We start from the raw sequence: 288,358 nt of genomic DNA, 5'->3' as shown, positions 1-288,358 counted from the left end.
TAGTTTATAAAGTTAAATAAAATGACAGTAAATAAATGCAGGGATATTGAGTTAAATTACAGAAGAATATAGTAATAGAGTCTGGATGAGGTGTGCGAGACAAAAAATTTAACAGAACAGTAAGTGAAAAGGTAAGGGAGGGGTAGCCAGAGAGGGTCTGTAGGTAAAGAGTGGGTAAGTGTGTAACCAGAAAAATGTAGGTAAAGGGTATGAATAGGAATTGTTTCATGTGAGGAGATATGTATGGCATTTTCAGGATGATGTCTAGTGGGCAATAAGTTGACACACTTTTCTTCATGTCATGAACATGACTGTTTCTACAAAATATATTTTACTAGGTTAAGTGTTAATGGAGTATTGGGGGAGTGGGTTTAGTTTAGGAAGAGTTTGATGGAGTGCTAGATTTTGGATGCATAGGAGGAGGAGACAGTCACTACAGCCTCATTACATTTTATGAATAGTAATGTGTTTTTGCCTGGGGAGTGCAGATTTTTTGGTAGATTAGTGATGAATATTGTTGGAGTTGTTATGGCATTTATCTGTTGTGAATATTAGGCTGTGTGCAGTGACTGAATGAGAGAAGGCTAGACCATGTTGCAGTTCTGCCCATTGGAGTTGGTTTATGGCCAAGCAGTGTAGTGTTATATATGGAGTATTAACAGTAAATGTTATTACTTTTTTTAGCGTTGTTTGAAAATGTTTGATTGGATGGCTTGGAGATTTGTAAAAACAGAAACACCACATACAAGATTTGGGAGTAAGTTTGTGGCAGTGGTTTTCCCTCCTCTTTTCATGTGAGGCAGACCATTTTTGCTGTTGTACTTCCTGTTTCTGAAGTAGCTAGGAAAAGGTGTGCAGTAATAGAGAAAGAAGAGAGTTTTTCTGTTGATGATAGCAGTGGGCTTCAGTTAGTCAGACTTAAAAATAGTCTCTAGCTGACTTTAAGCCTCGGAATTTTCGAGAACTTCTTGCAACTGAAATTTCTTCTGGAGATTTGTCTGATGATAAACTGGCTGATTTGTTGAACAAAGCTGATCCTGGAGAATATGAGATTTTGTGATTACGTATGATGGAAAAGGTTTTCAGACTGGGCAGTGAGTTGGGTGGAAAGGAAATGAGTCATGAATTGGATGGTCCTATGGTTACAGGTGGGATGCAATCTAGAAAATCATGTTCTGATACAGCTAGAAGAACAAAATGTACTATAAACCATTAAAAAGATAAGAAATAATAGATATTTTGAGTTGGATAATTTGGTGCTACCTATTGGTTTTGAAGCAAGGCAATAGATCTGTAATTCATTTGGGGAAAGAAACATTTTGCGATTGAACATTTGAAACTGAAGATTAAATGCAAATATTTTTAATTGTGAAAAAAAGGGCTATTACCAGAGGAATGTGTTTATATTTTCCAGGTGAAGGACTCAAAAAAACCTTGTTCAATTTTGTACTAATAAAATTGAACTAACAGGTGTTAAAATACTTTTCATTTATGTCTTATTCAGTTTCTGATGTAGTGAAAGTTAATGATGAGAGGGTATTTAAAATGGGAGTGGCAAATGGATGTTATTTTAAAATATAAAAAAATATGTGATAAAGTATTTACCAAGTGAATGCCAGGCAGTTGACTTAGATAATTAAAGAACCAGCCTCCACTGCCTAACTGTGTGTCTTTGAACAAAAGAGACACTGCAATGGGAGCAGATATTTAATATGATTCATGAAGATCAGTGCTGTACCCCAGAAAGCAAACAAAGTAAAGTGAAGTGTTATATATGTAGATGGTAACAGAGGAATGATTAGTTAAATGAGACAGCAGAAAACTATTGTTTTGTGAAAATTTCAATCATCTGATAAATAAGTGTACAAAAATAAGATTAAATCAATTTAGGGAACTGTCGTATGATGGGCGGCCGCGGTGGTGCAGCAGTTAGTGTTGCTGCATCACAGAAAGAGGTTCTCTGGTTTGATCCTTGGCAGGGGTGCCTTCTGTGTGGAGTTTGCATGTCCTCCATGTGGTCACATGGGTTTCCTCCGGGTGCTCTGGTTTCCTCCCACATCCCAAAGGCATGCTGTAGGTGGACTGGACACTCAAAATTGGCCCTAGGTGTGAGTGTGTGCATGTGTGTGCGCCTTCTGTGGAACGTTGGGTGCCGGGTTGGCAACTCGACACAGTAAAACTCCATTGCTAATCATGAGCAGACAGGTGATCCACTGTGACAACCCCTAACTGGGAAAAGCCGAAAGAAGAAGGGAACTGTCATATGATGAACAAGTGCAAAAAGGAATGTAGAGTTTGTAAAACTGAAGGGCATTTTTGATAAGATTGCAAAAAACATTTTAGAAATATAAAAAGCAGGATGATGAAATACTGGAATTTCTAAAAGTAATGAAGGAGGAGGAGAAAAAGATGTTGATGAAAAAGATGAGGTAATAAAAGATGACAGATAAAAATTATATATTTCAGGAGGATGAAGGCAACTGTACCAATTGTGCTGAAAATGAAGCAGAAATTGAACAAGATAAGTCAGATGCTTGTGAAGAGAATATAAAGGATGTTAGGTAAAGAAGTTTGATATGTACTAGGGCATGGGAAAAAATAACGGCATGGGTGATGTAAAAATTTTAGGGGTGTATTTTTCAATTAATTAATTATCTTTCTTAGGGATAAGATTTGAAAAAAGTGATATCATTATGAGGCAATGGGAGGGTTTTATAAAAATAAAGAAATATGTCTTATGTGGAAGACTTGTAGATTAGCATTCAAGAAAAAGGATTATTGGCTGAATTCGGTTTTAATGGGGAAAACAGCATATACGTCAAATGTTTACACAATCTCAAAATATGAAAAAATGTGCAATTAGTGTTTCTTTCATAAGTGTTCAAGACTAAACCCAGTGAAAACAGGAGCATTGCATATGACTGAAAATGAAGGAGGAATGATGCTATTAAATCCAATTGTTTCTTCTGCTTCTTTAAACTTGTAGAAAATATTCAAGTGTGTAAATGAAGTTAATGAGAATGTGAAACTGTTTAGTTAAGTAAAAATATTTTGGAGATGATGAGAATAAGAAAAAAAGAAAGATTATATAAATGAAAAAAAATAAAATAAAATTTACCAAGAAAAAATATTGACATGGAAAATGAAAAGTGATGAAATAGGATGTGGTATAATAATGTAATAAAACAATATTATGTACATCCATGGGAAAATTTACTAGGAGAAGAAAACAAGGCGTTCAATTAAGGAAAATGTGGTATGCTGAGATAATATCATGCTAGGATTTCCAATGGAGACTGGTAATAAATTAGTTACTGGTAAAGAGAAATATGCTACATAAAAAGAAAGGTAAGAGTTTATTTTCTGGGGAGGAGGAGAAACAGAGCATGGTTTTTGAAATGTAAAAAAGTAGTTAAACTCTGGAAAATGTTGTGTGGAAAAAAATTTTAAAAGTATTAATGATGTAAACAATATAGATATGAATATGGTTATGTAAAGGTATTTTAAAAGCAAGAAGAAATATATATAAGAAAGATATATAAGAGTTTATTAGATGTAATATGGGTCATTTGGAACAAAAGATTGAATAAAATTTTGTTTAATGAAAAATGGATTTTGACTGCTATATTGTGAAAAATTAGATTATGTTTTTGGAGGAAGGACAGGTATGGAAAAGTAATGATAATGGTATATAAGAATGTGTACAGATGTACATGCAAATATTAATATTATATAAATAATTTTATTTCTGTTGTGCTAATTAAAGGAGCCCTACTCTTTTCAATAGGTGCGGTGGGATGTTTTACACCCACCTTTGTTACTTCCAACTCATGTAGATGGGGGTCTTGGTGTAATGTCTCGTAGGAAGGCGTGCAGCACCCCCCATCCTTTTTACTGCTCTGCTATATCAGCAGTCTACCTGTTGTGGCAATGTAACCCACAGTCTGCACAAAAGATAAGTGTACTATCTGTATGCCACTGATACAGCTTAACTACTTATTAACTACTTGTTTTCGATGAAAGTTAAATTTGTATTTTCATCAGTTATGATTTTTAAAAATTTTATGTGGGTTACTAGCTTTTTTGTACAGTTGGAAGAGATTATTTTGGAATAGCTTGGAGGTGAATAGGAATAGTTTAGACTTTTGGTGATTTAGGAGAAGCTGAGAGTCATGGAACCAAAGGTGATTAGATATAGTAGGAATGCAGACTCGCTAGAGCTTTGGCAGAGCAGATTACGGTTATGTTGCCGGCATATGGAATGACAGTAGTATGTTTACTTGCAATGTGAAGATTGTTTATAAATATGTTGAATAGGACTGGGCCCAAAATAAACCCTTAGGGAATACTTGCTGCTACAGGTGTAAAGCATGAGATTCCAATTTGCCACTTCATGACCTTCTGTCTACCAAATGTGAGATAGCTGTTAAACCAGGACAGTGCTGGTAGTTGTAATCCTAGTTAATTGACCCTACTTAGCGGAAGCTGGAGAGATAAAATATGGAAGATCTTTTGTAGGTTCTAAGAATACTGCATATTGGGTAATGGAGGTGGTGAAAGCTAAGAAAGGTGGTGATAGAACTGTGATGTAGGTCAAATCCCTTTCTATGTGGGAGATAGGTATTTATATTTATTTTGGAGACCGCATTAGCCGAGTGAGGATAGATTTTTCTAGTACTTTAGAAAAATGTAACAAAATGGACATGAGCTGATAACTGGAGAAATCTGTAGAGTTTATGCAAAGGTAATATGCTAGATTTTTTTCCAAGTCTCTGGGATATAGCTTTTCTTACTAAAATAAAAAACACATGCAAAGCAAAACTAAAATGAACAATATAGGAGATGTCACTAAATACACCTGTTTAATCCAGTGTTGCATTTAGCACTGTGTCTAACATTGTTCAACATAGCTTTCATTGACTGAGTATTTAATTAGTATGGTAACAAGGTCAATCATAAAACCAATGCAAATGGATTTTGATGGTAGATTGCAGCAAGAGTGGTGGATAGTAGCTTGGAGGAGCCTTTTTAAAGTGGAGGATGGTATGGGCTGCTATTAAGATAGTTTATTGGAGTGTTGGGCAGGTTCAGGGGAAGGGAGGAAAAAGTTAGGGGCTTTGCGTTTTAGTAGGGAGGTTACAGACTGACAATATCCAGGTAGAACTGGCTGGCATCACTTTCAGAATTATTACTTAGAGAGAGAGAGAGAGAGAGAGAGATTTGATTCAGTAGACTGACCTGGGTGAAGCAGCTGACTGAGAATCAAAATAATTTATAGTTGAAATAATAGCTGTTTTGTAGGTTTGTGTAATACATTATTTTGTCTAGTTTTATTTTGCTTTCAGTGAATAATGACACTGCTTTGAGCATGAGGGTTAGTAAAGATCTCCAGATGACAGCTTTTAGACTGGAGATTAGTGTGTTTATTTTGTTGGCAAACAGGTTATATACTGATTGCACTGATTTAACTTATGGGTAATGATATGCTTTCTTATAACAGAAGTGAGAGGGTGGTCACTTAAGGTATCAGAGTGAGCTTGTGGAAGTAACACTGGTTGTGATTTTTTTAAATAAAAAGTCAAAATTATGTGACTTTCTGATACAAGTTTCAATTGAAAATCAACTAGTCACACAACTTATTGAGGTGACTACTTAGTGATGCCACTGCTTAATTTTTCAATGTGTTCTTTGTTGCATATTGAAGCATTTCTGAAATGTTTTTACAGAAGGTTAGCATTACTTCTAGACTACAAGAAAAACAAGCAGGCAAATGACACACGCAGCACAAAACCAAATGTATTTAATAAGAAATATGTAAGCGCTTTCACTTAGTACTCCTACGCTTCATCAGACATAAAAATCTGTCACAAGCCTAAACATTTTAAACACTGTTAAACCGACCACTGCTAGCAACCTTTTTTCCCTCAAATTAAATAATTAGTGGAAACCAAGTGATTTAAAGTAACCTAACACTTAAGAAAAATAAGTACATTTTTAGTATGTTCCAACCACAACTTATATAATAGATCTCAGATATAATAAATAAGACATATATTGCAGATATCTCAACAGTATAATATACATCATACATAGGCCATTTCATCATGCTGTTGCAAATAAACTGTTTTTAGAAAATTTAATGCAGAACTGCATTAACAAAAACTGAAACAGTCCTGCCATCCATATAGTTAACTAAATATACACCTTATGTGAAGTTTACAATAAAAAACTTGCACTATTACAGAAACACTTTGCACTCTATTAAGATGTTCAGAAAACAAACTCATAAACAAGCAAAAAAATATATATATAAATAAGTATAGATAAAACCAGGCATCATAGCTGAATACTGCTGACACATAAAATGTGTATATAAAAACACAATAAAAACAGAAAATATATGCAGAAATGAATAAATAAATACTATATAAGGAGTATGTACATATATGTATATATAAGTAGACACACCTATAATTACTATAAAAATATGTATATCTAACAGCCAAGGCAGAGTGTATTAAAAAAGGGGGGGGGGGGGTTAGCACATATAACTAAGCCTTCTATCCCTTAAAAAGGGTTTCAGTGACAAATCTTCATTCAAACCCATGCCCTTGTCAGCTTGTAGCAAAACAATCCATTTTTCCTCAGTCTTTTCAAGTGTGTGAAGAATATATTTTTAGGCATTATGCTGATTGTTCATCTGCTAATGTTATATATTGAGCCCAATGTGTTCAATGTTTAAGTTCTGTGTTGGCATGAATACTAGACCACTGAGGGATAGGATTAGGGAACATATATATTACAGCAACATTGGAGACTCCAGAAATGCTGGTGCCAAACATATTGCTGATGAAGGTATCATCCATAGATTTGTATTTTTCAACATAGAGATATTGCCAAGCACTATAAGGCTAGGGAATAATAGGAACACTCTTGAAAAGAATGAGCAAAAATGGATTGTTTTGCTACAAGCTGACAAGGGCATGGGTATGAATGAAGCTTTATCACTGAAACCCTTTTTAAGGCCATGTACCTGCTCTATAACCTAACCTCTTCCTTCTCCTTATATGATGACTAAATTCCAATGCTTTTTACTACTAGTGACTGATGACACTTTCTCCATATTTATTATTTTTTTTCTTTCATCACTTGTTGGTACAATAATGCTGATTAATTTATCTCCATTTTTACCACTCAATTTATCTGGAAACAACTAAATTCCTGCTTTTATATATATATATTCTGTATATATTACTGTAATCAAACCAACTAAATTCCTGACTTATGTATATATTCTATATATATATATATATTACTGTAACCGCCATATGTAACACTGTTTCTACTTCCATACCAATTGTTTAATTTTTTTTTCTGCATCTATGTTCTTGTCGGAGCTTTTCTTCCCAGGCCTCTACCGAAAATGGGCTTTTTTAGGCACGGTGGACTTTCCCAGTAAACAAATGCAATAAATAAGGGATAGAAGGCTTAGTTATATGTACTAACCCCTCCTTTTTTAATACACTTTGTTTGCCTTGGCTGTTAGAGATACATCTTTTTATAGTAGTTATAGGTGTGTCTGCTTATATATATATATGCACATACTCCTTGTATATTATTCATTAATTTATGCATATATTTTGTTTTATTGTATTATATATATATATATATATATATATATATATATATATATATATTTTTTTTATGTCAGCAGTATTTAGTTATGATGCTTGGTTTTATTTATACTTATTTTTATATATATTTTATGTGTTTGTTTTTTGAACGTCTTAATAGATTGCAGAGTGTCCATGTAGTAGCGCAAGTTTTTTATTGTAAACTTCATACAAGGGGTATACTTAATTATGTTAATGGCAGCACTGTTTCAGCTTTTGTCGATGCAGTTCTGCATTAAATTTTCCTAAACATCAGTACATTTGCAACAGCATGATGAAACAGTTTATGTATAATGCATATTATATTGTTTAGAGATCTGCAATATATGTCTTATTTATTATATCTGACATCTATTATATAAGTTGTGGTTGGAACATACTAAAAATGTTCTTGTTTTGCTAAAGTGTTAGGTTACTTTAAATCATCTGGTTTCCACTAAATATTTAATTGGAGGGAAAAGGTTGCTAGCAGTGATTGGTTTAACAGTGTTTAAAATGTTTAGACTTGTGACAGAGTTTTATGTCTGATGAAGCATAGGAGTACTACACGAAAGCGCTTACACATTTCTTATTAAGAAACTCATTTGATTTTATGCCATGTGTGTCCTTTCATTTGAATTTCTTGCATTATATTTTTGGAGCCTGGTCTGGAATTTATCTGATAGAATGGTTTTGTTTTTGCCTGTAATTACTTCTAGACTGTTTATCTGAACTACATGAAACTGATTAATTATGAAACAATTTTACGATTGTGCTTTTCCCGTGCAATCCTCATTCCTAAAGGAGGGATTAAATCTAATTTTGAGTTGGATCATAATGGTGAGGATTTTCTTCAACAGGTAATATAAATGTTGAAATGTGAATAGAGTCCTGTGAAAGTTTTAAAAAAAAAAATCCATCTGTTTTATAAATTCAAAGGAGCTATTCCAAAGAACGCATCCCAGATTGCATGACCTCAATGGGCATCAAATCTAAAGGCCTTGACGGAATTTGCTTTCTTCCAAACCTGTGTTGCCCCATAGAGTATTAAAATTTAAAATTAAATTATAGCATTCTAGTGAACTCTGGACTGCAGTTCCATTCCATCAGTTAAAATTCTGAATGGGATTATTTAGTTGCTCTAAAGATATAAAGAAACTGATCTAAAATTATGCTCGACCTTTGGATTACAAAAAAAATTAAGATTTGCAATGCAACAGCTAAGAAATGTGATTAATTGCACCAACTCCTCGGCTAACCCCCTGAGTCCCTTCTCCCCAGAGCCCTCATGGCTTTTAAGGAGACATTTATCTTAAGTGAAGGAATTAAGACTTGCAAAGAGAATTAAATAGGCAAGAACACTGGAAGAGAAAAGCAAAGACAGTGAAATAAATACCAAAAAAAGTTTCTCTCCTCATCTATTTATTGATAAAACTTCATTCCTGTAAAAGCACAATAACTGAGACGATAGAACTATCCTCAACTAGTAGGTGAAGAATGCAATGATGGCTCATTCATGTTATATTTCCCCATGTATGTGAGCATGAACCAATTGATCCAACACATCTCTACTACTAACATTCAGCAGCATGACTGCAATCATTGAATTGCTCTTCTGTCTTCTAGAGAGTTTATCCAACTATACCAAAAATTGCAAACTTCCACAAGAACTGAGAACTATGGGTGCACCTCCTTCCTATTTGCTCTTTCAGTACCAAGGTTCTTTTCTTAATTGATCTCAGGTCACTTTGAGCAGAGATCAAACACCTGTCACTGTAGCAGTGAAATTTTTACCACCGTATTTCCCAAGCTCCGTTTGTTAGAGTTTTAGACATTCCTTCTGTTGGACAGAAGAAAAAGCAGCAATAACAGCCACAGTACAAACAACACTTTTTGTTTACAATTCTATAGGCACTTAAATGCTAATTTACTTCCTCTCAATATCTTAACAAGTATGTATTACTCAATACAGTTTTCAGCCTCATTATTGTTATAACAAATGTCTAACTTAGAAGAAGTCTGCTATATACAGAAGACATTGTAACTAAAATTAGTCTGCCAGATTAGTAAAGAGGAAGACGTCCATAAGCTGACAATTAATAAAATAAAAAAATATGATTAGAAGCAATCCGGTGTGTGTAGGTTTTCTTTGTGGTCCAGGTGTAAGTTGCCTGACTCATAAGATACAGAACAAAGGTAAAAGTAAAAGGATTTTTATTATAGTACAGTTGTCTCCATAAACTTACCATAACAGTAGATATTTGAATTATCACTGCTGCAATAACCTTAGCTATATGGGTTATATCCTGCCAAGGGTATAACAGATGGACAGCTTCCAAAACCTCCGGACACCTTCCACACACCCAAGCCATTAGTCAGCTCAAGCTAACATGACTAAAATAACAGGTTTGGGTGGCAATCACTTCAGAGAAAGGGAGGCTGAGTCCTGAAAGAACAATACTATAAGTGACATAACATAAGTATTCGCACCCTGGAATAAGCAACACACCAACTACAAGGGGGATGGAGGGTGAGACTGGCTACCTCAGCACTGGTCATTCAAATATCTATTGTTATGGTAAGTTTACTTACACAACTATACAGTGCTCATTATAGTGACCACTGCTGCAGCAGGCTTGGGTATAAATATAGATTTACATAGCTTACTATTTTTTGGGTGTTGAAGGGGAAAGTTCCAGGTTCCCCTGTAGATTAATTCTAGCAAAGCCTGATCTAGACCTAGAGAAGGAATCAAGCTTGTAATGCCTTATAAATGTATGCATAGATGACAAACTTGTTGCTTCTAGAATACTTTTAGACTCCGACCTTTTAAAAAAAAACATAGATGAAGTCAATGCCTTAGTAGTGTGTGCTTTGACCCTGCCTGGAAAAGTTTTGCTGTTGTGAATATAACAAAAGGCAATAGCGTGAAAAAACTATTTGGAAATGGTCTGTTTTGACAAGCGTTGTCCCTTCTTACTTTCACAGGAAATAAACAACTGATCCACAGATCTAAAATATTTTGTTCGGTCAAGATAGCACCAGAGTTGTCTGTTGACATCTTAGGTATGGAGTATCTTTTCTCTCTCATGTTTGGGTTCAAGAAAGAAAATGGGGAGATAGTTTTGCTCAAAGTGAACTCGTATACCACTTTAGGTATAAAGAAGGATTAGTTCACAATGAAAGCATGTCTCTTTCAAAAATGAGATAGGGCTGACTTGCCATAAGAGACTCTTCTTGCAGAGGTCAGAGAAATCAGTGAAACAGTGTCCCAAATGAAGAACTTTAAGTCAGCCAGATTAACTGGTTCAAATGTAGCAAGAGTTAGCTTCTCTAACACAAAATAAAGATCTCAAGGAGGAACCACCAGTTTTCTTGGAGGCCTCTTATGCAAAGCCCCTTTCAAAAACATTTTCATATGAGAATGTACTAAAAGAGGAGGATCCATGGGCAGACATGCTGAAATGGCCAATAAATGAACCTTGATGGATGAGTAAGAAAGGCCATAGGATAGTAACTCACACAAATATTGTAAAACCATAGAACAAGTCCTCAATGGTCACCGGGTATGTTGTTTGCACATACTAGAAAACCTTTTCCACTTGCTAATATATGATTTTCTAGTAGCAGGCTTTCTTGCCTCCATTAATACCTGTTGGGTGTCCTCGGTAAATACGTATATAAAGGGAATTAAGAGCCTATAAACCAGGCAGTCAGTTGAAGTTGACTGGGGTCGGGTGTATCAAACACCCCTGACCTTGTGTGAGCAGCTCCAGTTTGTGTGAAGTTGAACATTCTATTGGAATCCCAACCTGTGTAAGAGATCTCTCACACAAGTAAGAGATTCCACTCACTTTGAAAAAGATTCTGCAAAGATGAGGTAGTACTCTAAATAAGGAAAAATGTGGATACTTGTAGCCTGTATTGAGCTATAATTAGAGCTAGGCACTTTGAAGATGGTAGAGTGGATAGTCCACTGATGATATGACAAAAAAAGTACGTCTCCAATGATAAATAATCCATTCTCAAAAAATAGTAATGTAAAAGAAAATGACAACGGAATACAGCACTGTCAGAGGAACCATAACATTTCAATTTAATTAAGAATAAAGCAAAATACTGGATAAAATAAACACTGGTAAGTGCTTTCACAGTCAGCTTCATCAGACCATTAAGAAACGTACCCAATGTGTCATCTATTTATAATGCAATTCAAACATAATAAACCAACCAAAATGCAGAAAAAAGTGAAAGTAACAAAGTATCAATTCATTCAACTCCTATGGTAAAAATATATCAGTTAATCAAAATATTATAAATACGGAAGGAATAAAAATATATATATATATAAAACTAATATTCATAAAATACTAAATATCATCTCCTGAAACTACGTTCCTTCAAGACTGGTCTCAAAGAGACTTTCATTTAAGCCTCTGCCCTAAGCTTAAAAATCCACTTAGCCTCTGTAGTTTCAGTAATATTCCTTACATCTCCCGAACATACACTAGGTCTTATAATATCAATGGCCATGATGTTTTAAGCATTTAATGAAATAATCAGTGTCTAATGGTTTGGAACATTTGGAACGGTCTTCTTTTTTAATCTGTACTTGCCAAGATTACTCTCTTTAATGAGTTGGCATGGACAGATGTGGTATCATTGCATAGTCTGAAAAGTAAGAAATCTGTAAAAACCCATGGTTAGAGTCAGATGCATTATCTCTGCAAGAAGAATGATAACCTGAAAATGCTATAGATCTTTCAGAGCAGGAGCACGAAAAATGAGCATGTATTACAGCTGTGTACATAGCTAGTAACAAGATAAAAGATGCTGCATTGTGTTTGCCTTTTTAGGAAAAGTATAAAATACAAACAACGCAGGAATGGTACATGACTGTCTCAGTTGCATCTCTGAGATGGAACCAAGCCTTGTTTTTAACTGTTTTAACTACTGTGGGATCTGCTACTTGAGGATTCCTGTTAGTCCGTGTGATGATGCCTTATTTGGACATTAAGCTGTTGATTGTCTATTCTACATCCTTCAAAGTATGTCACTTTTGAAAAAGGAAGTGCATCTTGTAAGCAATCGAAGCCACAGAAAATCCTATTTAACAACTCATGAATAAGTTAGTGGTACTAAGTGTTAACTCAGATAGTATCAGAAGTGCAAAAGCTACAGGAGACTATGCTTTGCTTGCTTGGATAACTTGGAATGCATTTGCCTGTAAGGACTATTAAATTCCATTTTGGATTTAAAGGGGAAAAACAATAGGTGCACAGTATATCTTTATTGAGAAGTTTTTAGTTTTTGTTACAGACAGATTTTTCTAACATCATCTGTCTTTTCTAAGTATTATATTTTCACTTTGTTGTGGAAGCTAACTTGCACAACATTAATTGAAAAGAACATGCTTAAGTGAAACTATTTAAATTCAAGGGCCTTATTAGTCACCTCTGCATGTCACTGATGTTTTATTAGTCAAAGTTTATTTCTTATAAAAAAAATAGTTCAATGTCCATCCTTGAAAGGGTGACTTCTCATAGCTATTTGATAAAATTTCAATTTACAAAGGCTGGCTTAATTTAAGGGCAGGTAGTAAGCTGGGTTCCTGTTTTAATTTTTGACTACTTGGCAGAAACATACCATAACGTTTGGGATGGATGCAGCTGGTGCTACAAAATTACAATGTACTCAAATTCTAACAAAAAAAGTGTATTAACTCTTACACTGTCTCCACACTGTGCCTTACAAAAAAACTTCCCACAACAGTGTCATTTCACAGCACAAACTAATACACAAAAACATATACCAACATACACTACAAACACAAAATCTAACCCTTATCAAACCCCAAAGCTAACTAAAAATGCACATTTGCACAAAAACACACAACTCCTATACCCTTACCAATGTCTTACTGTAACACTAACACACACATGCACACACACTAACCCACTCCCAATCTCAACTCACCTGTTTCAGAGAAACAGGACTTCAAGATATCAGACGTTCAACTATCTGACTGTTCAACAATCTGTGACACCCCTAGCATTTATCGACTAATGCAAAGTTAAAAAAAATGCAGGGGAACCACACATCTATCTGTGTGTGTGTGTGTATAAAATGTGTATATATAAAATGTATATATATATATATATATATATATATATATATATATATATATATATATATCTATATATATATATATATATATATATATATATGTACATGTAGATAAGATAGCAGTATAAACATACATATAAAAGTACACAAATAAAAGTATTTGCAAAATAATTTGGGATGCAGTCAATCTACTGTCAGCTGTTTCTCTGACTGTTAATAGATTGGAGAAACACTACTTTTCTACACTGTTGTGCAACATCAGAGTACATACATATAATTTTGGGGATGGAGTATTCCCCCACATAGGCAGTGCAGGATGCTTGCAAATTGAAAAAAAAGGTTTTCGAGGTTTTCCTCAAGGTGTTTCAGCAGAACTTTTTTGATCTATTGGCAGATGAATACACTGCTGTAGCACATCAACATGAATTCTAATTACTGTGGTAAATTTTCTTTTTTTTTGGCAAGGTTGTACTGAGAGGACAATACCTCTGATCTATAGCTAAGCAGTGTGAGGCTTATTTAGGTGAAGCAGACATTGCCTATTACCCATGGCAGCAATACACATAGGTGTGTTCCAGGCTAATGGCCTTGGAGCCTATATAAGCCTAGCCCAAGAAGATTCCCTGGCATCATGTCACCTAAAGTTAGTTCCCAGTGCCCCTGTCAAGCAAGGCCACTGAAGTGATCCCCAGAGTGAACTTCCTATTGCCCACCCACTCATCAAGATTTCTCTTAAAAAGGGCCAGTGAAGTGCTCTACTTGACATGAATGAGGAGTTTGTTCCACAGTATGGGAAGTCTCTTGGTTAGGAGCCTGTCCCTCCAGCATGTTCTGTTTATTGTGGTAATGAAGTTAAGGTCCCTGGAATGTGTGGCATGGAGGGATGGGATTTTTTCTGGGACAGACATGGCTTTGTAGGTCAAGCAGAGATTACCTCTAAGTAGGTTATAAGAGAAAGAGTATAGCTGCCATATTTTGAGTCTGTCCATATAGAGCATGTGTCTAAGGCCTAAGATCTTCTTAGTGAGGTATTTTTGTGGCCTTTCCAGTTGTTGTAGGTGTCTAGTGAGGTACATACCAAATGGAGCACTGTATTCTATAATAGGCCTAATGAGGGACGAGTACAGAGGGATTAGGACTTCTTTCTTCCAGGATGAGAAACCCTTTGTAATGAGATGTGCCACATAGAAGGACTTTCTGACTACAATGGCAATGTGGTTATCAAAGTCGAGGTTGCTGTCAACCTGTGTCCCCAGGTCTCTTATCACACCTTTGGTGTTTAGTGGACTGCCAATTATGTGGTAGATCATGGGCACCGAATTTTTCCCAAAGGGAATGACAATGCACTTTTTGGCACTGAGCTTAAGGCCATGGTTCTGGCACCAGTCATTGGTGTCAGTGAGGCCATTTTATTGAATGTCTACATCAGTTGGAGAATCAATAATGGCTCCCAGTTTGCAATCATCTGCGAACTTGGTCAGCCAAAGTCTCTCTGTGTTGACTTTAACTTCAGAGAAGTAGATGCCAAACAGGAGAGGACCTATGACCAATCCCTGTGGGATACCACTTGTAACTCATCAGTAGTCTGATTTGGAGTCCGCTACTTTCACAGTGTGGGTTTCATCAGTGAGCCAGTTGGCAACCAATCTTATTACATAGGGGTTCATGCCTAATTTAGTGAGTCTATCTACATACAGTTAATGCCCAAACCTTTTGAACTCTAATGGGTATCAGTGGTGGGCATTTAACCCAATGCTAGTTCTGGTGCACTGTAAATATTAATGTCAGCAAAGCAGGAATTAAAATCTGTAGTTATTTCCAGCACACATTTATTGGTGCAGCAGGTGGAATTATAATTGTGTCTGTCACATACCAATTGGTGACTGAATCTTGTAAAACAGATGTGTATATCCTGTAAAACAGTTCGGGTTGCTAAATAAATGTATATACTTTGGCAGCCAAATAATATTTGTACAGCAATATATTTTGCATAGCAGTCTCCAGAAATTTCACTGGGTCTTTTCAAACAAAAATCTGAGTATGCTATAAAATTTGTCTTTTGTATCAAGCTTTATTTTTGTGCTTCTCTTACAAACTTGAGTTTAGGACGATGTGTGACAAGTGCTATAATCTGAGAATTTTTTTCAAAGATCAGAGAAAGAACTAATTCTAAAACAGTATCATATCAAAAATGTGTGCAGATAGCTGGCTAAAATATAAAACAAACTGCATTGTTCTTGCCTTTTTAAGTGTATAATATGCAAATGAAAAGGTGTAAAATGGTACAGAACTGCAGATTTCACACTCTGAAAAATATAGTGGGGCAGAAGATGAAACTAAGCCTCACTTCTTGACTATTTCTACTTTAATGATAACAGTGGCAAGCATCAGCCGTCATACTGATAATTCCATTGCACCACAAACACGGACATCAGTGCTGTCAGAGAAAAAGCCCATATAAACCCACAATCTTATCCTTCACAAGCTCATGTAAAATAAAATTAAAAAAATATTCAAATCATAGGTCTAAAAAGACAAAAAATATATTTTAGTTGGAGAATGTTTTAAAACAAGTAAGCATAGAAACAAACAAAAACATGGCCCTCTAAGATAACTGAAGCTCATGGAAGCATCTCACTGATTTAGAAGAGACATGATTTTTTGGATGAAATTATAGTAAATAATATAAAGGACTGAGATGTTAAGATCAAGAGGGATGCCACTAAAATACATAATCATAGGAATGAAAGCAGTCAAAACAGTTTGATCAACTAGTCCAGATCAATGAAGCTGATCACAAAAGAATATCATTCCTAAGTTCTCGGATACTAAGTAGACTATTGATCTATGAGGATCTTAAGAAAATTAACCTTATAGTCCTGTCATTGTCAATAGCTGTTATACTTCATAAGTTTATAAAGTCATGAACTTTTTTCCGTCCCTAGGGCCTTCGAGGAACATAGACTCGCTAATTTATGGGTTGAACACTTACATTCCTACCCAATAATCTAAATTCTTTCAAACTGATAAATGCTGTTGGAGTTATTTATTTTTTGAAATAGAGCAGTTTATTAACCAATGTCCTACAGCCAAGAAAATTTCACAACACAGGTGATTAAGACTAGATTGTGGGATATGGTATATGGACAAGGTTACAACGATATTGGTATACAATTCTATGAAGCAGAAGCAAATTCGGTGAGAAGAGTGCTTCTTAACTTTTGCTCTATTTAAACCAACTATATAATTTACTCTATTGTATTTTAATGTTTTATTACTTATATATAGCTTGAAATTCATTAATACTCTTAGTATCTCACTCATTTTAGATGTAAAGGTGAGAATCATCTTTCCTCTGTAATATTTGAAATGTAAAGAGCATAGATTAGCCATTTTATATATTTCAGTATAACCATATCTAGATAAACCATTTATCCCTTTAGCAAATTTTCTTTGTACCCTTTCCAACCTATTTAGATTTCTAGATGAATAAATATAAAACAAGTTTTTATACTCCATCAGTAGTCTTATAACAATTAACCATATTCTCCATATTTTTACTCCATATACTTTTTATTAATAGTCTCACCTGGGTATCTGCCTTATTTATTACAGTGTGAAGATGTTTAGAAAAAGTTAAGTTGTTACCAACAATAAGACCTAAATCCTTTTAAAGAGATGATACTTCCAAATATTTTGTATATGAATAACCCAATGAAGAAAGATATGTTGGGGTTTTTGCATGTTTCTCTTAATCATGAGGGCCAGTGGTGCTAAACCAGGCGTGAATTTGCAGTTGCTGATCCACTCATCCAAATTTCGACTGATTAGAGTAAGTGAAGTGAAGCTTTATATGGTCAACTTGAATTACTTTTCAACTGGAGCTTACAGTCAAGGTTTTGTGCCCAAGAAATGAAAGATGACAATAGTCATTTCCCTATGCAAAGGAGGTCCAACTATCGATCTGGGTAACTACAGGCTCAGAAGTCTGACTAGCCTCATATGTAAGGCTATGAAAAAAATAATTATGGACATGATAAATGAGTATTTTGGTAACCTACAATGATCCCATCATAGTTTGGCTTTGTTAAAAGAAGTTCAAGCCTATTACATCTGGTAGACTTTTTTGTGAGGGTCACCAAAGCAAAGGATGAGGGAACACTGTGCATACAGCTTATTTTGATTTGGTCAAGGCTTTTGGTATAATACCTGACTTGGGCATTACAGACAAGCTCACTAAATCAGGTATAAACCCCTTTTATTGTCCACTAGGTAGACAAATGGCATACTGACGGCACCCAGGAGGTCAAAATAGGTGATGCCACCTCCACCAAGAGACCAGTCCCTAGCAGAGTTCCCCAGGGCTCAGTACTGGGCCCATTACTTTTTTGCATCTTCTTCTTCTTCTGGCTTTTTCCGGTTAGGGGTCGTCACAGTGGATCACCTGTCCGCTCATGATTGGCAGTGGAGTTTTACGGTGTCAAATTGCCAGCCCAGCACCCAACCTTCCACAGAAGGCACACACACACACACACCTAGGGCCAATTTAGCATGTCCAATCCACCTACAGCATGTCTTTGGGATGTGGGAGGAAACCCATGCAACCACAGGGAGGACAAGCAGACTCCACACAGAAGGCATCTCAACTGAGGATCAAACCAGAGAACCTCTTGCTGTGAGGCGACAACGCTAACCGCTGCACCACTGTGGCCGCCCATTACTTTTTTGCATTCATTTCTTTGAAATGGAAACAAATGCTGAAGGTTTATGGCTAAGTTTGCAGATGACTGCAACATGGGGTTTATTATTGGCTCCCCTGCAGACACTAGTATTCTTCATGATGGCCTATCTCTAACAAATGATTCCAAAGCCATAGTCGTAAACTCAATAGTAAAAAAAAATGTGTAATTGTAGCCTTTAGGAAGTCAACCATCCCAGCTAATTAACGTGTTGACAACATGCTCATAAGAGTTGGCCCAGTGGTCAGGGAGCTAGGTAAACACGTAGATAGTGGACTTACCTGCCACCACCACATGGCCACAGTGGTGAGGAAATCCTTTTATGCTGCACAATATAAGCAACAGCATAGCATCTAGGTACAAAGAGGTCATTATCCCACTGTACTCTGCCCTTATAAGACCAATCAGAGTACAATGCTCCCTTTGGTATGTACCTGACCAGGCATATGCAGCAACTAGAGCAACTTTAGAGGTTCCTTATAAAAAGAACATAAGTTCTAACACACCTGCTTTATGTAGCATGCCTTACAGCCCTTTTCCTCTACTCAGTCTCCTAAAGACTGCTGAAGGGTGATCTATACCTGGCTTACACAGCGTCTGCAAATCTCACAATTATGAATCTCCTGCATATTCGTAAGTCAGTCAGTACCAGAAATATAAGATCTTCTTCTTCTTTCGGCTTTTCCCAGTTAGGGGTCACCATAGTGGATCAACTTGTCAGCTCAGGATTGGCAGTGGAGTTTTACGGTGTCAAGTTGCCAGCCCAGCGCCCAACCTTCCACAGAAGGCACACACACACTCACACCTAGGGCCAATTTATAGTGTCCAATCCACCTGCAGCATGTCTTTGGGATGTGGGAGGAAACCGGAGCACCCGGAGGAAACCCACGCGACTGCAGGGAGGACATGCAGACTCCGCACAGAAGGCACCCCAGCCGAGGATCGAACTGGAGAACCTCTTGCTGTGAGATGGCATATGCTAACCACTGCACCACTGTACCAGAAATATAAGATCTAAGGACCTAAATTTTGTCTGTGACTTAAATATATCATGCTGAAAGACAGATACATGTCCCAGAAACTGCTTTTCCTATGGAACAGGATTCCCATCCATGTGAAGATGAGTTTATCTATTACCCAGTTTAAGCACAACCTAGAACAATGAATGGGGAATAGGAAATTTACACTGGGCCTGCCACTCACGTCCCTTATCGATAGAGGTAGCTTATACATGCTTGCCCCACAGTGTCCTCTTTGGATACAGGAATTCATTATTCTTTTGGGAAATCTTGGCTAGGTTTAGAAAGAACCCAGGTCATTAGCCTATTAATTTATGAATCTACAGAGTGGAAGTCCGCTCCACAGAAACAGAATCTTACTTTTTCCCCCAACACTATTCTATTAATTTTATGAAAGAAATTCAGCCACCCCATTGATTGGGTGTTTCTGATGCCATTTGTCTTTTGAATGTGCAATACATCTGGCAGAATACAGTCCATTGATGCGCTACATGCAAACCAGTGTTCACTTCTCAGCAGCCTGTATAATACAGAGAAGGGGGGCAAGGCTATGAGATAATCTGCACAACTTCTTACAACTTAAGCCGTTTGATTTATTTATTTATTTACATTTTGGTAGTGAAAAAGCATTGTGGTCATTCCAGCTGTGCCAAATGTTTGTTCAAGTGCATACCAAAAGGTGCATTATACACAATAATTGCCCAAGAGTGCCAACTGCAATTGAATGACTACATCCCTGGACCTGGATGTCATACCTAGATGCCATGAAAAAGGGCTTCCTAATAATAGTGGATACATCAGAACTAAGAGTTCATTGTCAGCAATGGTTTCCATATCTCCAACTATGGGATCAATTTTCAAAAAAAGTGTTGTCAATGTGATGGTTACAAGTGGAGTCATGCTTGCTGATGGATATGATTATACATTTCTTGATAGTTTTAGTCCATTCAGACATCTTCAGGATTTTGCAATTTGCTATCCCAAGATGGCTGGTATGCATGTTCTCTTGTTTGAGAAGCTACATTACCCTTCCTTTTACATGGATGTGCATGCTTCTGTCATGGCTCCTGGAAGACTACTGCTTATTGCAGCATGACATCTGTGAGTGACATAATAGCATGACTTGGCACTATTTATCAAAATCTTTTAAGACAAAAGAACAGATTATTTAGGTAATATAAGACACGAGGACAGAAACATCTTCTACCAAGTAGAAATGGCCATATGTGGCAGATAAGCAAAAGGTGAAAAAAATGCATTTTGCTACTGTGAACTTGCACAGTAACAGAGTACCACAGAGGTCCAATTTAGGATACTTGCAGTTCACTGTGGTAATATACACTACCAGACATCTGCAATGAAGTCCATAATACATGATTTCAAAGAAGGCCTGATTTTCAAGAAGACATTCGGCTCTGTCTAATGTTGTTGTCTTTTGGCTTTTCCCGGTTAGGGGTCGCCACAGCAGAACTCCGGTCTGCTAATGATTGGCAGTAGATTTTCACGAATGCAGAGGTACCAGCTCGACATTCAACCTTCAATGAAGGCACGCCCATTTACGCATGTCTTTCGAACGCCCACTCAACCTCGGGGAGGACATGCAGACTCCACACAGAAGGCACTCCCCACACTCCAACCGAGAATCGAATGGGAGAACCTCTTGCTGTGAGGCAACAACGCTACCGCTGCACCACTGCGGAAGCACTATTTGGCTCTGTCTAATGCATGTTAAAAATGACTGCAGTGTAATTTAAAATATGGCTAATAGGCATGGCCATAAAATGTGAGAAACTCTAGTGATGTTTTTTTTCTTTTTAACTTTAACAAACCAAAGGTAAGAATATAGGTCTAGTTTCAACACCAACTGAACCTTATGTGACTTTCTTTTCTTTGGGTTCAAACTAACTCTTTTCTCACATCTGGGCAACATGCTGATAATCTGAATACTCAGATCATTCAAAGGTTGATTTCTTTGTAATCTTTTGTACCTTTTTTAGTAGTTCTGTGAAAAAATCATCTTTAAAAAAACATTTACTTTTTATTTTGAGCTAGAAATTTAATCCATATTCAACATACAATGGTAAGTAAGTATGACAATGTCTACATTTCATGTGACAGAGGGATTTATGACTTAATCATTTACATTTCACTTACAACTGCACTTACATAAATGCAGCCAGACTAGCTAGTCACAAAATATGATTTAAATATGGCTACATATAAAATCTGTCACAGAATGATTCCTATCGCCAGTATGTTGATGTGTCAAAATAGTGAAATAGTTGCTCTCTCTCTCTCATTAGAGTATTCTTGACAAATACTTTCATATATTTAAACAAGAGCTAAGAAACTGTTATCCTTTGGAGCTATTTTTATTAAAGAACTTCATTCAGTTTTACTGATTTATTTAATTTTAGTCATTTTAAAAAGGGTTTGAAATGTTTTATTTTATATATATATATATAGATATATATATACACACACACACACACACACACACACACACACACACACACACACACACACACGGGTGGTCTTCTGATTGTCAAAAATTCACTTTCGACAACCGCAAGATCAAACTCATTTAAGTGAAAGTGCACTAAATCAAAAGTGCACTTTCGCAGAAGCTGGTTCACCAAAGTGGATTACAGTGGGGATAAGGAAATATATCTTTTTCCCCACTGTAGTGCTATCTCAGAGTTAGTATATTTAAGTAGGGGGGTGCAGGGGGGCTTTGTTTTTTCCCCAATTCGGAGAACCGGCTTTTGCGAAAGTGCACTTCCGATCTAGTACACCTTCACTTTAATGGGTTTTGATGATGCTTGATCAAGATTGAGATGTCGATCAAATAACATAGACCTATATATATATATAAAATCTGTCACAGAATGATTCCTATCGCCAGTATGTTGATGTGTCAAAATAGTGAAATAGTTGCTCTCTCTCTCTCTCATTAGAGTATTCTTGACAAATACTTTCATATATTTAAACAAGAGCTAAGAAACTGTTATCCTTTGGAGCTATTTTTATTAAAGAACTTCATTCAGTTTTACTGATTTATTTAATTTTAGTCATTTTAAAAAGGGTTTGAAATGTTTTATATATATATATATCTCTATGGGTCCATGTCAGGTCCACAAAAACCCACATTACCGATGACTGAATCACCGAGACAAGATCGCTGACACAACACATCCCCGACAATGGTGAATAGTGTGGAATGGGATGTATTCCCATTTCCGCAATGTGGTGCAATCTCGGAGTTGGTATATTTAAGTAGGGGGGTGTGGGGGGCTTGACCCCTGCTATAAACATTTATGTTTATTTTTTAACTGCATTACAGAAACGGGAATAGATTCCATTCTGTAATATATATTCTTACCTTTGTCGGGGATCTGTTGTGTCTGCAATCTCATCTCATGATCCGGTCATTGGTAATGTGGGTTTTCGTGGATCTGACCTGGATCTATATATATATGAACCTATGCAAGTAATATATAGGCCAACAGCCTAGTACCTACCTATGAACCTATGCAAGTAATATATATATATATATACATATATATATATATATATATATATATATATATATATATATATTACTTGCATAGGTTCATAGGTAGGTACTAGGCTGTTGGCCCTATGGCCTATATAATCCAAGCCAAAAAGGTACCCTGACTTTCGCCACCCAAGAAAATTATTTTCCTGTGTCCCTGTCGAGCAGAGCCACAGAAGTGATCCCCGGGGTGAATTTCCTATTTCCCATCCAATCATCAAGATTTTTATTGAAAAGTGCTAATGAGGAGCTTTGTTTGATATAGATAGGTAGTTTGTTCCAGAGTATGCGAAGTATCTGGGGCAGGAATCTATCCCTCCAGCATGTTCTGTTTATTGTTGTGACAAGCGTTAGGTCCATAGAGAGTGTAGCTTGGAGAGATTGGAATTTTTTTAAGTGGAGCATGTCCAACAGCTCTGAGTTTGACATAGCTCTGTATGTTAGGCAAAGATCGCCTCTGAGTAGGCGATATGCGACAGAGTAAAGCTGGAGGTTTTTAAGACCGTCTGCCTAGGGGCATCTGTTTGAGGCCAGTAATCCACTTTGTGAGGCATTTCTGTGGCCTTTCCAGTTGTTGTAGATGTCTTGTGAGGTACATACCAAAAGGGGCATTGTATTCTATAATGGGTCTAATGAGTGACGTGTAGAGGGGAACAATGTCCTCTCTTTTCCTGTATGAGAAACCTTTTGTGATCAGGTGTGCCACATAGGATTTCCTGACTACTGTAATGATGTGATTATCAAAGGAGAGACTACTTTCCACCTGTGTCCTAAGGTCTCATCACACTTTTGGTGTTAAAAAGACTATCACCTCTGTGGTAGCTCGTGGGTACTGAGTTTTTACCAAAGGAAATGAGCTTGAAGCCATGGCTTTGACACCAAGCATCTATCTCAGTGAGGCCTCTTTTGTAGGATGTCCAAATCATTAGGAGTTTCAATTATGGCTCCTAGTTTGCAGTCATCTGCGAACTTCATTAGCCAAAGATCTTCTGTGTTATCCTGTACTTCAGAAAAGTAGATACCAAACAGGAGAGGACACAGGACTGAACCCTGTGGTACTCCACTTGTCACTGGTCTGAAGTCTGATTTGGAGTCTGCTACTTTCACAATGTGGGTTCTGTCAGTGAGCCAGTTGGCAACCCATCTTGTGATATAGGGATTTATACCTAGTTTAGTGAGTTTATCTATAATTCCAGAGTGGGGGATGGTGTCAAAACCCTTGGCAAAAATCTAGATAGGCCGTGTGAACCACCTTACCCTCGTCTACGGCTTTGATGACTGCTTCAAATAAGTCTATCAGGTTTAGGAGACATGATCTGCATTTTACAAACCCGAACTGGGTGGGGTCCCAAGTTTTGATATTACCAGTGTCTTTGCTTATAAGTTTCATGATATGTTCCATGGCCTTGCAGATCAGGCTTATTAGGTTAATGGGGCGGTAGTTCCCGTGGTCCATAGTGGCTCCCCCTTTGTGGAGTGGGATAACTGTCGGTGTGCACCATTCAGTGGGCACAAAGCCTGAGGTGAGGCTATGATTCTGTAGTTCATGTAGAATGCAGCCTGGGATGTTGTCAGGTCCCATGGATGCTGTGTTCTTGGCTTTGGAGAGTGTGCTTTTTACCTGTGCAGCTGTGATTACAGGAACTATGCATTCTTCCGGTATAGAGATGGGCTCTTTAGGGGGTGAGAGAGGGGTAAAGTTAGCACTGAACCTATCTGCCAGGATATGTTGGCAATATCAGTTGGTTCTGTATATTTAGTGCCATTGTGCTATAACTCCGAGCAGATCCGAGTGTTGCCATTGAGATTCTTGACAAAGCTATAGAATGCTTTGTGGTTGTCTATGGAATCAGTGGTGATTTTGTTTTCCTAATTAGCTTTGGAGGATTTTATGAGGGATCTCAGCTTCTTACTCCAATCATGGGATTTTACTCTTTTTTTGCAACAGTTTTTTTCTTCTGTTGTAGAGTTTGTTTATGGCAGGGGACCACCAGATTGGCTTCCTTTTTTTGGAGGAAAGCATCTTGGTTCTGTTAGAGATAGCATGATTCATGCACTCCTGTAAGTGCTTATAAAGTGCATTTGTGTAGGATTCAGCAGTTGTACCTCTATCATCCTTCTGAATGGGTGTCTTGAAGTTTGCCACTTCTGTCTTAAGAAGCGTGAAGTTGGCTTTGGAGAAATTTTTTATGGTGGTTTCCCTAATGGGAGGTGATGGTGGGATGTGGATGTCTAGGGTGATTAGCTTGCGGTCAGATCTGACCGAAGAATTGACCTCTGGTGTAGAACACCGGTCACCCATGTTGGTAATGACCAGGTTTAGCATATTGCTGCTCCTGGTGGGGGTGTGGATAAGTTGATCCAAGGCATTGGAATTTATGAATTCCAGAAAACACTGAGGAAAAGAGTTTGTACATGAGTAGTTTTCCCAGTTAATGGTGGGGTAGTTGAAATCACCCATTATGAAGGTGTTGGGTTGTATCCTAATATTTTCCAGTGTATCAAGAAATGAGGAGTGGCAAACCTGGGACATGGTAGGGGATCTGTAGCTAGTTACAATTTGGATTGCGGTCTTGCTCAGAGTTAGTTGCACTTGGATAATCTTGGATGCATTATGCTGAGCAACTAGCATGGAGGTGTGGATATCCTTAATGAATAAGGACACACCTCTGCCTTTAGTGTTTCGGTCCAGGTTAAGTGGCCAAAAGGTGTGGTATGAATTATAGCCTGGTAATGCAAGGGTGCTCTCTGGAGCCTTGAACCAAGTCTCTGTCACTGCACAGATGTCGATGTTCTCTATTTTAAGGAGTGCCATGACTGAATGCATTTTGTGGTTTAGACTTCTAGCATTACCCTCAGATTTTGCTTGCTTGTACCTCTTACGGTGGTGAATTTGTTATTTGAACCTTGTCTGAAAAGGCACTATAGGGGTGGCAAGAGCCTTAGCCTGTATCTGGAATCTCAAGGGTGACAGGTGCAGGCCATCTTTGGCAAAGCATCGTGGTCTGTCGATCATGTCATCCCAGGTAGACAGATACTGGATCCCCTTAGAATGGCACCAGAAGCTTAGCCAATTGTTGAAGTCAATCATTTTGTCCTTGTACTGTGGTATCATTCTGGGTGATGGCAGGATGCTACTCTGGGCTAGAATCATACCTGCCTGGGCTACAACATCGGAGAGCTCCTCCATGTCTCATTTCATGTAGTCCAGGGAGGTACGTCTCAGGTCATTCACACCAACATGGACAATGACAGAGTCATATTTGTACTTGTAGAGTGACCTAAGTGGGTGTGTTATATGGCAGATCCTGGCACCCCAACAGGCAGCTGACAGGAACTTTCTCCTTGTTTAGCCTGGTGAGTGAATCATCAGTCTGCCTGACTATAGAGTCACCTATGACTAAAGTGTTGGGTACGTTATGCCTTATGGGCTGTGGTTGAGTGGCACACTGAGTTTGTGGGCTGTGTGTCATTTGGGTTGTGTTGGGGGGTAGAGGTTGCTTGTGTTTCTGCTTTGCAGGTCTCTGTTGCTTGAGCAGATTTTTATTGAGAGCCTCTGCGAATGTAGGTGTGTGTTTTGTGTTTCTATGTGTCTGTTTTGGTGGTGTAGGTTTTGAGGGACTATGTGATGAGTGTGGTGTGGTGCAAGTGTTTACCTTCTCCTCTTGACTGTCTTGACCAGTCTTGGGTGAAGAGAGCTTTGCTTCCAGTTTGGCTATATAAGTGCATCTCTCACAAGTTTAGTGTTGGGTGGTAGGAGGAGAGGGTTGTCTGTGTACATGAGGCAATTGCTGCATTGCCCCAAGATGCCCATATTCATCAGGTAGACAGGAGAAAATACCAGAAGCTGACCCTTAGACATGCCTGGATAGGTGCTTATTTATTAAGTACTAAAAACTGTTTTCCTCTAGACAAGTGAGGAAAGTTGAGTGCTGTAGTAATTTGTAGCTTATTTAGTGCTTACAACAAGTTCTGAAGAAGTGCTGAGCTCAAAGAAACAGATTTGAGTGCCAAAACTAAAAAACTAGCTAGTTCTAAAGGAAAATTTGAAGAGCAGACTTTATGGCACCTGGAAGAATTTAACCCTAGCTAAGTGGCGATGCATAAAGTGCATTTGTTTAACATAACAGTAGCAAATGAGCAAACTGATTTAAACAAATAAACCAGTTAACCAATAAAAAGCTAAAAATTGAACCCCGTTCCAGCAATCTTCAATCAGACAACTTCTAACTGCACACTCCTGCCACTAGGGTGCAGGGGAACCTTCTCCAAAAAAAGATGGTGTGGATTATTGCTCAAGTTATACAAGCAAAGTTAGATTCAGCAGGTCTGAATTTAGTCTATGCTACAGCATACAAGGCGTACCAATTTCAGAAAGAAACAGTTCAAATAAGCAGGCACAGTAAGCCTTTAACCAGAAACGCCCAGCTCAGAAGGGCATAATCTACCCTCTCCTCCCACAAGAGTGCAGACCCCAACTTCATAATGTAAAATAACTGGCCCGAAGCCCAAGTGCTTAAACCAGAATTAATATACTTTTAGAATAACAGACACTAAGCCTTCAATCAGCAACTCCCAACTTAGAAGGATGTAAGCTACCTGTCCTGCCACAACAGTGCAGACCACAAACCTTCTTAATGTAAAACAACTGGTCTAAAGCCCTAGTGCTTCAAACAAAGGTTTAGAATAACAGTTACAATTTAATCAGGCTACTAACAAGCAGAATAAATGCAATTAAGTACTTTTAAGAACAAGCAGCAAAAGCAAAATAAAGAATAAAGTAGGAAGAAACACAAATACAGTAAAAGCAGATGAATAAAGTGCACTTTTTTATATAACAATAGAAAACAAGCAAACTGATTTAAACAAATTACCCAATTAATCAGTAAAAAAGCTCAAAACTGAGCCCTGTTCCAGCAGTCTTCAATCAGGCAAGTTCTAACTGCACAGTCTTGCCACTAGGGTGCAGGGGAACCTTCTCCAAAAAGATGGCCTGGATTAGTGCTCAAGTTATACAAACAAAGCTAAATTCAGGATGTCTGAATCTATTCTATGCTACATCAAACAAGACACACCAATTTCAGAAAGAAACAGTTCAAATAAGCAGGCAGAAGATGCCTTTAAAACAGAAATTCCCAGCTCAGAAGGGCAGAATCCAGCCTCTCCTCCCACATGAGTGTAGACCACAAACCTTCTTAATGAAAAATAACTGGCCTGAAGCCCAAGTGCTTTAACCAGAACTAATACACTTTTAGAATAACAGACACTGAGCCTTCAATCAGCAATTCCCAACTTAGAAGGATGTAAGCTACTGTCCTGCCACAACAGTGCAGACCACAAACTTTCTTAATTTAAAACAACTGGTCTGGAGCTCAAGTGCTTCAACCAAAAGGCTTAGAATAACTGTTACAATTTAATCAGGCTTCTACCAAGCAGTAATAAATGGAGCAGAATAAATACAATTGAGTACTTTTAAGAAGATACAAAAGCAAAATAAAGTGCAATTTTTTTAAGTAAAGTGCAAGGAGAGAGGAAGGAGGAGCAGAAGAAAAATTCATGGTTAAGAACCTAAGTGGGTTGGGCCTTCTCAAATGTTCTATCTGTAGTATGCACAGTGAACACCAGACTGTAAGGGGTGTCCCGGATCAAATTTACACTAGGGGTGGGCAACTGCAAAGCCACCAACTATAACACCACCACAAGAATAGGGTGGGGGGGGCAGGGGAAAAACAGTTTCAGGGCAGATGAGAAACAGCAGTTTATAAGAGTGAATGTTTTTCTTCATTGCTAGCTGCTCTGTGGAATTTGACTTTTCTCTGTGGTTGTACAGCCTCAGAGCTGGTATGTATAATAAAGCAGAGAGCTTTGTCCCCTTCGTAAGATAACATTTATTTTGTTTGTGTGTGGATGTGTGTGTGTAGTTTTGTGATGCAATTTAAAATAACTAATTTGTTTTTTGCCTTTTTGTTGGGTAATCATAGATAGAAATGTATTACAACTGTTTTTAATGAAATGTCTGTATAATAGGGTGTAGTTATGTGATATTTTAATTGAAAAAAAAACTAATTTTATATAACTTAAAACTTAAACAGGCTAAATTAAAACATTGATAGTCAAATAATGTAGAACAAGCAGAAAACAGACTAAAAGCAAAATATTTTAAGTGGTAGAATACCTTAAAATAAAGCCATGTAAGATATCCATGAAAAAGGAGCTACCTTCACTGATTTTAAAAATCTTTCACAGCTCTTATTTTTATTATACAAACCTCTACAACCCAAAATGAATCCCACATGAACTTTTAAGTAACCCTGATATTTTTTTTTTGTTTTGTTTCAGGGGAAATTGAAGCAACAATAAATAAATTAAAGCACTTGGCTTGGATGGCTATGAAGTGGCATTAAAAATGATCCCACTACAGTTACTCTATATTATATATATAGATCTAGGACTTGTGCACAAATGTGCAAAGTCCCGAATCCATAATCACCAAACATATATTAACAAAAGCGCTTTCACCAAAAAAGTGCTTTCGTTAACATACGTTAAAAAAAAAAAAGAAATCTACGTTTATACAGGGGGGCTTCACCCCCCCCTGCACAACCCACACACCCCCTACTTTAATATTCTCACTCCAAGACCGCACTACAGTGAGGAAAAGGAAATTTTCCCTTATCCACACCATAGTGCGGTCTCGCAAACAGGCATACTTATGCGATATTGCTTCTTCGGTGAAAAGTACTTTTGCGCAAGTATGCCAAACCAAAATTAGTTTCAGTGATTTTTGTCTTCGGGGATCTGAACGGATCCCATATAGATATATATATATATATATATATATATATATATATATATATATATATTTTTTTTTTGTGTCAATCAACAAACCAATATTTTTTATATACTAACTCAGTAAAGATCCCTCATGCACTAAAAATTCAGTTTCAGTGATCAACATTTACACAAAAAATATGAATCATGGCAAAAAAAGATTAAAGCTGATTTAGACTGATTATGAATTTAGTAATATATATCCAGTCTGGATTCATGGCAGGTAAAGCACATTTTAGATGATGATATGCTAGTATTGATTACATTTTACTGAATCTTAGATATGATGCTAATTTTAGTCTCACTGCTAAGTATTTCAGACTGTCCATGTGCCCTTCACAAGGAAAGTACCAATGAAACTGATTTTCCCATCATGTTCTGTAATTCTTTTCAGTTTGCTCTGAAGTTTGGCATCGGCATGCTTTTCAGGAGATGGTCTTTCTCCATTTCCCATCAATAATGCTAAGGAAGCCCATCAGGATTGTCCTTTATTACCTGAAATTTTCAATGTGTCACTTGGGATTTCCATCCAAAAAACTAATCAGCTTTCCCGAATTGTAGAATACATTTTATGAAAACATATTAAACTGCCATTGGTAGTTTATAGCTTTATTAAATCAACACAGCAATGTCACTTAAACACTTACTAAATGTGAATAACTACAGCTCTGTTTCAAACTACAAACTTAGCTAAACTTACATCAATCCTTTTATACTGTCAGCTCTCTATTTCTTGGTCAGCTTGCAATTTCTCAAGGAGGCATAAAGTCCTTGGATTTTACATACAATCCAGGCATAAAGTTATTTTATTTTCAATCTTTTGAGCATGTTAAATGATATAAGATGATGCATAGATGAACTAAAATGAGGTTTAATCATCTTGAATTTTTTTCTATAAAATTTTCCTTCATCAATAATAAATTTTCAAGAATACTGAAAATTTTGAGTGTGTCAAAACTATTTCTTTCATTCATTCTGAATGGTAAAATAGCTACAGTAGTCAAACTAATAGATCCATTAAAAGATGAAACAGGTGTAAAAGTACATGACTGAATTCAGTTTCCATCTAACTAAACTACTGCTTGCTCCACAGCATTTATCTTATCTTAATAGCTATCAGAATAGCAACTTTTGAGAACTTATAGACCTCTGGGCATTAAAATCATTTAATTTTCCTTATTTAAAATTGGTAAGGATAGTGGTAGCCAAAACATAACAAGAGACACAAACTAAAGGGGATTTTAGATGTATCTTAAAAACAAGTCGTATTCTATTTCAGTAATCTGGAGAGTTGTAGGGGAAGAAATGCTTTTAGATTTCTATCCTTTCCCACACGTACTGTATGTATGCTATATCATTATAAATAATCTGTCATATGACATCTAACCTCATGATGACTCAGAATTCCAGAATTTCCATGCAAACATTTCAACATTATTTGAGAAATCAGAAGTGCAAGAAACTCCCCCCAATTCTGTCCCAAATGAGGAAATTGCAGTTTGAGATCTCTGCCACCTAAGTGCGTTGACAAAATACTGCTACTACCTTACAGTCTCCCCTAGATGCTGGCAATGGAGACATCAAATGGGGTGCAGGGCATGTTAAAAGTTATACACAGTTAAAAGAACCTCATTCCCTTATCAATGGCAATTGCATATTAACTTGAAATAAATATTAGCTGTGGTTTTAGAAATTACACTTTTTTCAATTTTTTAAATGTTGGTGTCCTGTAGTCTTTCAGGTGTTATTGGCAATTCCATGGTCATCTGGTGTATATAAACAGACAAGCATAACAGTTTTGCAGGTTAGCCATGCAGCTGAATAATCTGCCATTAGCAACCACATTCTGTTTGTGTCCATTCATCTGTTGGATGATAGTACTCTGGGAGACCATTTATATCAGGCAGTTTAGTTAAGCAAATTTAGCTACAATATATTAAAACAATCAGAAAGGCTGCTATGTTTGAGAAAGGGATGCCCTCATTATGACCCAAAATGCCCTATTAAAGCAGTGGGGCAAAAAGTTGCTTTATGCTTTCTGTCTGAATAGCTATTGGCAAAGTGATGTTGAATAGTTAGGAGGGGAAGAGAAGGAATGCGGTTCATTGTGAATCTCTTGTGAGTATTGTTTAAAATTATATTACAGCTTTTCAAAAATGAATTGTGTAAACAATGGCTATTTGGAGACATAGAATAGGAGGAAAAACTAAAATTAAAGTGTTTACTTATGTAGACAAAGTTGCAGTGTATGCAGATATATATATATATATATATATAAAAGAAAAAGTGACATGTTATGAAGAATTGCCAAAGACACTGACTAATAAAGCAGACAATGTTATTCAGTATATATATATATATATATATATATATATATATATAGATATATACATATATATATATATATATATATATATATATATATATAGGAAGGCAAAGATTAAGTAGTAGTTTGTAGGTTTTTTATTCAAGAAACAAAAGGGAGAGATGTGTAATTTATTTTTTGTTTTGTATCGTAGTAGGGAATTGGGAGATGGTGGATAAGCAAATAAGGTTATAAATAAATGAGATGGCTTGTGCTATAGGAAGATTTTATTTATCTAATATAACTGTTTTAATGGGCATTTGAGCATGGTTCTCATCTTTTTTTATATATTTTTTTCTGTTTCAGCTGTAAGTTGCAATATTTGTACTATTTTTAGTTTAACACTGGGCATCATTTAAACCTTATTAAAAAAACAATAGTTTTAAAAGGAAATATGCATTGGCATTCTTAAATAATCCATTTCAACAAGCAGACTAAGCTATACAAAGAGGGTTACAATTGGGTCTCTGATTGCAGCTGACCCAACTCTGACCATTTTGTGTGTAAAAGAAATGAATAAGTTTAGAGCTGAATTTTGGCATCCATGTCAAGAGCACAAAAGCAACAGGTTATGACCATTCAGACCAGATCACAACTCTCTGTAGTTCATTAAGTTTTATCTATTCCAGGTGCTGCTACTTACAGCAAAAGAAAAACAAAAGCTGTAGTGCTTTACTGGTGTCACACAGACAGCAAATACAACTAATTGCAGGGAAAAGTCATGGACAGTTTTTAAATGCTGTCCTAGTTTAAACATGTTACTTACAGACATCATATGAAGAAAGATATTCAGGGACCGTTGAGAGTGAAGCAACATCCCTTTCCAGATACCGGACCATAACGGCACTTGGGGTATGTGCAACAAATGTTACACAACTCAAAGTGCTGTTATAGTCGGGCATACATTACATGTCTATCTTTACTTCAGTGTTGGAATGTAATCATGGCACTCCATGAATTACATTATGATATCCAATAAGAATGGATTATGACACCAATACGCATGTGCTAAATAACCTATTCAACTATTTTAAATTAAAAAAGTCATGCTGCTGCTCTTATAGTGCAGTTGCTTTAAATGATATATCTAGGGGAAGCTGTTGTCAAGCAACTAGTCTCACCTAATTTTTCCACACACTCACTCTCATGTTTATACAGAATACTGATATGTCCAGTGGGAATACTGTACACTCCTCCTTGCTTTGTCAAAGACTAATATAGACAACTTCTCACTAAAATATTTTTGTATTAAACTAGCATTAATCACAGATATAATTAAGAAATTTATATTACTAGGGCATCCTTTGAGACATCCATTTACTTACAACTCCTATTCGCTATACAAGTTCTGATTCAAAAGGCAAACTGTAATAACAAAATGGTATTTAATAAACACCAACAGGCTCACTTAGTGCTGACTATAGTCACACCTGGAAATCAAATGTGTTTGGTGTTTCTGGACTCCGTTAGCTTGTTATTGGGGTTTCTGGAGTTTTATTTATACAGGCTGCACATTCTTACATGCTGTTCTGGAGTTTTTTGAAAATGGTATTTAAGCTTATTGCACTCAACAGATCATCATCTGTTTTGTTGCTGTTACAGAAGCTTGAGGCATTTCTGGGAAGCCAGTGGAAGTACAGTACCAGTTAACTCATTCGGTTAAACTGACTGAAAGGATAAATCATTCAGTTAAACTGACAAACTACTAGGCTGTGACCAACTTGAACAAGCTTCCATTGTGACTTTTTCAGAGGCATAACAGTCCAGTACTGTCCCATCTGATCCAAAGAGATTCAGTGACATTTTGGATGTGATCAGCAGAATTCACTAAGACAAGAGTAATCTGTTTTAATGATGAGTTACTAATCAATATAGCTGCCAATGGAAGACAGTTCTGCTCATCACTGATATCTTCAATAGCAAAAGAAAACATTTTCAAGTTTTCAAAGTCACACTGGTTTGTGTGTAAAAGATGCTGCCCAGATAAGGAAATGCTAAAGTGAAACTGACAGTGTCCTTATAAACAAGTGTTCTGTAGCTAAAAATACATTCAATGAGCTTGTCATTCTAGCCAGGAGAAAGTGAAGAAAAACTGCTCTTCATTCTCCTTGGAAGTCATTGGACTGAGATATGTTTACCTTTCAAGCTGTCCTAACAAGTCATTACCACATTATTTTATCACTGCTAATAACCAAATTCTATGAGGAACAAAATGATTCATTTCCTTTGAATGAGATGATTTCATGTCTTTGTAGCGAAGGTCATCGTGTGTCCTTTTAAACATAACTCCATGAAGTCTTATGCATGCTTTATACAGCAGTTGTCACCTTGAAGGGAATCCAGACTATTTGACGTAGAATTAAACTTATATTTCACTTTCACAGATTTTTATTTCTGATTTTTAAAGAAGATACTTGCATCATGAAAAGATCCTTCTGTGTGGAGTATCGATTCCTCCATTTTTATTAAACATCTAACTCCTTAAGTTGTGTGTCAACAGCTAATCAGTCATGAGCTGAACAGTTACAACCTGAAAAGATTAAACAACCGGCATCTCAAAGGCCTTGTTATTGGTAACATAGTGAAATGCAGCATAATATGACATTGCATAGCTGTTTGTTCTATTACTGATGACAGTACAATCAACAGTAGTTTTATCCATGCAAACAAACTGAATGAGAGCTTTAGCAACTTAGATTTTTCTTTCTTTTTTATGATTTTACAGTCGTCTTGCTTTATATAGCAATTGCATGACTGTGCAGTTTTTATGATTTTTGCATGTTGTGTGCTTACTTGAAAGTACAGTTGTGTACTCTTACCATAAATGTAGATGTTCGAGTGTGTTCACTGTTGCAGTTATCACTGTAGGGTTCTTCCTGCCAGCAGCAGCCCCCGATCAGCCAGAATCCCAAAGTCTGGATCGGGCGCCAGCTGAGGTCGCATTTATCCTGATGTCAATGCGCTGGAAGGTATAAAGACCTCGGCTGATGCCATTTCCCCAGTTTTTCTTGCCCCAGATGTCAGGTGCCCAGAAAGAAAAGGCTAAAAAAGAAACCATGCCCAAAACCTCAGCAGCCAAAATACCTTATAACAGACAATACTCAAGGAAAAAACAAAAGAGGGGATAGGAGGGAGGGTAACCCGGACTGAAACAGTGAACACACTCGAACATCTACATTTATGGTAAGAGTACACAACTGTACTATGTCCTTCGTGGTTCACTGTTGCAGTCATCACTGTAGGGTTGAGTCCCAAAGCTAAGAAAGGGTGGCTGGAGGAGAAACAGAGGGAGCGGTCACAAAACCTTGCAAAACCGCAGAAGCAAAACCTGCCCTGGATTTAGAATAGAGAGGGAGGTTGTAATGCTTAGAAAAAGTATGTACAGAACTCCAAGTAGCAGCTTCCAAAATATCCTTGGTAGGAACCCCACAAAGAAAAGCTGCTGAAGTAGCAGTAGCCCGGGTAGAATGAGTCCTAACATTAACAGGAACTGGATTTCCATGATAAGAGTAACAGAACTTGATGCAATGGGCAATCCACTTGGAAATAGTTTGCTTAGTGATTGCTTTCCCCTGAACAGTAGGAGCATAAGCGACAAACAACTGATCAGATTTCCGGAATATCTTGGTCCTGTCCGGGTATAGACGAAGCTGTCTGTGCACATCTAGAGAGTGCAAAAGACTTTCTTCCTCACTTTGAGGATTAGGATAAAAGGTAGGCAAATGAATAGACTGATTCAAGGCCACTGCCGAAACCACCTTGGGCATAAATGTGGGATTAGTCCATAGAAATACCCTGTCCTGATGAAAAATAAGGAAGGGTTCCACAGCCATGAGTGCTTGCAATTCCGAAATTCTTCTAGCAGAGGTAATAGCTAAAGGAAAAGCAGTTTTCCAAGACAAAAATTTTAAATCCATGGAAGCTGCAGGTTCAAAAGGAGACAAAGTTAATTTCTCCAAAACATAGTTAAGATCCCAAGTGGGAACAGGAGCCCTTATAGGAGGCCGAATATTCTTAGCCCCTCTAAGAAATGTTTTAAGTAATGGATGAGAAAAAATTGGAGGATCCATATTGTAATGTGCAGAAATAGCAGAAGCATGAAGCTTAACAGACGAAAAAGATAGGCCCGTATGTAATAACTCTGTCACATACTGTAAAATCAGAGGAATGTTTGGAACAGAAGAATCACCACCCTGGCCTTGACTCCAGGAGCAAAATCTTTTCCATTTTCCCGCATAAGATTTTCTAGTGCTGGGCCGTCTAGCTTCAAGGATTACATCCCAATACCTGTTTGGAAAGGGCAGAGGTGTTTACAGACCCTGGATCCGCCAGGCAGCTAGATGCAGAGTCTCGACATGACTGTGCAGTATCCGGCCGTCCCGTTGACACAGTAGATGAGGGATTTGAGGCAGAATCCAGGGAGGCTCCTGAACCAAGTTCATCAGAGTGGAATACCAGAATTGCCGAGGCCAATTGAGAGCCAGTAGAATCATGTGCGGTCTGTCCTGTTTTATCTTCAGAAGTACCCGAGGTAGAAGAGGAAAGGGAGGAAAAGCATATACTGAGAGGTGTTTCCAACTGAATGAGAGGGCATCCACTTTCCATGCTAGTTTGTGGTAGGTCCTTGTGCAGAATGTTGGAAGTTGATGAATCTGAGGGGATGCAAAGAGATCTATGTCCGGACATCCCCAAGCCTTTATAATCATCCTGAATATCCGAACATCCAACATCCATTTGTGTGGATCTGAAATGTGTCTGCTCAATGCGTCTGCCAGAGTGTTGTCTTTCCCTGGCAGGAATTGTACCTGTAAGTCGACACTACAGGTCAGAGCAGTGTACTAGAGATTCATGGCTAATCTGCACAGGGGGCAAGAGTGATATCCCTCCTGCTTGTTGATGTACCACATCACTGTAGTGTTGTCTGTCCGTATCAACAATTGTCCTGGTAGAAGAAGGTCCCTGAAGGCTATCAGGGCATTCTGTACAGCTAGCATCTCCTTCAAATTTATATGCAGGTGCGTTTGCTCCTTCGTCCAAACACCCTGAAGACATCTCCCATGCATGTGGGCTCCCCATGCATAATCTGAAACATCCGTTGTCAGAACTTGGTTGGTCGGCGTAGGACAAAAACGCTTCCCCTTGTTCTGCAGACAGGCTTCGGCCCACCAAAGAAACTCTCGCTGGAGACAAGGCAAAATCGTGACCACTGTTTCCAAACTGTGGTAATGCAGAGACCAGACACTCTTGAGGTACCACTGCAGTTTCCCCATATGCAGCCTTGCATATGGTATTAGCAGAATGCAGGAGGCCATGTAACCCAAAGCCTGCAGAATTTTTCTTGCAGTCAGCTGTTTCATTGAAGCCAGGTGTCGGAAAAAAGAAGTCAGTTGCACTTTTCTGTCTGGTGTCAAGGAAGCCATCTGGGTTGAAGTACACAGAAGAGCACCCAGGAAAGTAATCTGTTGTGTGGATACCAGGTTTCATTTCTTTAGATTCACTGTGAAACCGAGGCACTGAAGAAGATGCTGCACAAAGGCTAGATGCCGAAGTAGAATATCTTTGTCGTCCGCTTGAAGAAGACAGTCATCCAGATAAGGGTAAATTTGAATCCCCTTCTGTCTGCAAAATGCCATTACTGGTGCCAGGCACTTCGTAAAGACCCTGGGTATATTAGATAAGCCAAAGGGCAGCACAGAGAACTGGTAATGTTTCGAGCCCGCTTTGAAACGCAGGTACTTTCTGCACTCTTGCCTTATAGGAATATGCAGGTAAGCTTCTTTTAAGTCCAAAGTCACCATCCAAGCATTCTTGTCCAACATAGGCAGCAGCCGCTGGAGAGTGAGCATCTTGAATTTTGGTATATCTAGGAAGGTGTTTAGTACAGAGAGGTCCAGGATTGGTCTCCACGAATTTTCCTTCCTGGGAATCAGGAAAAGTCTGGAATAAAAACCTTGCCCTATTTCTAAATTTGGCACCAATTCTATGGCCCTCATAGCCAGGAGGGACTGAGCCTGCTGTTGTGCCTCTGCCCACTGATGATTTGGCAGGTCTGGCCAACCGTTCGGTTATGGCAAAGTGTGGAAATGAAATATGTAACCTCTTGAGACTATGTCCAGAACCCATTTGTCCCAGGTTATGTGGTTCCAGTTTTGATAAAAAAGAGAAATCCTTCCCCCCAAAGGAGCTTCCAGGAGAGGAGCCTCTGGAACCAGAAAGGTAGAGTCATAAAGACTGTTTTCGGTAGGGTTGAGACTTATCTTCACCTCCCTTGGGAGAGGGGGCACTCCACTGCCTATTCCTAAAATGGGACTGTGACTGTCCCCTACCTCTAGAACGCCTGAATCTGCCTCTCTGAGACCTGTCCGAGCCCGGAAAGGACCAAGGTTTAGTTGGCCAGTGTCTGCTAAATCTAGGAGGTTGCACCTGTAGAAAATCCTTAACCGGCTGCATAGATTTGGCTTTGTCTTCCATTTTCTTCAATACCTCTTCAGCTTTGGACCCAAACAGAACATCGTGCTGCAAAGGGGCATCCAAAAGTTTGGCTTTAATCTGATCCGGCAAGCTTTGATCCCTTAACCAAACATGTCTTCTAATAACAGCTCCAGTTGTTGCAGCCCTACAAGAAGCTTCCAAAGAATCAAAACCACAATGCAGGGTATGTTTACCCACTTGTTCAATAGCATGCAATAAATCCTGTAACTTCTGATTATCCGCACCAATAGACGCAACTGATATCTTTTGTTGAAATACAGACAAAAGGTATTGCTGATACTTCAGCATATGAAATTGACAGTTCAAAGCCCTAATAGACAATGTAGCAGAAGTATAAACCTTTTTACCAGATCTCTCCAAAGCCCCGGACTCTTGGTCAAAGGGAATAGGATTTTTAGCAGAGGCCACTTTAACACCCTTAGGACCCTGAGAAATTGTTTCCGGATCAGGCGAAAGATTTTTAAAAAGAAATTTATGAGAATCTGGAACCCTATAATACCTATCCGGTTTGTCTGGAGTAGGGGGAAAAGAATTAGGAGAGAGAGAAGCTTCCAAAAAAACATCATCAACAATGTCCAATACAGGGGGAATAGCCAGAGGCTTATGCTGTGGGAGAAGAAGAAAATCCCTAAGCCTTTTCTTGGATTTCAGAGAATTCCTGCCCTTCCCAGTGAAAATGCACCCTCATATCATGCAAAGTTTCACCAAAAGAATAATTCTCAGGAGGAGAGGTGGAAGGAAAGGAATCTTCAGCATCAGAATCCTCATAAAGAGGAAAACAATAATCCTGCTCAAGGGAAGAAGCAGAAGAAACATAAATTTGGTCTGAAGAATCATAATCGGACTGTAATCTAGGCTTCTTGTCAGGAGGGGGATGAAAACCCCTGATCATAGTTAAGAGACCTTCAGCCATCCTAAGCATCTGCCTCTGAGGCCTAGGACCCTGATCAAAAGGTGCCTGTGCTAGCCACTTCACTTTAGCTGGAGCCTTAGACTTTGACTTAACATGTAAACCCGAATCCACATTTACAGGAAGCTGTGAAGGCCTGAGAACTCCCTCAGAAGCAGACACCTGCCTACCGGCTCTGGACCCAACTGAGGGAGCAGTATCCGAAGGTCCAGTCCCTGGCAATTCTGAAGACCCCATCAGCTCCACACCAGAGTTGGTACAGGCAATTGGTTCAAAAGAGGCGGATTACAGGGGCTGCAAAGGTGCCTCACTGACGACCGATGAACCAGCAACTGGCAATAACTGAGTAACATCCTTTACTGTGGACCTCGGAGGCCTGTCTGCATCCCTGCACCTCTTACACACACCAGAAGCCAGAAAAGAGTCTGAAGACATGTTATAATTAAACCTTTTTCCAAACTACTAAAAGGCAAAGTTATATCTACGCCTAATAGTACGCCGATTAAATCTAGCACAAAACACACAATTAGCAACGTCGTGGTCAGGACCCAGGCAGGGAATACAGTAAGAGTGAAAATCCCTATGAGGTATTTGCTTCCCACAAGAAATACAATTATTAACTTTTTCTGACATCTGACTGGAGCAAGAAAAAGACCAGCCCAATGGGGTACTTATCTTTAAAAAACGAAAAGCCTGGGATTAGATCCAAAAACAAACAGGAACAGGCCAACCGGCATCAGTAAACTGCGAAGGGCACCGTGTGGCAAGAAAAGCTGGGGAAATGGCGTCAGCTGAGGTCTTTATACCTTCTGGTGCATTGACGTCAGGATAAATGCGACCTCAGCTGGCGCCCGATCCAGACTTTGGGATTCTGGCCGATCGGGAGCTGCTGCTGGCAGGAAGAACCCTACAGTGATGACTGCAACAGTGAACCACGAAGGACATCTATGGTTGCAGTCCTCTTTCACTGCTTTAGTGTTTGTAATTCTGTAGATGAGAGAAAATGACAAATAAATGAATTTATATAAATTCACAAATAGTGACATCATTTCCTTCTCACAAAGACCAAGCCTTAATTTAAAGTACCAAACCACTAACATAAAATCAAACCCTTCAATACAAAAATCATACATAAAAATATATATGGTAAAACAATACAACAAATTAAGTCATAGCAATAAAAATGAGCAATGTAAAGCATGTACATACATTTTTAAAGACATAAGCAATATATAAAACATGTCAATATAAAGCGAATATCTCACTTAACAGATGTTAATGAAGGAAGACAAAAACATCAAAGTAATCATAAATAAAACATGTATGAAGCCTTATCACATTAGGGCCCTCAATTTCAAAATACTTTTAATAGAAACTGAATCATTTAACCCTGGAAAGGTTAAAGCATTAAGCTTGAGTTGCCAAATAAGTTCCTTCTCATCTAATTTCAAATCTTTGGGTCCACCTCTAATGTTGTCACATATTTTCTCGATAACCAGAAATTTAAACTCATGACTAGGAAAGGTATTAATATGCCTAGCCAAGGCGTTATTCAAGTTCTTTTTGTCAATTGCATATAAATGTTCATAAATTCTACTTTTGAGTGGTCTTTCTGTTTTGTCCACATAAAAAGCAGGGCATTTCAAACATGAACTCAAGTAAACAGCCCCCCTTGTATTGCAATTGAATTTACCTTTGATGTAATACTTTTTATCATTTATAACAAAAGACGTGGCAACATTAATGTGCTTACACCAGCGGCAAGCTTCACATTTAAACATGCCACAATGTGGTACGTGGCATCTTGGGATGCCATTCTCAAGGATACCTTTCAGGTTTCTACCTTTTCTGAAAACCACAAAAGGGGAATCACCCACATAATTTCTAATCGATGCATCATCAAAAAGCGAAAAACTATTTTTAAAAATAATTGATTTTAATAAAGGAGCATCAATAGAAAAAGTGGTAATGAAACTTAATCTAGCTATGTCAGTCTCGGGTAAATAACCTGAACAGCTAGAGTCAGTTGTAATCACATTAGGGCCAGTTATTAATACATTGTGATCAGCCCCACCCAGATCAATAGAGGTATTTAACCATCTAACATCTGATTCAATGGCAGTAAAAAAATCATTAACCGTCAGTAAAGGTTTGATATGAGTGGATATTCTAGCTAATCAGGTTGCGACTGCTTTGCCTCGGGGTACCGGAAGTTCCGGTACCCTTGTTTTGCACAATGTACCAAATCCGCTTGTCCCTGGTGCACTAGGGAATGCCTTAGGATCGAGGTAATCAGCTTCCAGGCACTTCTGCTTCTTGTTCGTTGCCTGGTTCCAGTTCTCGGACTTCACCTGTGACTTCTCACATTTCAAACGGACATATTCGTGCTGGTGACAACGCTGCTAGTGCAGTAAGTACGCCATCTGTTATTCCTACTTTGGATGACTGGTTTAAAGACCCAGTTTGTTTCATCAATGGGTCTTCAGAAACCGATAACTTAAGGAACACGAGTACTGTTGAAAACAAGCTCGTCAATAATTTAAATGCTTATGATACTAAATTGTTCCGGTTTAAAAAACTTCAAATTGAGGTGCAATATTTATCAGAATGCATCAAAAGACAGCAAGTGCCAAAGGGACTGAGACAATGGCACTTCCCCTACAGGTTTAATACTTAATTCAACTTTCCACAAAGAGTTATTAAACTTATTTGATCGGCAAGGAGTTGAATTCATGCAATTATTAATTAAAGATTATTGCACCCAGATGGACAGTCTTAAAGTTGAATTAGTTGATTTAGATTCCAGCATCCATTCTGATAATGATTTTTGTGCTACAAATATGATTTTTTACATATTTTTTTCAAGCATTGATAATGCTTTGTTGAAAATTAGAGAATAAAAACAGAAAGTTAAATAGGGACTCTCTAGCATATGGGAAAGGTCTTGCGTATCCCCTGCCCCCTTCTAATCCCAATGTGAATTCTAATTCAAGTTTGAATAGAGGTTTGCCTGATTCTGGTGACAATTCTATGTATGCTGATAATAATAGCAGCTTAATGAATGGCATTACACCTGACAATGCATTCCCGATTAGAAGAAGTGAGAGGTTGGCTAACAGGCTTATTAGTACCAGCACTAATGATAGTAATAATAACAACACTGATAATTCAATTTCAGCTCAGGGTTTTCAGGGGAACAAGAAAACAAATACTGGTGGTCAACAAAACTGTCCGCAACAGGGACAATTTTGGAAGAAGGCAGCTCAGAACAGGAGGAGGAGATAATCTTTTCCCCTGACCCTGAGAATTATTCCAGTCCTACTAGCGTCCCACATAAATCTGTTCAAATTTTGTTGAACAGTACACAGGACTTTAGAATATATAATTATTCTTCCTTTGTTCCTGTCCCTTTGCTTATTGATGTTCTTGCTAAGGGATTAACTTTTGTCCCTTCTAATAGAAGTGACTTAGCAAGAACTTTGACAGACTTGAAAGTTTACACCCGGAAACTTAACTTGAATGTGTTGTTTGGGAATAATTCTAACCTTACTAAGGACTTTAAGGTTGCCAGTGTGTTTAACCCTGTGTTACATCCTTCTTTATTATTATTTGAAAAAGTTTGTGAGAATGATATTAGAACAATTTTAAATAAAAGGGGATTGTGTAACACTGAATTATTCAATTTGTCCAGACCAGAAAGGGATGCTTTAGAGGATTTAAGGTTTGCTAACATCCGTGTTATGAAAGGGGGTGGTTTGGTTTTTATGGATAATGTAGACTATAACAACAGGATTTGTACTCTCTTAGCAAATGAAGCCTATGTCAAAGTATCCCTTAATGAAATTAATGGGGCATACCAACGCATTAAAGGCTTTATTAATGATTTATTTATTGATGGATGCATTGATTTGTTCAATTTTTTGTCTATTTCAAATCCATTGACCCCTACTTTATTCGGGCTGCCCAAAATCCATAAAAGTTTGGATGATTCCCCCTTTTTGCCCATTTATTGATGGAAGGCAATCTATTACATATGGTTGTGCCAAATTTGTTAATACTAAGCTCAAGAATGCCCTGGAAAATGAACCGCAGATTTGTAGAGATTCATGGGCATTCTTAACAGCTATGAATGACCTCTCTTTTTCAGAGAACCTTAATTTCCTCACACTTGACGTCCGTGATTTATATACTATAATTCCACAGGACACCGGATGTGAGTGGATTAGGGACTTTTTACTTGAAAAACGTGTTGATGGTTCATGTATTGAGTTAGTGATTTACTTGCTGGAGTTGGTTTTAAACAACAACTACTTTTTATTTGACAACGGTTATCATTTACAGAGATCGGGTGTTGCCATGGGCTCTCCCTGTGGGGCTACGTTTGCCAACACTGTTATGGCCTTCTGGGAGAAAAAATTACTTTTTAAGGATGTAGTTTTTCAGGAGAGGGCTGCATGGTACACCCGTTATCTGGACGATATCTTTATACTCTGGCGAGGTGATAAACCTTCAGTGGAACTATTTGTTGAACATATTACCAAATTCACCAGTTTTTTGGAGTTTACATGGGAATTCAACACTGACAGAATTTCCTTTTTGGATGTTGATTTAACCAAAAATTATTCTTTGAATAAGTATACTTCGAAAATCTTTAGGAAAATCACTTACTCAAATACATTCCTTCACTTTTCCAGTTGTCACCCTTTCTTTCAGAAGAAGGGCGTTATTAAGGGCCAACTTGTACAGGCTCCAAGGATGGTTTCCCTTGAATGTGATTTCATTTGTGAGTGTAATTTGTTGAAGGAAATGTTTATTAAGCATGGTTATCCTGTTAGGTTAGTGGAATATGTCATTGGTGAGGTTTCCCTTAAAAGAACAAAAGTTTTTTTTCAAACCTTTACTGACTGTTAATGATTTTTTTACTGCCATTGAATCAGATGTTAGATGGTTAAATACCTCTATTGATCCGGGTGGGGCTGATCACAATGTATTAATAACTGGCCCTAATGTGATTACAACTGACTCTAGCTGTTCAGGTTTTTTACCCGAGACTGACATAGCTAGATTGTTTCATTACCACTTTTTCTATTGATGCTCCTTTATTGAAATCAATTATTTTTAAAATCGTTTTTTTCTTTTTGATGATGCATCGATTAGAAATTATGTGGGTGATTCCCCTTTTGTGGTTTTCAGAAAAGGTAGGAACCTGAAAGATATCCTTGAGAATGGCATCCCAAGATGCCGCTTACCACATTGTGGCATGTTTAAATGCGAAGCTTGCCGTTGGTGTAAACACATTAATGTTGCCACTTCTTTTGTTATAAATGATAAAAAGTATTACATCAACGGTAAATTCAATTGCAATACAAGGGGGGCAGTTTACTTGAGTTCATGTTTGAAAAGCCCTGCTTTTTATGTGGGCAAAACAGAAAGACCACTCAAAAGTAGAATTTATGAACATTTATATGCAATTGACAAAAAGAACTTGAATAACGCCTTGGCTAGGCATATTAATACCTTTCCTAGTCATGAGTTTAAATTTCTGGTTATCGAGAAAATATGTGACAACATTAGAGGCGGACCCAAAGATTTGAAATTAGATGAGAAGGAACTTATTTGGCAACTCAAGCTTAATGCTTTAACCTTTCCAGGATTAAATGATTCAGTTTCTATTAAAAGTATTTTGAAATTGAGGGCCCTAATGTGATAAGGCTTCATACATGTTTTATTTATGATTACTTTGATGTTTTTGTCTTCCTTCATTAACATCTGTTAAGTGAGATATTCACTTTATATTGACATGTTTTATGTATTGCTTATGTCTTTAAAAATGTATGTATGTGCTTTACATGTGCTCATTATTATTGCTATGACTTAATTTGTTGTATTGTTTTACCATATATATTTTTATGTATGATTTTTTTGTATTGAAGGGTTTGATTTTATGTTAGTTAGTGGTTTGGTACTTTAAATTAAGGCTTGGTCTTTGTGAGAAGGAAATGATGTCATTATATGTGAATTTATATAAATTCATTTATTTGTCATTTTCTCTTGTCTGAAGAAGTTTTCTAACTTAGTAAACGAAAGCGCTAACCTTTACAATTGGTCCCAGTGTGGTTTGTCCTTTGCAATTTGTTTTTTGAGGTTTGCAGTTTCGTTTTTTACCAGTTTTTCAATTCTGTAGATGCACTAGTTGATGATCTTTGCTGTTTCTTCATGGTTGTGTGACTGTCGAGTTAAAGTAAATAAGGAGGATAAGGGATGCAGGGGACTTACTCTCGTAAATGTCACATACGATATATAAGCTACAGTTTTCACTGTGTAAAACCTTAAATCTCCTGTAATAGAGGCCTTCTTCCACATTGCCCTTGTTTCCGGCTGCAAATTCTGGTATTTTATGACTGTCTGTCTCTGTACATAAGACACAGTAAAAACTGGGTGTAGCAATTTTAATGATCAATGCATTTTCATGTACTACTATATCTGGCTTTTTCTCACGTATTTTTTGAACTGTTGGTAGCGGGTATCCCATGTGATATGAACTTCATCATTCGCTCTAATAGGTGTGTACATAGTGCACTCTCCTGGGCCCCCAATATTAACCTTTCATCTTCTAGTTTAAATTCACCTCTCCTTAACTATTCCTGTGTCAGATCCTGATCAACATGAGGTTGTTCCAGGTGTGCCTGCATCTATATTTATGCCTTTTCCACATTTCTTGTCTTCTCATTTGGTCCTTCACATTATATTCTTTCTTTTGTTTTATGGCACCATTCAGTTGTTGCCTGATTTTTGTCTACTTCTGGTTTGATTTCCATTCCTGCTTGACACCGATATGCTATTGTTAAACTAAGGAGGAAAATCATCTTAGACTTGTTCTTTTCAGATTTTAAAACTTTCAGTTTAGATATGGTGAAGTCAGCAGATACGTATGCAGTCTTATGATAACACATCTTTTCATGTAATCAATTTCAAGATGGCCCATCCGTCCCTTACAATGAGGAATATATATAGCCTTGGTTTACAATGATCTTTAAACACCATTTGATAAGCATGAAGCATTTTTCTTGTTTTCCTGTCCAATTGATCAAAACCCTTTAGGGGCCAGTCAATCACCCAAATACTAAGAACAGGAACAGCAAATTGGTTTATAGCTTGGACTTTGCTCCTAGATGTCAGAACTGTTTTCAGTACAAATTTTAGTCTTCTAAAATTTTCCTTACCAAATTTTGTTCACATGTTCATGTTTTATTGTTGATCCTTCATCAATTCCCAAATATGTATACACTCCCTCCTGTTCAGGTTCCTTTATATCACATTCCTATACCAAATGTGATATTTCTTTGGTGCTGCAACTTTCCTGGTTTAAATATTTTTGCACATTTATCAAGATAAATTGACATTCATATATCATCTGAGAAAATGTTAATCACTTGCAGTTGTGTGTTCAGCTCCTCATTTGATGAGCTACAGTTTTAAATCATCCACAAAAAGAAGAGAAGTCTTTACACTTGGCTGTTTTCTGGGAGAAAATTCATAGCCATGATCTTATCTGTTGGGTAGACAGCTTAATGAGTTAACTGCAAGACATAAGAGCAGCAGTGACAAAAAATTCACCTTGGAATACTCCCTTTGTATTTTTATCCCTGGGATAATAATTGGTCCTTTATCATAGCTTAGCTACAGAGTGGGTTGCCACCATTCCATGGTCACTGTAATGTAATTGAACAATGTAGTATGTATCTTATACATCTGTGAGCACTCTCTTATCCATGAATGTGGGATGCTGTCAAATGCTCGGTGGTAATTTATCCATGCCATACTCAGATTCTTCCCCTCTTTACAATTCTCCATTATGACTTTACTTAACAAATGATCCTTTATTCCATATGACTTTCGTTTTGTTACTGCTTTTGTTCTATTGTCATGATTTCATTTTCTTCTAAATGACTATAAGCTCTGTTGGTATCAATGCCAATATATAGTTTATACATATTCAGTAGGCAGGTTAATAGGCTATAGCTCATAGCTTACAGGTTCATGCTTTTGCTGTTAACCAGGTTGGTGTTTGTTCACGATGTCCATATAAGTAGTTCTTAGTCAGGACAAATTCTTCATGTAAAGATGTTAATACAGGTACCCCTGTGTTGGTTTTGCTACTTGAAAAAAGATAATAGGTTCATATGTTCATAGGTAGGTACTAGGCTATCTGCCCAGGGCATTTATAAGCCTAGCCAGATTATGTCGGTTTTCACCACCCCATTGATTAATTAACTGATCCTCTGTCAAGCAGAGCCAATGAAGTGATCCCAGGGGTGTATTTTCTGTTACCCATCCACTTTTCAAGGTTTCTCTTGAAGAGTATTAGTGAGGGGCTCTGCCTAATGTAGTTTGGAATTTTGTTCCAAAGCATGGAAAGTCTCAGTGATAGGAATCTATCCCTCCAGCATGTTCTATTTATTGTTGTGGCGAGGTTTAGCTCACTAGAGCGCGTGGCTTGCAGTGACTTGGATTTCTTTAGCTGGAGCATGTCCATCAATTCTGAGTTGGACATGGCTTTGTAAGTCAGGCAGAGATCACCTCTGAGTAAGCGATATGCCACTGAGTACAGCTGGAGTTTTTTCATTCGGTCTGCATAGGACATATGTTTGAGGCAAGTAATCCTCTTGGTGAGGTACTTTTGTGGTCTTTCCAGCTGTTGGAAGTGTCTTGGGAGGTACATCCCAAATAGGGCATTGTACTCTATGATGGGTCTAATGAGTGATGAGTAAAGGGGCACTATAACCTCTTTATTTCTAGATGCGAACCCTTTAGTAATTAGATGGGCCACATAGAAGGATTTCCTAACTACTTTGGCAATATGATTGTCAAAGGAGAGATTACAATCTACCTGGGTCCCAGATCTCTTATTACCTCTTCTGTATTAAGGGGGCTGCCACCTATGTGGTAATTCATAGGTGTTTTGTTTTTCCCAAACGGGATGACTATGCATTTTTTGGCATTTAGCTTGAATCCATAACTTTGACACCAGGTGTCCGTCTCAGTAAGGCCCTTTTGGAGGTATCCGTGTCAGCCGGAGAGTCAATTATGGCTCCCAGTTTTCAGTCATCGGTTAACTTGGTTAGTCATCGTCCTCCTGTGTTTGCCTGTACTTCTGAGAAATATATGCCGAACAGTAGAGGTCCCAGGACTGAGCCTTGCGGGACACCACTTGTGACTGGTTTAGACTCAGACCTGGAGCCCACTATTCTTACCATGTGAGTTCCGTTTGTAACCCATCTCGTGATGTATGGGTTTATGTTCATGCTGGTGAGTTTTTCTGTAATACTCGAGTGGAGAATGGTGTCAAAAGTCTTGGCGAGGTCAAGGTAGGCTGTGTGAACAACCTTTCCCTCATCTATGGCCTTGGTGACTGTCTTGAAGAAGTCAACCAGGTTTAGTAGGCATGATCTGCCCTTAACAAAGCCGAACTGGGTCGGGTCAAGTGTCTGGAGGTTCCCAATGTCTTTGTTAATGAGTTTCATGATGATGCACTCCATAGCCTTGCAGACCAGGCTAGTCAGGCTTATGGGGCAATAGTTACTAGGGTCAGTTGTGGCCCCTCCTTTGTGGAGAGAAATAACTGTTGCTATGCACCATTCTATGGGAACATAGCCTGTGGAGAGGCTGAGGTTGAACAGCATGTTTAGGTGGGGGGTTAGTTCATTTTGTAGTTCATGCAAGACGTAGCCTAGGACACCATCTCGTCCCATTGATGCTGTGTTTTTGGATTTTGAAAGGGCTGTTTTCACCTGTGCATCTGTGATTTTTGGGACACTACACATTTCCAGTATTGTTGTGTGCCCTTTTGGAGGTGAGAGGGGGGGTGAAGTTTGCACTGAATCTATCTGCCAGGATGTTGGCAATATCAGTAGGCTTTTTATATTTTGTGCTATTTTGCAGTAGTTCAGTGCATATCTGTGAGTTGCCACTTAGATTCTTAACATAGCTAAAGAAGGCTTTGTGGGTATCTTTTGAATACTTGGCTATTTTTCTTTCGAAGTTCGCCTTGGATGATTTCATGAGGGACCTTAGTTTCTTACTGATACTGACCAGGGATTTATTTCCTTCTTAGGATTTGCTTTTTTTTTCTGAACTAGTTTCCTCCTTCTATTGCATAGCCTGTTTATGGCAGGGGTCCACCAAACTGGTTTCCTTCTCTTAGAGGAGTGAGTGTTGGTTTTGCTAGGGATGGCATGATCCATGCATCCTTGTAGGTGCTCATAGAGTGCATATGTAAAGGTTTCTGCATCTTGGGCAGTGTTATCCTTTAGCGTGGGGGCTGTGAAACGTACCACCTCTGTCCTTAAGTAAGGTGAAGTTTGCTTTAGAAAAGTTTTTACTGTGGTTTCCTTAGTTGGGGGTTGTGGTGGGGTGTGGACATCCAGACTGATTAGTTTACGGTCTGATCTAACCAGTGATGGGTTGACCTCCGGTGTGGAACACCTGTCGCCCATGTTGGTGATGACCAGGTCCAATATGTTTTCACCTCTGCTAGGGGAGTTTACCAGCTGATCCAGGGCATTTGTGTTGATTAATTCCAGGAAGTGCTGGGCCTGGGAGTCTGTACTCGAGTAGTTTTCCCAGTGAATGGTAGGGTAATTGAAATCACCCAATATCAGGGTGTTCGGTAGGACCTTCATATTTTCCAGTGTCTCCAGAAAGATGGAGTGGTGACCCTGGGTCATGGAGGGTGATCTGTAGCAGGCCACAATTTGCATTGCAGATTTGCCCAATGTTAGTTGCACATTGATGATCTCAGAGGTATCATGCTGCGCCACTAACCTGGAGGTGTAGGTATCCTTGATGAATATGGATACACCCCCTCCTTTTGTGTTTCTGTCCATGTTCTGTGACCAAAATGTGTGGTATGAGTTGTAGCCCGGTAGTACTGGGGTGCTCTCTGGAGCCTTGAACCAGGTTTCAGTTACTGCACAGATGTCAACATTCTCCATACTGAGGAGTGCTTAGAGTGTGCGCAATTTGAGATTTAAACTCCTGGTGTTGAGTAGCATAACCCTCAGTTTTTTGTTAATTGTGTTGTTTACGGAGATGGGTTTGACTTTTGAGCCTTGCCTAAAAAAGGCACTATGGAGGCAGCAAGAGCCTTGGCCAATATTCAAAAGCCTAGGGGTGACAGGTGCAAGCCATCTCTTGTGAAGCAACGCGGCTTGTCGAGCATGTCGTCCCAGGCTGACAGACACTGGATCCCCTTTGAATGACACCAGAAGCTTAGCCAATTGTTGAAATTGATCATTTTTTTCTTTATACTGAGGTATCATTCTTGGTGAGGGCAGGATGCTACACAGGGTCAGGGTCATACCAGTCTGGGCTACATGATCAGAGAGCTCTTCCTTGTCTCTTTTCCTGTAGTCCAGGGGGGTATGTCTCAGGTCATTCACACCAACATGAACAATGACAGAGTCATATTTGTACTTGTTCTGGAGTGACTTGAGTGCTTGTGTTATGTGGCAGATTCTGTCTCCCAACAGGCAGCTAACAGTAACCTTCTGCTTGTCCAGCCTAGTGAGTGGGACATCAGTGTGCCTGATTATTGAGTCATCTATCACTAGTGTGTTAGGTATGTTATTTCCCCTTAAGGCTGTTATTGTGCGGCACACTGATTTTGTGTTTTATGTGTTGTCTGGTTTGTGACGGGAGGTGCAGGTTGTTTGGGTGTCTGCTTTGGAGATCTCTGATGCTTTTGCAGGTTTTTATTTAGAGCCTCCGAGTATGATTTTGTGTATTTATGTGTATTTTTTGCCAGTGCTGTTTTAGTAGGTCTGTGTGCGGCTGGAGGTGTGGTGCAAGTGTTAATCTTCTCCTCTTGACTGTCTGTTCCAGTCTTGGGTGGAAACAGCTTAGCTTCTAGTTTGGCTGTAAAATTGCATCTCTCGCCTATGTTAATGTTTTGTGGTAGGAGGAAAGGGTTGTCTGTGTACATGAGGCAGTTATAACATTGCCTCAGAATACCCAGATTCACCAGCTGGACTGGAGAGTACACCTGAAACTGCCCTTTAGTCATGCCTGAATAGTAGGGTGAGCTGCTGAGTCACTTGGTTGGTGAGGGGTGAATAAAGAGCCTTGCCCTGCTGTGCAATCAGTGTCAGGGTATATTAGTGCTTGCTATTAGGTCTGAGCAAGTGCTGGGCTGTAGGATGCTTTTTGAGTGCTTAGGTTGAGAGTTAGACTAGTTTCAAGGGAAAAACTGAAGAGGAGACTTGGTGGAGCCGGGAATAATTTAACCGCAGCTAACCGGTGCTGCCCGGTGCGCAAAACCGTGCAAACGCAGTTTTTATAGTAGGGAAATGAAAGATAGAAATTAGCCCAAAATGGCCAATAAACTACTAATTTCTGGGCTGAAACCACTCCTCCAGGGACAGATAAGTTGCTCAAAGCTCCCTTCTCTCAGAGGTGAACAGAGAAACTTCCTTCTATCCAAGTAAGGTGTGGGCAACTCAGAAACTAGTATCAGCCCTGAATTCAGCACTAACCTGAAAACCAGACTATACTAACTTAGAAAGGTGGGAAACAAGGAATTTTTTTTTTTTGAAAAGATAAGGCAAAACCAGTAAAAAATACACATAAAACAGCTTTAAACAACTACAAACGATCAGAAAAGGCGTTCACACTTTAGTGTGTAGCCTACAACATTTAAACAAATTATTTAAACAAAAACAACTTTTTAAAAGTGCAGGCAGTCAAATAAGTACAATATGTAAAAAAACAAGCTTTTAAATCACAATAAATGCTGGAAAATCTGTGTTTAGGCAGAAAACAGTTAAGTACAGCAAGAAAGTACAGGAAACTGATACTTAATCACTCCAAAAAGTCTCTCTTCTAAGCTAGAAGGCTTGTATCAGTTTAAGGCTTTCTAGTGCTACCCAGTAGATTAGTTACAGGAAAGATGGGAAACAAGCGCAGATGTGGTCTTTTAAACCAGAAAGTTGAAAGAGATGGACAAACTGTCCAAATGGTCAATAAACTACAATTTCTGAGCCAAGAACCTCTCCTCTCATGGTAGACAGGCTACCTAGTGCTTACCACTCCCACTGATAAGCTAGAAGGCTTTCCTTCAACATAGAAAGGCTTGTGGGGCTCAGAAGCTTACCAACAGTCCTAAATACAGCAACTCTGTATCTGGACTAGGCTAGTTACAGGAAAGGTGGGAAACAAGCGCAAGTGCGGCTTTTAAACCAGAACATTGAAAGAGATGGAAAAAACTGGCCAAACGGCCAATAGCTACAATTTCTGGGCCAAGAACCATTCCTCTTGTGGTAGATAGGCTACCTAATGCTTACCACTCCCACTGATAAGCTAGAAGGCTTCCCTCCAACACAGAAAGGCTTGGGGGGCTCAGAAGCTTACAAAGAGTCCTGGATACAGCAAATCTGTACCTGGAATAGACAAGTTTCAGGAAAGGAGGGGAACAAGTACAAATGCAGGCTTTTAAGCCAGCAAGTTGAAAGAGATGGAAAACTGCCCAAACGGCCAAATAAACTACAATTTCTGGGCCAAAACTCACTCTTCCCATGGAGGATAGGCTACCTAGTGCTTACCACTCCCACAGATAGGCTAGAAGGCTTTCCTCCAACACAGAAAGGCTTGGGGGGTCATAAGCTTACTAACAATCCTGGATAAAGCAACTCTGTAACTGGACTAGGCTACGTATAGGAAAGGCGGGAAACAGGCGCAAGTGTGGTTTTCATTTTCAAACTGGAAAGTTGAAAAAGATGGAAAAAAAACTTCTCAAACAGCCAATAGCTACAATTTCTGAGCCAGGGACCACTCCTCTTGTGGTAGATAGGCTACCTGATGCTTACCACTCCCACTGATAAGCTAGAAGGCTTCCCTCCAACACAGAAAGGCTTGGGGGGGCTCAGAAGTTTACAAAAAGAGTCCTGGATACAGCAGATCTGTACCTGGACTAGACTAGTAATTGGAAAGGCAGGAAAAGTGCAAACAAAAGCTTTTAAATCAGAAGGTTGAAAGAGATGGAAAAGTTTCCCAAACGGTCAATAAACTATAATTTCTGGGCCAGAAACCACTCCTCCTGTGGTAGATAGGTTACCTAGTGCTTACCACTCTCACTGAAAAGCTAGAAGGCCTCTCTCCAACACAGAAGGGCTTGGGGGGCTCAGAAGCTTACCAGCAGTCCTGGATACAGTAAATCTGTACCTGGACTACACTAGTTATAGGAAAGGCGAGGGCCAAACGCAAAACGGGCTTTTAACCAGAATGTAGAAAGAGATTGAAAAACTGCCCAAACGGCCAATGAACTACAATTTCAGGGCCAAAATCCACTCTTCTCATGGTAGATAGGCTACCTAGTGCTTACCACTCCCACTGATAAGCTAGAAGGTTTCCCTCCAAAACAGAAAGGCTTGGGGAAATCAGAAGCTTACCAACAGTCCTGGATACAGCAAGTCTGTATCTGGACTTGACTAGTTACAGGAAAGGCAGGAAACAAGCTTAGAATTTTTTTTTCTTTTTTTTACAGAATAGCAGCTAAAACAGCAGTAAATACAATTCAAATTGCAGTGCAGGCCAGCACACCCGAGTGTGTAGCAACACTATGGCAAATACAGTTCAAATAAATGCAATTAAATTAACAATTTGTTTTATTTTTATTTTTTTATTTTACATTTGTTGACCAGGATAGTTCGACTGGATGCATGTCCATTTTCTGCGGAGGCCCGGAGAGAAAAGCTCCAAGGGTAAGCAGATACAGCATTACATAATACCAGCATTACATATTACAAACAGACTATTTACAGAGATTACATAAGTAAGCAAATTAAACATGTTCCACAGGTTACAGTTAATCCTGAGCACAAGTCAGGATTAAATTAAATTACACAGTAAACTGGTTAACAGATTTTTAGACATTCTAGAGAGAGTTAGCCAGGCGTGATACATTGACATAGCCAGTTAAGTGACAAATGTTGTTTGAGTCTAGTTTTAAATTGACCTAAGGTGGAAAGTAAGGTAATATCAGCTGGAAGAGAGTTCCAGGATCTACTTACAGAGTTTGCAAAGAGAGAATCACCAGCTGTGTTATTAATTTTGCTAGTATGAATTAGTAGTTTGTTAGAGGATCGAAGCAGTCTAGGATTGTTATAGTGGGTGATAATATTTTTAAGTGCAGGAGTATTGTCCGGATTATAGAGGATTTTATAGGCCATAATCAGTTGGTTATACTGGATTAGGCTGGGTAGTTCAAGCCACCCAAGCTGATTTAGATTGATGCAATGATGTGTCCTAAAAGCAGCCCAGTGGCAAACCTGGCAATGTGGTTGTAGCAAATTGAGAGTTTGTTAAGGACAGTCTTGTTTAAATTCAAGAGTAGAGGGGATGCATACAGAATGGTTGAAAGAAGGTGAGAGCAAGCTATGGCAATTTTAGCTGGAGGGGTTAGGAAGGCTTTTATTCTGTAAAGTGACCCTAGTTTTTTATTGATGGTTTTGATAGTTTGGTTAACATGTAGGTCAAATTTTAGATTATTGTCTATGATGACACCTAATAGTTTTGTAGATGGGTCAGGGGAGATTATTGTGCCATCATTTGATTTTATGGTAAAGGTGAAAGCGGTAGACCTACGTGTTGGTGAAAATAACAGCATTTTAGTTTTTTTGGGATTTAGGATCAGACGATGTTCAGAAAGCCAGTTTTCTACTGTATTAAAGGTGGTCTGGGTAGCTGACCATAACTCTACTGGAGATGTGGCTGAGCAAATCAGAGTTGAGTCCTCAGCATATTGGATACAGCTGACTTTTGGGATGACAGTATAAAGGTCATTAATGAAGATGGAGAACAGCAAGGGCCCTAGTATAGAGCCTTGTGGTACTCCAAGGGTGTTAGGTAGAAGGTTAGAGAGTTTGTTCTGCCGGAGGACAGCCTGCTGTCGACCATTCAGGTAGGATTGAAATCATTGGAGGGCTCCAGTATCTAGATAGAATGTTTGCAGTGTGTGGATTAAAAGTTGGTGATCAACCATATTGAATGCCTTGGAAAGAACCAAAAAGAGGGCTGAGGATATATAATTATTGTTGCGATTATGGTTTATGGTGTTGGTAAAGGCTAGGAGGGCTGAAGTAGTGCTGTGATGAGGACGGAAGCCATGCTGAGTGTCTGCCATAAGGTGATTCTGGATTAGGTGGTGCATGAATTGTCTATGAATACATTTTTCCATAATCTTTGCAAGTGGAGAGAGTATAGCTATTGGCCTATAATTGGAGAATTCAGTAGAGCTGCCTTCTTTGTGAAGTGGGATTACATAGGATATTTTCCAGATGTTGGGAACTTTAGCTTCTACTATGGTTCGATTGATTAGTATTGAGACGGGGTAAGCAATAGCATCAGCTGATTTTTGTAGGTACTCGGCAGGGAGTTGATCAGCAGAAAGTGTAGTGGGTTTTAATTTTTTGATCAAGGTATGGATAAGTGAAGTGGTGACTGGTTGGAAGGTTTCTAGGGGTGCTACTTTCTGGACCAGGGGAGCTAGGAGGTAGTTGGCTAGCTAGGGCTTGAATTGTCTCAGTAAAGAATTGGTTAAAACTATCAGAAACATCTTCAGGGGTTTTATCAATAGTAGCAGCAGGGATCGGGGTTGAAGTTTGTCCAGGATGTAGTAGATTATCTAAACCTGCCCAAATCTTCTGAGGGTTATTTTGATTTACTGTCTGTAAATTACAGTAGTATTGTTATTTGTCTTGTAAAATTGATTTTTTGGTTTCATTCCTGGATTGCCTGTATTTAATGTGATCTTGAGGGTCTTTAGAAGAATGCCATAAAGCCCATGCTTTGTTTCTAAGGGTAATTTTGAGTTTAGACTCTATAGAAAGCCATGGCGCAGTTTTTGCCTTGGTTCTCTTTGAACGAACAGGTGCATGCAAATCAAGGATCTCAAGGAATTTGTTGTTAAAGTATGCTACTGCTTCCTCTAAGGGGAGGTGTTTTAGAATAGACCAATTACATGAATTTAGTTCTTGTTGGAATTTGGCAGGGTCAAAGTTTTTATTGTTTCTAACCTGAGTAAGGGTTGTTGGGAATTAATGGTTTTGTGCTTAATTACATATGTGAGAAGGTGATCGCTTAGGCCATTAAGGAGGGTACCAGAGGTGTACAGTTGGGGGTGACTATTTATGAGTACCCAGTCAAGTATACTTTCTTTTTGGTTAGGTTTACCTATCCTGGTAGGGGTGGATATGATTTGTGTAAATGCATGCAGGTTAATATGGGTGGTTGGGGATTCTGAGGAACAGGTGCCCCAGTCTATGTTAATGTCTCCAAGTAGTAGGGTTTCTTGGGGGTAGTGACATGATAGCCAGTGCAGGATATCTTCAAATGTAGATATATTGTTACCTGGGGGAATGTACATACAGATGATATTAATGCATTTGTTTTTATTAAGTTGCAATTTGGTGGCAAGAATCTCGGAGTTATTAATCTGAGGTGGTTGTATTACATCTATGGTGACATTCAACTCAGATTTATAGAGTACAGCTACCCCACCCCCCCCTTCCTCGAAGCACGATCCAGCCTGTGTATGTTGTACCCAGGTGGTAACACTTCATTGTCTTTAGTGTTAGGTTTTAACCAGGTTTCAGATAAACAGAGAATCTCAGGGGAGTTGACATCCAGAAGTGCATGCAATTCATGTACCTTATTATTAATGCTTCTAATATTGAGATGACAGACTAGGAGAGAGTTAGTTGGCCTATTAATTGTAGGTTTGTAGCTTAGATTGCAAGTAGAGGGGGTATGTGTATCTGAAGTGAGTGGGCCAGGGTTGGGGTGAATATCACCACCAAGTATTAGGTTGAGTCTATACTTGGTGATGAACTTCAGGAATTTGTTTATTAGTTTGTGGTAGTGTTTGGATCTAGAGCTAATGTGCCTGGGGTTGAGATGTTGATAGACTGAACAAGATGTTGGATAGGATCTAGTACTGTAAGTATGGTTGAAGGTGGAAGGATTTACAGCTGGGGTGATACTATGGCCTTTTGGGACCTGAAATCCCATGAGAAACTGGTTTTCATACAAGGTAAGGAGGTATGGTGTGAACAAGAGGGGTAGTAAAGAGGAGTATATCATTATCTGTGATTCAGCTAGTGAGTTAAGAAACTGTTTTACCTGGTGAGGCAACACCAGAAGATAGAGTGGTAAGGTAAAGGTACTGGACTAATGACTAAAAAAACAAGTGCAGAAGGCAGTAAATTAGAAGGCTACTAACAAGCAGTAATAAGTGCAGAGTAAGAGCGACTGAACAGATAACAGCATGCAGAAGAGCAACTAAGACAGTAACAGTAAGAGCAGCTGAATAAAATACATATGTATTTTATTTATTTATTTTTGTTTTAGGGAGGGAACAGAGCAGGATTAAGAGGCTACAGGGGTTGTCCTTCCCAAATGCACTCTTTGTACACAGTAGGAGTGCCTGAAATCAGAATATGATCTCACTGCACTCAGTTGAGTGAGCAAATGAGATGGGCCCAGGAGTATCCAAATACAAATCTACAAGAGGGGCGGGCAATTTCAAAGCCACCAACATTAACACCAAAACAGAAACAGAGAGGGTGGATGGTGAACTAACTGTAGAGAGTCAACCACAACTTCAGTTGAGTTAATATTCAGTGAAAACACAAATAAATAAATTAAATACAGTACTATATGAAAAAAAAGCAGATAAAAGTGTACTTAAATTCACTTATACGTCCAGCTGATTTCAGGTAGATGTTAGCCGGCCAAAGCTCAGATATTAAGCAGAGATAAGTCAAAATGTACCACTTATATAAGGCAGGACAGAATATCAGAGATGAGGTGAAACTATCCCCCACTGCTATCAATGGCTACACAGAAATTCTAACAAGTATTCTTTAGAGAGACAGCCATGACTTCAGTTGAGTTAATATTCAGTGAAAAACACAAATAAATAAATTAAATACAGTACTATATGAAAAAGAGCAGATAAAAGAAACGACAGTGTAAGTTATACACCCCCCTACACACACACAGGTAGCAGTCAAGTAGTATGAAACCACAGTGCGTCACCTATGTCTGGAAGATCAGTGGTATCAGAACCTATAGCAGTGCCATACTGTCACACACAGAGCAGAAATATTAGGACAAAAGTCAATGTGCTATGTACAACAGAACACAAAAATATACCTCAGTGTCCAATCCTACTTGCTTATAAACATATTGCCTAGTTAATATGCAAGATACATGAATGAAAACCCAGACTTCAAGGTATAGCATATACTGTACTGCTCAGAGCCAGATCATGGTCAGATGCGCCCAACCCACACTGGCCCCTTGGCAGTGCTCCCACCCCAGCCATTCCAGTGTTCCATTCCTTGCTATTTCTCCCCAGCTACTATAAACACTGGTTAAACCTTTTAGTGTACATACTATTTTCTTTTTTACTTCTACAATAATTACAGATGCTTAAAACTTATTTCAAATTGCATAGCACAAACACTAATAGACATTTGCCAAAACAAAAGATAGAGTCTCACAGTGAAAACAGACTTAACATGCACAGCAAGCATTTCACCCCTTAAAACTCTCATTTATTGAAATGGCATTGAAAACCACTTTCAAAGAAAATGCATCTGGCCAGTGGCAGATTAAGTTTACCTTTGGGTTATTTTCAAATCACAGACCCATTGCACACAGTTTTTGGACCATGCATACATGCATGCGTTGTCTGATGCACCTTCCTGATCATGTTAAATTGTATTCCTTGTATAATACAGCACCAGTTGTTAGAATGTGTTTTAAATTTGTAAGTCTGAACATTTTTCCGCTAACCAACTCAACACAATGTATGAAAAAAATACGGACAAAATTATCCATTACAGAAAATTTCAACTACAAAAGGCCACTCAAACTTCTGTCATTCCAATCAACCAAAATCAGTCAATATATACACTCTGCAAAAGTAAAAGTCTTCTGAATAATTCCACATTAAAGAGATCTATAACTAATGAAGTTTCTATTGGCAAACAACTTTACATTTCGGTGTTTGTTGTACAAATTCAGTGACTGCTGCTCTTGAAGAATAAACTGCCCATGTAAAAAAAATAAAATAAAAATTAATTTGGTAAACTGGTAATATTGCAATAGAATGGTTGTCAAACCATCAATAGGTTCTTAGTTACATGCATATCATCCAAAGTAGACCACACTCAGAAGTGCAGCACCCAATCTCCCAATAAAGGAGGCACAGCAATATCAACACTCTATTTACATAGTATGGGAGTAAAACACACAGCCTTCTGCACCAAAGACAAGCATGCTACTTGTGCTAACACTGCTTATAAAATTTATAGAATAAAATGATGATGGCCATTTGCTAAACAAAACAGTTACACATTGAAAATCAACTTAGCATGAGCAACAGTAAACTTTTCTTCCCCTGAAACTCAACATTCCATGAAAAGCCTAATCCTAAGTTTACTACCAGATATCCTAAGGTGCTTTTCACCTACTCTAGTAACCTATATGAGTTTTGTGACATTATTAGAAAACATTGGCCCATATTGTTAGCGAACGATGGAATAAACAAGGTGGTTGGACATGCTCCTACTTTTATTCTTAGGAACAATATGAGTTTGAAAAGGATGTTATGCTATGGTCCCAAGTGCTCAGGGATGGAATCCACACTAGGAACAAGAACCCTTCCCTGTGGGAAATGCAAAGCATGCACATTTATTGTAAAAGAACAAGTGTTTATTCATCCCAATACAAAAAGGGAGTTTGTTTTAAGATTGTCTGCTACCTGTAACAGTAATTGTTTAGTATATCTAGCAACCTGCACACAGTGTCAATGTTTTTATGTAGCAAAAACAATGTGCAAACTTAAGGAAAGGATCTTGGAACACGCTAGCAATACAAGGAATAATGTACATACCAATGCTTTGGCAGCACATACAGGCAAAACAGGTCATAATGTTTTTCATTTTAGAGTTCTACAGCAGGTGAGACCTGGTATGAGGAGAGGAGATGTGAATAACTATTTAGAGAATCTGGAGGTTAAATGGATACTAGCACTGCAAGCCCACAGAGATTCAGGGCTTAATGCTAGTATACCTTTAAAGCCAGCACTAATTCAAAGAAGCTGAATATGATTTGTTATTTTAAAGTAGCATGTGATTTTAACTTGTATAAATTGTCTGTTTTGTCATTTTATGTGGATCTGAAGAAGTGGTAACCCCGCAAAAGCACTCATCCTTTTACAATAAAACTGATACACTACAACTTGGAAGAATAATGCTTTATTTGACTCTGTTCAGCTTTGTTGGTGTGCTCACATTTTGCTTTTCTACATTCCATGAAAATCCACAGAAACTCAATAGTCCTTCAAAATGCACAGAAGCTCAACAGTACTTCAAAATGCACAGAAGCTCAACATGGTTTGTAAATGCACTAAAACTCAACTGTTCTTGCTGATGACAGGTTGGCAGTTGGTGTAGAAGATTCAGGCTATATGGTCCTGTATTAAGGGTACAGGATTTGAGTCTGAATGACTTAGCTAATATTCTAACTGGACCATTTCAAACACATGCACACTTCTCAACCTACTATTTCAGGAGCAACACAGCATCCTTCCTCTTTTCTTTAAAACTGCATGCTCCATTTCAGTTTAAATGTCAGTGTTTTGTACAAAAGACACATATACAGATGCTAATGAGGATGCAGTCTGCATATTCAGAATGACACAGCATCTATGTGCCTTTCTTTAAGATTGTGTAATCCATTTCAGTTTAAATGTGCATGCATCATACTAAAGATGCATATACAGAGCTACAGGGGATGCATTCTGAGCATGTCCTTAAAGAAGAAATGTTATGTAGGCAGATTTCATTCTTAAGAAAGAAATGAACATTTTTGTGGCAGCCCCTCCCAGTTGGCCCTCAGCAGCTGCCTATGTCGCCTAGTGCTGGATCCAGCAATGGTACTGCTGCCAACATTAGTACTGGTTTCGTCAAGCCCACTGCACATATGCATTGTACAAGTAAAAAGCAAGCACTGTAGTAATGCATCAAAGGTGTACCACATCAAGGACAATTTTACTTACCTGATACAGAAGTACAACCACATAGGCATCCTATTTTTCTCTTATGTATAGCAAAAGTAGGTTCTCAAAGTATTTCTGCTCATGTTGGAGTTGGGAGGTTGGCCTAATGGTTAAGGTGTTTGCCTTACAAACACAAAGTGCAGGGTTTGAGTCTCTCAAGGGATAATTGGCTAGGCTTAAAATGGCTCACAAGGGCAGTTAGCCTAGTACTAATCTATGAACCTATGTCTTCTCTACGAAAATGTTTTAGAACTGGCCACCTTCATCATTGATGAGATGGAGTTACGTACCATACATGACAAAATCATGGTGAATCACTTACAATACACATGACTGACCATACTTTAGAGATACCCATATGCAAGGGTAAGGAACTGATAGGAATACCCATTTACCCACAGTGCATAGGTAGCTATTACTGACAACAAAGCAGAAAAGTATAGGACACTAGCAAAATTAGGTATGCAATAAATTATAAGGAGTACAAATAATTTATACATGGCTGATAATGACACAGAGTACAACACGGACCATACCATAGTATTACAGCAAAACTCTTCAGTGCACCTAACCTGGACAGTAGCCTACAGCATGTATTGTATGACATCATCGGAATCTGCAAGGTACTGAGAATGGTATGACTGCCGGCTGCTCCCCATTCTGTAAGATGCCCAACAGGGAACAGACAGCAGCTTATCTTCTATCACATACTGGAGTTGTCAGCATAAAGTAGTATACCAAAAGGGCAGGAGAAATGAAGGCAAACCAATCACTAGGAAAAACTTGCACTCATCAAAAGAACTCTTAAGCCCCAACTCCAGAAAGGAAGTCTATACCATGGATTCAGGTGCCTAGGCAGTGTGACACCCCCCTGTGAGATAGTTGGATGTGGACACATGGCAGGATGGCAGTTTAGCTGCAGTGACAAATGCCTGTGGACAATTCCCTGTGAGGATAGTACATCTGACTGCACCATTCTGTAGGTGGCAGACACAAACCCTCATAGTGTGGGGCCCTACACCCTCCCAGAAGCCAACAGGTGTCATTGTCTGCAGTACAAGTGGGTGTATCTGGATGCTGGGGGGCATAAAGCTGGTACTATGAAACCTGTGTACTGTGGGCACAACCTTTATTAAGACATGTAAAGTGGTGTGTGAAGTGCTTGGTGTGTACTAGATGCAACTACAGTTACAACTTGTAAAAATGTGCTACAGTACATAAGAAATCCTGCACTTTACTGTAGTCACACCTATGTTGCAGGATGTGTTTTAGGTGATGCTCTCTTACAACAATACCCTTCCTATGTGGTTTATAGGTGGGTACTAGACTATTGGCCCACAGACCTGAGTAAGCCTAGCCAACAAGGTTCCCTGGCTTTTGCCACCCAAGAAACTTATTTTCCTGTGACCCTGTGGAGTAGAGCCACAGACGTGATCCCCGTGGTGAATTTCCTATTTCCCATCCACTCATCAAGATTCTTCTTGAAGAGTGCTAATGAGGAGCTTTGTTTGATATAGATGGGTAGCTTGTTCCACAGTATGGGAAATCTCTGGGACAGGAATCTATCCCTCCAGCATGTTCCATTTATTATGGTGACAAGGTTTAGGTCCCTAGAGCCTGTAGCTTGGAGGGACTGGGATTTCTTTAGGTGGAGCATGTCCAACAGCTCTGGGGTTGACATAGCTTTGTATGTTAAGCAAAGATCACCTTGGAGTAGGCAATATGCTAAGGAGTAAAGCTGGAGTTTTTTTGAGATGGTTATTGTAGGGCATCTGTTTGAGGCTGGTAATCCAATGTGAGGTACTTTTGTGGCCTTTCCAGCTGTTGCAGATGTCTTATGAGGTACATCCCAAAAGGAGCATTGTACTCTAAAATGCATCTAATTAGTGACAAGTAGAAGGGATGAGAACCCTTTTGTGATGAGGTGTGCCACATAGAAGGATTAAGTGACCACTGTGGTGATGTGATAATCAAAGTAGACTACTATCCACTTGGGTTCCAAGGTCTCTAATCACACTTTCGGTGTTAAGTAGACTGCCACCTATGTGGTAGTTCATGGGTACAGGTTTTTACCAAAGGAGATGGCAATGTACGTTTTGGCATTAAGCTTGAGGCCATGGTTCTGACACCAGGAATCTGTCTCAGTGAGGCCCTTCTGTAGGATGCCACATTGGGTTCAGGCGCCTAGCCAGCGAGACATTTCCCTGTTGTACATTTGACTGGGGACACATGGCTGAAGTGACATTCAGCTGCAGAGAAATATGTCTGTTTGCAAATTCCCTGTGGGCAAAAAGAGGCACACCCTGCCATGCTCACAGCTTTAATAACCAAATGAATGGTGGCAGAAGAAGTAATGAGAGTTGTGCTCAGTGTACAGTACATACTTATGTAACTACAACATGTAGAAGTGTGCTACAGCATGAAGGAAATCCTGCAGGATGCTGTAGTCACATTTATGCTCAAGTATGTGTTTTAGGTAATGTTCCCTAGATACTGTGAAGGGGGTAGTGGCCCACACACTCCAATTTATAAAGGCACTGCCCATTGTGCACTGCATTTCTACTGCCACTGACATACCCTCTGGCCAGCCTGCTGCCGATGCCTGCCATATTGCCTACTGTCTCATGTTCCTTTGGGGACTATGGACATTGTTTTCCCCCTGTGCATTTGGTTACTGAAGTTGTGGGCATGGCAGCGTATGCTTCTGTTTGCCCACAGGGAAGTTGCGAACAGCGATATTTCTCTGCAGCTGAATGTTACTTCAGGCATGTGTCCCCAGTCAAATGTACCACAGGGAAATGTCTCGCTGCCCAGGCGCCTGAACCCTGCCACATCATTTGGGGACTCAACTATGGCTCCTTTTTTGCAGTCATCTGCAAACATTGTTAGCCAGAGACCTTCTGTGTTAACCTGTACTTCAGAGAAGTATATACTAAACAGGAGAGGACCCAGGACTGAACCTTGTGGTACTCCACATGTCACTGGTTTGAAGTCAGATTTGGAATCCATATTGGCAATCACTTTTGAGGGGGATGCCAGTGTGTGTTTTTGGCATCCCCCTCAAAAGTGATTCCTTTTGGTTATCTGTCAGGTTCTGTTCCTGTTGCAGAATTGACAGAAGTTCATAAAGCTGTACTGTAGGGAGTCCAAGTAATACTTTCAGTTGATAGTGCCATGCTTCCGGGTATTGGTTGGTGGGAAATCCATGTCAGACACATCACACACATTACAGAATTTCAAAGGGTACAAATATGGCAGTCATCATTGTGCTGAACAGTGGGATGCATATTTTCTTGGTCAGCCACGCATGTAATGATGGTCCAGAAATGTAGATATAGGATTACCACAGTCAGGTAGTGTAGTCACAATCTCCAGAAATGTGGGCACATCATCATCAACTGGTAGGAATGTCATTGCAATCAGCTTGCAGATGGCTATTGAGAATACAGTGTTTGTACCATACAGGGCCACAAGGTAGTGATGCTGGATTTGGTGAAAATGATCTGGGCAAAATGAAATAGGCAAACCTTCAGAATACGTTACAGCTAGCACAGATATCTGCCTTCTCAAAATCATTCATAATGTACCATGGATGTAGGGTGCATACCTGATCTGCAGCCATACCCTTAAGCATTTCCCATATATTGTATGCAGACTCTGATTTCCACGTCATTAGACAATTCATCAGGGGGACAATCCTGGCTGTGGTGGGGGTGCCAATAGATTCAGGTAAAGTGTACAGTTGATGGCACACATCTGCACGTTGCAAAAGTGCCATCCCCAAGTATGGATGTCCAACCTGCACAGATCTGTCAGATTTTGTGCTGTAGTGAGAACTATGGAGTCCTTCCCATCCATATCCATCTTTCTACATAGGATAAAGCTGCCAGTATGGAGTGGGTACTGTCTAACATCAATATCCACAAGGGTTGCTGGGGTTATGGACATAGAAGCCCGTGCCCTCTGCTGTATTCTGGTAATGCAGAGTGGCATGGCAAGGCATCTCTTGTAGTACATTATCATCCGCTGTGCCAAGGACACTCTGAATTATCAGACTAGGCAAATCATTGCTGTTTCTCACCCTCTGCCATAGTTCTGCACTTAGCACAGCCATTTGAGCACTCGTTGCATCTGGTCCATGCTGGTGTGGCAGGGATTTCTGCAGTTCTTCCCACTCATTCTGGTGAACAGTGATATCACATCCTTTGCAGGCCTTTACCCTCTGCTCAATACATGCCTAGTACAGTCTGGAGAGCACCTCATGCTCTAAATGGTATATGTATCCCTCCATCCAATATCTACTGCCAAGCTGACCTGGGCTATACTCATATACAGTACCCATCATATCAACAGCACTTGCCTCTCAGCATCCATCATACACAGTGTAGCAGGGCACAGCACCTGAATGCTGCTTAGGTATGAGCCACAATCTGTCTGTATCTTGATGTACATCACATTTTGGTGTAGAATTCCCACCAAGAGCTGTCTGCCACAATGGCCTCTCTGTAGCAGTATGCACTCCACCCTGCTATTACAAAATTCTCTGCGAGAAGTACTATACTTCCAATCCACACAGCTCAGGGACAGACACGGATATGCAGTCCTGTAGGTGTCTAACCAGCTTGCTTACACCACTGACACTGCATTCTCTGCACAGGTCCCCTTTAACTCCCTGCTGTCCGTTTTGACCAGAGTATAGTGCCCAATCTCATTTTCACATACAGATATTACTTAGAGATGTTCCTCTGTATAGCACCATTTCCTGCCTAAATTCCTCTGCAGATGTGTATACCGCATCTGCAACAGCCATAGGATAAGTTTGGTGACCCTCTCACGTTACACACATACTGCTCCAGTACCCTACAGTCTGCTGTGGAAGGCGAGGTGGGTTTTTACTTGTGTGTGTGTGCCAGTTTTACATTCCACAGTGGTTGCTACTATACTGGTAGTTAGGTAGTCTGTAGTGGCCAGTGTTGTTATACTTAGACATGAAACACTTCAGCCATTGCTAGGATACAGGTAATTACAGCTGTGTGTGTGTCTAGTATTAGGAGTAGTGAAGTATGGGTGAAACTGTAGCTATACACATGGGATTCAGGCATTGTATCTTACTCAAGCATGACTATTGTCATATATAGTTTGTATATTCATGGACTAAAAAATGGTGTGCTGCTGCCTATAGTATATATTTGGAATATGGTTAGCCCCATTAACCTGTTGAATACATGCTATGCAGATGTGAGGGTCCAAGGGAAAGCTTTCCTTAGGTAGCTAGGATGCCTGTAAAACTGTTTGTGTTATTAAAGTATGCATGTGCTTCTGTATCTCACACCTGCAGCTTCCCTGTATGTCATTACATAACAACGGCGTCATTTACCTTTCACTTCTTAACATAGCAAGTGTTACTTTTGGAATATCTTTGGGGTTTGATTGCTAGTCAGGCTTGCAGGTATGCTGCTTACGTATTTTTCTTATTTTGTTGTTGTCCTGTCAATCGCTTGTCTACCGCAGCTGTTTCCACTGTCAAAATCAGCCCGGTTACTACCGTTAGGGATCGTCTTATTGTGCCGCTTTACAGTGCGGTGTTGCTTCCCACAGCATATTTGTCTTTTGGCAGACTAGAGGTGTTGCAGCCTTCTGATTTTGGTGTTGTAGCTTGTGGGCAATTGTCTCACAATCTACACGATGGAATCCCTATACCACAATAAGTATCACAAAATACCTTGTTATAGTGGAGGGGGACTGCAATGTGCAAGAGCTGGAAACTCTCTCAAGCCATCTGGCAACCATAGAGTAAGGACTTAATGAATGCTTCAATAATTTGCATCCATTATACAGGAGTCGAAAACCATCAGCAAGTACTACGTTGGTGGACTAAATTTAAGAAACTCTAATGAACCACTGACGCTCGAAAACTACATAGACAGTAAGCATACTCTCATTTGCCCATTAAGTGCATTCTCCATTCTACTTACCTTTCCCCCCATTAGTCCTGTAGCCTCTTAAATGTCACTGCTACTTCCCTCTCCATTATCCTGTCTGCCTGTCTGTCTCTATCTATTCCATGGGACCACAACCCATGTTAAAAGGAAGCACTTTTGGAACTCAAAGGACTAGAGACGTCCCTACTATCTGCTGCCTGTGCCTCTTTCACTTTCTTTCTTTGTTGTTCAAGATCCATGCTTTTATCCCTTCCCAGATATAATCACATGTATAAATAGCCCAACCAATGCTTCATTTGATCTCTGTTCTGAATACTCCCTACTGCTAATAGCTCATATAATTTCACCTTCATTACACACACGCCTTTTTGTAGAGTTTGTTTTGAGAGATGGAATAACTGTGAAAATGAGGTGGAACAAAGAAGTCAGCCTTAAGGTTTGGTCTTTACCATAATATACTAGATTTTTTTATTTAAATTCAACCAAAACAAAATTGCAAAGCATTATACATAGACTTAATTGCAGATGACATGAAATAAAAAGTGCAGGCTGGACAAGCAAGTCAGGATAAAAAGAAAAAAGTTTGACAAACCATGTCATTGTGAGGGCTAAGACTTTTAATACAACTAAGTTTATCAACGCATTACAGCCTGGTAAAAATATCTTATGACTTTTCATGAAGATACTTCATTAATACACTAAATCTCCTTTATTGGGACTCACTAAAGATTCTTCCCATAGAATGTACTCTAATTAGCAAATATATGTGTAACTGTTGATGTATATTATTTCATATTTGTTCATGTATATTACTGAATGTCTGATGGGAAATACTGCTAAACAAATTTATTTTAACACCAATTAGTGTAACGTTGAGAGCAATAAAAATAATGCACACCTATTTCAGTACTTGTACTGACTGTGTATGTAGTCTATGAACAATATATTACAAGTAGCTTTGATCAAGTTCTGACATGAAATGCTACATGTTAACAGTTATCTTAATCATCATATTGTCTGTTAGCACTATAGACTCTGTGAAAGGTCACAGTGTTTCCAGCTAAGATACTCAATTACCTTAACATTCATGACTGTCTGAGAACTAGTATTTAGTTTCTGGAAAGTTGGGTAAGTGTAGCATGATTTATATTTCTGGACAGGTTTAATGCCTTTGACATTGAGCTTCCTTGCATATTTTTTCCTTCCACCTTCTAAGCCTCCTAAACCTGGTTCAAGCACATTTTTAACAAGCTACCTTAAAGGTAGAAATCAACTACACCAAATAGCTGAAGCATCTGTGTTTTTCATCATATGTTGAAAGTTTGTGCAGTACTAATATCCCTTCTTCACTTCGACTAGTTATCTTCTAATTTGTGCCTTATTGGAGACGGACAGTAATATTTTATTTTGTACTCAAATTTTATATCTCTGTGAAATAATTTTATACTGAAATAAAATGTATTGTCCTAGTAAGAAGAACATTTGGCCTGGTTGCATCTCACCACGTAGTGTAATGGAACTTTTATGTCAGAATGTTTTCAATAGCAACTGGGAAGAGTATCAGTATCATAATTTATGTTAGTGATTGTCAGTTACAAAAGCATTTTTAATTAGAAGTCAGAATGTGAGTTTTTGTGTTTCCACTGTCATCTGACACTTGTCTGTTTACTCAAAAACTCCAAAAATAAAGAAATGAAAAAAAAACAACAAACAGCAGCAAGCATTTAAAGAATTTAATAGCACCAAATCACCATCTGGTGCCTCGACCTTCCGCCTTCAAGGATACATAAAACAATGCACGCACTCTTTTTATACCAGGTGAACCCTTGTTAATTACCATTATATATTTAAATGTTTAAAGGGCATAGTGACATATTACTCTAAGTTCTTCACATAAAACTCTTAAATGTACATTATTATTATAAAAATAAATATTTAAACATTTTAAACTATCACAGTTGGTTAACTATGAATATTAACCTCTAAATTTAGTCCCTTAGGACATAAGGTGCCAAAATTCAAAATTAATTTACTTTCCAATATATTTAACGTTTGTTTTAATTCTCCACCTCTCATGCAATAGTGACTGGCAAGAACACTAAAAAAGAATGAGCTATCATCCCCACCTTACAAAAGTGTTCTCCCACTGGGCTCCTATGGTTCCTATTCTGAATGTATCCCAAATGCTCTAATATCCTAATTTTTACAGCTTTTTCTTTGTCCTATGTACCATTTTATATTTTTGAATCCGCAGCCTATTATATACACTACTCTGCTAGAATTGCAAGTAAGGGGGGGGCATGGTCAAGATGCCAATCTGATAGGAGCAGAAATCCATAGCTCTGCTTAGATTTTAATACAGGAAATATACTTTAATTTTTAGAAAAATCTAACAAGGTATACTAAAAGTTAGATTAACATACTCTATTATTTTCTAAAAATTAATACATAGTCAAAAGATTTTTTTAATTATTCCTGTCAAGAAGTTTTCTACTGAAGATTTCAAGATGAGCAACTTGAAGAAGAGTGCAGTGAAGTAAGAACTACATCATATAACAACAAACATCCAAGCACTGTCGCTAAAAATGGACAAATTTGAAAACAAAATGGATATTATCAAACAAGAATGCAGTAAACAATTGGAACTTCTAAATGGAATAGTAAAAAAAAACAACCTAAACAGATTCTTGCCTTAGAGGAAACAGAAACTGACCTAGATACCAGAGTGACAGAAAATAAACATCACAATGAATTTCTTCTGAAACCAAACACCAGGCTGATTGAGAAACTGGAAGACCTTGAAAGTAGATCAAGGAGGAATAACAAAATATATGGAATTCTTGAGAAAGAAAAGGGTGGTAACATGATCCAATTCCTCAATGAGTGGTTTTCATCAGCACTAAACATACCTGATTCCCTCTCTTTTGGAATTGAGAAGGCTCATCGATCCCTGGCAAATCCAGAGTCATATCTGAGTTCATCTAACCCCAGGTCTACCTCGGACGACAAGGGCTTAGTGCTGAAATCAGCTTGGACTAATTCCCCTATCAAGATGGGTGAAAAAAGATATTCGTTTTGACAATGACTACACCTCTACAGTCATATCCAGAAGAAAGAAGTGTGTTCCTCTACTTAAGTCCTTGAAAAAAAAGCTAATATTAAAACTCAAATTCTTTTTCCTGCAAGAATAAAAATCACCTTGACAGAAGGAGTGAAGATCTCAGATTCCCTACAAGAAGCAGCAGAATTTATCCAAAAGAAGAAAAAAATGTCAAACAAAGAAGAAATGGAATGGTCATCCCAGAGTTTGAAGAGAAAAGCAACAAAAAAATGGATGGTCTGTGAAGGAAGAAGCAAAACTAAAAGTCAAATGAATAAATTCCTTCTAATTTTAAATGCTTTGTTTTTAATATATTTGATTCTGGAAAGTCTCTATGCTGTAAGGTAATGTAAATAATTTTTTATTATTAACTTTCTCTTTTCCTTTCTATAACTACTACTTCTAATTACATATAGTACTAAGTATTTAAATAACATTCTCGCTCTCTTCTTTCTTTCTATTCTTTTTTTGTTACCAGTGTTCCTTTTCTCTCCTTTCCCTGTTATAAGTACTTTACACACTTTTCCCTTTTAAATAACTACAAATGTTGTATGTCTTCTAATTCTTCTGTAATAGTATAATTTGACTTAATACCAAAGTGCATTTTTCTAGTAGGTCAGTGGTGGGGTAACAAGGTGTTTCTGATTAGTGTTTCTAACTAGATGTTTTAGACTCTTTGTTTAGATAAATTTAAACATAATAAAGTACATTAATGGTGTTTTATAGATAGCTAAAAAGAAGTTTTATATATCTATATATATATAAAATTAGGTTCCTTTGTTTCTCTCTCTGGCCTGGTTAACTGGTAGGTAAATGATTGAAATGCTAGAATATAATTTCTGATTTGAGGCAGCTGTTGTTACTTCTAAATAGCTGTTTTTATATGAAAGAGTTATTTTTTTCATGATGATGTTTTGTGAGGAAACTGGTAGTCTGTGTGACTGTTCTCATTGCGGAGATTTATGACATGCACTGACAAGGCAGCATGAGTGTTTTTTTTTTTTTTTGCTTTTTGTAAACTCTTAATGCTTCAAGATCTGAATTTCCCACCAAAAATGCTTTTTTCTTGACTAGAGACAATTTCGGTTGTGCATAAGCCTATTTAGATACTTTTTAACAAGTTTATGAAGCTGCAGCTTGAGGAAACAACAGTGATGACACCATTTGACCTTTTAAACTTGTTAAATGGTTGCACTTAGAATTATTTTCTCTTGAAATTCTGTTATCCTTCACTAGATACTTTAAATGGTAAATACTTAGTTCTGATAAAAGTGTTTAAGTCCTTCGAAAATGCCTATGTTCTCTTATAGAGGCATACATTCTGCAGATTCAATGACACTATTAGTAACTAAATGACATCAAGTGAACTAGGAGCTGCATTAGAAAACTCATTATGCATATTAACATCAGACTTATGTTATATAACTAAACCTTTAGTAACTAAATAGAGGGCTGTGAGGCCCCTATTTTCTTTTTTCTCTATCTTCCCCTTCCTGATGAAAGACGTTAACATAGATATTGTTAATACATATGAGTAATATGTATATAATTGCAAAATATAATATTTATGTTGTAATAAGTGATATATGTATATATATATATATTCATTCAACAGATCCTTACATAGAAAATATTAGACAGGCGACTGACAAAATGGCTAAATTATCTGATGATTATTTTATTTTACATTTGTTGACCGGGCTAGTCTAACTGGATATATGTCCATTTTCAGTAGAGGCCTGGGGAGATAAGCTCCGAGGAAGCAAAATACAATCACTTATACAAAAGATTAATTTGTATGTTGAACATTGCAGGTACTGAACAGGGAATAATCACAGAGGTTATCTGTTCATAGCACAGTGCTAAATATAGATACAATTAGTACAATATAAATGTAGTTGCAATACAACATGTAAAAAGATAGCAGCTGAGTTAGATAATATATTACTAAACAAGTTGACAAAGAAAAAAAAAGTAGGAGCTGTAATATTCAGTATAAGAGTAAAACTAGTCTCCTTAATGAAATTATGAGGATGTGAGTAAAAATATCTAGAAAGGTCTAGGTCAGTTGTTTCTAAGAAAAGAAACAAGAATACTGAGAAGAGGAGAGTAGGTAGATCCAAGTAAGAGAGGTAGTAGATCAGTCAGGTTTAGTACAGGGGCACAACCAGTTTCTTGAAAAGTCTTGGAAATAATGACAATCTTCTTAACCTTCAGCTTCTAATGTTTACACATACTTTGATCTGATCTATATTTCTGGCATATCTACTTATTAGAGGTGCTATTATCATATGTGACATATTCATATAACTTCAGATATATTGGACACACTCATTCTAATGTATATTTCATGGATTCAGATTTCTTTAGTTGCTTTCATAACACTTTTTTTTGTTTTTACACTATAGTATAAGCAGAGATGGATAATTTGTGTCATTTGGTATTGGAGAGGTGGTGGATGGATGGTTTAGTTAAGTTTTTAACTAAACCAGAAACTTTATGTTTCATGTGTGTGTTTATAAGTAGTTTGGGGTTTTTGATAGTAGTGCTAAATGCACATTATACATCCATGATAAGTAAGTTTTCAGTAGATTTCAAGTCAACAAGAAAGAAAGGTATTTCAGTTAGTAATAATATACACATTATAGTCAATGGCTTATAAATGCTTATCATAAAATATTAATGGTTTGAACAATAATGTCAAAAGAGCTGGTTTGCTTAAAATATATCAAAATGCATGAAGCCCAGATCATCTTTTTACAGGAAACCCATCTATTAAAATAAGATCTACAAAAATACTCATTCAATGGCTATACCATTCTGGCTGATTCATGTTTTAAGACTAAGAGAAGGGGCACTCTTATTCTATGGAAAAATACTTATACTAAGCCAAGAATTATAGATACAATTTCAGATAAAGATGGGAACCAAAGCATGGTTATTTTGGAAATCAATAGGAAGTATTATACTTTGATTAATACATACTGGATACCAGGACTGAGTACTAAATATGTTGACAAACATCTGGACCCGATTACTTTAACTGCAAAAGGGGAAATTATATTAACAGGTGATTTTAACTGCCTATTATCAGGCAACGATACGTCTAAAAATGGTAAAATAAAGCTAACATCTCAAACCAAGAAGTTAAATGACTTTATAAACCAGATGAACCTTAAAGATATACACGGTCTAAAAGAACATTATTCCTTATTCTATAAACACTATTCATATTGGCTTGGTACACAAACATTGATAAGGTCTTTGTATCAAATAATATATACTCTAAAATAAATGCTGTATCTATAATGACTTGTCCACTTTTGGACCATAATGCTATAAACTTTACATTAACTACACATACAGATGATTTAAGATTTCTACAGATAATTCCTGCTTACATTACTAAGTTAAATGACTTCAGAGAATGAATAATGAAAGAAATAGACATGTTTATGTAAATAAATGATAATGGTGACATGACTGATACTATGGGACACCTTTAAATTTTATATATATGGTAGAATAAAATCTTGCCACCTTAAAAATGGATAGAGTGGGACAAAGAAATTTTAGACTTACAAAAAACAGTCAAGATAAAACTGGATGCAATACCAAATAAAGTAGCACATAACAAAATTACGAAGTTAAATCAAAAATACTTAGAAGTTCTGAATCATAAGGTAGCCATAAACCTGGAAAACTTTAAATTACAATCTTATGCTGTAAATCCCAAATATCTACATAAAATAGTGGTAAGATCCAAAAAATAAACAATCAAAATCTTATTAATGAGATTAAACATAAAAGTGATGGTTCAGTTAAGAGTACATCTAACTTAATGGCTATATTAGAAGTGTTCAAAAACTACTTTAAATATATAAATAATAACACATCACTTTTTGGAAACAGATAATGTAATAAATGCTTTTATTCAAGAAAATATAACTACTAAGGTGTCAATGCAACAAAATAACATATTAAATAAACAGATAACACTAACAGAAGTGAAAGATCAAATAAAGAATTTAAACGATAATAAAGCTCCAGGACCGGATGGAATAATTCCTGAACTATATAAGATTTTTCCTGAATATATAATAAAGAAAATGAGTGCCTTTACTGTGGTTAAGAAAAATGTACAACACCCTCATCATGGAAATACTCAATTATCTCCCCCATATTAAAACAAGGTAAGGACCCCAAATCCTGTGATTCATATAGGCCAATTTCATTACTAAACACTGATTATAAAATTTTCATGACAATATTAGCTAATAGGATAAAGAAAATATTACCTAATCTAATACACAATGATCAGATAGGGTTCACTCTTCATAGAAAAGTGCAAGATAACATTATTAAATTACTATCATTAATAGACATAGCATGGAAATACAAAAAACTAGCTATTATCAGCCTAGACATACAAAAGGCTTTTGATTCTATTAGTTCATCTTATCTACAAAAAATTCTGATTAGTTTTGAATTATCCTCAGATTTTGCCAACTTATTAATGAAAATGTATAGTGGGGCACAAGCTTATGCGAAAATCGGATCATGCCTATCCTCAACACTAGAAATCCTCAAGGGAACTAGACAAGGTTGTCCTTTGTCACCATTATTGCTTGCTCTTTCAATGGAACCTTTTGCTACATATATCAGAAACAAGCAAAATATAAAAGGCTTTCAAATTAATAAAGTCTAGTGTCCTAAGATACAATTATCTGCTGATGTTAACGTTGGGTGATATTGCTAGTTCTTTGCATGATGTTATAAATACATTAAGCAAGTCTGAAAGAATTTCAGGACTTAAATTTAATCATAATAAATCCAAAACATTACTAATTAACAAAAAGATCAACAAAACCTAAGAGAGAATAGCCTGTTTAATTGGGAGAATGATGTATTAGAATATTTGGGTGTCAGTATAAAGAGTACATGGAAAGAGTCTGTTAAACTAAACCACAATAATTTAATAACCACTATTAGTGAACAATTCAAAAGATGGAAAAAATGTTCTTCACAATGGAGGATAGACTCTCTTTAATTAAAATGGTAATTTTACCTAAAATTTAGTTTTATATACAGTCATTGATACTACCCCCTGACAAAAACTTATTTAAAAAATTAAATTCCATGGTACTTAAATTTTTATGGTTCCCCTTAAAACCTAGGATTGCATATAAATGGCACATTAGAGCTTGGAACAGTAATGGGATAGCATTCCCTAGCTTAGATCTTTATTCCAAATCAGTTATATTTAATGTAATATTACACTGGATCATACCTACCTATGTATCTGGCTGGAAAACAATACACGAGATTCATATAACTGATGTCAGAATTACAGAAAATCAATTTAAGGAACAATATGTAATAAGTAGAGTTCATTGGCTTTTACATGAATTTTGCTTATTTAATAATAAGTTTGATGATTTTTCTTATGGTTTTAATCAAATATTTAATAACTTTAAAAATATCATTGACTGTAATTAAATTAAACAATTTCTATTTCTTATATTCCCTATAGCATACTCCCCTGATTGCCTAGATTCTTTCAGCATCAATGCAATCCAAAAATTAAAGGAAAATAACTTGATATTCTGGCATCAGTTTATTAAAAATGAGAGTATTAAACTATTAAACTCTCTTGTATGTAGTTTTGATAATAGTCAAGACAGTTGGTTGTTTATACACTCATTATGGCAGTTTATAGAAAACAAAATTAGAGTATCAATCAACCTAGAGATTGAATCTATACCTAGTTTGATTCAGCTTTTTATTAGGTGTCTTGAAAAGACAAATAATCAAAAATTAAGTATCTTGCCTATCTATAAGATACTTAGGGAAGACACTCTAATGTTTGACTCAGATTTTTGGAATTACTATGTAAAGATTAATGGAGAACACATATCTGATGAATCCAAAAAATTGTTATTGAAGTCTTCGTATGCTACATCCTCTTCATTATATTGGAGATTGTATAAATGGAAATTTATGAATAGGAGTTTCTATACTTCACATAAAATAAATCCTATACTCAAAAACAGTGAGAGTAAATGTTGGAAATGTGATTCATTACTAGAGGCCAACAGGGTTCACATGTTCACTGAATGTAGAAATAGTTTTCGATACTGGAAGGAATTCAGATTTTTGTAAATGATTTATGGTCTGATAACTATCATATTTCTAACTCACTAATCCTATTCAATGTTCCTATACTGAATGTATTACCTAAATCTCAGATTCAGTTATTGTGATCAATTCTTGCAATTCCTAGAAAAGTTATTACTTTGAATTGGAAAAGTAAACAAGGTTTGATGTTTAAAGATTTTATTAATTTAGCAAGCATTGTTTGTGAAAAATAACTGGAAACCATTTGTTATAGAACTCATAACATTACCCATAAAAAATGGCATGGCAAAAATTGGAAAACCTTTAGAACAAATACTGATTATTATGGATGAATGTAAATATTGTAAATAGTTTTGTTATTGTTTTATTGTATTTGTTATATGTACATTTGCATATGTTTATATTGAAAACAAAATAAAAAGGTTTTTGAAAAAAAAAAGAATTGCAAGTAAGCCTGCTCTTATTTTCAAACTTCTTCCCATTGACAAACACCAGAAATATTCCTAATGTTCTTACAAACTTTACATTTACCACAGACATAAGTTCCTACCATACCTTCTTCAACACTACGAAGGGGTTTATTTAACAAGTCCTTCATATCTGAATACCTTCTATATAAAAACTTAAATCCAGGAAACAGATTTCCCACTGTTTCATTCAAACACACTATGTGCCATACTTCCTGTACAAGACTCCTCATAATATGAGAAAATGGTGAATATTTCAAAACAAAAAACAAATCTTTGCCTACATAATTAAGTTTTAAATTCTTATTAAAGTACTTCTTGTCCATACCTCTCTTTACTTCTCCAGTAAGAACCTGTTTAACTGCAATTTCTAGCTTAGTTTCTTTATACCCCCCTTTGTAACAGTCTATTCTTACTTGCCAATAAGAACTCTTTCTTAAACTACCAAAAAATAAAACCAGAGTCCTATTCCATTATTCCTAGCTGATGTCTTCAGAAGTATTTTTAACTATCCACTTGAATTCTCCCAATGTAAGAGAAACTAACAAATGAGGGGGGATGTATGCTTTCAGCAAACAAAAAAATTATTTACTGCAGTTGGCTTTATAATGGTCTAAAATTTATGGTGTGACAATTCTCTACATAAAATTCTACATACAAAAATTGAATTGTTAAATCCCCCATGGTCATTGTAAATTTAAGTCCATGGAAATTATTATTTAATTCAAAAATAAATTTCTCAAATTCTGAAGGTTACCCCTTACAGATGAAAAAAAGATCATCTATGTATCTTCTATACAGTACTATATTTTCTTTCCAAAATCTACTGCTGTGTAAAAATAGCTTCTCAAAGTAACACATATAAATTACTGCATACATGGGTGCATAAGATGCACCCATAGCTGTATTTTTTTTCTGTAAATAAGCGATTATATTTAAGGTAATTGTGGGTTAAACAAAATTCTAATAGCCTAATAAGTGCTGTTTTGGGACCTTCACCCATTACATCATGAGCAGCCTCTAAACCAAACATATTTTGGGTGGACGTATACAGAGAATTGACATCCACTGTCACCCGATAATTGTCTCCCTGCCAATCCATATCATGAACTATATCACATAAGTCCTGAATATTCTTAATGTGCGCTGGTACTCTAACCAAAAATGTTTTCAATATTGAATCAAAAAAAATCCCAACATTATATACAAAATAATGGATGCCAGAGACTTTAGGTCTCCCAGGGGGATTGTCTGGGTTCTTGTTTATTTTGGGGATGGAGTAAAAGATTGGGTCATAGGGATCACTAATTCTCAGTTTTTTAACATCCTCTCTAGATAAAAAGCCAAGTCTTTTGGCCCTCTCCAAAATATCGGATAGTTCACTATTATATTCAATTATAGGATTGCAAGGCAGCATGACAATCTTCCTCTTTTTGTAATAAATCGCAAACCATTTTGTCATATTGTACCCTTGACATTACTACCCAGTTACCACCCTTATCAGCCTCTTTAAAAACTAAGTCCTTAAGACAAGTTCTAAGTTTTTGCAATTCCATCCATTCTACCTTGGTTAGAGTAAACTGCTTTTTACTTCTAACAAACTGAGCATATGCAGATTTTACATTCTTAATTAACACTTCTTCAAAATGATTCACAGCTGACAACCATTTAGGAGGAATACACTTATTAATTGACAATGGGGGACTTGAATTCTGGACAAACACCTCATGCATTATACTGTCTTGATTTTCATAAAAATCATAATCATATATACATTCATTAATGAATCAATATAATCTAAAATGTCTTCTTCTATGCTGTTGGAAACATTATCACTATTTTCAACACTTTTCTTATTTTTATTAAAGTATACTGCTAAATGCAACTTCCTACAAAAAGCTTTTACATCCATTAAAATTTTGGCTATTGTTGGAACTTTTGTAGCTACAAACTAAGTGTCCCTACTCAACAAACTGATAGCTAAATCTGACAAAGATGACTTAGACAAGTTTACAATTTTTAAACTTTCATTAACAGTCTTTGCATCAGTGGGTTGGTTCGAAAACTCATTATTAGTCAAATCTGACTGAGCAGGCAATTCAGCCTGCACAATGTCAAAAAACCTACCAATATTCACATTTTTCAATTTTTCTTGCCTTTTCTTTGTTTTTTTCTGCCCTTTCTGTTGATTCCTCTGGGACACAGATATATTGCTGTTGGTCCCTGGGGAAAAATTAGAAGAACCAGATGTGCCTGTTCCATCTAATTCCTCAAAGAAATGCTTTTCTAAGATAGCATTTCCACTGAAGACATCGAAGAATATCTCAGACTGGATTTCCTGCTCATGGCTGCAGACCTTCCACAACATTGAGCACGCTGCCAAGAGAAAATGGTTCCGTTTTTGAAATCTTCTGTATCATGGACCAATTTTCTCTTTTTGCGTGCAATCACATCAGTCTCCACTTTGTCCAGTCTGCTTTTAATAGCAGTCATTTGCCAGCAAACACATTATCTGGAGAATTATTTTGAAGCTTAAGCTGCAATTGAGTTATTTGTTCTTGCAGCTTACCGGCTGTCGGCAAGATCCACTTTATCAAAATATGGATCCATTCCATGGAACACTGTATAGACACCTTTTTCCATTCCTCCTGCAGGTCTTGCTCCTCCTCCAGAAAGTCCCAGCCTGGAAGTTTATTAATTCTTACACCTCGTGGAATGATGCTCAAATCCACATACTTTTCCAAAGGTTCGGTGTCATAATACATACATATTTATTTGGCCATGAGTCATTGCACATGTTCATACTGCATACAGGAATTGGTATCATCAGATACAGACCAGGGATCATGCCCTATCAACTTGGCTTCCCTTTCCTTAACCAAGTCAGCAAACAGTAATTTGTCTAGTGCTACACGGGTTCGACTATCCCCTGGTACAACTTCTGCCATTGCAACCAACTTACTCAAAATCTCCAAAAATAAAGAAATGAAAAAACAACAGCCAGCAAGCATTTAAATTATTTAATAGCACCAAATCACCATCTGGTACCTCAGTCTTTCACCTTCAAGGATACATAAAACAATTGGGGATTGACTGGGTTCTTATGTATTTTGGGGGTGGCGTAAAAGATTGGGTCATAGGGATCACTAATTCTCAATTTTTGTCATTTATAACGTGTGCTATGTTATACAGGTTGGAGACAGTGGCATTGACAAAAAGGCAGTAGTCAGAGCTTGACGTGGCAGAGTTCAAGATGTTAAGATTTACACTGGGTGTGACAAGGATGGACAGGATTAGGAATAAGTATATTAGAGGGTCAGCCCAGATTGAAAGGTTTGGAGACAAAGCCAGAGAGGCAAGATTACGTTGGTTTGGACATGTGCTGAGGAGGGATGCAGAGTATATTGGGAAAAAGATGCTAAGGATGAAGCTACCAGGTAACAGGAAAAGAGGAAGGCCTAAGATAAGATTTATGGATGTGGTGAGAGAGGACATGCAGGCGGTTGGTGTGACAGAGCAAGATGCAGAGGACACGAAGAAATGGAAACAGTTATCTGCTGTGGCGACCCCTAATGGGAGCAGCCGAAAGAAGAAGAAGAAAACATGTGTGTGCAAAAATATAAAATGGTACATAGGACAAACAAAAAGAGCTGTAAAAATTAGGATATTAGAGCATTTGGGGGACATTTGGAATAGGAACCATAGGAGCCCAGTGGGAGAACGCTTTTGTAAGGTTCATGGTGGGGGATGATAGCTCATTCTTTTTTAGTGTTCTTGCCAGTCCCTATTGCATGAGATGTGGAGAATTAAAACAAAAGTTAAATATATTGGAAAAATAAATACATTTTTAATTTTGGCACATTATGTCCTAACGGACTTAATTTAGAGGTTAATATTAATAGTTAACCAACTGTGATACTTTAAAATGTTTAAATATTTTTATAATAATTATGTGCATTTAAGCATTTTATTTGAAGAACTTGGAGTAAAGTGTCTCTGTGCACTTTAAACATTTAAATATATAATGGAAGTAATTAAGTAATTAACAAGGGTTCACCTGGTATAAAAAGAGTACGCAGATTGTTTATGTATCCTTGAAGGCGAAAGGCCGAGGTACCAGATAGTGATTTGGTGCTATTAAATACTTTAAACACTTGCTGCTGTTTGTTGTTTTTTTCACTTCTCTGTTTACTTTAGAACATTCACTGTGTTGGATATAATATCACAAGGGTATGTAAAAGATCCAACAAATATGCGTCTGTATGTGTACATCTACATACATGTGTGTGTGTGTGTATATATATATATATATATATATATATGCACATGTACACACACTAAAGATTTTAATCTAAAATATATGACCTTTGACATTTTTCAAACATTTATTTTTGTGTCTTCTGATTTCCCCCTTTTCATCATGTTCTTGGTGCTTATCCCATTTGTGGAACTTGTGGGTTTATTACATAATAACCATTTTTGCTTTTTGCATCCTCAATTGTATTTTTGTGGACTGCTGTTTTCTTTTGTCACAATTAGGCCACTAAGATCAAAGCCTAACAATGTGCCAAGATTTTTAATCAATGATTTTATTTTAGCTTATTTTCATTTTGTTTACCGGGTTTGTCTGACTGGGTCCAGTCAAAAAAAACATTTTCTGCAGAGGCCCAGTGAGAAAAGCTCCAACATATTACAAACATTTTTAAACTGACATTAAGTAATATACATGAACAGACAGGGTCACATGCATGCTGCTGGCATATAGCTAATCAGTTATACACCCAAAGGACAGCTGTAATTATAAAAAGGTATGAAGTGAAAGAAGTACGTGTTTGCTAAAAGTCTTTCCATTTATATCCGATACAAAAGGCTATTCCCCTGTTAAGCCTCCAGAGCTAAAAAATAAAAATATCATATGAAACTACACATACATTTATTAAGTAGACAACCAATCACTGTCCATACTTAATAGATACTTAGGTTCCATCTTAGGTAAACTTACTTGGATCTCCTCTTCCCTCTTGCTAAAACAATCAGAATGGTGCGTCCTTAGATCACCATAGTGGTGTTTGCCTACACTGCTCACAAGAGCAGGGTTTGCCATTGGTATCAGACATTGGCCTGGTAAATGTACAATGCATCCACTTTATACAGTGAGCCCTCTGAGTGGCACTCCTAGTGGTCTGTGTGTAACACACAAGGGATATTTTCCTTGCTGGATCATATGGGATCCCTGCGACAGTCAGTGCCCTTGGAAGCTATGATACTTCACCAGTTGACATGCCAGGCAACTATGGTTAGCTTCTCATGGTCATGCCTGTCAACTTTTGCAGCATGTTCCATGCAACATGCATCTTAGTAGCACTCTGTTGTGGTTTGTCTATAATGTTGAATAGAAAATATTGGTGTGACAACATTGTGCGAAGATGGAAAATGTATGAAATGTTCAAAGTATGTGCATGTACCATATCTAGGAGCTCACTTATTCTCTTTATCAAGACCTTTGGCTAGAAAAGCAACATGTTTTAACACTCTCCTCTCAGAGTCACTGATGTACTCACATATCCTTGGTGTGCCTTGCAGGTGCTCCAGTGAGTGCACAAGACTGGCCTAATATGACTTGACTCACAGGTATCATGCATGAACAAAGTTATTCAGCAATATTAATCATGTGGAGCCCAACTAAGATAACTGCCATGCTCAACACCATCAATTTACACACTATAAGCCTCATTGGCTGCCATAAGCCAATGTGCTATGGAAGATAATGTGGCAACATTCCAGCCTGCAGTCACAGATGAAGAAACTTTCTTTAGTGTTAGCTCACTTCTTTACGAGGTTAAGTTTAAGCATCAAATGTTATACTTACTTGTGGTCTCCACCTACAATGTATATATAAAACTCCTTAAGCAATATGCTTATTAAAGGGATTGCTGATGTTTGTAAGTTACAGCAGCATTCAAATAGAGTATTGTAATGTGTGCAAGAAAAAACTGGGGGTGTTGCCTAAGGGAAAAATGGCTGCAAGTCCATAGGATAGGTCAACATTAAAGTTAAACAGGATATATTTTGTTAGGATTTGCCTTGTCAAAGTTAAACATGGTCTTAAGGCTGCTCTGCATGTGTCAGCAGTGCATGCTGCTGTGCAAGGCTGTGTGCAGGTCTCTAAGCCTTCAATAGTGGAAGGCCATGAGTAGGTTAATTCCAGTCCTGCACTTCTTATTGTATGTATGTTCTACTGGCAGTATGTGCCAGAATTTTGTTGGGGGGAAGTAGAGGCCTAATATGAGTGGGGCAAAGGGCACTATCTGTCTGGGGGTACCGATGGGGAAAGAGTACAATTAATGACACACATAAATTAATGCCAGTACTGAATTATGGCAGATGAAGTGCTTATTGCTAACTTTAGCAAGTAAGAAGGAAGTTTCTTTTTTGTCCTGCAACTTTGAGAAGATATTTGTTTGAATGGAGAAAGACACTAGTCTATATATCTGCACAACTGGGCACCAGGTAAGCTAGTTATGGTTCTGGGGAAAAGACGCTTCTTAGTACATGGAACTGTGCTGGAAACACCAGCATTATAAAGTGCAGGAGAACAGGAACTGTATGGAGGATTGTGCCATGGCTTTGCTATATGTAATGTGACTTTTTGACATTGGCTGCATTACAGATTGTGTGTTTTTCACAAAATGGATAATGTCAGTGCTTTTGGCAGTAATGTGCCTATAAGGCCCATCTTCACAATGATTCTTTTTACCTTCTTGAAACACACTGCAGCTGAAATGCACAGCTTTGTCCTCCAGACATTGGAATCTGTACTACCATTAAATGAAATCTGCCAAGTTACATCCATCACTGCCACCATTTGACCCTGTCTGCAGAGGTATTCGTAATGGACATCTGTGCATGCAATGCTATGCTGTCAAAGGCATTTTATGTGAGGAAATGCTGACTGTCTAAAAAAACTCCACCTATACTCTGTCGCATATCGTCTGCTCAGAGGCGATCTCTGCTGAACATACAAGGCCATGTCAAACCCAGAGTTGTTGGACATGCTACACTTAAAGAAATCCCAATCCCTCAGAGAGACACGCTCCAGGGATCTAAACATTATCATCACAATGAACAAAACATGCTACAGGGATAGGTTCCTGAACCAGAGACTCCCCTGACTCTGGACCAGACTGCTCATACATGTCAAGCAGAGTGCCTCTTTGGCCCTCTTCAAAAGGAACCTTGACGATTGGATGGGAGATAGGAAAACTACCCTAGGGATCATGTCAGTCACCCTGCTAGACAGGGGTCCAGGGAAGTAAATACTGTGGGAAGAAATAGCTAGGGAATTGTTATGGCTAGGCTTGTATAGGCCCTAGGGCCAATACCTAGTACCAACCTATGAAAGTCTGCCACTATTAGTCATCAGACAGATGATAGATAACTGCAGTTTTTCTCAGGCCATCGCCTGTCATTATGAGCTACAGGCTTGACATGTCATGTATGCCTTATCAACTTTTTTCCTTGTGGTGGCACAATATACAATAGGTATATGAACACTGTTTATGAGTATGCAAGTGCAAGTCAGAATGTTGCAGACCACAGATATATAATAATGGCACCTAGATGCAACACACAAGAGACTTTGCATGAGGGTGTGTATTTGAAATATACTGATCTGCTTATCCTCATACAAGTTATTCATTCCTTACACAACATGATGTCTATGAAATGCAAGTTTGTCCATGTAGATAATGAAATCTTGCTATAGGCCCTCCATATCTGCAATAAGCAGATGTCTGGCTATATTGTATCTGTGCCCCAGCGGGATGTGGTGAGCAACATAAATGCTTCTGGTAGCCAATACAGATTACAAAACATTTCACACACTGGGCCACCACAATAAGCTGTGAATAGCAGTGTGCCACCCACTTGGCACAAGGGCTTATTGTGATGGATAACAGTCCATCAACCAAACCATAATTAACCTTTTTGTATGGAGGTGGTCTAAGCCCTCAAGAGGTCACAGTGGCATCCTGGGCATTGGAGCAGAACTAGTCCAGCCATTAACAGTCTCTGTTGGACATGACTCAGGTCTGTATGTCTTATTTATTAGTTAACAGAATACTGGGTAAATGTGTACTGTACCATGGATTACATGTATTATCTATTCTCTATGTTGCAACAGCAGGGCTTCAGACTACATCATCATCAGTACAGAGTAAGGTTTCTATTGTGGGCTAGCACCACACTCCGTAGTTATCAACAATTCACTAGGATTAAAGTAATGATGATGGACATTATTTATAGTGGGTATTTCCCTTTGATGTTTTCACAAGTGATGTTTTATCAGGCTCCTCCATCATAGGCAAACTACTACCTGATGTCAGAGATGACTCAGATTCTGAAAAAGATGGGAGCTGAGACTTGGCATGGCCCAGGATCACTGTGTTAAAGCTAGATTTACACAATGTGGAATTAAGGACAATGTACAGGTATTTAGGCCTTCAATGGAGGTAGGTCATGAAGAGGTTAAATACAGTCCTGCACTTCTTATCGCATGTACACTCTACTAGCAGTGTGTGTCAGAATTTTGTTGGGAAGACAGCAGAGGACAAAAACTAGGGTGGGGCAAAGGTAACCATGCCTCTCAACCTCTCAGAGCAAGAAATCTGGACAAAGCCAGAAATAATGAGGGGAAAAAGACCCAGGCCTAGCACTCAAGTGTGGGGTCATTTATTGCACTGTTGTGATTATTTTGCTGCTTGTGTATCTCTGCTACCTTTAAACTACAACAAAAAGAAAAAAAAAAACAAAAAAAAAATCTTGCTTTTTTCCCACTTTCTGAAAGTTAAGAAAGTTCAGTTACAGATTTGCTGTTCTGAACTGTTTGGAAGTTTCTAGAAGGCCAGTGCTTGCTTGGGCTAAAGGGAAGTCTCTGTGTTCACCAGTGGGAGTGGTTAACACTGAACAGCCTGCCTGTCCCTGGAGGAGTGGTTACTACCTAGAAACTGTAGTTTTATTGGCCATTTTGGGTCAGTTCTAAACTCCTTGATCTGTCTCTCTTAAAACCCGGCTGCCTCATGGTTTTGGTGTCTTTTCAGGCTTGTTAGTTGTTGATGAAGCACCTACCAAGGGGAGAAAATGCTGAGAGAAGAAAAGGAGCCACTTTTGTGATTTTAAGTATTTTCTTCTGATTTTTTGTTAAGTTTTACTGCTTTGCCGCCTACTTTTTGGCATTTTCCGGCTTGCTAAAGTTTATATCTGTAACAGTAACAGTACGTAGAACACATCTAGAGCCTGTTTACTGCATTTCCTGTGTTGCACTTAATTTAAAATCATTTTTTTCTCTAAAAACTGCATTTTACCTGATTTTGGCCTAGCACTCAAGTGTGGGGTCATTTATTGCACTGTTGTGATTATTTTGCTGCTTGTGTATCTCTGCTACCTTTAAAATACAACAAAAAGAAATAAAAACAAAAAAATCTTGCTTTTTTCCCACTTTCTGAAAGTTAAGAAAGTTCAGTTACAGATTTGCTGTTCTGAACTGTTTGGAAGTTTCTAGAAGGCCAGTGCTTGCTTGGGCTAAAGGGAAGTCTCTGTGTTCACCAGTGGGAGTGGTTAATACTAAACAGCCTGCCTGTCCCTGGAGGAGTGGTTACTACCTAGAAGCTGTAGTTTTATTGGCCATTTTGGGTCAATTCTAAACTCCTTGATCTCTCTCTCTTAAAACCCTACAACTCTCTTTTTGTGCGGTTTTATGACTGAGCAGCTGCCGGGCAGCGCCGCCTAAACAGGTTTAAACTATTCCAGGCTCCACAAAGTCTGCTCTTCACTTTTTCCCTTAGAACTGTTCAAACTCTCAAAGTAATCACTCTATTCTATTTCTAAAGCCCTGCACTTGCTCAGCTCTTATAAGGAAACACTAACTAACTAAAGCACTACACCCTCCTTGACTTCTCATAAGTATTAGGCTCCCGATTGGTCCTTCCTGATCAAGTGAAAAATCAGTTCCCTTCCCTAATCTGATCAGTAAAACACCAGTTCCCTATACTAATCTGGTATGTACGAGGGTCAGGAATCTGGAAATTTTGAGGCAATGTTACAATTGCCTTATGTACACAGACAACCCTCTCCTCCTTCCAACAAACTCTAATACATGTGAGAGATGCAGTTACACAGCCAAACTGGAGGCAGAGCTCTCTCAACCCAAGACTGGCACAGTCAGTCAGGAGGAAAAGGTAACCACCCACACCACAAATCCAGTCTCACACAGACCTACTGCATCTGCATACCCAACACATAAACACACAAAAACATACTTGGAGGCTCTAAATAAAAATCTGCCTAAACAGCAAAGACCTCCTAAGCAGATATACAAGCAACAGCCACCCCTCAACAATACCCACGAATCACATATCTCACAAAATCAGTGTGCCTTACAGTCACAGCCCTTAAGGCCAAACAACACACCAAATACACTTGTTATAGGGGACTCTATTGTCCGGAACACTGACGTCCCACTCACCAGACTGAACAAGGAGAAGGTCACTGTAAGCTGCCTGTCAGGTGCCAGGATCCGCCACATAACGCAAGCACTCAGGTCACTCCAAAGCAAGTACAAGTATGACTCCGTCATTGTCCATGCTGGTGTGAATGACCTGAGACGTACCTCCCTGGACTACATGAAGAGAGACAGAGGAGCTCTCTGACCATGTAGCCCAGGCTGGTATGACTCTTTGATGCCACAGTATAAAGACAAAATGATCAGTTTCAACAATTGGCTAAAGTATTGGTGTCATTCAAAGGGGATCCAGTGTCTGTCAGCCTGGGATGACATGCTCGACAAACTATGTTGCTTCGCTAGAGATGGCTTGCACCTGTCACCCTTAGGCTTTCGTATACTGGCCAAGGCTCTTTCCACCCCCATAGTGCCTTTTTTAAGGCAAGGCTCAAAGGACAAACCCACCTCCATAGACAACTCAAGGATAAAAAACTAAAGGTAATGCTACTCAATGCCAGAAGTCTAAACCTCAAGATGCACGCACTCGAGGCTCTCCTCAGTATGGAGAAAATCAATGTCTGTGCAGTAACAGAAACCTGGTTCAAGGCTCCTGAGAGCACCCCAGCACTACCAGGTTATAACTCATACCATGCGTTTCGGCCCCAAAACTCGGACCGAAGCACAAAAGGAGGGGGAGTATCTATATTCATCAAAGATACCTACACCTCCAGGTTAGTGGCACTGCACAAAGCATCGGAAACCATCCATGTGCAACTAACAGCAGGCAAAACTGCCTTTCAGTTTGTAGCCTGCTACAGAACACCCTCCCTATTACAGGAACCCCACTTGGCATTCCTGAGAACACTGGAGAATATGAAGGCCTCAACAAACAATATGTTACTGGGTGACTTCAACTACCCAAATATTGACTGGGAAAACTACTCAAGCCCAAACACCATCGCCCAACAGATCCTTGAATTTATAAACTCTAATGAAATGGAATAACAGGTCACCACTCCCACAAGAGGGAACAACATATTGGACCTGGTCATCACCAACATGGGGACTCTATGTTCCACACCAGTGGTAAACCCCTCATTGGTAAGATCAGACCATAAACAAATTTCCCTGGACATCCATATCCCGTCCCCACCCCCAGCCAAGGAAATCACTGTAAAGAATTTCTCAAAAGCCAACTTTGCACTTCTCAAGACTGAGGTGGAATCCTTCAAAGCCCCTGGGCCAGAGGATAATACAGCCCAATCCGCAGAATCCTTCGCAAATGCATTCTATGAGCACCTGCAGGAATGCATGGATCGTGCTATCCCAAATAAAACCAAGACTCACTCCAAAAACAGGAGACCGGTCTGGTGGACCCCGGCCATAAATAAACTATACAACAGAAGGAGGAAGCTACTACATGACAGAGCAAAATCCCAAAAAGGGAAGGCATCTCTGATCAGGATTAGCAAGAAACTTCAATCCCTCATAAAATCATCAAAGGCCAGTTTCGAAAGAAAAATTGCCCTAGACACTAAAGATAATCACAAGGCCTTCTTTAGTTATGTCAGGAACATGGGCGGAAACTCCCAGATATGCTCTGAATTGTTGCATAATGGTACAAAATATACCGAACCTACAGACATAGCAAACATCCTGGCAGACAGATTCAGCGCAAACTTCTCCCCCCTTTCCCCCCCCAAAGGAGCAAATGCCTATCCAACTGAATGTAACCTCCCTGACATCACAGATGCACAGGTGAAAGCTGCCCTCTCCAAACCAAAACAAACAGCATCTATGGGACCGGACGGTGTCCCAGGCTGTGTCTTACACGAGCTCCAAGAACTACTGAACCCTCACATTAAGTCACTGTTCAAACTTAGCCTTACTACAGGATATGTACCCAAAGAATGGCGTACAGCTACAGTGGTCCCACTCCACAAAGGTGGTGCCACAACGGACCCCGGAAACTATCGCCCCATAAGCCTGACTAGTCTGGTCTGTAAAGCTATGGAGCGTATTATCATGGAACTCATAAACAAAGACATTGGGAGCCTCCAGACACTGGACCCTACCCAATTTGGCTTTGTTAAGGGCAGATCTTGCCTCTTAAACCTAGTTGATTTCTTTGAAACGGTTACCAAAGCCATAGATGAGGGCAAGGTAGTCCACACAGCCTACCTAGACCTCGCAAAAGCCTTCAACACAATACCCCACTCGGGCATCATAAATAAGCTTACCAGCTTAAATATCAGCCCCTATATCACAAGATGGGTTGCAAACTGGCTCAGAGATAGAACCCACATGGTCAGAATCACAGGTGCCATGTCCGAATCCAAACCAGTTACAAGTGGCGTCCCACAGGGCTCAGTTGTGGGACCTCTCTTGTTCGGTATATACTTCTCTGAGGTTCAGGCTAACACGGGGGGATTATGGCTGACAAAGTTTGCAGAAGACTGCAAACTGGGGGCCATACTCGAATCTCCAGCTGACACAAGCATCCTCCAAAAGGGTCTCACAGAGATGGATGCTTGGTGCTAGAGCCACGGCCTCAAGCTAAATGCTAAAAAGTGCATAGTCATCCCCTTTGGGAAAAACAAGGTGCCCACAAATTACCACATAGGTGGTAATCCATTAAGTACGGAAGAAGTAATTAGAGATTTGGGGACCAACATAGATAGTAATCTCTCCTTTGATAATCACATTGCCAAAGTGGTTAGAAAGACCTTCTATATAGCCCACCTTATCACGAAAGGGTTCGCATCTAGATCAAGAGAGGTCATTGTGCCCCTCTACTCGACACTCATCAGGCCCATAATTGAATACAATGCCCCTTTTGGGATGTAGCTTACCCGACACCTGCAGCAACTGGAGAGACCCCAAAAGTACCTCACCAAGAGGATCATGGGCTACAAACAGATGTCCTATGCAGCTCAACTAAAGAAACTCCAGCTCTACTCAGTTGCTTACCGCCTGCTCAGAGGCGATCTATGCCTGACGTACAAAGCCATGTCAAACCCAGAATTAATGGACATGCTCCACCTCAAAAAATCCAAGTCCCTTAGAGCTACACGCTCCAGGGACCTAAACCTCAGCACAAAAATAAATAGGACATGCTGGAGGGACAGATTCATTTCCCAGAGGCTCCCCTCACTCTGGAATAGAATCACAATTCATGTCAGACATAGCCCCTCGCTGACCCTCTTCAATTGAAATCTGGACGCGTGGATGGGAAATCGCAAATTCACCCCTGGAATCTCTTCTGTGTCCCTGGTAGACAGAAGCACAGTAAACTAATCTTAAAAGGGTACCTTCTGTGACCTACTTTACAGAGGCACAGTAGGCTAATCTAATAGGGAGGCAGAAGCCAAATACACTCTGGCTAGGCTTATAAATGCCCTAGGGCAGATAGCCTAGTATCTACCTATGAAACTATGAACCTATGAATAGGGACATATTTTAAATATTGCTCTTATAAACTTACAGAGTTGCTAGAATGATAGGTTTTGCATTATTATAAATTTTCTGAAGAATATGAATTCTGAAACTCAAATGTTTGTTATTATTTAATATTATTTAGTGACTTCATTCCTCAATGATTTGCCAGAAAAACAAAAAAATTTATCAGGAACAGACCAAAAATATTAGGTAAAAAATCTGCACATTCTGCAAAAATCTGGACAGATGAGAGGTATGAAGGTAACCCAACCCAGAGACACAAAAAAGATAATGAAGAACAGAGAGTTGCAGACAGATCTACCTGGTGAAAGGATGTTTCATCCTGTGGTGTAGCCCTCCTTATCTCCTACCAGTTCTGCTGACCACAGTGAAGACAAGGATAGAGGTTATGATATGTTGGTGAGCATAAACACTGAGTACCCACCCTCACCTAAGTTAGCTGTTGGGGGTCTGTAACACAGTGAATGTGCAGACCAATTACTCAGGAATAGGCTATCAGCATATTAGCTCTTGCTCAGATGGAACATGTTTTGCAAGTTGTATATGATGGCCTCTAGTAGTGTATGTTCCATATCTGACATAAATGGACATGCTTCATAAGCAAAGATGTATGGCAAAGCTCACCCTGTAATCACACAGGTATAGCATGCCAGACACACTTCCTGTGGCCACCTCATTTCTGTCTCCAATGTTGAGAGGCACCATGAAAGGGGCGGACCACTGTTAGGCACATACAGTGCCAACATTTCCTCCCCACCATGTAATGTGGGAATGAGTAGGCTAAGATGTGGATGTCAGTGAGGCTATGAAGTTCATGTTGCAAGAATGCATGCTAAAGGCCATCATTCACAAAGCATTCCTTCCTTTAGTTAAGGACAGTATAGTGCTTGAAACCCTCCCATGAGAAGGTACTTCCATGTACAGGGGCATGCATGGACTGTGCACATCTCCAGTGGATGCACTAGACATGTCTGTATCAGCTCACCACACAACTGAACATCTGCTGAGGTTGAGTCCCAGCATAAACACACACATGAGCTGCAATGGTAACAGCATCCACCCCCACCTAGTACACCCTAGGCCCCATTCCTTTCCCTCACATGTCTAGTACACAAAAGCATGCACAAGCACATGCACACACACGCACAATTCCCTGTGGATGGCACTCGATACTTTGTCCCTCCCCATCTGTGCAAATAACTAAGCCTATATCTGATGAGCATTACCTACTGCCATTATCGGCATGAATGAGCACAGCCTGGATGTAGGTTTGCATGCACACTTTTATTTTACTTTATAATGCTTTATTCTGTCCCATAGTTATGAACTTGCTTTGCTGCTTAACCAGGGCCACAGCATACTGCAACCAGTTCTGTCTGGCATAGTCCTCTCCTGCAGCTGGCTCAACTGCAGTCTCCATACTGGGGTCCTCATGCACTGCCTGGGGAGGGGGGGGGTGGAACTTCCTCCTCCTGAATGTGTAGTCCATGCTGCAAATGTTTCCTCAATATTTTGCTATGTAACATGGTACATACAGAAAATATCTTGCTACACGTGCCAGGTTCATTTTGCAGGGTACCACAAGATACATCCATGTAGTGAAAGCAGGCCTTCAGCAGGCGAAAAGCATGTTCAACAGTAATCTGGGTTTGTGACAGGGCATAGCTGTAACCAGTTTCTGCCACAGTCTGGTGATTTCTGATAGGTCTCATTCAGCATGGCTTCAGGTCATACCTACCTCTGCCAATACTATGCCCTCAGGAAAATCACCATGCTCAATTTGCTGATATATGTAACCTACTTGGGAGTTACAGGTTCTGCTTAGCTGGCCTGAAGGCACATTATAGGTTATAGCTTGTGCATTACTGACCAGCTAATAGCTGATGGAGTGGTAACCTTTTCCCCTGCTCACCAGGTGAGACTTTTTAATTTCAATGTGGGAGCAGAGTCTATGACACCTAGTATCTCAAGGAAATAGGTTATGTCATAAAAAGACCACATGATGTTGTCCCTCTCCTCTGTGGTAGAAGGGCACAACATAAGATCCCCCACATGCTGTAGCATAGCAGTGAGAAACTGATAGGGTATCCTTGAGGCAGGTGCCTGTGATAGTCCCATCATGGTTACTGTATCTAATATTGTCAAAGCCAAAGAACTTTGTATCCACAAAGACAGGTACTCCAGATGTCCCATGGGTCTGAAAATGAGGACGATACATGCTGACTGGCCTCTGCATGGTGACTCTATCCACAGGATAGCTGACCACAATTTCAGTACTGTGAAGAACAGGATATGTAAGGTACAAATATATATATAAAATATAAAACTCAATCACTGCACCATATTTAAGCTCATTGTAATAACGCTGTTCATTAGCATGTCATTACAACAGGTGCACTATGAAGGCTGCACAGCTTCTCAATCTACCTCTCAAATGGTGTCTCACTGAACCACCACAACCTGCATGTGGCCATTAACACGCAGTTGAGTACCACAGCAAAGAAGGTGCTTTTTGAGTCTAAGGAGTAGTTTTGTGGTACACAATCTGTAATAAGTGATATTGCTCAGGTTTATTCATTTCAAGCTCTGGCTACTACTATTGTTTCTAATGCTGCCATTACATTTGTGTGATAGTTTTCAGAGCTGTTCCTTGCAGCATCTTTTGCCTTCTTCTTGTCTGCCTTTATCTCAGTTGAGACAGACTTTATAAACAACATCTGTATCCAGTGTCTGTATGAAGCAGAATTCCCCCACACCTTCATTTAACATTTTGTCCAGAATTAATCATTTTCAGTTTGGTCCTTTGTCTTTTTTATTAAGGATGTCTGCGAATACCTTACTTTTTTATGAATTATATGAATTATTCCAATTCCATTCTGCCCATTTACTGCAGCCATGGCTGGCGCAATTCTGAGTAGATTTACAACAGGAGAACCAAGCTGCCATGCCCAGTAATGAAGCACTGGGGAAGGCAAGCACCAATGAGACAGCTTTAGTACTGAACACGAAGACAAACATAGTGGGATGCCTGTTTTGCATAATCAGTTTCTTCACAAGGAACTTAATGTTCTTGTAGCAAGAGACACTAATTTTACATGATAAGCAGTTGTGGTTACTTCTAAAACTGGAATTGTTGCTACTTCACTGTAAACAAATTAGAAACAGTTCCATGATGCAGATGCCTGATTATGGTCCTACAATGCAGGAGTGTCTTGTTCTTTTCTGCATCTTAAATAGTGTTTGTTCTGTACATTTGGGCACATTTTCTGAATTCTAATTCAAGGGCACTTTACTGCAATGTGCTAACAATTAGGTCAAAACTCTTCACAGCCGAGAGGAGCATTTAGCATACAGACTGAAACCGTACGAAATTCACTGTACCACTCACATGTTAAGTATATTCTTTCAGTAGTGGTAACTCAGACATTATGCGTGTTAGATGAAATTAACATTTTAAAAATACTGTAACTCATCCACAAATGAAGAAAACAGACTAATGCATACTTTTATTGCCTGGATTTTTAATTAAGCTAGAATGATTAAATCAACCACGCTTTCATCCACAGCTGCTTTCTTACAGAAAAAAAATAAAATAAAACGTCAACAGTTTGTTTTACCTGTCAACAAGGCACTTGGATGAGGAGATGCCTTTTTATACAAAAAGAAACTAAGGTTCTAGAGAATCAGTGAATCAACGAAATGTAAAATTCTTAAGTTTTTAGGGCTGAACCTCTTTTGAAGTAGGCTGTGCAATGAGGCCAGAGCAGAATAAGAGAGAATTTAAGACTGCATGCCTTAGTCCTTGTATCAATGTGTGCATCATGTCAGAACACATTAAAGAAAGGTAGTTCCACTATGCATTTGTGTTTTGAAAACATATTTTGTTCATTAATCCGTATTTAGATTAATGGGCAGACACATTCAGCATTCAAAAAAAGATCAAACATCCATAAAATAAGGCTGTACTGCTCAACAAGTGAAAGCAAATCATTTATTGAGTAAAATTAATTTACACAGTGATGCAGCAAGTAATCAGGTGAAACCTTTAGAGAGTTAAACTTGAGGGAAACCGTCCAACTTAAGTTGCTGACAAGGAGAGGAGACCCCAGATAACTTGCGTTAATAATGGCAATTCCCACAAAGATATGCAGTGGTATCTTAAACACTGTCATGCAAGCATTAGACTAAACATGAGTAAGAAGTTCCATAACAAACGCCAGCACCTTGATTATGTTACTCATTTATATTGTTTACTAAAAAAATGTAATGTGGGCCCTGTTATTAGCAACAGCTGGAGTTTTGCTGGCAGCTGGTGCAGAGAGTTAAGACTGTGAGCTGTAGTTCCTGTGGTACAGGGTTTGATTCTGTCATCTCTCATTTGCCTACTGCATAACCCTGAGAAAATCATTTAAGCAGACATTGCTTCTTGGTTGCCACGGAAAAGCAGCCATGTCCCAAGTGGTCCTACCCGGGGAACATATGCATATTATTATATTATTCACATGATTTAAAGTTCAGTGGTTCCACCTCCTCTTGGTGGTCTCCTACTACTAGGCCCACGGCTCCATTCAGCAACTTGTATGAGAGTGAAAATAAATGTAAACTTCATAGTCCATCTTAATAGGTTGAAGCTTTAATGCAGACAACCTAAGCTGTAATGAACTTCTGAGTAGTGCAGATTTTCTGGCTATAATTAACAGTGTCGTTTCATACATCCATTTTGTATTCGAATTAACGTAATATAAAAATGTGGTGGGCTAAGATTGTTCCTACAACAGATTTTAATAACAGTGGAGGACTATTTATGGAGTATGACAAAAATGTGCCTATTAGTAATCATCACCCCCAAAAAATCAATGCCAGAGTCAGTAACAATTCTGATAGTTCAGAATTGCATATAGAAATGCATTAAATGAAGAAATTCCAAACGTCATCACAAACATACATTGTGCAGATGAAACACAGCCACTGGCCACCACACAAGAAGTATCCACATATCTTAATAAATCTTTTATTAATATCTGCAGGTCTGCAGTTTATGAACATGAAGACCAATAAATGAACAGTAGGCTGTATTTGCGTGAAAATATGTTGATTTAAATCAGATTGTAACACAGCCGCATGGACCTCCCACCAATAAAAAATGGCTCCTGCAAGAAGTATCTTGTAATCATTGCCTTTGACATATTTCATAGGCCAGTTATGGACCCAAAATGTAATAAAATTGTTAATACCAGATAACGTATGACCTGCATTAGGTCTTTGTGTAGCATTCTGCTGAAAACCTTAGCTAAACAGAAATATACTGTAGCAACAGGAAGATGCAGAATCATGGGCATTTATTTAAAACTCAGCAAGGTTAGTCGAGACAAAATCAGGCGTGCACAAATCTGTGTCAATGGAACCAGGTGAATAATTAATTAATGGTTTGAATAAACTAAGCAGAGTTCACTTACATCTCTTACAGTCTGCATTTTGAGTAACCGCACTTAAATTACATATCTTCTACAGTAGCCGCTTTTAGAAAGGAGTACACTTGCATCATCCACATTGTCAGCTAGCTGGCCTTGCAGGCCATTTTAAGCCTAGTCAATTTCCCTCAAAGGTGAGACTCAAACCCTGTACCATAAGGCAAACACCTTAACCATTATGCCAACTCAGAACTTCTCATATGCAATGTGAGGGCAGAAGTATACAATTTTCATTTAACTACTCTATATTTTGCTGTCACCATCTACCTTGGTTGCACAAATGCTTTCAGCTGTTCCTCAGTTTTATGGATATCCTGTTGATTCACAACCTAGTACCTACACAATCAGTCTATTGCAAAAATCAACAGCTTTCTCTATGAAAAAAATAGTTTCTTAGATAATTGCTAAAATGAGGTTCCTCCAAATGCATCCTACAAGCCCACTTTTCCTTGTAGTGCCTTGTGCACTTACATTGTACGCTATTCTCTTTTCCACTCTGGAATAAATAAAAGTACAGTATGTAACATGCTATGCATTATTCCTTTGAGGTCTCTCCCTGACTACTGTTTTCCTGAGTTTAATTTCCACATCAGTTGTTCCACATCATTTTCTTGCAGATTTTCCAGATATTTAAATACGGTATGGAATGTACAAATACATGTTTTCACTATTTGTTCCCCCAGGTGTACCAGAAAAATACATTAAATAGTGAAGGCTCAAGCACTAACCCATGAAGCATTCCACTAGTGACTTCTTCCTCTCCTGTCAGCATTTCCTGAATCATTACTCGGCAAGTTCCTCATGGGCATTCTTTCCCACAGTTCATAAGTTTTTTTTTTTCTCTGATCGTAGCCCCTTCAGCTTACTGAGTGGACTAACAGTTACAAAGCCAAGTATCACACCAAAGGCCTTGATTGACAACTCCCACTAGTACGGCCTCATCCACCTCTGCTATTACATAAAGAGATCAGGACATCTGCGTGGCAGCATCTCTTGGTAGTGAAACTATACTGCTTCGTGCTCAAAAGGTGATCATCTTTAGCAAGACTTCATGTCATTCATTCCAGATCCTTTTCATCACCTTCACATCCATGGACACCAGACTGATAGTTGCCTATATTGGTAATGCTCTCTTAAACAAGGGGATAGCTTAATCTTTTTTCCAGGCCTATGGTACTTACCCACTGTCCAGGCATCCATATGGATGGCTGATGTGAATGGTTAAGCCAAGATACTTAAGATTTTGCGAACTCTGGCCCTGAATGGTGTCCCTTCTGATCCGTATGCTTTGTCTTCGTTAAGCTTACCATTGCGTTTTGTGTCCTGAGGAGGGGTTATAATCATTATTAAGGGCTAACACAAAATCAAACCAAAAACATAACAGTCAACATATTCATAAATAATATTTTTTATTGGATTGTTGTTCTAAATGTCTATGTATAGGTCTGCATATTAATCTCTTTGTTTTGTTGTGTATATATTAAACCATTGGTGGCACTAATTTGAATAAAACAGATTTTTACAAAAATCCATAGAGTAAATCACCTTAATAGCTTACTGTGCATGGAGTTCAAAAGAAATGCAAGCTAGTTCTTTTGGTTATTCTCCACCAGATGTTTAGAGTCTCATCCAGGAAACAAGCATGCATTTTTTGAAGAAGTAAAAATACAATATGGTTAAGGAAACTGTGAGAAAGCTTTATTAAAAATATAACAATGTTAAAATGCACAAGCTTTAACATGAGAAACAGACACTAAAAGCTTATCCATTAGCTTCATACATCTTAATTTTGTTTTCAAAAAGGGAAACATATTCATTAACTTTTAGAAAATGGAGGAAATAAAATATTGAATCTTTGGCTACTGATAAACCCAGCAAAACTTACTCTTTTTGCTATGTATGAGTGATGCAGCTATATTAACAATGTAGCTGAACTATTCAAGTTAAGTGTCATTATATATTTAAAAGCACAGGGGTGTTTTTTGTGGTACCCTTTTTAAGCTCAGAGTTTCTTTGGAGGTAAAACTATTTGGAATCTCTCAGATTTTTTATGAACATTTACATGCCATTAGAAACAAGGAGTCTGTCCATAATTTATTCAAACACAGTCTAGCCTGCATTCATTTCAGAAAGTTTTTTTTTACTATATTAGTTGCCGTCCAAGTGAAGGCAATCTTATTAATTTATTAGAAATAGAATTATTACAGTGGGAGTTACTGACAACCACAGATAAAACTTTGTTTAAATGAAAGGGCAGATTTAAAATGCTATTTAAATTCATTACAACCTATGAGCTATCGATTGTCATCTGTCTGCCTATCAGCTATTGTGAAGGAGACGTGGTTAACTATCAAACTGATGTACCCATCTAGAAAATACTACCACAAGAAATAGAAGGGCCATTTTCATCTAAACACTTTTTTGTATGGCAGAATATCTCCTTTCCACATTGATTGAATGTCTGATGACATACCACAGGGTTCTCATCTTGAATGACTTGAGACAGCATTGCCATTAATCTTTCTCTGATGTGCCAGTATGTAAAGTGAATTCTTGATTAAAATTAGGAGCTACTAACACAAGTTCAGAACACAGAATTATTTTTAGTTCATTAAATGCCACAATAGACCATTGAAGCTTGACAGGAGCTTTCCGTCCCTTGAGATCTGTCAAAAGATAGGCAATAGTCACAAAAGTAGAGACAAACATTTTGCAATATCCAGTAGACTCAGATCATGCTCAAATAGGGCCCTACCCAGGCTAATGGATCAGAGCATCCCTGTAGCCATTCCAGTATTCCAATAGTTGTCTGTCTCTCCCAATTTACCATAAACACTGTTCAAACCTGTCAGTTTGCACACTTTCTTCTTCACTTCTGCAATGATTATAGGTATTTAGATTAAATGTAAAACTTTTATTTCAAATTTTATAGCACAAACACTGATAGCCATTTGCTAAACAAAACAATACAACCTCACAATGACAAAGACTTGGCATGAGCCACAGTAAACTTCTCTGCACTTGAAACTCACATTCATTGAAACCCACATTCAAAGAAAATGCATCTGGCCAGCAATGGATTAAGTGTACCTTTGGGCTGTTTTCAAAACTATGGGTCCTCTGCACATATTTTAGGATCATGCATAAATGCAGATGTTCTTTTATTCACTTTCCTAATTGCATTAAATTAAATTACATGTTTACTACATCACCACTTGTAATGTGTGTTTTAAATTTATACTTTTGAAGATTTTTTTCCAGTAAGTAGTGCAATCAAAATGTACCAATAATGCAAAAATAGGCATTTCAGCACATTTCATCCATATAAAAGTAATAAAACACAATACAGCCACCAAACCTCTCATGCTCGCAGGTCCTGTATTGAACATATGTCCAAAATTCCAACAAAAACAGTTGCAGGATCTAGTACAAAAAGTTTAATATTAAACTTTTTGTAATGGATCTTGCAGCTGTTTCTGACTCCTGTTTTTGTTGGAATTTTAACCAAATAAAAGGTCACTCAAACTTCTGTCATTATAATCCACCTATATCATTCGATATGCACAATCTCTGCAGAAGTAAAAGTCATTTGAATAATTCCACATCAAAGAGATCTGTAACTAATGAAGATGTTGCTGCTGACAAACAACTTTGCATTTTAGTGCTTAATCTACAAATTCAGTGCCTCCTGCCCTTGAATAACTTGCCTATTTTACATAAAAAATGGTGTGCTGGTGATATGCAAACCAGCAGCAGGTTCATTGTTATTAGCATCTCATCCCATGGAGGACACACTCAAGAATGCAGCACTCCTGTCTCCTTATGTTGTATGCTAGTGATAACTATCAGTCTACCTGTTTTACCACTGACAAGCAACAACTACTATGAAACTTTATGACTGACATTGCCAGACTGCAATCCTTAGTGATTTATAAAACAGAAATAAATAAATAAAATGCAAGAGACATGGCAGTTGGCATGGACATTTAAAGTGCTTGCTTGCCAATGCCACAGTTTCAGGGTTTGGCTCTGAGTAAAGTCACTTAGGTTCATAGGTAGGTACTAGGCTATCTGCCCGAAGGCATTTATAAGCCTAGTCGGAATGTGTTGGCTTTCGCCACCCCCTTAGATTAGCTCCCTGTGCCTCTCTCCAGCAGAGCCATTGAAGTGATCCCTAGGGTAAATTTTCTGTTTCCCATCCACTCGTCAAGGTTTCTCTTGAAGAGGGTTACCGAGGAACTCTGCCTAATGTTGATTGGAATCTTGTTCCAGAGCATGGGAAGTCTCTGGGACAGGAATCTATCCCCTCCAGCACGTCCTATTTATTGTTGTGGTGAGGTTTAGATCCCTGGAGCATGTGGCTCGAGGGGATATGGTTTTCTTTAGGTGGAGCATGTCCATCAATTCTGGGTTGGACATGGCCTTGTATGTCTGGCAGAGATCACCTCTGAGTAGGCGGTATGCAACCAAGTACAGCTGGAGTTTCTTCAGTCGAGTTGTATAGGGCATCTGCTTGAGACCAGTGATCCTCTTGGTGAGGAACTTCTGTGGTCTTTCCAGTTGTTGCAGGTGTCTTGTAAGGTACATCCCAAATGAGGCATTGTACTCTATGATGGGTCTGATGAGTGATGTGTAGAGGGGCCCAATGACCTCTTTCGATCTGGATGCAAACCCTTTTGTGATTAGGTGGGCCACATAGAAGGATTTTCTAACCACTTTGACAATGTGATTATCAAAGGAGAGGTTACTATCTACTTGGGTCCCCAGATCCCTTATTACATATTCCATATTTAGGGGGCTACCACCTATGTGGTAGTTTGTGGGTACTTTTTTTCCAAAGGGGATGACTATGCACTTTTTGGCATTTAGCTTGAGACCATGGTTTTGACACCAGGTATCTGTCATAGTGAGACCCTTTTGGAGGATGTCTGTGTCAGCCGGAGAATCAATTATAGCCCCTAGTTTGCAGTCGTCTGTGAACTTGGTGAGCCATAATCCTCCTGTGCTTGCCTGTACCTCTGAGAAGTATATGCCAAACAGGAGGGGTCCTAGGACTAAGCCCTGGGGAACACCACTTGTAACAGGTTTAGAGTCAGACCTAGCTCCTGCAACTCTTACCATGTGGGTTCTGTCCGTGAGCCAGTTGGCAACCCATCTTGTGACGTAGGGGTTTATGTTCAGGCTGGTGAGCTTGTCTATAATACCTGAGTGGGGAATGGTGTCAAAGGCCTTTGCCTGGTCTAGGTAGGCTGTGTGGACCACCTTTCTGTCATCTATAGCCTTGGTAACTGTTGCAAAGAAGTCCACCAGGTTTAGGAGGCATGATCTGCCCTTAAAGCCGAACTGGGTTGGGTCCAGTGTTTGGAGGTTTCCAGTGTCTCTGTTAATGAGATCCATGATGTGCTCCCATAGCTTTGCAGACCAAGCTAGTCAGGCTTATAGGGCGATAGTTCTCAGGGTCCGTTGTGGCTCCACCTTTGTGGAGCGGAATAACCGTTGCTGTGCACCACTCTGTGGGCATGTAGCCTGTGGAGAGACTGAGTTTAAACAGTGTGTTTAGGTGAGGGGTTCATCTTTGAGCTTGTGTAGGACGCAGCCTGGGACACCGTTTGGTCCCATTGATGCTGTGTTTTTGGCTTTGTAAAGGGCTGTTTTAACCTGAGTGTCTGTGATTTCAGGAGCTCTACATTCTTCTGGTATGGTTATGGGCCATTTTGGGGGTGTGAGGGGGGTGAAGTTTACACTGAACCTGTCTTCCAGGATGTTGGCAATATCGGTCAGTTCAGTGTATTTTGTGCCATGCTGCACTAACTCCAAGCAGATCTGAGAATTGCCACTTAGATTCTTGACATAGCTAAAGAATGCCTTGTGGTTATCTTTGGAGTCTATGGCAATTTTTCTTTCGAAGCTAGCCTTGGATGATTTTATGAGGGAATGTAGTCTCTTGCTGATACTGATCAGGGATGTCTTCCCTTCTTGGGATTTTACTCTTTTGTATAGCTTGTATGGCAGGGGTCCACCAGACTGGTTTCCTTTTCTTGGAGTGAGTCTTGGTTTTGTTTGGGATAGCACGATCCATGCATTCTTGTAGGTGCCTGTAGAGTGCATTAGTAAAGGATTTTGCAGCTTGGACAGCGTTATCCTTTAGCATAGGGGCTTTGAAACTTCCCACCTTGGTCTTAAGTAATGTGAAGTTTGCTTTTGAAAAGTTTTTCACGGTGGTTTCTTTGACCGGGGGTGGTGGCGGAATGTGGATATCCAGAGAGATTAGTTTATGGTCAGATCTAACCAGTGACGGGTTGACCTCCGGTGTGGAACACCAGTCGCCCATGTTGGTGATGACCAGGTCCAATATGCTGTCACCTGTGGTGGGGGTGTTAACCAGTTGATCCATGGCATTTGAGTTTATAGATTCTAGGAAATGTTGGGCCAGGGAGTTTGTACTTGAGTAGTTCTCCCAGTTAATGTTTAGATAATTGAAATCACCCAATATTAGGGTATTTGGTAGGACCTTTATGTTTCCCAGTGTTTCCAGGAATGTGGAGTGGGGGTCCTGGGACATGGTGGGTGATCTGTAGCAAGCTACAATTTGAATAGCAGTTTTGCCCATTGTTAGTTGCATGTGGATGATCTCTGAAGCATTGTGCTGTGCCACTATCCTGGAGGTGTGGGTATCCTTGATGAATATGGATACTCCACCACCTTTTGTATTTCAGTCTGGGTTTTGTGGCCAAAATGTATGGTATGAGTTGTAGCCTGGTAGTGCTGGGGTGCTCTCTGGATCCTTAAACCAGGTTTTTGTTACTGCACATATATCGATTTTCTCCATACTGAGGAGTGCCTCGAGTGCGTGCATTTTGAGGTTTAGACTTCTGGCATTGAGCAGCATTACCGTCAGTTTTTTGTTACTTGTGCTATTTATGGTGGTGGGTTTGTCATTTGAGCTTTACCTAAAAAAGGCACTATGGGGGTGGCAAGAGCCTTGGCCAGTATTCAAAAGCCTAAGGGTGACAGGTGCAAGCCATCTCTAGCAAAGCAGCGTGGCTTGTTGAGCATGTCATCTCAGGCTGACCGACACTCGATCCCCTTTGAATGACACCAGAAGCTTAGCCAATTGTTGAAATTGATAATTTTTTCTCTATACCATGGTATCATTCTTGGTGAGGGCAGGATGCTACTCAGGGTCAGGGTCATACCAGCCTGGGCTACGTGATCAGAGAGCTCCTCCATGTCTCTTTTCATGTAGTCCAGTGAAGTACGACTCAGGTCATTCATACCAACAAGGACAATGATAGAGTAATATTTGTACTTGTTCTGGAGTGACCTGAGTGCTTGTGTTATGTGGCAGATCCTGGCACCCGACAGGCAACTAACAGTAACCTTCTCCTTGTTCAGCCTAGTGAGTGGGACGTCAGTGTGCCTGACTATAGAGTCACCTATTACTAGTGTGTTGGGTATGTTATTTTGCCTTAAGGACTGTGATTGTGTGGCACACTGGTTTTGTGAAGTATGTGTTTCATGGTTTGTGTTGGGGGGTGGAGATTACTTGGATGTCTGCTTTGGAGGTTTCTGTTGCTTTTGCAGGTTTTTATTTAGAGCCTCAGAGTATGTTTTTCTGTATTTATGTGTGTTTTTTGCCAGTGCTGGTTTCATAGGTCTATGTGAGACTGGTGGTGTGATGCAAGTAATTCCCTTCTCCTCATGACTGCCTGGTCCAGTCTTGGGTTGAGAGAGCTTAGCCTCCAGTTTGGCAGTATAATTGCATCTCTCACATGGATTAGTGCTTGGTGGGAGGAGGAGAGGGTTGTCTGTGTACATGAGGCAATTGTAACATTGCCTCAAAATGCCCAGATTCACCAGTTGGACTGGAGAGTACACCTGAAACTGCCCTTTGGACATGCCTGGATAGGTACAGTGAACTGTTTTACTGATTGGCTGGTAAGGTCGAATAGAGAGCCTTGTCCTTCTCTACAGTATAGGGGGTCTAGTGTTAAGGTTTATTAGCGCTTGCTATGAGTTTTGGGCAAGTGCAGGGATGAGAAGTGAATGATTTGAGTGCTTAAGTTGAACGTTTGTCTAGTTCCAAGGGAAAAATTGAAGAGTAGACTTTGTGGAGCCGGGAATAGTTATACCCTAACTAACCGGCGCTGCCCGGAGTGCAAAACCACGTAAATGCAGGTTTTATAGCAGGGAAATGAAAGAGATGAAAATTAGCCCAAAATGGCCAATAAACTACTAATTACTGGGCTGAAACCACTCCCCCAGGGACAGATAGGCTGCACAAAGCTCCCTCTCTCACAGCGAACAGAGAAACTTCCTTCTATCCAAGTAAGGTATGGGCAAACACAGAAACTTGTAACACAGCCCTGAATTCAGCACTAACCTGAAAACTGGACTAAACTAGCTGAGAAAGGCAGAAAAACAAGTATATATATATATATATATATATATACATACATATATATATATATATATATATATATATATATATATATATATCTATATTTTTTTTTTCAGAAAATAAAGCAGATACAATCAAAAAAACACTTTAAATGTACAGAAGTGGCTATCACACTTGAGTGTGTAGCCTACAACAGTTACAGTTAATTTAAACACAAAAATGACTTTGTTAAAGTGCAGGCAGTAAAATAAGTACAATATGTAACTGAAACAAGCTCTTTAAATCACAGAAACTCTAGAAAATTGGCATTTTTAGGTGGAATTAGCAAAAATGACAATCACTCCAAAGTCTCTTTTTTGTCTCTCTGCTGCTGTAGAACTTCGCAGGGCACCAATAAGGAGCTTGCTGAGCTGTAGACAACTCCCCTAAATGGGGCATTTTAGACACACACACACACACACACAATTCGTACTCACTGGTATAGATCTGTTAACACGCTGCTTATTCTGTATCCCTCTGCATCACACATTAAATTATTGCTGGTATCTCTGTTCCTGTCTACCTAAGATCTGTTGATTGCTTGGTGACTCTGCCTACTTAAAAATCCCATACATTTCTTACAAAGATGTTAAGACAATGTCCTAATACTGAGGTTTCTGAAAGTCCTCCTGTGTTTATGGATGTTGCATGGATTTGTATTTATGGAATATTATTTTTTTTTAATTTTACAGAGAAGCCAGGACCCTCCAGTCAACACAGGCCCTCCACCCCAGCCAATATGGGCCTTAGGCACTTCCTTAGGTTACCTACTGCTGGATACAGCTCTGGTACCTAGCTGATGTAAAAAAAAATCTTTACCCGTCTCAAAATGAATGGGAAGCCAGTATTTTATAGCCTCTAGTTTCTTTTAGATGTCGTTTTACCAACTTTTTCCCTCTAAGATATCCAAAGAACTTGTCTTCCACTTATACATAATTTATTCTTAGCATTTCTACTAAATCCTCCCTGTTTTATTGTTTCTAATGCAGCCTGCTTGTTTGTGAGACTGTCGGTGCATTGAATGGATGGCAGTGTCATTTGAGTATGCATACATATCGGGAGTGAGAGTTCATTATTTTAACTTTCATTCTCTGAAAGGTGTTTGGGGCTTGACATAGACAAATAACATTCTGTACTAGAGCACTTTAAGTATTTTCTTCTTAGATTGTGGTCTGATATATTCATATTACTTTACCTTTTGATGTTATTTACTACTTCATTTCTCAGAAGTGTTCCCAAGCCTTTCCACTTCTCTGAAACTTATTAATAACAGAAAGGAAAATGACTAAAATTAATTGTCAACATGGATTCAGACCTTTTCACAGTGCCACCACTGCCCTTCTATCCTTCACAGACAGCATCAATAAAAACCATAACAATAATATTCTTTCCTCTGCAGTCTTCATTGATTTATCTTTTGTGCTTCTGGATATATCTTCTCATTGATTTATCTAAAGCCTTTGATATGGTTAATCACCAACTCCTCCTAGACATACTGAAATCCTTTTCACTTAATCCCCAAGCCATAAATTGGTTCAAATCTTACCTTGAAAACCGGCAACAGGCTGTACTCTGGCAAAATACTCTCTAATAACCTTCCTATTTCCCTCGGTGTTCCACAGGGCTCCATTTTAGGCCCACTCCTATTTTCCATTTATATTAATGACCTTCAGTCAGCAATCCCACACACCACCTGCATTCAATATGCAGATGACTCTACTATTATCTGTACAGCTACCTCTCAAACTGAACTTAAATCTCTTACCCAAAAAGATTTCAACACTGTAGAACAATAGTTCTCAAACCGCTGCCTCCTCCTTAACCCCAAAAAAACTAAACTGTTACTCTTCACACCAACCCGAAACTCCACCCCTATTCATCTCACATTCACATCTAATGATGGTACTGTTATTTCTCCTGACACAACCACTAAACTCTTAGGAATAACAATAGACAACAACCTCAACTTTGATAGTCATATAAACAGCACAATAAAATCAGTGAACAAAAAACTGGGATCCCTTTACAGAATCAAGCCCTTTCTTACACCAGTGGCTAGGACCACTATAGCCAGGACCCACTTAATCTCATCTCTACTCTATGCTTCCCCTATATACACTAACCTTTCAAAAAATAACCTCAACAAACTGGCAACATCCTATAATAATATTGTTAGATTTGCTACAGGCTCTCCCTTCAGAACTCATCACTGTCTGAACCTAAAACAACTACACTGGCTAGAATTTCTTAACCATCTTCAATTTCTCCAGCTTGCCATTGTCCAAAAGACCCTGCATCAACCCACCAACACTCCAATACTCTCTACCATCATTACACCTTACAATAATCTCAAGAACTTACGCTCCTCAAACAAGCTGCTGATCAACACTTCAAGATCCAATAACTCATCAGGTGACTCCCTGTACTCTAACTCTGTAGGAAAGCAATAGAATTTACTACCCACTGATCTTACAACTCAAATTTCTCTTTCACTCTTTAAAAAGAATCTAAAGCTATTTCTTAAGACACACTGGCTATGCACCTGTACTAACCCTGACTAACTTTTTTCCTTTTAAACTAATAATTACTCTGAAACTTTATAATATTACCTTAGACCAGCAAAATACCATATTATTGCAAATAAATTTGGAGCTTTTCTCCCCGGGCCTCCGCTGAAAATGGACATGTATCCAGTCGGACTCTCCCATTTAACAAATGTAAAATAAAATAAAATAAATAAATAAATATATACTGCATACTATAGTTAACCACTTATGTAAATACTATCTGTGCACACCTACTAACTAGAATCTTAACTAATATTTTCTCTCCTTACATTTATTAGTGAATATAGAAATTAAAAATTGTAAACTTATTTGTTATTCTTGTATTGCGGTTCTGTTGCTTTTCCTGTTTTTCTTAATACTATCTTGTGCTTATATGTACTACTATGATACTTATCAAACAGTAGATGTTATGTTCTACCTATTATAATTTACTTTATTCTTATTTGTATTTTTGATATTGTATCTTTGGAGCTTTTCTCCCCAGGACTCCATTGAAAATGGGCTCATTCGGTCCAATGGATTATCCTGGCAAACAAACTTCAAATAAAATAATAAATAAATAAAATAATACTGACCATTTCTTGTACGTTACCCATTGATGCTTACTGCTAATGTTATCCTCACTGACTATTGTATTTGTGTGTATATATATATATATATATATATATATATATAAATATATATATAAATATATTATGTTTTTGTTACAATTGTATTTTTTAGTTTGCTCTGTTATGACTTTTATATTTCTTTTTGTATGTCTTTCTTGGAGCTTTTCTCCCCGGGCATCTACTGAAAATGGACATGTATCCAGCTAGACTATCCCGATCAACAAATGTAAAATAAAAATAAAATAAAATAAAATAAATAAAAAATAAAATTAGAAAATGATGGTACTACTTCATTTACACAGCTTACAAACATTGTTACTGTTGTGTATGAAACAGAAACATGAACTATAATAATGAAAAAAGATAACTACAAAATACAATTATTGAATACAATTGAATTTAGTAAATATCAATCTGTGTTCTATAATCAGCTGATATTGTTTGTTTAATGAATGTAAGTCATGTGTATAGGAACTGATGTAGACACTTGAGTGGCAAACATTTCTTTTATTTTATTAGCATTTCTGTCCATGTATACAAAATTTCAATAAAAATACTTAACATATTCCCTACCACAGCTGCAAGGTTTGCCAAAGCATAAATGCTCCCACTGATGTGAAATTACAAAATGGGTAATACTACTGAAGTTTGCCCCATTATAATACTGAAAAAACTTGATTATCTTCTTATGGCATTAGCCAGTGATACAATAGGAAGTTTAAATTGAATGACATCAGAAATAGGCACTGGAAGTTAGTAGTAGATAGACATGGGTCAGGTTTTGTAACATATAAGGATAAGGCCCTGACCACAGCACAACTGACTCGTGCTGAATTAATGTCTCATTTATCTGACACAGATAACAGGGCAGGTTGAATGTACCTATTCCAGAGTGGTTCAGAACCAGTCGTTCAATGCCACTATCTCATGGATAATGGTAAGCAGTGAAAATGTATGACTCTCAGTTGTTGGTTTCATCAAGCAACTGTCTGGTGATAGCATTAAACCTTCACGTGACAAAGCATATTCTCAAATTAGGAAGGCATTGTGGGCTACTACACTGATGCAGGGGTGGAGGAGTTAGACAATTACAAATGTCCTCACTGCCATGAGTAGATTTAGGAATATCATTCTAGGAAGATGTCTTATTTTTATGGTACAAAAAAGACACAGCTGATTAAAATTGTAATCAAGTCATCAAAATGGTGTGCTTACTAGCCACTCTAATGGCATAAAGGAATAAAGCCCAGATTATGGCTCAGCTGACCAGGGTCTGATTAGCAGCTCAGGTGACTGACAGAGACTCAGAGAAAGGATGAGTATGCCCACTTTAGGTGGAAGAGTGCTCATTGATGCAATCCCTAAGGGGAGGTGTGGCCCAAAAGCAGGGAGTTACCTCTGGATCCAATGAAGTATAGGAGGTGGGGAAGGGAGTGGGTAGGATGTAAATGAAAAAATAAATACTCCACAGATGGAAACACAGATATGCTGAGCCTCCAAGGATTCCCTTGGGATCCAGGATCAGTCCCAGCAATCCGGGAATATGTCCCAGGGTAGGAAGACAGCTGGTAGACTCAGCATGGACACAGAGCACTGTTGGCCAGGCCAGTATACAAGAGGTCCAACGAGACTAAAAAATTGTGTGTTTACTGGATTGTTTGTTTACCTTTAGTTTTAATTTGTGTAGTGCTTACTGTTAAGTTCTGTAATAACATTTGTTATTTGAACTTAATGACCAGTACAGGTGAAGCAGAAGGACAGCATTAATATAGCAATCTGAGTAGTATATTTGCCTTTGGTTCTGCAAGACTTGCATGCTTGGAGAAGGTTAGGTTTTGTCTTGGGTAAACACCTTAGTTGTGTCCTCTACACGTTCATCTTTCTTGAACTATAGGTGCCACTGCTTTAATTCAAAATGCTTATTAGGCAATGCTGGAGAAAACATCCACTAGTTGTTGTAGGTCAGGTCACAAAGGGAACTGCTTATGCATATGCCTACACCTACATAATCCACAGCTGCAGTAAAGATGCATCAGACACAAAAATCAGAATATTTAGTATACATATTTTATTTACATTTGGGTGGTGTCGTTTCCACTTCTAATTTTACAACACACTATTTAATTTATACTCATTTTATAAAATCACATGCACTCATGATTAAAGTACTGCAACTCAGCATCTGCAGCAACCATTCCATGATAAACACATTCTGAACTAAGAAAAATTAGATTGTGTGTCAACCAGGAGTACTTCTTGTTACACAACTGTGAGAAATGTAACGCTAAACATATCAATATTTGTATCCTCGATCATTTACCGAAATCCTTTTGACTACTCACTTTTGATCAATGTCCTTTTGAAATCTTACAATTTCTCTCTCCTTCTGTGGGTTTTCTGTAGATACTCCATTTTTCTACCACCACCCCAAAAAACACGATGATTGGTTCGTTACACTAGTTTGCTAATATATATATATGCTGTATTTACTCCTGCCCTTGTGACCCAGATTGACCTTGGAAATATAATCACTTTAAATGTTGTTACTTAGAAGGAAAGGGCAATCCTTTACTTTGTCATAGAAAGCAACTATTTGAAAATTTTCTTCAGCAAATTTGAAGAAGAATAGGAACAGATGAAATGAGATAACACTTTGTTATAAAGAGGAAGGCTGTTTGGGTACCAGGCCAAGCACATTTGTCTGCTTTTGCTGGAAAAAAAAAGAAAAAAAAAACAAATGACAGGTTATAGAACTATACTTCTTTCTTGCCACAGTTACAGGTATGTGCATACACATGTGCACATGCAGACAGACACATGCACACATACATGAATATAACAAGTCTACTCACATTCTCAGTGTCAGTAGCTCACATGATTAAAGTATTGTTACTACCATATTATTCTGTGAAAGAAGGCAGTTTATCATTTGTTGAAATGTCGCATGAAAATTAGTCAAAGTTATGGCAGTCACTGCAAAGAGCCACAAGTTCAGTATGCAAGGTATATACTAAAATGCATGCATTCCTTGGAGACATTCTTTAATATTCAGCTGGTGGTAGAATTTACACTTTAACAAACCATTTCGAATAATGCAACTGTAGCAGTGCTATGATTTGTAATTAAGTTAGGATAGCTTGATACAGTCTCCTGTTTTCTTGAGTTATAAGTATGGATTTAGAATTTCTTCGTTCTTAAACTGCTACAGAAGAAATGAGAGTGGAAATAGTGTGTCATTTCAATGGCAGCTGTCTCTGTGTCTAATAAGTTGTTAATTACAGATACTGATGTAAGAAAAAATTGGTTGCTCAGCAAACTCCTGCATTAAAAAAGAAAACTTTAAACAAATATGGTCCACATTAAAGGTTAATTTTTATGCCTTTTTTTAGTTTGAAATGCATAAAGTTAAGGCTATATCATTTTATAAACTAGCCAGCTTAGAATTATCATTGGAATTTCTGAGACAAACCTAAATCACGACAGTATTGTTACAGCAGTGGGAAAATCCTACTCCTTATAAGTTTTCATTGCTAATACAGCTTCATGCTGTGTATCCTGTCACTTGCTGGACTCCTTTTACACACACACACACACACACACACACACACACACACACACACACACACACACACACACACACACACACAGTGCTGTTAGCATGAATTGTTCAAGTTCTTGGAAGAAATACTGGCTTATTAGAGAACTGGATAACACAAATACTATGTAATTCTTAGGGCCAACATATAATGGTGAGATCTACAAATACTTGCAAGGTAGTCTTCAGCTTGCTAATAAGTTGTGGCTAAGCTTTGTTGTTTAGGTCAGGAAACACTCCCACTTGAGTGAGAGTTACAAGTCTAAATGCAGTGCCGCAAATCTTGTTTTCTGGTAGCTATCAAGATAAATGTTGCTGCATTTTTAACAGCACTTTTTGAATCAAGTTGCATACTACTGCATAACTTATGTTTTTCCTCTAGTTTTAATAAGCAATAGTGGCAATTTTTTCATGTTTTATAGCTTGTGTGTCTATTCCTAGGAATCTTACATATGCTTGCCCACACATGCACACACATGCGCACACACACACACACACACACACACACACACACACACACACACACACACACACACACACACCATACCTCTCAGCCTCATAGCCAAGAAATCTGGACAAATCCTAAGTTAATGGGGGACAAGTGCCAAAAAATAGGTTCATATTTTAAATATTGCTCTTATAAACTTAGTATGTAGCTAGAATAACAGGGCTTGCATTTTCTAAAAGATAAGTCTGAGACTGAAATGTCATTATTTAGTGATTTTGTTCTTCAGTTTATGCCAGTGATTTGCCAGAAAACCACACATTTTATGAGGAACAGATAGAAATTGTTTGGCAAAAATCTGGACATCCTGTGAAAATTTGGACAGTTTAGAGGTATGATGCACACTTTTATAATAAAAGTGTGAAAAATTAACTGCACTCACATGAAAAAGATCAGTGATTTCTAGGATTAGCATGTAACACACACACACATCAAAGTAACAACTGTCAGAAAGGCTTCTCAAAGCCACACTTCAACAACTTCTGAAACAAAGCACTTAAGTATGGAACAATAATATATTATGGGGATCTGGTAGCTTTGGATGAAAAACACACTAAATTTCTGCATCATGCCATTCAAGTAAAAAAAAAATGATAAAAATAATTAAATGGTATCAGTGTTCACAGATCGATCAGTCTTTATTTAGTGTTGTGCCGTCCCTAGCTTTAGTAATGGGTGCTATGCTTTCATTTTCTCTTATGCTATCAGATTTTGTGCTTTTCCACTACTGGCTCATCTAAATGGGAAAATATACACTTGTAGTATACGTGTGTGTGTGTTTTGTGTGCGCGCGCGTAACAGATTTTCATTATCTTATGTGCATCTCCCTCCTGGCGCACATCATTAATATTCAAAACACTAGCAAATACAAAGTATAACATTTCAAATACCAGCAACTAAAGGCTCCTGTTCTCAAGCCAAATGTAATGGTACAACAAACAAATAGAACACAAACCTTTGCTTTAAATAGCAGGCTGATTATCATCTGTCTAAAACACCACAGAATTGTGAAAAGATGGGTAAAAATAAAAGCATTTTTCGATTATAGTATTATCTTTTTCCAGACAAATTAACACCATATGGAGTTGTTGCTCTGCTGTTTTTTTGTGCATAAAACTACAGGATTTTGGCTGTGTTTCAAGCTTTTGCTGCCAAAATGTTACTGTCTTGCATGGGTGGCCTCATATTTTGGCATGTTTATTAGTATAGAGCAAAGCTGTGTGAAAGTCTGTGCAAGTCTTTCAGTGACTAACCTACCATATCCTGTGCAGGTACTTGAAAGCAATTCATTACTGTCATTGTATACATCAACATAACTGTGGATTCTGTGAAATCAAAATTAGCAAGTCAAGTATATGATGGCTGGAGGCAGCTTATAAATGCATGGTCCTCAATGTCCTATTTGGATACGGGACATCATTATTCTTTCTGGAAAACTTGGCTAGGCTTAGAAAGCCCCCCACCCCCACCCCCCCGGGTCATTAGCCTATTAACAGCCTATTGATCTATGAATCTGCTATTTCTACAACCACTGCCAGTGAATTTAAACATCAGAAAGCAGAATAGCAAAAAGAAAACCAGGGAATGATACATGTATCAAACATTGCAGAAGTATATTTTCCACATGTAAAACAGTACAAGAATCCATGTTATCTTGTGAATGAAAAAAGCAAGTGTCCAGGTTGTGATAAACCTATACACACAGCTGGTAATCACACTCTATTTATATTGTTTCTTTAATAAGTTGGAATTGGTCTAGTGGTTTCTGTGCATAGCATATAAATGGTCTTGTGACTTTTCATATTATTTATTATATTTATTTACTTATTTATCTATTCATCCTTTGTTGACCTGGTTAGTCCCAACAATGCTAGTAGCCTCTTTTCAGGGGAGACCCAGTGATATTTATACTAGTAGGGAAACTTTGGCCACGGCATCTGGGAACTTCCCCCACTTTTTTGCATGTGGGGACTCTCTTTGTTTTGGTGCTTTCGGTCTTCCATTGCAGGTGCAAAGGTGGTCTGGAGGAGCAGGAACCTAGTGAGAGTAAGAATGGAGGTCTGAGAAAGAGATGCAGCTGTATTGAATGCTGACAGTCAGCAAAGGCATTGTTCAAGTCGGAGGAGGAGTAGGAAGTTAAGGAGGTATGGATAAGAGATAAGGAAGGATAGGAAGCATTAGAAAAGGCAGGCAAGCCTTTTAAAAAGTTATCAATGAAGTTGGAAGGATGTACAAAAGATTCAGAGGTTCTACTCTACTCCAGTGTAACCTTTTTGAGTCAAGACAAGACTGTGTTGTTACAACCATCCATTTGGGAGGGTTGTGGGATGATTACCTCAAGGAGATGAATATGCAGACTGAACCAGAAAGCTAAGTGGTAACATGGGTGATATTATTGATAGAATCCAGGAGGAGGAGGAAGTGAAAGAAGCTGCACAAGGTAAAAAACTGTATGCAATGATACTGAAAGAAGGCAAGAAAATGAGAGGAGAGAGAAGGAGGTCATTAAGAAGTAATAGTTTGTTGTAAATCTCAGCAGTAAGGAAGAAAAACAACTTGAAAGATATAAGGTATGGGGCACAGATATTGCAACCTTGGGAAGATCACCTAATGAGGTAAGAGTCTTTATTCACCTTAATAGAGACACTTTTTGTGATATTATATTTGAGACTGTTCAATATATGGAACATTTTTTAGAGAGGTTTGAAAAAAGAAAGACTGCAGTCTGTGGAATTCTTATGTGGGGAAGAGTTTTAATACAGAAACCAAAAAGAGAATTACTGTACAATTTCGAATGGAGGTGGATAAGGAAACATTGAAATACGGTTTAAAAACTGTATGCAAAGAAGTTATGGACACTACAAAAATATATGATGGCAGAGGCTTATCGGCTGGGGGGTGGGATTGTGGCATTATTTTGAAGATGGAAAAAAGATAATACTGTACATGTCCCAAGTGAAACAACTGCTGAAGGAAAGAGAGGTTATGTAATATATAAGGGACAGCTGAAAACCTTTTATTTTGTGGAAAGAGTGATCATTTAATAAGCAATTATGATAAGAGAAGATGTTCTGTTTGTGGAAAGGTGGGACACGAAGCAAAGAAATGTGAATCGATATGTAAAAAATGTGGGGGAAAATGGGACATGATTCAGTTACTTGTGATGAACAACTACATGCAGAGCAAAAAGAGCAGCTACAGGAACATGTATATGATGTAGCACAAAATGGCATGCATGAGCATGAAAAACAATATCATACAAGAGGAAAATAAAAACACGGAGTATAAGGAAAATGAGAATAAGGAAGGGGGGAATTAGCATTGGAAACACGTGAAGAGGAAGATAATAAGTGGGAAATAGAGGGAAAAGAAATTCAATAGGAGAAGAGTGAAAGGCAGGAAAAGAAAATATAAAAACGTGATTATGAAAGAAAATAAAAGTAAAGGGGTAAGATGAAATAATACAGTTGGAAGAACCTGAGTGTCTTATCAATAAATGTTACTAGTATAAAAAATGTTAAAACAAGGATAGGTGTATTAGAATGGTGCATGCTACCTGACATGCATGTCATTATCTTAAAATCTTAACGGAGGAAGAAAGGAACCAGATGGACAACTTATGGGCTGGGAAAATTGTATGGAACATGGGAAAAGATGCCTGTTCAGGGATTGCTGTACTGTGAAATGAAACGGTTAAAATTTTAGATTGTACTTTAGTGGAGCTAGGCAGAAAAAACATATTAGATATAAAGATAACGTATACAGAATTATTGCAATTTCTGCTTTTGTTACTAAAAAAGGAAGAGTGGAAATGTTAAATAAAAATCCTAAATTATGTGGGAGTAAATATGGAAATAATATTAGTAGGAGATTTCAACTGTGATTTGAGGAAAAGAAAAAAGAAGGGAATGACCTTAAAAGGGTTTATGAAATAATGGAAAGTGAAATGTTATATATGTGGGATAATATGCTCGGACATATAAAAGAAATGAGAAACAGAAATTGATTATTTCATAATATCTGATGCATTGAAAATTGTAAAAAGAGGAACAAAGGATCATTTGTCTGTATGGGTAGAATTAAAAGAAAAGGAAAAATACACACGGATAGGTAAAGGTATTAAAAAGATTGAATGAAAAAAGATTTAAATGAAGAGAGGAAAGAAAATGATCAATTGTGGGAAGATCATGGAGAAATGAGAATATTTTATAAATATTGGACTGATTGGTGGTCAAGTTTTAAGGGAATTATAAAAAATGTTTTTTAGAATGACGAACGATGAGGGTGGCTGCAGTGGTGCAGCGGTTAGCACTGCCACCTCACAGCAAGAGGCTCTCAGGTTTGATCCTCAGCTGGGGTGCCTTCTGTGCAGAGTCTGCATGTCCTCCCTGTGGTTGCATGGGTTTTCTCCGAGTGCTCCAGTTTCCTCCCACATCCCAAAGACATGCTGTAGGTGGGTTGGACACACTAAATTGGCCCTAGGCATGCATGTGCCTTCTGTGGAAGGTTGGGCGCTGGGCTGGCAACTCAACACCATAAAACTCCACTGCCAATCATGAGTGGACAGGTGATCTGCTGTGGTGACCCCTAACCAGGAAAAGCCGAAAGAAGAAAAATGACAAGCAATGTAACGGGAGAGGGAAAAGCAAAAATATAGGTTATGTCAAACAGTATTCAGAACAATATTAAGAAAAATAAAAACCTCCTAAGAAAAGGAAAAGGAAATCTATGAAATGAATCAAGAAAAGATTAAGAAAATGTTACATAAGCAAAGGTACTTTTTACAAGTAAAAAAAAAGTAGCATCTCTGTACTTGAGTAAATGGTGAGAGAAAATGAGAAAATAATGAGAATTGGAAAGCAATAAAGGGGAAAAAGTAAATACACACAAAAATGATATTTGAAGTAATAGAGCAGTATTTAAAAACTACATTTAAGAAGACAGAGATAAGAGAGACAAATATGGGCAGTAAATAAGTTAAAGATGATAATGAGATTATGGAAAAATATAAATATAGGAGAGCATGATACAATTTTAAAAGACTTGGATATGGAGAAGGCTATGGGATTATATGAAATTGAAAATCACATGTCACTTTGGTCTCCATAACATCTGGTCTCCCCTATTGTTCTATCCAGGGAGTGTGCACACTAAATAATTCTGCTAAGCCCCTCAGCTCTAAACTAGAAGGACCCCCCAGATTATTTTAAACATTCTGGGTATCAAAAAAACTCACCTGAAAGTTCACTACAAACCTGCCAAAACACTTTATAAATAAGAAAGTATGTATAAATGTTTTTTCTATTAATCAGCTATTTGGTATGTAATGTTTCTTGGCTTGAATAGTTGTTTTAAATATTATTTGTTTTTTTTACACTTGTAATCTATATAGTGTCCACCACCACCCCCCCCCCCGAGTGTGGCTATTACCCTTCCAGCTTAATTTAAGAAGAATTGTACTTGCAGTAGTTTCTGATTCTACTGTGCTTAGTTAAGGAGGAGTACACAATGACCTTACGCTTATATTCTTTAATAATGTGTATGTAACCCTATATACTCTCCTACTGTACTCCCAATACTTAACTGGCCCCATAAAAATGTTTTAAATAGATTTGCTGCTGTCTCACTCATTGATTTTTTCTGAGTACTTCTCTGAAGATTCTTTGTCTCTGTTGTGTCATCCCACCCCGTTCGCTCTCCAGGCTCATTTCGCTCCCATACCCTGTCCCCAAATCTCACCCACCCCAACTACCTAAATTTAAACCTACCCACACCACACTCCTTCCTCTGTTAGCTCCACTCTCCCAATCCATACACTTCATCTCTCAACATATTTTTATTAATATCACACTAGCATCCTGTCTACGTACTACTACCCTTCCTTCATTTCTACAAACTTTACTACTCTCCTACAATTATCCACATAGGTAGTTTTTCTGATTACCTCTCTAATAATCCTTAATCTAAAATGATTCTCCTTACTCTTATATCACTAATACTCTTCTGCCTCTCTTTACTTTCATCATATCTAGTCTCTATCCGACCTATGCTAAGCTCTCCTACAGACACTACCTCTTACATCAATAACACAAATCAGTACTCCTGACCTATCACTGCTAATCTCTTTCACACAAATATATTGTTCTTTAAACCTAAACTGTTTCAGACACAACTATACATGTTTAACATTAAAATTACTGACAATTTAACCAAAATGAAATCTTACCTTTACTATACAATTTTGAAATCCCTCCAACTCTGTGGTGACAGCCACCCTAACCCTGGTCCCAACATCACTCAATTCCCATAATCAATCCATATTTGAGGTTCACAAAATATGCTTGAATTTATCTCAGTAAACACACATAGCATGTGCAACAAAAACTCTATTGCATAATTGGATAACTGCACAATCTCCTAACATACTAGTAATCACGAAAACCTAGCTTAAGCCACACATAAAAGTTACCAAAGTACTTCCTCCTGGATTTAATATGTTGAGAGCTGACTGACTTAAAAGAAAAGGAGGTGATGTTGCAGTCTGATCTTATGTCCTTAACCCCTCACAACCAATCCATGCCCTTATTTGACAAAGCTGAACTATTGATCACCTACCTTAAATTAAACAATAAAAGTCTCAGCAGTATAGCTTTATGCATACCCCCTGGCAATAACTTATCAACTATTTGAAGTATTCTATCATGGGCATCAAAAATATCTCTCTGGAAACAGGAATATTAGGTGATGTCAACACTGACTATCAAATGTAAGTTACAATTCCCCACCGATAGCATACACCTATTTCTTTTTTCTCAAATAAATACTCACCCAACCTTTACCAGTTCTGCAAACCAAAATGACTCAATTACTGATTTGGATTTTGGTCTCCCATCCTAGCTAGTGTCTCTATATCCAAAACACTTCCAGCCTCCATCAGTGATCACCACCCCATCTGCACAACCAGACTTCTCTCTCATTCATGTAGACAACATACCTACAAGACAGCATGGAAACTATTCAACTTTGATCATCAGGCCTTTACAAATATATTAAACTCCATTAATTGGTCCTTCCTTAAATACCTACCATTAGATGATACAGTTCACAATTTAATTCTACATTCCTAAACACCTTAGACAGTTTAGCTCCCACCAGCAGGAAAAGAGTCAAACCCAACTACATTCCTTGGCTTTCTGTCTATACCAGATAATTCATGCAAAAAAAGAGAGAAGGCTTGTACAACTTACCTAAAACATAAGACTCATAATGATTTACAGCATTTCAAAGCACAGTGTAACCTTGTAAAGAAACAGGTTAATTTAGATGAACAATTCTATGCAAACCACAAGATCAGTACAAATTTGGTCCAAAAAATTTCTGGCACTCTCCTGGGAAGTCAGTCCTCCCCTCAACCCTCCTGTGATATCACCTCCCCTGACACAGCATTTCACTCTTAACTTCATCAATAGCATAGCTTGCATCACTAAAATTCCCTCCATCACCCTTTACTTTCTCACAGCCTCCTATCACCTGTCACTCTACATTTCCTCTTCAACCAGTTCCCACTTCCTTCATCAAATCCCTCTTGTGCAAGCTCAAGCCATGTCCCCCCTCTGCAGACAATCTTCCTAATGAATTCCAAAAAATGGCTGCTGAATCAATTGCCTACCCAGTCTCCATAATTATTAATAGATCTATCAGGGAAGCTTATGTCCTCTCTCTCTGTTGAAAAAGTTCTTCATCCTTCCCCTGCACAAAGGTTGCACCTTCACAGAAATTTCTAACTTTAGGCCAATTTCTATTCTTTTATCAATATCAACACTAATAGAAAAATGTATCCATAAACAACTTCTTCAGTATCTACTTGGTAATTTTCTCTTTTCCAAGCAACACAGATTCAGACCAGCATACAGCACTATCACTGCTCTGCTATACTTTACTGACACTTTCAACAAAGCTCAAGACTTAAACTCTGTCTCTTCTTACATCTATCCAAAGATTTTGATACTGTCTCCTAATCCAAACTCTTATCCCAACTATCTCTTCTGAGCTAAACTGAAGCATCCTTACTAGGGTTCACTAGCTTTTTAATAGATATCAATCTGTCAAAAGGAACTATAACTTCTCTCCTTGCTTACCAGCCAGCACTGGGGTACCCCAAGGCTTAATACTAGGTCCACTTCTCTTCAACAGTTTTAACCATCTTAATACTGCCACCACACAAGCCACCCTAATTCAATATGCTGATTACTTTACATTAATCTGCTTCACCAGGAATCTTTCTCATCTGCAGAGCTTAACTCAAGAAGCATTGAAATCCATTGAGTGTGGGCTTACCAAAAGCCATCTTCTACTAAACCCCCTAAAAAGAAAAACTTCTACTACTTTTACCAAAATAATTTTATCCAGATACTTCTAACTTTGCTATTACTTCTCTGAATAATACTGCAATGTGGTTTCATACACAAAACTGTTAGGTGTAACTATTGACACCAGTCTTAAGTTTGAACTACATATCAGCATCATCATAAAACAAAAAATAATAATCAAAAACTGGGCATGATGTATAGGGCTAAGAAATTAATCTCCAGGTCTGCAAGAGTAACCCTTTCCACCACCTATTGCTTCCCTTCCCTTTTATATGCTTCACCTATTCTAACCAATCTTTCATCTTCCTTCAAATCAAAACTTAGCCAATATTATAATAAAATAGCCAAATTTGCCACATGGTAGGCCCACTACTCTCACCACTGTTCTGCTCTCAAGTCCCTAGATTGGCTGGAACTGCCCCCACCTTCTAACCTTTAATCAAGTAACACTAACACAAACTACTATACAAATTCTCATTTTCAGAAACTACATCCAACAATGCTTCAACATTATATTCCATTACCTGACCTATGTTCTCACAAGTATCTACAAACCTCAAAGATCCAATGGTGTTAGTCTGTACCCTCACTGTGTTACCAAATCATGGAATATCATTCCAGAAACAGACTTATCCCTCACTACAATTCCTTCAAATCTAGGCTAAAAGAGCATCTTACAAATAATTGGATTTGCCAAAGCTCCACACAATCTTAGTACTCTTTTTCATTCCCATCTCCCTAATCTTAACATACCTTTTATCTATCTTACTTCCCTTCATGCATTACCTACTTTCTAGCCTAGCCTTTCTATAATTCCTTAACCTTCTAATGTTCCTTCTCTCTATTCTTACACTAACCTTTATCCCAGAAATTATGACTAAGATTTACTACCCAAGTGTCTTTCAAGAAATGTATATATTTCTTTATGACTTATTACTTATTCTGTAATATATTTTTCATGCGCTATTATGTAACATTCATATTAGGAACTCTTATTTCTATATAATGTATGTTCAACTTTACTGATTGCTTTATATTTGTTTATTTTCTTCTTTTATTGTTTCCACAGTTTGTACTCTTGTGTCACTGTCATCTTTGTAACCAATGTTAATTTGTAATTCTGTTTAAATTGTACCATGGAGCTTATCTACCCTGGCCTCTGATGTCAATGGGGTCATACTCGGTTAGAGTTTCCCAGTAAAAATGTAATATATGAAAAATTGGCAAAAAATATATTTTGTAGAGATTTTGAATGAATGGTTTAGACAACGGGAAAAATGAAAAAAATATATGTATGGAGACTATGAAATTCATATGGAAGAAGGGGAAGAAAAAATACATTAGGAATTGCTGGCCAGTAGTATTAAACAATACAGCTTACAAAATATTTATGAGAATAATAGGTAAAAGATTAGGAAAAAGCATTGATAGATTGATGATTTTTGGAAGTCAGGATTTATTATGGGTATTAAAAGTAGTAATAGACACCATTATAAATAAAGTAGAAACTAAAGTATTGGCTGGAGATGTAAATAAAACATTCAATAGAATACAATATGAGGAACTCTGGAGAATATTAAGAAATTATAATGCAAGCAGCAAAATAATAAAAGTTATGAAATCAGTATATGAGAATGGTGTCATTAAAATAAAATTAAATGGATGGTTAAGTAAAGAAATAGTGTGAGATAAGACAAGGTTGTCCAGAAAATAGCATAATGTTTACATTAATTATGAATTTGATTTAAACATGAGTAGAAAACTGAAATAGCAAAATATAGGATAAGAGAGGGGATTTATGTTATGCAGATGATATAGTATTAATTACTAAAATGGATAGAACAAGGAATTAGGAGATTCAGTAAGTACTTAAATATGCTTGGTCTAAGCATTAACAAGGATAAAAGTAAAGGAATTGGTTTATTGGGAGAGTTAGAAGGTATTCACTTTAATGATGAAGAGGTAGATATTTTAGGAATAACGTTTGGGGTTAATATAAAAAAGTAAACACAATGTAAAAGATGGATACAAAAGATGAGAGAAATATGCAATTTTGGAGGTCATATAGATTAACATATAAGAAAAAAGTTTATTAAATTCTATTCTGTTAGGTAAGATTGTCTATTTGGCAAGTGTATATATGATCCCACCTAAATATGAAAAATAACTGCTATTGATTATATTTTCATTCATATGGGGATCAAGATTAAACCTTGTAAGGAGAGGACTTTTTATGTGCAGGAATGAGGAGTGTTAGGATTACTAAATCCCATTGCACATGCAGCTTCAATTAATCTATAGAAAATGTTGAAGGGTTTGAAAGAAAAAAAACAGGAACACAGTAAATGATATAATAAAAATCAAATATAAAGATGTTTGCAAAAGTTTAAGATATGGGAAAAGATGGAAGCATAATGTCAATCACGAGATTATGAATACCAAAATAAAATATTATTATGGAAATTGAAAATAGGCAGTGTGGAGAAAACAGAAAAGAATGGTACAAGAGTGTAATGAGGGAATGCTATATTTATCCATGGAAAAACTTAGATAATGAAAAATGAAATGTAATTAAAATAAGGCTTAAATGGAACAAAAATGTATGAATGAAAAGATTTTATGTAGGCATTAATGATAAGTAAACTGTCAACGCAAATATGCCAAATAAAAAAGTTCAGGAAAAAGTATGTAATCATTGTGGAAAGACAGACAATGGAACACATTTTCTTAAATTTTATAGGAATGAGAAAATTATGTAAAAATATATGAGATTAATATATTAAATGATTTTGAAATTGTAAAAAACAATCGCAAATATGCTTGAATATGGATATTATGGTAACAAGAGAACAAATGTGAAGTGAAAGAAATCTATAAAAAATGTTTTATATATTGTGGGTCATATGGAATGAAAGACTAAATGAGATAAAATATTATTTTTGGTTGTGGAAAAAAGAGTGGGGGGTAACTGAAATACTGGTAACATATGAAGTTATATAATGTAGTAATGTAAGATGTACTTGTAAATAATGTTAATACTGTGTATAACCTGTTATATTCTATAAAGAACCCCTATGCTCTACAATACTCAGTGAGTGCAAGTGAGGAGGGTGAACATCTATTCCATTCCTAGCACAGTGGTAGCTGAGAGAACAGCAAACAGAATGGATTAGAGGTGAATGCCGACCCCATAGCAACATTTGCAGTTATAGAAGAGGAGAGGACACTGCAGGAAAAAAGGAAAAGGAGATTGCACAGATGATATGGAAGATTTGATTTAAAGGGAGCTGTTTGAAGAGATGAGAGAGGAAGTACTGGTTGAAGGAATCATTATTACTACTTCCAGTCAGAAGGGTTGTGGGATGATGTATTGAAAGACATGGTAGAGCAAAGTGAGCTGGAGACAGGGAAGGAAATATCATGGGGTGAAATGATGGGGAAAATGAAGAAAAGATCTTTTGTGGAGTTGGTCAAAGGACAGAAAGTACTTGGAAGTCTGAGTAAGAAGACAGAAAAAGTGGAAAAGAAAAAAAATTGTGGTGAAAAATCAGGGTAAGGAAGAGTCAGAAATGGACAGGTACAATGTAACTGTTGTGCCTTTAGAGGTAAAGGCACAAGAGGTAACAACTTTCATTTTGATGAAAAAAAGAGACTCCTGTGACATTTTTTTATGAAATTGCTGAAATACTAGAAACTTGTTTGGTCAAATATGCAAATAAAAAATATATATCCATGGAATACCTAGGATATTCTAACTTTTTTTCTGACAGGCACAAAAAATTGATATTCAATTGTGAAACGAAATCAAGAGATAGACTGTTAAAGATTTTGCTAAAGAATATTTGCAATGAAGTAAAGGATATTTCATTCTTTTGATAACAGACTTTGGATAGGGTCTTGGAAGTGTAATGTGATTTTAAAAATGGAAAATGGAAAAATAATACACATTCAGAATATTATAAATACTGATGGTAATAGGGCTATGGTTAAATATTGAGGACAACCAAAAACATTTTTTGTTGTGGAAAGGAGGGACATTTTGTAAATAATTGTGATAAAAAAGATGTTCCTTGTGTAGTGAAACTGATCATGATGCTAAAACTGTAAAAAGAAATGTGTTATAAATGCAAACGGGGCATGCATGGCTGGATTATGAGTAAGAAAGAAGACTCGAATGTGATGTAAATGAGGAAGAACAATTACAGCAGGCAGAAGTACAAGAAGGTATAAGGGATAACAAGGATATAAACCAAGATGAAATGATTACTATACAAACAGGAATTAGGAGAGGGAAAGTGGGACAGAAGATAGCTGATGGAGAAGAAATAAATTGGAAAATGGTTAAATATAGAAAAAGAAAATTTCAGGATGCAGGAATGGAAGTTAAATAGAAAGGAAATGGATATATGAAAATTCATTGTAAATTAAAGAAGAGGGCAACAAATAATCTAAGGATTTTATCTACGAATGTTAATAGTATAAAGAATGTAACACCTCGCATTGTTAGAATGGCATAATATTTGTGAGGTAAATTTGGTAGCAGTGGAGAATATTAAGCTTTTAAATAAAGAAGAAAAGAACAGACAGACATTATGGACAGAGGGCATAATATGGAATTTGGGTAATAAAATGTTCAGGGATTAATATATTATATAAGAAGAAATAAAAATTTTGGATTATACGTTAGATAAATTAGGAGATTAACATTCTTAGGTTGTAGATGACATGGAAAGTGTATATATTAATAGCAGTATATGCATATGTGATAAAAATTATTTAATATGATATTAGATTACGTTATAGTTAAAATGGATATAATAACAGGAGATTTTAATTGTGATATAAGACAGAAAAATAGATCAAATAAGAAAGTAATGGAAGAAATAATAAAATTTGGAAATTTAGAGATATTGAGTTTGAATAAAAGTACATATTGAAGAGGAAAATTAAAAACAGAGAAGTTTTCTCTTTTCAAAAACTAAGAGGACAGTGATAGATGAAGCAGTGAAAATGTTTTTTTTTTCTGACCATTAGGCGATATGGACTGAAACAGATGAAAATAAGGAACATATTAAAATAGGGAAATAAATTAAAAGGATTAATGAAAACAAGTGAAATGAAAGTTGTAAGAGTTATGGAAAAATCACTTGACAATGAAAGATTTTTTTTTTGCAAAAATTGGTCAGAATGGTGGATAATATTTTAAGAAAAATATACAAGGATGCATTTAGTACAGGGAAATAATAAAAGGCAGAAAGAAAAAAGGAATATAGAAAAATGCAAAAAGTTTTATTATGTTGTCAATAGGAATGAAAGAGACTATTTTAGAAAGTGGTATAATGAGAAAAATGAAAAACAAAGTAGGAAAATTGAAAGATCAGACAATGAATGAATAAATAATGAACATAGCAGTGAAAGAGATGGTAGACAAATAAAAAAAAAGTAGAGAGTATAGGGTAAAGCATTTTACAGAGGAAATGAATAAAGAAATGGAAAACAAATTACAACAGAATTTGAAAAGGTAATGAAGAAAACAAATGTAAGCTCAGCAGCTGGGCTTGATGGTATAGTATATTTAATGCATAAGGACTTAATGTAATGACAAAAAGAAATCTTAATAAAGATTTTAATGAATGGTTAAATGAAGGTATTAGTTATGAAAAACACATAGCGATATTATATGGTTTATATGGAAGAAAGGAGAAAAGAATGAAATTAAAAATTGAAGGCCAGTAAAGTTGAATAATAGTGATTATAAACAATTTATGAAAATATTACAAAAAAGATTAGAAAATAAGTTGAATTATGTAATGGAAGACACTATTTATGGGATTAAAGGAAAAGGAAGCCAAGAGCTGATATCAATAAAGCATTTGATTCAATAGAGTATGATATTTTATGGCAAATAATATTAGTAAAATGATAAAGTATGTGAATCAGTGTTTAAAAATACTAAAATTAGGGTTTTAGTAAATGGTTGCTTAAGTGAAGAAATAGAGATTACTAGATGTATAAAACAAGGGTTTCCAATGCATAGTATTTTGTTTGTGATAGTAATGAATAGTGTAATACAAGGAATAAATGAAGAAATGAAAAAGAGTAAATATGTACAGGAAAGTGGGCTGATATATCCTATTATGACTAATGCTGATAATATAGTACTAACAGCTAAAAATTGAGAATGAAAAAGGTAATTTTAAATGTAAATGATAGATTGCAAGAAGCTGGATTAAAAATTAATACAGAGAAATGTAAGGGTTTTGGAGATGGTAAGGATTTGGAAGGAATACAGTTTGGAAAGAAAAATATATCAATATTAGGATTTGTCTTTGGAGAGTATGACATTGAAGGAACAATGGGAGAAAAGTCTTGAGAGAATTAAAAGGACTGAATATTATGTGGAATACTTATAGATTGTCTTTTAATAAAAAAGTACATTTGATAAACATAATTTGGATAGGAAACTATCATATAAAGCTAGTGCATATATGATACCAAGAGAATTGGATACACAGTTTATTGAAATTGTATTTCAACTTATCTGAGGGTCCTGATTAAATCCAGTAAAAAAGGGACGTTATATATATGGAAAAGGAGGAAGGGGATTAGGTTTACTGAACCAAATAGTATATAGCGCTTTGGTAAATGTATATAAGGTCTTAGTATGAATAAATGGAAAAGAAAATAAGCTGGTACTAAGTATATTTAAGGCAAAATACAAAAAAGAATGGGCTACAATAAAAATGACTAAAAGGGAGAGAGAATGGTGACATGAAGATATAAGAATGTACCAAGAAAAAATAAAATTGCGGAATTTAAAGATAGAAAGAATAGAAAAAAATAGGAAATCATGGTATAAATATATGTTGCAAAATTGAGAGACTCCAGAGGAACATTTAACAGAAGAAAAAAATAAAAGCTATAAAACAAAGAAATAAAAGGTGTAAGAAGAATACTGGATATCAAGATTTCTTATATAGGTTGCAAATTAGCAAATTGCCAGTAAAGAGTAATATGCCTTTTAAAAAAATAAATGAAAGAATGTCTTTTTTGTGGAGAGTTAGAAACAACAGAACATGTTGTTGCTGTATTTTAACATGTAAAAGAGTTAACAATTTATGGGAAAAATTAATATAAAATAAAACATTTAAAAATGTGAAGATTATAATCAGATAGTATGAAATATGAATTTTTATATGTCAACAATTTTCATAAAATATTTTATATTATATGGACAATTTGGAATGACAGACTGAATGAGATTATGTGCAATGGAAAGTGGAAATTACCAAATACAATAAGCAAAAAATTAAATGACAGTTGTGGAAAAGAGAGTGGGACTCTATGCATATGTAAAGGGATGTTAATAACGAAGGAACATTTAATGTAAATTTACTTTTCTTCTAAATATGTAAATTGAAATAGTTGTACAAATAAAGAACCCCTACCCTTTGCAAAAGGAGTGGTAGGATCCTTCACATTCACCTGACCTACCATCGACTCAAGCAGATGGGTCCTTGATTTTAAACATCTTATCAAATGGACATCACACGTAGGAGTACAGCACTGCACTTATGTTGATCTGCAGTATCAGCATTCGATCTACATCTTTTGGGAATTGAACGCACAACCTTCTGCACCAAAGGCAAGTGCACAACCTGCTGCACCACTGACTGCTGAAAAAGTTACTGGTTTGCCTGGTAGAGCTTTAAGCTCTTTCCCAAAAGGTCATAATCACTATCATCATTTGGCTCTTAGAATAGCACCATCAAAGTACTGAAGGTGCTGTTCTTTGAATGAATGCAATCCATAAAACACGATATACAACACAAGCTATATTTGTCAAGTCCTAATAACTGTTATATATCTACATGGGAATAACATACTGCAATACATTGTTTACAAGCACAGACTAATTTACAAAGTTTTTTTCAAATTTAGTAATTACTAGCAGTACTACAGAAACATTTGCTTGATGTGTAATATGACATTAGAAACAATAAGCCTATTATGACACTGAAGTTAAAAGCATTCACACTGCAAGGGAGGTAAAAGTACACCAACACTGGAATGGGGACACTGTCAATGAATTAGTGCATTAGAAAAGCAACTATGGAGTGCTATTTAATCTTTGTTGAGTAAGAAGCACATTTATGATAATCACTGTACACAAACTTGCAAATGATTGATTCATAAACATTACAATTCGGTATGACTGAGCTAGGTGGCATGTTCATAAACTATGCAGTATCTTCTCAAAGTGTGAATCCAGACTGTAATGGCTGGGCAGTGCACAAGGGTATAGTACTGATGTCATGTGTGCAGCAGGCAGCCAATGGTTTTCTGTACTGTACTGCAGTCTAAGTGAACATGCCCTGTGGGATTATGGGACATAGCTACACATCCTGATTTATGGAGATGTATGACAGGTGGGCTGCACCATACCCATCCAGATAATTCTGAGCATACATCTTCCTTGTACGTACAGATGACTATTCAGTTATTGCCACTACTATAACAGGCAAATACAACATAATTATGACAATGACCCACACATCAATAAAATGATTCTTCATAAGAAATGGTAATTAGTAACTGTATAAAAATGAACTTTTCATGACAAATGCAGCCTATAAACAGTTATATGCAAGAGATATAACATTGGTTTGGCCTGCCAGAAGTCTTTCTAGAGTGCTGATGGTGGAGGAAGTAAGCTTCTTTGACTCATATGGTGTAACAGTGTGGCACATCTACAATTCAATACAATCATATAAGCTGTGTCCTGTGGTGCTACAGGAGTGCCTCACATCTGACCATATGCCTGGAGATGTGGTCAGATATGGCGACTACCTGATCTGTGGGGGCAGGCAATATTCTACTGAGATCCCCTACTAGCAACAGTGCCCAGAGTGTTCTAGGGCTACATGAAAGTTGTAGTGTGATCCACAATAAGACTGGCCAGAATGCTATGGCCCCATTGTAGTCTATATACACCTGCTACTGTCTGGCACTTACATGTCCTCAAGACATCTGCTTACACTTGTGAAAGCATGCCATCCATTAGCATCTCCATGTAAAGTAGCATCAGTGGAAACTAAATGCTCACTAGCTAATGGGAAACATATGCCCACTGGATATAAAGATGTTGCATGATAGTCAAGATAGTCCATCAGCATTCCCATAATGCTTTTTTCATACCATAAGAAAGTGGGACTATGAGGGTACACCAGTGCAGCAACAATTCAATATGCCCTCCTCATACACATTCCTTCATCCAGAAATAGATGGGAGTGGGGAGAAATGTGTAGCCACCACCTTTTTTCTATACAAAAACTGGCTTCATTCCTTTCAGTCATCAGACTAGGTTAAGGACTTTTGCATTTATCTGGTTATAATTCTGTTCAGCTTTATTACATTTTTATCCACTCTCTACCAGTATTTAGGCTTCCTTCTTCACAACTAAGTAGAATCATTCATTCCTCCATTAATGGCATCCATTCCCACAGGAGGCAAAAGTCAGATGGTAGTGATGAGGTTTTTCTGACTGTGTGGAGTCCTCAACTTCTAACTTTCCCCCTGTAGGCAGCTGTGACTTCTGTAATCATTATCTGAAAAGGTCACAAGTGTATAATCAGTCAAACCAGACCCCCACGAATGAGGCACACCTCAAAATGTACTCCAGTGTTACATGCTGTCATCTAGCTGAGGCCTTACACCTACACTCTTGGTGGTGTCAACAAAGCAGCTAGCTGGGCCATCACCATCCATTCATCTGCCTAGAATGCGCAAGCTGGCAACAGTCACGCATTCCCATCCTCCTCTGCCAAACTCCTCCAGTGCCATTTCTGCTAATCAAAAATAGGGCTTGGTGTTCATAGTCAAAGTTTTATCCTGCTACAGCATGGAACTGGGTTCTTTTACTTATCCTTGAATTTTCAGAAAATTCAGTAAGTCTCTCGGTACCATCTTGGAGTTTGTGAATTATAACAGCATTGACCATCAGAAGGTGACACTTGCAATGTTAACCTAATGAGCAAAGATGCTCAAAATATGCAAGACTTCCATTTTATTAACAGTTCTGCACCCATTTCTATTTAAATTTGTTCTATAAAAATGCAGTCATGTTTTTTCCACCACATTAAGTTAGACTATATTTGAAATGTCTTTCCTAAAGATAAGCCTGCTCAACCTTCAAGTATGTATCCAAATAATGGATTTATATAAGTAATTTCTTTTTACTTCATTATGAAATCATTTATCTGTAAGGGTGCATCTTGGCTCAGTGCATTACCCTGGTAAACATAGCACAAATAAATAAAATAAATATGCATAAGTGAATAAAGAGCAACACTGATGATACTGGGGAAAAAAGTGGTAATGCACAGGTACTAAACATGACCCTCATATGGGCACATCTGGGAAATGTTCTAGAATGTTAATTCCTGTACTACAGCTCCCTTGTTATCTCATGACCTAAGCAAACATTTCCATCACAGGCTCACAGTAAAACGTTGTCTTTGAAAAATGCACATGTCCATATTTGTTGCAAATTCAATACTCTTTTTTTACTTGTATAAGATTTTTCATAACTGGCCTTTGTGTTCCACCTCATTAATTCCTGACACCAGTATATCACTGACGAATCCCTGTTCTTTAACAGTTACTTGGAGTAGTCATTCCACTGACTGTTGTCGCAGGGCAAGCATAGACAACACTCAAAAAGGGGTCTGTTTGATGGATAAATGCTTTGTGCATGTTAAAAATTAGAAAATTATTGGGAGACTTTTCTATTCCCATCTGTCAACTGGTTTGCACCAGAACAATTTTAGTGAATCCTTCCCCTCCAGTTAGTTACAAAAACGTCTTAGATTCTTGATAACACAGTATTGTACAGTGTTTAAATCTAGGCTGATAGCAACTTTAAGATTTCCACACACACACACATATATATATATATATATATATATATATATATATATATATATATATATATATATATATATATATATATATATGTATATCCTACAACTTATTTATCTTAAACACTGGCACTGTGGGTGTATTTTACGGACTCTGTTTTTATTCTGACAGTTCCCATTTGTGGATTACATTTTACTTTTATCAACCTTTCCACATTTCTGAGTTGTTTTCTGATATTTTGTGTTGAAGGATTAAGCATAAAAGCATGCAAAAATCTGTTACTTTCCAGAAATTGTCTCGGTTCTCTCTCTCATATATTCACTGATTAAAAAGTACCAATCTTCTGACAGTAGTCACTGTATTGTTCAATTAATTTGATTTTAATGCTACACTTATATATTTTTCTTATTGTTTATGTACAAATTCACTGTATATTTTCTTGTTATAATATATGATTATTAGGAAGTCATTTTAAGTGTAATTTCATGACTGCTTCTTAGTAAAATTTGTATATACTGTTATTCAAAAATCTTACTTGCATACTCACTAAAATCAAATGTTTGTGCTCTAAAAGTGCACTTCATAGGTAATGTGTAGTAAATATAATCAAAACCCATTTTAAATGTGGAATTATGTCTATCTATTTTCTTTGCCGTTTTTTTTTAACTCAGCAATCACCTACTCAACCATCTAGCGTAACATAAAATGTTCTTTCCTAGTGCCACACTCCATCCTTTTTCCACATCCTTGCCTAATATTACCACCATTTACTAATCTTCCCAATATCCATTCTCAGTAAAATCATTACAAAATATCCAATTCAATGCTTTTACTTATATCAGGTCTTGCTGAAATGGTTTATTTAGCCAGTACACGCATATGCATTCTGAACATTCATTAATTAGTGCATGTTTTCTGTATGTGCTATACTCACTATGCTTTGGGTTTTATAAGATATGAGATGGCTTAGTGCAAAAGTAATGTAAAGGTAAAAAGCTAAAGGTAAATTACTATCAGTGTGATATGACAGAGCAGCAAGCGTACTGCAGGATTAAAGTATGAACAGTATATAATGAAAGGACAAGGGCAGCAAACAGAAAAATAAGTCCATTTATTATTCGGCACAGGTAGTAGCACAACAGAAAGGACTCATCGGAAAGCATTATAATTCAGCAAATGAAACTGGTACAGTTTCAAATATCAACAAGCCAGTCTGCAGATTGGTAAATTAGAATACACTGAATATAAAACATTATCATTTAGGGAAATTCACTACAAGATTACAGAATGTGAAAAAATGTAAAGTACAGTGCTAACCCACACCTGTGTTACACATTGATTATCAAACTATTATACAACATCTTGGTTAAGCCAGATGTCCAGATCTGTTAGCATTCTGTAATGAGCACATATGCATGTTTCCATTAGCAGCAGGATAACATACAAATCCAATTAACATTTTATATGGTAAGAGCACATAGCATATAACATTTGTTAACATGCTTATTAGAAGGGCACCAGCGTGACAGCTGCTGTCTTTTATTCTAAGAATAGTTTAGTACATGCAGAAAGCACTTTGTGCATGAAGCAACAAATGCATTATACAGCAGTGCTATCTGCATCCATCCATTCTATAGCAAGTCCTCAAAGCAAAACACAGCTGAATGAGTGAAGACATCCATACATATACCTAAAAGGAGTATGCAACAAAACCTGATATATCAAAGACAGCAGCATAGAGCTGGGAGAAAGTAGAGACTAGTCAGATCATGCTTCTATTGCAGTAAAATCAGAAAAATAATAAAACACTTTCTATCTCTGGCTCCTGGTGCCATAACCATAATTACAATGGGGTTTCACAGAACCTCCTGCAGCAAAAATGTCACATCCAAATATGGTTGCATGATCTGTGCTGCACTTCATGCATACCATCACAAATACTGCAAAGAGCTAGAGGTTTCATAAGAAATCAAGGGGGGTGTATCTCAAGGAACCCACAGTGTGATTCACACCACGAGGCTGTAGCATGGGTAAGTCATAATTACTGTACCAGGCACAATCACTCATATCAGATGTCTGCTAGTCATCCCCTGCCACCTCAGTATTACTGGAGATGACCACATGCCCTACTTCCTGACATCTACCCCCTTGGCATCACAATCCAAAGCTGGACTGGCTACTTAGTGACCAGGAGAAACATAGATAAAGTACATAAAATGTGAAGCACACAACAAATAGCAAATCTAGAGGGTATACATGTAGTAGTACAGACCTCCGTGGAGGCAGAGATGCTGACATCTATGCACAGGCATGCTTGGGTGAGGCTCCTCTGTAGCCTTTTTTGGAAAAGACAACTGTGGGAATGGCAATGGAATCACTGAGGAATATGCAAGTCATTAGATAATGTTTGTACATAGTAATTGCTGTGCACTGTCCAATTACATATCAAATTATACCACCACAGTGACTAAAAAGCTAAAAGTTGATGTGCAGTCCTTCTCATTGCCACAACGCACAGAAAGATGCACAAACTAGGTGGCACTTATAGCAAGAAATGCCAACTTATAAAGGCCATATAAACTGCAATGCACGTATCAGTGTCCAGTATCTATAGTAATGCGTCAGGACAAAACACTGTTCCATGAGCGCCACTACAACTCTGATAACAGGCATGGCTGTAGCTTTCACATAATGTGCATACAACAATCAAATCGGACTCAAAAGTACATCAAGAAAAGCAGCGCACTATGAAAGACTATACCACAGTATCATAACAACAACACCCACACAGTGATGTACAACACAGAAGCCACCTCTTGTAAAACAAGTCTGTTCTAATGCAAACACAGTCATGAAGAACAGAGGATAACACAGCATTCAGTATGTTAATGCAATGTTTCATATTATGCTGTATAATGCAGCACATTATTTGTATAACAGGTGTAACTTGCCAACAAAATCAGGGTTTCTGTCTACAATACATGCATTCAGCACATAAACATGAATAGCTTATTCTGCATGTGATGGATTCTGCTTCCTGTTCTGTACTGATCTAGGTACTGAGCTGCATGTTATGGCCACCCTCAATCCAAGCACCCCATGAAAAGCTGTCCCTCACCTTAAAAATACTCAATCAAGCTGATCCAAGAAGATGAGGTAAAGATTTCCATCTTATGCCACTTGGATTGTCCAGTAGCTCCACATGCCATACTAAACACACAGTAACACCTTTACAATGTTTAATCAAGGGCAGCAATATGCCACATCGTATGGATGATGTAAAAATGCACTAATGAACCCTGAAAGCTAAACAATAGTGCCTACATATCATGTTCTTGTGAAGTAGCATACCTCTCAACTGGCCAGATTTTGGGCTTGTATTTTTGGTCCATCTCTCAAAAAATGTGGTATTCTAGTAAATCAGAGAGGACTGAAGTTAGTAAATAATAACATGCGGTTGAGTTTCAGACTTCATATCCTTCAGAAACATGCAAATGAACACATATCCTTTTATTCTAGCAACTTTTCTAAGAATATAAGAGCAATATTTAAAATCTGTCCCTATTGTTCTGCCTTTGTCCCACCACTATTTTAAGCACTGTCCATATTGCTCGAGCAAGGGAGTTGGGAGTATGTAGAGTAGGATGTAAAACTGTTATAGAAAAGCAGAGATGCCGAGTATAAGAATTTATTGTTGATGAAATCTGTTGTTCTTTAGGCAATGCTTAACCCTAAAATGGTGTCCGTGTACAGTTATACACACACAGTAGTGCTATGGTACAGACTATGTATTACTAGATGTCTGATTTGTACAAAGCTATGACATCTCAGACATTTAGGATGTAAACATATATTATTAATATGCATGGCTTTATTATAAATGTGTCATATATACATTATTCGCACTGCTTTGCTTATTGCATAAACATTAGTAAATTTTTAAGCTTTTTTTTATAGTTGTGTTAAACTGTAATACTACGAAATACTAAACATTTTTATTTAATGGCTAAGCTTTGAAATCACCCCTGTTTTCAACCAACATTGACTCAGTTGTACATAAACTTAATGTGCGTTCTTGGTTGTTTAACATTGTATATAGGTATTCTGCTATTAGTGTCATATTGTCACATTTATTTTCTGAATCTTCTGTGTTGTTCTGAAGAACTGTTTTGACTTTGTATGATGCTTTTGCATTGAAGTCATTCACCTGGGTCAGCTTCCTGGTTAACAAATAAATCATGGTTAATGTCAACCTACATTACAGCTCTTTTTGGATTGTTGCTATACTATGAGAGCTTTAATATAAATCAGGCATTGTTTCATTGTCTAGCAAACAATTTCTCAGAGTACAATGAATTCATTAGGAATTGCCTGAGAATGATAAGGCACTCCTGAAGATAACCACTTTTGTTATAGGTATACCACTATGCCCTCAGTTTCCTAGATCTGGATGGGGACCACAGATGGACTACCACAAAAGTAATTACCGTTGATATGGAAGAAACAATGGTCTTCTTGCAAGCAAACTAGGATCATAGCCTTTCCCTGCTGAACCATAGTAACTATGCAGTAAACAGGAACTTGTGTACACAATGGAATACTGGAGTGGCTGCAGTGTTCATTTATCAATGATACAAGTCTGACTAAGACAAAGCTTAATGAATGGCATAGCACTAGGAAACACTATACACCTTGATAGTTGGTGGTGGATCTGGTCAGGTTATGCTATCAATCCAGATAAGGAGTTTGCGGCTTCTCTTGTTTGGCACTCTATTCTTGTCAAGGGAATAGGAGTAGATTTAAATTTGTAATATGTGATGCATGGGACCCTATGATGAATGAGATATTGTATAAAAGACTGACTGAAGCAATCAGCAGTCTACTTTGCATTAAATGAAACATAATATGGAGTAGCATTTTGCACTTTAAAATAATAAATCTCTTTTGCAGTGTGATATAGTCTTAAACACTGCTGAACTGGCAAATTATTGCTACAGCCATCAGTTGTTGCAGTTTATTCCATATACTAACACACTATCAACAGCCATCAGTGCTCAGAATTCATTCACAATGAAATGATGTTTGCCATTCACAATTAAATGCTGTTTGACACTCTTGACTCATATTCATATCAGCCAAACAACATTCAGGGTATGTGATGCTGCATCTGGGTCAAGGTATGCCATTTTGTTTTTTGAAGCCTAATGTAGGCAGGCCTATCAAAGCCAGGGAACATTTGGGGAGGCCCTGTGGATTTCCAGGTCAGTTAATATGGGTCAGACTTGATTATAACATTTAATCCCTAGGCGGAGGGTCCAACTAGGGTTCAGAAGCCTGCTGGTTAAAATCAGACATTACTGAGTTCTTGTGGCAAAATCATGTGCTATCAAGACACCTATAGATGCATGGCAGCACTCATTATTAGCATTATTTATACGTGGCAGCACTCCTCATTAGCATTATTTATGAGTGGCAGCACTCCTCATTAGCATTATTTATGAGTGGCAGCACTCCTCATTAGCATTATTTCATGATCTGTCAACCTGTACATCAGGAGTATTTATTTAGTATTATTTCATGGTTTGTTAACTTGTGTACCAGGAGCATTTATGCATCTCTGTCTTTCAGGAACTTCAACTCTATTGTAGAACAATTCTTTAGGTGCATGATTTTGGGCCAAACTGCTCAATACTTCAATCTTTGAATACCAACTTGCATCAGAAATGGATGGCTTGCCTTTTACTACCCATGATCCTCTTTTCATGTAATTTTATGTAATGTCCCTATGTTTTTGACCACCACCTGTTCTGAAATAGGACTTTGTTCTCTAACAATTAAAATGTTGAAGTATATGAATACATAGATCACAACCCAAGATCTTTTCAAAATATTATATACAGAGATCCTCCAACCAGCATTTTAGTAAGGTTCCTCATGGTATCATAGGAATATCTTGACAGAGCCTTTAAAGTTTACCTCACTGTTTTCTTGAAGAACTGATCTGAAGGATTTGATGCAGTGCTTATAATAAGACTATACCAGTTAGGAAATGTACAGTATTATCACAATCTGTCTTACTCTGCTGATAGCACATCTATAGCTAAGTACCCCAGTGCCACAAAGAGTTTTCTCATTTTTTTGTCCACATTTATGTTATCACATATTTATTGCTGCTCAAAGAAATGACAGCAAGCAAGTCCCCCACTTCCTCTCAAAAAGAAAAAAAAGGTGCATCAGTGTTGGTTCTTTCTATTTCTGTATTTCTGTTTTCATATTATATTAAGTGGAACACTTATGAAATGTTTAGAGAAGAGCATTAGCTTATTTGTCTAAACACTCAGTTTTGGAAATCACACCAATTGTAAGCCATTTTTACAATTATTCTTGATATGAATGGTTATAGTCTATTATATTGGTTTAGGAGAGGGGTCATTCTTCCATTACATTTACTGTAGAATAGTGCTAAGGTAAAAAGGTAAGCTATGCATCAATGCACCATGTATCAGACAGGGAGTACAAGATGGAAATCCGTGCAACAGATATAACAGAACACATCATGAGTGGAAGGGAAAAGTACTTGTGCAAAACGATTTAAAAAAAGGGATGCTGCAGCAGCAGCTGCCAAAGGAAGATGTGTAAATCTGGTAAGTCCATTAGGGATTAACTTACCTCTACTTGCATAACATTTTAGTTGCATCCTTTATCCACACAATGCTTAACTGCATTCCAGGATATCAAAAGACTAACAGCTTTCTCTGAAACTGCAGGCAATCCTCTAGCTTGTCTCCACAGTCTGAAATATATTGGCATGCTCTTTAGCCTTTGGAAATAATTTGACCTTTAAATTGAAGCAATTTTGACTACAATTGAAAATAACAGAAACCGCTCATTTTAGTCTATTTAGAACTAATTCTGCAATTACTTTACAGCTGGTGAGACAGGGCTACAATTTTCAGATCACAATCTGTCCCTGTAATCTTTTCTAGACTGCCAAGTTTCTAAATGGACAGAGTGTTGTTTTCTCCTGTGTCACTTATGTGATCAATCATGTTAATCAAACTGTTATATGGTTTTAGTATTTAATGAACATTTTGAATGTTTAGTCATTGTTAGCTGGGTAAGATTCTGTTTTCCATGTATGACCAATGGTTCTTTATATAGTTAAGTGATTTGTATATTATATAAGTGACTATGGTGAAAATTGTGGAAATTAAATTCAGATTTGCAGGTTTTATGTTGCTTGATATCAGTGCTTTAACCTTGTAAGTTCTTTTGCCTCTAAATACACACACAAAAAAAAAATATGACATGCACAATTCACTGTGCACCTTTCTCCTCTAAAAATATTCATTATCCTCTGTCCATTTATTCATTCATTTAATGAAAAGTAGCCGTGTAATACTCAGACCTCTGTAAGGATACTGAAGGCAAGTGCTAGAACACGTACCTCTGTAAGGATACTGAAGGCAAATGCTAAAACGCCTACTATCATAGAAGTTGGATACTGCAGCATTTATGATCGAATGGTGGCAGTGAATGTATTTGATACAGAGCAAAAGACTTGTCCTACAAAATACTTACTTTTTACTTACTTCCATCTTGAAGGCACCCTTCCTGCTGCCTCTAGTACTCAAATCCAGTCCTGCCTATGTTACACAGGGGGTAGAAGCCCAACATCCCTGGGCTAAATGAGAAGCAGAAGCTAGGGCCCATTCATTCTGGTCCAGAAAATTCTATCAGCCTATCCACTCCACCAGCAGAGAGAGTCATGTGTAGGAAGCAGGTTGACATGTTGGACTCTCACATCTACACACCAGTAGACTGCCTACCAACTCACCATAGCTGCCTTGAGTCTAGATGTGTGCAGACCTCACATAACTCCTAGCTGCCGTGACTCTAGACATGTGCAGTCCTCACCTACCTCCTAGCTGCCGTGAGTCTAGACATCTACAGTCCTTGCATACCTCCTAGCTGCTGTGAGTCTAGATGTGTGCTGTCCACGCATACCTACTAGCTGCCGTGAGTCTAGATGTGTGCAGTTCTCGCATACCTCCTAGCTGCCATGAGTCTTGACGTGTGCAGTCCATGCATAGGTCCTAGCTGCCCTGAGTCTAGATGTGTGCAGTCCTCACATACCTCCTAGCTGGCATGAGTCTAGATGTGTGCAGTCCTTGCATACCTCCTAGCTGCCGTGAGCCAAGACGTGTGCAGTCCTCGCATACCTCCTAGCTGCCATGAGTCTAGACATGTGCATTCCTTGCAAACCTATTAGCTGCCGTGAGTCTAGACGTGTGCAGTCCTCGCATACTTCCTATTCTTTAACGGAATAGATGGTGACAGTGTCACAGGCCTAGCAACCCAAATCCCCCTCAATCAAGTGATCTAGCACCATACATTCAAGCTTATTCTCCTGCTCCTGGACCCTCAGACACCCATGCCAGTAATCAAGCATGGGTTTTCTAGAATGAAAAGAAAAAATGACAACCCAGCACATCAAAATAAGACTGTGTGACATCAGTAGAGTCAATAAAAGGTATTTTAAATCTTTCAAACTGCATACTGACTGAATCGCATGTATCCCTTTTTGGAAAAGGACTGAAATTTACAATTAGTGCCTGTGATTTTCTAGGATGTCATCAGGACTTCATCTCTTTCCACCATAGGGCTGGGCTTAAAACACATTATATAACCTTAAACCATACTGGCTCCATTTTTAGCACTGCTCTACTGGGAGATCATACTGCAGTGTTAATATAACTGCTGAGAAATCAGTTCTACTGGGGAAGATTCCATCAAAGCAGCCATTACAGGCAATAATACATTAAGGTGAAGCACCATGAATGCTGGAAACATTTCTCAAGACAGCTGTCAAAATACTGTGCAAGAATGTCTGTTTACTTTTTTCATTCTTGTTTCATTATACTGTTTTAATTTAAAGATTATTTAGTTCAGTTTCACCTACTATCCTGTTCATATCTTCCCCCTCTGTAATTGTGCACTCCAATACCCACAGCTTTAAACAAGACCTCCAACTTACTTTTATAATTTACATTTAGTACCATTCTTCAGTAATATCTTTGGAAATGTCTTTAAACAAAGTAAAATATACACACAATACATTTTGCAAAGTTTACAATTTTAGTAGCCCCCTGACACAGGGAAATCTCCATTTTGCTTTGGGGCACACATTTTTCTGAGTAACATTTTGCACAGGAAATATTTTAGATTAGGTATGAAAGTACACATTTCAAAAAACTTAAATATTTGACAGCTGTTAGCTCAGAAGCATAATCGGCATCATGCTTATAGAAAATATATTTCTTTTTGACAGGAAGTTAAATATCTGTAATAAGTATAAACATAACCAGAATAAGATACATTCTCAGTAGCCGTTGTGAGCTTGTCACCACATAATACCCTCTCAAGCTACAGGCATCAGAAATTTGGACAAATGCTTCTGAAAACTAGGTATATTCAGCCAAAAAAGGCAGATACTTAATTAGCAAATATTTTTCAGGTAACACAGAATAACTCCTCACACTTGCTGAAGGATTGTGGAATACCTTACAATTCAGAAACATGCTGTATAAGATTATAGTTTTGTTTGTTGCAAGTTTTCATATCAAGATTGCAGAATATTGTAAAAATACAGAGAAAAATGGAAAATATTTTGGTCCAAAGTGTGGAGCATAACAGCAGGAAAAATGTTGTAGTGACACTGCTATACTAATTACTGCTGACCTTTTTATCTGATCGATCCATCGTTGTTTTCTCCTTGGGCTTCCAATGAAAAGAGGCTCCAAGTTCAACTGGACATGTCCTGGGTCAAAGAAGTGTAAGTGAATAAATAAATGTTCCTATATCTGTGTGTGTGTGGCGGGGGTGCCCACTTCTCATCCTTAATGCTGAATTTTCAGTGGGTGCACTAGTTGTTTTCACCAATCAATGTGCATATTTCTGAATAAGTATACTTCTATAATTAGTCGTTCTATAAATACTGTCAATTTGTTAATGTATAAATGTCTTCTAGGCCCAGATCACATTTGACAAGGATCCGTAGACCAGTGTGCTCACACAGGTAATGAATGTATAAATATATATAGAAAAATAAATCCAAGAAGGTTTGCATTATATAAGCAATAGTGCCCAACAGTGAGGGTGTTATTTGGAAGCAAAGGTTCACCCAGATGTGTTACAAGGCTTGACAATGTAAGTGGCTAGCTCCCCCCCCCCCTTAAAGTCTCAAATTTTCATAAACAGCCTACTCTGACAAAGACTTTCTCTACAAAAAATGTCCTTTGTACTCCTATTGATGGCTTAATGCACTTTGTGAACTGTGTGTTAGTTTTTATAGTGTACTTATAGGTTCTTATGCTTTGTCAAAGAAAAAAAATAGCCCATTACATCATTTCTTAGTTTATTTTTGAGAGAAAGTTGCTTAAGGCATTGTAAGAGAGTGCAGCTCCTTTTATACATATGTTTGTATGTATCTCTATGTCTCTCTGTGTACATATAACTGTTTGTGTACATATGGATCTACTTTCATATATCAAATTACCAAATAATTGAATTACATTTCACAGAGGCCAAAAACCCCAAACTACAAAATGCTGAAATGTTAAAATACCGAGCATCAAAACATTGAAAATGGAAACGCACAACAACCACAAGCCCACAACCCAAAACAATTTTGTATTTAAGTTTTTGCAGGGGGGGCTGCCCTCCCAAATTAAATATACCAACTTTGAGATTGCACTACATTGAGGAAAATGGCTGGTAGAACTATTCTGTAACAGTTTTAAAATTCCAAATGAAAACTTAATGCTTATCTAAAAAATAACATTAACAAAATACATAATAGCACTAATTTACCCTTTTATAAAATCATTTCCTTATTGTTTTGCGTATAACTTCAGTTTAATGCACTTTTGCGAATCTTCCACCAATGTACAACTTAACATCCACCATTTTCCTTATAATCTAAAGATTTTAAAGGGATAATACACTGCTTACACACACAGGCATAATAAAACATCAGACCATTTGACAAGGCAAACTGTGATCAATTAACCTTTCAGTAATTTGCAAGTTTGGTTTTGTGGTCTTGAGCAACTGAAATTAGATATATATTATGTGCACATATAATCTAAATAATGAATACATCTTCTATTAGCGAAAGTATCATACAGTGATACAGTGAAAAGTTAGTAATCAAAAATAGCTGAGGGAAAATGCAGCTCAGCAATCTCACAAGTCAGTGAACCACAAATGCCCCCAAAAAACAAACGTTATGTAACAAGCAAAAATCCAAACCAACATAAAATTGGTACAGCATTTTATGCAGGGGCAAGTATTCCACCCTGCATACCCCATTGTGAAACAGTACCCTCCTTCTAATTGTATATATATCAACTCTCAGGTCATACTACAGTGGGAAAAGGGCATATTTCCAATCTCGGATGCACTGCAGCCTACTAAACACACACAGACCTCCAGACTGGTATGCCAGCATGATGCACTGGAAATTACTTGAGGTGCAGCTGATGGTTGGCAAGAGATGCATCCAAGTTATAGCCAGTTATAGACCCCCCTCCATGACTCAGGACACCCACTCTTCTTACCAGGTTCTACTTGAGTCCATCAAGGTACCTATTAACACCCTGTTCCTTGGTGACTTTGACTACCCCACCATAGACAGGGTGAACTATTCATGCACTAATGCACTCACTCAACGATTCCTTGACTTCATCAGTTGTAACTCACTAGACCAGCTTGTCTCATCCCCCACAAGGGGAAATATCATTCTGGACTTGGTTCTCACCAACATGGGCAACCGCTGCACCTCTCCGATAGTATGTTCCTCCCTGGTGAGATCAGATCAGTGGACTGTCTCATCCAAAGTTTCTATCCCATCCACCCCCCCCACCCCCCCCACCCCCGCAGCTGTAATCAAGTTAAAACTCAAAAGCTGACTACAATCTCCTAAGGGAGGGTATCAGCAGCTTCATACCACTCACAGGATGCAGACAACTATGCTGAACAGTATGCCAATGCAGTATACAAGAACCTGTACAACTGCATGGACTCAGCCATACCAAACAGAACTAAAACCTGCTCCCCAAGGAAAAACCAGCTTGGGAAACAGTTATTTCCTTTTGTTGTAAAGCCTGTTGATAGAGGATGTCCACAAAACAAGTTTGTTCCAAACTGGAAAAAATCCCTCATTAGCCTCAACAAACAAATTAGATCACTAGTGAAAACCTACAATGCTAATTATGAATCAAAATTAGCCTCCAATACAAAGGGAAACCCCAAAGCATTCTTCAGTTACATCAGAAACCTCCATGGCAAGGCCCAGGTTTGTTCTGAATTAGTACTTAACAGTATCACATACACTGATCCTGTTGACTTACCCAACCTGCCAGCAGTTAGGTTTAGCGCAAACTTCACCCCGTTTCCCCCAAACGCCCTTTTGACATCCCCGATACTTGTCCTGCACCTCATATCTCCATAGATTAAGTGTTAAAGGCCCTCTTCAAGGAAAAAAGCACAGCTTCCATGGGACCTGATAGTATCCCAAACTGTATTCTGTACCATCTCTAGCAAGAACTGGTTTTGCCTTTGAGCACCCTATTTGACCACAGCCTATGTGCAGACTTCATTCCACAGAGTGGAGAACTACCATCATCATTCCCTTTGCTCAAAGATGATGCAACTACTGACCTGGAAACTATCACCCCATTAGCTTGGCAAGTCTAATCTGTAAAGTGATGGAACATATTATTATGGACCTCATAAACAAGGACATAGGCAGTCTCCAAGCACTTGACCCACCCAGTTCTGATTAGTCAAGGGCAGATCTTGGCTGTTGAACCTGGTTGACTTCTTTGAGGGCATCACCAAGGCCCTGGATGAGGGAAAGTTAGTACATACAGCTCGACTGGACTTGGTCAAGGCCTTTGATACAAACTCCCATTTGAGCATCATTGAGAAGCTAACACAACTTGGCATAAATCCCTATCTCATCTGGTAAGTGGCCAACTGGCTCACTGACAGGACCCTACAGGTCAAAATAGGTGCCTCCATCTCCGATCAATAACAGACCTGTCACTAGTGGAGCTCCCCAGGGATCTGTCCTAGGACCCCTACTGTTTGGCATCTACTTCTCAGAGTTTTGGGCAAAGACAAAAGGCCTGTGGCTGACCAGGATAGTGAGATAATTAAGTTGCGTGCTGTCAATGACTCCCCAAATGATGTTAACATATTGCAAGAGGGTTTCACAGCAACTAATGACTGGTGACAAAGTCATTGCCTCAAGCTAAAAGCAAAAAGAATGTATCATACCACCATGTTGCAAAAGCACAGCCCCTACTGATTACCACATCTACGGCAACCCCCTAAGCACACAACCTGTGGTGAGACACCTGGGTACTCAGTTTGGTAACAATCTCACATTCCACTATCATATAGTGGCAGTGGTCAGAAAAGCCTTTTACTTGGTTCATCTCATAAGTAAAGGGATTGCATCCAGAAAAATGGAGGTTATTACCTCTCTATACTCATCCTTCATTAGACCATTAATTGAGTATAATGCCCCATTGGGTATGTCCCTCTTCAAACATCTGCACCAACTGGAAAGGCCACAGAAATGCCTCACAAAGAGAATCCATAGCCTCCAACCCTGTCCTATTCAGACAGGCTCAAATCATTATCACTCAACTCAGTATCGTACAGATTACTCAGAGGTGATCTGTGTCCTGCCTACAAGGCAATCACGGACCCTGCCCTACTAGAGATGCTCCATATCTGTCAGACTAACTCATCACACATTACACACTCAAAAGGCCTGAATCTAATATGTGACATCAACACAACCTGCTGGAGAGACAGGTTTGTCTCCCAGAGGCTGCCCTGTCTCTGGAATAGACTTCCAATTCATGTTTGAGTACCTTGCTGACCCTCCAAGCGCAACTTTGATGAGTGGATGGGAAAACTCAAATTTGTCCCAATGGTTCCACCTATGTCCCTCACTGACAAGGGGTGACAGGTGCTGACTGAGGTTTATTTTTGGGGATAAACTCTTGGCTAGGCTTGTAAAGGCCCCAGAACCATTAACCTAGTAACCTCCTATGACCTCTAACAACCAATTCACAAAATACCAACAGCATCACATTGTGCACATACAAAGACACATACATTACTAGCATTTAATTAGTATCAGCATTATTGGCATTACAGTAAATAAACACAAACACATGCTAGCAAAGCTGATACTAAATGCTAAATATAACATGTGAAACTCACTAACAAATAATGCAAACCCATATCAAATGTCATTACTGGATAGACACACATTTGCCCAAGTACACTTCCTTCAAACTCACACTTGCACACCTCTGTATTTGTTCACCTTCACATCACCATCACATTAAAAGAAATGTGCATTCGCACATGGGATTTTTGAGATTTTTTTTTTTTTGACTTAGCTGTTTTATTTATTAGCTCGTTTGCTTCAGTTTTATTTCATTATTAGATAATATATGATTATTTTCAATAAGGAACAGACAGACAAATTGTAGCAGTTTATCATGAAAAATCAAAGGTGCCAAATTTAAGATATGTGCAAAACAGGACATTAAAGCAAATCTCATCTTTTAGTCGTGCATTTCCAGGGACAGTCAGTCTTGCTAATCAATGGCAGCTACAGTCCTCATTTCCTTCTTCCTGGTGTTGAAATAAAATTATTTAATTCACCAACAATTGCTTGCTGCAGACAAAATACTCTACAGGAGTTTAAAGAGACAATGATATGTGAACATGAATAGCTAAAAGGAAAGGGGGGAGAAGCTTGAAAACCAGAGAAATTAAGTGAATAAAGACAGTTTTGAATACCTATAGAATGCAAAAACCTCTGTATTAAAAATTAACTGATGTGAGAATTATTAACAGAGGTTTGTTAAGTTTTTGCCATTATTGAAAAATGAATAGTGTTCAAAGATAAATCTGCCATGGTTGAACGGGATAAAACCTTAGCATTTCCTTTAATTATGTCAAATGACTGTTAAGCTGTTAAAAACATTATCCAAAACAAATGGAAAATTATACAGTAGAATTATGACTTGGCTCATAGTTTAGGTGATTCTCCCTATTTTGTTTTTTTTTTAAAAAAAGCTAACATTAAAACCTTGCTAGAACAAGACAGTGGAAAGGATACAAAAACATTTTTTTTCACTGGCTGGAACTTGTAGCTTTGCTGGTTGCAGTTAAGTGCTAGAAATGATTGTGTCATTACTAGAGTAAAGGAGACCCAATACCTTACAAGCTGCCTGTGCTCCAACTGAAGAGCCCCATAAATTGTGCTTAGCTGCTCAGAGAGCACCTCAGCTGGGGTTTCTATAGCATTTGCCACTTTAACTGAAATCTCCTAATCCCTAATAGTCTCGTACCCCTTGAGAGCTCCATTAGTATAGACCCAGCATTAAGTCCCAAATTAAACCACATCCTTCCATATTAAAGTAAGCAAATTTACACCTAGTATTATGGACAGGCAGTTCTCCATTTCTCCTGCCAGCCCGATTGACATGGGTATCCTGAAGCAGTGTAGCAATTGCCTAATGTACACTGACTACCATCTACTCCTAAACCACTCATGCCCAGTTTGAGAGAGATGCATGTACACTAAGAATATGGAATCCTTTCCCCTTCATTCATAGAACAGTGACATTGTATAGGTTTGTCAGGTCACATACTACACCTTCTGCACAAACCACACTCTCAACACATAAATCATCATATGCGGAGGTACTCACCAGAAATTTATCTAAGCACCAGCGACCTCTGTAACACAAACATGCTACATCTAATACAGTACCTACAGCACTCAATACACACAAGACAACAAGCATAAGTGTCTCACCAAACAAGGCCCCAAGGCAAAGCACACCTTAGCCAAATTTTTTGGTCACAGGCGACTCCATAGGGAGACACACAGATGTCCCAGTCACCAAGCTGGACAAGGAAAAGGTTACTGTCAGCTGTCTGTTGGGTGCCAAGATTCACCAGATCACACACGCACTTGAGTCTCTCCATAACAAAACAAGTACCATTATGACTCCGTCATAGTTCATGTTCATGTAAATGACTTGAGATGTACCTCACTGGACTATATGAAGAGAGACATGAATGAGCTATGTATCACAGGCAGGTATGTCCCTAGCCTTGAGCAGCATACTACTTTCACCTGAGATACCACAATATAAACAAACAATGATGGACTTCAACAATTGGCTTAGTTACTGGTGTCATTCTAAGGGGATCCAATACTTGTCAGCCTGGGTAACACGGTACACAGACCATGGTGCTTTGCCAGAGATGGTCTTCATCTGTCACCTCTGGGATTTTGCTTACTGGCTAAGGCTCTTGCCTCCCCATAGTGCGTTTTTTAGGCAATGTCACAACAAAATTCCCGATGTAAAAATATCTTCAAAAAGCAACCTCAAGGTTATGCTGCTAAATGCTAGGAGTCTAAACCTAAAACTGCATTCCCCGGAAGCAGCCCTTACCTTGGAAGATGCTAACATTTGTGCAGTCACACAGTCTTTTATTTCAGGCCATGGAAAGCACCCCAGCCATAGTGGGTTGTAATGCCTTCCACATGTTCAGATCACAAACAAAGTTTGAGAACTAAAGGAGATGGAGTATCAATATTCATCAGAGATAAATGCAGCTCTAGATTGGTTAAACAAAATGATTCTCCTGTACTAATCCAGGTCCAACTGACTGTAGGCAAGAACCCTCTCCAAGTTATTGCCAGTTATGGGACCCCCTCCATGAACCCCCTCCATGAACCTGGATAGCCACATTGCATACTTGGATATACTTTAATCGCCTAAGATACAACCAAACATTATGGTTTCAGGTGACTTTAATTACCTATCCATAGATTGGGTGAATTCTGTGTGTACTAACACTTGCCCAAAGGTTCTTGGACTTCATCAACTCCAATGCCTCGGACCAGTTGGTTGGGTGATCTTTGCACCACCACATGTGTGTGGCCCTTCCTAGTGAGTTCTGATCATAAATCAGTGTCATTAGAAGTAAAAATTATATCTGAAGCCCCATTAGCAGCAACTAGACTAAAAACTTCTCTAAAGCCAATTACAATCCAATAAATAATAGCATTAAAAGCTTCATTGCCACTGCCCTCACTGATGGCACAGACTCCTTTACTGGGCTTTACACCAATGCCTTATATAAGCATCTGTACAAATATAATAGGACCAAAATAAGATCCTCAAGAGGGAAGAAGCCTGCCTGCTGGACATCCACCATTAACAGGTTATACAATAAGAGAAATAAATTGCTGTCCAAGAGCAGGAAGGAAAAGTCTCTGAATTGGAAGTTTTCCCTCTTCGGCTTAAACAGACAAATCAGACAACTCGTAAGGCATTCTAAAGATAACTATGAATCCAATTAGCCTCCTTCTCTAAGGATAACCATAAGGCTTTCTTTAGCTATGCCAGAACCCTTAAAGGTAAACACAGATCTGCTCAGAACTGGTTGTTAAAGGCACTACATAAACTTAAACCATGGAAATAGCTAACCTGCTAGCTGACAGGTTCAGTGAAAACTTATCTCTGTCCCTGCCAAATATCCCCCAAGGTATCCCTACAACCTGCCCTCCACCTAGTATCTCCAAGAAGCAGCTTGTAAATGCTCTCTCCAAAGCCAAAAACACAGCCTCTATGGGACCTAATAATATTCCAGGCTGTGTTCTAAATGGATTAAAACAGGAACTAGCTGCACTCCTGGGTACTCTTTTTAACCACAGTCTAAGTACTGGTTTTGTATCTGCTGAAAGGAAAACAGCAACAGTCATCCTGTTATTCAAAATATGTGCCACCATTAACCCTGGGAACTATAGACCCATAAGCCTGGCCAGCCTAATCTGCAAGGCTATGGAAAAAATAATCATGGACCTTATCAACAAAGACATAGGAGACCTCTAAATGCTTGACCCAATCCAGTTTGGCTTTATTAACGAGAGATCCTGCCTTTTGAAATTGGTGGACTTTTTGAGACAGTTAGCAAAGCCCTGGATGAATGCAAACCCATGCATATGGCCTATCTGGACCTGGCCAAGGCCTTTGACACTATTCCCCACTCAGGCATTATTGGTAAACTCACTCAGCTGTAGATCAATCTGTATATTATCAGGTGGGCTGCAAACTGGCTCACCAATAGAACGCACACAGTCAAAATAGGTAACTATCTCCATGAGCAGACCTGTAACCAGTGGTGTTCCATGGGATTGGTGCTAGGACCCCTAATGTTTGGAATCTACTTCTTGAATGTACAAGCTAAAACAAAAGGCCTATGGCTGTCAAAGTTTGCTGATGATTGCAAACTGGGTGCAGTCGAGTCCCCAAGTGATGTCAACATCCTGCAAGAGGGACTTACACAGACAAATAATGGGTGCCAAAGTCATGGGCTAAAACTCAATGCAAAAAATGCATTATCTCCTTCACCAAGGGCAATGTCCCTGCAAATTACCACATTAATAACAATACCCGAAGCTTGTAATCAGTGGTGAGAGATTTGAGCATGCAGGTTGACAGCAACCTTTCCTATGACCACCACGTCTCCCACAGTGGTAAGAAAGGCTTTCTATGTTGCCCACCCCATAACTAAGGGCATTGCATCCAGAACAAAAGAGGTTATATAAACCCCCCCCCCCCCCCCGTACTCCTCACTCATCAGGTCAATATTAGAGTACAATGCTATCTTTGGTGTGTACCTTAACAGGCACCTACAACAACTGGAAAAACCCCAAATGTTTCTTACTAAGACAATTCAGGGTCTTCAGCATATGCCATTTGTTGACAGACTGAAATCACTGTCACTATACTCTGTCTTGCAGACTACTCAGAGGCAACCTCTGCCTTGCATATAAAGCAATCCTAGATCCTGCTCTAATGGAAATGCTGCACATTTGTAAATCAAATGGTAAATGATGCACCCGCTTTAGGGAACTCAATCTAGTATCTGACATCAACAGGACTTGCTGGACAGACAGATATGTCCACAGAGATTCTCTCTCCTCTGGAACAAACTTCCATTTCAGGTGAAACAGAGCCCTCGCTGACCCTAATTTGGATGACTGAATGGAAAACCGCTAATTCACCCTAGGAGTTTCACCTGCGTCTCTCTTGGACAGGGGCAGTAGTTTTTGACTTAGTTACACTTAATACCTTGATATTTTTGGGAACAGTGGTTGTACTTGGTTAGGCTTGTAAGGGCCCCTGGGCCATTATCCTAGTAAGCTCCTATGATCCTATGTCACTGTACAAACTGAAAATTAACTGATATTAAAGGAATAATCAGTAGAAGACAGACAGATACTTACAAAAAGTATTTGCACAGATAAAAGGAGGGCAAAAAAGAAGAACAAGGACACTTGTGCAAGGACCTTCGGAGCAAAGAAATGATAATGAGCTGATAAGCTAGGAAAATGCAGCATTTTAAACTTATTCTAACATAGAAGGAAAAAAAAACAAAAAGAAATAAAGGAAACAGACCTTTCAAAAGACTTGCACAGATTGCAGAGAAACCCATTTGGAGCGGGCCTCTGCAGAGGAATATGGAGGACACGTTCCAGTATCATTTTGTTTGGGAAAGGAAGCTGCACCTTCCATCTGAAGGTGGACTAATAAAGCAAGCAGCAATAAACTAGCAGTCCTATATGCAAGCTGCATAGGCTTTAAAAAGTACAATGTGAAAACAAATACAAAGAAAATATAACTATTGTTAATGAAGGAGACTGTAAAGATGATGGTCCTATTACTTCTTACTGTTATTTTGAGTTAAAACATGACCTCTTACATACAGTAAATAAAAACAGGGAGAAAACTCTATGTCAGCTGTTAATACTAAAACATTACAAGGCATAAATCATCAAGTTATTCCATAGTCAAATGATTGGTCATCATTTAGGGATCAACAAATCTAAGACAAGGATGACAGGCAGACATTATTGGCCATTTATAATGACACACATATAAAATGGGTGGCCTTCTTGTCAGAATATTGCACCCCATCCGGTATTTGAGTCCATTTATTCCAATACCATTTCAACACACTGCATTGGACATTGTGGAGTCTCCAGGAGCATCTAGTAATAGGTGACAGTACATAAAAGTAATAACGAGCTACAAACGTTTCAGATGATGTAACATTACACAATGCTAATGTAGTAATAGGCGACAGTACATAAAAGTAATAACGAGCTACAAACGTTTCAGAAGATGTAACATTACACAATGCTAATGTAGTAATAGGTGACAGTACATAAAAGTAATAACGAGCTACAAACGTTTCAGAAGATGCAACATTGCACAATGCTAATGTAGTAATAGGTGACAGTACATAAAAGTAATAACGAGCTACAAATGTTTCAGAAGATGTAACATTACACAATGCTAATGTAGTAATAGGTGACAGTACATAAAAGTAATAACGAGCTACAAACGTTTCAGAAGATGTAACATTACACAATGCTAATGTAGTAATAGGTGACAGTACATAAAAGTAATAATGAGCTACAAACGTTTCAGGAGATGTAACATTGCACAATGCTAATGTAGTAATAGGTGACAGTACATAAAAGTAATAACGAGCTACAAACGTTTCAGGAGATGTAACATTACACAATGCTAATGTAGTAATAGGTGACAGTACATAAAAGTAATAACGAGCTACAAACGTTTCAGGAGATGTAACATTACACAATGCTAATGTCAGCTCTACTGCCAAAGAACTGATACTGATACTCTGGGGAATGTGTATCCCTAAAGAGCTGCTTACTGATTGAGGCATTCCATTTATACCAATGGTATTGTTCCATTTAAGTCAAGCAGTTAAAATGTCAGTATACTATCTGTTGACTGATGATTTATTAGAGTTCAATGAAGCATTGAAATCCACGCTACAAAAAGTAATTGATATACAGGAGACTCCCTCTTATCTGGCCTCTCTTTAATGGGACATCAAATTTCTACCATAACCCTAGCAAAGGACAACAGAGAAGAACAGCACAATTGGCTTCTCTAGGCTAAATGACGACAGACATTTCAGTTTTAGACTTCATAATCTTTAGAAAAATGTAAACTAACGCAAATCCTGTTATTCTAGCTGATTTATAACCTATAACTGCTATTTTGTATGCTTTTTCAGATTAACCAGCCATTTGTTTGTCCAGTCTAAGGTCCAGTTCCAGCAAGACCAGATAAGAGGGAGTCTACTGTAGATGGTAATAAGTGGGGCCAGTTGTTACCCTATATTCAGAATTCAATAAAAGAAGTGCCACACATTTCATTTGGGTTTACCTTAGTTGAATTCAGGCATGGCAGGCCTCCCAGAGTTAGATACTGCTTTTGCAAGATGGGGGATACCTTATAAAATTGCATTATATTTTATTTAGGGTCATAGTTATATACTACGCTAAGGACCAACAAGGCGTTTATAAACTTAGTCATGCAATCCCAACCAGTTGTGTCACTGTGCATCATGGCCATTTATTTGGAGTGGATATGTTAGTTATGAAGTTTCTAAAGGTTATCGGGGGGTTCATGTTAGTCTGGGCATTTCTGTCTGCCTCTGTCTATCAGAGATATTGGTGCTAGACCTGGGGTGCGTGAACTTCTGATTTCACATCCATTGGCTTAGCATTTGCTAACAGAAGAGTAGTACTGGATCATATGGGCTGTTTTCAGGCTCAGCCTATTAAGCGCATCAATATACAAAGTACAACACATCTAGTATGAAGGTTACATAGTAAAATTAAAAAAAAATGGTTTGTATTAAAATGCCAGTTGTATTAAAATGCCAGTAAATAATAAATTAAAGTATATACACATCAAAAGGAGATTTAGTATACCACTATAGCTTGGTATTAATGTATGTATGATTGTACTTACAGAAGTACCGTTTGATATTGCATGTTAAGAGAGTGAGAAAAGAAATCTTCAAAGGTAATAGAAGTGGAAGGATTTGGTTTGGAAAACTAGGTAGGGGACCATTGTAGTGGCAGTGGGATAAGACGCGTGGATTGGGAAGTGTGAGTGGAAAGCAGAGAGGACAGATAATGGGGATGAGAATGTTAAGATGTCCATTTTATTGAAAATAATAGCAGTGGACACAGTGATGATGGGCAATGAGAGGGGTGTAGAGTTTCAGAGTGACACCTCGTAGAGAAAAACAGTCACATGGTGTTCTTGTGAAGAGGAGTTTCTTTAGCTTATGCTAAGACAGGGAGGACTGAGGTCTAAGCTTGTAAAGAGATTTTTCTGGCTAGTCTGCTGGAGAAGTTCATGAAACAATCTTGGTATATTTGTTTGCTGGTTAATGAATCTATGAGGAGCACACATCTCTCATTTATTGGAAGCCATTTATTCTTGGGTAGTTACTGAACAGTGGCATATTCTTTTGGGGGGGTGACTAGGGTAATGGACCTGCAGGTTTGATCTGATAAGGTTTTACAGTGTGGAATGTTTTTTTCTTGGAAGCTTTGGCAATAATAGGAAGGCTGTATTCAAGGAGGAGGACTCCTTTTTCAATGTCTAGTCTCTCTCTTCTGCAAACAGGAATTGAAAATGTCTTTCTTTCTTCATCAGCATAGGAAGTTATTGACTTTGGCTCTAGTACTGATAACATCAAAATGAAAGTTGAGGAATTGGTCCAGCTGAAATGCTTAAAGTGTGATGTGGTTTTCATGGACTCATTTAACTTATAAAGTATGTTGCAGTTTTGAAGGACTGCGGGCAATTGTTTATTGGGTCAAAAAATGCATTTTTCATTTTTTATGTATATGAATGAGGTGGTTTTGACAGTAAAAGTGTAAAGTGTATTCAGGTCCTTTTCAAGTATTTTTTGTTTGTTTATCATAGTCTGTAGTTGGACCTGTAAAGTACCATAACATCTGCATACACTAGGATTGGAGTTTGAGGGAAATGAAACGGTAAAGATTAAAGAAAAACTGAGTACAGCGAAGTGTAGAGACCTGATCCTTGTAGAACTCATTTGTAGAAATAGGAGTAGAGACAAAACTTTACAGTGCTTGATAGAAAATGCTGAACTCAAGCTATGCAGTCTTGGCTAAACCCCGTGCTGAGAGGGGCCTTAAAGAATAAGGAGTGACCTAGCAGGTCAAAGGTTGGGCCAGGTCTGTGAAGACTGCACCTGTGAGTCGATGTTTGTTCACACCACACAGATCATCACCTGTCAGACTGCAGAGAGCTGTCATGGTACTCTGGCATGACAAAACCTTTGTTGTAAAAAGAAGGTATGCTATTTTTATCCTATATGCTGCAAGTTGGGAGAAGATAAGCTTACCAAAATCTGTAGGTTGTGTTAGAGTCTGTAAGACAAACAGATGGGTATGAATGCTAAAACAAGCGAATCAGGCAGGTGAAAGGCAAATATCTGTAGTACCTTACAGGAAGACGGGATGGTAACATCATAATTAGAAAAAAATAAAGGTTTAAAAAAAATTCCTATACCCTACACTGACAGATGAAGACTTTCCTTGGAATAACTGGGTACTAATAGTGAATCTGTACCAAATTTGCCAACTTCCGCTTTCTGAAGGAAAAGCCACTATAAGAATGCAATGGCCTGCTGAAGCAGTTAAAGCATTTCATGAAATGAAAAACAATTCTGTTCTGAACCAGTGTTTCTGGCTACTGATTTTACTTTGTATGCAAATGCATTGGAAATAGGTTTGTAAGGTGTATTATACAATGCTAATGTGATGAGCACCTTAACTGCTACGTTGAAGAATGACAAGGCTATTCTTCCTTTGAAAGGGAATGTTGGCAGTGAAGTGGACTTTCTAGAGTTTAAAGTACAACCTGTTAGGAAGGCACATCAAACTAGTATCTGATAATGCTGAATTGCAATGGCTAGGTAGTCCATACCTCTCATCCTCTTAGAGCAAGAAATCTGAACAAAGCTATAAATAACCAGGGGACAAAGGCTCAAAAATAGGGACAAATTTTAAATATTGCTCTTACAAACTTAGAAAGTTGATAGAACAGGTTTTAAATTAGCATGGATTTTCTGAAGGGTATGAAGTCAAACTCAAATGTTTAACATTTTCTGACTTCAATCCTCAATGAATTGTCAGAAAACCAACATTTTATGAGAAAAAGACCAAAAATATGAGGCAAAAATCAGTTGAGAGGTATGCTAGATATACAGCATGATGGCAATACAAAATTATACCTCGGGCAATATCTCGAAACCATTCCAGAATAGCTAATACAAGTGCTGGTGGGTGATCTAGGTCTCATGAGTCATTTGTATCAGACCCTAACCAGTGGTGTGGGTGGTGAGAAGAGGGTACTTGTAGTAACATCTTGTTGGCAAAAATGTGCAGTATGCTTTTAAACGTGACTTATGTCTTGACATTCTTACAAAAAATAAGCAGATAGTTGCTTGCATTGAATAGAATGATGACTGTCAATTGGTTCTGTACAAAAGGCTATACTCTGGAAGTAGAAAGACAGTTTGTTAGTTCCCTAATCGGTAGGGTAATTATAGGGTAGAGCAGGATCTCTGACCAATGATTCACAGCTCTTGAAATCCCAGTCAGATCCTTTTGTTTATTATAATAGAGGCAATTCTGGTGGCTGTTTGAAGTCCATGGCTTGGGGGCCATGACAGGACATCCAATATATGGCTCCAGCTATCCATCTTAATATATATAGTTTTTATTTACAAAAATTTACATTCAGCACTGCTGCCTCATTTGACTAACATATTAGCAGAATGTAACAGTCCTAATGTTACTACTAAAAGCACCATTTAAACTTAAAAATAAATGTTTAAAGGTCAAGTGCAATCGGAGCGCATACTTTGTAACTGACATTCTGGCGACATATACTACTTCCTGTACTGTTCCAACTGCCAGCCAGGATGTAAAAATAAGAAAAGAACACTTTAAATTAACTGCGCTGACACAGTGACACTCCAAGCACTCAACTGCTTGCTTCCAAGTTCCTCATCACATCTTGATGATGTAAAAGAATGGAATGACTAATTCCTTCCCCCAAAGCGATTGTAGTTCTCATGAGCAGATGTCTGTGATGAAGAAATGGGTGAAGCATTAAAAAATGTAAATCTATAGTTTCATTAAGAATAAACCTTAGTGAGAAATATTCCAAAAGGTTAGTAATTGTTTTTAGCATGCAGCTTTTGCAGCTTACAGAGCAGTCCTACCCACGCTGCATGAAACCCAGGTAAGACACTGTGTATACTAGAAATGCCACCAGAGTGTTTAGTACGCATTAATATCAGTGTGTAATTTTATGGCATTTTATATGTCTGTGTGTGAGTAAATATATGTAAAGGACACAAGTGGGTCTCCTTCCTGATTTAGTTTCACACACCACACATTGATGTTAGCAGGCTGTGAGAGCTACTCATGTTTGCCTGCAAGGCTTTGAATATTAACAGAAGCATTAAAAGTACTGGGGATATTTTAAAACGGATTTTGCGAACTTTGCATGAATCAGCTGGCCATATTGATAATAGTGGACATATTCTTGTAACAATGGATGTATATAATTTATTTATTATTACATCAAATTTTGAAGGTGTTGAAGCCATATGTATGCATTTATTTCGACGTAGTCATTAATCTAAAGATGTTATTTTTTATCTATTTATTATACTTTTAGAGAATAATGTTATGTTCTTCTGTGATCATATCATTATTCAAAAGTCAGGCATAGCTACGGCACATCTTGTACCAATACTTACAACTTGGTAATGGCTTATTGGAAGGAACAATTTATATTGAAGATGCATACATATTCTTCTAATATTTGATGCTACGGTAAATTTGTTGATGATATTTTTTTGCTATAGGATGGCTCTCCGTCAGCTTTTGGATGATTTCATTGTGTATTTAGGAACCACTAGTCCTTTTTTCAAGTTTACAGTTTTTCTTCTTTATATTCTATTAATTTTCTTGATGTTAACCTTACAATTAAAGATGGATGCATACAGATAAAATTATTCAGGTAGGAAACATGGATTAACAGCCTGACGCATAGGACTAGCATGCACCCTGGCCATATTTTTCCTAATGTAGTTAAGGGACAGTTGTACGTGCCATTTAAACTATGTACCAGTGATGTTGATTTTGAGTAAGAATTGACCTCTATGTCTGATAACTTTAAAGATAGAGGCTGTTCTGATCTTACAATAAACCAATGTAAGAAAGATACCATCCAAGCAAGTAAGAATGGTGTTAAACCTTATTTTTCAACAGGAGGACATCACCTACTTAGAACAACTAGACATAGAGAAGTCAGGGTGTTACTTACTTACACCAATGACATATGGTATAGTCAAGAAAAATTGGCCCATCCTCCTGACTGATGATAGTATTATATATGTTATAGGTGATGCACCTAGTTTTAATTTTAGAAATTGCCCTTCTCTAAAACGTCAATTTTGTTATAATTTGAGGAATTTTTGATGTGATAAGTCCATGATATCTGATAGAACAGGTACACATCCCTGCACACCCTGTAAGGCCTGTAAATGTATTTCTACCAGTAAATAATTTACACAACCTGTGACAGGGCAGGTTTTTATGTTTAAGTCTTCATCTGATTGTACTTAAAAAAAAATCTTGTTTATTTGGCTGTATGTAATAATTGTTTTAGTTTCTATGTAGGGAAAACAAATTGGACCCTTAAAGAACATATTTTGGAGCATGTTAGAGACATAAGATGCAAGGATTGAAATAATGTGTTGGCCAAACATATAAATTTTTACCACACACAATTTTTCTTTTATAGTACTACAATTTATAAATGAAAATTTGAGAGGAGGCAATTTGGTTAATAAAGTGGAAGTAATAGAAATGCATCATATTATTAGATTGCAATTATATAGGGCTCCTGGTTTGAATAATAATGTACCTTTAAGACCTGTGCTTAAGAAATTAAGGTAAATTAATTTATTGATTTAATTGTTTTATTATATAAGGATTTCTCTTTTATTTCATCAGTCTGATGAAGTAGATTGTTGGATGAAAGTTCTTACTGTTCTGCTATTAAAACTGTTTTATTTTATCACTGTGGTTGTCTGGTCACTTTTCTCTTTACGTATTGCTATTGTTGTTTGGACTACTGGCCTTTGACTTTACAGTGGTCTGTTTTTCCTTTTTGTAATTGTAGGGTAGAGCAGGATCTCTGATCAATGATTCACAGCTCTTGAAATCCCAGAGTCTTTTGTGCATTATAATGGAAGCAATTCTGGTGGCTGTCTGAAGTCCATGGCTTGGGGGCCCATGACAGGACAACCAATACACAGCTCCAGTTATCCATCTTAATGTATATAGTTTTTATTTACAAGAATTTACATTCAGCACTGATGACTCATTCAACTAGCATATTAACAAAATGTAACAGTCCTAATGTTACTACTAAAAGCACTATTTAAACTTAAAAATAAATGTTTAAAGATCAAGTGCTATTGGAGTGCCTACTTTGTAGCTGACATTCTGGTGACATATATTATTTCCTGTAGTGTTCCAACTGCCAGACAGGATGTAAAAATAAAAAAAGAACATTTTAAATTAACTGCGCTGACACAGTGACACTCCAAGCACTCGACTGCATGCTTGCAAGTCACTCATCACATCCTGATGATGTAAAAGAATGGAATGAATTGTATTCCTCCCCGAAAGCAATTGTAGTTCTCATGAGCAGATGGCTGTGATGGAGAAATGGGTGAACATTACAAAATGTAAAAAAAAAGTCTATTGTTTCATTAAGAACAAAGCTTAAGAAATCTTCTAAAAGGTTTGCAATTGTTTTTAGCATGCAGCTTTGCAGCTTACAGAGCAGTACTACCCATGCTGCATGAAACCTAGGTAAGACACTGTGCATACTGGAAATGCCATCAGTGTGTTTAGTATGCATTAGTATCTCTATGTAATTTTATGGCATTTTATGTGTTTGTGTGTACGAGTAAATATATGCAAAGGACACGAGTACACATTAACTTTAGCAGGCTGTGTGAGCTAGTCACTTTTGCCTGCAAGGCTTTGAAAACTAACAGAAGCATCCAAACTACTGGGGATATTTTAAAACTGATTTTTCATCCTAGCCTTTAAATATTGGACAACTGCTGCACAGTGCAGGTGTGCACTTATGATGTGGGTAGTGCAATTATAGCCAAAGATGATGGTGCAGTGGTAGCATTGTCACCTCACAGCAAGAGGTTTTCCGGTTCGATTCTCAGCTGGGGTGCCTTCTGTGTGAAGCCTGAGTGTCTGCCCTGAATTATGGGTTTCTTCCATGTGCTCCAGTTTCCTCCCACGTTACAAAGACATGCATCTGGAGCGTTTCTCCCTGGGCCTCAACTGAAAATTGGCTTTGTTCCAAGTTGGACTTTCCCAGTTAACAAATGTTAAATAAATAAATGATCGGGCAGACTTCAGATTCCACCATTTGCACATGATCTTTAAAAAACCCAGTAAAAGTTCAGCTACTTTATAGAGCAAAACCTTACTTAACAGTCAGAACTAGAGAAACTATAGCTAAAAACCTACCACCTACCCTACTGTATTATGCATCCCCACTCTTTACTAACAAACAAATGTCCACATAAACAGAGCTGGAAGAATGTTACAATAAAACAGCTCACTTTGTAGTAAATCACCCCTTTAGAACTCATCACTATTCTACCCTTAAACAACAATTCAACTGAACTCCCACATCCCTTCCACTATAGGCAGCCGCTGCTAGCTCATACTCGGATAAGTGTCCAGCACTGAAAGGCAGGCTTCAACACCACCACCCTAACAAAGATGCTGTTCCAAAAACAATCTCCTCCTCTCTGTCACTAAAGCCTAAAATGCACCGGAAGCCTCTTTAGAACCAAACTCTGTAGCTACCCTCTGGAATACTCTCCCACATGCTCTCAGGCTTCTTGGTAACCAACAGGCATTCAAAACACATTTAAGAAAACACCTGTCAGCATCCAGGCTCTGTAGCTGTACATCTCCAGGATAAGTATAACCTGGAAGTAGAAAGTCAGTATGCAAGTCCCCTAGTCAGTACAGTAATTATAGGGTAGAGCAGGATCTCTGACCAATGATTGACAGCTCTTGGAATCCCAGTCTGAGCCTTTTGGGTATTATATTGGAAACATCTTCCTCCTCTTATACTATACCTCTACTCTCCTGTAGTGCCTTACAAACTATCACTCTGTTTAAACCCACCCCACCTTCTACCTATGCCTCTCAACTCTTTCACCACTCATTGCATTTTTATCTTCCATTTAAATTAACTTTTTGCTTTCGACCCTTTGTAAAAAGAACTCAGTATTCTGTAATGTGACATCTATCCTAGTGCATAATTATTTATATCTGTATAGCATATAACTAGTATAAGAAGCCTTACTACTTTATGTATAGTAACTACTTTATGTATACTTACTATCTTATCTATTTTGACATCATAAAATTTATCTTAATTGTATCCTGCCTGACATTTGTGATATTGTGCAACTTGGATGATTTTGTTTGTACTATATGCACTGCAGATTTATCTCCCTGGGCCTCCACTGAAAAGGGGCATTTGTGCCCAGATGGACTTCCCTGGTCAACAAATATAAAATAAACCAAAATGTTACCTCAAATTCTTGGCTGAAGCAAAAGCTGTTTGAGTATGAGTAGTACATACTCTGCCATGCTATTGGTCTTTTTATCAGATAGCACCCACATGCAAGCACTGTAGTCACACCACTGGTTATTTTTATCAGCATATAAGCATATGCATGCTGACTTCAGCCTTACAAGGATATATGATGAACCATGTGCCTACTGATCAGAGGATAATTCCCTCCTATGTTTTTTTTAAGGAACCTCTGAGATCACTCCAGCTGCTGCAAGTGCCTAGTCAAGTACATGCCAAATGGTGCATTGCATACCTCTCAACTTCCTAACACAAGAAATCTAGACAAAGTTTTAAATAATGAGGGGACAAAGACCAAAATTAGGGACAGATTTTAAATATTGTTCATACAAGAATGTTGTTAGAATAGCAGGGTTTCTGTTAGCTTGTATTTTCTGAAGGATATGAAATCTGAAATTCAAATGTATGTATTTATTTAATTACTTCAACCCTCTGTAGTTTGCCAGAAAAATATAAATTTTATGAGGAGCAGGTGAAAATATAAGGCAAAAATCTGGACAGTTGAAAATACTCGATTATTGGTCTAAAGAGGACAGAGTACAGTTGGACTATAATTTCCTTGGATCTGGATGCCATATCTTTACTTATAAGTTGTGCCACATAGAAAAGTTTTCTCACCACTGTGGACACAAGACGATCAAAGTTCAGGCTACTATCTGTGTACCTAAACCTTTCACCTCTGAGAGAGCTCTTAGAGGTATGTTACTGATGCTGTAATTTGCTGGGGTATTTGACTTCCTAAAGGATATGATGATGTATTTGTTCACAGTTAGTTTTAGGCACCAATCATTTGTCTGATCTAGAACATCCTGAAGGATATCCACATTGTTGGAGATTCAATGATTGCCCCCAGCTTGCTGTCATCGCCAAATGTTGTCTTCCAGAGGCCTTCCACATCAGCGCTGACTTCAGAGAAGTATATTCCAAACAGGAGTGGTCCCAGTACTGAGCTCTGTGGCACACCACTGGTAACTGGCCACTTGCTGGATCCACCCATTTTAACCATGTGTCCTGTCTGTAAGCGAATTGGCTATCCATCTGGCGACACAGGGATTTATGCCCAGTTTTGTGAATTTATTTATAATACCTGAGTGAGGTATTGTGTCAAATGCCTAGGCCATGTCGAGGTACATGGTATGTACTATTTTACAAAGAAGATATAAAACAAATCAGGACCACCAGGATGAACTAAAATTATAATATTTTATAATTCAAGAAGTAAGCACTTTTGTCCCATAAAATTCATAAGGGACTTCATCAGATTTGAGAATCACCACCAACAACTCAACTTCTTATATATGTTTACCCATCAATTAGGTAATAATCTCATTATACATTTGAGCATTTAAAGTCACAGACACAGCCATAGTACTTCATTGTCTATATATAGAAAATCAAAACATTCAACCTCTAAAATATATATACAATATATATAAAAAATATATGACAAATTCATTGCTAACAAAAACTATAAAGATAAATGTTCTATTAAATGTTAGCCCTATGCTTCAATACACTGGTAAAAGGAAACACAATAATTTATGTTTTAAACAAGGATTCAACTTCAACTGCAAAATCAATTATTTACATTCCAGTAGGGTTTCAATATCACCCCCTTTGTCTTGTTGACTTACCTTGTCAATTATACAGAAAATAAATTTGTTAAATGTGGGGCAGTTAGTAGCATGCTTACTCAGGACATTAGTTGCGGTCCCTTTTTTATTATAATAAATATGTTTCTTCATCCTATCTTTCAACCTGCTATTGGTCTTCTCCACAAAAAAGGCCAGACAGGAGGTACAAGTGGCTAAATAAAAAATTATTTTTGTCCCACAATTAGATATTCCAGGACACACTAAAGATTTACTGTAATGAATGATGCTAAAATACTGACTATTGTTCACAAATCTACAAAATTTACATGCCCCAGACATTTGCTCATCATTCTCTCTCTCCTATGAACCTGGTAGATAATTACGTTTTAAATGCTGTTTTGACCAGTTTTTAATGTTTCTGCCTCCACTAAGCACTATGATGGGGCTTCTCTTATGCTTTCCTTTAAGTCTTTGGGTGAAGACCATATCCTTGTTGGTCTTAACTACCTCACTGTATTTAGAGGTGTCAATTCCAAATGGCAAAACTAAAGCAAAGTTTTTAAATTTTTAATGCTTTGCACAATACCTTATTATTCCCCATTCCCTGGGCTTGTAATGGGTTCAAATCTAACACCTCTATCTTCAATAACTTCATCTTTAACCTCACCCAGAAAGTGTTGCATATAACCTCTTTCTTAAACATCTATAATATTTAACTTGAGCACAAAAAAAAAAAAACAAATGATCTCACTAATAAACCTAGAGGCTCATACCACTTGTCCTTTAACAATGGCGTATTTCTGGTATGTTGGATGACAACTTTCATAGCGCAGGTATGCATTAGGAAAAGGAATCCTTGTTAAATAAATTTGCCTTATATATTTATTTTAAATATTTTGATACATATTTCATACATATTATACATCTCTCTCTCTCTTTATATATATATATATATATATATATATATATATATATATATATATATATAGGTTCAAGGGTGTTCTTAGGTTCATAAATGTTTACTAGGCTAACAACCACAAGGGCCTTTTTATGCCTAGCCATGTATCCCAAATCTCTGATGAGTTCCGATACCCTTGATAAGTGTAAGCATGGGCCTGGGAAATTAACCATTTACAGGTTACCTGTTTGCATCAGAGACATAGGTGCCAAACCAGGGATGAATTTCGGGTTTCCGATCCAATTGCCCAAGTTGCACTTGAATTGGATTAGGGAGGAACTCTGCTTCACATGTATGGGGAGCCTGTTTCATTGATGGGGTATTCTCTGGGATGCATACCTATCTTTCCAGCAGGTTATAAAGATTTAAACCTTGCCTGTGAGATATATATATATATATATATATCACAGGCAAGGTTTAAAGCTTTAGAATGTGCAGTTCTGGTACTGTTTGTTTTGTAGATATGCAGGAGATCCATCAGAGTGGGGTCTGATAATGCTAGGACAATATGCTAGGAATAGATCTCCCCTCAAAAACCTGTAGGAGACAGAATACAAGGATAGGGCCTTGAGACAGTCTGCATAGGACATATTAGTTATGCCCTGTATTATTTTAGAGTGGAACCACTGTGGACATTCCAGTTGTTGGATATGCCTGGTTAGGTACATATCAAAGGGGGCATTGTACTCAATGATAGGACTAATGAATGCCGAATACAGTGGAACAATGACTTCCTTGGACTTAAATGCCATACCTTTGTTTATAAGATGTGCAACATAGAATGATTTCCTCATCACTATAGACACGTGATGATCAAAGGCTAGATTACTATCTGTGTGTGTCCCTAAATCCCTGACTACTGGGTCACCTCTAAGGGGTGGGCTGGGCTGTCAATATGATATTTATCAGGGATGGATGACTTCCCAAACGATACTATTATACATTTCTTGACATTTAGTTTTAGTCCAGGACTCTGACACCAGCTGTTTGGCTGTGTCAGCCCCTCTTGAAGAACATTTGTGTCAGTGTGAGATTCAACAATAGCTCCTAATTTGCAATCATCTGCAAATTTAGTCAGCCAGTGACCACTGACATTGGCCTTCACTTCTGAGAAGTAAATGTCAAAAAGAAGCGGTCCGAGGACTGATCCCTGAGGGATGCCACTTGTGACTGGCCTCTTTGTAGAAGTGGACTCCCCAATTCTAACTTCCTGGGTCCTGTCTGTGAGCCAGTTGGCTATCCACCGGGTGACATACGGGTTTGTACCTAACCTCTTAAGTTTGTCAACAATGCCTGAGTGGGGTATTGTGTCAAATACCTTGGCCAGGTCAAGATAGGTGGTGTGAGTGATTTTGAAATCATCCATTTATTTGGAGACCTTCTCAAAGAAGTCCACCAGGTTGAGTAGGCATGATCTGCCCTTTACAAAACCAAACTGGGTTGGGTCCAGTGTCTGGAGGTTTACTATATCTCTATTGATCATCTCCATGATAATTCTTTCCATGGCTTTACATATAAGGCTAGTGAGACTTATGGGTCTGTAGATGGTCCACCTTTGTGCAGAGGAATGAGTGTCACCTTTTTCCATTTATGAGACATGAGGCCTGTTAAACAGTAATTCCAGAGGCCCTGATAGGTCATGTTTCATGCTATTTAGAAGGCATCCAGGGATACTGTCTGGGCCCATTGATGCAGTGTTCTTGGTGTTAGAGAGAGCATTAAGGGCCTGTTCCCTAGTGATAGTAGGGGGAGTTATATTTGATGATATTTCCCAAGGGAAGGTTGAGGGGGGGAGAGAGGAGTAAAGCTGGAGCTGAATTTATCAGCCATGAGTTTTGCTATATCTTCTGGCTCTGCACACAATTGTGTATTGTCTTTGAGGTTGTGGACATAGCTAAAGAATGCTTTATGGTTGTCCTTGGCCTGGGAGGCAAAACTTACCTCAAATCTGGCTTTGGTAGACTTTATTTGTCCTCTGAGTTGTTTGTTTAGTTTGACAAGAGTGCTTTTATCCTGCTGGGTGCTGCACCTCCTAATTTTTGCCATGATTTTCTTCCTCCTGTTATACATCTGATTGATTTTGTGATTCCACCAGGGTGGCTTGTTTTTTGAGTTAGTTCTGTACTTCCTGGTGGGTACAGCTGCCTCTATGCAGCTATTAACATGCTTGTACAGAGTTTCTGTAAACAGTTGTGCATAGGCAGCAGTGTTGTCAGGGTTTATGGGGGCTTGAAATTTTGCCATGTTCTCACTTAATAGCAGGAGGCTAGTCGTAGAATAGTTCCTGAATATTCCCGGTGTAGCTGGGAGTCCAGGTTTTATTTTTACTTCAGGAAGACCATTTCTGTGGTCTGATCTTACCAGGGATGGCATTACAGTAGGGGGTGTGCAGCACTCTTCCATATTAGTGAGGGACAGATCCAATATGGTTGCACCCCTGGCTGGTGTATTGATTGTCTGGGTCCAGGGAGTTTGTTTTTACAAAATCCAGGAATCTCTGTGCATGTACGTTTGATGTCGTATAGGATTCCCAGTTAATAATGGGGTAATTAAAGTCACCCATGAATATGGTTTTGGGTCAGATGGCTAGTGTTTAAATACATGATATGGCTAGAAGTTTAAATACATGATATGGGTTTCCTGGGTCTTAGAGGGGGATCTATAACTTGCAAGGAAGTGGTACTGGATTTTATCCATGGTGATTTGCACATGGAGCAGCTCAAGTGCATTGTCCTATTTGACCAGCCTTGTAGTATATTTATTTTTGATGTAAATAGAGACCTCCACCTTTAGTCCCTACCTGTGAAGTACCTGGTCTAATTGTGTGGAAGGTATTATAACCCTGCACTGTTGGTGTGCTGCCAGCGGCTTTAAACCAAGTCTATGAGACCACACAGGCATGAGCATTCTCTAAGGTAAAGAGAGCTTCCAGGAAGTGGAGTCTTTTTGTTTTATATATATATATATATATATATATATATATATATATATATATATATATATATACATACACACACACACAAACTCCATAAAAACTTGGAAGTCTATATAAGGCACAGAAGATTGTTGACCACAATGGCCAAAATTGCATTAGCACAAACCCATCTGCTGTCCACTCTACTATATGACTCTCCAATTTTAAATAACCTAAGGAAAACTGACTTATCTAAGTTATAAGCATGTTATAATAAAATTGCTAAGTTTGCATCTGACTTCCCATATAGAACACATCATTGTACAGCTTTAAGGATACTAGACTGGCTTGAGCTTCACAACATAATTCTTTACAACCAACTCTCTCTAACATACAAAATTGTAACATAACCACCCAGAACCCCTGCACTACAAAATCTCATCTTCCCTTATAGTTCCAGCAGACCACTTCACTCTTACAGTAAGAACTTAAGCACCATCTCCAAGGCCAACAACACTGCAGGATAATCTTCATTTTCCAGTTATATATCTCGTATATGGAACTCCCTTCATAAATCCATTCTCTCAATCTCATCCACTAACCACTTTAAGCCATCACTTAAAGCTTATCTAAAAAATAAGTGGCTATGTTCAAGTAGTAACCCTCTTATGAATGCTCTGACACATCACAGTATAGAACAACCATATTCAACTTCTTCCCCAGTGTTTAATCCTTTATTCCTATCGACCCGTCTTAACCTTATATCTTGACATAAGTCATACTTTACAAAGAGTACTAGCTATGTTAAAAGCCTAGGTTTTGTTGTCAAGATGTAACAAATTTGTATTTTCTCATGTAAATTACACTTTGAGTACTTTATTATGCTCTTGTAATAACCCTGACTAATTGCTTTTCTCTTACTTTTTTCATCTGTACTACCCTGTCTCCTTCTAAATATCTCTTTTAATCTTGACTCTTTGAACTTTTTCACTCACTGACCTTTCTACTCTAAACTGCTCTACCTAACCCATCTACCTACCAAGCCTATTTTTAAAATACTGTCCTATCCTGTAGATGTCCTAACTATCCTCTATATAAATATCTTCTCTCTATTTTACTGACTTACTTGTTTGGAAGATAGTGAAATCCCTTATATATAATGTACTAATCTTTTGTTTTTATTTATGCTTTTGTTTTTTATTAATGTTTTGTTATACACTTTCTTAATGTTGTTTCTATTTTACTTGTGATATTAAATATTGTGTAAGCTTGGAGCTTTTCTCCTCGGGCCTCCACTGAAAATGGACATGTATCCAGTTGGACTAGCCCGGTTAACAAATGTAAAATAAATAAAATAAAATAAAATAAAATGATACTTTATTGATTATTGTGATGTGTGCAATAAAACTTAGTGTTACTCATGGAGCTTTTCTCGCTGGGCCTCCGGTGAAAAAGGACCTGTGTCCAGTTGGACTTTCCCAGTAAACAATTGTTAAAATAAATAAATAAATATAAATATGTATGATGAAAACACTCAGTTTGGTTTCTTTTTTAAAATGTGATAAAGTTCCACGAACCAGGATCCCAATGTAATAATTTATCGAGTGCTTTCATCTCACAGCAGGGGATTCATCAGATATAAAAAAAAAGACCTGAACACACAATGCATTAAATACTGTGCCAAAAATTCATTGGATAATCACTTAATAATAAAACAATTAAATAATCTTCCATTGTTAAAGTCATCACAAATTCAAACCAGATAAGAACAGTTAAACAACAATTCAAAAACAGCTGCTAGCCAACAGTAAAATAAAAGTAAAATACCAACATATTATAATAAATTAATTTCTACTATACAATGACTGGCTAGTAACATTCAAAAAAGAGCATGCTGATTGGTCATCCCAACCAGCATGCCTATTTTAAACAGAACATACACCAGTGGAAAAAGGTCCAGTCGCCTGGATTTTCTTTTAATATATGCTACGAAAATTTTACTTTAGGAAACCAGCAATACTGTCCCATAATATGGAGTAATTTACTTTAGAGTCCTTACAGTTTTGGGGTTAGGTGGGGGAATAGTTTTACCATTATTTCAAGGGAGACTGCTTTGTGATCTGATTTTATGGTTCCCCATTAGATGAACAAGTGCTTAAAATGTGAGTACGACATGCTCGACAGCTTTTAAGTGAACGTCCATATAAGCAAACTCAGACAATGTTGAAATAAAGAGTTTCAAAAAATTACAGTTGGCCAGCCGTGAGGAAGCCAACGGCTGATGTCAAAACATTCACCCTGGCTCGCCGTTCCTTACATTCCCCCACTGTAGTGCAGTCTCAACGTTCACCCTGTGCAATGTTCTGACAGTCCTCCACTGTGATGCGATCTCGGAGTCGGTATATTTAAGTTGGGGGTGTGGGGGAGCATCCCCCCACTTTATTTTGTCAATTTGTTTTTTTTTTTTGTTTTTTTTTGGGGGAGGTTGTAATGGTGTACTGTACATTGTAGCCATCAACCATTGTGTTCCTGATGGCTGGCCAGCTCTAACTTTCAAAACTCCTTGTTTCGATATTCTGGGGTTTCGATTAGATGAGCGTTCACTTAAAAGCTGTCGAGCATGTCATACTTGACATTTTAAGCTTTTGCTCATTTAATATAGACCTGATTTTACCACTGAGGACATCACATGGGGGGCGTACAGCACTCTCCCATATTTGTGAGTACCAGATTTAGGATATTTATTCCCCTAGTGGGAGTGCAGACAAGCTGCTCCAGGGCATTTGAATTTACTAAGTCAACAAATCTGTGGGTTGCATGTTAGTGGTTGTGTATGTCTCCCAGTTAATGGAGGAGTAGTTAAAAATCACCCATAAGTGTGGTATTGGGCTGGATCCTTAGTGATTCTAGTAACTTCATGTATGATATATGGGTTTTCCTGGTTCATGGTGGGGAACCTGTAGCAAAAAATAATATGGTAATGGATTTTTCCAATGGTTAGGTGGACATGCAATTGCTCAAGCATGTCATATTGTTTGACCAAACTTGAGGTACGTATCCTTTATATAGATAGCTATACCTCTGCCTTTTGGTTTTTCATGTGCAGTGGGTGGTCAGAACATATGAAAGGTGTTCTAGTCATGCATTGCTGGAGTGCTTTCTGTGGCTTTGAATTATGTTTCAATAACTGCACAGAGGTCAGCATTCTTCAGGGTGAGGAGAGCTTCCAGGGAGTGCTGTTTCTTGTTCATAACCCTAGCTTGTCCTGATTATCTTTTGTAATGTTGGAAGGTCTGTTTTGCAATGCCCAAAAAAGGCACAAGGTGAATAATGTTTTGGCCAATATCTGAAAACCTACAGGTGACAGGTGAAGATCATCCCTGGCATAGCAGTGTGGCCTGTCAACTATGTCCTCACAGGCTGACAAGTACTGGATTCCCTTTGGAATTAAACCAGTAGTTAAGCCAATTGATAATGTCAAATCATTTTCTGCTGGTATTGTGGCTTCCTACTTGAAGATGATAGAAAGCTACTCAGTGTTAGGCTCATACCTGACTGTGAGACACATTCTGAGAGCTCAAGCAGGTCTCTCTATGTACTGTTCAAGGAGATACAGCTCAGGTCATTCACACTCGCATGGCCTATGATCAAGTAATACTGGTACTTGGGGGTAACTGACCCTAGTGCTTGCATGATCTGGTGAATCCTGGCCCCTGACAGACAACTAAATGAAACCTTCCCCTTATCCAGCCTGGTATGAGAGACATTGGTGCGTCTCACAATTGAGTATCCTATGACCAGAATATTGAGTTGTGGAGTAGTTGAAAGTAACATGGGGATGAGTAGTTCAGATTAGTTTGCAACCTGCTTGCAGGGAGACAAAGTGGAGAAGCTAGAGATGAGGGAAAAAGTTCAACTGGGCATTCCTTGACTTGGAGAAACCATATGCCAAGGTCACAAGAAAGCTGATTTGGGCAGTTCTGCTATGGTTCAAAGTTCAAGAAACACTGGTAGAATTATAAAGGCTATATAACAAGGGTCCAAAGACACAAGTATGAAGAGTGCTCATACTGGCAGAAGGGCTCCCAGTAGAAGATAGGGTGCATCAGGGTTCAGCTCTGAGCCCACTGTTATTCAAGAGAGTGATGGACTACATTAGCAAATAGACTGGAAGAGAAAGATCAGCAAAGCTGCCATATAAGGACAACATGGCATTACAAGCAGACAGTGTAAGGAACTTCAGCAAATGACAACTGAATCAAATGCCAGACTGAAAGGACATGGAATGAAACAGAGTATAAACAAGACAGTTGCTATGACAGCAAATGGTGAAAATTAGAAGAAGCCAGAAACTGAGACAGAATGGAAAATAGTATCTGGGTGGGGTCATTGAAGAGAAAGGATGTCTAAATGAGGTTGCCACCTAGAAATAGAGGAGCTGCAGAAAACCGACAGAATATCAGGATTAATGTATGACAAAAGAACGTCAAATAATTTGAAATGAAAGGTGCACAAAACAGTGGTGCAACCATTACTTCTGTACGGTACCAAAGCTGGTCAGAGAAGGCACAACAACTGAGTAACAACAACTGAGTAACAACAACTGAGTAAGCTAGATGTGAAGCAGACAAAGTGCTTGAGATGGATGGTAGGATGCACACCATGGGACAGATGAAGAAATGAGGACTTCAGAAGAGAAGCCAAAGTAGTTTCAGTTACAGAGAAGGGGACATTAAGCATTGTTATTAGTGGTCTGGGCACGTGGAGAAAAGCAGGTGATGATTTGGTGAGAAAGATTTGAGTGAGACAGAAGAAGGCAAGAGGAAACCAAGACGTCACCCAAAGAGGTGGATGGATTGCATGAGGGAAGACATGTGAAAATGAGGCATTACTGCCAAAGGAAGGAAGGATAGTGGCACTGAATCGACTGAGGTGGTGACAGTTGATGTCACACCCCCATTCAATGTAGAAAATGGGGAAAAAAAGGCAGTTGATGAAGATTAAGAAGATTTTGTTTGGCTTATTCTTTTAACAGGATTGGTTAAAAATGCTCCGATTGCAAGGATGTGTATAGACTGCTAGACCTGTGTCATTCCACAACCCAGAAGTGTTAAAGATTTAAAATCTGTCCCTGATTTTAGGTGTCCCTCCTAAACTTTTTCGATTTTCCCCATACTTCGAGAGCGAAGATGTTGATAACAATATGTATACTGGCATGAAACATGATAGATTTGTGGGTCGGGATAACAGTACATACTGCTCACAGCACAATACAGTTACATTTTTTTATGTATTAATTTAGCTTTAGTTTTTGAGGTAGTCTTTGTGGGGTGGAGTGTTGTACAGAAGCAAATGGAAATAGATTAGTGTCTGCTATTACACTACTTTTAAGTAATCATATTTGAGACATTACTGCCAAACGTGGCAACCATTTTTTAGGGGGAACGGCCTGTGGATGAAAGCAAAGGACAGTTTTGTCAGTCATACAAAATAATCATCCATATGACTAGTTTGTTGTATCTGTGTGCACGTACGCAGCAGCAAGAAATTGAAATAAATTACTATGTGCCCATTTTGTTCTTTAATTTTTGTTTACAAACATCAGTAGTAGACACAAAAAAAATCAATGTGTTTTGGGATTAGGTCAGGGTGAGGAGGCATGCTGCAAGTGAAAGGACAGGGTTGTTTCATGATCACAATGAAATAATAATGTGGCTTGTTGGTGGGTGATAGTGTACGTATTTAACAGCAGAACATTGAAATGTGTTGCCATAATTGTGTATTTTCTTCTGAGCAAGACATCAGAAGTCTCTGTATAAAAATGGTACCTTTGTTCTGCACAAGTGCTGTATGAAAGAATATGGTTGTTACAGTATCACTTCTGGATGATTATTGATAAGATTTGCTGGGGTACAGCATTTGTCAAATAGCAATGGGACCAATGTGGCATTTTTTTTTTTTTGTAAACTATATCTGAACTGTTAAACATTTGCACCTTGAGTGTTTGGAGTGTCCATACTAAGAATGATGCTTTACTGTTCTAATAATCTTTTATAGCTTTCTTGCAGGATACTGAAAGCTTCATGCTAAACAACAAAGGTGAATCCAAAAGAACATGTGAAGGTATGTATAATCCTTAAAAATATGTGGGGCCAAATGGATTAAAAACAGCTTTCAGCCCAAAATACACTTAATCCACCACTCCCTATAGCTATGGATTTTATTTTATAGCTTGTTGCTGCAAGGACAATGTGGGACAGAGACTGGTGGAGTAGCCTCAAAGGATGGAAACCTTAAATTGAATATACTATGCAGAATTTGTAAATACTGTGTATACATCTCTGATATTAACTGTGAAATGCCAAATAGGCTATATTTTCAATAGGTTTGTGTTTATTTCATATATCTGCTTCCAGGGTGTTTTAAACACAGACAATACCCCCCCCCCCCCGAACACACAGAAAGAATATGCTGCTTATGCAATAAAAAGTCATCCCGTTTTACTGAAAAGTAAGTAACCTACAGATATAAATAAAACACTTTTAAATGAGACAGGAAATAGTTATTTTGCTTTAGGCTTCCTGCAGGTTCGGATAATAGGATTTAACTGTGTCACTTTATAGTCATCTCAGCAGTACATAAATAGAGACTACATACTTGGTAGCACTGAGATAAAAATATATTTTCACTTGTGCATCTAAAGGCATCCAAACACAGAGGTGATGAAATTACTATTCAGCTGCAAAGGATTTAGCACTCATGTGGCGAAAAGGTTAGTTCATTCCCAATTTCACATTCCTAGCACAGTCATTTTATTTCACACTACAACAGCCTTAATTTACATTGTGTGTGTTCTCTCTGGTCCAACAACCTTTTCATTCTGAATCCAGTCTATTACATGATCCTCAGTTAATAACAGCTGATTTCTAAGTGACACAGATGTAGTTAAAACAACTTCAGTTCAAAGAAATATACCAGACCACTAAGAGGATCCTTTCCTCACTGCAATTCTGATGTGGGTTTACTTTAAGAATGGCATCACAGATACATACATCTTTGAAATTTGCCCCTTCAGTTACAGAGTCCAAATAAACAAACTGCTTGTCAGTGATGTGATGGTATCATTATGAAAGTCATTATTAAAGGTCCAAGTTCTGCCATCACAGAACAAAAAAATCTTTTTGTCTTTCGGGAATGTGCCTGAAGAATGTCCCCAAAATCATGATATGATATGGTTATAAATCTATACAACATTAACACACACACATAAAGCTGTTTAAAGTGTATAATTCCTCTGCTTTGAAATAAATTAATATCATTACTTTCTGTCAGAGATTTAGACATTTTTACAGTAGGGATTTTTAATTTACAATGCAGGAGCTTTTTCTGTCAATTTCTTGCTCTGAGAATTCAAAGATGCACACTTATGAAATAAGTTCTGGAATTACTGCATATGTAAATATATATTCTCAGTGGCCTCCCTATCCTAGCCAGAGGCAACAGAGCACACAGTGAAGCCCGTTCCACTGAAGTAAAAATAGAAGATCCTCTACTCTAGTCTGTTATAATCGGTAAGGCACTGGAATGCAAACCTCAAGACCTTGGTATGGAAACTTGCCACCGTTGTCTGCATGATGCATGACCCCAACCAAGGTAGATATATTCCGTAAGCCTCTTGGATACCTCTGACTTTAAAAGATCAGCAAAATATGCAGGCAGCTGCGGTACACTGAATAAGGATGCTGACTCACTGATTACCTCTGCATCTTAGTACAGTTGCTCATTTACCGATTATCCAACACTGCCAGTACACCTCTGACTCGCAGATCAAGCAACATGCCAATACAGTACTGACATACTAAATATCTAATGGTGACAGCAAGGTGATGATTACAGGGCATGTCAGTACAGCAATGGCTAATTGTCTAAAATGGACAGCACAGAGTTCACTCATAGATGACTAGTGTTTGTGCAGTGCTGGCTCACAGATTATCTCATGTCAGTACAGTGGTAATTCACTGCATATCTAACACTGACAATAAGGTGCTGGCTATCTGATTACCTAGATGTCAGTACAACATTGGATCACTTATTAACACCATTAGTACAGGGTCCACTCACTGACACTGCATTTCTGACAGCATTTCTGACACAATGATTAACACTGGCTGTACAGTTCTGACTCAACACTTGCAGTGTGCAGTGTTGACTCAAACATCAACATTCCAGTACAGTGCTGACTCACTGCTTATCTAACACTGTCAAGACAGTGCTGACAAAGTGATTGACACAGTCAGTGCAATGCTGACTCGCTGCTTAACTGACACTAACTGTTTAACATTTTCAGTACAGTATTTAATAGATATGGTTTACTTTATCCCAGGGGACATGCTAATGATCTCATAGCATGGCTTCAGGGATAGAGTACATTCTTATTTTTCTAACTTGCTTGTTTAGTAACAGGCTTATTGTATAGATTTATACTGTCTGATCATGTCACAAATTCCTGAAATTTGAGGACAACCCATGAGATGGTTGACAGGGTAAGATACTTTGGCTAGTTCTCTATTTTGCTTTTCTATGGCAATGATACAAATGAGGCTATAATGTCAGTAAATCTTGGGTTGGGTGCAGGACAGAGGTTTACATATATAACTATGGTGCCCAATACACAATTGTTAACATGAATGCAACAAGCTGTACAATATCTGATACCAACTGGACTTTTCCTCACTTCTTGTCTCTTTCATTACATGTGAGCTAAACAAAGTGCTCTCTCTCTTCATGTTGTCACTCATAAGTACTGTATACATAACTAAGTCACGAAAGGGTCCAGTTATTCCCCTAAACCCATTTGTTCTGGGTTGGAAGGTTGTCAGCACAATCACTACACCTCAAATACCACCCACAACTACACAACACACACTGACATATGCAGAGGTTCTCAACAAAAACAAACCCAAACAAAGGAGTCCTCAGAGGCAAAAACACATGAGAACTCTATATCCCTCCACACCACATACTATGCATAGTCCATACACCAGTGTCTCACAATCACTAAGGCCTAACCATAAACCCAATATATTAGCCATAGGAAACTCCATTGTGAGACACACACATATTCCTCTCACCAGGCTGGATAAGGAGAAAATCATGGTGAGTTGTCAAGTGCCAGAATCCACCATATCACACACACACTCAAGTCTCTCAACAACAGGAATTGTTCCGACTCTGTCATAGTCCATGTTGGCGTGAACAACTTGAGATGTACCTCCCTGGACTATATGAACAGAGACATGATTGAGCTTGCTGAATGTGTGTCCCAGCCAGGTGTGCCCTAGCCTTAAGCAGCATTCTACCGTCACCCAGAATGATCCCTCAATACAAACAGAAAATGATTGACTTTAATTGCCTTAGTTTCTGGTGTCATTCCAGGGCGATTCAGTGCCTAACAGCCTGGGAAGATGTGATCAACAGACCAGGATGCTTTGTTAGAGATGGCCTGCATCTGTCTCACTTGGGCTTCAGGCCTCTGGCAAAGGTGCTTGCCTCTCCATAGTGACATTTTTAGGAAAAGTCATGAGGTCAATACTACTAACATAAAAAGTTCAACAAAACACAAATTAAATGGTCATGCTGCTAAAAGCTAGGAGTCTAAGCATGAAAAGTACAGTTTTGTACCTACCATAAATGTAGATGTTCGAAGATCCACATTGCTGCAGTCCTTACATATGGGTAGTCCACTGTCCTCGGTCGGCCCGAATACCAAAGTATTAGGCTGACGTCGGTCAAGGCGCTTTAAACTGACATCAGGACATCAGGGTACAAAAGCGCATGACCGACGTCATATCCGCAGTCTTTTCTTGCCCCAGATGTCAGAAGGCCCTAACAAGAAAGGCCAAAGCCAAAAAACAGCAAAAACAACCAACCAGCACTGCACTAACCATATTTACAATATGTACAACCCAAACCACACCACCACCTCTAACTACAGAGGGGAAGGAGGGAGGGTAAATTGGACTGCAGCAATGTGGATCTTCGAACATCTACATTTATGGTAGGTACAAAACTGTACTATGTTCTTCATCTCACATTGCTGCAGTCCTTACATATGGGTAGAATCCCAAAGCAGAGGTAAGGGAGGATGGCAAAACTAAAAGGCATTAGGGGCTGCCAAAATGCCCTGTAAAATTGCAGTGGCAAATCCAGCCCTAGATTTAGAGTAAAGTGGAAGGTGGTAATGCTTAGAGAAGGTATGCACTGAACTCCAAGTAGCTGCTTCCAAAATATCTTTAGTAGCCACCCCCCTTAAAAGCTGTAGAAGTGGCAGTAGCCCTAGTGGAATGAGGCCTAATCCCAGCTGGAATCTCCTTACCATGATGGGAATAACAGAAAGCAATACAAAAACCAATCCACTTAGAAATAGTTTGTTTTGAAACAGGTTTGCCCTGAGAACCCAAAGCAAAAGAAACAAACAACTGCTGAGACTGCCTGAACCCTTTAGTTCTGCTCAAATAATATCGCAACTGTCTGTGTATATCCAAAGTGTGCAAAATCTCTCCCTTTATTTTGGGGTTTGCATAAAAAGTAGGCAAATGAATAGTTTGGTTTAAAGCCGCACTAGAAACCACTTTAGGCATAAAAGAAGGGTTAGTACGCAAAGACACCCTATCCTTGTGGAAAATTAAGAAAGGCTCAACTGCCATAAGGGCCTGTAATTCAGAAACCCTTCTCGCAGAGGTAATGGCCAACAAAAAAAGCAGTCTTCCATGATAAATATTTCAACTCTGCAGTTGCTGCAGGCTCAAAAGGTTGTAGAGTGAGTTTCTCCAACACAAAATTGAGATCCCAAGCAGGAGTAGGAGCTCTACGTGGGGATCTTATATTCTTTGCCCCTCTAAGGAATTGCTTAAACAAAGGATGAGAAAATAATGGTGGGTCACAGTCATAGTGAGCAGAAATTGCTGCAGCATGAACCTTTATAGAGGAGAAGGACAAACCTTTGTCCAATAACTCAGTAAGATATTGTAGAGCAACACTTAAATTAGGTTTAGAAACATCAAAGTCCTTTGCTGTACTCCAAAATAAAAATCTCCTCCATTTATCTGCGTAAACTTTCCTTGTACTAGGCCTTCTGGCCTCCAAAATAACATTCAAAACTTGTTGTGGAAGCTGAGACCCTCCAGGGTCTAAAACAGAATATGCCAGGCTGTTAGATGTAGAGAGTGAAGTTTGACATTGAGTAAATGACTGTTCTCCTGAGACAGCAGGTGAGGAATCGAAGGCAAAGGCCATGGAGGCTCCGTACCAGACTTCTCAGTAATGGGTACCAGTGCTGTCGAGGCCAATCTGGAGCTATTAAAATCATGTTTGGCTTGTCCTGTCTGACCTTCAGGAGTACCTTTGGGAGGAGAGGCAGAGGTGGAAAGGCATACACGTGAAGATTGCTCCAATTGAATGAGAGAGCATCCACTTTCCAAGCTGTGGGATGAAACCTTTTTGTGCAAAACTTTGGCAGCTGGTAATTTGGTGGAGAAGCGAACAGATCTATGTCTGGAGTTCCCCATAACACTGTCAATCTCTGAAATACATGAGGATCCAATTTCCACTCGTGGGGATCCATAATTTGTCTGCTCAACACATCTGCTAAGGAGTTCTGTGCTCCTGGCAGAAACCTTGCCTGAAGATTTAGCTGTAAACTGAGAGCAGTCTCCCACAAAATCATTGCTTGTCTGCATAGAGGATATGAATCGTCCCCCTTGCTTGTTGATGTACCACATGACAGTTGTGTTGTCTGTTTGAATCAACACCTGCCCTGGAAGAAGTAAATCCTTGAAAGCTATCAATGCAAATTGGACTGCTAACATCTCCTTCAAGTTGATATGTAAATGTTGAAGTCTGGCAGGCCACGTGTCTTGTACCCATTTTCCATTTAGATGAGCTCCCCAAGCTTTGTCTGAGGCATCTGTCATTAGAATCTGACTCGCCTCTGGTCGGGTCACAGAGAGTCCCTTGTTTAGGTGACATTCCTGAGCCCACCACAAAAATTCCTTTTGAATGCAAGGTATTATCTGAATGACAGTGTCCATATCTTGGCAGTGCTGCGTCCATACATTTTGAGATACCATTGTAGCTTCCTCATATGCAGTTTGGCATTGGGAAGTACCAGAATACAAGATGCCATGAACCCCAAGGCTTGAAGGACTGTCCCTGCAGTCAGCCTGGACTGACGAGACAATTGGTGGAAGTAAAGAGAAAGATTCTTTTGTTTGTCCGGGGTCAAAAGGCCATCTGGGATGCTGTATTCAGTCTCACACCCAGAAAGCACATGTCCTGAGAGGGTACTAGACTGGACTTTATTTCGTTCACAGAATACCCCAGGCATCTTAACACTGCCATCACATACTGTAAATGATGAAGAAGTTCGTCCTTTCCTTGGGCCAGAATCAGGCAATCGTCCAAATAAGGATAGATTTGTATTCCTCTTAGCCTGAAAAAAGCTACCACTGGAGCCAGAACCTTCGTGAACACTCTGGGCGCAGTAGATAAGCCAAAGGGCAATGCAGAGAACTGATAATGAGAAGTCCCAGCCCGAAAACGCAGATACTTCCTGCAACTGAGCCTGATAGGAACATGAAGGTAAGCCTCCTTGAGATCCAGAGTCACCATCCAGTGATCTTTGCCCAGCAGAGGTAAAAGCTGTTGTAACATCAACATTTTGAACTTGGGAATGTCCAGATATGTGTTGAGGATAGATAAATCCAAAATTGGTCTCCACGTGTTCCCTTTCTTTGGTACTAGAAACAGGCGAGAATAAAATCCTAGGCCCACTTCTGGCAGAGGGACCGGTTGTATGGCCCCTATTTGAAGTAGTAGAGAAATTTGTTTGTGAGCCTCTAGTCTTTGCTGAGGAGGAACGTCTGGCATGCCTGTGAAAGGAGGCAAAGTATGGAAATAAAACTTGTAACCTTGGTGTATGATATCCAGTACCCATTTGTCTTGGGTAATCAAAATCCAATTTTCCTTGAAGAGTGCCAACCTTCCTCCCAAAGATGCTGCCAGGCAAGAAGGATCTGGCAGCTGAAAAAGTAGGTAATTGGGCCTGTTTACGAAAGGACTGGCCCCTGCCCTCACCCGAAGATTGTGCAGGTGAACTCCCTGTTCTAGGTCTGAAAGAACTCTGAGCTCTGCCCCTACCACGTCTAGAACTACCCCTAGACTGAGAATCATAAGAAGGATACGTCCACCCCTTAGCAGGCCAATTCCTACTAAACTTCGGAGGCTGAACTTGCAAAAAATCTTTAACAGCCTGCATAGACTTAGCCTTGTCTTCCATTTTCTTCAAGACTGACTCCACAGGTGAACCAAACAACACATCAGACTGCAAAGGAGCATCCAAAATCCTTGTCTTAACATGGTCAGATAAATTCTGATCCTTCAGCCAGGCGTGCCTGCGAAGAACTGAACCAGTGGCAGCCACCCTAGACGAGGCCTGCACAGCATCAAAACCACATTGTAATGAATGCTTACCCACCTGTTCAGAGACATGCACCAAATCTTGTAATTCTTTACACTCAATGCCTTCCGCCAGAGCATCCACCTTAGACTTCAATTGAGAAAGAAGAAAGTTTTGATATTTCAACATATGAAACTGGCAATTCAAAGCCCTCATAGCTAAGGTAGAAGATGTATAGACCTTCTTTCCCCATCTATCCAAAGCTCTGGCCTCCTTATCTAGAGGAACCGGATTTTTTACAACCGAGGCCTTGACACCCTTAGGTCCCTGACTAATAGTTTCTGGGTCCGCCCTAGGACTCTTATAAAGATATTTATGAGCCTCAGGCACCCTGTAATATCTATCCGGTTTAACAGGCGCAGGAGGCAGAGAATCAGGATTAAGAGAAGCCTCTGAAAACACATCTTCCACAACATCCAGAACAGGGAGTATAGCCAAGGGCCTATGCTGGGGTAAAAGCAAAAATTCCCTAAGCCTTTTCCGAGAATCAGAGAAGTCCTGACCTTCCCACTTAAAATGTTCCCTCATAGAATGAAGTGTCTCTGAAAAAGAAAAATCCTCTGGAGGAGAAGCAGAAGGAGTGGAATCATCTGCATCAGAATCAGAATAAGGAGAGTACTCCTGCAAGTCTTCAGCCGAAGACTCTGAAACATCCGAAGCCTGCTCAAAACTTCCCAACTCTGGCTCCACCCTAGGCCTCTTATCAGGAGGGGGCAAAGAACCTTTAATCAGAGTAATCAAATCTTCTGCCATTTTAAGCATGTGCTTCTTAGGCACAGACCCTGCTGAACTAGGAGTGACACCAACAGAAGCTAAACCTGGCCTGCCTCTGGGAGAAGCCTTGGAAATAGAAGGAGAGGGCCTAACCACCCTAGGAAGGGAGGGGAGTACAGTAACCTGAGAAGCCCCTTCAGCCTGACCTGCCTCTTGAGAGGCCACATCCTGCAAAATCAAAGTCTCCCCCTGAGACTCCAGAGAAGTCTCCGTCGGTTCCACTGAAGCCTCTAAAGAACCGGCGTCCGGAACGGACGACTCATCTTGCCTGGGTTTAACTGTTTTGTCTTTGCGCTTCTTCGAAGAAGCGGGCGCCGGAGAGTCCGACGGCATATTATAATTGCACCGCTTACCGAAGACCAGCCTAGCACAATCTAACCTTCGCTTAATAGTGCGCTTATTGAACCTAGCACAAAAGCGACACCCAACAACGTCGTGCTCAGGCCCCAAACAAGGAATGCACAAAGAATGATAATCCCTATGCGGTATCTGTTTCCCACAAGAAATACAGTTATTCACTTTTTCTGACATCCGGTAATACACTGAGGCAAGAAAAAAACAAAATGTTCCCCAACGGGGTACTTAGCCAACTTGGATTCGGTCTGAAACTCCGAACTCGAAAAATTTCAGAACGCCGAACGGCACTTGCAACGCTGCTTCTGCATCGGACCATGCGGCAAAAAAGACTGCGGATATGACGTCGGTCATGTGCTTTTGTACCCTGACGTCCTGATGTCAGTTTAAAGTGCCTTGACCGACGTCAGCCTAATACTTTGGTATTCAGGCCGACCGAGGACAGCGGACTACCCATATGTAAGGACTGCAGCAATGTGAGATGAAGAACATCTGCACTCATTGCAAGCATTCTTAACCCTGGAAGATGCTGCCATTTGTGCACAGAAACCTGGTTCAAAGCTGCGGAGAGCACCCCAGCCTTACCTGGTTATTCATCCCATCATACATTCAGACCTGAAATGTGGGCAGCAAAGCCAAAGGAGGTAGAATTTCAACATATATTAAAGACACACACACCTCCAGGCTGGTCAAACAGTATGACGCACAGGAGACCCTCCAGGTGCATTTAACTGTTGACAAGACCCCTATTCAAATTATAGCTAGCTACAGGCTCCCAAATTTGACTCAAGATGCCCGGGTCTATATTTAATCAGTGAATGCTTAAAAAATGAATGCTGATTCATCGACCCTATTTCAGTGAACGCTGAAAATGCCAAACACCCGGAACAGCAAATTTTTTCTCAGGGAAAGAAAAAACGCTGGGCCAGTTTCGGGAGTTTGCCATTTCCTCCACTGTGGTGCAATTTCGGAGTTAGTATGTTTAAGTAGGGGGGTGTGGGGAGTAAAGCCCCCCACATTAAATACTGTTTTAAGTTTTTTGTGGAACAGCGATTTTTTTCCCTGGGAAAAAAATCGCTGTTCCGAGTGTTAGGCATTTTTAGCGTTCGCTGAACTAGGGTAGATGAATAAGCGTTTGCTTTTTAAGCGTTCACTTATTTAATATAGACCCAAGATGCCCACCCCACCTATCTGGACCTCATCAAATCTAACAAGATTCAATCTTTTACCCTGATCCTGGGTGACTTTAATTACCCAGCCATAGATTAGAAAAACTACTCATGCCAGAACACAAATGCCCTTCCTTGATTTTATCAATGCAAATGCCTCGGAACAGCTAGTCGATACCCCCATAAGAGGTGATAATATGTTGGACTTGGTATTAACCAACATGAGTATCCACTGCGGCACCCTTACGGTATCATCCTCCCTAGTAAGATCCGACCATAAAGCAGTCACTTTCGAAGTCACCATCTCCCCTGACCCCCCTTCTAGCTAGGGTCAAACAAAAAAACTTCTCCAAAGCTGATTACAACCTCCTGAGATATGGTATAAACAGCTTCAGAGCCCCCTCCCCCACTGTAGAACTGGCACCAATGTCCAAATCTACATCAAAGTACTATGCAAGCATTTATATAGATGCATGGAATCAGGAAGACCTGACAGGACAAAATCATCCTCTGCAAGGAAGAGTAAACCTGTCTGGTGGACATCTGCAATAAATCAACTATATAACAAAAGGAAAAAATTGCTGTCCAGGACCAAGAAGGAGCAGGTGCCCAATTGGAAGCAATCTCTCCTTAGTCTGAACAAGCAAATAAGAGCAGTAGTGAAATCCTCTAAAGCCAACTTTGTGTCTAAATTGGCCACATCTACTAGAGACGATCATAAGGCCTTCTTCACATATGTCCGCAATCTCAACGAAAGCATCCAGATCTGTTCAGAACTGGTGGTCAAGGACACCACATAAACAAATGTTGTAGATATAACCAATCTACTGGCTGACAGATTCAGTAAAAACTTCTCCCCTTTGTCCCCCCATCAGGGAATCCCTTGTACCTGCCCCCCCACCCCTTATCTCTAGGGAACAGGTCATCACTGTCCTCTCAAAGGCAAAAGATACAGCCTCCATGGGACCCGATAATATCCCAGGCTGCATCCTACATGATCTCAGGCATGAACTTGCAGCAGCCTATTCAACCAAAGCCTGAGTACCAACCTTGTCCCAGCCAAGTGGAGGACAACCAGTGTCATCCCTTTACACTAAGGTGGAGTGATCACTGATCCAGGAAATTATAGACCCATCAGCCTAACTAGCCTGATGTGCAAGGCCATGGAATGGATTATCATGGACCTCATTAACAGGGACATTGGCAACCTCCAAACACTCAACCTCACACAGTTTGGCTTTGTCAAGGGGAGGTAATATCTGTTAAATGTGGTCAACTTCTTTGAGGCAGTCACCAAAGCCATGGATGAGGGGAAGATGGTGCACACTGCCTACCTTGACCTGGCCAAAGCCTTCAACACTAGTCTCCACTCAGGCATAGTAGATAAGCTGTCTCAAATAGGCATCAATCCATACGTTACCAGATGGGTAGCAAAGTGGCTCACTGATAGAACCAACCAAATCAAAATAGGGGGAAGCTACCTCAGGCAGTAGACCCATAACCAGCAGCATTGGATCAGTCTTGGGGCCTCTGTTATTTGGGATATACTTCTATGAGGTGCAGGCCAAAACTAGTGGGCTATGGCTGACCAAGTTTGCAGATGACTGTAAACTGGGCACAGTCATCAATTCCCCCAAGTGATGTGGATGTCCTCTAAGAGGATCTCACTGAAACAAATGACTGGTGACAGAAACATGACCTCAAGCTGAATGACAAAAAAATGATTCACCATCCCCTTTGGGGCGAGTGATGTCTCCACATATTATTACGTTAATAACATCCTAAGTACACAATCAGTAGTGAGGGATTTGGGCACCCAGGTTGATAGCAACCTGACTTTTAACCACCATGTTGCTTCCGTTGTAAGGAAAGCTTTCTACATGGTCCACCTCATAAGTAAGTGTCTCTCATCCAGGGACAAAGAGGGCATAACTGTGACACAACACTGCCTATTGTCACAACCACCTTACTAATCTGTCAATCTTGTCAACACCACTTCATCTATACCACTGTCTCTCTACCTACTCTATCTGACCATATTTTATTCCAACATGTATTATTTTCCAATATCTTCTACACTACTCCTTATTCTCTCTATCTCCACCTCTTACCACTCCAATCTCTCTGACCCACTCCTATGTTCACCAACTTCTGACTCCTACAACATACATCCAACTACTTCATCTTTTACTATCTCCCCTAATCGCTTTACTACCTCTACCTCAAGTCTATATAAACTATCCATAATACAGGTTTTTAAACCTTCCCACAAAGCTAAGTCAAAACTATACAAACTCCATCTAGCATCTACTACACACTCTCTCCTCACTAAAAACCTACTTTGTTCTGGAGATATCCATCCCAACCCTGGCCCCTCTTCTCTCCCCAAAACTACCTGTACACTGCCCCCATCTTACTCCTCTAACAGTCACCAACCTCAGTCACAACATTCATCTCCATCCAAATACTTAACTATTTACTCATTGAATATTCAGAGTCTAGCAAATAAAGTCACTGAGCTGCACTCATGGATAGCTCTCAATACCCCTCACATCCTCTCCCTATCTGAAACCTGGCTCAAGCCACAAATCTCAAATAGTGAAATACTCCCACCAGGTTATAATATCTTCCAATCTGATAGACCTGTAAAAAAAGGTGGTGGCGTGGCCATCCTCTACTCAAACATTCTTAACTTCTCACCATACCCTTCCCCAATTCCTGACTTCCTCCCAGCTGAAATCATCATCCTTAACTGCCATCTGAATCCCCACAAAAAACTTGCAATTGCCTCTATCTACCTTCCTCCTGGTAACAATCTACCTTCCTCCTGGTAACAATCTGCCCATTCTTGAAAACATCCTATCTTGGTTCTCCCACAACATGCCATATGAGACACTTATCCTTCGTGATGTCAACATTGATTGGTCCAAACTCACAACGGACTCCCCTCAACTCAGTATCCATCTACACGGCTTCCACCAACTTATCTCCCACTCGCTTCCATAAAAATTCCACTTCCAGCTCCATCATAGACTGGATCCTTACCAATTCCCCCCACCAATACCACAATCCCACCACCTTACCTGACTCCCTCAGTGATCATCTCCCTACCACCATCTTAAGACACTACTCCCATATTCCTAAACCCCACCTTATCAAAGACTGTCGAAAACTATCGACTTTCAATTCATCCCAATTTAACTCCATTCTCCACAACATAGATTGGTCCATCCTAAAACACCTCCCCCTAAACGATGCTGTAAGCACTTTCAATAGCATCTTCATGAATACTCTAAACTCCTTAGCTCCCTCTAGGAAGATCAGAGTAAAATCAAACCATGCTCCCTGGCTCTCCAAAGAGACTAGGTCCCTTATGAAACAAAGATCATGCTTGGAAAACCTGGACTAAAACTAAACCACCACCTTTTCTTCAAAAATACAGGCAACTGAGGAACCTTGCAAAAAAACATACAACTAATGACAAAAAGTTATACTATAGCTTTGCTCAGCTTAACAACAAATCCAATCCTCGAAAATTTTGGTCATCTCTCAACATCATCCTCTATCCTGGAAAGCCCTCTAATCCTTCCCCATACCCTAACTCTTCCTCTCAGGAAACAGCTACCCTCCTGAATAAACATGATCGCTTCCATCCAAAATCTGGTAACCTCTAAGCCAAACTCTACTTCGACACCCACCTCTCCAAGTCCCACTAACACAACTTTGTTTTCTTTTGAACCAGTTCCCATTACTTAAATCAAATCTCTACTACTCAAGCTAAAACCTTGCTCTCCTTCCACTGACAATCTATCTCCTACATTCCTCAAACTTGTTGCTGACTCAATTGCCTATCCTGTATCTATACTAATTAATCGATCTATTCTGGAATCAACTGTCCCCACCCTTTGGAAATCTTTTTTCACTATCCCTCTTCATAAAGGTGGAAACTCCACTGACTCCTCAAACTACCGACCCATTGCCATTCTGTCCCCCCTCTCCAAGATATTAGAAAAATGTATTCACTCACAGCTTCTCAATCACCTCCTCACACATCACTTACTTACCCCTACCCAACATGGATTTCGTCCTCACCACAGCACCACCACTGCCCTCCTCTCCTTCACTCATATTATTGCAGAGGCCCTAGACAACAATAAACTCATTTCCTCTCTCTTCCCGGATCTCTCCAAAGCCTTCGATACTGTCTCTCATCCTCTACTACTATCCAAACTCACAAATCTCCACCTATCGCCCTCCGCACTTGCCTGGTTTAATAGTTACATATCTGGCAGGGAACAATCTGTCAAATGGCTCTCATCCTCCTCACCTTTCCTTTCCATCTCCACTGGTGTTACCCAAGGCTCCATCTTGGGACCCCTTTTGTTTAACATCTTCACCAATGATCTTTACAGCTCATGCAAAGAATCCTCCCTTATTCAGTATGCCGACGACTCCACACTTATATCCATCTCAAATAACATTCCTGAACTACACTCCCTGACCCAACAGGCCCTACTATTCACTGAACGATGGCTCACTCACAACCTATTGATCCTAAATCCCAAAAAGACCAAACTCCTACTTTTCCTACTCTGTTCTCTTTCTCATCACAAAACCTCTTTTTTTTATTAAATCTTCTAACAATACAGACATCCAACCTGACACCCACAGAAAACTCCTAGGGGTCATTATCGATGATGAACTCAAGTTCAACCTACACATACTCCAATGTATAAAAAAAAAAAACCCAGAAACTAGGTCTGCTATATCGGAACAAAAAATTCCTAACCCCTAAATCTAGACTTACCCTGGGCTAGGCACTCCTCCTCTCCTCCCTCTTATACGCCAGCCCAGTTCTTACCAATATCCAGGCCTCCACTCTAAACAAACTGCAACAGACTTACCATAAAATAGCCAGATTCATTACTAACTCCCCATACAACTCACACCACTGCATTTCTTTAAACTCTCTTCAGTGGCTTGAACTTCCCCAGTTTCTGCTATCTTATCAATTTAATATGCTACACTCTATTCTTTATAAACCCTCCTTCTGTCCATCTCTATCTTCCTTAGTCTCAATCTAGATCCCATCCCAGACCCTCAGTACTTCTAACCAACAATTACTTGATATCTACCACCCAAAAAGGTCAGTAGGCAAACTACTCTACAAACACTCCATTGCCCATGCTTGGAACAATCTGCCCATTGACTTATGTTCAATCTCCCACACCTCACACTTTAAAAATGAACTAAAAGCTTATTTTCTCAGTTCCAGAACCTGCCCTTGCCATGACCCTACCTAGTCTTCCTTCCCTTTATGTACCCTCAAAAGGACCATACTTAGTACCTCATTACACCTCTCTCTCCAATGTGTCTACTATACATTTGCACAATTTTATACAAACAAAAAATGTTTATTGTTGACCTATTGAACTATATCAATGTAAAATTGTTACTTAGCTTCTTTTTAATGCAACCTTAACTTTATGCATGTAACCCAACATATGTGAATAGTTTTGCTATAACTGCTGTTAAATCAATATGGTTTAAAATTGAACTTGTTTTAAAATGTATTACTGGAGCTTTTCTCCTCGGGTCTCCACTGAAAATGGGCCACAAGCCCAGTTGGACAAAGCCGGTTAACAAATGTCAATAAATAAATAAATAACATCCCGGTATTCTTCCCTTATAAGGCCAATTATTGAGTACAATGCCCCTTTCGGCATGTACCTCACAAAGCACATTCAACAGCTGGAGAGACCACAGAGGTTCCTGACCAGGAGAATCTAGGGCTTCAAACATCTACCCTATACAGATAGCCCTGTCCCTCTACTCAATCTCAGACTCCTCAGAAGTGACCGCTGTCTGCCATACAAAGCAATTTCAGACCCCGCCTTGATGGGACTGCTGCATATCTGCAAGTCAAACTCCACTCGAGTAACCCACAAGCATGACCTCAGCTTGGTCTGTGACATCAATAGGACTTGTTGGCAGGCAGATTTGTATCTCAGAGATATCCTCTTCTACGGAATAGACTCCCTCTCCATGTCAAGCAGAGTATCTCGTTAACCTTTTTTAAGCACAGCCTGGATAACTGGACGGGGAACAAAAAATACACCCTTGGGATTCCACCCATGTCCCTGTTGGAAAGGGGCATATGGTGCTGACTTGTCGGAACATGGGCTAAATTCTTGGCTAGGCTAGTATGGGCCTCAGGGCCAATAGCCTAGTAACTTCCTATGATGAGGAGTATGATATTTTCATACAGGCTGCTTTTTCTGACAAAGATGTATGTAAAAGGCATTTATGCTGCTTAATTTAGCTGGTCCAGAAGCCATTGAAAGAGAATTCATTTATGTATGCACCTGCTGTGTTTGCAGGGAGGGGTAGAACCACCATATTGTGCTGCAGGCTGAAACACGGGAAGACCCTGAGTGCTTAAAACATACATTTAGAGAAATGTGCAACCCCCCCCCCCCCCAAACATATATTACAATGCAAATACATTTATTTTACACAAGAGATCAAAAACTTGGTGAAAGTTTTGCAGCATATATAACCGACTTGAGAAATAAGGCTAAAACATACAGATTTGGTGATCTGAGAGATGAGTTGATAAAAGATAGACTTGTGTGTGGTGTTAATAATAATGCAGTGAGTAAGAGTCTGGTTCGAGAGAGTGATTTAACTTTAAATAAGGTCATTGAGATTTGTCAGATATACAAGCTCATAGAAAAGCAGACAAATATGCTGACAAATGAGAAAGGCATGCAAACAGCTACTTCCAGTGCTAATGTTGATAGTATGCAGCACAAGGTTAAAAGATGCATGCCTAAGGGTGTGGCCACTCCAGCAAAACCCAGGGTAGCTACAGTAAGACCCAGGGCATGCTCAGTAAAGCAGTGGGATGACTCAGCAAAACCTGCAGCAAGCCTCAAAGTCAACTGTCATAATTGTGGTGGAAATCATGATCCCAAATGAGAAAAGTGCTTAGCGTTTGGTCAGCACTGCCACACATGTGAAAAGTGCAATCATTTCAAAAGGTTTTGTAATTCTAAAGGGCACATTCTTTTACTAAAATAGAGCAATTCTTTTACTAAAAGAGAGCATTCAAAGAAGCAAGTTGATCAGTTAGAAGGCTGTGACTCTACTTTTTATGTTGATGGTGTGACTGTGCATGCTGAAACAGTCAATGCAGTAGATTTGTGAGCAAAATTAAAGTATTTTGTACTGTTCAGATCAATGGGAGACCTATACAGCTCAAAGCAGATACTGGGTCAAAGTGTAAAATTATGTCATTAGAAACTTTTGCTAGAGTAAAAGCTGGAGAACAACTTGATCTGTCAAAATGTACAAAGCTTGTTGCTTATGGTGGTGAAGAAATTCACACCGAAAGCTCAGTAGTGCTTTCATGTTACTCTGCTGGGAACAGCTATGACTTGCAGTTTTACGTAATCAAGAGACACATGCAGTCATTATTAGGCCTCAGAGACCGTTTGAAAATGGGACTGCTTTCATTTAATAAAGTCGTCCACCACGTAAGCAAGAATAACAGCTCAAATTTTGCCCAAACTGTTCTTTCTGACTTTGCTGATAGTTTTGAATTCAAACTAGGCAAACTCCCAATTGTGTACTCCATGAAGTTAGACCACAAGGTCAGACCAGCACAGAAAGTTCCAGTAGCTATGCAGAACAGAGTCAAAGTGGAGCTAAACAGAATGCTGCAGCTAGGAATAATTTATCCAGTAGAACCTACTGAATGGGTATCCTCTGTGGTAACAGCTCATAACAAAAGCTCAGATGATATTAGAATAAGTACTGATCCAAGAGACTTGAACAAAGCACTAAAATGACATTATCCAATGTGTACAGTCAAGGAAGTTGCTGCCCTCATGCCAAATGCCACTGTTTTTTTTCCGTTTTAGATGTAAAAAGTTCATTTTGGCAAATTTTAATTGATCAAAAATCTTCATTGCTAACCACTTTCAGTACACCATTTGCAAGGAACAGATTTTTAAGAATGCCATTTGGAATAAATTCTGCCAGTGAAGTCTTTCAAAATATGATGAATTTTTTTTTCTGGCTATCCACATGCTATTATATAGTAGATGATATTCTTGTAGGTGTCAATGGTGAAGTTGAACAAGATAGAAACCTCAGGAAAGTTCTGGAATCAGCTTGTGAAGTGAATTCTCAGAAATGTAAATTCAGGCTACAAGATGTTACTTATGTGGGTCATTTGTTTACCAGTTCAGGCTTATGAACAGATCCTTCCAAGCAAACTAGAATTCTTGAGATGCCAGCTCCAAACAATGTCCAAGCTCTACAGTGTTTTTTGGCATGGTCAAATATTTAGGCAAGTTCATTCCAGATTTGAGTCAACTTTCAGCACTGCTAAGAGAGCAGACATGCAAAGATCTAACCCAGTCCTGGTCAGAACATCAACAAAAAGCATTTGATGTTCTGAAACAGAAAAATGCCAGTCCACCTACTTTAAGATACTATGATGTTCACAAACTAGTAACTCTTTCCTGAGATGCTTTTAAATTTGTTCTTGGTGGAGTCATTTTTCAAGATGATAGACCAGTAGCCTATGCATCGAGAAATCTTATCAAACCAAGATGCAGTATGCACAAATAGAAAAAGAGCTCTTGGCAATTGTGTTTGCATGTTCAAAGTTCCATGATTATATTTATTGCTGACCTATCCAAATAGAAACTGATCACCAACCTTTGGTCACTATTTTGAGAAAGCCTATGCATACAGCTCCTGCGATATTGCAAAGCATGATGCTCAAGTTGCAAAAGTACAATTTCAATCTTGTTTATACAAAAGGCAAACTTATTTATCTTGCTGATACTTTATGCCGATTGCCCAGAAAAGACACTGAACAGCATGACAATGAGCAACCAGATTTTGAAGTCAAGGAAGTGAGAAATTTTTCTTCCACACATCTTGATGAGATTATAAGACGCACAGTTTCAGATACACTCTCCAGAAGTCAACCACGTTATCAATGAAGGATAGCCTACAAAGCAGTCTTGTTTACCACCAGACGTGCAGCAGTATTTTCCCTTGAGAAACCAGATTTTGATGGAAAATGGTATCATCATGAAAGGTCCAACAGTGATTGTGCCAAAATCCTTGCAACAAGACTATATTAAAATCTTGCATCATGGCCATCCAGGACCTGAATCAACCAAAAGAAGGGCAAGAGGACTAGTATTTTGGCCTTCTATGTCAAAAAATGTTGAGAAAGAACTTTCATCTTGTTGTGTCTGCAATAGTACTAAACCACATCAACGAAAAGAACCATTTCAATTAAGCCAGATTCCTGAGCTACCTTGGTCAACCATAGCCACTGATATTTTGGAACGGAATGGTCAACATTACTTGGTGTTAGTAGACTCTAATTGGTTTGAGATTGACCTATTTCCTAACCTAACATCCAATACTGTCATTACTAAGTTGGAGACATTTTTCTGCCCATGGTCCACACACAGTCATTTCTGACAATTGTGGACAGTTTACAAGTTAGCAGTTCAAAAGATTTGCTGAAACATGTGACTTTGTTCATGTTACAAGTAGCCCTGAATGCTCACAATCAAATAGCTTGGCTGAACATGCAGTTCAAAGTGCAAAACAGCTGTTAGAGAAATCCAAACAAGACAATACTGATGTTTTTCTAAACTTGCTTAATCTCAGTCACATTCCTCACAATAATTTACTTGGTTCACATGCAAAGAGAATTATGTTGAGACAAACCAGAAGTACACTACCAATCAGTAAGACTTTGTTGGTTCCATGTGCTAAAAACAACAAAGCAGTAAAAGCTCAACTTCTAAAAAAGCATCTGTCCCAAAAGTCCTACTACGCCAAGACCAGCAAACCTCTGAATCTGTTAAAAGAAGGAAAGATAGTGAGGATGCAGACAACAAAAGGATTTGATTGGATTGGACTTGTGAAACATTTGTGTAAAGAACCAAGACTGTACATCATGGACCCACAAGAGAAGGAATTTAGGCAGAATTGGAAACATTTATTACCAGTGTCTGAGCCAGTGTTACAGCATCTTGCCCGCAATGGAGAGACTAATTCTCAGAAATGTGTCCAATGTTCCTGTTCCAGAGAACATTTCATCATCTGTTCCTGTTCTTGAAAGTATCCATGAAAATCCTGAAGCAGAACATTCCCCAGTGACTGTCCATGTTTCTAAACCCAGTTCTAATTATTATATTATGAGGTTAAACCCAGTTCTAATTATTATATTATGAGGTTAGGTTGTTTCTCGAGACCTAATCCTAGATGCAGAGCAACCTGGACAATCGTTATTGTTTGCTACTGTCTGTATAATTGCATGCCTATTCAAATGTGATTTTTCAATACAAGACAGATTAGTTAAAGAGGGACAATGTAGAGTGCTATTTTGAGTGAAGAGCAAGAGTGAAACCATGTGTGTGTAGCAGTCAGTCATTTAATTCAAGTTTAATGTTCCAGTCATCCATCCTCATGTGTTTGTGTGGAATAAATTACTTAAATGAACACCCAAGCCTCATCGTCTTATTTAGATGCACAAGATGACTGACAGTTTATTGAGCAAAGACTGTTTAAACATCAAATTTGTAGGCAGAAGAGCAGACTGACATTTTATTTGTGGGCATCTACTAAAGGATAAAATGCCCACTTTCCAATATGGAAAAGAATGTGTACTGTATTAAAACTTGTATAATTATCAAAAAATCCCATTTGAGACTGATCAGTGCTTCTTCGAAGAACAATACCTCAGTCAGTTATCTGTGAAGCAATTCATAAAACATACATTGAGCACAGGACTGAAAGCCATGCACTGTGCTAAGTTTGACCTATCTGTATATAAGAGAAGAAGCGATTTGTTGGGCATAATTGTCACTTGGAAAAACCCTACTAGCTGGAGGCTGACTAGGTACCATATATGCATCTTGGTTAAAAGAGTGGAATTCAATGAGGTAAGCTACAGAAGTGCTGTATCGAGCCTCTTATTGGAGGAATCTTTAAAACAGGAAGTTGCGCATTCAAACACTATTTTCTTATTCTACAGTAACAGAAAACATACCTTAAAAAAAGAGATACGATGTAGTGGTAATGTCAGCTGATACAGGTTTTGTGATTTACAAACATGTATTATTAATCAGCCCTTACTGACGCCAAGATGCTCAAATATATCACATCTTGGTAAGTGATATGTAGTTATCTGGCAGCAGTTTGCTATATCCACCACGGGGATAGTTGTTGTGTATGATTATCAGACTGGGTATTGGCATATCTGTATGCAAACAGATTATGTGGAACTGGTGAATGCTCATGGTATAATGCATCAGCAGTGGCATTGCTTTGGAAAAAAATGGCATTCATAACCTATGTAGCTGAAACACTATGTCTTATGGAGTCATTTGCATATATAATATATGGAGTCATTTGCATATATAACATAAGCCCTCACCACAGGAGTTTTATGGTATTATGTAGTGAAAACTCTAACTTGGCTGCCTTTTTTCCCCACAGTTTTTACTGATAGGTTAGCAATAGTCAACATTCAATCCTCATCACTATTAATGTATCATTTCATGGTGTGTAGCAAACCTGAAACATACCATTCTAAAGCTGCCATTTTTTTATTGTTCATCACTCAAAATCTTGTAAGTGATTCATGGTTTATACAATGTTTTATTTTATTTATTAATTAACTGAATAAACCAACCAAGTACAATCGTACATTTCTAGAATGATCTAGTATAGTGCAGTTAAAAGACTTTTTGTGAGGTGCTTTTGTGGCCTCTTCAATTGTTGCAGGTGTTTAATGAGGTACATGCCAAATGGGGCATTGTACTCAATGACTGGCCTAATGAGGTAAGAGTAGAGGGAGGCAATGACTTCTTTCTTCCTGGATGCAAAACCCTTAGTAATGAGATGTGCCCCATATAAGGACTTTCTGACACAATGGCAATGTGGTGTTCAAACGAGAGGTTGCTGTCAACCTGTGTTCCCAAATCTCTTGTAACACCTTCTGTGTTCATTGGACTACCATCAATGTGGTAATTCACTGGAACCGGGTTTTTTTCTCAAAGGGGATGACGACACATTTTTTGGCTTTGAGCTTAAGGCCATGGTTCTGACACCAGTTATTGGTCTCAATGAGGCCTTTCTGTAGGACGTCAACATCACTTGGGGAGTTACTAATAGCTCCCAACTTGCAATCGTCTGCGAACATTGTCAGCCAAAGTCCCTATGTGTTGGCCTGGTCTTCAGAGAAGTAGATACCGTACAAGAGAGGACCTAGGACTGAATCCTGTGCGACTCCACTTGTGACTGGTCAGCAGTCTGACTTGGAGTCAGCTACTTTCACACTGTGGGTTCTACCTATGAGCCAGTTTGCACCCCATCTGGTGATATAGGGGTTGATGCCTGGCTTAGTGAGTTTGTCTATGATTCCTGCGTGGGGAATGGTATCAAAGGCCTTGGCCAGATCAAGGCAGGCTGTATGAACCACCTTGCCTTTATCCACAGCTCTGGTGACTGACTCAAAGAAGTTGACCAAGCTGAGCAGGCATGATCTACCTTTCACAAAACCAAACTTTGTGTGATCCAGAGTTTGGAGATTCCCTATAGCCTTGTTTATTAAGTCCATGATGATGCATTCCATAGCTTTGCATTATCAGACTTGTCAGGCTAATGGGGTGACAGTTCCCAGGGTCTGTAGTCACTTCTCATTTGTGGAGAGGGATGACTGTAGCAGTGCGCCATTCAGTAGGGACACAGCCTGAGGTGAGGCTGTGATTGAACACGGCACACAGGTGAGGTGCCAGTACACTCTGTAGTTCATGTAGAACACAGCTAGGCTTTATTGTCAGGTCCAATAGAAGCTGTATTCTTGGCCTTGGACAGTGCTGTTTTAACATGTGCAGCAGTAATACTGGGTGCCTGGCAATCTACTGGTATTGTGATTGGTCCCGGGGGGGGGGCTAAAGTTGGCACTGAATCTGTTGGCCAGTATATTGGCAATATCTGTTGGCTCTATATAGGAGGTACCATTGTGCAGTAGCTCAGAGCAAATCTGGGTATTGTCGTGGAGATTTTTTACATAACTATAGAAGGCCTTGTGGTTGTCTTTATTATCTGCTGCAATTCTGTTTCTATAGCTAGCCTTAGAGGATTTGATGCGGCATCTCAACTTTTTTTGAGGCCGATAAGAGAGTTTTTCCAGTCTTGGGACTTCACCTTATTCTACATCAGTTTCCTCAGTCTGTTGTAGAGTTTGTTTATGGCAGAGGACCACCAGATAGGCTTCCTTTTTTTGGAGGAGAGCATCTTGGTTCTATTGGGTATGGAGAGATCCATGCATTTGTGTACGTGTTCGTACAGTGCATTGGTGTATAATTCGGCAGTCATGCAACCGATCTCCATTTGCATGGGTACAGTGAAGTTAGCCACCTCTGTTTTTAGGAGCCCAAAGTTAACTTTGGAGAAGTTTTTCATGGTGGTTATTTCATGGTGGTTACCTTTGCAGAGTGGATGGGAGGGATGTGAATTTCCAAGGTGATTAGTTTGTGGTCGGATCTAACCAGGGAGGAGTTGACTATTGGTGTAGAGCAATGGTCGCCCATGTTAATAATGACCAGGCCAAGGATGTTGCTACCTCTAGTGGGGGTAAGATTGAGCTGGTTCAGGGCATTGGAATTAATGAATTCCAGAAAATGTTGGGCAAGTGTATTGGTACATGTGTAGTTTTCCCAGTTAATGGAGGGGTAGTTGATGTCACCCTGTATGAGAGTACTAGGTTGGACCTTAATATTCTCCAGGGTGCTTAGGAACATGGATTGAAAGTCTTGGGACATGATTGGGCACCTATAGCAGGCTATGACCTGAATCACTGTCTTACCCAATGTTAGCTGCATCTGAAGTATCTCAGATACGTTATGTTGGGCTACCAGTCTGAAGGTGTGTGCATCCTATATGAATATGGAAACACCACCGACTTTGGAGCTTCAGTCCAAATTCTGGGGCCAAAAGGTGCAGAATAAGTTATAGCCTGGTAGTGCAGGGGGTGCATTCTGCTGCCTTGAACCAGGTCTCTGTTACGGCAGAAATGTTTATATTCTCCATTTTAAGGAGTGCTTCGAGTGAGTGCATTTTGAGATTTAGACTTCTAGCATTGAGCAGCATGACCCTCTGATTGAATTTGTTTGTAGATGTTATGGTGGTAATTTGGTCTTTAAAACACTGCCTAAAAAGGGCACTATAGGGGTGGCAAGAGCCTTGGCCAGTATCCGGAAGCCCAGGGGTGAAAGATGCAGGCCATCTCTGGCAAAATGTTGAGGTCTGTCAATCATGTCTTCCCAGGCAGACAGATACTGGATCCCCTTAGAATGACACCAGAAACATAGTCAATTGTTGAATTCAATCATTTTCTGCTTGTACTGTGGTATCATTCTGGGTGATGGTAGGATGCTGCTCAGTGCTAGGGTCATACCTGCCTGGGCTACATAGTCTGAGAGCTCCTCCATGCCTCTCTTCATGTAGTCCAGGGAGGTACGTCTCCGGTCATTTACACCCATGTGTACAATGACAGAGTCATATTTGTACCTGTTGTTGAGGGACCTGAGTGCATGCGTTATGTGGTGGATCCTAGCGCCTGATAGGCAGCAGTTACTTTCTCCTTATTCAACCTACTGAGTGGGACATTAGTGTGTCTCACTATCGAGTCACCTATGACTAGTGTGTTGGGCATGCTGTCTTGCCTTAGGGGCTTTGGTTGAGTGGCACACTGTTTAGGAGAGTTATATGTATCATGATTCGTGTTGTGTTGTGGTGGTCCAGTGAGTTTCTGCCTTGGAGGTCTCTGCTGTTTGGATAGATTTTTTTAAGAGCCTCTGCAAAGGTGGGTGTGCAGTTTGTGTTTTTATGTAAAGGCAGTGCTGGTGTGTGTTCTGGAGGGCTGTGTGTTCCATGTGGTGTGGTTAAAGTGTTGACCTTCTCCTCTTGACCAGCTATTCCGGTCTTGGCTGGAGAGTGCATGGCTTCCAATTTGGATATATAAATGCATCTCTTGCAAGTCTGAGTGTTGGGAGGTAAGAGGACAGGGTTGTCAGTTTACATGAGGAAGTTGCTACATTCCTTCAGGATGCCCAGGATCAACAGGTTAATAGCAGAAAGCACAGGGAACTGATCTTTAGACATGCCTGGAGAGGTGGGCATTAATAATAAGTACTAGAGCTGTTTCCTTGTAGAACATTTAGTGCTGGTAGCACTTTTACATGCTACAATAATTGCTACAAGAAGTATGGTAAAGTGCTAGATTAATAAGCTAGTAAATGTGCAGGAGAGGAGAGAACTAGTAGATCTAAGGGAAAAATTGAAGAGCAGACTTTGACACCACTCAGAAGCTTACAAAGAGTTATGGAAAAAGCAAATCTGTATCTGGACTAGACTAGTTACAGGAAACAAGCACAAATGCGGGCTTTTAAACCAGAAAGTTGAAAGAGATGGAAAAACTGCCCAAATGGCCAATAAACTATAATTTCTGGGCAAGAAACCAATCCTCTTGTGATAGATAGGCTATCTAGTGCTTACCACTCCCACTGATAAGCTAGAAGGCTTCCTTCCAACACATAAAGGCTTGGTGGGCTCAGAAGCTTATATGCAGTCCTGGATACAGCAAATCTGTATCTGGAATAGACTAGTTACAGGAAAGGGGGAAAAGTGCAAACACAGGCTTTTAAACCAGAAGGTTGAAAGAGATGGAAAAACCACCCAAACGGCCGATATACTAAAATTTCTGGGCCAGAAACCACTCCTCTTGTGGTAGATAGGTTACCTAGTGCTTCCAATACCACCGATAAGCTAGAAGGCTTTCCTCCAACACAGAAAGGCTTGGGGGGGCTCAGAAGCTTACAGTCCTGGATACAGCAAATCTGTATCTGGACTAGACTAGTTACAAGAAAGGCAGGAAACAAGATTAAAATTTATAATTTTTTTTTTCAGAAAAGCAGCTAAAACAGCACTAAAACAATTCAAATTCAGTGCAAGTTAGCACACTTGAGTGTGCAGCAGTATTAAAGCAAATACAGTTTAAATAAATGTAATTTATTCAAAATGTATTCTGAACTGAATTCAATTGTTGTTTTATTCAACTCTGAACAGTTAAAAATTGCCAAAATATACTTATCAACTGAGAAACACACTCAGTCAGAACAGAGAGAGATTGTAGCAAAGTTTTTTTTTTTTTTTTTTTTTTTTTAGTAAGGTGGAAAGGGAGGAAGGAGGATCAGAAAATATTTCAAAGTAAAGAAACTAATTGGGTTGGCCTTCTCAAATGCAAATGTTCTCTCTGTATTAGGTAAAATGAGCTAATGACACTAGACTGGGAGGAGTGTCCAAGATCAAATTTACAATAGGGGTGGGCAACTGCAAGGCCACCAAGTATAAGAACATAATCTTAATCTCAAAACAGCAGTAAGCCTTTAAATGAAAGTTTTAAACAGATAAAGGAGCAAGGAGACTCTAGAGAATGCTATTAACTGCAAACAAACCAGTTATATGATACACTCCTTGGCAGGAAATCAGAACAAAAACTAGCTAGAAAAGATTTACAAACAGTGTGATGGTAAAAACCTTATTTATCAGTCCCTGTGAGTATGAAAATTTTACTCCAAGCATGCAGATTAGTTTATAGCTATAAAATACAGTAAAAAGTATGCAGCAGACAATGTTGTTTATCTTTTCGGCTTTTCCTGGTTAGGGGTCGCCAATAAAAGTGCTATAAATATCCATAAGCAATAACTAGTAAAAATAAGAAAAAAACAGGATACTTAAAGTTATATATCACAGATCAGAGTTTTGCTCAGTGCCCTTCCGATTAGCTAATCCTTTTTGTCAAGCTAAATTTAATCCACTGTCAAGAATTAGATATCAAACGTGAACAGATTTCTTATGTTATTTTATTAAGCAGAGGTCACAGTAACAGTTTAGTCCAAACATTGACAATGACAAGATAAGCAGACATATTGTCATAAATGAAGAAAGGACAAACACTTTATGCAGCAGTATTTAAAAACAGCAGTGAGAGTTTTTCAAAGTGAGACTGATAAGGTATTGTTTTCATGGCCCTTGCTTGAATGAAGTCAGTTTTCTGGACATAAGATTGATTTGAAGAATCCAGTAAAGAGAAAGTATTTCTGCAATTTCCCCAACTTGTGTTCTTTTGAGACACAGCACTAGGCTGATTTACTTTTCATTAATGAAGGTCTCTCCTTCTGTATTTCTGATATTATTCCCCACACTAGACTTATAGAAAAATTTGACATACTCACTGTAAGCCCTAAGTTGTCTGCTGGATTGCAAACAGACCTCACCTTGTTAAAGCTGCTGGTGCATTCTATGAGCATACAACTGTAACGGGAGGTGCCACACGGAATGATGCTAGGCTCTTTCCTGTTTGGCATTTATTTTGCAACAGCCAAGAAATCCAAGCCAATAAGTATGGTAGACCAAGTTTACTGACAGCTGCAAGCTGGGTACTGTAATTTGCACATCCACAGATACTAGGCACCTTAATCAATGGCTGGGATATGCACATACATGGTGTAATGAAAATGGCCTAAAGTTAAATTAAAAAGTGAACATAGTAGCCATCAGCAAAAAAAAAAAAAAACTGCTGTCAGCTAATATGTTATAAATGGTACTCTTTTTCAGACAGACACAATCATAAAAGACCTGTTGCACTCATGTGGAAAGCTCTCTCTCTCATTCAGTAGGTTCATAGGTGTTTACTAGGCTAACAACCACAATGGTCTTTTTAAGCCTTGCCATGCATCCCAAATCTCTGACAAGTTCTGATACCCTTGATAAGTGTAAGCAGGGATTTGGGAGATGAACCATCATGTTTCTACTATAATCAGAAAATGTTTCTGTGTAGCCCAGCTAATTCCTAAGGGAGCATCTCTAAAGATGTCATCATACATCTGTATTCTTCTCTTCTCAGACTCATCAGTAAATACAATGCTCCAGTTTGTATATACAAATTCAAGCATATCACTCAACTAGAAAGGCCCCAATGAGTTATAACCAATAAAACTAATGGTCTTAAATCCTTCAACTCTCTCAAAATATTAGCACAACTCGGTTTAGAATGAGTAGCCTAGTGACCTCTCCAAGGTGACCTGTGACTAGCTTTTAAAGCCATGAAAGAGCCAGAGCTATTTGTCTTCCTGTTTCTTTGCAAAACCAGTCTCTCTCTGCAAAAACCTACACTAGGGACCTAAATTTATGTCAAACCAAACAAAACTCGCTGGAGGGATAGATTCCTAACAGAGTGTATTCCCACTCTATAGAATAAGTTGCCACTACAGGTCAAAGTACTATTTTGGCTAACTTTAAAGGTAGCCTTGATGATGTATGAAAATTCACACCAGGGTTATTATGTAAGGTCCTGTTCCAGTTTTAAGAAAAGTAGTATTAAGTGTTTGACAAGGGTTGGAAGAACTTTTAACTTTGTCTACTACTAATGACCAGGCATATTATGGTCCCCATTATTGCTTGCCTAGGATTACCCAATGCTCCAATGTGTCTAGAACACAGCAACCATAATCTGTGCTTGAGAACATGAGAACAGGGGAATTATTTTCCCTGTATGCAATACGGGGATATTTGAGTTGGTTATATTAGTACAGCAGAGGTAAGAGGTGTCATTCTAGCACAGAGGATATGATTGTGTTGCCTTTTGCCATGATGGAGAGAAGACTGGAACATTTTGGTAATGATATCCTAAAGACAATAGAGGATTTTAGCTCAAAGCCTAACTTTTTCTTGTGTAGTTAAAATATACAGCTGTATGAATCTCATACAAGCACACAAGCTTTGATCATCATCATCATTATGGGGTGCGTATGAATACTGGCATACTACACAGTTGGTGAACTTCCCGAGCTCCCATATAATGTCACTGTTCTGATGCTAGAACCCCTCTCCAACCTCTTAAAAGCTGCAGGCCAAAAGAGAAAGCCCCAGTGTCCTGCCTCTGGGAAAAGAATGGAGTAATGCTGTTCATGTCCCACTAGGCCACTGGGAATCAGTCTACCAATAAATCTAGTTTCATAGACAGAGCCTTTCACTTGGTGCAAGAAAACCATTGGAATAATTCTTAAAGTAAGTTTGTCATATCAGACTCAGTGAAGCAAAACTTCAGCTTGTTTCAACAATTCATAATACTAACCTTTAGAAAAAAAAATAGCTGCATATAAGTAATTTTGTTAACTACATACTATATGTTTATTGCTGAGTTTATCTCTGGTATAATCAACTTGTCAAAATCTAAAACATTTTTTTTTACTGCTATGCTAAAGTAAGCAATTAGGTAGAACGATATAGCAGATATTTTGACATTTTCTTTATACATTTAAGTGTTGCTGTGTATCATATCTCCAAAACCATACCAAATTACTTGGTTTTTACCGAGTTTTGGGCTCCAAATAATGGGGTACCACGATTCCCAAGTGGCACCCATTCATTTCCAGCTTTTTTTTTTTTACTTTTTCTTTCGCTTTTTGAGCTGACGACATCACGTGCGCGATGACGTCCACTCTGTTAGCCTATTGGAAATGAGTTGAGGGCTCACATGCACACATTTCCGGCTGGTTCACTGTCTGCAAGCGTGAGCAGGAAGGATTGCTTCTTCAAGGAACTGCTGCTGCAAGCATGGGAAGGAAACAACTAAGAGTGGGTACAGGTATTTTATACTTTTAGCTCGTGAACGGAGTTATTTTACTAAGCATATACTTTTAGTTCATGAACTGAGTTATTTTAAAAAGTGTGAGTAGTACTGCAGATAGCTCATGAATGGAGTTATTTCTCTGGTTCTGCAATGGAGTTTAAAGGTATTTTGAAGTTAGCATTTTCCTGCAACGGAGTTTGGTGAACAGAGTATTTTCGTTAGTTTTGTGTGTGTGTGTGTGTGTGTGTGTGTGTGTGTGTGTGTGTGTGTGTGTGTGTGTGTTGATTTTTTGTTCTGTTTCAGACAGGTACATTCTACACCTCCTCTTTTCCACTTTTTTTCTTTATCAATTGTGAATTATTTCACCCTAGTGGTACCTGTAAATGGTAATTGTAATTTGTAATCGGTATACTATCCAGGTAAACAAATGTAAAATAAAATTAAAATAAATAAATAAATGTTAACAACTTCAGTTGCAAATTACATTTTATATTTTCATAGAAAAGGGTTGCAAGTATAACATTTCCATACCATTGAAAAAAACATCAATTACTGCTTAAATTGTGTATTTTGAGATTATCTATCTTCTGCATATTATCTGACACTTAAATGCAGCTCACATTTTGTTACATTTTGATTCAGGAAATAGTACCATATTCTATAAAATTTTAATTTACAAGGAATAGAGACTAATAATTATGAGCAATGGGAATGCAAGTATAAAGTGCAACAATTACTACATTCTATATGTACTGTAAATGACAAGTGTTGCTTAGCTTTTAACGTGAGGACAGGTTGAAGCCACTTTACAACCCCATCTCATTTTGTTGCCCAACACGTTTCAAACCAGAGAGAAAAAAAACCCACTACTACACTAGTTACATACACTTTAGTTACGTCACTTCTGGGTGTGCTCTGTCCTGATTACATATTCCAAGAGCGTGCAATAAAGGAGAACAGTGAACGGGTCTCATTGTTTTACATCCGACGGGATGAAGTACATATTTTGAGTTAGTGAACTTATTTCTGCTTTGGAGTCCCTATAAAGACAGTCAAACCAGACTGAAGTAAAGCAAAGAAAACTCCGGGGTTTAGGCATTGTACATTTCATTGTTTGGTTTGCTTTTGATCTCTGAAAGAAAAACCATGAGTGACCTTTCAAGAGTGCTTTTGGATATACAAAATACAGGTCCAGAACAAGATATGCAAGTGTTACATGAAGGCTTTATTTTTCCATAGAGAATGTGCAAGCTTGAAACTTTAACTTCACCGAAGACTTTGGAAACTAGGAAAAGAGACGTTTTGTTGATAGCGTATCATAAATGCAGTAATTGAGTGATTTTTTTTATTATGTAATCCCGATTCCGGCCTTTCTTTTACGTCAGAGGTAAAAGTAAAACTTTAAGATAATGAATGTATGAGTTATAACTTCTGACCTCCCTGTTTGAGCTGTTGTGCACATTTAAAGGCTGCTCACATGATCTTCACAGGACTTGAGTTTCCTTTATATAGTTAAGTGAAATGCTCAGGATGTAGTATGCTATATTGTTATGGTTCAGCATGTATAAACTCTGCATTTTACCTAATAGTGATGGCGCTGATTCTGGAAGTTTACAGTACCTAAATGTAAGACTTTTGTACCAAACTTCTTTGTTTTTTTAATCCTTCTAAAGTAGCTTCCCCAATACCGTTTCTTTCCTCCTTCATGTATCCTGAGTATGTAAAGATGCAGCACCTACGACAACATCTGGAAGTAGACATTGTTTGAAACATGCCATTGATCAATCTGACCAAAATACAAGTCATTTGAAAAGGGTCTTTGGGCAGGGGAATTTCTTATCTCCATAATGTAGGGCCGTGGTTATTATATAAGCAGTAGGGATGCAGGAACACCACATCCAACCAACCACCAGTATCTTGTGACTAGAAACTGTAAGAAGCTGCAAACACGCAGATCTTCAGGATGAATTTCTTTAGATGGTGTGTGTTTTACTCAAATTTCTGACAAGATACCAGATATAAATAAATAAAAACAAATCCAGTCATTAATCCAATGGAACAGAAGATGAAATCAACCACAAGTGTTTAGCACTTTCATTCACTCAATTTAAGATGTGAACTTCTTCAGAAAACAAACTGTTACCCACACTCCCTTAAATATCATACACTACAGGAAATGACATCAACAATTAGACATACAAATGTGAAAATGAAAAAAATAAAGATAAAAATGAATACAAATCTAGGTATATATATATATATATATATATATATATATATATATGTGTGTGTGTGTGTGTGTGTGTATTCCTTCACTATAAATGTCAAATTGATAATTCTATAAATAGAATAAAATAATAAATAAAAAATACTGACATATAATAATTACATTTCCTCAGATGCTGAGGACCACATAACTTGCAAATGTACATTCTAATATAATTCTAAACTACCTATTACACAAAAAACATTTTAAATGTATAGACTCGTTTAGTCCTGGTGACTTATCCGCAGCTAAAATGAGTTGCCATAAAGTTTCTTTACACTCCAAGATGTTATTTGAATCCCCACCAAACTCTGTTGCATTAACCTTATCTAACACTGAAAATTCAAATTTCTTAAATTGTGGACATACTACAGCATGTTTTGCCAAATAATTGAACTTATCTTTGTTTTTAATGGCTAGGTTGTGTCTGTAAATCCTCCATTTCAAAACCCTTTTGTTTTTTCCTATGTAATAATGATTACAAGATACACAACAAGCAATGTACACTACAAAATCTGTGTTACAATTAAAATATCCTTTAGCCCATATGGTGTAATTCATAGACTTAACAGTCACAGAGGAGCTATTGCTGATGAATCTGCATTGTTTGCAATTCTTACAAGCCTATGTGCCCCTCTTGGTACTGACTATTCTGCTACTGTCACGACATTTACTGCTATCAACTTCTAACATAGACTTTAAGTTGACTACCTTTTTGTAAGTAAATTTAGGTGTAACACCAATAATTGCAGCCAATTCCTTGTTACCTAACAACACTTTCCAGTTGTTTTCTATAATATCTCTTATAAACCACATTTCATTGACTATGGGTAAAGGAAATGAAATGTTGTAATTGTTAGTAACTTCCAATTTCTTGGAAACAAAACTTATACAAATGTCCTTTGACAAAAGGATTGGTTTAGCTATTCCTTGCCTTAATGATATTACTTCCTGTTCTATCCTTTTAACCCATTCTTCTCCATATCCCCGTTGGAAAAACAATGATCTTAAAAATATAATTTCTTTAAAAAATGTGTTGTCATCTGTTGTAAGTCTACTTAAACGGATAATTTGACCTTTGATGACCCCTTTTTTCATGTGTTGTTGGTGCAGGCTTTCTCTGTGTAAATATTGATTTGCAAATATCTCTTTCCTGAATATTTCGCTGTTAAATGTATTGTTTTCCTGGTCTAAACTAAGTTTTACATCCAAAAAAGAAATATTTTCACCAAACCCACTCACTTTGAATTCTAAAAAGTCAGTGGTGTTATTCATGTCTTCTACCATATTTGTGAATTCCTTACTTGTGCCTGAAAGAATAAATAGTCAATAAATCTAAAATAAGATTGTACCGTACCATAACTAGAATGTTTTACTAAAAATTCAACTCCCAATTTGCCATAACCAAATTGGCAAAAGCTGGTGCTACCCTTGCCCCCATTGCTACACCTGAGATTTGTTTATAAATATTTTTATCAAATCTAAAAAAGTTGTTGTCAAGAACTAATTCTATCAGGCGGCAAATGGTGTTGATTTTTGTATTACCAAAATCTGTGGTTTCACTCAGGTACTCCCTAAGATATTCTAACCCCACTTCCTGATTTATAGAAGTGTAAAGCGACCTCGCATCAAGTGTGCTAAACACAGTAGATTCTAATGGTACATTTAAATTGCGTAGCTCTTCCAGAAGATGCCAAGAATCCCTAATGTAAAATTTAGATTTTTGCACTACTGGATTTAGTATGCAATGAAGCCATATTGATATATTCTCGGTCTTAGAATGCTTTGCTGAAATAACAGGCTTGAAAGGTGGATTACTTTGATTAACATGAACTTTGGGAATAGCAAAAAAAGTAGCTAATTTTTGGTATTTCACCAAAAGATATTCATAAATTTCATAATCCAATTCACCTTGACTAAACATGTCAAATAAGGCTATGTCTACTTTTTGGAAGCTCTGTTTTACATCTCTGATGTTTACTTTTTTGTATGTGGTACTGTCATCCAACATTTCTAACAAAGAATTGTTGTATTGATTTGTATTCATAACTACAATCTTGCCTCCCTTGTCTGCCTTCATGGTTCTAATGTCAGAATTTCTACATAAATCATACAAAGCATTTTTTTCTCTGTAACTTAAATTCTCTACATGATTGAGAAAACTGATTTTCCTGAAATCATTTTCACATAAGCTTTGAAACACTTGAAGTGTAGTGTGTAAAGGTGGGTTAAAAGTACTAGCTTTCTTTGGTTTGTTAGTTGAAGTTTCAATATTAGATGTTTCAATCACATCTTGCATGATGTAACTTAAGTTTTCTAAGATACAACCTAAAGTCTATCAACAACTTCCCTATATTCATATTATTTGTAGGAATAAAGGAAAAACCTTTTTTCAATACATTTGATACCTCACTAGACAAAACAATGTGAGCCAAATTAATGATACTGATGCCGTAATCTTCTGCTGTTCTTTTAACTTCCAAAACATTCACCACCTGTACTTCTTGTGGTTTTGATTTGAATTTTTCCCTTTTCCTTTGACCTTCCCTTTGTTTTGGGTGTATTGTACCACCTGCGAGTCTGCTTGTTCTGTACATGGTCCATGGGAAAAGGGCCTGGATTCTGTACCGGGTTACCATGGGAAACTGCTTGCGCATAATTAGCTCGATTACAATTTGTAGTGTCTGTGCTGCATTCCCCTGCATCCGTTGATGTCATACCTGAATTGACATTAACATTGTCTGTGTTACACTTGTCAACTCTGGTGTTCTCCACCGATGAAGTTTGTACTTCTACATTACCATTGTTGCGAATATTTTGGCCAGACAGATGATTATTGTTAACAAAATGTTCACTAGTACTTTGTACATTCACCACCCTATCTTGCAGTAAAAAAGCTTGTTTTGTTTGATAAGCTAGAATATCTCTTTTGAGTTTTGATTGTTTTCTGGACACTATAGTAGCTCGATGTCTGTCGGCCTTCGCCTCTACCCCATTGTAGAGCACTACATAGTCTCTGAAACAACCAAAACCTTTAATTTTATCATCAAGGTCTTTTATGTTGTCCTTTATAACTGTTAGTTCTTTTTGATAATGTGTTGTTAATAAACGCATCATAGCAATGCTGGTGTTGTATAATTCAATTAAAAGTTCACTCAATTCATCTCCGGCTTTAACACAATTGGGAAATTTAGCTGTACGTAAACCTTGTGGTACAAGTTTCCTATTGGTGCATTCTTCAAGATATGATATTTCAAGTTCTAAGGTGACATGTCTAAACACCAATTTCTCTAATTCAAATATAAGTTTCCTACAATTCACATTGTCCATATAAACACTATCCGAACTTGACTTACTTTTTGCAGCATCCACATTGCTTAGTTGTACAGCTGAAAATGGATTAGTGTTGGATTTATAAACATAATCCCAAACGTTAGTCTCCTTTGCATTGTGCTGTTCATTAGGAGCCGTTTTTACTGCTGAAATATTACCAGCGGATTGAGCTTTATCCACCGTCGCGTCACTTCCTGTATCTCTCTGCGGCAATTTCAAAACATCTGCAGGCGTTGTTACATTGCCTATGTTAAAGTTCTCAGAGGAGATTGAACAATTCTTACTTTCTTTGACAATTTTAACGATCAAAGAAATAAACTCCTCCTGACTCTTGTAGTCTGATGAAAGGCCCGAACTTTGGCCACTTTCGGGAACTGGGTAAACCGACAAATTAAGTAAACTTGCTTGACTTGCTGGGCTCGCACCCTCTGCTGCCATGGATATCTCCTGGATACACAACTTCAACAACTGGCAACACTCACTCAGGCTCAAACTCTGTACCTTGGGTACAGGTAGAAAGAGCCTAAAGTCCCTAGCCACCACCAGTTGTGAATTTATGCCCCATATTTTTGTTCTGTTCATTAAATCTGTGGTTTTCAGGATTTTTGTGGCAAATCACTGAAGGATTGAATTCACTAAATAATGACAGGCATTTGAATTTCAGACTTCATATTCTTCAGAAACTAAATCATAACACAAAACCTTTTATTCTAGAATTTTCTAAGTTTATAAGATCAGTATTTGAAATTTGTCCCTGTTTTGGAACTGTATTCCACCATTATTGGCTATGTCCAGGTTTTTTGTGCTAAGAGGTTGAGCTATGGTGAGAAGTGAGAACTGAATTCACTAAATGATAGCCATTTAAGTTTCAGTCTTCCTTTCAGGGAACTGCTGATTTGGCATAGTGGTGTGTTGCTCTGACTGTAGTGCACAGGGTCCTCGGTTCAATACATTACAGTGAAATGCATGGTGGTAACACATTTTATTCAAGCAACTTTCCAAAATTATGCAAGCAATGTTTTAAAATGTGTCCCTGGTTTTTGTCCTTTTGCCCCCCAAAAAAAAAAAAAAAACTGAAATTGAAAATAAGTGCGAGAAGCTGTGGAAGACGCCTATGGCTTACACTACTGTCATTCTATTGTTTATATATATATATATATATATATATATATATATATATATATATATATATATATATATATAGTGTGTGTGGAAGTAGACTTTTATGATGGAAATATTCTGAACTGGGCAGTTTTGTCATTATTGGTTCATGCATTTTGTTTCATTGGAAAAATGTTCAAAGAATAAATTTAAAATGTGCTCTAAGTCTAACAGGTGTGCTATATTATACAAGGAATATAATTTAATAAAGTCAGGAAGGTGCATCAAAGAATGCAAGTATGTTTCTTGTTTTGTGTGCAAGGGGCCTATGATTTGAAAACAGACCAAAGATAATCTTTATCCACCACTGGCTATATGCATTTTCTTTGGATGTGGTATGGGTTTCAATGCTGTTTCAATGAATGTGAGTTTCAAAGGCAGAGAAGTTTTAATGCCAAGTATATTTTCATTGTGAGATAGTACCACTTTAACAGATATCTATTAGTGTTTGTGCATTGTGCTATAAAATGTAAAAATAAAATCCAAATAATCATTGTAGAAGCAAAGCAGTATGCCCACATTAGTGTTTATGGTAAATGGGGTGAAATAGCTAGCTAATGGGACATTGGAATGGCTGCAGAGGGACCCTGGTGCCATATTTCAGTTTTCTGTTCTTCAGTTTGAGTTTGAAAGTTGGTATCCAACAATTCCATTGGACTGGGCAGGGTTACATAATTATGTATGCACACTTTATGTTAATCAGTGTATAGATTTGTACCTATTTTTTATGGGCCTTATCCAGATTTTTGATGTTTCCAGGTTGAGAGGTATGCTGTGTATACTTAATTCATTTATAACATATTCATAACATGTTGTATGCTCCTCAATTTTTGTGACAGAATGGGGAATAAGAGTTTAAATAATGCCAGTGACTGCAGGTAGCAAACATTTTCAATATACATATAATGCCATTTATACTGTCTGGTGCTTTAGTGATTAAAGCTGATAGCACAGATAGGCCCAGGCCTGTGATTTTATTTCATTGTTTCACATCAAATCACAGCCATGATTCTTATGTGGGTGTCTGGCAGCAAAACATGCATTTCAGAATGTGGAATGAAACCCAAACTTCAGGTTATATAATGTGATTATATTTACATAAAAATAATTTTAATTTCTATATGAACCCTGTACTAAGAAAGTAATATCACTGGCATTAAAATATATTCAGAGCACAGACTATACTTCAGAATATGATCTACAAATTTCTTTTGTGAAATAATACTTTTTTGTAAATTAATACTTTTGTGCAAAAACAAATATGATGGTTTAGCAAATATTTTTATTTTCATCTTTGATGTCAACATGGGCAGAACCATGAGTACAATTCATCTGTGGGCTACTGAGGAAGGGCACGAATGCCCAAGATGCACATATTATGTGGGAGGGAAACTGCTGTCTGTCTATCATGTAATGTCCTTTAGAACAGGTCAACGACGGAACCTAGCACAAGATGCATCATGACTGTATAGTGGTTGAATGACAAGACTGAAAGTTCCACAGTCTATATGGAACATCCTACATCTGTAAAGGATAAGAGGGAGGGGTTCCACTCATGCCTCACATCTTTGGACTCATCTTCCTCTACAAATAAAGCAAAGTAGTTCTCTTACACTATTTATATGTAATCTGGACAAATGACTGGGTAACCGCAAATTCACAACTGCTCCAGCACCATTGTAAATGTTCAGCTTATCTCTGGGTTATTTGAACTTAAAACATAAGGGCTAGAATGTCATGAAAATGTATAGCTAAGCTTTTAAAGACCTCATGGACCAATACCCTAGCACGTACTTGTGAACCTATGCCAATTCTTAGCTGTAGGCCTATAACTTCCCAAGAATCACTAGAAGACTGACAAAGCTAAACCCTTGCAGAGGCCTTGCACATTATGTTGCACAAACAATTTGTCTTCCTTTTTTGGCATTCTGACTCGTATAACAATGGGTCAGTGTAAGGGCACAGGCTCCATTAAGAGGAGTGATAAGTCTACTGCAGCAGAGTCAGGTCATCTGTAGCATGATGAGACTGTGAAAAAGTATAAATAAATGAATATGATACAGAAGTAAAGATAACATCTTATTTAGATATTTTATTTTTATTATTTATTTACTTATTTGTTATTCGTTCACCGGATGCGATGGCTGGTGTATTGACCTTTTTCAATAACAACCCGAGCTCAAACAGAAAATACATTAGGATTTTACTAATCAACCATATCATATCATCTTGCTATCACCAGCCAACAAACCTGCATTGGTAGAGAGAAACCCACAAAGAAACAAATCACGGTATAGCCTGAGGGAGATATGGAGGCCCTCCAAGACTGCTTTGAAAGAACCAACTGGGATATGATCAAGGAGGCTGCCACAGTGAATCAGCATCTGAACATTAATGAATACACTACGGTAGTGATGGCATACATTTCAAACTGTGTTGATGGGGTAACAAATACCAAGAGTATCACTATTATTGCTAACCAGAAGGCATGAGCACCCCTAAGGTATATGAGCTTCTGAAGGAGAGAAACACAGCTTACAAGATTAAGGACATAGCAGTCCTAAGTGTAGCAAGAGGTAATCTGAGGAGGACTATAAAGAAGGCTGAGAGAGAGAGAGTATGGCAGAAAGCTATAGAGCCACTTTGACAACATGAAGGATACAAGGAGACTATGACAAGGCATACAGGAGATCACTGACTATAAAATCAGGTCAGCACAGTGTGAGGACACCGCTGAGTTCCTGGACAGTTTGAACTTCTTCTTTGGTAGATTTGAGGAAAAAAACAGGTTGGGACTAAAGCTCCCCACTGATGAGAAGGAGCTGTACTCAACCTCAGCACAGAGGAGGTAAGAAGAGAGCTAAGGAGAGTGAACCCCAAGAAGGCTGCTGGCCTAGACAACATACTGGACAATGTGTTAAAAGGCTGTGCTGATCAACTGTGCACAGTGCCCAAGGAAATATTCAACACCACTCTTGGCATGGTGAAAGTACACTCATGCTACAAGGAAACTATCAACCCACTACCTAAGAAAATTACTCCTTCCAGGCTAACAACTACAGACCAGTCGATCTGACATCCACTGCTAAAAAATGTTTTGAGTGGTGGAACAAAAATCATCTATCATCATGCCTACATCTGTTTTTGACCCCGTGCAGCTTGCTTATACAGCCAACAGATCCATGGCTGATGCCATATCATTTGCACTACACATCTCTCTCAAACATTTAAAGGGAAATACAACTATGTGAGGATGCTGTTCATAGACTTCAGCTCTGCATTTAACATGGTGGTACCGATGCAGCTGATAGAAAAACTGGCATATTCAGGAATCATTAAACATCTCTCTAACTGGATACTGGAATTCCTGATTGAGAGACCACAGAGGGTGTTGTTCAGGTAAGGATACATCAAAGTGCATAACGATTAACACCGGCGTTCCACAAGGATGTGTTTTAAGCCCACAGTTATTCACCATCCTGACCCACAACTGCTACACTAAACACAAGTCCAACCATATCATCGAGTTTGCTGATGATAAAACAGTCATGGGGTTCATCACAAAGGAGGATGAAAGAGGGTACAGAGAGGAGGTTCATAGGCATAGAGAACCTCATAGAGATTCATAAAATCAGCACCTGTTTCAGCTGTCCATTAGGGACATGGGTGGGATCCCAGTGGTGTATTTTCTGTTTCCCATCCAGTCGTCCAGGTTCCTCTTAAAGAGGGCTAGAGAGGTAATCTTCTTAACATGGAGAGGGAGTCTATTCCACAGATCGGGGAGTCTTTGGGACACCAAAAGATGTAGTATCTCTGATCAGTTGGTGCAATGGGAACAACCTTGACCTGAATGTAAGCAAGACAAAAGAGATTGTCATCAAATTCAGGATGAGGAGAAAAAACATCTAGTGCTCCTGATCAATGGTGAGAGTGTGGAGAGGGTCAAGAGTATGAAATTCCAGAGTGTACACATATGGTCAGGAAACACCAGCCATCTGGTTGAGAAAGTGCACCAACACGTCCACTTTTTGAGAAGGCTGAAGAAAGCAAAGCTTGCTCCTTATATCCTCTCCACCTTCTGTAGAGATGCAGTAGAAAGCATCCTCCCCTGCAACTTCACAGTGTGGTTTAGAAACTGCACAGTTACAGAAAGGAAGATGCTACAAAGAGTGGTGAGGGTCACACTGAAGTACAAGGTTCTGGTCTTCCATCGATGCAACGTCTTTATTCTGCAAGAAGCATCTGAAAGGCCACCAAAATAATACAGGACAACACACATCCAGCGCATGGACTGCTTAAGCATTTGACATCGGGGAGAAAATATCCCAGCATCTGTTGCAGGACTACAAGATTCAAAAATAGTTTTTACCCTACAGTGATTAGACCTCTGAACTCCTGCACTAGTTCCAGTGGTCTGGACAAATAATTCAGTTTTTGTGCAATATATAGTTATATAAATTCCAAGTACAATTTTTATTTATAATACCCACAGCCAGTATTATGTAACCCACCCAGTGCAATATTAGACAAATAACTTGGGCATTGTTCAGTCTGTAGTGTGTTTTGTATTACTTTAAATGGGGTAGTTAATTTAACTCAGGGGAGGGTATTCTTTTTGTATACGAGTGTTGGTAAATGTCTCTGCTCTTTCTTACGTGTATTGAGAGTAGTATTGTATTTGTTGTATGTTTATTCCTCTACTTATGTGTGTTGCGTTTTTATATTTCCTTTGTAATGTCAAGAATTGAGCTGATGCACAAAATTTCATTTAGGCTACCCGTGTGTAGTTCTAAATGACAATAAAGTTTACTTTGTATTTGGCATATACAGAATGAGTAAATTGGAAAACTCAGTACATAATAAGATTCAGTGTAGGCAAAGTAATATTAAAATATACAATTGGAGAGAATTGAAAGAAGAACAAATGAAACATTTTTACAAAAATACAAGCTAAGGTAGGTATAAAATTTATTGCAACCCAACATACGATATATAAACAAGCTGATATGCACATATGAAATATAAACATATAAAATGCCACATTATGGGGCTAAGAAAAGTTTAATTGTATTCTGTTATCTATGATATGAGGTAAGTTACCTAACCATTGTCATGGTAGCAGGTGCAGGTAGATTCAAGAGAGATACTCCTTCAGTACATCTTTGAAACTTGTAATGGTTTCTAGGTTTTTGATGTCAGTATGCAGGTGCTTTAGGGTATTAACCAAGCCCTTCTCATAAAATGTGCCCTGAATTGCTGTACAGGTTCCAGAACACTTCTCTGAATATCATTACTCCATTATATTTTATTAAAAATAAATACTTTTTATAAAGAAATTGTATCAAGGCTGCATCAAACTGCTTGAAAATATATTATTAAAGTTTCTGCTCCTTAAACAGAAGGATATTATTAGAATGTGTTTACTATAGTGATGCTGATTCCAAGTTTATGGCACACAAAAAACTTGGAATTTGGATTGGAAGTTGTCTGAAAAAAAACTTGGTAATATGTTGTATATTCTAGTTCTTTAAATAATACCATCTCAAAGATTTTTGAGAGTATTATATATTATAGCCCCTGTAATGGATGATTTCTAACTGCTGTAATAGTTGCAACAGCTTCATATGAAACAGAATTGTGTGCGACACAAAATAGAGTTATTGTCACCACAATTAATGTCCTTGTATATCCATAAAGTAATATTGCCTCTCGCTTACTCAGACCTTGAATTAGATTAAATGACTGACTTGCTGTTGTAAAGGTTTCATAGTCTGGTCAAAGAATGGGTGGTGATAAATGACATCTTTTCTCTTGTCCTCATTTGTAATTTTATTACTTATGAAATATTGTGACCCATCTTGACCTTCAGCACCATACCAAAGTACAAAATTACAAAATACATATCAAGGTGAAAGGAACCAATATTAAAAATCAAACAGGTTGGTAGAACAGATAAAACCATGTAAACTAAAATATGTAGCAACACCGGAAATATGCATCTTAATGCAAGCCAGCTTTTCATATCAGTAGACTGCATATATTTATATATATATATATATATATATATATATATATATATATATATATATATATATATATATATATATATATGGATCTAGGACATTTCTCAACTGAGCAAATTACCGGAATCCAAACGGCCGGGTATACTATTCACCGAAGTAGCACTTTTACATAAGTATGACTGTTGCCGAGGCTGTACTACGGTGCGGGTAAGTGAAATTTCACTTTTCCCCACTGTAGTGCGGTCTCGGAGGAAGAATATTAAAGTGGGGGGGGTGGGGGGGGCACAGCTAAATGTAATGAAGTGTATTTTTTTTCACACGCTTTAACGAAAGCGCTTTTTTGATAAAAGCGCTTTCATTAAAGTGTGTTCGGGTTTTATGGATTCGGATGTTTTCTTAGTCAAGCAAATGTCCTATATATATATATATATATATATATATATATATATATATATATATATATATATATATCTATATATGTATCTTTCCCATTTAAGCACCATGTGGTGCATTGGGCAATGAACACCTTTCAGCACTCATTGTCTCTGTAGCGGTTACAGGTTTTACAGGCTCAGGTCACTAGCCCAAGGCCCAACCCTCCTCAGAGGGTGCACCACACGCATTCGCATGCACATACTCACACCTAGGGCCAGTTTAAAGTGGCCAATCCATCTACTGCATGTCTTTGGAATGTGGGAGGAAACTGGAGCACTCATACAAATGCAAGGAGGACATGCAGACTCCACAAAGAAAGCAACCCTAGCAGAGAATCGAACCGGAATACCTCTTGCTGAGAGGTGACATTAACCACTGCACCGCCCATTTATATATATATGTGCATGTGTGTATTTTTATACAGCAAGTAATAAGGATGCATTAGCTCTCCTTTACCAGTGTTGTCACACCACCCGTAAGTCTTTTCTATCACTTTCATTTATGCAAAACATAAAGAACACAGTTTCACAATAGTGTAGATATTACATGTACATTAAAGAATGAAAAGTAAAAAATGAACTGGGTAGAACAATTATATAACAGGCTTTCTAAAGCTATTTAAAGCAGATATCCAAACTTATATGAAGAAGTCCTGCATGATTATGCAATGTAGACACTATATGGCAGAATTTGTGCCTTGCGACATGACCACATAAACACTGATGGTTTTATATGTCAGCAGGAAGCATTTCTATGCTCAGATTATCCCAGATAGCTAGATGCTAAGTGCTCTTCTGCAGATTAGGTCAGAAGATTCAGGGCACAAGCTGTTAATGAGCTGTATCCTATGCTCCGTTACTTGATTCCCTTCATTTTTCAATTGCAAACTGCATGACTCTGAGCAAATTATTTAGCCAGATTTCACTCCCAGTTGATATATGTGCCCAGAGCCTTACATGGTGGTTAAAAACAAATTAAAAAAAAAAAAATACGGTTCCACCTTAAAGAGGCATTTTTGTTTTTTGTGGCAGAGTCTAAGAATAGTTAGCTTTATAATTAAGTATACAGAAAAGAAATAACCAACGGATTCTACATGCTTGATTCATAGGTTAGTACTAGGCTAACTGCCTTTGTGGGCCATTTTAAGCCTAGCCATTTACCCCCATCTGAGAATCAAATCCTTGACCTTGTGTTTGTAAGGTAAACACCTTAACCATTTTAGAATGTGATTTGTTCCATACTGCTGCTCTGTAATTTACTCATGTTCTGGTACTAAGCACACTATATGTAATGTGCTGTAACATCACCTTCAGCATCACAGCTGAGGGTGATAATGGATATCTTTTGATGTGATGTTATCAAGGTGATCGAATGTGACGTGCAGTTAAGTGTTGTGTACAATGCTCCTCTTTGATATACTCATTTTGTCATTCATTACTACATCTTCCCTTCTCACATAAAGTGCTCCACTCTTTACGTCATTTATTTCTACCTTGATGCTGTTCTCCTAAGAATCTCTGCAGAACTTTTTACAATTCAGAGAAAACACACCAAAAGGCAATGATATTGTAGCAGTCACCTAAATCCTGTCGTGGACAACTAGAGGATATCAGACAGCCTTGGATGTACTAAAGCACCATTTATATCTATGTATGTCTCATATACAAAGCCATGGAAAGAATTGTTATGGAAATGATTAATAAGGCTGTAGAAAACCTTCAAACACTGGATCCGAGATGGTATGGTTTCATCAAGGGCAGATCATGCCAATGCAACCAGACTTCTTAGAGAAGGTCACCAAAGCAATGGATGAGAACATAATGGGGCACACTTCCTACCTTGACCTGGCAGAGATACCTGATATAATACTCTTTTCAGGCATTGTAAACAAACTCATGGATATATGTTTTATGTGCTGGACAGACAGCTGGCTCTCAGATATGACCTGGGAAGTTAAGATAAGGGAAACCACCAAATAGAGAGGCCAGTCACTAGTGGAGTCCCTCACAGCTCTGTGTAGATCCGCTCCTTTATAGCATCTAATTCTCAGAAGTCAAGGATAATGTTAAGGGCCTCTGGATGACCAAGTCTGCAGAGGATCGTAAACTAGGAGGAGCCACAGAATCCCTCCAAGACACTCACATCCTACAGGAAGGACTAACACAGACAAATGACTGGTTCCAAAGCCATGGCTTAAAATGCATGGTCAAAAAATGCATAATAGTACCCTTTTGGAAGCCATCAACACAAGGAATATATTTTCTGATAAAACACCCCTAAGAGCAGAACCAGTAGTCAGGGATTTGGGTACATATGTAGATAGTAACCTGGGTTTCAACCAATATGGGTCTAAGGAAGTAAGAAATCATTCTGTGTTGCTAAACTTGTATATAAGACCATGGCATCTAGGTATATAGATGTCATTGTTCCACTGTATTCAACCCTCATCAGGCCCATCACAGAGTAAAACGCCACCTTTGGTAGGTACCTGACCAGGCACATGGAATGTCCACAGAGGTTTCACTTTAAAAGAATACAGAACATAAACAGCATGTCCTCTGTGGATCACCTCAAAGCCCCATCCCTATACTCTGTTTCCTACAGACTGTTGAGAAGCAATCTATGCCTGGCATACAAGGCATCCCTGGATCCCACTCTAATGGACCTTTTGCATGTTTGCAAAAGTAACATCACAATTATTTGATTTATGGATATAAACTTTGCTTATGACACAAATAGGACACATCGGTGGGTCAGGAATGTGTCAAAAAATGTAATTTCTCTTGAACAGGCTTCCAATCAATGTGAAGCAGAGTGCTTCCCTAACCTTAGTCAAGAAAATCCTGGACCAGTGGATGGAAAATCAGAAATACAGCCCAGATCTAGCATGTAAATATTGCCCAAGCTTTCATATACCCCTTAAAATAACATCTAAAGCTCATAAACTTACAGGACGTGAGTGGGATGCTTGGATTGATTGGCTTATAAAGGCCCCAGTGATCATTATGCATGTACACACCTATGAACCTATATATAAGTGTACATCAGAAAAAGGTTATTTATTGAATCTTTGCCACTAGAAGTATAACTTGTCACTGAGGCCTTTGAAAAAGAGTCTGGATACCTGCAGGGGAACCAATGTTTTTTTCTTTGCTTTATTTAATTACCATATTCCCTAAAGAGAAGGAATACTTGTCAGCATCACCTATTTCTCATGACTGGCATTAAGAGGAGGAGAGTGAGCAAACCTATAGAATACTGTCTGCAATAAAACAATATGAGGAAAGTGTGAGCATCGGCAGTTCTCCAGGCAAGTGTGAGCATTGGCAGTACCCCAGGGAAGTGTGAGCATCAGCAGTACCCCAGGGAAATTCCTGACTACTTTATATTACCAACAGCAGTTTAACTTTGGACTGTTGCAACTTTCTATATTGTATTTTGTATCCGTCTTGGAGCTTATCTTCCCATATTTTGTATCTGTCTTGGAGCTTTTCTCCCCAGGCCTATACTGAAAATAGACATGTATCCAGTTAGACTAGCCCGGTCAACAAATATAAAATAAATAAATAAATAAATACTGGAAAGACATGATATCATGGCAGTTAAAATGTGAATAGATTTGTTTGAATTTTTATGATATTTATTATTTAAGAATTTATTGTTAAACTTAAAGTCTTATAAGTTTTTAATGCTGTAGATTTAAATTATTGATAGGTCAATGATCTAATTTATTTATAAATAAATAAATAAATACTGGAAAGACATGACATCATGGCAGCTAAAATGTGAATGGATTTGTTTGAATTTATATGATATTTATTATTTAAGAATTTATTGTTAAACTTAAAGTCTTATAAGTTTTTAATGCTGTAGATTTAAATTATTGATAGGTCAATGACCTAATTTATTTAAACAGAACATTGGAGGGTGAGTTATTCTGATATATTCCAAGTTTTGTGGTGTGGACAAAAGCTCTTAACCTTCACTTGTCTACCAAACTGATTTTGGCTCCCATCCGGTGTTCGCAGTTTTTGTTTCCAGTGTCAGTCCTTTGTTCATAGGTCAGTACTAGGCTATCGGCCCTAAGGCCTGTACAAGCCTAGCCATAACAATTCCCTGGCTATTTCTTCCCACACTATTTACTTCCCTGGATCCCTGTCTAGCAGGGTGACTGACATGATCTCTGGGGTGAATTTCCTTTCTCCCATCCAGTCATCAAGGTTCCTTTTGAAGAGGGCCAAAGAGGTACTCTGCTTGTCATGTATGGGCAGTCTATTCCAGAATCTGGGGAGTCTCTGGGTCAGGAACCTATCCCTCCAGCATGTTTTGTTTATTGTGATGACAAGGTTTAGATCCCTGGAACCTGTGGCTCTGAGAGATTGGGATTTCTTTAAGTGTAGCATGTCCAACAGCTCTGGGATTGACATGGCTTTGTATTTTAGGCAGAGATCGCCTCAGAGTAGACAATATGCGACAGAGTATAGCTGGAGTTTTTTAAGGCGGTCAGCATAGGGCATCTGCTTTAGGCCTGTGATTCTTTTAGTGAGGTATTTCTGCAGCCTTTCCAGTTGTTGCTGATGTCTTGAGAGGTACATACCAAAAATGGGCATTGTATTCTATAATGGGTCTAATGAGGGATGAGTACAGTGGGACAATGACCTCCTTTTTTTTGGATGAAAAGCACTTAGTGATGAGGTGTGCCACATAGAAGGATTTCTGGACTGTTGTGGCGATGTGGTTAATGAAGGTGAGATCACTGTCCACCTGTGTCCCAAAGTCTCATCACACTTTTGGTGTTTGGTGTACTGCCACCTATGTGGTAATTCACAGGTACATGTTTTTTTCCCAAAGGGGATAACTAAACATTTCTTGGCATTGAGCTTGAGCCCATGGCTCTGGCACCAAGCATCTGTTTCTGTAAGGCCCTTTTGTAGAGTATCATCATCATTTGGGGATTCAATAATGGCTCCCAGTTTGCAGTCATCTGCGAACTTTGTTAGCCAGAGTCCCTTCGTGTTGGCCTGTACTTCAGAGAAGTAGATGCCAAACAAGAGGGGTCCCAGGACTGAACCCTGAGGTACTCCACTTGTCTGGAGCTGGATTTGGAATCAGCTACTTTTACAGTGTGGGTTCTGTCAGTAAGCCAGTTGGCAACCAATTGAGTGACGTAGGGATTAATGCCCAGCTTAGTAAGTTTATCTATGATTCCAGATTGGGGGATGGTGTCAAAGGCCTTGGCGAGCTCCAGATAGGCTGTGTGGACTGCCTTACCCTTGTCCATGGCTCTGGAGACTGATTCGAAGAAGTCAATCAGGTTCAGGAGACAAGATTGGCCCTTCACAAACCCAAACTGGGTGGGGTCCAGTGTTTTAAGGTTGCCAATGTCTTTGTTTATAAGTTCCATGATAATACGTTCCATGGCCTTGCAGATCAGGCTCGTCAGACTGATGGGGTGGTAGTTCCCGGGATCCAAAGTGGATCCCCCCTTGTGGAGTGGGATAACTGTAGCTTTGTGCCACTCAGGTGGCATGAAGCCTGAGGTGAGGGTATGATTAAACATGACACTTAGGTGAGGTGCCAGTTCATTTTGTAGTTCATGTAGTACACAGCCTGGGATGTCATCTGGTCCCATGGATACTGTATTCTTAGCTTTGGAGAGTGCGTTTTTTACCTGCGTGGCCGTTATTACCGGAATTTGGTAATCTTCCGGTATTGAGATGGGCCATTTAGGGGGTGAAGATGGCACTGAATCGATCTGCCAGGATATTGGCAATATCCTTGGGATCAGTATATATTTAATACCATTCTGTTGTAGCTCAGAGCAGATCTGAGCATTGCCATTTACATTCTTGACATAATTATAGAATGCCTTGTGGCTGTCTTTGGAATCTTTGGCAATATAAAATACATTTCGTAACTAGCTTTGGATGATTTTATGAGGGATCTCAGCTTCTTACTGTGGCTGGTAAGGGAGTTTTTTGCATCCTGGGATTTTCCTCTTTCCTGCAACAGTTTCTTCCTTTTGTTGTAAAGTTTGTTTATGGCAGGGGACCACCAGATTGGCTTTCATTTTTTGGAGGAGAGCATCTTGGTTCTATTTGGGATGGCACGATTCATGCATGAGTGGATGTGCTCGTACAGTGCCTTAGTGTAGGACTCAGCAGTCAAACTTTCAGTTCCCGTCTGCATGGGTGTCATGACATTTGTAACTTCTGATTTGAGTAGCATGAAGTTGGCTTTGGAGAAGTTTTTTATGGAGGTTTCTTTACTGGGGGTGGGGGGGGGGGATGTGGATGTTAAGGGTGATTAGCTTATGGTCTTGACCTGACCAACAAGGGGGTATAGATAGATGTGGAGCATCAATTTCCCATGTTGGTAATGACCAGTGCTAGGGTATTGGAGCCCCTGGTGGGACTATGGATTAGTTGATCCAGGGTTACTGCCCTCTATGCTGGGCTGCATGTTAAAGTTGGTGATCAAGTTGTTCTACAAAGGTTTTCTGTGAATAATTCTGGTTCTTTCCAGCTCCCAAAAACATGATGCATGCTCTAAAAACTAATAAAAAAACAAAAAAACTAAGAAACACAGCAAGCCAGCAGGAATTATAGTTAGTGCTTTCGTTTACTTCATAAGCAAACTTCATCAGACAACAGTTAAAAACCACAAGTCATTTAAATATCCCTCCAAAAAGACCAATTAAACAATTAATTACATACTCAAATTGTCCTTAAAGGAACATACACACAAAATTGTTCATTCTATATAAAAATCAGTAAATAAACATCAAAGTGTATACAGCAAGCTAAAATACATCCATAAATTGAATTAATAATCATCTAAAACAGGATTTCTATTTTAACATACATTTTATAGATAAATTATCATTCAGCCCAGGAAGGGAATGTGCATTAAACTTCAATTGCCAAATCAGTTCCCTTTCATCTAATTTCAGGGCTATAGGACCACCTCTGTTATACTTATCCAACACTTGATCAATGACAAAAAATAGAAATGCATGTGACAGAAACTGATTTACATGCCTAACCAAGGCATTATTCAAATTCAGCTTCCTAATGTTGTACAAATGCTCATAGATGCGCTGTTTCAGGCATCTTTCGGTCCTTCCAATATAAAATGCAGGACATGCTTGACATACCGCCATGTACACAACATTCTTAGAATGTAACTAGTGAGAGTAATGAACAGGCTAGTGGGGCTCCTTCTAATTTCACTTTGAATTCCCCTGTTAGACGGAGCGAACGGCTCTAGAACAGGCAGGTTCAAAATAGATAAGTGCAGCAAGTTCGTGAAGCTCGCCCTCAGCAGCCTGTCATTCAACAGGATTTTCGGATGAACAATGTGAACAACCAGGCTTACCAACAAGGTGGTGTGTCTCAGAAGCAGTGGAAGAAGAGATCGAACAAACAGGGGAGGAGGTAACTTTGTTGCCTTCCCTTGAAAGTTGTCATACTGGGACAGTTAATACGAAACCGGTCAGTATTGTTTGTAATCAATATGGGGACTTTAAAATCTATAATTACACTGATTTTATGCCTACCAAAGTGCTGGTTGAATTGCTGGCCCGTGGATTGACTTTTATTCCCTCGGCTCAGGTGGATCTGGCTAGAACTTCAATGGATTTGAAAATGTTTACACGCAAGTTGAATCTAAATGTATTGTTTGGTAGCAACAGTAATTTGACCAGTGAATTTAGAGTTGCAAGTGTATTTAATCCTCCTCTTAATAATACTATCCAGTTATTTGAGAGAGTTTGTGAAAATGATATACGGTGTCTGTTAACTAATTATAAACCTAACCCGTCTTTGTATAACACCACTGTTAGTGAAAAGGATGCCCTTTCTTTGTTAAGAACTAAGAGTATTTGGGTTTTAAGCTTGGCCTTATATTTATGACCTTGGATGATTATAACACTCGCATGGAGAAATTACTAGCATGTGAGGCTTATGAGAAAGTGTCCAGGAATGAGATGAATGGGGCTTGTCAATGGTTTCAAGGGTTCATTAGGGATTTATTTATAGAAGCTTCTATAGATATTGATTTATTAAATTACTTGTCTGTTTCTAGTCCCATTACTCCTGTGATTTTTGGACTGCCAAAAATACATAAGGATATGGAAAATCCTCCTATTCGTCCCATTGTGGATGGTAGGCAGTCCTTTACATTTGGATGTGCGAAGTATTTGGATACCAAGTTAAAGAAACTTCTGGAAGGGGAACAGCATATTTGTCGTGATTCCTGGGCGGCGCAGTGGTGCAGCGGTAAATGCTGTCACCTCACAGCAAGAGGTTCTCCGGTTCGATTCTCGGCTGGGGTGCCTTCTGTGTGGAGTTTGCATGTTTTCCCTGCATTCGCGTGAGTTTCCTTCCAGGTAGTCCGGTTTCTTCCCACATTCTAAAAACACGCTTCTGGAACATTTCTCCCCGGGCCTCCACTGAAAACAGGATCTGTGGAACCTAGTTGGACTTTCCTGGTCAACAAATGTTAAATAAATAATAAAATAATAAATTTCTTTCAGCTATGAACTGCTTGAAATTTCAAGCTGATTATGACTTCTTGACAGTTGATGTCAAGGAATTCTATACGGTCATACCTCAGGAAACTGGTTTAGTTTGGGTTAGGGATTTCCTTACTAGCAAAGGTGTGGATGGTAGGGAAATTGAGACATTGGTGTACATTTTGGAATTAGTCCTGCTGAATAATTATTTTATGTTTAATGGGGATTATTACTTGCAAAAAACTGGGGTAGCAATGGGTTCTCCTTTTGGATCTACTTTTGCAAACATAGTTATGACCCACTGGGAAAAGGAGTTCCTGTTTAAGGATACCCTGTTTAAGAATAATGTCATCTGGTATACATGCTGTCTGGACGATATTTTTATGGTCTGGAAGGGTGGTTTAGAATTAGCGGAGGTTTTGTTTGAACATATGAATAATTTCACTGAATTGTTAAAGTTTACTTTTGAGTTTAAAGTGGACTCTATTTCCTACTTGGACATCGAACTAAGTAAGGATTTGGTTAATGAAAGATTTACCTCCAAGATTTTTAGAAAGGCCACTTATTCCAATGCTTTTTGCACTGGTCTAGTGCTCATCCCTACAATCAAAAGAAGGCTGTTGTAAAAGGGCAGTTTGTTAGGGCATCCAGAATTGTTACAGATGAGGCTGACTTCATTCTTGAATGTAATTTATTAACAGAGATGTTTGTGAAAAGGGGTTACCCACTCCCCTTGGTGAATGAGGTTTGTGCTGAGGTTAGTATTAAAAGAAAGAGAGGGTCTTTTAAACCCCTTTAGCATACTGCCTCACCATTTCAAGATGCCCCTTTTATTGAACAGATTAATTTATTGGAAGATGGTATGGTCACTTCTTTTTTAGGTGCAGGTGAATTGTCTCTTGAACCTAATTTGAGTGAGGATGTCCGATATAATGGATTTATTACTACATTCTCACTTGATGCTGATGACCTCAGGTATATTATTAATAAGAATTGGTGTTTTCTGAGGGAGGACACATTGATTAATAATAGAATTAGAGAGAAACCTGATGTTATTTTTAGGAAAGGTAGTAACCTTAAAAATGCCTTGGAAAGTAATCGTGGAATTAATATTCTTGGTGGTATGTCAAAACGTGGTTTCTGTCATTTTTGTAAATTTATTAAAGTTACTGATTCCTTTGAGATGTATGGGAGAGTATACCAGCTTAAGGACAGATATAACTGTTCATCTAAGAATGTTGTGTACATGGCGGTATGTCAAGCATGTCCTGCATTTTATACTGAAAGGACCAAAAGATGCCTGAAACAGCGCATCTATGAGCATTTGTACAACATTAGGAAGCTGAATTTGAATAATGCCTTGGCTAGGCATGTAAATTGGTTTCCGTCACATGCATTTCTATTTTTTGTCATTGATCAAGTGTTGGAAAAGTATAATAGAGGTGGTCCTATAGCCCTGAAATTAGATGAAAGAGAACTGATTTGGCAATTGAAGTTTAATGCACATTCCCTTCCTGGGCTGAATGATAATTTATCTATAAAATGTATGTTAAAATTGAAATTCTGTTTTAGATGATTATTAATTCAATTTATGGATGTATTTTAGCTTGCTGTATACACTTTGATGTTTATGTACTGATTTTTATATAGCATGAACAATTATATATTAATTGTTTAATTGGTCTTTTTGGAGGGATATTTAAATGACTTGTGGTTTTTAACTGTTGTCTGATGAAGTTTGCTTATGAAGTAAACAAAAGCGCTAACTATAATTCCTGCTGGCTTGGTGTGTTTCTTTGTTTTTTTTGTTTTTTATTAGTTTGTGTTCTTCTTTGGCTTATTAGTATGCTTTAAAAACTGCCTATATGTATTGCAATTACATTTGGTCTATTCACAACTGAAAGCAGTCAGACCAGTTAATATACCGGATTAAATTAATAAATTATGATGCAATATAATATACGATATAATACAGAACTGCTCTGTCACATCCAAACGTTAGCTTCCAGCTCTCTACTTTAACCCTATCATTTGATGTTTCTTCACCCTTACCATAAACATTCTGATTCATGTGCTTGTAATCATTTTGTTTGCAATAAATTTCTTAAAGCCACCTTCCAGCAGGCAACTGTGAATCAAAAGACAAAAACATTCTCTTACTTCTGAGTAGCCAAGTTTTGCTCTTATTTCAGTCTTTATTGCATAAAGCATTGCTTTATATTTACTGCAGTTAGAATTTTATTTTACATTTGATGCACAGCAGATAACTTTAAGTGGATGGCCTTCAACATTCCACCCCAGTCACAGTAACATTCTTTGGGCTAGCCTCACTTGCAGTTAATTGCCATCCCAGACATGTAATTTTGATGTTACTTAGAAGTACTTTGAAACATAGATTCCCCCCTTCAATTAATTAATGGTTGAAGGTCATACTTCCTGAAAACCATATCTACAGTCATCTGTGCCTTTCTTCTCAGAGTTGTACCTATTATTTGCTGGTCACTCTTAAGTCTCACCTCTTCTAATGACTCTGCTTAACAATGATGAGCAGGGTCCCACCATGTGTCCCATCCCCCAAAGTCAGATATTTAGCTTTTTTCTTCTTGTCACCATCATTTCACCAATACCAATTAACTCCCTACATGCAGCTTACCGGCTTACTCTAAATTCCATCTGTTATCCCCTTTATTCCTCATCTTACTATCATGTCTTAATATAGCTGTCAGACCTCTTGAAAACTGGCATCAATGTTAGATATTATGAATTTAAGGTTGAAATTAATTCTGTTGTAATGTCTAGCACCATATAATTTTTCAATGGCAAGCTAGCCTGCATTTGAACCTAAAATCTGCATTTGAACCTATAATCTGCATTCAAACACAGGGGGAGTGATGGTAAGCCCTGCAGAGGGTTACTTCAGTTAAATTGCAGTAACTAACATTTGTACGTATCTGTCAATTCTGAACAGAAGTATTCCAGTTTATGCAGCTTGCAGTAGTAAAGTTTTTAGACGTCTACATCCGGAGTGAGACAGAAGTTCCAGTTGCAGTGCCATAATTTCACTAAAGAAAAGGGGGATATCCACTAGCCCAACAGTCCACTGCCTGTTGTGCTTCACCAGCTTCTCAAGTGACTCTGAAAAATTTCTAGCCATCAGCAACAACAGCCTGATCACCTGTTTTCTTGCTAACTGGTAAGACTTTTTTCTGTGTCACATATTTAGTGTGGATGATGTTAAATAGTTTGTATATTTCTTAGACAGTTTGTATATTTTTAGACAGTTTGGATGTTTAATTAGACAGTATGGATATTTTCATGCATAATTCAAGCAAATGTAAAAAATTGCAATGTTGGTATACACAGCATATTAGTAAATGTAAAACCTTAGTAGGGCAGGTTGATAGTAAGGCATTATGCAAATGTATTACAATATTTGACGGGTATCTCAAAGAAAACCATGTGAAATATGACAAATGTTTATTGTGTGATTCAACAAAAACTGCATTTTGTGTATTATGTCATAAAAAAGTATTACATGATGTTGCTAAAAAAATAGACTGTAAAGGCAGATCTGTTCATGATAAAAAATTAACTAAGGGTAAAGTGTTTCTATTATATTCAGATGTTGAACAGTTATGTCCTGTCACCACATGTGAGTCAAATCAGTTACTGATAGAACCACTAGTACATTTTGTTACAAAAAATGTAGTAAACTTCTAAAAAAGAGACCCAATGAGTTCAGGAAGTTTAGACAAGTTATACAAACATTTTTTCAAAAGTGCATAGGAGTTTCAGATTCAGCAGAACAGGTTTCTGAGACATATCAGGCAGACCATGAGGAGACTCTTAAACAACAGTTACAAGATGAAGAAAATAGATTAGCTGAACTGACAGAGACTGACTTCCTTCATACATTGGGAAAGAGTAGGAAACTACAGCTGATCTGTGCAAAAGAAATATATTTTATAATATGTTTGTGTTTTGAAAATGGTTAAGCTTACATGGTAGGATGGTGAAATACAAATCATTTTCAAATGTTTAAAACTTCCATTCAATTAAAGCAAGATATTTATCAGTACTACAGTAAAGTAGAGCATATGACTGACATTCTCATAGCATAGTCAAAAGGTAAACAAAACAGTTCTTGTATATAAAAATTAAATAAAAATAGTTAATAAGAGTAATGATTTAAAGTCACAAGACTGACATGCATGTATTTTCTTTTTATACAACGCACAAGAATAACAGGCAGACAACAGCAAATATAAATAATGTAAATATATAAATGTGTTTGTTAAGCTAATATCTATTTATTTTTTTACATTTTTTTATATAATTGTATAGTAACACCACACCAAACAGTTAAAGTTCTGAATTTTAAAAATAAATAAAATCACAGATATAGTTAGTCAAACAGTCTTTGTAAAATGAATGACAGAGCAGTTAAATAAATAAATAAAAATATTGAAATCAAAAGTTAAAAAAATATGTAAGCTAATTGTAAAATAATGTTTAGTTTGCATAGTTATGCAAATCACAAATGCAATACTGTTTTATAACTGCATTTTACTAACAGATGATTAAAGGAAAAATGCTAAAAAGGGTTAATTGAAATGTGAGCTCAGACCTTCCTAAATTAGATGAATAGTTACAGGAAATGTTGAAAAGATAAGATAAGAAACAAGACTGCTAGACAAGTGGCTTGAGTTTTTCTAAAAAACTTATTATTTAAAACATAATTGTTAAAATGTTCACATCCAACACTATTTGGTAATTATAATAAAACATCACAATTGTGCATATATGTCCCTGATAAAAAATAAAAAAAAAAAAAAAAAAAAAAACCTTGTACATGAAGTATAGCCAACAGATGGGTTATAGTATACATACAGTTCAAATAAAGTATACAGGAGGGTACAAATAACTACTACTAGTAGAAATAGACAGCAAAGGCAACAGAAAAGAAAACAAAAAATGATCAGATCAGACAAAGGTCTATAGTTTAATAACCTAATAAAGCAAATGTATAACCAAAGTGTTGGGCTGACATACATTATAAAACAAATAAACAATACTGCAGTACTACAGGGGGAGGGGTACTTTATCAGTTTTACACACTGTGTGAGCAGTATGTGTTGCAAAAGGGTCTGAAATAAAGCTAAGAGCAGAAGTTCCTTCTTAACAATACCCTTTCAGGGGGAGGGGAAAAACAGGTATTAGTGTATTAGAAACTGGATTAAACCTGACAGGATAAGATATTTTACAAGTTAATAGCTATCATAATGGTTATTATCGTATTGTTTAGTATTAAATTGTATTTACAACCTGTTAAACTGTAAAGCTATACAAGAGATGGTTTAAAAAACAAGAAATGGATTAAAATTGATAACAGCTATACAACAGAGAGTAAAGATATGTAAAAAAAATTGAACAAGATTGGTCACTATTTTTAATATGTTTTTGGCAAGACAAGCCCCAGGATTTACGAAGCCTCCGTGTAAGAGTTATAACTCTTACACGGAGGCTGCAGTTAAACGGAGTGATGTCAGCATGCTCTGCATATTCATGAGAGCATGCTGAATCACACCTAAGTCTAACACGGTCCGTGTAAGACAGTAGGGGGCGTATCCGTAGGCTGAGCCCTGCAAGCGGACATGCTCCCAGAAGTCTAAAAGTGCCCAAAGTAGACACCCACAACAGAGTCCACGGAAATGTGAATAAACACAACACAACACATGCCCCTACAGACCATAAACATATATAAAAGAAATATAAATGAACATGTCATATTTTTTTTAAATTGTAAAGATGTTTAACTGTGAGTGCGCTCGTTTGCGCGGGTGTGCCCGTAGCGCAGCTACAGTTAGCAGTCAATGGGAAAGCATATAAGAACTAAATATGCAAAATAAGCCAGGAAGCAATAGCGTAGCGGTAGAGATGCCGGCTGCAGAGCAGGCATTCACGGTTCGAGCCCCCACAACACAATTTTTTTTTTTTGCAAAATAAGCAGGAAACAAGTCCCTGACACATATATGTACACATAAAACCAGAATATATGTAAAATGCAATGAAATATCCCATTTATATTGAATAAATGTGAGCTAAGAAATGAATATAAACTGCCAGATGTGCCCATAGCTGAGCTACAGTACAACAGAGTGAGTGTATGTGCCCGTAGATAAGCATTGGTCCAACTGGTGCAAACTGAGTGCCCGTAGCTGAGCAGTGGTTTACCATGCTAAATATAAGTGCTCCTAACTGAGCTGAGCGGAATATGCGTGCCGATAGCCAAATGAGGCTTAAACCAGTGTACCCCGTTTGCGCGGAGCTGCGCACCGCGCAAACAAGCTAACCGACGGGCAACGGTGAGCAAGCCGTATCCAAACTGCCTTTACACAGACACACCCCTCAACATGTCTAGACAGTCATGAAAAATAAAAAGCAGTGGCCAGGTTCGAACCCAGGATACTATACACCATAGTCAAGGTACAGAACCACTAAGCCATGACAGCAGTACCTAGAAATGCAATAATAGCTCATATATAGGAATGAATACAAACTACAGCATGACAATGCAGGTTTACTGAAGTTGATACAATTCCAAACTGGCCAATCACAGATGTGTGGGAAAAACGGACTATATAAGCCCCATAGGCGGGAATACACAGCATAAACGATTGTAGAACAGACCTGCAGGCAGAATGTCAGGTGTAGGTGAGGGTAGTCGCTTTCGAGCGCAGAGGTGGGGTGTTGAGGAGTCCAGGTACATGGTCTGGCTCCTAGTCCACAACCATGAGGCCCAACTCATGCAGGGCCAGGTCCTCTGGGGAGCGTACAGGGCTGAGGCGTGGGACCAGTTGGCTCATGAACTCACCAGTGCCACAGGAATTCCAAGGACAGGTGAGCAGGTCCGTCACCACCATGCGGACCTGAAGAGACGCAAGCAGGACCAACTGAACCTTTGGATCCAGGAGGCCCGACAATCACCCAACGCCCCACCACTGAGTAAGTAACAATTAATTATGTATGTAGAAAGTTAAACTACCTGAAATTATGGAGATGTGTATTCCAATATTACTTCATTTATATTACAGCTGCAGGTGTCCGTTCTGCGAACCGCAGAGCCTATGCCGATAGGCTGGTGGGGTTCCGTGACCAGGCAGGTCAGTAATCCACTACTAGTAACTGTAAAGATATATAAATGTATGACAGTCAGCAAAAGAGTGCAGTGTAGCCAGGAAGGAATTAAATCTGCAAGTAACAGTGTGAAAGTGTATGCAAGTATTGCCTGATTACAACAGTTCCTAGCCTGTAAGTGTAAACTAAACATGACACTGTCCAACATATATTTTTGAGTAAAACTGCCCTGCCTGTAAGAAAATAGTACACAACCTGCAGCAGCATGTAAAGTATAGCTGCAGAAGAGGATGAAATCACGTGTGAGAAATATATCCCTGTGGAAATACTGAAACATGACAGAAGTGAGACTGCTGGAAAGAACTGTAATAACTGTTGTTAAAACATGTCAATAAAGCCTAGAAGTACCAGTCTGAATAGTAACATGAAAGCAAGTGAGAGAGTGTGAGAAAGTATCAGGAATACAGCAATACAGTACTTATAACCCCTGAATAAACCATACTGCAGTTAGGACAGAATTAAATGCATGTGAGACTCAGAACCAAACAGCAAAATCTGTTCAAAGTGTTGCTGCATGTGGAATGTGTACACCAACATCTGGATATGCTTCTCCCAGTCTGAAATACGCAGATAGGATGATTGTCTGATATACCAAACATCCACACTTGTCCACAAGTATATCAAGCACAGGTAACAGGATGATGTATCTGAACAAAGCTCGATATGAATGTGTATGAACAGCAATAAAATGTAGATTGATGTTGCAGTAACAGTTCCATCTGCAAGGTTAAGTAGTTAACATATAGGACACTGTAGTTAGAACAGTAGTGTGTATATAACTGTAGCTATTAGAAATGTACAGCATATGTATTTGTATTGAAGGTGTTAATATTACTTTATTTACCCCACCCTCTAACCACCTATAACCTATTCCACGTGAAAATGGTATGTGCAATCACAATTACCACCCTACACGTCTGTCCTGTTGGGTCATATATATTTGCATGTCTGTTGATGCATCCGCCCTGTTCATACATCCACACCTGATGGCCTGTTGCCATCAATCAACCCTGCATGTTGTTGGACTGTGTATTACTGTTCAAATTATGCATGTGTTATGCACGCTGTTCAATGGTGTGAATATCTGGGTGTTTGGTTAATGGGAATACTAATGCATGCTGTTACAACTAATTGTGAATGGTATTAAATGTCACTAACCCAAACTGTCATGACATAATGCAAAACATAGAACGACAGGGAAGGCGGGTTCCAGCGGACCCACCTCTCCCACCTCAGCTGGCGAGTGCACCTGGCACTAGTGCCGAGTCCGGACCCTCCTCCGGTGGCCCTGTGCCACCTGCGGGTGGAAGCGCTGCAGGGGATGGGGCTCGCCCCCCCTCTGCAAGTGTGGCCGGAGGAGATCCACCACTCACCCTCCGTAGCGTCCGGACTGTGGTGCATAGGGAGATTCGGGACTCTGTCCTCGAGCCCCTACGCCAGCTCGAGGCACGGGTGGCGCAACTAATGGGCAAGCCCGTTGCCCCGCCTACACAGCCCCCAGCACAGCCCCGTCCTGGGCAGTGAAGGAACAGTGGCAACTGCCTATGGGTGGGGATATCAGTTCCACTGTTGCCATCTGTGGGCTCATGGGCTCTGGATATCCAAACCTCCGTCCCCATCAATTGTGTAACCCCCCCACACGTGTCATACACCTCCCCTGTATGCGTCTTGTTTGTCTTGTCTGTTAACCTACCCAACCTACCTCCCCAGCTGTACCGACTACCTTCACCTGACATACCACTCTCACCTGAAAAAAAAAAAAAAGGGCACTCTGTACCCACAAAAAATTACGCCCCATACATAGCTGCCCATTCCGCACACATGTCTACTGGACATGGAACCTATCAATTCCAATTGGCTGTACAACAAGTATTATTGTTGTCCTGACACCTCTCTCAGGGGTGGAAGGTTTCAAATGTCACACCAAATTACATACATATGCACAGCTGTTGCTGCTGAAGAAATGGGCAGCTATGGGCCTTACCTACATCCCTCCTGCACATCCCAAGCTTGTTTCCCTACTGTCTTACCCTCTTTGTGACCCCTTTTCACCACTTTCCTGTCTCCCCATTTTCTTTTCTTTCAAGGAAAATAGCTGGTGTGCGCAAGAGTAAGCACGTTTAAGTGGTTGTAAGCGGTGTGCGCTTGTGTGCTGAGCTAACCGCCAGTGCGCATGCGTGAGCTCCGCAAACCAGCGCTAACCCGGTTACAACTGCTTAAAAGTGCCTTAGGCACTTTGATTGACAGGTCTTGTACTCAGTTCAAATGAAAAATAAAATCCCACTGTGAGTCCCGAACCCAGGACCTTGGCAACTATAGTCTGCATGACTTACCACTAAGCCATGACTCATATAGAAACACTGTGCTAAAGTAAATATATCATTTAACAGTAGGAATGAATGTAAAGGGAATATAGATGTGTAGTACACAAAGCATGACATTTAGAATCACAAACAGAACTGGTGGATTTCCATAATAGTAGTGTGTGAACAGAAACAGCCATGCTAGTTGGAAGCTAGTAGGTAATAATGTCACCATAGCACCTTGCAAGACACACACACATACTCACAGCAGGATAAGCACTGCCCATACCCCACAACCTCTTACAGGAACACAGCCGGACCAAGTAATAAAATATGTGGAGCAAAGGCCCAAAACCAGGGACACATTACAAATAAAGTTACAACAAACGCAGACAGTTCAGAAAGTAACAGGGTCTACACCTTGTGGGATGTTTGGAAGGGTATGCAGTCTGGAACTTGAATGTTTGTCACCATATTCTGACTTGAGCCCAGACTGACTTGCCAGATAAAGGTGTGCATGAGATATTGACCAAATTATGAGGCAGAAATGTGGACAGCCTGCAAATATCTGTACACATGACGGGTCCAACACCACCATATTTGAATAGTTAAGAACCTAGACATAGCAACAGTGAATGTCTTACAGGGATGCCCCACAGACCCCATGTGAAATGTACAAACAGTAGGCAGAAAGGTGTAACACATGCAATGGTAACTATGGAGTCCGGAAAGTATTCACCACTCACATGGCAGAAAAAGTGTAGTAATACATATGCTCATGCTAACCCACAGTCACAACTGCAGCATACCAGACATTTTAATGGGTGTACCCCACTGATATGTACCATTCCATGAGGCACATAACTGATAAACCTGAAGGTCTCTGGGGCCTGCTTAGCAGCATACTCAAATACCCTAATAGATGTCAAGGCCCACACCATGGCCAGACCACACTGCATGCTGTAACACCCTAGCAGATATAGCAAGCATTCCAAGGTGTGAATGTACATGGGAAATAGGAAAGCTACAGCAGCACATTACAGTCAAGACACCTAGCAGGCATAGAAGTAGTGACTGTAAAGGGCAACTATTGAAGACTTAGCAACAGAGTGCAAGCAAATGTGAAAGGAAAGCACACACACACACACACACATTAACAATAGTAGTAGTAGTAGTTGTCAGTGTACATACACAGTTAGTGCAGGAAACTGGAGAAATTAATGGAGGAATGTTAATCTACAACACACCTGGAAATATGAGAGAGATACCAACCTTTACACTCACAGAACATTGTCCACAGCATAACAGCATGGTCCCTGCCCTTAACATCTGAAAGGGCTACGCCTATCTCACACACCTTTTTATAGCACTGTTCTGAAATCACAGTGAGAACTGCAATCAGTACACAACTGGCTGCATGCAATTAGCAAATGCTGGCTAACAATTGGTGCAGAGGCCATCACATGGGCATATGCAGATACCTACAAAAGTATGCTGTACTCCATGTCCACACATGCAATACTTTCATTGCACCCTGAGAAGGACATGAGAGACAGACAGAGAGAGAGAGAGAGAGACAGAGAAAACTGCAATTAAGCAGACAGAAACGAATTGTTCAGCAACAGCAACCTGAAAGCTGACAACTGGGAAGTGGAGCAGCAGGACAGAGAACCAGACAGCAGCAGAAGCAGCTGTGACAAACACAGGTAATGTAAAGTAATACTATAAAGGTCTACATACTGTGAACCCTCCATATGTGTCATTGGTCTGTATCCATATGTATATGGAGATGTGTAAAGGGCAGGAGACATACAGCAACTATCAGTGAAGGCTGTACATACATTTGTATGTGGGAGCATGTATGTGCACATATCAATGTTGTTTGATTGTAGGTTGTAGTGCCATGTACACATTAGGTTACACAGCTATGTATGTTTAGCAGTATGTTAGTGTGTGTATACAGTATAGTAGACAAATATGTTGATATACCTGTCTAACATATGGATATGTATGTATGTCAACATATGTATGTGTATATATATATATATATATATATATATATATATATATATATATATATATATGATATGCATATATGTATACATACATAGAGAGAGAGATGTAGGAATACATAGACAGATGTCGATAGAATATTGTACCAACATATCTATGTAATGCACACATGCAGATATAGATATATGTAGATACATATACATAGACAGACTGATCTGACTACCTACAGGTATGATTGTATATGATGACCTGCAACACAGCCTGTCCCACCCCTTCTGTCACTCACACCCCTCTGTGCCCTCCACATCTATGGCAATATATGTACATCAATATATATGTGTATATGTATACATATATATATATATATATATATATATATATACATATATATATATATATATATATATCTATATACATATAGATATATCTATATACATATATATATATATATATATATATATAGAGAGAGAGAGATGTATATAAAGTCTGAGTGAGGCACATGTGTACAGATGTATTGCAACAGGTGCCTGGTGACAAAGGCATGGAGTGAACACCAGTGTCAAATCCGGAGTATCATACCACATTCCAGATCACCCATACCAGTAACCACCAGATATGTGATTGGCCGCCCACCACTGCATGTGTCAGGGGTGAGCAGGGTCAGAAATGTGTAGAATAGTGGCCCCAATGATAGTCACAGTGGCACACTATCCCTGGAATACCTGCACATGGTATGGGTCCGCAGACATGGTGAGTCAGGTATGGACATGTAGGTCGGTGTACTCCCCACACCACATAATGGATGCCATGGTATGGACCTCACATTACAGCAACAGATATGGAGAAGGACACAGTGACATGTACAACACTGTGACAATGCACTCAAACACATTACCAATGCACAGTGACTGACAACACCACAGAGTACACATATGCTACCCACATAGAGGTTACCACTCCCAGATTTACATATGGAGGTCACACCCATGACAGATGTCCAACAACCATAGTAACACCTCCCACCATCCACAACCTACATGTCTGCTGTGTGTCGTCCATGCCACTGCAATAGTGTGCACATGTGGAGGTAAGAGTTCCTACTCACAGATAAGACACACCCTGCAATAAACCACACAGTGTTAAGAAGCGAGACTCCCCATGAGTACATGTCACACATTCCCCTGCTGAATGTTAGTCAGATAGGTAATATGCCATATGAGTCACCCTGTGTAACTGTGTGACAGCAGCAGTTACCAGCACACCACATGTGTCACAATGGTCAGGGTAGCAGAACAGTACGCTGCTGTAGACACAGGGGCAATAGCATATTGTATAGTATTGTATTGTAATGTAATGTATTGTGTTGTATTGTATTGGTATGGTGAGGTGCCTCCTTCATGGAGTGGAACCACTGCTGCTGTGCACCAGTGTACAGGTACATATCCTGTAGTCAGGCTAGTGTTACATAGCACTCCTATATGTGTGTTTAGCTCCTGTCAGAAGTTATGTAGCATGCAACTGGGGATACCATCAGGTCCCATCCATGTTGTGTATTCTGCTGTCCTGCGGGTGTCTCTCACCTGGACATCTGTGATGACGGGAGGTTACAGTCAGCTGGGATAACTATGCCTTATTACAGGGGAGGGGGGGGTGACACCTGCACTGAACCTGTCCGCCACAATGTTGTCGATATCTGTGGTGTCAGTGAAATATGTGTTGTGTACTACCTATGGGCATAGAGGATGGCTCCTGACCAGGTTGCTAACATAACTGAGGAAGGCCTCCTGGTCATCTGTAGTGTCACTCTTGAATTCCCTCTCAACGTTGCCCATGTAGTCAGTATGATGGGAAATAGATCCTTACCAGTGCTGCTCAGACATGCCCTCCCTTCAGTGAATGATGCTCTGTCTTGCAGTAGCTTCCATCTTCTGTAATACAATCTGTCTATGGCTGGGGTCCACCAGACAGGATGCTGCCCTTTTGTGGAGAATGTCTTGGTCAGATATGGGATTGCATGATCCATGCATTCTTGGAGATGTCTGTAGAAAGCAATTGTGTAGGGGTCACCATTGTGGGTTGTATCTGCCACTGGCCCAGTGGGCTGTAAGGATACCATATCACTGTTACAAAGTGTAAAGTTTGTATCTGTAATGTTATGCACTATAGTCATCTGTGCTGGTGGTGGAGGTGGGATATGTATATCCAGGGCAATCAGTGTGTGGTCAGCCCACAGTAGTTGCCGATGTAGGCCATACAGTACCTAGATACAAACCCCAGAGTGAGGAGGTGCTTCTGACCTGAATCGGTGTTCTGACTGCTGGTGTTTGGTAGTATGTCGTATGGCGTGCCAGGTACTGTTGCACAGTTGCTGGCCGAGCACTGATACCTGGCCATCTACATGTGTATCCACCAATAGACAGACAGATGCTACATATGTGAGATATGTTGTATCATAACAGTCGAGTAGCATGTGTAGTATGTGTGCCAAAGTCTGCTGACATATATTGCTGATACCAGGTTATTTTCTTTCCAAGGTACATGGCCCACCCACGGAACCCCACCTACTCCACAGCTGAGGATGAGGAGATACACCAGAGCCTGGTGCGGGACTATGCAATACTCTTTTCCCGCACCAGCCAGAATCAGCAGGAGAGGGCTGCACTGTGGCAAGACCTTGTCCGTCGGGTAAATGATATAGGCACGCATAATAGGACATATGAGCAGGTACGACATCACTGCAGTGATTTAATCAGACATGTCCGTCAGCGTGCGTCAGATATCCACAGGCAACAGGTCGCCACAGGTGGTGGGGTGGCTACACATCCCCACTCACCAGACTGGAGGGACTACTCCTGAGTGTAGTGGCTCCAGTCCACCAGCAACAACAACAGCAGCAGACATGCATCATGATGGAGGCTGGAGCCACACAGCAGCAAGGCGGTGAACGAGCAGGTAATATGTCATATGTATAGTTGACTGTTGTGTACACTGGTAGTTAATGCATGTGTGAGGTGTGTCCTTGGTTTGTAGCTGTCACCATAGTATTTAATGTGCAAGTGTGATATCCTCAATATTAGCTGCCGACCTGTGAAAGGCGACTGTTGTACTCCTAACCTGTATCATACTCAGTAACAATGGCACAGTTGTGCCCACTGACATTAGTTTCTTCATGTCTGCAGGACCCTCTGGTATAACTGCAATGCAGCCTATCCATGCTGGTGAGTGTGTATTAACAATTCCTGTAATAGTGTTGATAGTAATAGTACTATTTGGCTCACTTAGTAGTGCTCTTTGTATGCATGTAGGTGTGTCTGTGTGTTGATATCATGCATACTGAGTAATGTACAATTGTGTGAAACTGTGTGCATGTGTGCATGTGTGCACCTGTGCACGTGTGCACGTGTGCACCTGTGTACGTGTGCATGTGTGCACGTGTGCATGTGTGCACCTGTGCATGTGTGCACGTGTGCATGTGTGCATGTGCACATGTGTGCACCTGTGCATGTGTGCACGTGTGCACCTGTGCACGTGTGCACCTGTGCACGTGTGCACATGTGCATGTGTGCACCTGTGCATGTGTGCATGTGTGCACCTGTGCATGTGTGCATGCGTGCACCTGTGCATGTGTGCATGTGTGCACCTGTGCATGTGTGCACCTGTGCATGTGTGCATCGCTGGTAATGTGTAGACATTGTAAACTGTGTTTCCTGTTTCCTTCCCACAGGTTGTGTTGCTGCTCTGGTGTCATGCAGCAGGGAACCTGAGTCAGGTGCCGTGGGTACTGATAATGATGACATTGGTGTAATGGCACAGGAAGGTATGCCAGGGTCCGCCATCGGTCATCCAATTGACAGTACACAGCTGTCGACCCCATCAATGCGCACAGTTATCCTGCCAATACACCCCTTGTCACCACTGTCCCTAGGTGATGGACAGCATGCAGTGGGCATTGACCAGGGTAATGTGGTATCTGTGGCACATGCTTCCCCACACAGCAGCCATGGGCATGGCCCAGAGATGGTACCACACAGACAGATGTCCAGGGGTTCTCGTGGGAGCATTCATGGGCGTACTGCCCCTGTCAGACGTGCCCACAGAGGTCTTACAACCTCGGCTATGTTTCGGACTGTCATGCAGGCACAGTCACGTATGGAACGGTACACCAGACAGGGTCTGAGGGAGCTGGCAGCAAGTCGCACAGCCATGACTGACAGTATGCGTGACATTGCGGCTGCTATCCGTGATTTCACCGATGTCATAGACAGACGTTGTGGGGACATATTAGACCGGTTCCACAACTACATGTCCATGAGCCAGGGTGATGGTGGGTGGTTGAGGCATCGACGTGGCCGTATGCCAGCAACAGCAGCAGCTGGCAGTTGGCGCGGACGACAACAGGACCGTGGCCGCCCCCGTAGTGCCAGCAGCAGCACCAGCAATGCTGGGTCTGTGCTGTCATCAGACCGCCCCAGGAGACCACGTGCACGTGGCTCTGGCCAGGCCCGACAGGGATCTGTGTCCAGTCAACAAACACCTGCTTCTGATGACAGTACCCAGTCTGGGTTGGTACCAGATACGGTCCGTATCACCCCTGCAAGGCACAGGTACCGTGTCCATGGCCAGAGACACTGATCTGTATGACCTGGCAGGTACAGTCTGTGGCTGTCCACAAACACCAGTATATGGCAGCCATGAGGTGGAACTGTGTGCATCCATACACACATGCAAATTGACAACACCTAGGGCTACCGCATGCATGCACACACTGCATCAACATTGCCCCACCTTCTACTGCTGTCCCTCACCAACACACATACACATACATGTCAATTGGTGGTATGGGTGGCTGACTCAGGCATACCAAGTTCACACCCTGTGCATATGATGAAACTGTGTCACCTCCTGCAATCTGTAACAACTGTGCAGGTACAGGTTAACATGTTGCTGATGCACAGGGTGACCACATAGATGTGTAGTAATAGTATCATGTTGTTAACAGTACTGTGTGCTGAATTAATTGTGGGTATATCACAGCATGCCTGATGCAGTAGTTGTGTGATTGTCATGTCCTGTTGTCTACACCCATGGTAAGTACCATAGTGTATCATCTGCACATGTTGGCATACTGGTGGTGATGATGTCAACAGAAGGCTACATACATAGGTAGCACAGGGGATAGGGTAATGAATGTAGTAATACACAATGATGGACATGTAAATTGCAAGTGGCATGTTGCCCACACTTGACTCTGCAATGCAGATGTTTGAGGATGTTGATATGTGTGCAGTACTACACGACTGGTAGAGGACACACAGGAGCACCCTAGCACTGCATGCTCACATCTCATACCATACTAGATAGCCCCAACACACATAACTAACTGTCACAGGAGGGAGAGTCCCCATATATGTCAGGGATACTGTGGTGGCAGGCCAGGGAGCATACATCCTACTAAGTATGGAACCACTGAGTGAAGGCTCAGTGTCTGTTATTTGACATGTGTATTACTGCAGGTATGAGCACATGGGTTTCTATCCAGTTATTGTACATCCTGACAGTACATGCATGTTCCGTACACTTGTGTGCACTGAGACTGGACCCTAGCCATCTGACCTGTGTATTTCCATGTACATGTGCATAGTGCCTGCATATTTGCAGTGTTACCTTATGGAACTGGTACAGCTTGTTTGTTGTACAATGGACTACATGGAGCCCTGTTCACTGTATCTTTGTTTGCATGCATGTTTGCTTGCAATTACCCTGGAATACCGATCACACCTGCAATGCATAGTTATAGAGCTTCTGTGGACTCCTAGTGCCATCTGCATAGCCTACTATATGTATGGCCATGTCCCACTTGACAGGTTGCCACTGTTTGACCTGTTCACATGTACATTGCCTGTGACACAGTGCATATGACCTGCCTGGCATGTGTCCACGTGAGCAGTCATATATGCTACTGCTAAGTAATCACAGGCACTACACCTTCACACATTCATCTTCATTTGAACTACCTGCTTTGCTAGGGACAGCCTGCACCTGTCACCCCTGGCCTATCAGATATTGGCAAAGGCTCTTGCTACCCCCATAGTGCCTATGTTAGGCAGGGCTCAAATGACAAACCCACCTTCATAGGTATCACAAGGGATAAGACACTAAGAGCAATGCTACCAAACGCCAGATGTCTAAACCTCCAGATGCATGCACCCAAAACACTCTTTGGCATGGAAAACATCGATATCTGTGCAGTAACAGATGCCTGGTTCAGGGCTACTGAGAGCACATCAGCACTACCGGGTGTAACCCGGTTGATTTCTTTGCTACAGTCACCAAGGCCATTGCCGAGGGGAAGGTGGTTCACACAGCCTACCTGGACCTTGCAAACGCCTTCGCAACAATACCCCACTTGGGCATTCTAGAGAAGCTCACCAGCTTAAATATAAGCCCCTATGTCACTAGATGGATTGCACAGTGGCTCAAGAACAGAACCCACATGGTTAGCATTGCTGGAGCCATGCCAGACCCCATAACAGTTACAGGTTGTGTCCCAGAAGGCTCAGTCCTGGGACCCTCTTGTTTGGTACATATTTATTGGAGGTACAGGCCAACACGGATGAACTGTGGCTGTCCAAATATGCAGGTGACTGCAAACTGGACACCATAATTGACTCCCTAGCTGACACAAGCATCTTCCAAAGGGGCATCATAGCAACAGACAACTTGTGCCAGAGCCATGGCCATCTGCTGAACAGTGTGTAGAAGGGGAATGTGCATCCTGTAGTCTGTTCACCTAGTTGCCAAAAGGGACATTGTCCTCACACACACTAACCCCCCTCAGCCAAAAACACACACTTGCCAATTGCAGGATTCTAACCCCTATCTGACTGTTATGACACGTGAGACGGATGCATTAGCAGAGCACGCTATTTGCATTACTGGGGGTTTTCTCTTCCCCTGCTATACTTATAGAGTGCTGACATCATCAGTGTTTAGAAAAGGGAATGGGCATCCTGTAGTCTGTTCACCTAGTTGCCAAAAGGGACATTTCCCTCACACACTAACCCCCCTCAGACAAACACACACACTTGCCATTCACAGGATTCAAACCCCTACCTAACTATGTTATGACACTTGAGACGGACGCATTAGCAGAGCGCGCTATTCGGATTACTGGGAGGTTTCCTTTCTCCTGCTGTACTTATAGGGTGCTGACATCATCGGTGTTTAGAAAAGGGAATGGGCATCCTGTAGTCTGTTCACCTAGTTGCCAAAAGGGACATTTCCCTCACACACTAACCCCCCTCAGACAAACACACACACTTGCCATTCACAGGATTCAAACCCCTACCTAACTATGTTATGACACTTGAGACGGATGCATTAGCAGAGCGCTCTATTCGGATTACTGGGAGGTTTCTTTTCTCCTGCTGTACTTATAGGGTGCTGACATCATCGGTGTTTAGAAAAGGGAATGGGCATCCTGTAGTCTGTTCACCTAGTTGCCAAGAGGGACATTTCCCTCACACACTAACCCCCCTCAGACAAGCACACACACTTGCCATTCACAGGATTCAAACCCCTACCTAACTATGTTATGACACTTGAGACGGACGCATTAGCAGAGCGCGCTATTCGCATTACTGGGAGGTTTCTTTTCTCCTGCTATACTTATAGGGTGCTGACATCATCGGTGTCTACAAAGGGAATGTGCATCCTGTAGTGTCTTATCCTATTTGCCAAAAGGGACATTTCCCTCACACACTAACCCCCCTTAGACAAACACACACACTTGCCATTCACAGGATTCAAACCCCTACCTAACTATGTTATGACACTTGAGACGGACGCATTAGCAGAGCGCTATTCGCATTACTGGGAGGTTTCTTTTCTCCTGCTATACTTATAGGGTGCTGACATCATCAGTGTTTAGAAAGGGAATGTGCATCCTGTAGTGTCTTATCCTATTTGCCAAAAGGGACATTTCCCTCACACACTAACCCCCTTAGACAAACACACACACTTGCCATTCACAGGATTCAAACCCCTACCTAACTATGTTATGACACTTGAGACGGACGCATTAGCAGATCGCGCTATTCGCATTACTGGGAGGTTTCTTTTCTCCTGCTATACTTATAGGGTGCTGACATCATCGGTGTTTAGAAAGGGAATGTGCATCCTGTAGTGTCTTATCCTATTTGCCAAAGGGACATTTCCCTCACACACTAACCCCCTTAGACAAACACACACACTTGCCATTCACAGGATTCAAACCCCTACCTAACTATGTTATGACACTTGAGATGGACGCATTAGCAGAGCGTGCTATTCGCATTACTGGGAGGTTTCTTTTCTCCTGCTATACTTATAGGGTGCTGACATCATCGGTGTTTAGAAAGGGAATGTGCATCCTGTAGTGTCTTATCCTATTTGCCAAAAGGGACATTTCCCTCACACACTAACCCCCCCTTAGACAAAGGCACACACTTGCCATTCACAGGATTCAAACCCCTACCTAACTATGTTATGACACTTGAGACAGACGCATTAGCAGAGCGCGCTATTCGCATTACTGGGAGGTTTCTTTTCTCCTGATGTACTTATAGGGTGCTGACATCATCGGTGTTTAGAAAGGGAATGTGCATCCTGTAGTGTCTTTTCCTATTTGCCAAAAGGGACATTTCCCTCACACAGATTTACACACACACCAACCCCACTCACACACACACACACACACACTGAGCACTTGCAGGATTTGAAACCCCTACCTAACTATGTAATGACACTTGAGACGGACGCATTAGCAGAGCGCGCTATTCAGATTACTGGGCAGTTTCTTTTCTCCTGTTGTACTTGTAGGATGCTGACATCATCTGTGTTTGGAAAGGGCAATGTGCATCCTGTGGGGAGGCAGACACCAAGCACACTATGGCTAAGCTGTCATTCCCTAGGGCAAACAGCCTAGTGTTGACCTCTACACCATTATGTTTAATTGTCAAATGCACATTATTTGTTGCTGATAGACTGTTTGCATATCTTTATTGCCATAGCATTCCCTGTTGGTATGAACAACTTCTGCATCTGTGGAAAATGTTTGCATATAGGAGGGATCCACTATATCACGTATGTCTCTGTAGTCATTTAACTGTGTGCACTGGGCAGACTGCTGTAATGTGGTTGGTTCCTGGCATAACACATAACAATACCAGATATGTGTGTCCAACTGCTAAACCAAGATTTGGACCAAGTGTGTAAGCATGCCCAGTTCAGCCTTCCCATGGCATGTTGTCAAAGTGTGTGAGCATGCCCAGTGTGAGCATTCCATATGTTGGACTCTGCAGCCCACCACATTTGTGGATGTGTGTGAACTTCACAAACTATCACCCATTTATGGTTGTGGGTTGTGTGTCATGTTGTGTAGTTACTGTACAACTGCTTTGTGTGTGAACACAACAGGATTATACTGTGCCTGCAGTGTTTGCATGGGATACTTTGCATACAGTTGTCAACATCCTTTCACACTGACCTAACACTGTAGTACTGTATAGTGCACTGGTAGTACTTTGACTGTGGTGGACAGTATCCTGGGCTTTACTGCTATCACTGCTTTACATTTCGATAGTGGGCACAACAGCCTGGTTGGGGCCAGTTGTGTACATCTGACCATGTTGCATTCTGTTCAGATATGAACTACTTACACCAGGCTTGTCCGACATTGTTAGTGTATTCCACAACATAGGTGTACAATTGCAAACACTAGCGATGTGCCCTAGTCCATGTCTAATGCAAGTTGGAGAGTGTGTTTGTCCTTCAACACACATTGTAAGAGGAGTTTGCCATGACATATGTCATGGTTAGTATACTGTGCCTCTGTCTACCTGTGACATGACAGTGATACCCAGGATAAACCTACCATCTCCGTCCACCCATCAGGATTCCTATTGAGGAAGATTGATAAGTGACTCTATGGGTAGCCTGTGCTGAGGGTTCACTCATGGGTGGGAGTGGCTTCTGTGTTATGGATCACATAGTACAGCTTGTCCTATGTAAGTCAGTGCTGGGGTTCAGGTCTGTCATGTGCATAGCTCACTGCCATTCAGATTGTACTAGGTTCAGCATGTTTATTGATGCCAGCAACACAGGCAACACATGGCATCTGTGTAGGCTGTTTGATACTCCTGATGAGGTACTGTTGGGGACTTTACAGTTGATGGAGGTGTCTGCTGAGGTACATCCCACAGGGGCTATTGTAGTCGATTGTACCACTGATGCAGGATGACTGCAGAGCCACAATGACCTCCCCTTATGTAGATCTGACAGCCTTCATGATTAGGTGGGTATATGGTATGTTTCTGTAAACACTACAGCACATGTTTGTCCAATGCAGAATATCTATCACCCTGTGTCCCCAGGTCTCTCATTACATGTTAACTACATAATGGGTTAACACCTATGTGGTAATTGGTGGGCACGTACTGTATATCCACGGGGGTTGACTATACACATTTCTGCACTTAGCTTGCTGACATAGCTATGGCACCAGTTGTCTGTTTCTATGTGGCCCTTTGTGGGATGCATGTGTCAGCTGGTGGATCATATGTGGTGGGCAGTTTGTAGTCCTCTGCAAACATGTTAGGACACAGTCCTTCCATGTTTGCCTGTACCTATGGGACATATATACCAGACGAGGGAGATACCAGGACAAAGCCTTGTGGGATGCCAGTTATATCTGGTTTGTAGTCTGACATGGCTGAAGCATGTCTGACCATGTCTGTTCTGTCCTTGGTCTGGTTTGCAACCCCTCTACTGACATGTGGGTTTATATTTACGCTGGTGAGCCTATCTATACTGAACATGTAGGGTATTGTATAGAAGCCTTTGCAAGGTCCAGATACACTGTGTGGAGCACATTGCCCTCATCAATGACCTTAATGACTGCTTCAATTGAGTCAAACATGGTTAGGGGCAGGATCTGCACTTGAGAAGGCCACACTGGGTTGGGTCCGGTGTCAGTAGGTCCCCGACATCCTTATGTCTGTGGTACATGCTGATCCTTTCCATAGCTGTGCAATCTGGGCTTCTCAGGATTCTGGGGTAGTACTGTTCAGTATCCATTCAGGCAACACCTTTGTTGAGAAGGACCACTGTTGTTGTACACTGCTCTTTGGGTACATATTCTGTGGTAAGGCTGACATTGAGCAGTAGTGTGGTTTGGCATTCCATTCATCTTAGACTCCATGTTGCACTAAGCCCAGGACACCATCTCATACCATTGCTGCTGTGTGTTTTGCTTTGGAGATGTTGTCTGTTACCTCAGCATCTGCAATATCAGGGGGCCAGCAGTCTGCTGGGATAGATATTCTGCATTCGTGGGGTGGGGGTTTGCACTGCACCTGTCAGGATGTATGTTGGCAATATGTGTGTGTGTTTGTGGTATTTGTGTGATTCAGGGCATATCTGTGAATTCCCAACATGGCTCCTACCATCAGTTGTGTAAGCCTTGGGATTATCCTTAGTGTCCTGTACAATTTGTATCTACATAGGTTCATAGGTTCATACTAGGCTATCCACCCTGGGCATTTGTTAGCCTAGCCAGAGTGTGTGTGGCTTTTGAGACCCCTTGCTATGTGGATATTATGGCCATTTATGATTTGCTTTGCTGTGCCTCTGTCTGGACATGACACAGTGAAGACCCCCACTGTAACTCTGCAATCATCCATCCACTTGGCAAGATTCCTATTGAACAGTGTCAGTGAGGGGCTCTGCCTAACATGGAGTGGGATTCTGGTCCAGGGTGTGGGGAGCCTCTGGATTATGTATCTGTCCCACCGGCACATCCTATTTCATTATTTGTTGAGGTTGACATCTCTCACTCTCGCAGCTCCAATGGATATGTGTTGTCTGGGGTGGAGCATGTCCATTACTCCTGTGTTGGGCATGGCCTCCTACAACAGGCATGCAATGCCTCTGTGTGGGCAGTCTGTGACTGGAGTCAGCTGGGGTGTCTACAGCCAGGCAGCATATGACATATATGTGTGACACATTATCCTCTTGGTGAGGTACCTTTGAGGTCTTTAACTGCTGCAGGTGTCAGGTAAGGTAGATCCCATATGAGGCATTGTACTGGATTATGGGTGTGATTGGGGTAAAGTATAGGGGAACAGTGACCTCTGTTGCCGTAGATGTGACTCCTTTCCTGATACGGTGTCACATGTAGACAGTCTTCCTAGCCACATTGGCAATGTGGGTGTCACATAACAGGTTACTGTTCACATGTGTCCCTAGGTCCCTGGTTACTCCTTCCATACATAATGGTTTACCACCTATGTGGTAATTCGTGGTACCTTGTTTGGTATTTGGTGGGACATTCATACTGTCCAGTGTCTTCAGGATGGTTGGGGGGGGGTTATTGTGTGTGAGAGTGTGGTCTGTAGCATGCTACAGACTGCACAGCAGTCTTGCCTACAGTTAGTTGCACATGGGTGAACTCCACTGCCTTGTGCATTTGTCAGTTACCTGGACGTATGGGTGTCTGTGCTGCCTATGGATACTCACCTCCTTTTATGTAGTGTTCCAGGTTTTGGGGCCATGACACATGGTACGTGGTATAACCTGGTAGTGCTGGTGTGCTGTCAGGAGCCTTGCAGCAGGCTTCTGTCACTGCACAGACATCAATGTTCTCTATTCTGGGGATGGCCTCGGGAGCATGCATATTGGGGTGTACACATCTGGCATTGGTCAGCATTTCCCTTATGTTTCTTCCCACTTATGTTTTCTCGGGTGGTGGGTCAGTCTTTTCAGCCTTGCCTACAAAAGGCTGTATGGAGGTGGCAAAGGCCTTATCCAATATTCAGACGCCCAGGGGTAACAGGTGCAGGCCATCCCAAGGGCAGCTGCATGGCTTGTCAAGCATGACATCCCAAGCAGACAGACATTGGATCCCCTTGGAATGACACCAGTAAGTGTGCTACTTGCTATGACTGATCATTCCGTGTTTGTACTGTGGCATTATTCTTGGTAAGGGTAGGTTGCTGCGAACGGTGAGTGTCATACCGGCCTGGACTACATAATCGGATAGCTCATCTGTGTCTCTTTACATGTAGTCTAGGGCAGTACATCTCAGGTCATTCACACCAGCATGGACTATGACTGCATCATATTTCTATTTGCTTTGGAGTGACCTACATATTTCTGTTATGTGGCATATTGTGGCAGCCTACAGGCAGCTTACTGTACCCTTTCCCTTGTTCAGTCTGGTGTGCGGGACAGCAGTGTGTCTGACTATGGAGTCACCTATTACAACTGTATCAGGCATGTTGTTTCTCCTTCTGGCCTGTGACTGTTTGGCACACCAGCTTTGTGTGCTATGTGTTGCATGTGCTATGTTTGGAGGCTGTTTCATTGGGTGTCTGCTTTAGTGGCCTCTGTTGGTGTGCTGTGTTTGTGATTTCTGCCTCCGGGAATGTATCTCTGTGTTTATGTGTTTGGTTTGCAGTTGTGATAGGTCTATGTGGGTATGTGTTTGTGGTGTGTGTGGTTACCTTCTCCTACTGACTTGTTTTGGGTGTACTGAGTTGGGGAGCTCTGCCTCCGGTTTGGATGGATGGTTGCATCTCTCACATATATTTGTATTTCTTGGGTGGAGTTGGGGTTGTCTGTGTACTTGGGGCAGGTGTAACATTGCCTCAGGATTCACAGATTCCACTTGTTGTGGCTGGCCTTAGTGGATTGCATGTGTGGACAGATTATATTGCCATACTACTGATCAGTAATTACTTCATTGTTCATGTTTGCTCTATCATGTAGTAGCTTCCTCATTCTCTTGCATGTTTTGGTTATGGCTGGTGTCCACCATGCCAGATTTAGGCACTGTGTCTTGTTTTAATTTGGGACTGCATAATCCATGCATTCCTGGCAGTGTTCATGGAATGGCTGTATTACAGGTTCTGAGGTGTGGCCCATATTTTGCACCTGCACGGGACCTTTAATGGATTCCACATCAGTTTGGAGGTGTGCAAATATTGCTTGGCACATGTTTTCCACTGTGGTTTTCTGGCCAGGGACTGTGGTCAGGATTTGTATATCCAGTGTGATTACTATATGATCTGGTTTTACCAGTGAGCAATACACTTCTCATCTTGACATCCCGTACCCATGTTGCTGATTATCACATCCAGTATGCTTACCCCTCTTGTGGGGGTGGTACGTTGTTCCTGGGCCTTTTGGTTTGTGGATTCGATTAACTTTTGTCCTACACTGTTGCAGCTGGTATAATGCTCCCAGTCTATGTGTCTGGGAATTTGCAGTCACCCAATATAATGTGGTTTGGAGGACTTGATATATTCATGTATTCCAGCATGGGCCGGATGCAGTTCCTGGTGTTGGGCCAGTAGTCTGTAGCAGGCTATACACTGGGGGGCAGATTTAGCCACTGTTACTTGAACATGGCTAGTCCATGCTGCTTTTTGTGGTGGTACCAATATGGGGTTGTGGTTATCCTTGACAATTCTTGCTAGTCACCCTCCTTTTGTAGCTTGTTCCAAGTTTTGAGGATGTACAGCACAGTATGAGGTGTAACCTGGTAGTGTTAGGGTGCTGTTGTGAGCCTTGCCTCAGATTTCTGTTACAGCACAGTTATCAACATTCTCCATACTGGGTGGGCTTAGACTGCATGCATCTTGCTGTTTGAACTTATCCCTTATCTTATTCTTATCCCTTCTGGTACCTATGGAGATAGGTTTGTGTTTTGAGCCTTACCTATTCAGGGCACACTGTGCGTGACAACAGCCTTTGCCAGTATCCATACGGCCTGCACTGATAGGTGCACACCAGTCCTAGCAGGTGGTGCATCATGTCATGCTCAGCATGTCATCCCGGACTGGCACACATTGGGTCCCCTTTGCCTAACTGCAATACTTCAGTCAATTGTTGCACTTCATCATCTCGTTGTCATGTTGTGGCATGCTGCTTGTTGAGGGTAGGATGTTGGTCGGGGTCCTCAGGTGTGCATATGGTACTTGGTGTTACATTACTTAACACATAGCATTCATGCCTCAGGTGGTGCTGCAGGGCTGCCTCTGTCGGATGCACATATTACACTTCCTTGTACATGTTTGTGAGCAGGTTGTGTCATGTTAGGCATCCCTGTTACTATACGAGTGAGTCAGAGAGGGGTATCATTCCCAAGGTTCCTACTGAGCCAATGTATGTGCTATGCGTTGCCTCTTTGCCAAGGCCAGGGCATACTGGGCACGCCTCCTTCTGCCTACTGGGGCAGGCTCAGGTTGTTCCTCCTCCGAGTCATGCTGTGCCTGTGGTGGCCTTGGCGATGGTGGGTGGCTGTTTGGCCCAGCCCTATGCTGGTCCTGCTGCAGCTGTTTTCGCAAGATCATATTATGTAGCATAGCACATACCATGACAATTTGGGTACATGTAGTTGGTGTGTACTGCAAGGCTCCACCAGATGTGTCCAGACACCGGAACCATGACTTGAGCAGCCCAAACACACGCTCTATTACATTACGTGTTTGTGCGTGTGCCTCATTATGGCGTTCATGTTCAGGTGTGTGTGCGTTTCTGATGGGTGTCATCAGCCACGGCTCCAGTGCATATCCTGCATCCCCCACTAGGTGTCCGTGCGGGATGTCCCCATTGGTAAATGTCTGGTACAGCTGCGTCAAATGCCAGATGTGGGAATCGTGGTAGCTCCCAGGACAGCCAGCACACACATTCATTATTATGCCCTGGGCATCACACACGACCTGGCAGTTGATGGAGGAAGCCCTTGCGGTTGATGTATGCCCTACCCGCTCACCGGCTGGTGCTTTGATGCGTATGTGCGTGCAGTCTATTGCACCCACTACCTCAGGGTATTCCGCTATTTGCTGGAAGAGACGATGTTGCTGGCCAATACCTCAGGGCATTGGGGAAGTATACATGATCACCGACATGTGCTGACATGGCATCCAGGAACTGGTGCAGTACCCTGGAAGCTGATGCCTGTGATATCCCCATCATATCGCCAGTTGGTCTCTGGAAGGTACCTGTTGCTAGTATTCTTAGGCCAACACATACCTTGGTTTCCACTGGGATGGGTTCCCCTCTGTTGGTTCTGTGTGTGAGGCGTGGCCTGCACAGCTCCACTATTTGCTGCAGGAGGTCTCTGTCCACTCTATAGCGCTCTACTATCTCCAGCTCATGTAACCCGTGGTAGGTGACCCTGGGCTTGTACACTATTCTCCGTCTCCTCACTGCGGGTTGTCTGGCACCATCTGCATTGTCGCCACCCTCAGCAAGTCGCCTATGTCTCATTATGACAGCTATGGCAGCCCCTAACATTTCTGCTCTGAGTTCAGCTTTTTCAGTTTTCACTTCTGATAACTTAACTCCTGTCTTGCAGTGTCTCTTGAGAGAAACATTCTGATCTGCTGTTTGCAGAGTTTTAAGTGCTGGGCTGGCCTAGTATTCTGCCTGTGTAATTGCCTGCATCTAATTGTTTTCACCTGCTAGCTCCAGCAGTATTCCCTGCTAACTTCCTAGTACATCTGTTGCTTCCTTTTTCCTTTCTGTTTCCTCAGGGTGGAGCCGTGTGCAAACCAGCAGAAACACGCTCACAGTGGCTTACACGCGCGCACACATACTTACACAGTTTTGGATCTGCTTATTCGGATTAAAATGCATGCACGCCCGCGCAAACGGTGTTAAACATCTCCCAACACGCTCCCACATGCTCAGTCTGCCTTACACGCGCACACTGTCTTACACGCCAAGACACCGCTTACTGCTGGCGCACACATGCGCATACACGTCCAGCAAGAAACTTTGGTGTAGGCAACAGTGTACACCTTCCATTTCTTGACTTTCTCATGTTTACTTAGTGGCACACCTCTTTCCTTGATATCTGTCTGACATCTGTCATGTAACTCTACCCTCCAATGAACTCCATCTCTTTCTACCATTCCCCCCTGTGATGTCACCTATCTCCTACTCTGTTCCTCCCCGTATGTAACTCTTACACTACTCAGAATGTGCTCATTTGCTATGTGACAGTGGAATTCAGTATCCTTACACTCATTTGCATCAGATTGCCTACTAATGCTTAGTTACATCTCTTAGACTCAGCTTCCCCCCTTAGCAACCACTACACGGTGGCCATGTTGGTTTTCCTCTGCTGGTCCCTCCATTGACATTCCATGTATTGCATAAAACCTACATTTGTAGGTTTACAACCTTCGTTTTAATGTTCTATGCAGCGCAGCCCGTTTGCGCGGGGCTGCGCTGGGTTTACACATCGGCAATTGCCGAAAAAAATATATATATTTTTCATATATTTGCATGGGGTTACCTTGCCAATGGCCACATATTTGGCCATTGGCATGCTGCCTATAACATATGCACCCTTTATTTGGAGCTGACATGGCTCCATTGCCGTGTTTGCAGAAACGTACTCAGTTGTCAACTGAGTACATTTCTGCAGCTAACACGGCTCTTACACGGGCTGTTCTTGGCTTCCTGGATCGCTAATCAGCCTCATTTGCATGCTATTCGGCTGCAAGTCAGGTGATTAGCTTATCCACGCCCACTCCGTGTAAGAGCCGTTTTAGCTTGACTCTTACACGGACTTTGGGCTGTTCCTGGATCGCGAAGGCTGCATGGAGTCTTACACTACTCTTAGACTCCGTGCAAGCCTTCGTGAATCCGGCCCAATGTTGGTATAAAAAAGCATGAATATTTTTAATTGCTGAGTATGTAGTTTAAAATAACAGGACATATGCATTTGGTGTCAATTCCACTAAATACTTCTAAAGAGACATAAACATTTTCCAAGATTTTGCTTAATATTAATGTTATTAAATTTGAAAGATTAGACTAAATGTACTTTACAGTCTTTGTATGTACAAATGTAGAAAATTTCAGTACAAATGATAGTCTTTGTATGTACAAATACAGAAGAATTCAGTACAAATTAAATTAATGTCTAGCAATAAATATGTGTGAAAAACCATGTTTTAAAAAAATTGGGTTCAGGATAGCTGCTAGATTGAAATGCATGAATAGCAAACAGTCTGTGTAAATACATACTGTACAGAATACATTGTAATAAGTTTAAAAGTAATTTGTCAAGTTGTAATATCACTGGTTTTACCCCAGTAAAATAATTGCTTTCAAATATTTATTATCTAAGCCCAGTTCAGTACTTTACCAAGATGTTAATGGGCAGTTCAAAAACATGTTAACAATGTTATGGTAAAAATGACATTGAAACTGTATATTTTCAGTAGTGTATAAATGTTTGCAGTAGCACATGGTTCTTGTCTCTTATAGTTAATTCAACAAGTTGCAAAGAGTTAATGAAACAGTTCTAAGTCATAAATTAAATTCTGTAATTGCAAAAGAATAAATTAATCAAGTTAAACTAAAGCAGACACAGCTCATAACTGATAAAATATTTTCACAGAATGGTCTGCAAAAGAAAAAGTTGTTAAATACATTCAGTTTTGGTAGTGATACTTAATATCATTGTATTAACTATGTAAAATTGCATTTTGATCAAAAGAAGACTTTCTATATAATGTGATCAAAAAATACATATCAGTATAAAATGTTTTGAGTATGTTTAAAAACAGAGGGAATTGTTAGATATTATGAATTTAAGGTTGAAATCAATTCTGTTGTAAAAATGCTGAAAGAAAAAGCATATGTGAACAGCAACCATACTAAATGACTGTGGCTTAAAAAAATAAGGAACTTGCTTATGAGTGTATTACACACACATCAAGAAAGCTGACTTCTTACAGACATTTTAAGAATGTAATCTGCTTTCACTGGACAACAGGACATGTTTTTTTAAGAAAGTTTAAAAATGTGCTTTTCTAATCCACAAGGCGTTTCCTTGAAGACAGTTTACTTATCAGCATTTGCACAAGAACAGATGTGTCAGCATTTGCGTCATTAAGGCAGTATCTTTCCAAAACCTAGAGGGTGTGTGTTTAACTAAAATATGTATAAAAAGTCTGTATTAAATCTAGTTATGTTAGAGGTATGGTAAGGACACAAGTCCTGAGGTAAATGTTATATCTCTCACATCATCTGTACTATATGAGAAGTAAAGTTGGAACGGTACTTTAAGCTGCAACGTTTGTCCAGTTTGGTTTATTATAAAAGTTATTGGTTACTGCTCTTAAAGAGGTGCTGCAAAGTATATTCTCTCACCAGTGTATATTCTGCAAGTTTCTGTATGCGACAGACTGTGAATGCAAATATAACCAGACTTTGTATTTTAGCAGAATCCAGCCAGCAAGACTGAGTGTCTTAAAAAACACTTCAAATCCCACAGTAAGAGCAGCAAGAGCAAGCAGCAAGCAGCAGCAGTAAGCAGAACTAAATATTTTTTCAATAGCGACTCAGCTGAGTGTCTAGATCCAAATATAATTTTTCAATCAATGTTGACATAATTCAATTACTACATTAAACAAATTGGTATGGTACTGTTACTTATCTACTGATTGAACTATCCTGATAAAATTACGAAACTGTTAAGGATTTTAATTTTGACCTTAACCTTAGAAGTCCAAAAACAGAAAAAATACGCTAAAAATGACCTGACTCCACTGATAAAAGGTTGCACCCTCACTGAAGATTGTAACTTCTTTATTTCAAAACAAAATCGATTAAGTGTTTTCATTGAAGTCCACATTCCTGTGGATGAAAGCACTTAATCGATTGTTTTGAAATAAAGTTACAATCTTCAGTGAGGGTGAGACCTTTTATCAGTGGAGCCCGTTAATTTTTGGCATGTTTTTTCTGTTTTTGGATTTGTTATTAGTTGTATTCATGCCAATTGTGATTAATTAACCTTAGAAGTGTTAGAAACAGTTCCTTGTTTTGCATGCCAACCAGACATTACGCTTTCATCTCAACACTTATCAATTCAGTGCATTCAGTACATTTCTTATACTATTTCTTACTCTCCATTGCATACCTCTGAATTGTACAGATTTTCACAGAATGTCCACATTTTTTGGGCTGTTTTTCATAAAATTGTGGTTTTCTGGCAAAATAGTGTCAAATCATTAAAGACTGAAGTTAAAAAATAATGACAGACATTTGAGTTTCAGATTTCATACTCTTCAGAAAATTCCAGCTAAAGCAAAACCTGTTATTCTATCAGCTTTCTAGGTTTATAAGAGCAATATTTAAAAATTGTCCCACTTTTATTTATGGCTTTGTCCAGATTTCTTGCTCTAAGAGGTTGAGAGGTATGTCTGTTTGTAATGGGACTCTTCTGGCCTTATATTTGATATCAAAAAATTAAAGTAAGATCAAATATTTACCTTGTTCTGAAATACCTGCTTCTATTAGCTGAATATACTCTGTTACCCTAGTCCTGGTGATACCTCCTTAATAACTACTCCATCTTCTTCCTGTTGCATGCCGTCATGGTCTGAAAATGAAACTTAATGAACTCATGTAACATAGCCAAACAAAAAGGGAAGGGGCTGATTTGCATGCTTGGATTTGTTTCTATGTTTCGTTGCATAATTGAGGCCTGGCTCTGTACTAGAAATTGACCAGATAATGCAAGTCGGGGGGGGGGTTATAAATGCAGACTAGAAGAGTTAGTAAATTGTTAGTAGGAATATTATTTAATGAAATGTCAGACAAAATGTATATTGGTGAAATAAGGGAAACTTTAGACGGTTCTATTTACTGCAAAATCTGTATTGATTTGACTGAGAGGATATCAGAACAAGGAGAGAACTGTACTATAAGTTCACAGTTATGAGTAAGTATGTCTGTGTGTGTGTGTGTATATATATATATATATATATATATATATATAAATATATGTATACATATACACAATTTACACACACTTTATAAACTGGTAAATATGAAATGAACAAGGACAATAGAAAGGCAAAGATAAGAATAGTCTTAAAAAACTGAGTCAAGGTAAACTGAAGGGATAATAAAAGTTGAAAAAGAACACATGCAAAATGTTAAAGTGACATTTGAAATGTAGAGAGAGAGATAATGGATGCTGTGAATGTATGAAACATTGAACTGAATGAAAACAAATGTAACTCTTCAGCATGTTTAACTTGAGTTTTACTCTGAAAAAGCTATATGGTTTAATAAGGGTTGTTGATTAAAAAAAAAGATAATGCAATCCCCAAAGCTTCAAAAATCAATGTGCAATTTAACAAAAATAATGAATTTCAAAACTCATTGTTACACTTGTTTTTTGATGGGGAAGGGGGGTTTGCTTCCACCTGTACCCAGCATAAACTTATGCAAATATGCTAACTCCAACATCACTGTACCTCGGAATAGGGGGAAATAAATCCAATATATTGCAATCCCATAATTAGTGTGTGTGTGTGTGTGTGTGTGTGTGTGTGTGTGTGTGTGTGTGTGTGTGTGTGTGTGTGTGTGTATATATATATATATATATATATATATATATATATATATATATATGTATATATGTATATATGTGTGTATGTGTGTGTGTGCGTGTGTGTACACACACATCCTGTTCATATGTGCAATCTGTGAACTGTCAGATGATGCATGACTTACCTTTTCTAAATAATTTTCATGGATATAACTCCACTGGGCAAGACAAACCAAGCCTCATGGTTGGGGGAAGGACACTATTTTGCTTTTCACAACTCATATGAGCTGTATAAAAACTGCTGTCATTTTTTAAATGATAAATATCGTCTTAGGTTGTTAACTGCCAAACTCACCATTAAGATGGCCAACTAAATTAGTTTTGCTGTTGTTTTCCACCAATATCATTTGAAAAATAAATCTGAGGAAGCATTGAGTAAATGATCATTGTCATTTTTATTTACTTTATATGTTATTATTATATTAATTAACTAGCTATGTGAGCTCTTACAAGGATGTTTTCTGGTTCTACCTAGTAAATTCATACTAGGACAGAAAACTATTGTATTATAGTTTAAGATTTATAGACAGTTTAAAAGAAATATATATTTTTTTACATCTAAACAGAAATAGATATTTTTATATTGGCAGACTTAATACTATTATTGGACATCTTCAACAAGATATGAATATTTTACTGTCAAGACTTTGAGCTTGCAAAAATGGTTCTAGTACCATCTAGACTTGATTAATATTTCAGATACTCACTCTTTTCCTGGCCTGTTCTTGATAAAAAAAAAAAAAAAAGGAATGTTTAAAATCATTGCTGCACTTGGACGGAATTTTATCAATTATCTGCTAGTTTTGTCTTATGAATATAGCAAGAGATAAAAGTTAGACTTATCACAAATACTTCAATTCTTACATCATAACCTGAGAGCACTGATAAATCTTCATTATGGTTCAGCACTTAAAGCCTTCTCCTTTTTTTCGTGGCAATCTTCATAATATACATGCTAAATATTTTCTTGTCTATAATATAGAGAGAATTCACACAAAGGAAGGGATGTCAAAACAGCTGCATTACCTATTTAAGCTTAGCAATGAAATCTAACCATATTGTAAAAAGATCATCCAACACTGGCTGTAGAGCTTACTTTCTATGCCTTATTAAAGAAACCTAAAACATATTCGATGGCATGAAGCCATGTTAATCAGTCAAAAACAGTGTAACCTAATATGTAATGACAAAAGCTTCTATAAGGAGGTGAGAAATAACTCAGTCAAATAATTTGTTTTTCAACTAAGTTTACAACTAATATCCAGGACAGAATTGTACTTCTGAAAACTTCAACAAATCTCTGTTATACTCACTATCTTTTCAAGTAAATAGAGGTAGTAAAACATACAGATTTGTTCAGTCCTCCAATTTCATAAAAGAATAACCTGTGTAAGCTCCTTTAGTGTGAAAATAAGTGGATAGAGCTTTTAACATGCATATATGCATTTGTCAGTAAGCAGAATGGGTTTTTGCAACAATTTAATGGGATATCTTTTTGGCAGTCAGACTGGGTGGGGCAGGAGGAACTTCAGATGTTTATGGACGCAGCTGAGGGTGCTGGCATGGGGGCCTATTTTAGGGGTCGGTAGTTTGCAGCTGAATGGCCTCGGGATTGGGAGGAGGTATGGAAGCGGGACATAGCCTTTCTGGAATTGATGCCTATATGGGCAGCTTCGGTGGTGTGGAAGGAGCAATTGAGGGGCAAACGTGTAGTTTTTCATTCTGACAATATTGCTGTAGTGAGGGTATTGCAAAAGAAGACAGCTAAGTCGGGCTTGTTATTGTTGGCATTACGTAAATTGATTTTGCAGAGCCTTCTAATAAATTTTTCTTTTACAGGCATGCATGTGCCTGGTGTAAGGAATGAGATTGCCGATAGCTTGTCCCGATTTCAGTTTCGCAGGTTTCGAGGGTTGGTTCCATGGGCGGAGGAGGTGCCAGAAATCCTGCCAGAGGAGGTGTGGAATCTTTGATCAATGTAGCCAGGTGGTTGGTACGGCATTCCTGGGTCCCTTCTACATGGAAGGCATATGGTAGGGCTCTTTCTGATTTTAATCAGTTTATTTTGCAGCTGCCAGAGGAGGAAGGGGTATGGTCGGAGGAATTACTACTGCAATATGTAGCTCATGCTTTGGGGTTAGGCAGGGCTTTGCAGACGGTTAAAGTGGATTTGGCGGCGATTAGTATTTTTGCTAAGGTAGCGAGGTTGCAGGATTTCACTAAGTCTTGGACATTAGGGCAATTGTTAAGGGGTTGGGGAGAATGGTGGTGGAATGTAAGGATATCCGCTGGCCAATTACAAGAGTTATATTGAAAGTTTTGTTGAAAGGGATAGGTTTGTTGCAAAAGGGGTCTATGGATTATTTTATGTGGGGTACATTATGTACATGGTTATATTTTGACACTTTTCATATTTCAGAGTTGTTAGGCTCGTTATGTTGGAAGGATGTCATTATATGGGAGGGTGAGGTTACTATTGCATTAAGCAGGATTAAGACAAATCAGTTGGGTAGGGGATTGTGTGGTGGTGCTTAAAACTGACAAGAATCCTTGCATTTGTCCAGTAATGTGGGCAAAAGAATGTGTGAGGAGGTGAAAGAGGAGTGTGGATCAGTTAATTTTTTGTTCAGTGGATGGGAAGGTGGTGTCGAGTAGTAGATTCATACTTTTGGTGAGGAAGGTTTTACGTTCTATGGGATTTCCGGGGGAGAGGTTTGCAGCTCACTCTTTCAGGATAGGTAGGGCTTCAGATTTAGCTAGAGAGGGTAGTTCTCTTGAATTGATTAAAAGAGTGGGGAGGTGGTCTTCAAATGCATTTTTGTCTTATATTAGATAAGTTGTGGTCTGATTATTAATTTTTCTTCTTTTCTTTTAGGGAAGCACATTATCATCTTGGGGCATTTGTTCATCCACTGGGCAGAGAAGCGTGCTTTAGTTAGGGATGATGGGGTAAATTTGGGTTTAGTACATTTAGGGTGGTCAGTGTCCTGGCATGGTGTTAGGGGGCTTAGGTAGGATGGGTTGTTACATGAATTTGAGATGGCTAAACTGAAGGTGGGTTGTCCGTGTATACTAGTCATTCATTTAGGGGGCAATGATTCTAAAAAAACAATTGGTGGATATTATGCTGTGAGATTTGATGAGATTACAGGCACTGTACCCGAGTATGGAAATTGTGTGGTCACAGTTGATCCCGTGTTTGTGTTGGAGGGCTGCATATAGTTATAAGGCAATTGAAAGGGTTAGAAGGTGTGTTAATCAAAGGTTGGCTAGGCAGTTAAGGATTTTGGGGATGCATACTATTGACCATAGAGATTTTGGTGATGGAGAGGAGTCTTGGTATCGAACGGATGGAGTACACCTTAATGATGTTGGTCTGGATCTTTCTAATTTGCATTTGAAACTCTTTTTAGAGGATATGATTGCGGCTAGGGTTTAGGAGGGGGAACAGCCTGGGATCAGGCTGGTGGTGGAGAAGAGGGACAGGATTGTCCTCTTCTGTTCCCCCTCTAAAGAAGGTGGTTATTGGTTTATGGTTTGATATGGTGGTGAGGTGAGTAGGTACGCTGCCTCTTTATGTGGGTGAGTAGGTACGCTGCCCCGGTGGAGAAGGTATCAGGGTGAGTTGGTATGCTGCCTTGAGGTTAAGTTCGTCCAGGGTGAGTGGTGACGCTGCCTGGAGATCATCGTTGCTGAAGAAGATAATTAATGTTGGTTTTTGTGTACAGAGTTCATTGTATAATACAGTTTAATAAAAGGTCGTCAAATGTCTTTGTGTGTGTAGTGTGGTCATTTAAAGGGGGGACAGGACAAATGCAGTTTGGGACAAACTAAGTTGTCCCGGTCCCTCGAGTAAGGGGGGTAAAGGGGTGTGGGGAGGGTATAGTGGTAGAAAGGAAGGTAAGGATTGTAGTTGGTTAGGATAGTGGGTTTGGGGTGGTGAAAGGGTTAAGGAGAGAGGGAGATGTAAAAGGAAGTGAGGTAGGAGTAGGTGGGACTTCTGACAGTACTAAGGGTTTGGGATTAAAGGAAGTAGGCACATGTGGCGTGAGTTGGTGGCCCTCCCACCCTCCACTTTTATATATGGATGGAAGATGTGGGTAAGTTGAGGCAGAGAAGAGGGACAGGATTGTCCTCTTCTTTTCCCCCTCTAAAGAAGGTGGTTATTGGTTTATGGTTTTGGTATGGTGTGAGGTGAGTAGGTACGCTGCCTCTTTATGTGGGTGAGTAGGTACGCTGCCCCGGTAGAGAAGGTATCAGGGTGAGTTGGTATGCTGCCTTGAGGTTAAGTTCATCCAGGGTGAGTGGTGACGCTGCGCGGAGATCATCGTTGCTGAAGAAGATAATTAATGTTGGTTTTTGTGTACAGAGTTCATTGTATAATACAGTTTAATAAAAGGTCGTCAAATGTCTTTGTGTGTGTGTAGTGTGGTCATTTAAAGGGAGGGGGGGGAGACAACCCTTACGGTTCCAGAGATAGGAACATTTGTTTGAAATGTGAGTACATAATTTAATTCTGTCAAAAGGCTTAGGCTCTGCCCAATAGAAGTTACAGTGCAAACTTCCTGAGCTCCATTGGAAGGCTATCCCTGATTCTGTCTCAGATTTGGGATCAAATTTCAAGCAACACAGTCATGATGTTATTACAGAAACTGGCGTTTCAGCAGACTGTAGAATATCTAATAAATACAGTCTGCTTTCTAATTGCCAACTTGGTTCCATATGTTGTAGGAGCAGCATAGGGTGGCTATTCACTGACATTATTCTCAGTTATATGAATAAAAGTGTTTTAAATGAAGCCTTTTTCATAGACCTACAGAAAGCCCTTACTATAATTAATCAAGTCAGATTTCATAACATGTATATTCTAAACTTTGGTTAGGGGAACATGGTCTGGATTGCTAATCCACTAGCAACCAAAACCTTTCTAGGAAAATTGGACAAGTCTCTCTCTATTGACTAAAATTTCCAAAAAAAAAACACTTGATAAAACTCACTCTAACCCCCCAAAAGTCTAGCAATCCATAAACTTCTAAATCCTGGATGCCAGTCTTCCCCTAACCCCTGCCTAATAGCTCCCCCACTGAAACCACTACCTTCCTTAATTCATTCTTCATTATTTCTATCAGCACCCTGACCAAAAACAATATCAGCAACCCCACACCTCCTATGCCGTCCCATTCTACTGGCTTCTCTCTTAAACCTATCGTTACAACTTACATCAAGCCCCTTCTCTCAAATCTTAAAACTTGTTCTCCATCAGTTGATAACTTACCTCCACAATTCCTAAAAATGGCTGCTAATTCTATCGCTTTCCCCATTTCTATATTACTCAAAAGATCTGTTCAGGGAAACACTGTGCCTAATATCTGGAAAATATGCTATGTCATACCCTTCACAAAGGTGGTAATTCAACTGATACCACTAATTTTAGACCAATTGCCATCCTATCTCCCCTGTTTAAAATTCTGGAAAAATGCATACACAAACAGCTCCTTGATCACCTCCTTTGAGAAAAGCTTACTACTCCCTCTCAGCATGGTTTCTGACCAAAACACAGTACTGCCTCCACTCTCACATCCTTCATTAACTCCCTTGCTAAATCCTGCAACAACAATAAGTTAGCCTCCAGCTTATTTCTAGATCTATCAAAAGCCTTCATTACTGCTTCCTACAAACTACTTCTATCCAAAGTTTCTTCACTTAATCTTTCCAACTCGACCCTAACTTGGTTCTCCAGCTACCTCTCCAATAGATTCCAGGCTGTAAAATGACAATCTAGCTTCTCTCCCTTTCTACCCATTCAAACTGGGGTGCCCCCCAAGGCTCCATCCCTGGACCCCTACTTTTCAATATCTTCATTTGATGAATTTCACTCTTGTCCTCTCTATTATTATTCAATATGCAGACGATTCCATAATCATCTCTTTTTCTGACAACATAACAAACCTTCATACCCTCACGCAGGAGTCCTTTCACTCTGTCTAAAGATGACTTACTTCCAAACATTACTGAACCCTAAACTTCTATTTCTCTCAACAACTCTCCAGCATCATAAAACTACCTTTTCTATCACCTTCCTAAACAACACAGCTATCTCTGCTAAACCTCACAAACCACTTATCGGAATTACCATCGATAACCACCTAAAATTCGATCTTCACACACAATGCATTAAAAAGACATAAAAAACTCGGTCTACTATACAGACAATAAATTCTTCACTTAATCCTCCAGACTCTCCCTTCCACAAGCTTTTCTACTATCCACACTACTCTATGCTGCCTCTATACTCACAAACCTCCAGTCTAATCTCACTAAATTAGAACTTACCTACAACAAAATAGCGAAATTTGCCTCTAACCTACCCAATCTCACCCATCACCGTATAACACTAAAAAAACTTGCAATGGCTCGAATTCCATCACCAAATTCTACTTCCCCAGCTTTTCAGAGTTCACTCCTTAAATGAGCCATGTTATTGTCCCCCCCCTCCAATCTCATCCAACTGTACACTCCAAACCATGCTCTCCATAGCTCTCAATAGCACCTACTGCAAGTTTATATGCCAAATAAAAATATTGGCAAATCACTTTACAGCTATTCTGTCACAAACGTTTGAAACAAACTACCACTACAAGTCAAAACTATCACTAATTTCATCTCCTTTAAAATAGCACTAAAAGAAACCTTCCACAAGTCATGGTCATGCCCCTTGTAATGACCCAACATAGCTTATCTTCCTGTACCCCACAATTTCCCCACCCATTTCCTATATTTCAATAAACTTTACTCAATCATAATGATGGCCTCTCAACTTCCATTTACGGTATTGTTAACACTACTTTTCCTATCTAAGATGCTTTTCTCACTTGACTACCTACTACCTAGGTTTTTTTTTTTTGTTTTTCACTCTACACTTGTTCTCTCCCTACATCTATCTTCCTATCCTGCCTCATAATTGTCTGTATTCATATGCTGTCTCTTTTATAACTTACTATTGACATATTTGTTCGATGTACGTTTAGTTTTTCTCTCTTCAGTTAGCTTGTAATCACCTATAAAAAGAAACTGACCTTGTATTATGCATTAGATATGGCATGTTAGATATTATTATTGTGTTTAATCCTGTAATCATTGTCAGTTTTATCTAGTTTAATGTCCCGTTTCTAATATTTGGAGCTTTTCTCCTTGGGTGGTCTCTGAAAATGTGTCTCTGCCCAGTCGGAATTACCTAGTTAACAAAAGTCAAATAAATTAATAAATAAATAAAATGCTAACAGGAGATCACCAAGGCTGTATTCTTTAGTCCCTTATTTTCTTCAGGTTTACTTCAACTCTGTGTTCTGTGACCTCCATATACTTCAGTCTATCCTATATGACAATGATCTGTCTATTAACTGTTGCACTTCTTCACAGCTGATCATCAAAGCCAAGCCCAAAGTTGACCTTAATGACCTGTCTAAATGGTTACTGACTAATACTTACTGCATACAATGGAGAAGCAATACCCCTATTTGGATAGCTGCTAGGCTCAAATAAGTTCCCAACGACTGGATGTTTGCATTCACAGTGGGCAATACAATTTTACATAGCTGCAGGTCTGGTTGTATCTTATACTGTTCCTCCCCTGAAATTCATCTAGACTAGACAAAAACTAAGTAGTAAGATGTCAAACTGCTCTTAGTTTTTTCCAGATTTCTTATCCTTGAAGCTCAATTAGCCATTGAAAAAAGTATTCTAATGCTGCAGGCAGAAAATGGACTCCTGTTTTCTCTGATGTCTCTGCCAAGCACCTATACGACGTTTAGTAGTTTTCCAAAAGAATCAGGAGTTATGTTACATCATCATTGATATCCCTTGGGGAAAGGCAGGTTGTTACCCCTAAGAAATGGAACACCACCAATAGCCTGGTTGTAGTAGCTGGAACAATTGACAGACTCCTCGGCTCGAACCGAAAATAATGTAGTTTATTTCATACAAGACAAACCACCAATGTTCACTGGTTAAGCGCTTTCATTTGATTGTAGCCAGACTTCCTCAGAACAACTGCAAGGTGGATCTGGATTGTTTAAATAACCTTTTAGGCCCCAAACTCTGAGTTAACAGTTAAACAGACAGTACTCTGAATACATTATATCAATATATAAAACATGACTAACTACTATAAACCCATATATAATAAATATGATGTATGCATTAAAACATATAAAATCATGTGTAATTATAAAATTACTAATCTATATATATATATATATACACACACAAGTCTTTCATAACATAAGAAACTAGTATAACACTATATAAACCTAATACCCTATAAAATTTATTAACATTGTACACTATCAAATGTACTGATGTCATAACATAACCATATTAGTTGATCATACAAAAAATTAATTGATAATACAAAAAATTCTACAAAAATGAATAATAATATAAATAGTCAAAAATAAATAATCCAGAACTAACTGGACTACTTAGCCATAGATAAAAACGATTTAATACTAATATGGTCATTAATCCCGGATATCTAGTGGCATCAGTAAGCATCTGCCATCTACTCTCCTTCATAGCCAGACTAGCCTTAATATTGCCTACAACTGGGGATATATGTCTTGTATGAAATAAACTACATTATTTTCGGTTCGAGCCGAGGAGTCTGTCAATTGTTCCAGCTACTACAACCAGGCTATTGGTGTTGACCCCTAAGAAATGGTCAGTGTGCTGTTGTGCACTCTTCAACTTACCCTACGAAGACTGAAGAATACCAGTCCCTGGACACAAACTTGCACCCAGAAATATTTAGTACGCCCTTAAACAATTGGCGCCTTAGTGATGTAAACACCTTCAATCAGTCCTAAAGCTAGTGATCTCTGTTTAACAGTTTTGAGCTCAGTGAAGGACATAATCCTGCAACCCCAATACGAAGTTCCATAGATATAAAAGATTGCAGAACTCAACTGATGGATCACCTTAAGATATCGTTGATACTTATTCGTGATTTATGTAGTTATGTTTTTTTTTCCTTCTGTCTGCTGCTAGCCAATCTCCTTTTATCTACTCTGTAACTGGGTTAGGCAAATATCAAAGTGCAAGTAAATTAAACAAGCAAACACATAAATACAGAACAAACTGTAACATGAACAGTCATCTTCCTTTTACTCCCTATACATACACAAGCTGAAAAAGCTATATTCTAAAATATAGTTTTTACAACAGAATTGAAATTATAATCGTTATCACTAGTCTCCGAAGATGAATATTTATCTCGAGATGCTACATTTTTTCTCTTCGTGTCCTTGCTATTCTGCTTGTCCTTTAAAATGTATGACTTGTATATCTTATTTTTTGCATTTCCTTTTTTTACTGATCCAGTACAACTATTATGACTTGTGATAGTCTTTCTGTACTTGCTGTTTTAGACATTATGGGTACTATAGCTTATTTTCATGTCTATCATAAGAAAAAAGTCTATTTACTACAAATACTATCAGTACTGATTTCCATGACCTTTCACAGTGCTGCACCCCTTAAAACAACCGATCTCCTTTTATCTTCTCTGTAATTGGGTTAGGCAAGTATCAAAGTGCAAATAAATTAAACAAGCAAACAAATAAATACAGAACAAACTGTAACTTGAACAGTCATCTTCCTATTACTCCCTATACATACACTAAACACTGAAAGTGTGATAAGAGACTTTGGGACACAGGTGGAGAGTGGTCTCACCTTTGATAACCACATCGCCACAACAGTCAGGAAATCCTTCTATGTGGCACACCTTATCACTAAGGGCTTTTCATCAAGAAAAAGGAGGTCATTGTCCCACTGTACTCATCCCTCATTAGACCCATTATAGAATACAAAGCCCCATTTGGTATGTACCTCTCAAGACATCTGCAACAACTGGAAAGGCCGCAGAAATAACTCACTAAAAGAATCACAGGCCTAAAGCAGATGCCCTATGCACTCCACCTATACTCTGTCACATATCGTCTACTCAGAGGCGATCTCTGCTTAACATGCAAGGCCATGTCAAACCCAGAGCTGTTGGACATGCTACACTTAAAGAAATCCCAATCCCTCAGAGACACACGCTCCAGGGATCTAAACCTTGCCATCACACTGAAAAAACATACTGGAGGGATGGGTTCCTGACCTAGAGACTCCCCAGACTCTGGAATAGACTGCCCATACATGTCAAACAGAGCGCCTCTTTGGCCCTCTTCAAAAGGAACCTTGATGATCGGATGGGAGAGTCACCACAGGGATCACGTCAGTTGCCCTGCTAGACAGGGGTCCAGGGAAGTAAATACTGTGGGAAGAAATAGCCAGGGAATTGTTATGGCTAGGCTTGTATAGGCCCTAGGGCCGATAGCCTAGTACCAACCTATGAAAAAGAAATTTAATATGGTGTGATATTTATGCAAATGGGAATGCAGAACTAATCAGTACAAAAAGAGCAACACCAAAGATATTTGCAGAGAAATACAGGGAAAGGAATCCAGACACGGAAAACTTAATACAAAAAATGAGAAGACAAAGAGAAAAAGTAGAAAACAAGATTAGTAATGGAGAAATTAAAGAAATAGAAATGAGGTTATGGAGTACCTCAGAGGTGAAGGATTCAGTGTAGAAAATCTAACTCAGAAAACACTACATCAAGTTAAAGCAATGGGCATCCAAATTAAGGAGAAACTTGTAGAACAGGAAGCAACTGGTCAGTTGTCATATGAAGATATTTTGGAGCTTTCCACAGGAAACCAGCATAAATGTTCACTTGAAGCTGGACAGCAAGGAAAGGAACAGGAAACTGTGGCAACTCTGACACAGTCAATGTTAAGGAGTGATAGGTCAGTGAATTCCCATATGACAGAGAAATGGATGATACATGATGAAATGGAAGAGAATGTGCTACAGGAAGATGCAATAGAACTTTCCTGCAGGAAATGCAGAACAAAAAATAAATGAACACAGTAATTAGGACTGTCCACAGAGATCCATGAAATATAACAGAAGTAAACAGGGTATATTACTGTGCAGCTAAATTAATAACAGATACAATTCTACTACAAGAACACAGTATTGTTGTTAGTCTTTCATTGTCGAAGATGACCAAGGACATCATGTGAAGGAGGTTGACTGAGTACAGTATGTCTGGCTGTGGCTGATATGTCTGATGTGGGCACGGAAAGCTCTGCCACTTGTTGGGCACAAGTGGTCATTTGGGTTGGATGGCAAAGAGTTGGCTGTGGATTTATGCAGCTCACGCTTCCTCTGTCTCTGCTGTCCTGCTCTACTTGTAGGAGGTAGCACCTTTGCTGATGTAGCTTTGCCAGGTGGGGCGGTCTTGTGCCAGGGTTTCCTAGGAGTCTGGGATAATGCCAAAGCTCTTCAGAGAGACCTTCAGCGTGTCCTTGAAGTGCTTTTTCTGACCACCTTGTGTGCGTTTACCTCCTGCAAGTTCACCATAAAACAGTCTCTTGGGGAGGTGTGTGACTGGCATACGTACAAGGTGGCCTGACCACTTGACTAGGGCTTTCCTCAGCAGGGTGTAGATACTTGGCAGTCCAGCTTGAAAGAGGACAATGGTGTCTGGAACTTTGTCCTCCCGGGTAATTTTCAGCAGCCTTCTTAAGCAGTTCATATGGAAGCGGTTCAGCTTTTTGGCATGATGCTTATACACAGTCTATGCCTCACAGGCATACAATAGTGTGGGCAGTATGACTGCACTGTATACCTTTAGCTTTGTGGACAGTTTGACACCTCTCCTCTCCCACACGGACTCCTGCAGCCATCCAAATGCAGAGCTTGCCTTGGCGATGTATGTGTCTACCTCGTCAGTGTTTACAAATCTGGAGTGTTTGCTGCCAAGGTATGTAAACTTGTCAACAGCCTTCAGGATCTCACCTTCAGCAGTGATAGTTGGTTCTGCATACATCTTCTGTGGTGTGGGCTGATGCAAAACCTCAGTCTTCTTGGTATTAATTGTGAGGCTGAAGTTTCTGCATGCAGTGGAAAAGCAGTTTATACTCTGCTTCATCTAGGCCTCTGTGGCAGCATTGAGTGCACAGTCATCTGCAAACAGGAAATTGCTCACAAAGTCCTCTTCAACTTTGGGCTTGGCCATTAGCCTCTGCAGGTTGAAGAACCAACCATCAGTCCTGTATCTGATCTTGATGCTGGTTTCTTCGCCATTGCAGAAGCCATCTGCCAGCATGGCCGAGAATATCATGCTGAACAGCATGGGTGCCAATACACCGCCCTGCTTGACTCCACTGGTGACTGAGAAGGCATCAGAGGAGCATCCATCATCCAGTACTTGAGCAAGCATGCCATTATGAAACTGGCACACCATACTGATGAATTTGCCTGGGCAGCCAAACTTCCCCATGATCCACCATAGGCCCTCATGACTGGCTGTGTCAAAGGCTTTGGTCAGGTCCATGAATGTTGTGTAAAGGTACCTGTTTTGTTCCTGGCACTTCTGAACTTGACGTGCTGCAAATATGTCCAGTGTCTCTTGGCCCTCTCTAAAGCTGTACTGACTGTCTGGCAGGTGTCCATCTTCCATATGTTGAATGAGGTGGATGAGGAGGACTCTGGCAAGGATTTTGCAATCAATGACCAGGAGAGAGATTCTGCTTTGGTTGTCACAAGACAGCATGTTTCCTTTTCTCTTATAGAGATGGATGATGGAGGCATCCTTTAGCTCCTGAGGGATAACTTCCTGTTGCCACATGGTTGGGAAGAGCTCAGTGAGCTTCTGTAACAAGACTGGTCCCCCCGTCTTGTAGATTTCAGTTGGAATGGAGTCAGAGCCTGGTGCTTTACTATTGCAGAGAAGCTTAATTGCTTCTTTAACCTCTGATTCTTTTGGAGGTTCTGCCAGGGAGATGTTAATGGCAACTTGCGGCATGTGGTCAATGGCTTTGGCATTGATAGAGGAAGGCTTATTCAGGACACTGTTTAAGTGCTCAACCCATCTTTCCAAGATGACTTTCTTGTCAGTGAGCAGAGTGGACCCATCGGCACTGAGCAGTGGTGATGTTCCAGAGGACTGTGGCCCTTAGATGGTCTTCAGGGCATCATAGAAACGCTCGGAGTTGCTACTGTCAGCATACTTCTGGATCTCATCTGCCTTTCTGCTGACCCAGGAGTCTTGCATCTCTCTGAGCTTTGCTTGCACCTTGCTTTTGATGGAGTTGTAGGCTGCTTTCTTGGAGATGGATGTAGTGTCTTGCTGGAGGGATCTGAAGGCTTCATATCCAGCAGCTTCTGAATGTCTTCATCATCATCAAACCAGTCCTGGTGTTTGCGTGTGTTCAGGTCAAAATGAGCGAGAGCAGTGTTGTAGACCACATCCCTAAAGGCTGCCCAGTCCTCTTCTGCACCATTGGTGCCAAAGCTGAGTTAGTCATGCTTACTGTTGAGGTCTTCACTGAGGTTCTGGAGCATTCAGGCACCTATTGGTCTTTTTCCCCTGCAGGTGAGCCTAGGCTGAATGTGCATGCTGAGTTTTGAGAGGATGAGTCTGTGGTCTGTCCAGCAGTCTTGCACCACACATGGCCTTAGTCACTAACATCCTGACTGTCACTTCTCCTTAGTATGACAATCAATGAGATGCCAGTGCTTGCTGCGTGGGTGCATCCAGGACATCTTGTTATGGGTGGGTAGGTGGAAAGACTGTTTGTGATCAATAGGTCATGAGCTGCACAGGTCTTCAGAAGTAGATGACCATTGCTGTTGCTTTTGCTGACTCCATTCCTCCAAATGACACCCTCTCATGTCTGGTAGTCTGCACCAACTCTGGCACTGAAGTTGCCTAAGATGACAAGCTTATCTGCCTTGGGCACAGATGCTATGAGGGACTCAAGTCTTTATAAAACTTGTCTTTAATTTCTCTGGATTTGTCATGGTCGGGGCATATACACTGATGAAGGTGGTATGGCACTTTCCTTCGAGGGGGAACTGCAGAGACATGAGTCGGTCATTGAATCCTTTTGGGAGGCTGGCTAATTTTCTGATCAGATTAGATCTAATGGCAAAACCCACTCCTGCTTCACGATCTTCATCGCTGCTGCGGCCACTCCAGAAAAAGGTATAACCGGCTTTAACTTCTGTCATCTGGCCTTCATCTGCAAATCTGGTCTTGCTATCTGGATGTTGCACCTGCCAAGTTCTCTTGTGACAAGTTATGTCCGCCTCTCAGGTCTGTCTGTTTTGGAGCTATCCATGAGCATGTGCACATTCCATGTGCCAATGGTGAGCGAAGTCACCAATGTTTTTTTCTTTGTGATTCGACTGCATGGTTGGGATCCCTGCCTGCTGCGGCAGGCAGGCCAGGTGTAGGATCAAGCAAGCTATGTTTAGGGCACCTTTTCTAGCCCCTTCCTCATGCCATGGAGGTGAGCAGAGCGATCCAAATAGGGCTGCTCAGACACCCAGGGGGCTGCCAAACTCCACTGCTGCTTCGGTCCAGTAGAGAGCAACCCGTTGCCCTGGGCCGCCTGTTTGTGAGGTTGTGGCTAGAGCTTACAGTGTATCCACACCTGCTGCTTTGTCATTCACCCATCGCCACAGGATGTGGGAGGGGCGATGTCTTGACTTGCTTGTGAATTGGATTATAGTGAGAGAGTGCTGCGCAGATAGTCTATCTCACTTTCTTGTCCCAGCCTATCTTGATCCAGTGGGAGGACATAGTCGAGATGAGTGGAGATGGGTTGGGATGCAGTGGATGCCCAACAGTGTCTTAACGTGTCTCACTGTGCCCTATTTATGCTTCACATCACTTTGCTGAGTCTGCTTTCCTGCCCGTTGAATCAGTCTGGTGATTTTCTCCTCACAGTCCACCAGATCCAATCTTTGCATGCATTGGTTGAGAAGCTATGACTTACCGAGGGTTGCAAACCCGTCAGCTACCCTCACCTGGTTTTCCCAGCCAGTCAAAGCCATTGCCCAGGGTGTGGCAACTGTTGCATGCAGACAGCTACAAGGAGCCACAGGTGAGAGCTGAGTGTCAGATGAGGACCAAGGTGGATGAACTACTCTGAAAAGCATGACAAGTTCGCCCATCAGAGGTGCCACCTCTCCCTGGCACCCTATGCAAGGAAGGGAGAGAAATCAAATACCATGATGGAAATATTGAAGAGAGAAAACTATAAAGCAATTAAGACAGCTGTCACTGTTACAAGAGTATAGAAGAGGGAAAATATCGATAAAAATACTCAAAGATAGACGTGATAAAAGTAACGCACAGCAGCAGAAGATATCAGGATCTATCATGTACTAGTGCAAATAAACTAAAAATCAAAACAGAGGCAGAAAAACTCATAAGATATGCAGATAAATATAAAGAAAAAATATAAAATAAGTAATTTATTGATTACCCACAAATGTTCTACATACAACTGGGAAACAAGGCAACAGGAACTGAAAGACCACCCAAAAATGAAGAAATAGATACATTTTGAAGAAATATCTATGAAGATCCCGAGGAACATAAAGATGCTGAATGGATAGAAGTAGTAAAAGAGAGAATAAGAAGTTTAAATGTACAGGATATGAAATGGGAATAAGCAATGGTCAGAGAGACTGAAGTAAAGTTAAGAAAAGCCTCCAACTGGAAAAGCCCCAGGTCCAGATGCAGTACCTAACTTCTGGCTAAAAGTATTAACATCTTTGTATGAAGATTTAGCCATGAGTAAGAACTATTTATATGCACATCCCAAACAGACACCAGCCTGGTTAACAACAGGAAAAACAATGCTTCTACTTAAGAGTGAACCTGCAAGTTATTCTAAAAATTATAGACCAATAACTTGCCTTCTGACAATGTATAAACTATACACAGGAACTTGACGTCACCAGAGTTTATAGTCATTTAGAAGAAAACTCAAATCATGGCAATACAATAAGAGTAATAAAAGAAAGTCATATTGAACAAAGGATCATTTGTTGTTATATAAAGACATAATGGAGAACTGTAAAAGGGGAAGAATTTAAGTATGGCATAGACTGACTACAAAAAATGTTTGACAGTATCCCACAATCATGGAGTGCTTACAAATATATAAGATGCATGCTACACTGATTGATTGCATTACAGTGACCATGGGATAGTGTGCCAGACCACTTCGCAATTAAGCCATGATAAATGACAAATTATTTCAGGGATAAAAATTCAAAGGGGGGGGCTCCCCACTGCTATTCTGTCTTGCCCTTAACCCACTAAACGGTCTACTTAACACATTAGGCCATGGTGTAAAGACCTTTCATTTTCCTTTTGTGGATGATTTAAAACTGCATAGTTCATCAGATGAAGGACTGAAAGCACAACTGCAAGTGGTTAAAACTTTTTTAGATTATATAAGAATGTCATTTGGTCTTGATAAATGTGCAAAAGCAACCTTTAAAGCAAGAAAGCTGCAGCACCAAGAAAACATCAGTTTGGGACAGGAATGTGATATAAAAGAACTTGAGCAAGAGGGAGTGTATAAATATTTGGTAATTTATGAAGGATCAACAATAAAACATGAACAGATACGAATAAAACTCGGTAAGGAATATTTTATAAGTTTTAAATTAATGCTAAACACAGCATTGACATCTAGGAATAAAGTACAAGCTATAAAGCAATTTGCTCTTCCTGTCTTAGCTTACAGCTTTGGAGTGATTGATTGGCCCCAAAATGTGTTGGACAGGTTAGACAGGAAAACAAGAAGGATGTTTCATGATTGTGAAAAGATTTAAAAAAAATAGTGCATGCCAAGATTATATATATCTCACATTCTATAGGAGGTATGGGCCTCCTTGAAATGGATTGGTATAGATGTGTAATTGTGAGACTGCACACATCTGTTGACTTCACAAAACCAAAATGTAATAAACATAACGAGAAAAAGTCTAAGATGACTTCCCTGCTTAGTTTAGCAGAAACATATCAGTGTCAAGCGGGAATGGAAACCAGAAGTAGATAAAAATCAGGCAGCAACTGAATGTGCCAAAAAACAAAAGAAAGAATATAAGGTGAAGGATCAGATGAGAAGGCAAGAGATATGCATAAATATAGCTGAAAGTATAGGAAACTCTTGGAAAAACCTTATATCGATCAGGATCGAATGCAGGAATGGTTAAGGAGAGGTGAATTTAAAAGAAAAGATGAAAGGTTAATATTGGTGGCCCAAGTTAGTGGACTACGTACACATTGGTTTACAAATTCAGTTGAACATGTGTGAGAAACGGACAAATGTAGGTTTTGTAAAACAGAATGGAAACAGTTGCACATCTTGTAGCTATTTGTGATATACTAATGGTAGAAGGACTGTATACTGTAAAGGCATAATAATGTGGTAAGACTGTTGCATTGGGGTTTGTGCAAACATTATGGCACTGAAGTGGCTGAAAAACATTATAACATGAGCCACAATGCATCACAGAAAATGATGAAGTTTATATCACATGGGATCACCCACTGCCAACAATTCAAAAAACAGATGCGAGGCAACCAGATATAGAGGTCCATGAAAAGATGGCAAAAGTAGCATTGATCATTGAAATCACAGCACCCAGTGACTATAGTGTCTTATGTACAGAGAGAAACAAAGTCATAAAATACCAGGATTTGCAGGCAGAAATGAGGGCAATGTGGAAGAAGGATACCCAAACAGTTCCAGTAGTAGTAGGGGCTACAGGTCTTATAAAAAATAATTTGCAGCCATACTTGGATATGTTACCAATACATGTAACTCTATATGAATTGCAGGAGGAGTCATTACTGGGCACATTGCGGGTGCTGCGAAGAGTACTTTTGGCCAATATCATAACTGTTGGAGCTTTTCTCCCCGGGCCTCTGCTGAAAAAGGGCTATGGCTCAGTTGGACTAAACCAGATCACCAAATGTCAAAATAAATAAATACTCATTTCATGAATCGTGCTTTGACTTAGGAATGGGGTCCATTCCTGTCATGGTAATAGAAACCCAAAAGACTTGGAGAAATTAAAAAAACCTGGGGATTAACCCATATGTCACTAGTCGAGTAGCCAACTGGCTCACTGACTGAACCCATACTGTCAAAGCTAGAGATTCCACCTCTACAAGTAAGACAGTTACTAGTTGGGTACCACAAGGTTTTGTGCAGGGCCCTCTACTGTTTGAAATCTATTTCACAGAAGTCTAGATGAAAGTATATAGCCTGTGGTTTACCAAGTTCCCTGATGACTGCAAACTGGGAACATTCATTGAGTCCCTTAAAGATATTACCATATTACAGGAGGGGTTAACACAGACAAATGACTGATGCCAAAGCCACAGACTAAAACTAAATGCAAACATGTGCATCATTGTCCCCTTTGGCAAAGAGGTAGCCCCTGCAAATTAGAATATAGGTAGTGCCGTCCCTAAGCTCAAACAGAGTGGTGTGTGACATGGGATCAAAAGTTGATAGCAGTCTAAACTTCGATCACCATGTATCCACAGTGGTAAGGAAATCCTTCTACATTGCACAGGTCATAAGTAAGGGCATCGCATCCAACACCAAGGATGCTACAGCTCCTCTGTACTCCACCCTCATCAGTCCACTAATACAGTACAACACTCCCTTTTGCATGTACCTTACCAGACACTTGCAGCAGCTGGAGAGACCACAGAGGTTCCTGACCAAGGGAATTCAGGGACTCCAAAACATGACTTACATGTAAAGACTGAAAGCCCTGTCACTGTACTCTGTGTCCTACAGACCGCTGAGAGGCAACCTGTGCCTGGCCTACAGAGCAGTCTCTAACCTTGGCCTAATGGAAATGCTGCACACCTGCAAATCAAATGGGACAAGAGTCACTCACTGCAGAGATCTCAACTTGGCCTGTGACTTAAACAAAACATGCTAGAGAGACAGATATGTCTCCCAGAGTGCCACTGCACTGGAATAAACTCCCAGTTCATGTTAAGCAGAGCTCATCAATGAGCCTATTTAAGTGCAACCTGGACAACTGAATGGGAGAACATAAATCACCCATGGGGTGGCAAGTATGTCTCTCATGGACAATATTCAATTAGAGAACACAGTTATTACATGGCTAGTCTTGTACAGGCCCTAGGGCCATTAGCGTAGTAACCTCCTATGAATCTATGAGTCTAGGCATGAGCAGCAGTCTACATTCTTCAAGGATAATACAACAATATCAACAGAAAATGACTGACTTTAACAAATGGGTAGATTGGGAAGACATGATTGACAGACCACATTGCTTTGCCAGGGATGATCTCAATCTGTCCCACTAGGCACATTATGCACCCGTATAGTGCCTTTTTTAAGCAATGCCAGTCTGATAAGCCTTCTAACATACTAAATTCTATACAAGATAAACTGAAGGTAATACGGCTCAGTGATGAGTCTCAGTAATAAACTCCATTGCTGGAAGTGCTCCTCACCCTGAAGAGTGTTGACATCTGTACACTTACTGAGACATGGTTTAAAGCTGAGGTGGAGGTGTATCAATTTACATATAAAGTAAACATCTCAAGATTGGTCAAACAATATGGCATGCTTGAGCTACTCCATGTCCAACTCATTGTAGGTAAAATCCAATATGATATCCTTGCTAGCTGTATGTCCCTATCTATGACCCAAAATAACCATATGATGTACTTGAATGTACTGGAGTCACTCTCATTTCAGCCCAACATCATATTCATGGGTGATTTCAACTATCCTACCATAAACTAGGATACATTCACAGCCACTAATATGCAGGCTCAAAGATTCCTGGATTTTGTCAATGTAAACTCCATGGAACACTGGTGTGGACACCCACTAGGGATGCAAATATCATGGATCTGCTGCTCACAACTATGAGAGGATGTTGCAACCCCCCTTGTGTAATATCCTCACAGGTCAGATCAGATCACAAAGCAATAATCCTTGAAATAAAAATAAAGGCTGAACAATTGGCAGACCCCAGTAGCTTTAAGAACTTTTCCAAGGCTAACTACCTCTAATTAAGCGATGTAGCTAAATTCAAGCCCCCCAACTCAGAATACAGGGCTTATGTGAAAGTGTTTATGGAATCCCTGTACAAGCATACAATTCCATTCACAGAAACAGCAGTACCAAACTGAAATGAAGTTAGGACAAACTCTAAAAACAAGCCTCACTTGGTGGACCCCAGTACAAATAGGTTGTACAAAAAAAGAAAGTAAATCCTGTCCAAAAATAGGAAGGTCTGTACCCAAAAGACAAAAAAGCTACCTCACCAGTCTTGAAAAAACAACTTGGGGACTAATCCAAGTCCACCAAGACCAACTTTGAGGCAAAAATATCTTCCTGGGCTACAGATAACCATAAGGCATTTTTAAGTTCTGTACTCATCTAATAGTAAATGGAACTTCCTATACTGAACCAGAGTATATAGCAAATTTGTTGGCTGATAAACTTAGCTCCAATTTTATCCACCATCACCCCCAGTCCTCTCCCTTAGAAAATACCCTCTATCATTTCTCCCTGACTGTCACTAAAGAACAGGTCCTTACCACACTCTCTAGAGCTAAAAGACTGCATCAGTAGGTCCTGATATCCCAGGATGCCTCCGAAATAGCTTGAAATGTGATCTGTCAGGCCCACTAGAATCTCTACTCAACCACAGTTTCCAGACTGGCTTCAGTCCTAGGGAATAGAGGACTGCAACAGTCATCCCTCAAACAAAGGTGGACTATCAAAAGACCTATAAGTTTAACTAGACTTGTATGCAAGACCACAGAATGTGTTATTGTGGACCTGTTAAACAAAGACATAGGAAATCTTCAAACACTGAACCCATCCCAATTTGGGTTTCATCAAGGGCAGTTCATGCTTACTAAACTTGATGGACTTCAAGAAGGTCACTAGTGACATGGACGAGGGCAAACTAATACATACTTCCTACCCTGACCTGGCAAAGGCATTTGACTCAATATGTCACTTGAGTATTATAGGCAAACTCACAGATTTAGACGTACATTCCTATGTCACCTGAATGATAGCTAAATGGCTGACAGATAGGACACATGAAGTTAAGGTGAGGGAATCCACTCCACCAACAGACCTGTTACTAGTGGTGTCCCACAGGGCTTGGTACTGGGACCTCTCCTGTTTGGAATATACTTATTTATTTATTTACATTTGTTGACCAGGCTATTCTAGCTGGATACATATCCCTTTTCAGTAGAGGCCCAAGGAGAAATGCTCCAACATGAGTAAATTAATACATTCAAAATATTCTAAAAAAAAGACTAGTTTCACATTACAAAATAAGACATGAAAAAAAATAATAAATCATGAACAATGTAATGTTTCATTAGAGTAGAAGTAAAAAATAAACAGGTCTTAATGCTTTAGTAGGGTTCATGTGAAGTCAATCAAAACTAAAACATTAGAACATTAGGAAACTTGTTATAGTGTTGTTCATAAGATATGGGAGGGTAATTGTTAAGGAAGTAAGAGAGAAGGAACCAGGGGAGGGGAGAGATGAAAAGTAGATTCAATCAGGCTTTGAGCAGGGGCAAAGCCAATGTATTTTAAGGTGCTTCTCTGAAGTGAAGCCAAATGTAGAGGGCCTTTGACTAACATACCTCTCAACCTCTTGGCATAAGAAAACTAGGTAAATCCAAACATAATGGGGGGACAAAGGCCCTAAAATAGGGCCAAATTTTAAATATTGCTCATATAAACATGGGGAGATGCTAGAATTACAGGATTTGTGTTAGCATCCATTTTCCAAAGGGTATGAAGTCTGAAACAGAAATGCATGTCCTTATTCAGTGAGTTCAATCCTCAGTGATTTGCCAGAAAAAAAAATTATGAGGAGCAGACCAAAAATATGAGGCAAAAATCTGGATATTCTGCAAAAACCTGGAGGGTTGAAGGGGTGTGCTGACCAAATCTGCTACTAACTGCAAGCTGGGTACAATCAACGAATTCCCCCACAGATGTAAATATCCTCCAGGAGGATCTGACACATGCAAATAACTGACGCCAGAACCATGGCCTAAAACAATGAAAAAAAGTATAAATACACTTTTTGGGAAGACACCACCACCTGAAAATTACAGCACTGATAACACTCCCTTAGGAATAAACCCAGTGATAAGGGACTTGGAAGCTCAGGTTGACAGGAAGCTGAACTTGATCACCATGTCTCCATGGTAAAGAAAAAAAATCTGTGTGATGCAACTTATAAGTAAGGGCATGGCATCCAGATCTAAGGAGATCATAGTCCCACAATACTCATCCCTCATTAGACCAATCAATAATAGAGTACAGTGCACCCTTGGCATGGATCTGAACCGCCATAGAGGTTCCTCACTGAAGGAATACAGGGTGCAAATAACATGTTCTACGTGGACCACCTCAAAGCCCTGTCAATGTGCTCAATCTCCCACAGACTACAGAAGGGCGATCTATGCTTAAGGTACAAGGCATTCTCTGATCCTGCCTTGATGGATCTGCTACACATTCACAAAACAAACAGCACTAGAATTATACAATTTAAGGATCTAAACATTGCCTGTGACATAAACAAAACATGTTGGAGGAACAGGTCTGTGTCTGAGAGATTACCCCTTCTCTGGAACAGGCTCCCGATTCATGTAAAACAGAGATCTTCCCTAAACCTATTCAAATGTAATATGGACTAATGCATGGGAAATCACAAATTCACCCTGGACTGTTGCCTGTGGCCCTCACAGAATGAGCAGTTTTTAGAGGGTCTAAAGCACAGACATATTCTAAAGTAAAGCCATTCTAGCCGGTGGGCATTGATAATTGGGAAAATTGGGACATGCATGGCTAGGCTTAAAAAGGCTCTTAAGGCCATTAGCTTAGTAATCTCCTATGATCCTATACATAACATTCTTAAACTATATTCTCTTATGTGGTTTGAGCTAATTTTCCACTAAAAAGTATTCCACAAAATGTAAAAATTGTCTTGTCAGGCTTTGGTGATTTTATGTGCACAGTTTTGGAGTATGTTTTACTCTTTTGGTCTATATTTAGGTATGAGTGATGATAGTTTTATTGTATAGCTAGAATGGTATATGCCTCAACATTTTTTTTTCACTTTTGTTGGTGGAGTCCTGTTTGACTGTACTCGATTTCACATACTGTGGTGTATGAAGAATTATACACCACAGTATACTCTGTACTCAGACACTTAGATAGCCTCTAATGAAGTTTGTGAAAATGGTTTTATTGTATAACTTGTATATTCTTAGCTTGTTAAGTTTTAGATAGTGGAGCTTGTCTCCTCGGGCCTCCACTGAAAATGGACATGTATCCAGTTGGACTAGCCCGGTTAACAAATGTAAAATAAATAAAAATAAATAAAAATTATGCCCAGTAGAGTATACCAAGATGATCCTGGTTTCCATATTTAATTTCAAATCCAAGATTTTTATTAAAAATTAATCTTGAATGAAATCTTAAACTATAAATGGATGAAGTGATATGATCCACAGTTGTAAAAAATATGCATCATTTCTTAAATTATGGAAGTACGGGGTAAATAGTACTAGAAATACAGCATATGCAAATCCTTTTGCAAAGAGAGAAGTGTTACAGATGTATAAACCTGCTTATCATTTAGGTGACTTTCAGTTTAGAAGAGTTGTGGAATCTCTGAAGGATACTTCTACAAAGCATTCAGACCTAAAAGTGGCACAGATGCCAAGGAAGCACTGAATCTCTACATGCGTCACAGATCCCAAAGAAACACTGAATCTCAACATCTATCACAGATCCCAAGGAAGCACTGAATCTCAACATGTGTCACAGATCCCAAGGAAGCACTGAATCTCAACAGGAAGCTCCTGTCAAGCAAATATAATAATCCTCTTGTAATGAGTGATCGTAACAGTAGACCAAGAAAAAGGCTGTGCAGGTGGTCTACCTAAACCTTAGCAATGTATATGTCATATTCCCACCCAAGACACCCAGACAAAGTTCCAGAGTAAGTCTCAGAGTCATAGCAAAAATACAAACACTTAAGAAAAGGTTGTAGATGTTCATACAAAAATGGAGAGATACTGAAGATATGCAGTTCTAATAATCATTGGACACTAAGCAGTGACTGGCAATGTTCATTATGACAGTGGTGTCATTTCTGAAAGATTCACAACAAGACTATTATATTGTACAACAAAAGAATGAGAAGCGACAAGAAATTGGAGTAAAGGACAAATCAGTTTCACTGCAAACGAGTAAAAGCAGCACATCCAAGCAAAAAAAGTACACCGTGATGGAGGTGCAGATTATGACCATGAAATGTAACTTAGCACTTGTAATGTCAAACAGTCACAAAATCAATAATGAAATTAGAAAAATTGGGCTTACAAACATTAGAGTGCTCATGGGACAGTTTTACCTGGGGATTCAAAATGATCCCTGTTATTAGATACATCAATGCACTGTTCCAGTGACCTAACTATAGAATTAATTATATCAGATTCTAACACAGTAATAAAGTTTTTCTTAAAAAAAAACAATATATATATATATATATATATATATATATATATATATATATATATATATATACATACACATACATACATATATACACACAGACACACACACAAACACACACACATACGTATATATCTTGCATTGATTTTGCAACTTGCATGACTCCACTGTATCTGGAAAATGCTAACTTAATTGTTCACAACACAAAAAAATAAAGAGGGTTGGCATAATGGTTAAGATTTTTACCTTACATTCATAAGGTACAGACTTGGATTCTCACCTTTAGACTGCATGGATAGGCTTAAAATGGACCCCCTGGGGTCGTTAGTCTAATAATGTTTGTGAGTATTGTGAATTTCAGAAAGAAAAGCAAAGGGGAAGCATGCGATATAGCAACAAAAAATTCTGATCTCTTCTATGTACAGCTAAAAATGAAAAGGATTTAATTCTATCCTGTTTTCAATGGAGATGCAATATCTTCTGAAGTGACACCTCATCAAGAAAGCAAAGATTACTTTCCACACTTTTTGTCTCCAACATATTTGGCATGCTCTATTCATTATCCAAGTCCTACAAATCTTTTCAAAAACTCACTTTTTTGTGCTGAATATTCTGCTTGCTCCTGCCAAACAGGAACTGGCGTTAATAAAAACAGTCTCACTTATGTTATTGCATTGGTCAAAGCCAGTAACACAAATTGATGCAACAAACTACAAAAACACTAGTTACACAAGTATAAGACACTACCACAGCACTAAAAAGAGAAGTAACAAATCTATAGTGAGATCATGCCATAAAAATGTCCTAATACAGGGTTTACCTAAAGATGTTACACTGAAAGGATAATTAACAAGAGAAAGAATACTTTTGCAGAGGGCAAGCTCCCCAGCACCTCCCACACCCCCTGCTAATTATATATACCAACTCTGAGATTGCTCTACAGTAGGGAAAATGGCAAATTCCCTGATCCCTATTGTACCGCAATCTCAGTCAAGACGGTTCGACAGACTGAATGGTCGACCATATGGGTTTTGACAATTCAGACGTTTGATACTTTGAAACAGATCTGACAGAAGACCTCCAAGACTAATCTGTGCATGTTTAAGTCATGTTCGAGTCCTACAGCCCAATATCCATGAAATCAAAAATAACCTGGAATGAAGTCAACATTACTACTACTGTTAATCTTCCTTTGGATATGTGAAGCAAAACAAAAATTGCACCTATAATACAAAAAGTGATTGAAAGAATAAGATTTAGAATGAGGTTCCCACACATTAATTTTGTACAAGGACATGGAAGTGTTTTATGAACAGCATAAGAGTCTGATGTGTGTTTTTAAATATGCACACACCCTGTGAACATCATGTTTATGAATTTTACTTAAAAAAAAAAAAAAAAAAAACAGAGCAGGTTTCCAGGTTATTCTTGCAAATAAACATTCATGGTTAGTAGGTTAATAAAACTTACTCATTATAAATGATTAAACAGAATTTTCATCTCTAATTACCAGGTTATGGCAAACACCAAAGTTTACTGGATCATTTCTACTGCACCAACAGTTTATACAGGGAGGGGTGCAGGCTAACAGATGTGTGAATAACCTGTCACATTTATAATTCCTTGTCTGCATTCATTCTGTAATACTTTATATTGTAATAATGTGTGAATTGATGAGGAGTAGTAAGAGTATTACTTCTGCACTTCTTAAAACAGCAGGCATTACCAGATGTACACTTGCATTTACAGCATCCCACCTAACCAAGGCATAAGTGTTGCAAAAATGAATACAACAAAACAAAAAATAAACAGAAGTTCAAGCATTATATGAGACTCATTAAAACCAGAGTTTAGATCGGTAACTTTGCTTTCCAGTAACTAGCATATATGGAGAGCAAAATGGAAAATCATCCAGATTTGGAAATCAGCCTATTTTGAGTAGTAGGTACTCAGAAACACACCATGTACTTCATGCTGACAGTTTTCTACTGCTAAACAAATGTAGGCCACTAGGTACATCTGCTTTCAGTGTAAAAACAGCATGACAGTAATTTGTTTGGTTAACATAATTATCTAAACGTATGTGGGAGTTAACCTTGAAGTAAAAATTAGTCTGATCCTAAGACACCTCATTAGTTACATATTATGCCCATATGAAAAGCATTCATATATTCTGTGCACTGCCATGTATCTTTTGCTGGAGCACACATGGGTCCTCCTGTCTTAACAGCTGCTGTTTGTATTTATTTTGCTACTCCTTTATAATGAGCTAGGTTGCTAAGTATACTGGGAGTGTTACTATAATTCCAAGAATGCCTTCATTGACATTATTTTCTTATAAAGCCATTAATTATTTCTACTCCACACTTTCCACTCACAATAAAGGATGAAACATCAAAGTATCTAACAGTGGAAACTGATAACTGGTGCCCCATCTAAAGCTGTGAATGCTATTGTGTTTATGCTCAACAGGGTAGCACATGTATGTTTGCTGGTCAAAGAACAGTAGGCTGTGGGTTCTATTCCCACCTCCGGTGACTGGATGTGTGGTCCATTGCTGACACTGCAGTGTACCATGAGGAGTGCTGTAATCCTTACTGGACTGTCCTTCAGATGAGATGGTAAACTGAGGTCCCATTGGCTTGAGTTGATGGCAGCTCATGTGGATGTGAAAGATCTCATGGCACTTAAAGACAGTAGGAAAATTCCCCCCAGTTCGTATAAATACCACTTCATGCTGCTCTAACAACAGGGTATTAGATTAGTGAGTCTAACATGGACATAAAATGACAGGTAGATAGATACATAACAACTGGTACGGTTCCGCTAAATGCAGGGCCTTGCCAGGACATCAGAATGCTAAGTAGCATTGTTACAATGCATCCAGTCTATACAGGACAGCCATGTGTGACACCAGTCTGAGCAGACATAGCATGCCAGACAATGTGAAACAACTAAATGTGCTTAATGACCACCAGAAGTGTAAATGCATATTTTCATTACAGGCTCATTTCTATGACCGATTCGTATGTTTTAATCAATTGTGACTTTTTCCATATATTACTTGCGGTTTCAGATAAAAGTACTTCTCTATCAGGAAACTTACAGATACTGCAGAAATATTTCTATTCTCCATGGGGTCTTTAATGTGATTGCCAAATACTGTAAGCAATATCACATGACATGTATTCCCCAATAGCATTACAGCCCATTTTTAAAACTATACTAGCATATTACTTCAGCCGTGGTGGTGCAGCAGTTAGCATTGTCGCCTCACAGCAAGAGGTTCTCCTGTTCGATTCTCAGCTGGAGCGCCTTCTGTGTGGAGTCTGCATGTGCTCCCTGTGGTCAAGTGACGTCTAAAGATATGCAGGTAGGTGCGTGCGTGAATGGGTGTGCCTTCTTTGAAGGTTGGGCATCGGGCTGTCAACTCTGCACCATAAAAATTCACTGCCAATCATTAGCGGACCGAAGTTCCGCTGTGGCAACCCCTAACTGGGAAAAGCCGAAAGAAGACTAACATATTACTTCACTGTTTAATAGAAGCAAATGCATTTTAGTAGTAGTTGTGCATTATTTTACATTTATTTAAGATAATGAGCATTACTGATCTGCTATACATCACCTATCAGTTTTGTTGTTGAGATAAGACCTTAAAAGGAAAAAAAAATAATTTTAACAGCTTTTCAGTTTGCACAGTTAGCATGTTTATGTCTATAACCTGCTCATTAAATCTCTGTACTGATTATAGGAGTTTTCTGACTAAGCTACTAGATTTAGGCTTTACTCATCTTCGATCTCAAGTGAGACAGAGCTGGTTGTTGAGACAGTTCTGTTTAAGTGACTTTTTTTCACCTTTGCATTCTTGAATGGATTTTTCTCATCCTTGTTTTCTGATGCTGTCTCTCTGTGCAACAGTAGTTCATCTTGTTTAGACATGAACTGTCTTGAGAAACTAATGCTTTAGTTTGTCATTTTACAAGCTACCTTCAGCTAGTACAACACAAAGTCTGGGGTCAGTTCAAGCTGTAAACCTTCCCATTACCAATAAATTCTATATCCAGTCTGTATATCAGATACTATCCTAAGGAATAGTAATTAACCTTCTTTCCATCAACAAAAGAAATGGTGACAGAGACCAAAAAAAAAAAAAAATGCTTGCATTCCAAAATTGTGAGATGACAATCTCTATATTAATAAACTGAGATGGCAGTCCTGAAAGACCAATTAGTGGCACAACAGGTAGCATACCCTCCTTTGGTGCAGAAGGATTGTGGGTTCTATTCCCACATCAAGTAGATCAATTTTGACACTGCAGCATAAAAGTGGTGCTATACTCCTTAGTGTGCCATCCCTCAGGTGAGACATTAAACTGAGGTCCCATCTGATTGATTTAGGATGCAAAATATCACACAGAACAAATCAAAAAGAGTAGGGGAAATTCTTCAATGCTCTGTCTAAATTTTCCCTATTAGTATACATACCACCTTGGGTCTCCCCTGAAAAGAGGCTACTAGCCTAGTGGGACTTCACCAATCAACAAAAGATAAGTAAAAATGAATAAATAAAATATTCCAAAACTGTGAGATGACCATCTCTATAGGCACTTCTAGTGTTCTCTTTCATTCCATTCTTATCTGTCTAATTAATTGTCTCAGCCTGTTCATTAGACTGTGGCACACTAGCTAAAATAAAGGATACAAGGTAGGTGCATCCAGTCTCTTGGACAGCTAGATCATTTCCAGCATGGTCCTGACAAGCTTCAGTAATGATTATAACAGCCTAATGCTTAATGGTTATAACTTCGCTGGTTGTCATGTGTTTGCTAGTTCCTGGTGCCCATTTTAAATATGACAAATGACATCTACTTACTGCATCACAGGGAAGTTGATGTAATAGATGTGCATAGGGATTGCACTTTGAAGCACATGAACACAAAGCACATAAACTATACCTGTTAAAGATACACGTGTCTCAGATGGAACTAGACACCACTAACCCATTAGGATAAATAACTTTGTCTGCATTAGTACTGTGCTAAAACGTAGAGCTGCCAGACTGTGACAGCTCTCATGGGCTGTTTTCCTAACATTGAGATTTTAATTTACTTATTAATCAAGTTCATTCATAAAAAGTTTTAAAAGCTCTACATATTTTACCAAAACAAATTGATTTAGGTTTCATGTAAGTGTTTTATATGTTCCAATTTTTTATAAAACTTTTGTATTATTTACCATGTAGCAGTGGCATTGTAGCTTTAAGAATTTGATTATGTGACTTGTACTCCTTTGAAAGTTCCTGAATGAATTTTGCGATTAATTCTGAAGACCCCCTTTTTTTCCTGAGATGAAAATGCTAAACTCTTTTTGGAATAAATACTACTGTTTGAGAGACTTCCTGTGGATCCTTAGCATAACCTGATGGTTATCGGTTTGTTTTGTTACATTCTCCACTTTTCTGCTTAGTTAATAACCACACCTAGTTGTTCCACATGTTTATGCTCTTGCTCTGTCTTTTCTTCAGAATGATATGCAATCTGTGCAGTGCATGGATCACTGGCATAGATTATGGTAATAAATGGAGCATATTGTCTTCAAATAATCTAGACTCAAAACAAATGGATAATTTACTAGAATATCAGTTTTCATTTCATTGCATTGCAAATTTGCAGTGATGTTGACAGAAGAAACGTGTTTTCTGAAATGTTACTTTTCATTCACTTTAAAAGCATTTCTGTTCAATTCTGATTATTCCAGGCTTAGCACTGCAGTCACAGACTGGCAATTTGCTTAGGTGTTCTTGTTACCTCTGTGAGTATGCAAATTATGTTGATCCTCCCTCTCTCTCTGAATCTGTAAATTGAAGATAATCCATATTTTCTCACTGTTTATTTAATTCAGTTATCATATGTATACCTTGAGTTCTCTTAAGCAAATGTATATCTTTAACAAGTGTCGGTGTTTGCTTTAAAGAACATTACAGGACTTCCACTAAAAAAAGTGTCTGTATATACCGTACCTGTATTAATATATTTCAATTAGATTTAATGCACAGGTTTCAAAGCATGCACTGAGCAAGACAACAGCACACAAGATGACTCAATTAGCTTATTATTTATAGCTACATTTTTGAATGTAGGGCCAAATATTGTATTACATTTAAGCTTGATACTGGAGCAGAGTGCATCAGTTTTGCCATTTATGCACAGTTCCCCTGAAAAGATGTTTTTCCTCAGTCATATTTATTTTCAGACTTGTCATATGTTAACCTTTAATGCCTGGTTTTGACTATTTTGCATAATATGCAAGGAAATCATTTCAACTGTGCTCACCATGACAGACATGGTGGAGATCTCAGAGTGTGCGTCCCAGACAGGCATGTCCCTAGCCTTGAGCAGCATACTACCCTTACCTAGAATGATGCCACAATATAAACAAAAAATGATTGATTTCAATAATTGGC

Source organism: Protopterus annectens, chromosome 15.part0 (assembly GCF_019279795.1).
Source record: "Protopterus annectens isolate FY-2018-M chromosome 15.part0, PAN1.0, whole genome shotgun sequence".
Classification (NCBI taxonomy): domain Eukaryota; kingdom Metazoa; phylum Chordata; order Ceratodontiformes; family Protopteridae; genus Protopterus; species Protopterus annectens.
The sequence above is the reverse complement of the archived record's forward strand: the minus strand, read 5'-3'. Positions refer to the sequence as shown.